Source organism: Hemiscyllium ocellatum, chromosome 16 (assembly GCF_020745735.1).
Source record: "Hemiscyllium ocellatum isolate sHemOce1 chromosome 16, sHemOce1.pat.X.cur, whole genome shotgun sequence".
NCBI classification, from domain to species: Eukaryota; Metazoa; Chordata; class Chondrichthyes; order Orectolobiformes; family Hemiscylliidae; genus Hemiscyllium; species Hemiscyllium ocellatum.
In genome coordinates, this window is record NC_083416.1 from 70,700,378 (window position 1) to 70,988,735 (window position 288,358).

The 288,358-nt window shown below is 41.6% G+C and overlaps 1 protein-coding gene across 5 annotated transcripts; it reads right to left on the minus strand.

Annotated features, from left to right (window-relative positions):
* Nucleotides 1–75,690: 75,690 nt before the first annotated feature.
* On the minus strand, nt 75,691–233,346 carry rad50 (RAD50 homolog, double strand break repair protein). 5 transcript variants are annotated; one of them, XM_060837364.1, is made up of 26 exons: nt 233,259–233,338; nt 212,997–213,181; nt 210,511–210,594; nt 205,075–205,226; nt 202,865–203,050; nt 197,980–198,184; nt 188,347–188,475; nt 183,143–183,308; nt 181,946–182,139; nt 180,368–180,574; nt 175,386–175,568; nt 169,192–169,349; nt 146,437–146,612; nt 145,271–145,508; nt 144,883–145,072; nt 139,013–139,139; nt 126,116–126,309; nt 124,869–124,979; nt 124,329–124,421; nt 124,128–124,241; nt 111,144–111,271; nt 107,953–108,177; nt 93,760–93,845; nt 90,527–90,669; nt 84,605–84,738; nt 75,691–75,947 (listed from the first exon to the last, which is right to left on the minus strand). In XM_060837364.1, exons 2-26 carry the CDS (start codon nt 213,123–213,125, stop codon nt 75,761–75,763), a joined length of 3,939 nt encoding a protein of 1,312 aa, XP_060693347.1. In that variant the 5' UTR covers nt 213,126–213,181; nt 233,259–233,338; the 3' UTR covers nt 75,691–75,760. The 5 variants fall into 5 exon arrangements, with proteins under 5 accessions (XP_060693347.1, XP_060693348.1, XP_060693346.1 ...); XM_060837365.1 differs by lacking the exon at nt 233,259–233,338 and adding an exon at nt 233,039–233,120; XM_060837363.1 differs by lacking the exon at nt 233,259–233,338 and adding an exon at nt 232,765–232,976.
* Between the last annotated feature and the right edge of the window lie 55,012 nt (nt 233,347–288,358).

The window sequence follows — 288,358 nt, forward strand, 5'->3', positions numbered from 1 at the left end:
CTCAGGAAGTACCACTATTTTGTCCAGGGTAATTAGGCATTGGGCATAAATACTGGCCTTGCCAAGAGTGCTACAGAACCATGAACAAAAAAGAAATTGTCCTATCGGACTTGTCCAACCCAGCCAGTAGTGATCCAATGTGGTGAAGAATGCCCCATTGCACTCAGTGCCCCAGCCATCTTCAGTGCCTCTTCTGAATATTATTCATCAGCAGAAAACTGACTTATCAGCTGATGGAGCCCTCAGTGAATGATAATCAGTAGGAGGTTTCCTTTCCATCTATGATCTGCCCTGAGACTTCAAATCAATGTCGAGCACTCCAGACCATTCCCTCCTGATTGCACACTACGATGTGATTACTTCTGACGGTCTGCCATGCCAGTGGGAAGGATATAGCCCAGGATGGTGATAAAAGAGTGTGGGATAATGGCTGCAAGCTATGATTTGGTGAGTATCACTATGTCATTATACCCCCAATGGCACACTGAAGAAAACGATCTGCTGCACTGTGTCCATAGGTGTACGTGCAATTCTACTGATGTTATCATTGTGTACCCGCCTTCTATTTGAGACTTGCTACATATTTTCTGCCACTCACTCACCGCCCCATTGTCACACTGCTCACTGCTTTGATCGCTGACTTTCATTCACTGCTTTTGTTGCCTTCCCATTGGCACCTTGCTCTTGACCTGCCTCACCAACCAACTTGGCCAGTTTGTATGCTGGGAGCAAGGCAAGTGAAGGTTGGAGGATTGGCTGTGGCGTGGCAGACAGGAGAATTAAAAGGTCGAACAAGAGAAGGAATGGGTGAGAGGTAAGAAGGGTGGCTGTGAGCAGCAGTGGTCTGGCAGTGGGGTAATGATTGTCGGGAGTCACAAACCTATTCTTTGGTGCTAGCTGTGCCATCACAGACACTAGCCATGAACTACAACAAGTGCTTGACCTGCAGTTGCCTTCTACCATTATGCCAGGCTGCTGTCTGACGAGTCTGGGAAAGATTGCCAAAATTTGACACAAGCTCCAGGACATTAGTGAGAAGTATGTTACAGGGTTGACTGGTCTGCATTTATTTTGTCGTTTTTCACAGGTAAGTCAATTTTAGATTTACTGTCTAATTTTATTTTCGTCATTTCATGATGGTTTTGTACAAATGAATTGTTTTCTGAACTATTTTACGTTATTAAAATTAATCCAAACAAGATCTTCATTTGTAAAAGGAAAAAAAACCAAAAATGCACACTGTTAACAAATTAAATAAAAAGAGAATTTATTGATTTACATATTCTTTAGTCACATATAATAGCTGTTAAACTTAAATACAGAAAATCTCATGATGAATAGCTGGTTTATGGATGCTCCCAAATGATTTGTGAAGAAAAATAAAGATTTTTAAGCAAATCTACATCACAGTGATGAACATTCAGACTAAAATACGTACATTTCCATTGGCTTCTGACAGAAAACAATGCAAACATATAGAAATGATGACCAGGAATTTAATTGTCTGGGCCTTTCACTGAGCTCTCCACAGCAAATTTCTAACACACCCTACTTCTTCCAAAGTTTCCTGTATTAAAACCAGGGCTATATATATCCTTCATTTAAATTACTATAGTCCAACATAACATATAATTTGTAGTAATGTATCAATTAGGTATGACATTCAGCAATTTTCATCTTTTATATAACACAGTTGAGAAATAAATAAATAAATATTTAAATTGCAGTTTAGTTGTGCTTTTGTCAAGTACCAAGCACCTTAACCCATTGGTCTAACCATTCAGAAACTGTGAAGGATCATTGAGAGCGATTTATATGTTGGGAGAACTTCCTTAGCTTTTGTAGAAAAGATTTCAGCTCAACTTCATTATCTTCATCAACTGTGCAATTAATATTCTGTAATGAAAATAATAATTTAGCAAATTAATGGAAGCATTTCAATGAATTTTCATCTTCTGTATCTAGAGAAAAACAAGTTTGTGTAGCAGGCTAAAGTGAACTTAACTCTAAGTAATGTTATTGGTTTTTAAGGAGTTTTCGATTGAAATTGTATCTTGAAATAGTCAGAAATCACACAACACCAGGTTATTGTTCCAACAGATTTATTTGAATTCACAAACTTTCAGAGTGCTGCTCCTTCATCAGGTGAAGACTTCACTCCAAAGGCAGCTCTCTGAAAGCTTGTGATTTCAAATAAACCTGTTAAACTTAACCTGGTGTTGTGTGCCTTCTGACTTTGTCCACTCCAGTCCAACATTGGCACCTCCACATCACATCTTGAAATAAGTCAAGGCTAGACAATTTTATGTAATTTCTAAATACAGTACACTGCATTCTAATGCACAAACTCTTCAATTAACTTAGAAGCAGGCACAAGATCTGAAACGAAATTATTCTGTGCAAATGCCCAGTGCCATTTACAACGTGCCATCAGTGAGTTGCAAGCGGGTGATTAGATTAATGACATTAAGCATAGAGGATTTTGCTTCTTTTTAGGTTACAGCTGATGGTGGTCAGAGTGTAAGTGGATTTGATTTCTAGCAGTTTAGTGCATTTGATATCTAATCTTTAGAAATCTTTTGAATAATGCTATTTCTACGTAATCAGTCTGGTGCTAACTAAACTCTTCTACCAAATAGCATGCTTTTATCAGCATTCAATTGAATACCACTGAACTCATTGACAACTGCCAAATGTCTGCTCAACTGAAATTAGACCAAAAATACTTCTTGCATTGTACAGTGGACAGTACATAACAAAACTCAGGGAATCAGCCGGTTGTTTGCTTTGGCTTTGTTATTTCACAGTGAGCACATTTTAGACTTCCTGAATCCAAAGTCTAGGTTACAATATGCCGAAGCGAGTGGTTCCAATGCCTCTTTCAAGATTGGAGTAAAAAAAGTATGGAACTGGGAAAGCACAGCAGGTCAGGCAGCATCTGAGGAGCAGGAGAATCGACGTTTTGCACATAAGCCCAAGACTGGAGCTAAGCAAACTGCATTGACAGACTGTCCCTCCACCTTCATGTTGACATGAATTGTAAATGGTTTAAAATGATTTGGCTTCAGATTGTATGCAAGGTGCGGACTATGATTGTGTTGATGTACCTACAGAGTGGAGCATGCTGGATGGAGCCAAGTATATTTTTGTTGGTAGTTTTCCAGTAATTTTTGAGACACAGTACTTTTTTTTTAATGTACTTTTGCTAATTTCATGACAAAAGTATATTTTTTGGACAAAATGGTATTTTTTCAATGGAATTGCACAAACGAAATTTGGGCAAGGAATGTGAGGCTAAACTCTGGAAAACCTTCTCACAACACAATCAGCTTTGCCACAGAATCGGTTATGTGAAACTTTGTTAATATAAATGCTCAATTTAACCCATTTCAAATGGCACCTTATTGCAGCATCTTAAGTTTAAGACTCACCTCACCCAGCTTAAATATTTGCACTCTGAGCCCATGTATGGATTGACAGGTAGGTTTAACCTTCTCCAGGGCTTTAGCAGCTTTGCAGAACACTTCAGATACATTACTAGGTTGGGAATGAAACTAGAGGAACAAGATATTTTGAAATTGCTTTGGTTAATTGATTCAGGAAAAGAAACAAACTGAAATTGAATTGTCAAGGCTGAGTGATGTCCTATAAAAATCGAACGCGCTTATTTTCAACTCACGTCAGTTCTTTCTGTATTATTAATGCCATTTCATTAAGTTAGTTGTTTGCTGGACAAAAGGTTCCAGAATTTTGTGGTTGATTTTCATACTGAATATTGAGAATTTTCATGGCTGTATGGTCCTATCTCCACCCTGGAGTAGGCCACCTTGTCATGCTTATGGAGAAAAGAATGGGCTGGAGTCAGATCCACGGCCTCTAGGGACAGGCCAAAGGCCAAAATGGCTTAGAAACCGAATTACGCCAAGTCTGATCCAATCTGGTTTCAAGGCCTATCTTTTGTGGTTGAAAACATCGGAGGTGGGAAACAAGAAATAAAGCAATGAGGATGGGTTTTATGGCATTCTACCCTTATCCTCTTCATTCCTCTTCACACCCTTACTCCCAATGCCCAACCTCCACCCATAACTCCTTCACCTCCACTTTATGCCCTACACCCATCCACAACACCTTTTCTTAATGCGCTTGTTTCCTCATGTACTCACCTTTGGCAAGTGGGTAATACGCAGTGATTTCTTCGGATATCTATTGAACTTGCAAAAATAAAAAAAAACAAAGTCACGGAAAAGAAACATTCTCCCTTCCAAAACCTTGCCAATTCTGACTGTGGCTGGCATAGGTACATCTTAGATTGTATCATTTCCTATTGGACAGTAAAACAGAAAACATCCTTCCACACTGTTGTTTGCGGCTTCATTCATAAACCTACATCAGAAGGGGTTCTGTTTAATGCTCGCCTCCATGAAAGTGTTGGGAGGCCTTGAACAGGCCATCTTTAAATTGTTAGGTAAATACAAAGACTGCAGATGCTGGAAACCAGAGTCTAGATTAGAGTGGTGCTGGAAAAGCACAGCACGTCAGGCAGCATCCGAGGAGCAGGAAAATCGACACTTTGGGCAAAAGCCCTTCATCTTTAAATTGTTGCCTGGACCTTTAAACAACAGGCAATTGTGGTCACAAATTTCTCCATCCCCCGTCCCAGTGAAAACTGCTGCAAACAGAAAAGGTGTTGAGAGTTGAGGAGCAGGGTCCAGGTTCCCATAATTTTCTGCCCCTAATTCCACTTCAGTTCAGATTGGGACTTTGAAAGTTTGGTCCAAGAATTTCAAGTTTGGCACAGCCCCTATATTTTCATAGCAATGGCCCATGAACATAAACAGGCAACATCAAATTAATTTTTCTCGATGCTTTTCAGATTGTAAATTTCGTTTTCCTATTCCTGTCTCTCATGTCCTTATATTGACATATTAGTTTAGTAGAAAGGCCAGGATAACTTTCTAGATTACTAAGTAACTGGATCAACAGATTTTCTGGAAAATCACTGAACACCACCATTCAGAAACTTTGTACTCTGACTTAAGTCCTCACATACAGACGCGATGTGAGTTTGAATGCTGACAGATATGCATCAACTGTAAAGTAAAAAGTATGTCTACATTGATGCCTCTTTAAGATAGGATTGGACCAGAACTGAAGCAGGTCTGGGAAATAAATGATTGCGGAACCATATAGACCCATCCCCCATTGCACAATTTCACCCTCTGTTATTTCCTAAGGCTGCAGAAAGTGTGGTCACAGAACAGGTCTGATTCTAGTAAGGACAGTGTAAGTAATTTATACTGTCATGGTCTCTTAAAGAGCTTAATCCAGTAAGTCCTGATTTAGAAGTATATCACTAATCCTTCAGAGTTGCTGAGGACAAATTTCTGGACCTCCTTTTCTAACAGTATAGTGGGGTATACCTACACCAATTAGACTTTAGTGGCTCAAGATGGCAGCTCACCATCACGTTTAGATGGCAATACAAGCAGGCCAGAATTCAGCCGCCGTTTGGTGTTGGAATATTTGCATGGCAGCAATAAGGCTGCTGCAATGGATCCTATGGCTTGAGCCATAGCATTCAGTATACTTGCTGAGCAGACATTTTGCACTGTAGAAAACAATTCAAGGGACTATTGTGGAACAGATAATTGATATTCTTTCCTCAGATCTGATACATTTTCAGAAACCATTAACTGGGTGCTGTATATAACCATGTCTAAAATCTTATGACCTGTAGCTTGACAGAGAATGTTAAGAATATTATTACCAGATTCACTGCTTTTAAGGAATGAGAATTCCTGTTGTAACAGAATGGGACAATGCCTTGAGTTGGGGATTTATGTACTGCAGTGGTCAGGATATGTAGTGAAAATAAATTGTTTCAGGTATATGCCAATTAAACTTTAAACAAAATTTAAGAAGGTAGCAGTATAAATGACAAATCAGATGCAGCTAGATATTATAACACTACCTCGAGCCATATGTGAAAATATCTGAGACAAGTATAACTTTGTTTATGGTAATGCTCAGAGTACAGAGCTCAAAATAAGCTAACAAAAGAAATATAAGGAGGATTGTTATATTAGTAATAATAGAAAACAGTTCTTACCATGGAATTGAACTTTACTTCAGGGACCATGGCGTCATCACAAGGCATCTTCAAAAAACAAAATAACAATTGGTAAATTAACATTTCATAACTATGCACGTTATAGTCAGTTTCCTTATGTAGAATACTCATGAGAAAGTAAAATACAATAGAAAATATATCAATGGCAAAAAAAATGTAACCAAAACAACTCAGCTTTCATGAAAACTCTGGTTCCAATTTACAAAATGACTAATTCTTAGTAACTTTCTCAACAGAGTTGCACAAGTAGTTTTATTCAGTTAACATGTATTCAACAAATCTGTACATACCTTATTTATATTTTGTTTATCCAGAATGCTTATGATTTCCTTCAACAATTCAAGTTGAACCTTGCACTCTATGCTGGCTAAGATGAAGAGTAGAATCACTGTCTTCAGTACCTTAGACATGATAACGTTCTGAGCTAATCAGTCAATGCTAGTTATCTGTCTGAAGGTGAACCGTTGACTTTTTATAGCCAGTAGCTTGATGAAGAGGAAATACTGGGGAGGTCACTGAAGCGTCACAAATTCCTTAACCATTGAGATAGCAAATTTGCAAGAATAGGTAAAATCTAAGAGGAAGGAAACCCTTTGTCTTCATCAAAACAGATAGTAAGGTGGGGGTGAGGAAAGGTGGAGGAAGAAGATGTGGCAAAAAGATACCAACCATCAGCATTTCAAACAAATTCCTAGTGATTGCCCTTCCACACAAACACAAAATGAGTATTTCAACCTATTTTTGTCATTTTTAAAATGATTCTGTCAAGATATTGTGAACTGTAGAAATAGGAAGTAGCATTCATATTGAAAATGTAAATGGATATTCAGTCTAAAAGTGCAACTGAATGACTATTATCAGTTTGGGATCAATATGTGCTTCAAAAAGACGATCAGCCTACACTTGCAAATCCTATAGCTGCTGTTGGTATGTGTTCTAGTCAATGGTAATTGTACGTGTTTTTAGCACTCCGCAGAGGTAGCTGAATTAGTGACAAAGAGAATAATAAGCATGAAGAGCTGGGTTTTCAGTTAGCAGAATCGATCTGCCTGGTGCAACACAAATTAAGATCAGCAAAACCTCACTTTGATTCACCCTTGATGATTTGTACTATTGATTTTATTCTGGCCAAATGTTGATGCCAGCCCATAAGATGTGATGACTTCTCAAAGACTGTCCATCATCTACAAGATTCAAGTCAAGAACATGAAGGAATACTCTCCACTTCACCTGGAGGAGCTTTCCACAACGCCCAAGAAGCTTGACATTATTCAACATAGAGAAGTTTGCTAGATCTGTCACAGTTATATTAAGTTTTGCATTAATTTCCCTCCAATACATGCACATTACTGCTACATTGTGTACCACCTGCAAAATGGACTGCAGCAATACATCAAATCTCCTTTCAAGGCAGTGGTCTTTCCCAGTTATTGGGACCTGTTCTGAGGGAGATGGGACCTATACAATGTGGATGGGTTATGCCTGGGCAGGAACCAAGACTGATGCCCCAGGAGGAGTATTTACTGAGTGGATGGGAGGTTTTAAACTAAAGTGGCAAGGGGATGGGAACCTATGCAAGGAGTCAAAGGAAAGGGAATCATGCACAAGAACAAAAGGCAGAAATGGGAATAAGAAAAGTGACAGGCAGAGAAATTAAGGACTAGGACTAAACAGGGCCATACAATGGGAACAGGACAAGTAATGTTAAAAAGTCAAAACTGAAGATTGTGTGCCTTAATGCACTCAGAATTTATAATGAAGTGGAGGAATTAATTGTGCAAATTGATGAAAACAAGTATGACATAATTGGGAATACAGACATATGGCTGCAGGGTGACCAGGGATGGGAACTGAATATCCAATAGTATTCAGTACTTAAGAAGGGCAAGCAAAAAGGAACAAGCAGTGGAGTTGCATTGGTAGGTATGGAGGAAATTAACACAGTAATGAGGTAGGTTATTAGCTTCAACAATGTGGAATCTGTATGAGAAACACAGAGGGACAAAAACATTAGTGGGAATATATAAATCCCCAAACTGTTGGGGTGATGTTAGGAATGGTATTAAACAGGAGTTTGGAGACACTGCAATAAAGGAACATCTGTCATTATTAGTGACTTTAATCTGCATATAAATTGGGCAAATCAAATTAGTAGCACTACCATAGAGGAGGAATTCCTGGAGTGTATAAGGAATATTTTTGTGGAAAAATACAGCGAGGAACTAACTAGAGAATATATAGACTGGCTATTGTATAATGAGAAATAAATAATTGGCAAACTAGTTGTGAGAGGCCCCTTGGGATGAGCAACTATAATGTGATGGAATTGCTTATCAAGATGGAGCGTGATGTAGTTGATTCTGAGAGTAGGACCTTGAATCTAAATAGACAAAATTACAGAAGTATGAGGCTTGAATTGGGTATAATATATTGAGAGACATTGCTTAAAGGGATGTTACCTGAAAGGCAATGCCAAACATTCAAAGAACACATAGATGAATTGCAAGAATTGTTCATTCCTCTTTACTTCAAAATTAAAACAGAAACGGTTACCAAACAATGGCTTACAACGGAAATTAGTGATAGCTCTAGTGATAGTGATAGAGTAACAAGCAGACGAAACACATCCAGAAACCGTAGCCACACTTCCCAACATCAAAGACATTTCAGAAATTACTGCCAGACTACTCAGACCTTCTGGCATCTTGTGGTAGCCCACAAACCCACCAACACACTAAAACAGCAGCCAATAAACCTGAAAGACTCTATACAGGCAACATGCAAAACTAATGTAATTTACAAAATACCTTACAAGAACTGTAACAAACACTACATTGGACAAATGGGCAGATAACTGGTCACCAGGATATATAAACAACAACTAGCCACAAAAAGACATGACCCACTTTCACTAGTATCCTTATACAGACTGGAATAACACATCCATCCTAGGACAAGCTAAACAGAGATATGCACAAGAATTCCTAGAAGAATGACATTCCAACTGGAACTCTATCAATAAACATATTGACTGGGATCCCATTTACCACTCTCTGAGAAAAAAAAACAGAAATTACATCACCACAGGAAATAACATCACCAACCCAAGGAAACGTATATACAAATAGAAAGCGGGCCATACAACCAGTGCTTCATCCAGAGGTTCACTGATGATGTTCTGGATTAGTGGTGTTGGAAGAGCACAGCAGTTCAGGCAGCATCCAAAGTGCAGCGAAGTCGACGTTTCGGGCAAAATGTTTCCTCATTTCCCCTTTCCCCACCTCACCCTAGTTCCAAACTTCCAGCTCAGCACTGTCCCCATGACTTGTCCAGACTTGTCCTACCTGCCTATGTCCTTTTCCACCTATCCACTCCACACTCTCCTCCCTGACCTATCACCTTCATCTCCTCCCCCACTCACCCATTGTACTCTATGCTACTTTCTCCCCACCCCCACCATCCTCTAGCTTAACTCTCCACGCTTCAGGCTCACTCCCTTTATTCCTGATGAAGGACTTTTGCCCGAAATGTCGATTTCTCTGCTCGTTGGATGCTGCCTGAACTGCTGTGCTCTTCCAGCACCACTAATCCAGAATCAGGTTTCCAGCATCTGCAGTCATTATTTTTACCTCACTGATGATGTTACCTAGTATTGCAACAAAACGTCTGAAAACAAACCTTCCAGCTCAGTGAGCAAACCTACATCCAGAACCTCAACCTGAGCTACAAATCTTCTCAAAACTTGCTATTAGTGATAGTATTAATATTGTCAAAATATATGCAGATTAGGTGGATTGGCCATGCTAAATGCCAATAGTCTCCACGAATGTGTAGGTTAGGTGGATTAGCCATGGGAAATGCAGAGTTACAGGGATTGGATAGGGAGGGGATGGGTCTGGGATGGGAGCCTCTTAGGAGGGTAGGTGTGTTCTTGATGGGCTGAATGGCCTGATTCTACACTGTGGGGATTCTATGCTTCTATTAGTTGCAAGGAAGAGGATAAGAATTGTCTAGAAAAAAAAACAACAGGCCTGAGGAGTGTGGATTTGAGCAAAAGAGGTAAATGCAATTGATTAAGATTAAGATGAGAGTGAAATTGCTGGGAACATAAAAAACGACTTTGAAAGTTTCTACAGTATATGAAGAGATAGAGTTGGTGGAAGATAAATGTAGGTCCCTTACAATCAGAAAAAGAAGGAAATTTATAATGGGAATCAAAGGAATGGCTGACCAACCAAATATGTACTTCAGTTCAGTGTTCACAAAGGAGAATGCAAATGACACAACAGAATTGTTGGTGAACACAGGGTTTCATGAGAGAGAGAGGAACTGAAGCAAAGGAATTTTAGTAGGGAAATGGTGTTAGGCAAATTGATGGGATTGAAGGGTGGTAAATCCCCAGGGCCTGATATCCCAGAGTGCTTAAGGAAGTGGCTCTAGAAGTAATGGATGCACTGGTGTCATCTTTCAAGATTCTATAGACTCTGGAACAGTTCATAAAGAGGTTAGCTAATGTAAACCCTCTATTTAAATAATAATCAGAGAGGAAAACAGGAATTACAGATCAATTAGCAGTCAGATGTCCACAGTGGGGGAAATGCTATAGTCAATTATAAAAGATATAATAATTGAGTTGGGAAACAGTGGCAGGGTCAGATAAAGTCCACATGGATTTATGAGAGCAAAATTATGTTTGACAAATCTACTAGGAAGACTTGCAGGAGCAGTGGGGATGTCATAGTCAGGAATTTTAATTTTCCTCATGTAGACTGGGACTGCCAGAGCATTAAGGGCTTCGATGGGGTGGAATTTGTTAAATGTGTTCAGGCAAGTTTCGTGAAGCAGTATATAGAGGGCCCTACTCAGGAAGGGGCAAAATTTGACCTACTTTCGGGAAATAGGGCAGGACTGGTGACGGAGGTGACGGGGTGGGGGGGAGCACTTTGACACCAGTGACTATAATTCTATTAATTTTAAAATAGTTATAGAGCGGGACCAAACTGGTCCACAGGTTCAAGTTCTAAATTGGGGCAAGGCGAATTTTCATGGAGTTAGACAGGAGCTTGCAGAGGTTGGTTGGAGAAGCTTATTTGCAAGTAAAGGGATGTCTGGCAAGTGGGAGGCCTTTAAAGGTGAGTCACAAATTTGTTAGAGTTCAAGGTCTGTATGTTCCTGTTAGGATGAAGGGCAAGGTTGGCAAGATTAGGGAACCCTGGATGACAAGAGATGTTGAGGCTTTGACCAGAAAAAAAGGAGGCATGGCTCAATTACAATCAGCTGGGATCAAGAGAATCTGTGCAGGTATGCAGGGAGTACAGGATTCACTGAAGAAGGAAATCAGGAGGGCGAGAAAGGGGTACTAGATAGCCTTGGCTGAGAAGATTAGGGTGAATCCAAAGAGGTACTTTAAGTATATTAAAGGATAAAGAATAACTAGAGAGAGAATACAGCACCTCAAAGACCAAAATTGACATGTATGTACAGAACTGCAGGAGGTGTGCGAGGTTCTTAATTAATATTTCTCCTCTGTGTTTACCATGGAAAAAGACATGAAGACTTGGGAACGTGGGGAAGTTGGTGATGATATTTTGGGGACAGAACATATCACAGTTGAGGAGGAGTTTAATTTATAAGAATGTATGAAGGTGGATAAACCTCCTGGTCCTGACCAAATATATCCATGAACACTGCAAGAGGCTAGAGAAGAAATTGTGGGGGCCCTGACTGATATTTTTGCATCATCGTTAGCCACGGGTGAAGTCCCGGAAGCCAAGACAGTTACAAATATTGTGCCCTTATTCAAGAGGGGCTGCAAAGAAAAAGCTGAAAACTATAGACCAGTAAGCATAATATCTGTGGTGAGTAATTTACTTGAGATGATTCTGAGGTATAAAATATACATGCATTTGGAAAGTCAGAGTTTGTTTAGGAGTAGTGAGCATGGCTTTGCGTGTGGGAGATCATGCCTCACAAATTTGTTTGAGTTCTTTGAAGAAGTGACCAGGAAGGTTGACAAGGGCAGAGGAGTGGATGTACTCTGTATGGATTTCAATAAGGTCTTTGATAAGGTTCTACGTGGTAGGCTGCTCTAGGAGGTTAGATTACATGGATTCCAGAGTGAACTGGAAAATTAGATACAAAATTGGCTTGATGGTAGGAAGCAGAGGGTAATAGTGGAAGGATGCTTATCGGACTGGAGGTCTGTGACTAGTGGAGTGCCTCAGGGGTCGGTGCTGGCCCATTACTGTTTGTTATCTATACAATGATTTGGATGAGAATATACAAGGCATGATTAGTAAGTTTGCTGATGACACTAAAATGGATGGTATCGTGGCCAGTGCGGAAGGTTATCAGAAAATGTAGCAGGACCTTGATCAGCTGGGGAAGTGGGCCAAGAAATGGCAAATGGAGTTTAATATAGATAAGTGTGAGAGCTTGCAGTTTGGAAAGTCAAATCAAGATAGGAGTTTCATGGTGAATGGTAGGACCTTAAAGAGTGTAGGGGAATAGAGGGATCTTGGAGTTCAGGTTCACAGTTCTGTGAAAGTGGAGTCACAAGTAGACAGGGTAGTGAAGAAGGCTTTTGGCATACTGGCCTTCATCAATCAGGGTACTGAGTATAAAGGTTGTGAAGTTATGTTGCAGTTGTACAGGATATTGATGAGGTTGCACTTAGAGTATTCTGTTCAGCTTTGGTCACCTTGCTACAGGAAGAGTGATATTAAATTGGAAAGAGTGCAGAAGAAATTTACAAGAATGTTTCCAGGACTCAATGGTATGAGTTATAGCGAGAGTTTAGACAAGCTAGGACTTCTTTCTTCAGAGCATAGGAGACTGAGGGGGGAACTTATAGAAGTATATAAGATTGTAAGAGGCATGGATAGGGTGATTGCGCACAGTCATTTTCCTAGGGTTGGGGAATCGAAGACTAGAGGGCATCAGTATAAGGTTAGAGGGGAGAGAACAAAAGGGAACCTGAGGGGCAACCTTTTTACACAGAGGGTGGTACGCATATGGAATAAGCTGCCAGCAGAAGTAGTTGAAGTGGGTACATTAACAACATTTAAAAGGCATTTGGGCAAATACATGGATAGGAAAGGATTAAAAGGATATGGGCCAAGTGCAGGGAAATGGGGTAAGCGTGGATTAACATTTCGGTCAGCATGGACCAGTTTGGGCCAAAGGGCCTGTCTCTGTGCTGTAGTACTCTATGACTCTCCTGGATTTCTTTGAGGATGTTACTTGTTGAGTTTATGAGGCGGAGACAGTGGATGTGATTTATTTGGACCTTCAGAAGCCTTTTGACAAAAGTCCAACATAAGAGATTAGTATGTAAAATTAAAGCACATGTGATTGAGGATAGCATGGTTGAGATAGATAGAAAATTGGTTGTGAGACAGGAAACAAAGTGTAAGAGTAAATGTATCTTTTTCTGAATTGCAGGCAATGACTAGCGGGATACCACAGGGATTAGAGTTTGGATTCCAATCATTCACAATAAATATTAATGATTAGGATGAGGAAACTCAATATAATATCTCCAAATCTGCAGATGATATAAAGCTGGTTACGAGAATGAGCTGTGGGGAGGATGTAGAGATGCTCAATGTGAGATTTGACAAGCTGAGTGAATGGAAAAATGCATGGCAGATGCAGAATCATGTGGATGAATGTGAGGTCATCTATTTTGGGAGCAAAATCGGGAAGGTGGATTATTATCTGAATACCTGTAAATTGAAAGAGGAAAATGTACATTAAGACCTTGGTGTCTTTGTACACCATTACTGAAGATAACATGCAGAGCAGCAGGTAGTCAGGAAGGAATGTTGGCCTTCAGAGTGAGAGGACTATTGCAATTATACATGACTTTGGTGAGATCACACCTGGAGCATTGTATGTAGTTTTGGCCTCCTAATCTGAGGAAGGAAGTTCTGGCAATGGAGGGGTGCAGCAAAGGTTTACCATACTGATTCCTGTGATGGCAGGACTGATGTATGAGGAGAGGTTGCATCAGTGAGGATTATATTCACTGGAGTTCAGAAGAATGTCGGGGGGGAGTCTCACGGAAACCTATAAAATTCTAACAGCACTAGTTAGGTTAGATGCAGGAAGGATGTTCTTGATGATGGTGGAGTCTAGAACTAAGGGTCACAGTATATGTGGGGTAGACCACTTAAGACTTAGATGAGGAAAACTTTCTTCACCCAGAGGCATTTCGAATTCATCACCATTGGAAGCAGTTGAGGCCAAAACATTGCATGGCTTCAAGGAGGAGTTGGATATAGCACTGGGGCTTAAGGGATCAAAGGATATGGGGGAAAGCTATGATTATAATGAATGGTGGACCAGACTCAAAGGGCCAAATGCCTACTTCTCCTATTATTTATGTTTGTATGGCTTAGAAGAACAAGAGCAACTGGCACATTGTAGCAGCATTACTACAACTTCCTCTTTACATGCCACCTGAACTAGGAACTCTCTTGCCTTCACTGTTGTTAGCTCAGAACTCCCTCCCTAACACTGCTGTGGTTCTCTCTACAGCCTGAAACTACATCACTCACAGAAGCATTTCATTCCACTTTCTCAAGGACAGCTAGGGATGAGTAACAAAGCTGGTCTTGCCTGCACTGTTCTCATTTAATATAACAACTCTTCTAGAGGTTCTGTTTGCAGATGAAGAGTTGTTATATCAAACGAGAATTCACACAATAGTTCTTTCTTTTTGTATGATCTGAACTTCTCTGAATTACAATTCATCGGATTCCAGTGTGCTGCTTATTTTCATCTATTACCTTTTAGTTTGAAGGATATTAATATATTGGGCCAAAGCCAACAGAATACAGATATAATGTATGGGTCCACATTATTGTTTCTGCCAAGTCAATGTGGAATGCCATGCCACCAACCAGTATCCCATCTCATAGCATGGCACAGAATTGACTAGTTAGAGGAAACACTGGTCCTCAAGTCTATGAACTGTTAATTAGGATTAAAATGTCTGGAGAATTTCAATGACTGTCACTGTGTTGATGATTTTGAGATGCAAATTCAGCAGGTCATAGGGATATATAGCATGGAAACAGACCCTTCAGTCCAACTCGTCCATGCTGGCCAGATATCCTAAATTAATCTAGTCTCACTTGCCATCATTTGACCCTCATCCCCAAACCCTTCCTATTCATATACCCATCCAAATGTCTTTTAAATGTTGCAATTGTACCAGCCTCCCATTATTTCCTCTGGCAGCCCGTTCCATACACGCACTACCCTCTGTGTGAAAATATTGTCCCTTAGTTCCCTTTTAAATCTTTCCCTTCTCACCTTAAACTCTTATGCCCTCTAGTTTTGGACTCCCCTACCCCAGGGAAAAGACCTTGACTGTTCATCTTGTCCATGCCCCTCATGATTTTATGAATTTCTATAAGTCACCCCTCAGCCTCCAGGGAAAATAGCCCAAGCCTATTCAGCTTTTCCCTCCAACCCACGCAACATCCTTGTAAATCTTTTCTGAACCCTTTCAAGTTTCACAACATCTTTCCTATAGCTGGGAGACCAGAAGTGAATGCAGTATTCCGAAAGTGACTGAAACAATGTCCTGTACAGCCGCAACATAACCTCCCAACCCCTATACTCAATGCACTGACCAATAAAGGCAAGCATACCAAAGACTTCTTCACTATCCTATCTACCTGTGACTTCACTTTCAAGGAACTATGAACTTGTACCCAAAGATCTCTTTGTTCGGCAACATTCCCCAGCTTTGGAAGTATCTCTGGAGAGAGAAACAGAGTTAACATTTCAAGTCCAGTGATTCTTCTTTGAAACTGAAGTAAGGTGGGAAATGATGAGTTTTATGCTGTTGAAAGTTTTGTGGATTTTTTTTAAAGATATTAGCTCCATTTTAGTTGGTAAAGTAACCAAATGTTAATAGTGTTCACTGTTATTAATGTTGCAATCATCAAGTATCTTAAAAGCAGGGAAGAAATACCCTGTATATTGCAAAACAAAAATGCTGCTGGAAAATTTACATTGCTCTACCACTAACCTTGTGAAAATGACAGTTTGCTCTCAACTGCCCCCTGAGTTACATGAAAGTACTTTATTTAGCCAATATATTAATTGCCCATTAAAAGTGTCATAAAAACTTAGGATTGTCACTTAACGGTTGACTTTTCAAGGAGGAGTTATTTGTGCACTGCAAAACAACCTCTCTGGCCCAGTAAACAAACAATTGAAATTATGGATGTGTAACCTCTCTACACATCCATCCACAAGCAGGGTAGTCTGAAAGCTCTCCGCTTCTGCCTTGAAAAGAACAGTCTTCATTCTCCTTTATCTGGTTGAACTGATTCTCACTTTGAACAACATTTTCTGTAGTCCATCTCACTTTCCCACCATGGTTGACAGGGCCTTCAGCCACTTATCCACCACTCCCAGCATCTTCTCATGCAAACACAGAGGTAATCGCACCAGCCTTTTCTCCTCCCTCCCCCCCCCCCCCCCACCCCCCCACCTTCTCACTGTCCAAGGCTCCAAACACACCTTCCTGGTGAAAACAGCATTGTACTTATACATCTTTCAAGCTATTCTACTGGACTTTCAGCTTGTAATGTGGCCTCCTTTACGTTGGCAAGATCAAACGCAGACTGGTTGACAACATTGTCGAACATCTTCACTTTGTTCATAAGAAGGACCCTGATCTTCCAGTTGCTTGCCATTTCAAAAAACCTGTTACCTCCGTTCAAATATTTCTCTCCTGGACATGCTACAGTCTTCCAATGAAGCTCAACACAAATGGAACAACAACATCTTATTTTAGGTTTAGGGACTTTATAGACTCTAGCACTCAACAGTGAGTACCACAACTAAAAGCATGACCTCTGTCCTTCATATATACTGCACCCCCCAATCACCCCCTACTCCCATCCATGTTTTGTTAATGTCTTGTCTGCTCTCAGTGGAGTGGACCTATTTGCTCCTTTTCATACCTATCATTTACACCCATTTTCCATCTCGATCACTCCCTTATTACCATTTGCACTTCCTTGCCTTTTGTTCTGTGGACCCTCACAATCTATTTCACTCACTCCTCTTCCCCTCTGTTAACAGCACAAAAAACATCATTTTCTAGCCTTTTCCTAAAAATGAGGCATATCAGACTCAAAGTGTTAATTCCGTTTATCTTTCCACAGATTCTTGATTAGATTCCCTAACGCGTGGAAATAGACCCTTCAGCCCAGCATGTCCACACCAACCCTCCAAAGATTAACCCATCCTATCCCTCACTAATGCACCTAACACTATGAGCAATTTAGCATGGCCAATCCACCTAACCTGCACATCTTTGGACTGTGGGACGAAACTGGATCACCTGGAGGAAAAATGCGCAGACAGGGGGAGAATATGCGAACTCTACACAGTCACCCAAGGCTGGAATCAAACACGGGTCCCTAGGGCTGTGAGGCAATAGTGCTAACCACTGAGCCACTATGCCACCCCATTCTACCAGACCTATTGAGTTTCTGCAGCCTTTTCAGTATTTTGCCTTTAGCAGATGTTGGGAATCTTTTCTGTAGCCTTTGTTGGATACTTAAAAAAGGAATATAACATTTATCTTATTTTTTCCTTTCATATTCTTTATTCTCTCACTAATGCAGTCTTGCTTCTCCATCTTTACTTCTTTTTCCTGTTATGACTCTAATTTATCTTATTTTCATCTGCACTATTGATCTCGTTTTTGTTCACACTTTAAATCTACCAGCTGAAGTGACATACCAAGGTTCCAGGCACCCCGTTGCCCATAATGCAATGTTATCAGCTCATGAGTCCAGTAAGTTAAAGAAGAAAATACATAGTTTAAACTGAAAGCTCAAGAACAAAGTCTAATCAACATTTATATAAATAATTTGGCTGTGATTTAGGAGGAATAGTTAGTATGTTTGAAGATGACACTCTAAAGTTAATGGTGTAGTTGACAGTGAGGAAGAGTATCTCAGAGTATAACGGGACCTTGATCAGATGAGCCGATGGGCCAAGGAGTGGCAGATGGAATTTAATTTACAAAAATGTGGGGAGTTACAGTTTGTTAAGGCAAACTAGGGCAGGACTTAGATGCATAATGGCAGGGTCCTGGGGAGCATTGCTGAACAAAGAGACCTTGAGGTGCAGGAGCATTGTTCCTTGAAGGTGGAAATAGAGGTAGACAGGATAGTGAAGGCGGCATTTGGTATGCTTTCCTTTATTAGTCAGTTCATTGAGTACAGGAATTGGAATGTTATATTGCAGACTTACTGGACATTGGTTAGGATACTTTTGGAATATTTGTACAGTTCTGGTCTCCCTGCTATATGAAAGATGTTATTAAACTTGAAAGGGTTCAGAAAAGACTTAAAAGGATGTTGCCAGGGTTGGAGGGTTTGAGATATAGGGAGAGGCTGAATATGCTGGGGTTGTTTTCCCTGGAGCATTGGGGGTCCTTATAGAAGTTGAGAAAATCATGAGGGGCATGGATTGGATAAATAGCCAACATCTTTTTCCCAGGGTAGGGGAGCCCAAAACTAAAGAGTATAAGGTGAGAGGGGAAAGATATAAAAGGGACCTAAGGGGCAACTTTGTCATGCAGAGAGTGGTACATGTACGGAATGAGCTGCCAGAGGATGTGGTGGAGATTGGTACAATTACAGAATTAAAAGGCATCTGAATGGGTACATGAATAGGAAAGATTTAGAGGGATATGGACCAAATGCTGGCAAGTAGGACTAGATTAATTTAGATTATCTGGTCAGTATAGACCAAAGAGTCTGTTTCCGTGCTATGACTGTATGTGATCCTGCCAGAAATATGACTTGATATAACCTTGATTATGGCTGCTAGGAAATTCCCTTGACTAGAACAAAAAATCCTGCTCAGAAACATAGTGTCATTGGGCAATGGAGGCAGAAAACCTTAATTGAAGGTGACAGCTTCAGTAGAATTTTGCAGTTACTGACATTGAATCATAGTTGACAATCCTTGTACTGATTTATGTTTTAGACTTTGAAGAATTCCCAGATCTAATGATGCATGAGATAGGCAAAGTACAAGCATACATCCATTTTCAGTGGTTTGTTAATCCTGGATTAGATTAGATTACTTACAGTGTGGAACCAGGCCCTTCTGCCCAACAAGTCCACACCGACCTGCAGAAGCGCAATCCACCCAGACCCATTCCCCTATACCTAACACTACAGGCAATTTAGCATGGCCAATTCACCTAACCCGCACATTTTCTTTGGACAATGGGAGGAAACCGGAGCACCTGGAGGAAACCCAGGCAGATGCAAGGAGAATGTGCAAACTCCACACAGTCAGTCGCCTGAGGGAGGAATTGAACCCGGGTCTCTGGCGCTGTGAGGCAGCAGTGCTAACCACTGTGCCACTGTTTGCTAGCCTGAAGACACAACCCAGAGATTGGCAATTAGTTATGCTGACCAGATGTCTCTGCCCCTCTTATCGTCTGCCATTGATGTGTTTGAAGGATTTTCATGTTGATAACTAACTTGTTTCACATGTTAGAAAGACATCTTGCATGATCAAGTTTGGAATGAGATTCGAACCCTGAACCTGTGGCTCTGAAGCAGGGCTGCTACCAATTGGGCCACCAGACCTAACCACTATTTGATTTGCGGGAGTAAGCAGATGATGAGGGAATGGTCCAGCATTAAAGGAATCTAGGTGAGCAGAACCCACTCAGCATTTAATGGAAACTGGAGTGAAAATGCAGGCAAGAATTGAACATGCTTTTTAGGTTCAAATTGGATGAGGTATTCTGATCTGCATCGATGAGAACAAAAATGCACTTATTCATGGAATTTCCTCTTTTTGACCATGACGCACCAACTACAATATTGCTCAACCTGAATAACTATAGCAGTCAGACCATATATGGATCTTAACGATACATTTGAAGATAAGAAAAAGTTCTGAAGCCATCAACACTCATCTGATTACAAAAGGCATATTTCGTTGAAAATAGCTGAAGATAATAATTATCTTCCATGATCAGCCACTTAACATCCTTCCATTGCTATCTTGCTGCAAAGTTGCTTTTTAACTCAGCATTGAGGTGACTTCAAAATAACACGGACAGTGCTACTAAGGAAGGACTACTTTTTCACAGAATCTTCATATCGTACAGTGTAGTAGGAATCCATTTGGCTTATCAAGCTGGTGCTGACTCTTTAATAAATCAGTCATGCTTTCTCTCACATCTCCCGCGCTGTCCATAACTCTCGGAGTTCTTCATCATCCTCTCCAAATCTCTTTTAAAATTATTTTTGGAAATAGCTTGAAGTAGAGCTATGAGCTTTTCAGAAAGACCATTCCAAATCCTGACAACCTTCTAATGCAAAAGATTTCTGCTCAGGTCTCCTCTAAACATTTTTCTGTTAACTTTAAATCAGTGACCATTAATGTGTCAGCCTAGGGAGCATTGTATCACTTTACTTTGTCATAATATCATTATGAAAACCTCCAATGGATTTTACCATTGCTCATCTGAAACCAACAGCATCTTCTGGAGTCTGCACATTCTCAGTTGCATGGAGAAACTTCAAATTTGTTGTAAGTGATTCCATACTTTCCATTGTGGGTGTGATTGAAGACTGCAATTTATTAGAAATCATTGAATTCATGAGAACTTGCCCATTTACATTGTTGTGCTGGTTTAAAGACTCTTGAAACTCTTAACTCAACTTTGATGAATGTTACCTGGGATTTTACTGGTATATTAAGTTCATGCCTACTATTGAACAGCCTCAGTGGTACTAGAATGCTACCATATTTATACAGTCTTAAATCTTTTCATTATGATAAAATAAGACATGCGGTTTAAATCTTTTCAAAATGTGTTTTTTTATATACTTGGCTTCTGCCTTAATCCTATGTATCTATCCCAACTATTTTCGATGGGTCAAAATCTGGAACTTTCCTTCCAAACAGCATTCTCAGTATCCTTAACCCCAATAATTGTAACAAATGGATTATAAAACCATAAGATGTAGGAACAAAAGTAGGCCATTCAGCCCATCATACTTGCAAGACATTCAATGAGAACATGGCCAATCTGGTAATTCCTCAACTTCACTCTCCTGCTAATTCCCCATGATCTTTGATTCCATCCTGCTTAAAAATATATCTATCTCAGAATCTTATATAGTCACAGAGATGTACAGCATGGAAACAGACCCTTCGGTCCAATCTGTCCATGCCGGCCAGATATCCAACCCAATCTAGTCCCACCTGCCAGTACTTGGCCATTATCCCTCCAAACCCTTCCTATTCATATACCCATACAAATGCCTCTTAAATGTTGCCAGCATCCACCACATTCTCTGGTAGCTTATTCCATACCTGTACCACTCTCTGGTAGAAAAAGTTGGCCCTTAGGTCTCTTTTATATCTTTCCCCTCTCACCATAAACCTATGCCCTCTACTTCAAGACACCCTAACCCCAGGGAAAAGACTTTGCCTATTTTCCCTATCCATGCCACTCAATTTTGTAAACCCCTATAAGGTCACCCCTCAGCTTCCGACATTCTAGGGAAAACAGTCCCAGCCTGTTCAGCTTCTCCCTATAGCTCAAATCGTCCAACCATGGCAACATCATTGTAAATCTTTTCTGAAACCTTTCAAGTTTCACAACATCTTCAAACAGTGGCCTAATCAATGTCTTGTACAGCTGCAACATGACCTCCCAACTCCTGTACTCAATATTCTGATCAATAAAGGAAAGCATACCAAATGCCTTCTTCACTATCCTATCTACCTGCGACTCCACTTTCAAGGAGCAATGAACCTGCACTCCAAGGTCTCTTTGTTCAGCAACACTCCCTAGGACCTTGCCATTAAGTGTATAAGTTCTGCTAAGATTTTATATACTTAATGACCCAACCTCGACAGCCTTCAGCGGTAAAGAATTCCACAGATTCGTTACTGTCTGAAAGAAGAAGTTCCTCCTCATCTGTTTTAAATATGTAACTCCTTCTTCTGAGATTATGCCATTTGGTTTTAGACTCTCTCCCAAGAGGAAACAGCATTTCCACATCTACCCTATCAAACCTCTCAGAATTGCCTACATTTCAATAATGTCTTCCTCTTCATTAATTTTGTTTTGTTACCATTTTCCCCCTTTGAGCTGATTTGCTGCTGTCATTTTATGCTTGTGCTCTCTGTCCCTTCCTGCCCTGTGCTGGGTCTCATTGCCAAAACAGTTGTCCTGCAATGTGTTTTGTATATCCTTTTGTTCGTAAGCATACGCATCCTCCCTCTCAAACCCTCCACATCCCCGTGTCCCTAATTAGTTTAAAGCTGTCTCCACACTCCTAGTTATTTGATTCACCAAGTCTCTGCAGCCAGCACAGCTCACCACTAGGGGAAGCAGAGACCTCACTCCCTCAATTGTTTTATTGGCCCTGTTCTATGCAACAGCAATGTAGCACTGCTCAATACAAATGTCCACCTTTGGAAAGTCATGAGGATTATTTGTTGGAATGTTGAAAGCAGAAGAGCTCAAATGGCCCCCAGTGCTTCTCTTTGATTTCGTGTATGGGATATAAGCATTGCTGAAAAGATTGGCATTGTTACCCATCCCTGGCAGCTAATGAAATGCTCCCATTGACACAGGACCTTAAAAAAACAACCATGTACTTATCTGAAATTGTGTGGCTTCTACTGGAATATACTACTCACTCCACAACCTCACCTCCCACCTCCTCGTTGACTGCATCCTAATCAACTGCAATCTTGGTAACCAACTCAAGTGATGAGGCTCTGGATTTTATCCTTCCATGGATAATCTGGACAACCCTCAACTGCTTGAGGATAATTGAGGGGAGATGTGGTTATTTGCGCTACAAGAGGAACAGATTTGCAGAGTCACAGAATTGTTATGGTGCAGAAGGGGGTTTTTTGGCCTATTGTGTCTGTACTGGTTCTCCAATGGACGTTGTGACATATTGCCATTCTCCTGCCCTTTCCCTGGAACCCTGCACATTATTTCTATTCAAATAATCATCTAATGTCTCCTTGAATACATCATACTTGCTTCTTTTGAAAGCTACTTTAAAACTGTACCCTCTCATTCCTGCTCCTTTAGCATGTGAAGACACTATCTCCCTCTATATTTTGTCCACACCTCTTGTGATTTTGCAATAGAGTATAGAGTCATACAGCACGGAAACAGACCCTTCAGTCCAACTGTCCATTCCATGCAGTTATCAGAATCTGACCTAGTCCCACTTGTTAGCATTTGGCCCATATCCTTCTAAACCCTTCATATTCATATACCCACCCAATTGCCTTTTAAATGTTATAATTGTACCTACCTCCACCAGTTCATCTGGCAGCTCATTCCACACACCAATGACCCTCTGCATGAAAAAGTTGCCCCTCAGACCATTTTAAAATCTTTTCCCTCTCAACTTAAAACTATGCCCTCGAGTTTTGGATTCTCCTACCATAAGAAAAAGACCTTGGCTATTCACCCTATCCATGCCCCTAATGTTTTTATAAACCTCTGTAAGGTCACTCCTCAGCATCTGACACTCCAGGGAAAAAAGCCCCAGTACATTCAACATCTCCCCATATCTCAAATCCTCCAGTCCCGTAACACCCTTGTAACTCTTTTTTGCACCCTTTCAACTTTAACAACATTCTTCCGATAGAAGGGCCACCAGAATTATACACAATTTTTGAAAAGTGGCCTCATCAAAGTCTTACACATCTGCAACACGATGTCCCACCTCTTATAATGTTCTGATCAATGAAGGAAAGCATGCCAAACACCTTCTTTACCACCCTGTCTACATGCGACTCCATTTTCAAAGAAATATGCACCTGCATTCCTAGGCCTCTTTCTTCAGCAATACTCCCAAATTCCCTACCACTAACTGTGCGAGTTATACCCTGCTTTTTAACTTCTGTCAAATCTCCTCCTAGTCTTCTCCTGTCAATTTCTCCAAAACATCACCATTGTGAAGATTTTCATCCCTGGAACCGTTCTTTTAAACTACTGCTGCAATCTATGTAATTAAAATCTTCCCTGAAGTGTAACACCCAGAACTGTAAACAATACTCACACTGAGGTAAAATGAGCATCACATACAAGTTCAGTCCAATCCATTTGCTCTTGTATCCCATGCCTTGATTAATAAAACTTGGGGTACTGTATGCTTTATTATGTACTCTCTTCACATGTCTTGTCACCTTTAATGACATATGCACACCTATGCCCATGTCTCTCTGCTTCTGCAAATCCTTTAGTGAAGTGTCCTTTATTTTGTATTGTCCTTCCATTCTGCATCCTTGCATTTTTCTGCACAGTGAACTGTCATCTGACCTCTACCTGTGTACTCCACTAACTTGCCAATGTCATTTTGAAGGTCAAAACTATCAGCCTAACAGTTTAGAATACATCATTTACAAACTGTCCCCGTCATTAATCTAAATCATGAAAAGCAAAGGCAGCCTTTGCAGACAGTGATCCTAACTCCATTAGATTCAAGATTATCATAGAAAAGGACAAGCCAATTTTAATAAGATCAGAAGTGATTTGGCCAGATTGGACTAGTAACAGATACCTTTAGGTAAACTTGTATCAGAACAGTGAGAGACATTCAAGAAGGAAACACTCTTAAAGGCAATGAATTCCAGATGCTCTAATTCCAGATTTTTCTTTGGATATCCTCTAAAACACCTGCCCCTTTCCTGTATTCTGTGCCCCTCATCATTGACCACTCCCTCCCCTCACCCTCCCCAGCTCTAAGGCAAAAAGTATCTTCTTACCTGCCCTAACTAGGTCCCTCCTAATTTTAGGCACCTCAATTATGTGCGCCACCATCCCAATCTATCCAATCTTTCTTTACACCTAAAACTCTCCAGCCCTGGCAACCTCTTGGCAAATTTCCTCCGCACCATCTCCAGCACAATCATACCCCTTCTGTGATGTGGATTCCAAAGCTGCACACAACAAAACATTTGTTAACATTCTTCTTTTCTTTCATTTATTACTGTGTTTGATCCATTGCTCATTTTGGAAATGATTGCTTTTACCTCCAAAGAGATTAGTTTATACCTTAACTATCTCTTCTCTAAATGCCTATCTGTTTTGTTTTTCCAAGGATCAGGCAAGGTGAGGAACCTGAGACAGGAAGTCAGCCTCACCTCTTGGAGGATCCTATGACGAGACAGTTTTCATCTGAGAGGCAGGTGAGAAATGGACCCCAAATCAAACAATTGGAGACTGAGCTTAATCCATTGGAACTGATTGGATTTAGTTGTTGCTCTGCTACAGAGGAAAGAGCGAGATGTTTGGTGAGTCTCTGGTAAGTGGCTTTTATTCTTAAGTTTTAATGTAGTATATAAATTGACAGTAAGTTCATAAAACATATGAATGGGAACATAAATAAGTGAATTAACACCATTAACTAATTAAAACTCTCAAGGATGGGAGGACAGGTGATGGGCCACAGCTGCAGCATATGGGAGTTCCTGGACCACTGATCCAGAGCAAACACAGCTATAAGAAGTATTTGGAGTTCAAGCAACTGCGGCACAGAGAGTTGGAGGCTATTCAGTCATAGATACAATGACACATGGGAAATGTGGAAAGTTACCTGAATTTGTACCAGGAAGCAGTCACATCTCAAGGTAAGGTCTTTTGTTTGGTTACATGTCAGGGACAGCAAGTATTACTGTGGGTGAGGCAGGTAAGGGGATTCAGATAGTGTGGAACATTAACCTCTGCAATTGTCCAATAGGTTTGAAAGTCCCCTTGACTGTGTTGTCTATTCAATGTCAACTTTTGTGCAAGGCTGGAAAGGAACTTGTAGTAGAAGGGGGAGGATCCAGTGGTCATGGTGCAATGACATTGTAGAACTAGGAAAGAGAGTTTGCAGAGAGGAGGTGGAGATGAACACTAAATTTAAAAAAGGCTGAAGCTTCAAAGGTGATAATATCTTGGATAATTACTTGACCCAAATGCAAATGCCCATATTGCACATGAAACTAGGGGGGTGAACATGTGGCTTAAAGACTGGTATGAAAGAACTGGATTCTGGTTTATAGGTCACTGACACCAGTTTTAGGGAAAGTGAGGGCCATACCACTGGAAATGTGCAGGGACCAGGATTCCTCCGAACTGCATTATGAAAGAATTGGAGGGGTTTTAAACCAAACAGTTGGGGCAAGGGATAAAATGTGGAAAGATGCGGGATATCAAAAAGCACAGTGAAAGCAAGAGAGGAAAATAATAATGTGGGAAATGAAGGTCACAGAATGGTTGGAAGGGATAGAGAAAAAGAAATCTAGGCATTCACCAACAATCAAGACCAAATAACAGATAACAAAAAGAATTCTAAAGGCCTTGTATCTGAATGAATATTCCATTCTTAACAAAGTAAATCAATTGTTAGGGTATGCTGAAGTAAATAAATATGATCTAATTGCCATTCTGGAAATTTGGATTCAGAATGACAAGTATTGGGTTCTGACCACTGAGGAGGTAAATGACATTGAAGAAGAATATGAAGCTAGGTAAAGGTAGAGGGGAATCACTATTAATTAAGAATGACATTTTGCAATATTTAGAAATGACCTTGGTTCATTGGGATGTAGGATTGATTTGGGTGGAGATGAAGAAAATTAGGGTAAAAAGATATTTGCAGGCCTTCTAACCACAATGTGAAGCAAATTTTATAAGAAGCAATATTGGGTGTTTGGGAATGGTAGTAATCATTAGTGATTTTAATTTACATATAATCTGGAAAATTTAGATGGACAGTAATATCTCAACTGGAGTGTTCATAGAATGCTTTTGAGATAGTTTCTTAGAGCAGCATATTCTGGAACTGATCAAGAAGCAGTTTATATTAGGTTTGGCACTATGTACTTAGATGGCATTAATTAATGACCTCAGAATAAAGGCACCCTTAGGTAGCAGTGATTAAATTATACATACAATTTGAAGGGAGAAGATTGGGTCTAAGACTTGTATTTTAGGTCTAAATATGGTCAACTACTTTGGCATAAAAACTGAACTAGCTCAGATGTACTGCACACCAGCCGCGTAGATAGATTAATTGATGGGCAGTAGTGGACTTTTAAGGGAATATTTCAGAATGCACAGAAAAAGCATATGCCTTCTAGAAAGATAAAAATACAAACAGAGATGAAATCCCGTTACACATCTCCCACCAGGATGGTCTCAGGGCTCTCTGCTTCTTCCTGGAGCAAAGGTCTGAACTGTCCCCATTCAACACCAGCCTCCTCTGGCTGGCCAAGTTCATCCTCACTCTGTACAACGTCTTTTTTAATTCCTCTCACTTCCTTCAAATCAAAGGAGTTGCCTTGGGTCCCTGCACGGGCAGCAGTTATGTCTCTTTGTGGGGTATGTGGAACATTCCTTGTTCCAGTCCTATTCTGACTACCACCCACAACTCTTTCTCTGATACATTGATGATTTCATCGATGCTGCTTCCCTCTCTCATTTGGAATTGGAAAAAATTATCAATTTGCTGCCAATTTCCACCTTGCTCTCACCTTCACCTAGTCCATCCCTGACTTCTCCCTTCTCTTCTTCGACATCATTGTTTCCATTTCTGGGGATAGGGCTGGCCAACAATATCCACCATAAACCCACCGACTTCCACAGTTACCTCGACATATATTCTCACATCCTGCTTCCTGTAAAGTCTCTATTCCATCCTCCTACTTCCTCTGACTCCTTTGCATCTGTTCTGGTGATGCCAACTTTGGCAAGGGAGCCTCTGCCATGCCCATTTTCTTCCTTATTCGAGAATTCTCCAACACTGATGTTGACAGGGTCCTCAGCCAAGTCTGACCCATCTCCCACACTTCAGCCCACACTCCCTCTCTTCCATCCTGTAAAAGTGATAGGGTCTCCTTACCACTACCCCACCAGCAGCTACATCCAGAAGATTATTAGCTGCCATTTCTGCCACCTCCAGCAGGATGCCACCACCAGACATATATTCCCCTCCCCTTCCCTCCCTTGTCCACCTTCTGCTGGGACCATGCCCTCTGGGACAGCCTGGTCCGCTCCTCCTGCACTCTCCACACCATCCACCACACCCACACCCCCTCCTCTCCTTACACACAGCCCCCCCAAAGCCCCTTCCCCTGCAATTACAGAATGTGTCGCATCTGCCAGTTTACTTCCTCCCTCCTCAGTATCCAAAGGCCCAAAACAGATTCCAGGTGCTTTAACTGCACTTTACACAATCTAATCAACTGCATTTGCTGCTCACTTTGTGATCTATTCTACACTGAGGAAACAAAGCGTCGACTGGATGATCACTTGGCAGAACACCTATGTTCTGTCCACAAAAAGAAAATACCCTTTGCTTCCAGTTGCCTGCCACTTTAACACATTACCTGTTCCCTGGCCAACATCTCAGTCTCAGGCTTGCTGCAGTGCTCCAGCGAAGCTCAGTGAAAGCTGGTAAAACAACACCTCATTTTACACTTAGGGACCCTGCAGCCCTCTGGACTCAATACCAAGTCCAACAATTTTAGGGCCTGAACTCTGCCATGTCTCAGCCACTACCACATGATTAGCACATGGTATGCTATTAAATATTATCTATTGTTAACCACTAATAGTCCCTATTAATCATCATTCATTCTTAGGCTAATGGTTATCCACTCCTTTGTTTGTCCAACTGTTCTTCTCACTCTCTGGGATCTATCTCCATCTATAGTATACTCCTTAACTTCTTCCCTTTCCCACCTACCCCCATCTTTTGCATAATTTTTTATTTTCCTAGCAACCACCAGTTCTGAAGTAGGGTCACTGGACTTGAAACAAGAGGTGTAGTTAGTACGTTTGCAAATGACATCAAAATTGGAGGTGTAGTGGACAGCGAAGAAGGCTATCTCAGATTACAACAGGATCTTGACCAGAGGGGCCAATGGGCTGAGAAGTGGCAGATGGAGTTTAATTCAGATAAATGTGAGGCGTTGCATTTTGGGATAGCAAATCTTTGCAGGACTTATACACTTAATGGTAAGGTCCGAGGGAGTGTTGCTGAACAAAGAGACCTTGGAGTGCAGGTGAGTGGAGTCGCAGGTAGATAGGATAGTGAAGAAGGCGTTTGGTATGCTTTCCTTTATTGGGCAGAGTATTGAGTACAGGAGTTAGGAGGTCATGTTGTGGCTGTACAGGACATTGGCTAGGCCACTGTTGGAATATTGCGTGCAATTCTGGTCTCCGTCCTATCGGAAAGATGTTGTGAAACTTGAAAGGGTTCAGAAAAGATTTACAAGGATGTTGCCAGGGTTGGAGGATTTGAGCTATAGGGAGAGGCTGAACAGGCTGGGGCTGTTTTCCCTGGACCGTTGGAGGCTGAGGGATGACCTTAAAGAAGTTGACAAAATTATGAGGGGCATGGATAGGGTAAATAGGCAAAGTCTTTGCCCTGGGGTCGGGGACTCCTGAACTAGAGGGCATAGGTCTAGGGTGAAAGGGGAAAGATATAAAAGAGACCTAAGGGGCAACTTTTTCATGCAGAGAGTGGTACGTGTATGGAATGAGCTGCCAGAGGATATGGTGGAGGCTGGTACAATTGCAACATTTAAGAGGCATTTGGATGGGTATATGAATAGGAAGGGTTTGGAGGGATATGGGCCGATCGCTGGCAGGTGAGACTAGACTGGGTTGGGATATCTGGTCGGATGGGTTGGACGAAAGGGTCTATTTCCATGCTGTACATCTCTATGGCTCTATGCTGCCGGACCTGCCAAGCTCTTCCAGCAGTTTTTCTTTCTGTTTCTAATTTCTGCCATCTGTACTTTTTTTTTTGGTTTTTAAACATATTAAACCCTTCTGTTCATGAAGGGTGGGAGGCAGTAAACAGGAAACTATGCTTCAGTTAGATTGACGTTAGAATTGATCATTAAAAAGATTACAGCTGCGAGGTGTGAAGATTTCAAAGTAATTGGGAAGTGTTAGTGTTGTCCTGTCAAAGGGAAATCACGTTTCATCAATTCTTTGGAGTCCTTTGAAAGGCAGAGTGTGTTATGGATAAGGAGGAGCCTATAATATTGAGAGAAGTTCCATATTTGGATTTCCCCAAGGCATTTGTTGCTAAATCAAAGGTTATTGCAGGAAATGAAAACTCATGATACCAGGGATACCATATTAGCGTGGATACCTAGCAGGAAATAATAAGTATGTTGAGATAGGCCTTTGTCTGTTTGGCACAATAGGATATATGAGTCTTGCAGGGGTCTGTACTGGGGTCTCAACCTTTTACAACGATCACCTATGCTTTAGATGAGGAGACTGATGGCAAAGAAGCAGAGCAGCTAAATTCACAGATAACACCATGATAAATAGGAAAGTAAGCTGTGAAGAAGACATTTGGCAGATGGGAAATAACATAAGAAAATGTGAACTTATTCACTTGTGAGTGTCACTGGCTGGCCAGCATCTATTGCCTGCCCCTAACTGCTTGTGAGAAGGTGGTGACGAGCTGCCTTCCTGAACCGCTGCTATAGAATGTGCTATAGAAATGCTTCAAGTTGTATAGGGTCTTGATGAAACTACATATTGAATACCGTGAGCAGTTTTGGTTTCCGTTTGTAAGGAAAGGGTAAATGCTGTTGAGATGGTTCAGCAGAGGTTTATTAGATCATATTAGGTTGTATTCTGTAAAAGGCTTGTGGGTCAGTCCCAAATTATAGGTCATTGTTTTGAATTTAGGAGTTGCCTTTTTAGCAGTAACATGAGTACAGTTGTTTTCTCTCAAAGGGTTCTGCAGCTCTAGAACACTTAGCCTCAGATTAAATATTTATAAGGCAGAGGTTAATAGATTCTTCTGCTCCTTACTTTGAATCTCTGCCAACAAAGAGGAAAAACTCCTTCCCGTACCCTATATCTCTGATAATTTTGTACATGTATCACATATATTTCCAAGTCAGAATGGTGAGTAGCTTGGAGACAAATTTGCAGATGTTATTGTTTCTATGTATCTGTTACCCTTGTTCTTCTAAATGGAAGTGATGGTGACTTTGGAAGGTGCTGGCAAAGAAACTTTGGTGAATTTCTGCTACTGAGCATTGGTGGTGGAGGGAGTGAAATATCACAAAATGAGCAATTTTCTTTGCATCTGCGCACAAAGCTCTATGGAATCTGGAGACTCTGGCTAAATTACATGAATTCTAGTCAGTAGGAACAGAAATTTAAACTGACTCTGAACTGATCTTCTAATGAGGTCCATATCTTTGAAAGATTTTTTACCTCTTTGGCTGTTAACCCCGATATGTTAATTCAGTGTAGACCTTTGTTCCCAATTACCAAGCAGGTCTTAATGGCTTGTTTTCTGCCCTTAATCTGAAAAATGTAGATTTTCAATGAATCTACAGGCTAGATTTTGACCAGTAGTGAAGGACACAACTGCAGATATCAGTGATCAGCTGTAGAGCATCCTGAAAGGGAGTTATTGTGGCACAATGGTAATGTCCCTACCTCTGAGCCAAGGAGTATGGGTTCAAGTCCCACCTGTTTCAAGGGTGTGTCTGAACACATTGATTAGATAATGGTTACTTTTTTCTCTAAAAGGGCAGGATAGCAATCAGAGATCATTTTACACATTGCTACCAACAACATAGGTTGAAAGAGGGCTATGCAACAAGAATTTACAGAGCTAGATAGCAGGAAACAGGACCTTGAGAGTTATAATTTCTGGATTACTCCCAGGGCCATGTGCTGGTGAGTATAGGAATAGGTGGATAGGACAGATGAATGAGGAGCAGAAAAGTTGGTACAGGAGAGAGAGCTTCAGATTCCTGCATCACTGGGTCTGTTTCTGGGGAAAGTGAGACTTGTATAAGACTGTGAGTTGAAGCAAAACAAGACTAACATCCTTGTGGTTGGTGGGACTGTAAAATAATTTGTGGAATAGATTAAGATAGGGAGTGGTAGTGCAATACTACGCAGAAAAAGCAAATTCAGGCACAGTGTGCAGTGAGATTAGGGCAAAATGACACATGGTAAGGTTAAATAATATTTACTTTGATGCAAGAAGTTTTATGAATAATATAAGTAAGTCAGATGAGTTGAAGGTGCTGAGTAATGCATGGGATATGATCTCAATGTTATCCCAGTGACATATTTGTAAATGGGGCATGACTAACAGCTCATTTATGGTTATGTATTCTTTAGGAGAGATAGGAGAGGGTTGTTTAAAAGTGGAGATGGTGTTAATCAAGAACTCGGTTACTGCATTTAATAAAGATATGATCATAGAATCCCTACAGTACAGAGAAAGGTCATTCAGCAGCACATCAAATCTAGGCCAACCTTCCAAAGAGGATTCCATCCAGACCCAGACCCTCACCCTACTCCTGTAACCTCACAATTACCATGGCTAACCCACCTAGTCTGCACATCCTTCAACAAAATGTGGCCAATCCACCGAACCTGTACATCTTTGGACTATGGGAGGAAACTGTATCACCTGGCAGAAACCTACACATTCACAAGGTGAATATGCAAGCTCCACACAGTCATCCAAGGCTGGAATTGAACCTGGGTCTCTAGTGCTGTAATGTAGCAATGCTGTGCACTGAGCCACCACATCATCCCAATTACTTAATAGCTTTCTCGATGAAAGCCATGTGTATATAAGTTGAAAACGAAAAACAGGCAATCACATTATTGGGATTGAACTGTAGACCCTGAAACATAGCTCTCAAGGGAGTCAGTAAATCTCAGAGTAGTAGGAATAAACCAGGGAACTTCAGGCCAGTGTGTCCAAAATCAAGGATATTTGTAATTACACTGAAGATGCTTCAGAGGAAATTCACCAGGATGTGGCCCACCTGGAGCACTTCAGCTATTGAGATTGGCTGGTGTTTACCTTGGAGTTGAGAAAGCTGAGGAGGGACCTGATCGTGGTTTTTAAAACTGAGAGGCACATAGACAGCGTAGATAGGAAGGAACTTTTCCCTTTTACTGGAAGGGTCAGTAACCAGGAAGTTTAGTGAGGATTTAAGAAAAACCTTCTTCACCTGGAGGATGGTGGGTATCTGGAACTCACTGCCTGTAAGGGTGGTCAAGATGGAAACCATCACAGTGTTTAACAAGTATTTACTTGTAATATTTGAAAAGCTATAGCATGCAGAACTTCAGGCCAAGTGTTGGAAATGGAATATCACTATATAATGCTTCATAACAGGCACTGGCGTGAAGCCAAAGGACCTCTTTCTGTGGTAAGTATTCCAAGCATCTATGAATCCTGCTTAAATGTTTTAACGTCTGTTTTTAGTTTTGTTGCGTCTCAATTTAAACCACAGAAAATTTTAGGACTTTTGAAAATATCCTTTGGCATTTCCTTGAATGCTATCAAAGTGGCACATACCCTAATCATGTGTGTTTTTCACTGAATTAAACTGGCTCCTTGAGAGGGATTTGTCTGCTTTCCATCAAGTTATATTTTCAACACTCTCTGACTGAGTGAAGAACAATGCCTTTGAGTCATGTATCATATACTTTAGCATGATTTAACATTGTTGATCATTTTTCTCTTGCACAATAACTTGCTTCTTGACTGTGCAAACACAATCAGTCTCATTACTAATGTTTTTTTCCACTTTTGTTCACCATGCAATGTTATTTGATTTGTTTTGTTATTATCACTTACCTAAGTATAGCAAAAGTCACGTTTTGCATGAAGATCATGCCATAAATTCAAAATGGTATGACAATTATTTGCTCATCAGGGATTGATTAATTCTGCAAATCAGTTTATTTAATACAGTAAAACACACTATAAGCTATGAAGCAGATAATACAGCAAATAGACTGATGTTTAGTGTGTGCAGCTTGTAGAGACCCACTCTGCATGAATCACAATAAGAATGCATATAACATGTATCTTCAAAGTAAGATACATACACAACAATTACGACAGGTGACCAAAAGACTAATCAAAGAGGTAGATTTTAAGAAGTGCCTTCAAGGAGACAAGGGAAGGAAAGAGATTTAGGATGAATTATAGAGCTTAAGGTTGAGGTAACTAAATGCATAGTGACTGTTGGAGGAATGGATAAAGTAAGGGATGTGCAAAAGACTAGAATTAGATGATCACGGATTTTTTTCCTGATGGTTGTGGGACTGGAGAAGAGTTAAAGAAGGTGGAAAAGATTTGCAAACATGGATGGTAAATTTAAAAGTGAGACATTGTTGCACCAGAAGCTAGTTAGCAAGTCTGGCTGGAAACCAAGTTTTGACTACACTCTTGAATTTTCTTTACAACTTTGATCAGAGTTCGTCTTCTCTTTTTAAATATCTACCCAATGGGCCAGAGGTATGTGCACACAGCAGGAAGGGGAGGGCTATTCTACCATCTCCCCTGAACTCTGGTATTAATAACATCTCAACATAATTATGGTAAATTGTTTGCCATCACAACCGTAAGCTAATACATTGCTTTGTCTTTTTAGCCCGGATGGAAAATCAGTGTCTAAATTGCCTATTGACTTTGTACCTTTTTTCTTGTTGCTATGATACCTTAAAATTAAAACTCATGGGATTCGTTCTCCTATGTTGATAGTTGGGAAAGGATGGGACAGGAGTTCTGAAGAAGGGTCACCAGACCTGAAATGTTAACCAGCTTTCTCTCCATGGATACTGCTAGATCCACTGAGTTTCTCCAGAATTTTCAGTTTTTGCTCCACACTTCCAGTTTGCACATTTCTTTGTTTTATTGTAGGTAGGAAATGTCTTTGGTATTATTGATAAACTATTAAAGTAAATGTTTTAATCTTCAAAAGGCATGGCTAGCTTTATTTCTATTGTGGTCTGCATCCTCACTAGATTGCTTCCTTGTGGCCTATAATACATCTAAAACTGCATTGTCTGTTAATCCTATGATATAATTTAATTATTTCTTTGTAGACTGAAAGAATTGGGTACAAATTCACCTTGGCTATAGTTCAAAGTGAGCAGCATCTGAAATGTCAACTCCAGTAACTTCTATGGGTTGTCATAGCAATGTGACTATGTTACTGAGCTCGGAATCCAATGACCTGGACTAATAATTCCGGGGCATAACTCTGAATCTCACCCTGGCTTCGGTAAATTTAAATTCAACAGATTAAATAAATCTGGCATAAAAATGTTAGTAGCAACTAATGGTGTCCATTAGATTACCACCAAAACCCAACAAGCTGATGGATGTCCCTCAGTGATGGAAATTAGCTATCCTAATTTAGTCTGACCCATCTGTGTATCCAGATCCACAGTGATGCAATTAGCTCTTAACTGTGGGTCTTCAGAAATGGTCTAGCAAGTTGGTCAGTGGTTATAGGACAGGCAATGAATGCTGGTTTTGAAAGTAAAGCCTATGAATGAATAATAAAAAAAATGTGTGGTTGACAGGCATCTTGTTTAGATTTCTACCCAAGATGATCTTCTCAAGCCATTAAGTTTCTGATGGTATGAGATAGATAAGCAAATTCATTTTTACACATATCTAATTGCTCTCAATTATATTCTTCACCTTATGTCACATTGAGGCATTGAACCATTCACTTGAAAGAATCAACAAGCAGATCCTTGTCAAAGTGTCATAGAGTCATACAGCACATAAAATAGAATCATTGGCCTGGACAGTCCATGCCAACCAGAATCCCAAATTCAGCTAGCTCCATCTGCTTGCACTTGCCCCATAAACCTCCAAACATTTCTTATTCATGTGTTTATCCAAATGTCTTTTAATCATTGTAACTGTACCACATCTATCACTTCCTCTGGAAGTTCATTTCACACCTGAGCTACTCTCTGTGTAAAAAGATTGACCTTTGTGTCTTTTTATAAATCTTTTTCCTTTCACCTTAAATATATGCCACCTAATCTTAAAATCCCTTTCCTAGGGAAAAGACACCTGCCATTCACCTTATTTATCCCCCTCATGATGTTATAAACCTTTATCGGATTACCCCTCAACCTCCTATGCTCCAGTGAAGAATGTCCTAGCCTATCCAGCCTTTCTTTATAACTCAAACCCTCCATTCCCAGCACAATCCTGATAATTCTTTTCTGAACCTTCTCCAGCTTAATAGTATCCTTCCTATAGCAGATTGACCAGAACTGGACACAGTACTCCAGAAGAGGTCTCACCAACATCCTGCACAATATCAATGTGATGTCCCAACTCCTATGTTCAATGGTCTGAGCAATGAAGGCAGGCGTGTTAAATACCTTCTTAACCGCCTTGTCAACATGCAGTGGAAACTTCAAAGAACTGACAATGGGGGACATCTGGACTGCGGTGAATTGAGGCCGTGTGCGTGCTACATCCAAATATCATCAAAAGCAAGTGAACCTTTGAACTTCCCTTTTGCTCACCCAGTGGCACTGATGCCAACTGAAGAAGTTGGCCATTGCACCGGCTGAGACCAATTAATAAAGCAGACTCTCTGGTTCAAAACATTTCCTTGTAATGAAAGACATGAGGATTCAGGTATCATTCACAAAAGTTCGGGTAGCATCAGGAAGCGTGACAGTGACCAGGACCTGAATTCAACAGTTATATTCCAAAGGAGTGGGAGGGTTGTCTTTGGGAGGGTGGGGAATGACCCAAAGGGAGAGGAACTGGTTGGGAGTGAGGGGATAGATTGGGGCCATTAATGCTGTTGAGCTGGATGAAGTGATCGCGCAAGTCTTAGCTCCACATTGGGTATATAGATCTCGAAATCTTACAGTTTTAATCACCCTCTGTAGCAGACTCTTTGAGATCTGTTGGTTAGATTACAAGTGAATCACACTAACCCAAATAGAGCTTTAGGTCAACGCAGATTAACTAGAACTTTCATCATTGGCTCAATTATGATCAGCTAAGATCAGCACAAAAGAATGATCAACCATTGGGATTTCCTGCTCTGCTTGAGTCAGTCACCTATCTGAGTATATCTAGCCACTTGCAGATAAATTTAATTTCTGATATCAAGACTTTTATGAGTTCCAGATGATTTCATGAGTAGCATTTAGAGTTGATGACTTATTCATCTCAATTCTCCACCAATTCAGAGCAATGATTTCACTTAATGGAGCTGTTAGACCAGAAGACTACCAAACGTAGGCCATTCAGCCAACAGATTTTGCTCTGCCATTCAATGAGAATGTGGCAGATCTGATAATCGTCAACTCCAGTTTCTTGCCATTTCCCCCATAACTGTTGATTCCCGTACTGATTAAAATTCTGTATCTGAACCTTGAATAGAATTACACAGCCTCAACAGCCCTTTGAGGTAAAGAATTCTACAACCACTGAGAGAATAAATTCCTCCTTATCTCTGTTTCAATCTGTCTCATCTCTGAGACCCCTTATTATGGCCCCTCTTCTGCAAAGGATAGTAATCTTTCTGCATCTACTCTGTCAAGTATGCCACGAATCTTGTGCTTTTCATTAAGATCACCTCTCATTCTTCTACTCAATGAGCATAGGCCCAACCAATTCCTGTTCAAAATATTGTGAGACAGCAATTACAACTGCATGCATATAGACATTTACTTTTTATGTAGAAAAATCTTGCAATGCATCTAACAAGAGCATAAAATAGAAACACTTTTGACACAAACCTTTGAAAGGTAATAATAGCACAGATTTGTAAAAGAATGATCAAAGACGTAGGTTTCAAGGAATATCTGAAAGAGACTATACATGCTTTTATTCCCAGAGACAAATGCAGTGTTTTGTTTTGATTTAAGCAAAGTGAATGTTATATTTGCACTCTTTCCTGTATGTGATTGTCTCATACACTGGGCACTGGGGAAAAGGTAGCACTGACCTAGAAAGGGTTGCAGGATGGGACGAGACTATTAATCACTGAGCTGAATAACTTAGTTCTTAAATGGCAGGAGATGTTAAAGAACACATTTGTACATACAATGGAGAGTCTGCTAATCCACTCTGTGCTTGAGAATAGTTAGTTTGTGGTTCCTTGCCCACTGAAGGGCAACTATGGATGACCAAATGCTTAAATGGATGAATAGTTGTGATTCAGAGAAGGTACCAGAGATCCTGGGATAGAGAAGCCTACAGTGAATGACAGGACACGATGATTGAGATACCATAAGGATATGGTGCGTCGGTAATGAGTTGAGTTTGGGGAAATAGTGTGAGAAAGTCCCTGAGGCCTTGGGGAGAGAAACCTTCTATTAACCTCACTACAATTGACACGCAGTTGACTGCTGGTAAAATTCGACTGCTTGTCTCGACCCACAGGCAGTGAATGACCTCAGTAGAATGGGAGTAGCCAATGAAAATGGACATAAATCCACTCAGAACCACTACCTTAAACAACATCTTTGTTCTACATCACCCCCTATCCCAACAACCAAATTTTCTTGCCAATAGAGCACCCTCTCTATCGTGTTTACTAAACTAATCATCTAAGGGCTTCTTGGATGCCTGAAATTAAGCTGCCTCCACCACACTTCAGGTAATGTGTTCCAGACCCTAACTTCTCACTGTTTGGAAAGGTTTTCCTCATGTCATATTTGCATCTTTTACAAGTTACTTTAGATTTGTATCCTCTCCTTCTCGATCCTTTCATGAATGGAACAGTTTCTCCTGCTTGAAACTGAACAGATCCCTCATGTTTTTGAAAACTTCTGGAAAATCCTCTCTTTGCTTTCCTTCCTTAAAAGAAATCTGCTCAGTTTCTCAAAAGTGTTGTCGTAACTCATGCCTAGAACCTTTTCGGTAAACATTCTTATAATTAAACCATTATACAATTATGTTAATAGCTATATTACATTTAGCACAACCTCAACTCACCCAAAATCTTTGTCTTCATAAACGTAGGTGATCTGGATATTTCATACTTTTCCCAGAGCACACTCTCTTGAGACTTGGAAGAATGGTGGGTGTCTTGCTTGAGGATATTGATGCCGTTTCTGATAACTTCTCCATTGGTGGATTATTTTCTTACCTCTCGGATATACTTCATGGAGCATGATGTTCTTTGTAGATGTTGTTGCTGGCCATTACCTTATCTGGAGGCTCCTTTTTTTCCTGAAATTCCTTTCTACAGGACATCTATTCCAATTGTAATACAAGCTTTCTTCCTTGTGGCATCCTGGATTTCTAGATCAGCTAGCCACCTTCCACTGGAAGAGGTTGTCTCTTTTTCTGCATTACCTTGGACGCTAATACTAGACAATTTTCTCTTATTCTTGACATTCATCTGAATCTGGGAATATTAGCCTGACCTGCCCAACACTCTCCACCACAGACATTGACTGTTCTGTTTGACAAGACAGTGGATTGAAAAGTTAAGCTAGTTCTGTAAAGTCTTTGATTTCCTCAAAGTTGACGATATTCATCAGGTCTCTGATGCTGACATAATGATCTCACTTGATTCTTCCTTCTGTTTGGGTTCTGCCATAAGTCACAAAGTCATAGAATCACACAGCACACGGACCCTTCAGTCCACATTGACTATGTTCCCAAACCAAAGTAGTCACATTTGCCTGTGTTTGGCCTTTTTTCCCCTCTAAACCTTTCCTATTTGTGTACTTATCCAAATTTCTTTTAAATGTTGTAACTGTGCCTACATCCACCACTTCCTCTAGAAGTTCATTTCACACATGAACCACTCTCTGTGCAAAAAAGTTGTCCCTTACATCCATTTTAAATCTTTCTCCTCTCAGCTTAAAAATATGGCCCTTAGTCAAACCCTCCATTCCTAGCAACATCCTGATAAATCTTTTTTGAACCCTCTTCTATTTAATAATATCCTTCCTACAGCAGGATAACCAGAACTGCACACAGTACTCCAGAAGAAGACTCACCAATGTCCTGTATAACCTTAGCATGGCAGCCCAACTCCTATACTCAAAGGTCGAAGCAATAAAGGCGAGTAAAATGATTAATGAAAGCAAGCATGCTGAACATCTTCTTGATCACACTCTACATGTGATGCAAATTTCAAACAATTATGTACCTGAACACCTAGGTCTCTCTGTTCTACATTAGCCAGGGCCCTATCATTAATTGTATAAGTTCCACCCTTGTTTGTTTTCACAAAGAGCAATGCCTGACATTTATCCAAATTAAATTTCAGCTGCCACTCCTCAGCCCATTGACCCGATTGATCCAGATCACTTTGTGATCCTTGATAACCTTCTTTACTATCTGCTATACCACCCATTTTGGTGTCATCCACAAAGTCACTAACCGTACCTCCTAAATTCACATCCAAATCATTGATATAAATGATAAACAAAAGTGGACCCAGCACTGATCCCTGTGGAACCACTGCTGGTCACAGACCACAAGTCTGAAAAAAGAACCCTCTCCCCCATCACTCTCTGTCTCCTACTGTCAAGCCAATTTTGTATACAATTGGCGAGCTCTCTCTGCATCCCATGTGATCTAACTTTACTAATTAGTCTACCATGGAGTACTTTGTCAAAGGCTTTACTAAAGTCCATGTCAACAATGTCTACCGCTCTGCCATCAACAGTCTTTTTGGTTACCTCCTCAAAAAACTCAATCAAGTTTCTCTCACACAAAACCATGCTCACTATCCTTATTGGGTCTTTGCCTCTCCAAATGCACATAAGTCCTATCTTTCAGAATCACCTCCAAAATCTTACTCATTGCCGATGTCAGACTCACAAGACTGTAGTTCCCAGGCTTCTCCTTACAGCCTTTCAGTTATTTCACTTGCACCATGTAGCCTTCTTTCTGCAGGTTGTAACCTCTGCTTCTTCAGCTGAACTAATAGAACAGTAACATTTGCTCCTGCTTTGAGCACGAGATCAACAAGATGCCCAGAGACATAGATAGGGTTCTGTCTAGAAACAAAACAACCAAGCACGGTGGATTCACCGGACTTGAAACATTAACTCCATTTTCTCCCCACAGATGCTGCTAGACCTTTGAGTTTTGTCAGCAGTTTAGGTTTTTGATTCAGGGTTCTACTTCTTCTTGCTCATTTGCAATAACTAGTTCTCTGTGGAATGCCATGGATATCTTTTCCAATGGAGATATCTTGTTAAATGGAAGCATATTTTCTAATGGTGGTAGATATTCTATTTCATAGACCTATTGTGCGTGACCACCATGCTGTTCTGAAACTGTGTATTACTTCTGCACGGTCTTACAGAAATTTCATGAAGAGTCCAACACAGTGGAGGACAGCTAAACTTTAAAATGTAGTAATCCCTGCCAGCGCCTGGAGGTACCTGTTATGGACAAGGCTAGGCCACTCAAACCATTCTTGAGCAGCAACACAGATCATAACTTTGCAATTTGTTTCGGTAAGTGTACAGTGAAAATTACCTGGAGTAAGGTAGCTAGGTTGACTACCAGGTTTTAAAACAGACAAGAATTTATTCACAAAATTACACGATGAAACACAAAGAACAGAATAAAAAATCCCTACAGAACTCAGTCTATCCAAACTAGACTTAATTATGCTGTTCTGAATATATACAACAGTCCCAATTAGCAGACCCCTTTAAAACACAGTAAAAAATAATGGAACGGATGTTTACAAGTTGAAGTTAGAAGGAAAGAAAGAGAGAAAGAGAGACTTTCCACACAGCTCACTGTTGAACTCCTAACTAGTTCTGGACTGAACTGCTCAGCTAGAGAGCTGACCACTCCCCTTTCATTATACAGGTCACTTCCAAAACATGACCACTTTGGCCTGAAGTCTCATCTGTTTATATATAAACAAAAAGGTATCTCAATACCCTTTAATCTCTGTAGCAAAATAGTCTAATTGGAACCGGGAAATGTTAATGACCCCTCTGAAAAAAAATTAAGGATACAGTTTCCTTGAGAAAATGAACAGCTTTTAGAAAAAACGGACCAGCTTTGTAACAGCTCCCCCCTTAAAGAAAAGAACCAGCGACACCAAAAGATGGCTTCAAATTTAAAATCCTTCAAAAACAAACTGGTTAGTAGTCTAAACATACATACACTATACTAACCATACTCATACAAACATGTACAACCACATGCGAATTCAGGCCATAGCACACCCACCACCAAACACCTCCGTATCTCATTCGAGTCTTGATAACGCATCATCAATCAGGTTTTCATGACATGCCACATGAACAATTGTCAAATAGAATGGCTACAACAACAAGCTCCAGCTAAACAGTTTGGCATTGTTGTCCTTAAAATTTCCCACAAATGTCAATGAGTTGTGATCAGTGTATAAGATTGTTTCAGATGCATTGCTGGTAATATAAACACTGAAATGTTGTAATGTCAACACCAAGCTTAAAGTTTCTTTCTCCACCGTTGAATATTTCTGTTGATGAATGTTTGACTTCCTGGAAAAATACCCGATGAGTCTTTCTATTCCCTCATCATTCCTCGTGAAGGAGCAACGCACCGACACCCACATCACTGGCATCAATAGCCAACTTGAAAGGCTTCATGTAATCCAGTGTGGTTAATACTGGGGCAGTGGTTAATACAGTTTTTAGGCTATTGAAGCCTTTTGACAGTCCGCTGTCTATTGAACATCTTGCCCTTTTTTTTAAACAATTCAGCCATACTGCTAAAGTTTGACACAAATTTTCGGTAAAATCCACTCAATCCCAGGAACCGTAGTACTGCTTGTACTGCTTTTCTCATCAACAGTGTGGCAAATTCCCCAATTATTTTCGATTTCACATGCAGTGTGGCATTTGTCCATGGCCCAGTAACGTGATTTGGCTTTGGCAAATTCACTTTTAGCTAAGTTTACCACCAAGCCTGCCTTCCGAAGTCGATTGAACGAGTCCAATAAATGCTGTAAATGTTCCTTCCATGAGTGACTGAAAACCACCAGGTCATCAATGTAAACAGCACAATAATGGAACCTGGCAATGACATTATTAGTCAGTCTCTGAAATGTGGTTGGAGCAGTTTTCACACCAGATGGCATGACTTTGAGTTAATATAGTCCGTTCAGTGTGACGGAAGCCAGAATTGCCTCTGCTCTCTCTGACAGAGGTACTTGCCAGTAGCCTCTGAACAAGTCCAACTTAGAAAGGTAAGTTGCTTGTCCCACTTTTTTGACACGTCCTCCAACTGTGGAATTGGATATGCATCAGTCTTTGTAATAGTGTTGACTTTGCGATAGTCCACACATAACCGTTGCGTACCTTCTCGCTTTGGCACCATGACTATGGGTAAGCTCCAGTCACTGTAACTCACTTCGATTATGCCATCTTGGAGTATGAGCTCTACCTCCTTCTGAATCTGTGCCAACTTTAGAGGGTTATGCCCATCAGGATGTTGCTTAATTGGAACAACATCTCCTATCTCTACTTCATGCACAATGAGGTTAGTACATAGAACATAGAACATAGAAAATACAGTGCAGTGCAGGCCCTTCGGCCCTCGATGTTGCGCCGACCGAAGCCCACCTAACCTACATTAGCCCAATAACCTCCATATGCTTATCCAATGCCCGCTTAAATGACCATAAAGAGGGGAGTCCACCACTGCTACTGGCAGGGCGTTCCATGAACTCACAACCCGCTGAGTAAAGAATCTACCCCTAACATCTGTCCTATACCTACCACCACTTAATTTAAAGCTGTGTCCCCTAGTAACAGCTGACTCCATACGTGGAAAAAGGTTCTCACTGTCAACCCTATCTAAACCCCTAATCATCTTGTACACCTCTATCAAATCTCCCCTAAACCTTCTTTTCTCCAATGAGAACAGCCCCAAGTGCCTCAGCCTTTCCTCATACGATCTTCCTACCATGCCAGGCAACATCCTGGTTCACCTCCTCTGCACCTGTTCCAGTGCCTCCACATCCTTCCTATAGTATGGCGACCAAAACTGCACACAATACTCCAGATGAGGCCGCACCAGAGTCTTATACAACTGCAACATGACCTCAGGACTTCGGAACTCAATTCCTCTTCCAATAAAGCCCAGTATACCATATGCCTTCTTCACAGCACTATTTACCTGGGTGGCAACTTTCAGAGATCTGTGTACATGGACACCAAGATCCCTCTGCTCATCCACACTACCAAGGAGCCTACCATTAGCCCAGTAATCCATCTTCTTGTTACTCCTACCGAAGTGAATGACTTCACACTTAGTTAGATTGAACTCCATTTGCCACCTTTCTGCCCAGCTCTGCAACTTATCTATATCCCGCTGTAACCTGCCACATCCTTCTTCGCTGTCCACAACTCCACCGACTTTCGTGTCATCAGCAAACTTGCTCACCCAGCCTTCAAGCCCCTCCTCTAGGTCATTTATAAAAATGACAAACAGCAATGGTCCCAAAATAGATCCTTGTGGAACACCGCTAGTAACTGCACTCCAAGATGAACCTATACCATCAACTACTACCCTCTGTCGCCTTCCAGCCAGCCAATTCCTAATCCAAACCTCTAATGCACCCTCAATGCCATACCTCCGTAGTTTTTGCATTAGTCTGCCATGGGGTACCTTATCGAACGCCTTGCTAAAATCCATATACACCACATCTACTGCTTTACCCTCGTCCACTTCCTTGGTCACCTTCTCAAAGAACTCAATAAGGTTTGTGAGGCACGACCTGCCCTTCACAAAACCATACTGACTATCCTTGATCACATTATTCCTATCCAGATGTTCATAAATCCTATCCCTTACAATTCTCTCTAAGACTTTGCCCACAACAGAAGTGAGACTCACTGGCCTATAGTTACTAGGGCTATCCCTACTCCCCTTCTTGAACAAGGGGACCACATTCGCTATCCTCCAGTCTTCTGGCACTATTCTCGTAGACAACAACGACATAAAAATCAAGGCCAATGGCTCCGCTATCTCCTCCCTAGCTTCCCAGAGGATCCTAGGATAAATGCCATCAGGCCCAGGGGACTTATCTATTTTCATCCTTTCCAGTATTCCCCAGACCTCTTCCCTACATACCTCAAGGCCATCCATTCTAATCACTTGTGATTCAATATTCACATCAGCAACAGTGTCCTGTTCCTGAGTGAATACTGATGAAAAGTATTGATTTAGTGTCTCTCCAATCTCCTCCGCCTCCACGCATAACTTCCCACTACTATCCTTGATGGGACCGATACCTACCCTAGTCATCCTTTTATTCCTGACATACCTATAGAAAGCCTTTGGGTTTTCCCTAATCCTACCAACTAAGGACTTTTCATGTCCCCTTCTTGCTGCTCTTAGCTCTCTCTTTAGATCCTACCTGGCTACCTTATAACTCTCAATCGCCCCAATTGAACCTTCACGCCTCATCTTTACATAGGCCACCTTCTTCCCTTTCACAAGGGATTCCAATTTCTTATTAAACCACGGCTCCCTCACAAGACCCTTTCTTCCCTGCCTGACTGGTACATACTTATCAAGGACACCCATTAGCTGTTCCTTGAACAATCTCCACATATCATTTGTGTTCTTCCTTGAAGCCTATTTTTCCAATCCACGCATCCTAAGTCATGCCTCACCGCATCATAATTTCCCTGCCCCTAGCTATAACTCTTGCCCTGCAGTGCACACTTATTCCTCTCCATCACTAGAGTAAAAGTCACCGAGTTGTGGTCACTGTCCCCGAAGTGCTCACCTACCTCCAAGTCTAACACCTGGCCTGGTTCATTACCTAGAACCAAATCCAGTATGGCCTCACCTCTTGTTGGCCTGTCGACATATTGTGTCAGGAAACCCTCCTGCACACATTGGACAAACACCGACCCATCTAACAAACTCGAGCTATAGCTTTCCCAGTCAATATCTGGGAAGTTAAAGTCCCCCATAACAACCACCCTGCTACTTTCACTCTTCTCCTGAATCATCCTCGCAATACTTTCCTCTACTTCTCTCGGACTATTAGGAGGCCTGTAGAAAACTCCTAACAGGGTGACCTCACCTTTCCTATTTCTAACCTCAGCCCAAACTACCTCACATGGCAAGTCTTCCTCCATCGTCCTTTCCACCGCTGTAATACTATCCTTGACAAGCAATGACACACCTCTCCCTCTTTTACCCCCATCTCTGACCCTACTAAAACATTTAAACCCTGGAACCTGCAACAGCCATTTCTGTCCCTGTTCTACCCACGTCTCTGTAATGGCCACAACATCGAATTCCCAGGTACCAACCCACGCTGCAAGTTCACCTACCTTATTTCTTATACTTCTGGAATTGAAGTATACACACTTCAAGCCACCTTCCTGTTTACAGGCACCCTCTTTCGAGATCGATGCTATGTTCCCAACCTCCCTACACTCAAGGTACTGTACCCTAAAGCTACAGTCCAGGTTCCCATGCCCCTGCAGAGTTAGTTTAAACCCTCCCAAAGAGCACTAGCAAACCTCCCCCCAAGGATACTGGTGCCCCTCAGGTTCAGGTGTAGACCATCCTGTTTATAGAGGTCCAACCTTCCCCAGAAAGAACCCCAGTTGGCCAGAAACTGGAATCCCTCCCTCCTGCACCATCCCTGTAGCCACGCATTTAACTGCTCTCTCTCCCTATTCCTCGATTCTCTATCATGTGGCACGGGTAACAAACCAGAGACAACAACTCTGTTCGTTCTAGCTCTGAGCTTCCAACCTAGCTCCCTGAAAGCCTGCCTAACATCCTCACCCCTCTTCCTACCTATGTTGTTGGTGCCAACGTGGACCACGATCTGGGGCTGCTCCCCCTCCCCCTTAAGGATCCGGAAAACACGATCAGAGACATCACGTACCCTAGCACCTGGGAGGCAACATACCATCGTGAGTCTCTGTCGCCCCCACAAAACCGCCTTTCTGTGCCCCTCACTATTGAGTCCCCAATAACTATCGCTCTACCTTTCTCTACCCTTCCCTTCTGAGCAACGGGGACAGGCTCCGTGCCAGAGGCCTGAACCTCATTGCTTATCCCTGGTAAGTCATCCCCCCACAAGTATCCAAAACGGTATACTTGTTCTTGAGGGGAATGACCGCAGGGGGTGCTTGCACTGGCTGCTTCCTCCCACTCCCCTGTCACCCATCTCTCTATAACTTTCGGAGTAACTACTTCCCTAAAGCTCTGATCTATGACCACCTCTGCCTCCCGAATGATCCGCAGTTCATCCAACTCCAGCTCCAGTTCCCTAACACGGTCTTGGAGGAGCTGGAGATGGGTGCACTTCTAGCAAGTGTAATCAGCAGGGACAACCATGGCATCCCTCACCTCATACATGTTGCAAGAGGAACATTGCACTGCCTGCGCTGCCATCCCTCTAAAAGGTAAGCTTTAAAAACTAGATCTAACGAAACAAGCAAAATGCAGCACTTACCTGCTTACCACAACGGGTCTTATTATTAGGTTAGAGGTACTTCCAAGTTTATTCCTGTATGTCTCCCCATGTGATAGTAATAACTCCTTCAGGTCATTTTGATTTTCTTGTGGAAGGTAACTCAATAATTTATCAGAATTTTTGATAACTTCCTCATTGTCCAATTTGATTTGAGGAATGTCCAATTCAGAATCCTCTGAACTTGATTCTTCCTTCTGGGCTGTAATCAGTAACACCTTCTCCTCTTGCTTTCCTTCCCCATCAAAATACCTTTGAGCATACTCACATGACACACTCTGTGAGATCTCTTCCTGTCTGGAGTCCTTATCAAGTAGTTCAACTCACTCACTTTCTTCATGATTTGATAAGATCCACTAAACCTTGCTTTTAAAGGCTCACCTGTTATTGGAAATAACACCAATACTTTATCCCCAATTTAAAAATTGTGAATTTATGATTTCGTGTCTGCTTCCTGTTTCATTGTATGCTGTGATACTTTAAAATGCTGTCTAGCCAACTCTCCAGCTCTATTTAATCGTTCTCCAAAATTTGACACATAGTGCAAATGGGTGGTGTCTGAATTCTGACTTATTAATTTCTCCTTCATCAATTTTAATGGACCTTTTACGTCATATCCAAAAGTTAATTCAAATGGACTGAATTTGGTTGATTCATTCGGTACATCTCTGATTGCAAAATGTACAAATGGAACTCCCTTATCCCAATCATCTGGATAATCCTGACCATAAGTCCTCAACATGGTCTTTAGTGTTTGATGCCATATCTCTAGTGCTCTCTGCGATTCTGGATGGTACACAGTAGATTTGAATAGCTTTATTCCCAAGTTATCCATACCTCCTTGAATAGTTTGGATGTGAAGTTTGACCTTGATCTGACTGTATCTAGTTAAAAAATTAAGTAATTCTTCGCTAACCCTTTTAGCCGTGATGTTACGCAATGGGATTGTCTCTGGAAATCTAGTCGATACATGCATTATTGTTAATAAATACTAATTCCCACTTTTTGTTTGATATAGGGGACCTATGTAACTAATCAAGTGAAAAAGGTTCCACAAATGCTGGAATAGGTATTATAGGTGCAGGTTATATTACTGCCTGTGGTTTTCCGATTAGCTGACGTGTATGACATGTTGGCAAAATTCAACTAAATCCTTGTGTAGCCCAGACCAGTAAAAATGTCTTTGTATTTATTCTCTGTTTTCCTCACCCCTAAATGATCCCCAAGTGATAGCTATGCGCCACTCGCAGCACCTCCTTTCTATACCCTACTGGCAAAACAATTTGATGAATCTTTGCCCATTTCTCATCTGCTTGAATGTGTGATGGTCTCCATTTTCTCATTAAGACATCATTTGTTAAGTAATAACACACAGGAATGCATTCACTCTCTTTTGTAAATGCCTTTTGATACAAGTGTTTTAAGATCTCATCGTTCTGTTGTAATTTGATAAGCTTAGCAGATCTAAAGATACTTGCATTTTTATCTAGTTGCTCCTGCTCTGTCCCACTTAACTAATCAAAAAAAGTATCGGATAAAGCTATGTCAGCCTCTATTTCTGTTACTTTCGGTCTCTCCTGCTTCATCTTGTCCCTCTTTGACCTTGTGACCACACAATCAGGGAAAAGTCCTAAATAAAGATCCTTCATTTCTTCAGTTGCTTGCATCTCCACAGGCTTTTCAACTAGAGTAGGCAGTATGCCTACAAGTGAGTCAGCTATATCATTTGCAAGGACAAATTGTATTCCTGGAGCAGAGAGTTTGTCCAGTACTCCCCCCACAAATTCTCTACTTTTCTCTGGATTCTCTAACCTCACTTTACATAATTGAGCACTTTTTGTCTCACCATGAATTTCTGTTACCAGTACCTTTTCTGGCAATAGTCCCTCAGGAGTACATACCTCCCCATCCTTCAGCATGAGAGGCTGAGAGGACCCTGTGTCCCTTAATATTGTAACCTCTTTACCTACTGCTCCTGGTCTTTGTGAATAAACTTTACCATTGTATGTATATTCTTTAAGCAGATCTGGCACTTCCTCCTTAACCAACCTCTGATCATCTTGTACACTCTGAGGCAGTTTTCTAACTTCCCTTGTGCTTTTTGTTACTAGTCCAACAAAACTTCCAGGCTTGTCTTGTTTTCCTACATCTGGCTGTCTCCTAGCCCACCAAGACTGTGATATCGTTGGCCCATTTTATTACAATGAAAACATCGGAGATTTTTAACTTCTTTGTCCCCTTCAATGGTTTCTTTTTTTATCCTGTGGTAAGTTGTCCTTATGATCTTTATCAAAATCTACTTTTTCCTTTCCATGTGAGGAATTCTCTTCGCTCCAATTTCTATCCCTCATGGACTGAAATTGATTCTGGAAGCTAAACAGTGTTTTATGGACCAGGACATAATCATCAGCCACTTCAGCTGCTAACCTTGCTGTTTTAACTCTCTACTCTTCCACATGGATTTGCACTACTTCAGGCAGTGAATTTTTGAATTCCTCCAAAATAATTACCCCTGGCATCATAGGTTCCCTCGATTTTTAAAGCTCTTATCCATCTGTCAAAATTACTCTGTTGATCCTTTCAAACTCAATAAAGGCTTGACCTGTGTTCTTCCTTAGATTCCTGAAACATTGTCTATACACTTCTGGTGCAAGCTTATTTGCACTTAAAATGGCTTTTTACACCTCCCCAGGTACCTCCTCTGATAGTGATGTGAATATCTCACTCGCCCTACCTACACATTTCGTTTGGATCAACAAAACCTACATTGCCACTGGCCACTGCATTTGTTTTGCCACCTTTTCAAATAAAACAAAAAAGGCTTCCACATCCTTCTCGTCAAATTTAGGCAATGCTTGAACAAACTTAAACAGTTTCTCACTGGGCTTCTGATTAGCAGGGGCTTGCTCCTCCTCACTGTCTTCCTCACTGAGCCTACCCTCAGCCTTTATTTCCAGCTTTTTAAGCTTCCTTTCCTTTTTAAGTGTCAGTTTTTGAAGTTCAAAAGCTCTCTTTTTTTCTCTCTTCTGCTGCTCTTTTTCTCTCTCTTCTGCTTTTAATCGTAACTCAAACTGTTTCATTTCTGCTACCCTTTCCTTATCTCTTGTCTCTATCTCAAGCTGCTTCATTTGCAATTGAATTCTTGCCATTTCTTTAGATTCTGGTGGTTTCACCAGCAAGTTTAAATGTTGAGCTAATGCTGTAATTATCTCTCCTTTCATCATAGAAGCAGGCAGATCCAATCCCTGTTGGTCTGCTAATTCCTGCAGCTTGGTCTTATTCACCTTTTGCAAATCTTCCAAAGTCACCGCATCCACTTCCAGAAAACATTTGGTGACTGAAAAGAGCCATTACTGTCCCAAGCCTTGTCTACACAATCAAAACCAACACTGGAAATAAAGACACTAGCATCTAACACTCACTGTTTAAAATCCCGCAAAGAGCCCCCAATCTGTTATGGACTAGGCCAGACCACTCAAAACATTCTTCTGCAGGCAGCCCAAACCATAACTTTACAATTTGTTTCGGCAAGAGTACAGTGAAAATTACAGGCAGTAAGTTAGCAAGGTTGACTATCAAGTTTTAAGACAGACAAAAATTTATTCACAAAGTTACACAATGAAACATAAAGAACAGAATAAAGAATCCCTACAGAACTCAGTCTATCCAGACTTAATCATGCTGTTCTAAGTATACACAACAGTCCCAATAAACAAACTCCCTTAAAAAAAGTTTTTAAAAAATGGAACAGATGCTTACAGGTTGAAGTTAAAAGGGCAGAAAGGGAGAGAGCATGTTTCTACACAGCTGAACTCCTACCTAGTTCTGGACTGAACTGAACTGCTCAGCTAGAGAGCTGACCACTCCCCTTTCATTATACAGATCACTTCTAAAATGTGACCACTTTGGCCTGAAGTCTCATCTGTTTACATATAAACAAAAAGGCCTCTCAATACCCTTTAATCTCTGTCCCAAACCAGTCTTATGGGCACCGGGAGTAGCTTATGAACTCTCTGAAAAAAAAACTCAAGGACAAAGTATCCTTGAAAAAAGAAACAGCTTTTAGAAAAAAAGGGACCAGCTTTGTGACACACATTGCTTGATGTTTTTGATTAGTCAGGGGATCAAATATAACAGTGAGAAGGCAGGAGAATAGGATTGAGAAACATATCAGCCATGATTGAATGGTGAAGCAAGCTCAATGGGCCAAATGTTTTAATTCTGTATCTTATGGTCTTATGATCTATTGAGATGATTTCATCAATACTAAGCTAAGGTGCAATTATTCAGCAACGATATTCATGTGAAAATCAAATATGACATAAGCTGGTTGCCCTCAGCCACTACAATCTTGGATGTGCTAACCACAGCTCTCATTGTCGCAGGATTTAGATGAAACCAAAGTCTACATTTCAGATTACAGTCTTGCAATTTCAGTTAGAAAGGATATAAATGACAAAATTAGACAAGAGCTGGTGAAATCTTTCCTTTGCAACTTCCTTGCTCACACTGATTCTTAACTGTTGGTGTTCAGACAAGAAGAACAGTGGATTTGCTGAATCATAGACATCTTATGTCTCAAAAGATCAATAGAATATAATAATGCAGTACACATTGAAGAGGCAACAGTGCAGTGGTAACGTCATTGGGCTAGTAGTCTAGAGACCTAGGTGAATGCTCTGGCAACATGTGCTGAATTGCTATCAGAGCTGCTGGTTGAATTTCATATTTAACTAATTAACAAAATATGGATGACAGCATATCTCACTAATGGTGACCAAGAAACTATCACTAGTTCTTGCAAAAAGGCATCTGGTTTGGTGATATCCTTTAGTGAAGGTAATCTGCCCCCCTTACACTGTCTAACCTAAATGGTGCTGAATGCTACAGCATTTCCCATCAGTACAGCATTTCCTAATTCTTGGCCATTTACATGGAGACCTGATTAGTGGCCAATGAATCAGTTAAAGTGCCGATTAAGGCCATGAATCAGACTGAACTCTCCAAACAACTTGTGTCCCCCACCTCTCAAGTTTTGGAAGTGTGATAGATTGTGGAAATAGCCTCCAGTAAGCAGTCCAAGAGGCCAGAGCTTCAGAATCATTATGAAGCATTGCTTCACAAACCCTGCTGCTGGAGTCATTATCCAGCTTCCATTGCAGACTTACACAGCTCCAAGGAAGACTTTCACATTCATCCTGAAGTTTTTCTACAACAACAGGCTGAAGTATGGAATTCAAGCTTACTGGATACTTCACTATCAATTCTCATAAATATGCTGGGTATGCAAGCTTTATGAAGGCCTCACTACAGACACAGACAATTTCATTTTTAACAAACTGCTTTATATATATTTCTAGTGTTGCAAAAACACAACTTGTCCAATGCAAACTACAACATTATGAGTGAAGTAACACATGTTGATGGAAAACAGCAATAGATTTACAAAAACATATTTCACGTAGAATCTAGTTTTGTTGTGTGTAACTTATGGTCTCGGCTGATGGTAATCCCAGACAGAGTGATAGACCATGACTCTTTTAATTTTTGATATCTGATTATCACGGTGGTCAATCACTGAAGATGTGGTTGCCGATGTACTTTTAATAAAACAACATATCGATACATGAATATTTTTTTAAAACTATGCACATGTGACATTTGAAAAAGTCTTATAAACAGCAAAATGGAAGATTCAACCCATTTTCTCTGCAAAATCCTTCGTGGACACTCAACGCCAACCTTCAAGCATTAGTTTCTGACTCAACCAAAGAAGTTGCAAATGTTTTGCGACTTTCTGCACATTCCCCAGATGTCATTCTTTCTGTATCTCCATGAGACATGCAGGAACAAGCTAACTGACTGACTTTTCCTCACTGAACATCTAAGAAAGCTCTGGACTTTTATCAGCTCTATCTATTTGAACTGCTGAAACAGCTTAAGATGTCTTTCAGCTCATGGCCTGGTGATAACAACAATTAACCTGTCTTTCTGCTGGCATGGATCTGAACAGAAACTGTTTCCAGCCTCTGGCCTCATGATCTAGATTGTAAAAATTCAGCTTCCCCTGTAAACACTTCAGACTCACCAGGAAACATCTCAACAAGTAGCATGTCTCGTAATTTATCTTAACTCCCATGATTTCTTGGAGATGTTTTTACCTATTATAAAGAAAATTGAATTTCTGACCTTTAAAAATAACAAGTTATCTTCACAGAAATGAAAACCAGAAATCCATTTACCTCAACTTTAGAACTCAATTATGAAAATAAATTATAAACGTCTATAACACTTGTTATAGTTGAATTGACACTTAAAGGATTAGCTTGTATAAATATATAAGGAGATGCACCTTTCATAATCAAACAGCATCTCAGAATTCCTGAAGAACTTATGCTTGAAACGTTGATTCGCCTGTTCCTCAGATGCTGCTTGACTGCCTGTACTTTTCCAGCACCACACTATTTGACTCTGATCTCTAACACTTGCATCCTCACTTTCTCACAGCATAGAAAGGAGGCCACTTGCCCATCTTATATGTATCAGCTCTCAGAATTAGGACTTCATCGAGTAACATTCTGTTGCCTTCTTCCTGTAAACCTCAGCATTCTTCCTTTTCAGTGAATAATCCAGTATTCTCTTTAGTGCCTCAACTGAACTTCCTCCACAACAGTCAGACAGCATGTTCCAAATCTGCACCATTTACTACACAAAAATGCTTTCTTTATATTGCCATTGTTTCTGTTATCAATACTTCAAAACCTTCTCTGTTCAATCCTTTCCTCAGTGTGAAACTCATGATCTGGAATTCCTCTGACAAATCTCCTCTAAGTCTTCTCTTTTTTAAGTTCTAACTTCACTAATCTACCTGATTAAGTTTTTCGTTTCAGCAACCATTGTCATGAATCTTTTTTGCAATGTCTCTAATGTCTTGATGTCTTTTCTAAAGATTGCGCCCAGAATTGGGTACTAATAATCCAGCTGAATGAAAATATCAGATGGGCTACAATGTTGAGTGTATTGCAGGATTATAAAGTGTTGCAAGCCACTCCTGGCACCATGCCCCAAGCAGCCATTAGGGTAGCAACTGTGAGACTGTTTGACAGAAGGATTTGCCACAAAGAAGACTGGATTTCCTCAAAGCTGAGAAATGTGAATCCTTATACAGAATCCCTACAGTGTGGAAACAGGCCCTTTGGCCCAACAAGTCCACACCAACCCTCTGAAGAGTAACCTACCCAGACCCATTCCCCTACCCTATTATCCTATATTCACCCCTGACTAATGCACCTAACCTACACATCCCTGAACACTATGGGTAATTTAGCACTTTCAATTCACCTAATCTGCACAGTCTTTGGAGAATTTGCTAGCTCCACACAGATAGTCGCCCGAGGTTAGAAACAAACCCGGGTCCCTGACGCTGTGAGGCAGCAGTGCTAAGCACTGAGCCACCATGCTGCCTTGATTAGCCTTGGGATCTCAGAAGAAAGGGAAACAACAAAACTGTTTAATGTAATAAACAATCAGCAGTTTGAGTTCCAAAGAACTGTCATATCAGACTTGAAACATTAACATTGTTCCTCTTGATCCCCACAGATGCTACCAGGCTTGCTGAGTCTCTCAAGCCCTTTCTGTTTTTATTTCAGATCTTCAGTATCCACAATTCTTTGATTTTATCAAAAGGTAGGAGTTGGTTCTGAGTAAAACTGAGAACATTAGAGATTGTCTGCTTCAAAGTAAAAATAGCTGTCAATGTGTGACAAATGGATTTCCATTTGATGCAGTGCCAAACAACAGACTTGTGGGGAAAGTTATAGATCACTGTATAATAGGCACAGCAGCAAGGTAGATACAAAATTGGCTGAGTGATAAGAAATAGAGTTTGATGGTGAATGGATATTTTTTGAGGTGAAGGAAGGTCTATAGTGAAGTTGCCCAGGATCAGTATTGGGGCCCTTGCTTTTCCTGAAATATGCGAAAGATCTGGATCCTGGTAGCTGGGAAACAATTTTGAAGATTGCAGATGACATGAAACACTGGAAAAATCATTACCAGTCAGGAGAAAATGTGGAACTCCAAAAGCATGTTGACAAGTTGGTGGAGTGGGCAGACAGATGGCAGATGAGAAGGTTCAGTGCAGAGAAGTGTGAGGTGATACAGGGTACAATTCTAAAGGGGGTGCAGGTGAAGAGTGAGCTGGGCGTATATGTGCACAGATATTGAAGGTGGCAGGATAACTGGAGGGAGCACTTAATAAAGCATACAGTGCACTTGGCTTTTTCAGTAGGGGCATAGTGTTCAAGGGGCAAGGAAGTGATGCTGAACTTGTACAAGACACTTGTTAGACGATCTGGAATATTGTGTAAAGTTGCAGACCCCACATTACAGTGTGTGCGTGAATGCATTGGAGTGTAGAGGTCATTTTTAAGAATGATTGCAGGAATGACAAAATTTCAGTTATGAGGACAGACTGAAGAAGTTGGGACTATTCTACTTGGAGATAAGAAGAACGAGAGTATTTGATAGAGGTTGTCAAAACCATGAATGGTCTGCACAGAGTAGAGAGAGAGAAGCTGTATCTGCTCAGAAAAATGGAATGAGAGGGCATGGATTTAAAATGATGTACAAATGAAGGAAGGGCAATGCTGTAGGAAGGACATTATTAAATTGGAGAGGATGCTGAAAAAACTTACAAGCATGTTGCTGAGACTGCAGGGTTCGAGTTATGAGGAGAAGTTGGATAGGTTGGGACATTATTCACTGGTGCGTAGGAGGTTGGGGAGTGACTTTATAGAGGTTTATAAAATCATGAGGAGCATGGATAGGGTCAATAGCCAATGTCTTTTCCATAGGGTGGGAGAGTTCAAACTAGAGGGCATATTAAGTGAGAGGAGAAAAATTAAAAAAGAACCTGATGGGCAACTTTCTCACACAGAAGGTGGTCATATGTGAATTGAACTTCAAGAAGAAGTGCTAGACGTAGGTGCACGAATCGGAAAGGTTTAGATGGATATTGGCCAAATGCAGTCAAGTGGCTCTAGTTTAATTTGGGAAACTTGGTCAGCATGGACAAGTTGGACCGAAGGATCTGTTTCTGTGCAGTATGGGTCTATGACTACAGGCAAAAAAAGCTTATCCTCACAGTGGGTAGTTAGGATGTGAAATACCCACTGCCTGGAGATGTGTTGGAGGAAGGCTTGATTGAGGCATTCAAGGGGGAATTGGATGATTATTTGGATACAAATGGCGTGCAGGGATATGTTGAAAAGATGGGAGATGGGGCTAGGTAGTGGAGCTGGTATGGGCATGATGGGCCGAATCGCCTCCTTCTGTGCCAAGAAAATTCTGTAATTCCATTTGAAATCCCTTACTTCAGAGTACAGCTTTTTAAAAGAAAAAAAATTTGTTTTTGTTCAAATGTTTACTACAAACTACAACACGCTTTAGTTTCACTTTGAACAATGAAAACCTCTGGTTTCACGTGATTAGGTCACAAGAAGAAAGGAAAAGCAACAATCAGCAGCAGATGCTGGAAATTTGAAAACGAAATAGCACGTGATGGAAATACCGAGCTTTGAAAAGGAACTTGTGCCCAGTATGTTTACTGTTCTATTCTCCTTAAAGACACTACCTGACCCTGCAAGTGTCTTCAGGATTTGTTGGTTCTGACTTGGGAGTAAACAACTCTTTTGGCGAGAGTGCCCTTTAGTGTTAGCCCCTGGAAATGATTTGACATAAAAATTCCAAAACTCAAATGTCCTCTCCAACTAGAGTTAGAAAGCACAATGGAAGAATTAAATGCATATGCATTGAAGAATGAGACTACTCTTCTTCAAATCTCAGACAACAGTTACCAGTCCTGATGGAGTCTTGAAACATTAACTCTGCTTTCTCTCCACAGATGCCGCCAGACCTGCTGAGTTTCACTAGCAATTTCTGTTTTTGTTCCAGTTATCAGCTGTCACAAGGCTCCTTCAGATGATCCAACCAGGAATTCATCAGCCATAACCCTGTTAGCCTCAGCATGATAGCTGGAGCCTAGTGTTACTGTTCCCATTGCCGCATTAAGGTCACTAATAAATGTCAGGAAGAGTAGGGATCCCAAACTGACCATTAGAGAATCCCACCATGAACCTTCCTCTTGTTTGAAGAACAACTAATGACTCCAACTCCATTTCTTGTCATTCAGCCAATTGATTCTTGCTGGCATTTTTCCATTATGATCCATAAGCTCTAAGTTTGCTGATAACCCAGTTATGTGGCACTTCAGCAAATGTTATTTGCAAGTCCATTTACACATCATCCACATATTACCTTCACTGACACTCTTCGTTAGCTCACTGAAAATTTCAAGAAGTTAGTATCACATGATTTTCCCCCAATAAATCAACACTGGCTTTTCTTAATTAATCCATGTTTGTCCAAGAGACTGTTAATTTTCTTCTAAATAGTTGCTTTTAAAAGCTTTCCAATCACAGCTGACTAGCCTAAAATTTGTTTGGTTTATTCTTATGCCCTACTTTGAACCAGGGTGTAATATATATAGTTTTCACATCATTTGCCATTGGACCTGTATCCAAAGAGAGAGTGCATCACAGCTACAGAAATGAAGGTTGTTGAGGAAGTTTTGTCTACTGAGTCAGTATGGGTGCAAGTTAGGAACAGCAAGGGAACAGCCACCACAATGGGGGTTTTCTACGGACCACCTAATAGCAGTAGAGAGGTTGAAAATCTCATAGGCGGGGAGACTCTAGAAAAATGCAGAAGTAACAGGGTTGTTGTTATGGGTGATTTCAACTTTCCTAATATCGACTGGAACCTCTTAAGTGCAGATGGTTTGGATGGAGCCGTTTTTGTCAGGTATGTTCAGGAGGGTTTCCTTACTCAGTATGTAGACAGACCCATGAGGGGAGAGGCCATTTTGGATTTGGTGCTATGCAATGAGCCAGGACAGGTATCAGATCTCACGGTGGGAGAGCACTTTGGTGAAAATGATCACAACTGCCTCATGTTTAGCATAACCTTGGAGATTGAAAGGAGTAGTTACCAAGGGAAGATATTTAATTGGGGAAAGGAAATTACGACGCTATGAGACAGGAGTTGGGACAGACCAGGAGCAATTCTTCCACAGAAAGGGCACAGCAGACATGTGGAGACTATTGAAGGAGCAGTTGTGGCTGGTGATGCACACATTTGTTCCTCTGAGACAGGTAAGAAGGGGTAATATTAAGGAACCTTGGATGATGAGAACAGAGGAACTTCTTGTCAAAAAGAAGAAGGCAGCTTATGTAAGGTGGAGGTAGCAAGGATCTGGCACAGCTTTAGGAGGATTACAGGCTTGCTAGAAAGGAGCTCAAAAATGGACTGAGGAGAGCCAGGAGTGGGCATGAAAAAGGCTTGGCAAAAAGGATTAGGGAGAACCCAAAGGCATTTTACTCATACGTGAGGAATAAGAGAATGATCAGGGAGAGATAGGGCTGATCAGGGATAGCGGAGGGAACTTGTGCATCGAATCTGAGCAGATAGGAGAAGCCTTAAATGAGTTTTTTGCTTCAGTTTTCACGAAGGAAAGGGAACTTGTTGTAAGTGAAAATTTAGAGGAGCTGGGATACAGTCTTGACCAGATCAAGATTGATGAAGTTAATGTGCTAGACATTTTGGAAAACATTTAGATTGTTACGTCCCTAGGGCCAGACCAGATTTATCCTAGGCTGCTCCAGCAAGCGAGAAAGGAGATTGCTAAGCTGCTGGCGAGGATATTTGCCTCCTCACTCTCTATGGGAGTCGTATCGGAGGATTGGAAGGAGGTGAATGTTGTTCCTCTTTTCAAGAAGGATAATAGGGAAATTCCTGGCAATTACAGACCAGTCAGTCTTATGTCTGTGGTCAGCAAAGTTTTGGAAAGAGTTCTGAGGGATAGGATATATGACTATTTGGCAAAGCATAGTGTGATTAAAGGCAGTAAGCATGACTTTGTGAGGGGCAGGTCATGCCTCACAAATCTTATTGAGTTCTTTGAGGAGATATCAAGATAGGTCGACGATGGTAGAGCATTGGATGTGTTGTATATGGACTTCAGCAAGGCATTTGATAAGGTTCCCCATGGTAGGCTCATTCATAAAGTCAGGAAGTATGGGATACAGGGAGATTAAGCTATCTGGAGTCGGAATTTGCTGGCTGACAGAAGGCAGAGAGTGGTTGTAGATGGAAAGTATTCTGCCTGGAGGTCAGTGTTGAGTGGGGTCCCGCAGGGCTCTGTTCTTGGGCCTCTGCTCTTTGTCATTTGTTTCAATGACTTGGATGAGGAGGTTGAAGGGTGGGTTAGTAAATTTGCAGATGACACAAATGTTGGAGGTGCGATCGATAGTATAGAGGGCTACTACAGGCTGCAGCACAACATAGACAGGGTGCAGAGCTGGGCTGAGAAACGGCAGATGGAGTTTAACCTGCATAAATGTGAAGTGATGCATTTTGGAAGGTCGAACTTGAATGCTGAATTTAGGATTAAAGACAGGATTCTTGGCACGTGGAGGAACAGAGGAATCTGGGTGTGCAAGTACATAGATCCCTCAAAGTTGCCACCCAAGTGGATAGGGTTGTGAAGAAAGCATATGGTGTTTTGGCTTTCATTAACAGGGGGATAGAGTTTAAGAGCTGCGAGGTTTTGCTGCAGCTCTACAAGTCCCTGGTGAGACCACACTTGGAATATTGTGTCTAGTTCTGGTCGCCCTACTACAGGAAAGATTCAGAGGCTTTGGACAGGGTGCAAAGAAGGTTTACCAGGATGCTGCCTGGACTGGAGGGCTTGACTTATGAAGAAAGGTTGAATAAGCTTGGACTTTTCTCTCTGGAGAGAAGGAGGAAATCTGATCAAGGTGTCCAAAATAATGAGTGGAATAGATAAGAGTCAATAGCCAGAGACTTTTCCCCAAGGCAGGATTGACTGGTATGAGGAGTTATAGTTTGAACTTATTAGGAGGAAGGTACAAAGGAGACGTCAGAGGTAGGTTCTTTACGTGAGAGTTGTGAATGCATGGAATGCGTTGCCAGTTGTGATGGTGGAAGCAGAGTCATTGGGGACATTTAAGCGACTGCTGGACATGCACATGGATAGCAGTGAGTTGAGGAGTGTGTAGGTTAAGTTACTATATTTTACATTAGGATTAAACCTCGGCACAACATCATGGTCCAAAGGGCCTGTTCTGTGCTGTACTTTTCTATGTTCTATGTTCAAAAAGAATCTGAAGTTTATAGCTAGTGCATTCATAATTTTTACCTTTGCTTCCCTCAGTTTGTTAAACAATGCTTGGAATACTTCTATATAGTCTGGTCACTCTTTTACAAAGAGGATATAGAGAAGGTATAAAAATGTAAAGATTTGCTTAAATAATATGAGAACTGAGGCATTAAAACTATCAGGATGGAATCCAAAGGTGGTGCTAGTTTTGCCACAGTTTCAGCATTTGGGATCCGCTGCAGAGCTGGTGGAGTACTGAGGGAATATTTCACTGCTGACTTCTTGGAATCCCTACAGAATCTTAGAATCGCTACAGTATGGAAACAGGCCCTATGGCCCAACAGGTCCACACCAATCCTCCGAAGAGTATCCCACCCAAACCCAATCTCCATTACTCTACATTTACCCATGACTAATGCACCGAACCTACACATCCCTGAACACTATGTACAATTTAGTATGGCAAATTCACCTAATCTGCACATCTTTGGACTGTGGGAGGAAACCCATGCGGACAGGGGAGAATGCAAATTCCACACAGTCGGCCGAGGCTGGAATCGAACCCGGGTTCTTAACGCTGTGAGGCAGCAGTGCTAACTACTGAGCCACCATGCTGCCCCGATTTGCTGTCTTTTAGATGAAAGGTGCCCCTTTGAGATTGTTGCACCATTATGATGAAGAGGAGGGGAGTTATTACATGCATCCTGGCCAATCTTTCACCCTCTATCCACATCATTATACCAGATTAATTAGTCATTCTTTCATTATTATTTATTGGAGTTTGCTGTTGACAAACTGGTTGCTGTATTTCCGATGCTATACATTTCAAAAGTACTTAATTATCTGGAAAGTGCTTTCCAATGTTGGCCATTAAAACTTATCTAAATTATAATCTTACTTTCCCTGATGAAGTGAAGGCTGAAGATGTCTTTTGAATTGTGAGGGGACTTGATAGAGTGGATACTCTGGAATACACTTGCAGGGCAGCTCATCCTGGTAATGACAAATGGCTCCACCACCGACTTATTCCCTGTTTGCACCTGTGTCAAGCAGGGCTGTGTCATCATTCCACTACTGTTCTCAATCTACCTCAGTGCAAGCTTCACCTCACGGTCAAAAACCTCCCTGCTAGAGTGGAGCTAACTTACAGAACCAGCAGGAAATTATTCAACCTCCACTGCCTTCAAGCCAAAACCAAAGTCACCCCAAACAATTAGACATCACACAACACCAGATTATCATCTAACAGGTTTATTTAGAAGTACAAGTTTTCAGTGCTGCTCCTTTGTCAGGTAGCTAGTGGGGCAGGATCACAGGTTACAGAATTCATTGTAAAAGATCAAAGTATCATACAACTGATGCGATGTATCGAACAAATCTAGATTGCATTTAAATCTTAATCACTTAGAATGGGTGCATTAATATGTAAATCCCAGAACTTCTTTTAAGTCATATTCCTGAGATAATGTAAGGTTTTATAAAAATGGTGACATCTCAGCTCAGACAATGCATTACAGGTATAGGTTAGAGTCTGTCTGTATGCCAACCTTGAGTCAGACTGGTTCTATTTCCAAAGTAGAAATTTATAATATGTTACATGGACCGACTGCCGACAGATTGTATTTTGTCCAATGTGTCCGCAAATGCAAATTCACCTCATTGACTAACATGATTGTGTGTGTGTGTGTGTGTGTGTATGTGAGAGGGAGAGTGAGAACGTGTGTGAGAACATGTGTGTGAGTGAGTGAGAGAGAGAGAGAAAGAATGAATATGTGTCTGATTGTGTATATGTGTACAGGTGTGCTTGATAGAGTGTATGTGTGAGTGTGACAGAATATATGCCTGTGAGAGGGTGTGCGCATGAACGTAAGTGTGGGCGTATGTGTGCGTGTGTCGGAGTGAGTGTGTGCATGTGTACAACTCAGACTACGCTGAGAGACTTTGCCATCACACCTCTCTCAAACTCCTCAGTCATCTTGTGCATCAACTCTACAGCAGGCACCATAACCTTGAAATTGAGATAGAGCCCATATTCTCAGCTTTCACTCAAGATACAGCAGTACAGTTACAAGACACTGCCAAGCAGATGAGGTGATGGAACCACCATGTAGGTGCACACCAAGAACAAGGAACTAGAGAAACTTAGCATCACCATCAGCAGTAACCAAGCCTCCCTTGACACCACAGTTGAAAATGGTACCAACACAGAAAAATTGATCATCCACTTGTCAGACCACACGTTGCAACCGGAAGTGATTGAAGTTCTCAGCCATGGGCTCAATTTCTGCACCACCACCAAAATGGATTCTATTGGTCTTGCTGCAGACTTGGAGAAATTTATCAGATGAATAAGACTCTGGGAATTCTTCCAAGATGTCAGCAGCGAGCTCAGTGAGACAACTGATGAACCGGAACAGTTGTCAAAGATCTGTAGTGGAGGACCAAAGGAGGAGTTGACTGGACCCCTCCGGTTGGTCGCTGCCCTGGGCTTGACTTGTATGCTCAAACCGTCAGGAAATGTGGACATGCCAGATTCATCAGCTGCATTCACAAGGTAAAGCAAATCGTCACCTGATCACAATGCAATGCCATCCATGCTCTCAAAAACCAGTTGCAAAATTGTCATCAAATCAACAGACATAGGAGGAGCCAGCATCATTCAGAACAGAATGGGCTACTGCAATGAAGCCTACCGACAACTGAACACCAGGAACACTATAGGTAACTACCAGTGGGTCCGACCAAAGAACATACCCGTGAAATAAACAGATTGAATAAGACTTTTGATCCAGTCCTCCAGAGTACCCTATGTACTCTCATCCCATGTACTTCTCGCATAGGTGACTTCTACTGCCTTCTGAAGATACACAAAGACAACACACAAGGACGTCCCATCATGTCAGGCAATGGGACTCCGTGTGAGAACCTCTCTGGCTATGTTGAGGGCATCTTGAAACCCCTTGTACAGGGGACACCCAGCTTCTGTTGCGATACTACAGATTTTGTACATAAGCTCAGCACCACGAACCAGTTGAATTGGGAATATTCCTTGTCACAGTGGATGTTTCAGCACTCTACACCAGCATTCTCAATGATGTCGGCATTGCGGCAACAGCCTCAGCTGCCAATCTCCAAACACCATCCTCCAACTCATCCACTTCATCCTCAACCCCAAAGTCCTCACCTTTGACAACCAGTTCTTCACCCAGACACATGGAACAGCCATGGGGACCAAGTTTGCACCTCAACATACCAATATTTTCATGCACAAGTTCTTTCATGCATAAAACTTTGTTGCTGCAAAAGACCTCCAACCAACACTATATATCAGATATATTGACATTTTCTTCCTCTGGATGCAGGGCAAGGAATCACTGAAACAACAACTCAGTGATATCAACAAGTTTCATCCCACCATCAGACTTACCATGGACTACATTTCAGAATCAGTTTCATTACTGGACACACGCATCGCCATCAAGGATGGATGTTTCAGTACCTCACTCTACCACAAGCCCAAAGATGACCTCACCATGCTGCACTTCCCAAGCTTTCACCCTAAACATATTAAAACAGCCATCCCCTACGGACAAGCCCTACGCATACCCAGGATCTGTTCAGATGAGGAGGAAGGTGTTGAAGGATGCCCTCATAAGGACATGATACAATGCTCAACTCATCGATCATCAGTTCCAACTTGCAACAGTGAGAAAATGTAATGACCTCCTCAGGAGACAGACACGGGATTTGACCGATAGGGTACCCTTCGCTGTCCAATACTTCCTGGGAGTTGAGAAACTACGCCAAGTTCTTCGCAGCCTGCAACACCTTATCAATGAAGATGAGCAGTTCACCAAGACCTTCCCTATGCCTCCACTTCTTGACTTTAAACAACTGCGAAATGTTAAACAGACCATTGTTGTCTTGAAGGCTGGGCAATTTGCTATGAACATCGACCACAATACCAGATAACCCTGTCAAGGCAGCCACCGCAAAACGTGTCAGAGTGTTGACAAAGATACCACCATTACATGAGGGGAAACCACCCACCATGTATGTGGCAGGTATTCATGTGAATCAGCCTACGTTATCTATTTCTTATGCTGCAGGTAAGGAAGCCCCGAGGCATGGTACATTGGTGAGACTTAGCAAATGCTACAACAAAGAATGAATGGTTACCGCACAATTGCTACACAGTGATGTTCCCTCCCACCCAGGGAACACTTCAGTGGTCAAGGACATTTAGCCTCGGATCTTTGGGTGACCATCCTCCAAGGTGGACTTCAGTATATGCAACAATGTAGAGTCACTGAGTAGAGACTGATAGCCAAGTTCGGTATAAACGAGGATGACTTCAGTCGAGATCTTGGGTTCGCGTCACACTACAGGTGTCCCACTATATACACACACACTCACAGGCATTTACTGGACGCATAATCAATCATACACACTCACTCCCTCCTACACACACACACACACTTACTTCCTCACATGCACAAACACACACACATATAAGTCAATGGGAAGAATTTGCATTTGCAGATACATTCTATTTTGAACAAAATAAACACAGTCTATAGGCAGTCAGTCCATGTGACATTTTATAAATTCCTACTCTGGAAATGGAACCAGTCTGACTCAAGGTTGGCATACAGACAGACTCTAACATCACAGCTTTAATGCATAGTCTCAGCTGACGTGTCACTTTTTTTTTTATAAAACATCAAGTTATCTTGGGAATGCAACCTTAAAGAGGTTCTGGGGTTTACAAATTAATGAATCGAAACCTGCAGCCCATTTGAAGTGATTAAGACTTAAAAGCAATTTAGATTTGATCAATACATCGCATTAGTTGAATGACACTTTGACTTTTTACTATGAATTCTGTGTCCTATAATCCTGCCCCACTAGCTACCCGATAAAGGAGCAGTGCTCTGAAAGTTTGTACTTCCAAATAAACCTTTTGAATTATAACTTCATGTTGTGTGATTTTTAACTTTGTCCACCCCAGTCCAACGCTGCCTCCTCCACATCATGGACCCCAACTATTGCCATTGAACTGCAGTGTGCAGATGATGCTTGACCATGTCCAATTGCAAGGATAGTCTTCCAGACCACTGTCAGCACCTTTACAGAGGCGTATGAGAGCACGGATCTTACCCTGAACAGCTGCAAGATGAAAATCCTCCACCAACCTGGCCCAGCATTGTGGAGCAAATCCCTGATCATCAAGGTTTATAGGGAGGCCTTAGAGAGTGTTGACCACTTCCAATACCTCAGGAGTGTCCTATTGACCAAAGCAGCTATTGATGAGGATCCAGCACAACCTCCAGTGTGCTAGTGCAGCCTCCGGCCACCTAAGGGAAAAGGGTGTTCGAGAACAACAACATCAGACCCAACACTAAGCTTATGGTTTACAGAGTAGTGGTGGTTCCAGCCCTCCCGTATAGTTCTGAAACATGGACATGTCAAGTTGCTAGGGGGAGCATGTACCACCAATGCTGCTTTACGCATGATCTCGCAAATCTGCTGGGAAGAAAGACGCAACAATACCAGCAACCTTGAGGCACTGACCATCCTTGATTGGCTGTGATGGGCTGGGCACATCACCCACATGATTAGCATGAGACTCATCAAGCAAGTCCTTCCAGCCTTGAAACAGCAGGCAATTCCCAGGTAGTCAGAAGAAACACTTCATTGATATCCTCAAGGCCTTGCTGATGGAGTGCGGCATTCCAACAGATAACTGGGAATCACTGGCCTAAGACCATCCAAACTGGAAGAGGAGCATCCAGGAAGACGTAGACACCTCGAGACTTGCAGTCAAGAAAAAGCAAAAGCCAGGCGCAAACAGTAAAAGGAGTGCACTGCCACATCAATACCACCCCCCCCCCCCCACCACCACTCGTTTCCGATGACCACAGTCTGCCCAGAGTGTAACAAAGCCTGCGGAGGCTGCATCAGTCTGTACAGTCACCTACAGACTTACCCTGAGAATGAAGAGAGTCATCCTCGCCTGTGAGGGGCCATTCATAATAGCTGTGGAATATGCTCACAGGGCAGTTCAGAACCAGGGACCATAAATGCAAGATTGATAAATTGAATTAAAAAAATGTGAGAAGAACATCTTTAACCAGAAGGTGGTTACCTAGATTGCGGAATTTATTGCTACATTAAATAATTCAAGCATAGATGTTTTTCAAGAAGAGATAGATAAATACGTGTGAAAGAAAAGATTAGAAGAATACACACGAAAGTGCTAAATATTTAAATTACATCTTAGCTCCATTGTACATACATCTAGTATTTCAGTTCTCTTTAAAACTAAATGTACCCATGCCAGACATAATACTAATGGAAACTTGGAGTGACAAATTAGAGATAGCTATCTCTAGTCGCCTCATAACATATTACACAAAAAATACTTGTAGTTTCAGCAGTCTGACTGCAATAGTTCAGTTTGGTTTCTTGTCGATAAGTGCCCAGACACACCCAGTGCTGAGAACACTATCAGTTGAAATGAGCTTGTAAGGTAGTACTGTCTGTAAAACCAATTGCCTTGAGTTCTCTCCCTGCAGTCCCTCAAATGCCTGGACAGTGGTGGTATTTTGAGGCAGAGCTGGGGTGTCACCTCTGACAGATCCATCTGAAGACAGAATCCATGAGCTTCGAATTGAAATGATATAATTAGCCACTTCACAAACGCTTTACATTTAGTTTGCATCTAATGTTCTAACAAAAGGAAGTGGAGATTCTTGGCAAGATTAAACTGAGCAGTTAAGCATAAAAAAGTACAACAAAAAACTCTTGTGTTCACATTCACTGGTTTCTATGGTAAGTATCCACTAGAATCATAGCCTTTTGAGTTGATGTTGACAGAGAGCTAATAGGTGAATATATCATTTTGTATTCAGCAAAGTGACAATGCACATTTAGCAGCTTATACCGTGGTTATTAGGTAGGTTGGTGAAATTATTAGTGAAGAGTAGATCCAAGGTGGCTAAAGTAATGGACAAAGAATGTCCATTGATGTTGATAATGTGAATATTCAAGAGGTATTTGATAAAGCTACCACAAGTTATCCAAACCTTATGGAATTGAAAATATATTACAAGTTTGGTTTGGAAATTGGCTGAGCAACAGGACATGTGGAGTTAGAGTAATGGGCAGGATTCCTATTAGCAGGATTTAACTAGTGGATGCCCTATAAAGTTTTCAAGACCTTAACAATCCATTATATTCATTAGCAACTTAGATGATGAGATAAAAAGCCACATTTCCAAGTTTGATGATGTCACAGATAGGTGGTATTTTAGGTAATATAAAATTGCATGGAAATGCTGATAATTTAAGTGAATGGGCAAAACTGTGGCATTTTAATGAGTGTAACAGTGAGTTAATTCATCTCAGATGTAAAGGGGATAAATCAGAGCTATAAATAGTTGAAGTTAAAAGAGATTTTGGAGTAAAAATACACGTATGAAAATGAACTTGGGAGCTGGATCAGGCCTTCTGAGCATGCTCAATGATTCAAGATCTGATCTATTTCACTCCACCTTCCTGCACTGTCCCTGTCCCTTATATATTATATATTTGTGTTAAACATGTTAGGGAGGTCATGTTGGAGCTATACAGAACTTTGGTCTGGTCACAGCTGGACTCCTGTGTGCAGTTCTGGTCACCACACAGGGGAAGAACGTGATTGCACTGGAGGGGGTACAGAGGAGATTCACCAGTAATTTGCTTTGATAGAAGAGTTTAGCTATGAAGAGACTGGATAAGCTCAGGTCATTTTCTTTTGAGTAGAGCAAACTGAGGGAGGACCTGATAGAGATGTGAGATTATAAGGGACACAGATAGGGTGTACAGAAACAGCTTAGTTGAAGAATTAATGAAATAGGATATAATTTGAAATTTAAAGGGAGGAGGTTTAGAGGGGATGTGAAGAAAAATATTTTTCACCCAGAGAATGATGGAAGGCTGGGAGGGTAGTTGAGGGGGAAACCTCACAACCTTTAAAATATAGTTGGATGTGCACTAGAAATGCCATAACATTCAAGCCTAGTGAGGGAAAGTGGTTTACTGTAAGTAATAGCATATTTTTGGCAGTACTGACTTGATGGGTCAAAGAACCTCTTCTGTACTGATATTATGATTCTGTGGTGTTTCCATTATGAGTCTAAATATCACTGACTCTCAGATGGTTCCTGGCACAGATATTAAGTATTTGAAATAACTTAAAACATGGCACACAAATGGGTGTGTAAGGCTGACCAGCAAGAAAATATTGTGTTAGTCACCAAAGACTTAACCCATCTCATGAGTATCTTAGTTGCTGATTCATTTCACTCTGTCATTCAAAATAGTGGCTATAACTCAGCTGCACATGGGTGAGATTAGCTGAAAATGTTCTTTAAAATCCTGGACAACGAAGATGAAACGTAGTCAAAGGATGCGAAAGCCCTGCTTGTTTCGATTTGGTGGGTGGGCGAAGGTTGAGGTGGGGAGCTGGGGAAGGGATTAGAGTTACTACCTTTAAAGAGAATGGTTCTCTCCTGTGAAATTGCAGAGCTGCAATAATTTCATGAGCTGATGGCTTCCAGCATGACATGCCAAAATTGCTGAGTATATCTTCTGAAAAAAATGAAAATGCTGTTCAGATTAATAAAGTATTTGGTAGAGCAGTAAACCTACAGGACTTGGGCATTATTGTATTCTGTTGAGGCAAATGGGAATTTCTCACCAATCAAGGGAAAAATATCCGTTGGTTAGAATCATACCTGGCACATAGGAAGATAGCTATGGTATTGGAGTTCAGTCATTTCAGCTCCAGGACATCTCTGTAGGAGATCCTCAGGGTAGTGTCTTAGGCCCAACCATCTTCAGCTGCTTCATCAGTGACCTTCCCTCCAACATAAGGTCAGGAGTGGGGATGTTTGCCAATGATTGCACAATGTTCAGCACTCCTCAAATACTGAAGAAGTCCATATTCAACAGGATCTGACCAATCTCCAGGGCTGACAACTCGTAAGTAACATTTGCATCACACAAATGCCAGGCAATGATCATCTCCAATAAGGGACAATCTAAACACAAATGCTTGACATTCAAAGGTATTATCACCACTGAATTCCCCTACTATCAACATTAGGAGAACTCATTGTCATCATGGGAGGTTATCATTGACCTGAAACAGAACTGGACTCACCATACAAATACAATGGCTACAAGAGCAGGTCAGAGGCTAGGAATACAGCAGAGAATAACTCATCTCCTGACTCCGCAGTGTTTATCCACCATCTATAAGGTACAAATCAGGAGTACGATGGAATATTCCCCACTTGCTTAGATGGCTGCAGCTCCAACAACATGCAAGAATCTTGACACCACCCAAAACAAAGCAGCCTGCTCAATTGGCACCACACATCCACCCCCTTCACTACTATGCAACTATCTACAAGATGCACTGCAGAAATTCACCAAAGATCCTTAGACTTAACACCTTCCAAATGCACACCCATTTTCATTTAGAAGTACAAGGGCAGCAGATAAACAGGAACACCACCATCTACAAGCTCCCCTTCAAGCTATTCACAGTCCTGACTTGGAAATATATCACTGTTCCTTCACTATCACTGAGTCAAAATCCTAGAATTCCTCTGTAAGTGTAATATGGGCTGCATCAGTTCAAGCAAGCAACTCACCACTTCTCAAATGCAACTAGGGATGAACAATAAATGCTGGCTAGGATATGACACCCATGTCCCATGAGTGAATCATAAAAGAGGTCCAAAGAGTTATTAATTGCTGCAGATTGGAGCCTGGCTGATAAGAAGATGATTAAATAGAAATTGCCTGAATAATTTACTCATCCTTTGTCACAAATAAATAAAATTGTTGTTAAAGAATGCCAAAGTTATGGATAAAGAATACAAACCCTGTGAAGAACAGGTCACAACTCAATGTGACATAAGTATTAAATACTGTAAGACACCACTATTCCCAGTTGTTAGTGTTCCTTCAGCCTGGCAATTTAGTGAAATAGTAGGCATGGATCTGAAGATTGGAATGTCTACTACATTTAATTGATATGATGACCAGGGTTATCCACAGGATAACTAATAAGGATAGTCTGTAGTGGACAAAGTCATAGAAATTAAGGTCAGCACAGGCTTGGGGTCACCAACAAAACTGTCAATGGAGGTGAATTTGTAAATATGAATTATGGGACTCGTGTCAGAACTTTAATATTATAGTCATGCACACTGCTGCAGAGAGCTCATCCACCAATGGCTCGTGTGAAAGAAACCATGCAACAACTGATGAAATGCTGTAAGAAATACTGGCGGGATCACAGAATTAATGAAGTGCTACAGTACAGAAGGCTGCAATTCAGTCCATGTCTGTACTGGTTCTCTGAACAAGCATTGTGACATTCTTCTGTCTTTTCATAAGTAGTAGGAGCAGAAGTAGATAATTCAGCACATTAAGGCTGCTCTGCCATTTAACACATCATGGCTGATTTCATCTTCCTCAAGTCACTTTCCTGCCTCATCACACTTCAACCCATTACGAAATAAAAATGTCTATCACCTCCTTAAATTTACTCAATGCCCCAGTATCCACCATACTCTAGGGTGAATTCCGGAGATTCACAACCTTTTAAGAGAAGCAATTTCTCCTCCTCTCCATTTAAAATCTGCCACACTTATCCTAAAACCTACCAATATGCTTGCTCATTGTTTCCATTTAAATAATCACCTGACATTTCTTGAATGGCTTCTTTGAGCTTTACCTCTTCATACTTCCAGGTAGTGTATTCCAGATCCAAACCATTCATTGCTTTAAAAAAAAGGTTTTCCTCCTATCACATTAAAATGATGCCCTCTTATTCTTGTTCCTTTTGCAGGTAGAAACAATTTCTCCTTATCTACTTCACACACCTCCCCCATGATCCTAAAATCTCTATATAATCTCCTTATAGCCTTCTTCTCTCTAAAGAAAACAGTCCTATTTCTCAAATCTTTCCTGATTATTGAAGGTTCTCATCCCTTTATCTATTCTTCCATATTGCTTCAATGCATTCTCATCCATCCTATAATATGGAGCCCAGAATTGTACATGACATTCTCAATGCATTCTAACAACTACCTTATACAATTTCAGCATCACAGTCTTTCTCTATGCCCCTATTAATAAAGCCCAGGATACCATAAGCTTTATTAACTACTTTCCCCACCTGTCCTACCAACCTCAAGATGTGCACATATACAACCAGGTCCCTCTGCTCAAGCACTGCCTTTAGAATTGTATACCTTGTTATATTTGGAGATGCCTGAGCTGGACTGGGATGTACAAAGTTATAAATCACAACACCAGGTTATAGTCCCCAGGTTTATTTGGAAGCACTAGCTTTCAGAGTGCTGCTCCTTCATGAGGAGGAGGAGTTGCAATCCAAAAGCGAGTGCTTCCAAATAAACTTGTCGGACTATAACCTGGTGTTGTGGGATTTTTAACTTATGTTATATTGTCTTTCAATGTTCTTCCAACCAATGTGTATCACCTCACACTTCTCTGCATTGATTCTATCTGCCAGCTCCTTTATGTCCTCTTGAAGTTATACACGATCCTCCTCACATTTACAGCGTTTCCAAGTTTCATAACATCCAAAACTCGGAAATTGTCCTCTGAATACCAAAATCTAGATCATTAATAAATTTCAGGAAAAGCAATGGTCCCAATAGCAACCTCTGGGGAAGTACACAACAAACCTTCCTCCAGCCTGAAAAATATCCATTGCCATTACTGTTTCCAATCACTTGAACAATTTTTTATCCATGTTGTAACTGACCTTTGTATACCATGTACTACAATTTTTCTCAAGTCTGGACTTATGGTTGAAATACAATGGTCAAAGGGCATGGACAACAGTGTATCTTGATGGTTCACAAAGAGACAATTCTGTTTCTTACATTTAAAATAAAACTTGATACTTATTAAACTTTTCAGGAAACATGCTCTTGAAATAGTGTTTGGTATTTATTTGAACAGTATTAGATTCTGTGTACCTCTTGTCTATCTTTTACTGTAATGTCAAACCTAGGTTTGGTTATTAAGAGAAACTAAGTCAGCTGGAAATTTATGACTCAAAAGATATTAACTATTGCAAAAAAAACCCCTCCTGGTTAGACATAGAATCGTTTGTGACATCTCTGCATACCTCAAAGGCATAAAAACAAAATTGGCATGTAATGGGGAATCAATTAATCAGCTCCAGTTTCTTTCTTCATCAAGAAATTCACCAGGCTGTGGGATTAATGGATTTCTGAGCTTAAAATTTATTTGCTCATAGCCTGGATATAGCACTGACTCCCAAGAAGGTGATACATTTTACTTTGAGCCAGATAGGTGGAACTAGTTTAGTTTGGGATCATGGTCAGTATAGATTGGTTGAAGTCTGCTTCTGTGCTGTACACCACTATGCTTCTAAAACAGAATATACAATAACATTCCTTCATGTGCCCTCTACACAGTGGGAAGTGACAGTGCATTTGGGTAAAGGTATGAAACAGCCTTTATATATACATACACTCTCACAGACACCCACATGCACAGACTCACTTGGTCTCTCTCTCTCACACTCACACACACGCACGCACGCACACACACATACACAGTGTGGGATGAATTCGTACTTGCAGAATAACATGTTTACTTTGCTCAAAAAATGCATAAATACACATAAGATTCTGTAAATCCCACTTTAGAAATAGAAATAGTCTGACCTAACATTGGGACACGGACAGACTTTAACTTCACACCTTGCAATGAGCTGAGATGGCACCTATTGTTAAAAGCTATCTTGAGAATCTAACTTTAAAGACGTTCTGGGACTTACATATGACGGAACCGAAACTAACATGATTATCCTAAAAGATGAAAGACTTAAGCTAAATTTGTTTAATATTACATTCCATGACACTGCAATCCTGTTGCTATAAATTCTGTGCCTTATGATTTTGCTCCACAACCACCTGATGAAGCAGCAGCGCTTCAAAAGCTAGTGCCTCCAAATAAACCTGTTGGACCATAACCTGGTTGTTGTGTGATTTTTGACTTGACTCCAGTCCAACTCTGGTCCTTCAAATGAGTAGCCTAAATATAACTTGTGCATTAATCACAAAACACAATACTTGAAGCAGAGGATGGGTTATAATCCCAGCCAGACTGTGGTTCGAACACATGACAAACATTAAACTCAAGATCCAGTGACACAGCTACCAGATTCCAGGAATATTAGAATTAAGTGTGGAATACCCTAAAGAAACCAAAGAAAACTGTAAAGGCCAAAGTTTTTTTGTGCCTGAGGTAACATACTGATATTGGAAGAGTCAATTTTATTCTCATAAGCTCAAAGCTATAACCCGTGATGAACAATCCCAGGGTTGAAAATGAAATAGATGCTGTGAAGTATTTTGATACCAGATCACATGAGTAAGTAAGGCTTGCATTCTTCATCTTGTATTTTAATCTTACCTGAAGAAGGTCATTAATTTAATATGATGTAGTTCCAAATAGTTTGAGATCAACAAAAAGAATTTGTTTCTTGATCACACATTCAAAAAAAATCCTAAAAATATTGTTTATACATTTTAACCACTAGAACATTTAAGCTTTTGTCTTTTGCAATAAAAATTAGTCTAAACTACAAGTTTAGTCTTTTAAGATTCATGCCATTTGGATCCAGAGACTACTCTGATAACCTGCAAGTAGGCTCATAACAAGCTAAAGATTGCCTTGGAAACTTGCTGCTTAAATCATTACATGTGGAAGAATCATAAAATAATGTAACATAAGAGGCCATTTGGCCCATCAGACCTGTCATGGGTATATTTAACCTTTTAGATATCAGTAGGTTTTTCAACCAAGAATTTAGGGCTCCGCTCTCATTAGAGGGAGATGACTGGTGATGGTTTAACCTGGGAGGGGGGCATACAAACCAGCCAAGTGAGCTGAGATCAATTAGTTGTGAGGCAGTGATGCCAACAGCATGGGTTCAAGTCCCCACACAGACTGAAATTTCCACAACAGACCTCATTGTCACTCCCTATCACTCTTACTCCCTCACTTGACTCCACCACTGCCATGCTCACTCCCTCTCCATTTCACTTACCCCATCATCGTCACACTCACTACCTACTTTCACACTCTCAGGGTCACAGCCACTTCCTCAAAGTCTCTCCCTCTTACTCTCACCATCACACAAACTTCCTCACAGTCACACTCACCCTTCACTGTCATTCTTCTTTTCCCAAACTCTCCCATCGCCTGAGACAGTCATTTCTCTCTGAGGAGAGACAGCAGCCCTCTGATGATTTTACCTTTACCAAGAACATATTGCTCAGGCAGTTTTCTGGCTCAATGCTTATGATTTATATGCTTTACTCAGGTACTAATCAAACTTAACGCTGGGGACTGTAACTCATCCTCTTTTGGACTAGGAGATAAAAAGACAAGCATTATGTAAGATGGAGTGAGGAATACAGTAGAGCAGTGAGATATTTGAGGCAGGGTGAGGAATGAAACTTCCCTTTGCTGTAAATGCAAAATGGGGCTCTTCAGCTGTTAGGCGAGACTGACCCAGAATAACAACCTGATTGTGAACTATGCTGTTTACTCCATTTGCCTTTTATTGAAGAAAACGTGTCTTAACATTCAAGTCATCACAAACCACCTACAATCCAAAAAAAGCTAGATTTCTGCCTGGCTCCATTCACCTCCCCATGGGCAGGAATCGCACACATGTTGATCTCCGGTTTCGAAATGTCGGAGGAAAATGGAGTAGTGCGAACAACGACACATGTATTTCTGAACAGATTGAAACACTGATCATTTTGTAGGCAGCACACTGAAATTCCATCAATAAGCACAAAATTAATCTTTTGATCACAAAGAATGCTGTGAGAAATGATGAAAAATATAGCTTCAGTTATAGGTCACCGCAAAATGTTATCGAGACAAAAATATTTTTACATGAACAGTAAAATTCATGCACACATTCATGGACCATGAGTGTTCAGGGAGCTGACACTGCACTTCACGATTTCTGAACACTGGTCGATGTTCTTTTTGACTCTGTAGAAGCTTTCAATATATTGAGAACGACTGAGTAGCTCCACAAAGTCCTCGTCATGAGTGATCACCAGGAGCTGGAAGTTTCGTTGATTTGAGCGACACTTTATTATTCTGCAAAACAGTGGCATTTTATAAATAAATAAAAGACAGATGGGCTCATCAGTTAATACATGTTACCTTCCACTACTACTTCCTTGCAAGGACAGGAAAAGCTCAACTCAGAAGAAGCAGCCTCAAATCTCGGTTGTGTGCACTAAGGTTTGACTGTCTACCTGAGTAGACAATGGACATTAGCATTTCACTGCAGCACCAAGTAACCGCTGCGTTGTCTGAGCTGCCACCTTTCATACAGGAGGTCAATGCTGCTCCTGATTCTATTTTCAGATGGGTACAAAAGATTCCCAGCCACTTTCAGAAAGAGATTCCAGGCTTCTCACTTGATCTTTTCACCAATATCACAAGAACAGGTCAAATGCAAAATTCTGCAGACCTGACATAAAAACAAATTGCTGGCAAAACTCTGTAGGTCTTGCAGCATCAGTGAAGACAGAAGGAGAGTTAATATTTCAGGGTTCTGAAGACCATATTGGATACCAAAAGATTTACAGGTTGCTATTTGATCACACTTTGAATCCAGAGTTTAACTTCCTTGGCTGTCAGGTCCTGCAGTGGGACTTGAATCCAGAGTTTCTGGCTCAGAGGTAGGGAAGTTACTCACTGGGCCATGAAACCTGCTCATAAAACAGTCTATCTGACCATTTGTTGTCAGTAAAATGTTAACTTTCAGGTTCGCTACAAGAATCAACACTGCAATTCATTAGTTGGAAAGAAATTTAGGGCACCCTGAACCCATGGAGGTGCATTCTAAACAGTCACTATTAATTTTTGTTCCGTACTCAGTGAAGATAAATTTTGAGAGTAGAACAGTTTGCATAGCTTTCAGCAAGGGGATGTAAAACAACAACATAATGTAACTGAACTGAAATGTAAACTCAGGACATCTCATTAGCTTCTCATAACTTCAGCTCTATGGTGGCTGAAACTTGCTGCTCAAAATTTGTTTTGCTACTATAGCCATTGTTGCAGAAGCACCACAGTGATTGGCTGGCACCATGGCAACTGATGTGGGTTTCCTTATAACTGGTACACAATTACCAGCTTTATACAGAAGCAAGTTATTTATTGAGTAGTTGATGAGGCAGAAGTAGCATTTAGGAGGATGCCTGAACTGTAGGATACATTACAGTCACAAAACCAAAACGCACATTGATCAAGATTGCAGAGTAGAGCAAACTAAGTAGAATTGAAGGAGGCAAAACCACATAATGTGAAAACTGCAGATGGAATTTAATGCAGACCAGCACAAGGAATTGCACAGGCAAGAAAGACAAGGCATCACAACCCACAGATCATGTTCAACACAGCATCGATCTGGGTAAGTTCGAGGGATTTCAGACTTGAGGCAAAGCACCATTTTCTTTCTTCTTTCATGGTACGTGGACGTTGCTGGTAAGGCCAACATTTGTTATCCGTCACTAATTGCTCTTGAACTTAGTGGTTTGCTAGGCCATTTCAGAAGGCAGTTAAAAGTTAGGGGGGAGGCAATGGCCTCATGATATTCTCACTCGACTGTTAATCCAGAGACCTAGGCAATGATGTGGGGACCTGGGTACAAGTCCTGCACGTGGAATGGTGGAATTTGAATTCAATAAATATTCAGAATTAAGAATCGAATGATGGCCATGAATCCATGGCCGATTGTTGGAAAAACCAATCTGGTTCACAAATACCCTTTGGAGAAGGAATCTGGCCATCCTGAACTGATCTGGCCTGTATGTTACTCCAGACCACACAGCAATATGGTTAATCTTTCACTGCCCTCTGTAATTAGTAAATATTAGCCTAGTCTGTGACACCCCGATCCTGTGAATGAATTCAAAATAAGTTGATATGGACTGGTGAACTAGATTTTGTTTTTAAAATGACAATCAATGATGATTCCCTGGTCACCATGACTGAGATGGGCCTTGTCTTCTAGATTTACTCATTGAAATCACATTTTACAAATGCCATCATAGTATTTAAACCCATGTCCTCAGAGAAATGATGTTGCCCTCTGGATTTCTGCTGAGACTCTGGATGACTAGTTTAACGACATGACTGCTATGCCACCATCTCCCCATTGAAAGCCAATGCAATGTTACTTTTGACAGTTCTAGACAGTTGAAGACAGAAGCATTCTAAACCATATTGTATGATTTGCTGATTAGACTGCACATCCTGAAGTTAGTGCCCACAATAAACAGGGAGGACACAATGGAAACACTTAGGTTCTGGAGATAGTTTAGAAAAAATGTGGCCTCAGTTGTTAAGAAGCCTAATTGAAAGACCAAAGGATATGTGTTTTTCAATCTTAGAGAGGAGGCTTCTCAAGTGATTCATGAAGTTCATAAGAGGTAACATTTGAAGTGGTCGTCTACTCAAGAACATTCTATTTTTTCCACAACTTGATTTCCTGCATTTTGCTCTAGGACCTTCCCATTTGTAATTTCAATGAACAATACAACAATAAACAATTGCTGTCTCTCACAAAGTTCCAGCTCTTCTGTCACCATGACTGAAAATTTGCTGCTTTTGCCATTGGCTCATTCCCAAGAGCATGTGACCATTCGCAAGAAGACACTGACAACCATCCCAAAGACTCTAATGACTCTGTTACAAAAAAAAATTGAAGAACTGCGGTTGCTGGAAATCAGAAACAAAACCAGGAATTGCTGGGAAACCTCAGCATCTGTGGAGAGAAAGCAGAGTTAACATTTAGGGTCCAGTGACCCTTCTTCAGAACTGGTACCCTCAGTATGTACATATCACATACAATATATGCTAACTAGTCTTCAGTGGCACCTTTAATGGAACAAAATGGTCCTAGGCACTTTCAGAACAGCCACACAAGGTGGTATTGAGAGAGATGATCTGCAGCTTTTCCAAAGAGACAGACTTACAGAGGGAATTTAGAAGAGGAGAGAGCGGGATGAAGACGCAATTCAGCGGTCTCAAAGCATTTCAGGGCTAGAAGAGATTACAGATACCACGAGGGGTGAGACAACAGGGGAACTTAAAGATAATAATATGAATTACAAACAAATACAATATATGTACCCCACATGCAAAGTTTTCTCATGTCAAAGGTTATATTTGTAAAATTAATTTTAAATTGTGAAGGAACAAGATGATAAAAGATTCAAACAAAAACACAAATTGCTGGAGAAATGCAGCAGATCTGGTTGCACCTGTCGAAAGAAAGCAGAATTAACAGAGTTCTGTGACCCTTCTTCAGAACAAGCTCAAAATTCAAACATGAGTTCAGAAGAATGAGTGGGAATCTCTCAGAAATCTTCAAAATTCTAACACTAGACAGGGTAGACATAGGAAGGATATTCCTGATGACCGAAGAGTCTAGAACCGGGGTTATAAGATATTGGATAGGCGATTTAAGATTGAGATGAGGAAAAGTTTCTTCACAAAGATTGGTGAGCCTGTGGAATTCTCGAACACAGAAAGCAATTGAGGCCAAAACATGGAATGTTTTCAAGGGGGAATTAGATATAAATCTTAATATAAAGGGATCAAAGAATATAGCGAGAAAGTAGGACTAGGGTAATGAGATGTATGAAGGGCTTCATTCCTGGTGAGGGGCTGTTGCCCAAAACGTTGATTCTCCTGCTCCTCAGATGCTGCCTGACCTGATGTGCTTTTCCAGCACCACTCAAATCTTGACTCTAATCTCCAGTATCTGCAGTAGCCCACCCCTGCCTAGTAAGCTGGATGATCAGCCATGGTCATATCGAAAGGTGGAGCAACTTGAAGGACCAAATAGCCTACTCCTGTCCCTATTTTCTGTTTTTACATTGTGGATGAATGACCATGCCTGTTCTTATGCAACTTGTGACAAATTCTACCATATATGACTATGGCTCAACTTTAAACTGGCTGTTTATGAATTAATTCAGTGAATGAATGGAAGAATTCTCCCACAGTGTACTGAGTAGTGGCCACCATCCCTCTCCTCTGATGACAGACACCTTTTCAGAAGATGATGGTGAGCTGCCTTCTTGAATTGTTGCTGTAGGCTAACGCCCAATACTCTTAAGACTGGGAATTCCAGGATTTTGACACAATGAAAGTGAAGGAACAGCGATATGCTACTAAGTTAGGATGGTGAGTAGCTTGGAGGTGAACTTGTGGTTGGTGGTCTTCCCATGCATCTGCTGCCCTTGTCCTTCTCGAAGGAAGTGGTCACAGGTTTAGAAGGTGCTGTAAAAGGATCTCTGGTGAACTTCTGCACTGCATCTTGTAGATAGCACATGCTGCTGTTACTGAGTGTCTGCGGTGGAGGGAGTGGATGCTTGTGGATGCGATGTCATTCAAGTAGACTGCTTTGTCCTGGATGGTGTCAAGTTTCTTGAGTGCTGTTAAGGCTGCACACATCCAGACAAATGGGAAGTATTCCATTCACTCCTGACTTGTCCACATGGTGGACAGGCTTTGGGGAGTCAGGTGTGTTACTTACCTAGCCTCTGACTTGCTCTTGTAGCCAGTGTATTGATATAGCATGTCCAGTTGAGCTTCTGATCATGGTAACCCAAGGATGTTAATAATGGGGGATTCAGTGATGGCAATACCGTTGAGTATCATGGGGCGGTGATTATTGGAGATGATTGTTGCCTGACATTTGTGTGGTGCAAATGTTACTTGCCATTTGTCAGCACAAATCTGGATATTGTCCAAATCTTGTTGCGTTTGAACATGGACTGCTTCAGTATGAGAAGTCATGAATGGTGCTGAACATTGTGCAATTGTTGGTGAAAATGCCCACTTCTGACCTTATGCTGGACAGAAAGTCATTGATGAAGCAGCTGATGGTTGGGCATAGAATGCTACCCTCAGGAACACCTGCAGAGACACCTAGAGCTGAGATGATTGACCTTCAACAACCACAGTCATCTTTCTATGTGTCAGGTACACCAATGAGTAGAGACTTTATCCTCTGATATCTATGATTCCAGCTTTGCCTCAGTTCCTTGATACCACACTCAATTGAATGCAGCTTTGACATCAAGGGCTGTCACTCTCATCTCACTTCTGGTCAATCCAGTTTTGGTTCAAGACTTTGTACTGGTTGATATAACTGAGTGGCTCACTGGACCATTTCAGACAGCAGTTGAGAATCAACTAAATTGTTGTGGGTCTGGCGTCACATGTAGGCCGGACTAGGTGAGGATAGCAGATTTCGTTCCTTGAAATGAGCCAGATGAGTTTTTCTGACAGTCCACAATGGTTTCATAGCCCTCAGTAGATTCTTAATTCTAGATTTTTAAAAATTGAATTAAAACTTTGGAATTTGAATTCAATAAAAGCCATGATGGGATTCGAACCTGGGTTTCTTGAACATTAGTTGAGTTTCTAGGTTAATAGGTTAGAGGCTGATGGCCTCCCTTTTGAGTGCAGTAATATTTCTTTGTCTCAGTTGTAAATGGCCTACCCCATTTCCCATATCCTGAGACAGTGATTCCTGGTTCTAGACTCCCCAACAAGGGGAAACATCTGCCTCTGCATCTCGTCTTTTGAGACATTTTATAATTTCATACATTTCCATCAGATCCCTTCTCATTCTTCTACATTCAAGTGAATACAGGGATGGTTGAACCAATCTGTCCTTTTATGGGATTCCTGCTACCCCAGACACCAGCCGAGTGAACCTCCACTGCACTCCCTCTCACTGAAGAAGAATAGCCTCTCATTGGCAGAGAGGCCACAAATGCACACCATACTCCATGTGTGGTCTCACCATGGCCCTGTGCAACTGCAGTAAGGTATCCCTGCTCGGACACTTGAAGCCTCTCGATAAAGAGGCCAACAGGCAATCCAACTGTCTGATTGCTCACTGCGGATGTATGTCTTTTATTGTCTGGTATTTCAAAGACACCATTACACAAGCACATTTCCCAATATGACACCATTTAAATAATACTCTGTATTTTTGTTTTTCGCACTGAAGTGTACGACTTTACATTTATTCATATTATACTGTATCTGACGTGTTTGTTCACAAATCACCTTAAAGCCTCTCAGTATCCTTTTCATGACGTCATTGAGCTGTGTGTCATCAACAAAGTAGGAAATATTTAATTTTATTCCGTCACCAAGTAATCTCCCTTGTTCATACATATTGTGAATAGCCTCCCTGAATATTATCTTATCAACTAGATAATCCAAGTTTCTTTTTAAGCATCCTTCACACATGTTGCAATCAAACTGGCACAACTTTGTAAGGGGAAATGTGCTTGAATTCAATCTAATCAGGAGCTGTTTGGTAAAAATCTCATTGTAAATCTTGCACATGTCAATGATGAATAAACTAGATTAATCTTTGAGAGAAATACATCTTACTATTGATATACTGGTTCTGAAGAAAGTAAAACATAGCTTCCAAGAGCGATACCTGGACTTCAGAAGTTAAGTTATGAGGAGACATTATACAAACTAGGCCTGTTTTCTCTAGAATTTAGAAGGTTAAAAGATAATCTGATTGAAATCCTCAAGATATTAACAAGAAAATAAAGAGAAACTATTCTTATCGGCTTGGGATTCTGGAATTAGAGGGCATAGTCTTAGAATTAGGGACAGGCCATTCAGGTGGGTTGTAAGGAAGCATTTCTACACTCAAAGGGTGGTAGAGGTTTGGAACTCTCTTTCACAAACAGGAACTGATGCTAGATCAGTTGTTAATTTTAAATCTGAGATAGACTCATTTTTGTTAAACAAACCTATCAAGGGATAAGGGCCAAAGGCAGTTATATAAAGTTAGGCCACAGATCAGCCATGATCGCAGTGAATGGTGGAACTGGCTTGAGGGGCTGAATGGCCTGCTCCTGTTCTTATGCAAGGGGAATAAGCTGCTTCTGAATATCCCTGAAAGATGTCAGGAGTGTAGACGAAGTGAATGATCCATGTGGTGGTACAAATCTGCCGAAGATCTTCGCATCATCAGAAATAAATAGCTAGTTAGGGGAAGTGATTAAATCTTCTCTTTTTGGAAATGGGCTTTGCCTGGAGCTTGTGTGATGTGAGAACAGAAAACTGCTGGAGAAACTCAGCAGGTCTGGCTGTATCTGTACAGACAGAAACAACTTAAAGCTTCAAGTCTAATGACTCTTCTTCAGAACTCTAATTCTGAAGAAACCATTGGACTCAATGGTTAACTTTGCTTCTCTCTCCACACATCTGATCGATTTCTCCAGTACTCCAGTGTTTTGCTTCCACTTGTCAGATGTGGGTTGGTCTCAATTGGGGTGTTTAGATCCAGCTCTGGGGTACCACAGTTTGGAAAAGATGTGAGAGAAAGAGAGAGTTTAGAAAGTCCTAGGTGATCAACAACTTCAGTTGCACAGAAAGACTGGAGAAGCCGAGACAAGAGTACATTGAGATGAAGATTTTATCAATGTACTCAGATCATGAGGAGTCTGGACAGAGCAGAAAGGCAAAAGCTGTTCACATTGATAAAAGAATCAAGAATGAGGGAGCACAGATTTAAGGTAATGAGCAAAACAAGCAATAAAAACACGAAGAGAGATTTCTTCATATAGCCAATGCACTGCCTGAAATTGTGGTGGAGATAAGCTCAACTGAGGTACTCAAAAGGGAATTTGATTAGAAACATAGAAAACCTCTGCAGGAGTAGGCCATTCGGCCCTTTCAGCCTGCACTGCTGCTCAATATGATTATGGCTGATCAGGCAATCTCAGTGTCCCATTCCTTCTGTCTCCCCACACCCCTTGATCCCTGTAGCTGCAAGGGCCACGACCAGCTTCCTTCTGGACATATCTAATGAACTGGCCCCAACAGCTTCCTGTGGGAGAGAATTCCACAGGTCCACAACTCAGAGTGAAGAAACTCTTCCTCAGCGCAGTTCTGAATGGCTTACCCCTCATTCTGAGACTATGATTATGATAAATGGATAGAGTTGGGGAGGGAGATGCTCACTTGGAGAGTTGGCAGATACAGCAATCCAAATGGCCTTCTGCTGTGCTGGAAGAATGCTGTGATCTTGAATGGGTGAGATGAAGGAGGCCAGCTTAAGAGGCATCAGAATTGCTGTGCTTCGAGGGCACTATGACATAGATGAGGGTTTTCAGCAGCAGACAGCCCGGGGTATGATAGTGAATAATGCTGTGAAACTGGAATTGAGCAGCCTCAGTGCAATAAAACAGGGCAAGCAATCGAAATCTCAGTACAGGGTCACCTTCTGGTTTAACCTGACACAGTGCCCAGGGGAAGCGATAGAATTGCTGGCAAGGGTACTGTCCAACATTCTAAGATAATGACTCTCATCTTATCAACGATTAGTCAGAGGAAGTTGCAGTTCACCCAAAATTGGATGTCTGGTAAGCAACCTGAGAAGGTAGAGATAATGGGGAACTGTAAGAGTGGTTTCAACGACTGGTTCACATGAAATTGGAAAATAAAAAAGATGTAAACATCCAAACTGAAAGTGTCAGTTTAGGCTCAGTGGTCCTGCTTCTGAACCCAAAGATCTTGGGTTCAAGTCTCATGTTAGAACTTTCAGCACACAATCTCAAAAGACACTTCAGTGGAGTCCTGGGCAGTGTGGCTGAGTACTGGGCGATGCAAGTTCAAGATGATACAGAGTGCCTCAGGTCCCTGCAAATTAAACTTTTCCAAGAGGTCACAGAATTTGGAAAACTTACTCGACCAGGGCGTGAGCCAAGGATTCAATGTTCTCTCGGTCTAAGTTTGTGGTTGGTTCATCCAGTGCAAGGATTCCACAATTCAGGCAGAAGGTCTCAGCCAGAGCCAGACGGATAATGAGTGAAGCAAGGACCTGAAATGGCGTATGACAAGAGATCATTAAATAGACCAGCACAGAAATGATGGGCTAAACAGTTTCCTACCAATGCCTTTAACTATCTGATTTGGTGCAAAACTATCAGCAATTTACATTAAACTTGTTCCACTGGATAAACTAATCTTATAATGATTTTAATGAATACGTAACGCCATTAGTAAGCCAGAAAATAGGAACATAAGAACAGGAGCAGACCATTCAGCTCTTCAAGCCTATTCAACTATTTAGTGACATTATGGCTGATCGGTTGGTCTAACTCCATATACCTGCCTTTGGCCTATATCCCTCAATATCTTTGCTAAAGAAAAAGAAAAAAATCTCAGATTTACAATTCAGATTTGAAGATCCAGCTTCCATTGCCATTCGTGGAAGAGTGTTCCAAACACATACCATCCTGGAGAAACCCAGTAGATATGGTAGTATCTACAGACAGAGAAAAAGAGCTAATGTTCTGAACCAGTCTAACTCTTTGGAAGATTCTTCTTTCAAACTTCATCATCTGTAGTATTTTACTTTTGCATTATTAGTTGGGGTTGAAGTAGCATGTGTTTTTGAAAGATTTACTCGACTGTCTAGTCTCTACAATGAGGAGAAAGTGAGTTCTGCAGATGCTGGAGATCAGAGCTGAAAATGTGTTGCTGGAAAAGCGCAGCAGGTCAGGCAGCATCCAAGGAACAGAAAATTCGACATTTTGGGCATAAGCCGGAAATATCGAATTTCCTGTTCCTTGGATGCTGCCTGACCTGCTTGCCTTTTCCAGCAACACATTTTCAGCTCTAGTCTCTACAATGAGATAACTACCATATGGATGTTAGTTGTGGGTTAATGGGTACTCACATGGGAATTCCCTTATTTGTGTCACTGTGTCTCTCTCTACAGCTGATGGAATGCAGTGGTTTAAGGTGCCAACTTAACAACACCTTCTCTAGGGCAAATAGGGATGAGCAATAAATATTGGGCTGCTCACATCCCAAGAAACATTTTTAAAATGACTAAGTCAGAGACTATGGTATCAAATCCTACTCGACACTTTTCTCTCAGCTTGATTGGGTATAAACACTGGCATGAACTTGTTGGCCAGGGTGCTTTACATATCTATTTACTACTTAATCAAAATTAACTTCAGCAAGGCGATTGTGACAAGAAATGAATATTTCACCTTCGTTTATTTCTCATTTTTTTCAGCATTTTGATTCTAATAATTACAATAAGAAACTTAACGCTTCATTAAGCTAGTTTTCTGAACACTTTTAATTCATTACTTTATTAATGGTGTCAATCCAGTTATTAGAGTAATGCCATTATCAGTTTGACACATCATATTCAACCCTAAATCTCTATTATGTAGAACTTGTAGCAATACATGGCTGTCGTAGCTTCAGCCAATTATACCTTCAGCAAAACGCATAAGAATAGAAACTGAAAATCTGAACAGCAATTTTGTTAACTTCAAACTAAAGCTTAATTATTAAATAAGAAATACAGCACAGAAAACATAGCAATAAGTGAGTTCGTCACTTTTATAAACTGCTGTATTCTTGTTTCTCAAAGGAAGTGTTTGAGAAATGCCAGTCTGGGTTCAAAAGAAGCTAAATATTGGCCTGTTAACCCCTGGTTTCTGGGTATTTTAAAAACAATTCTTTCTGGGAAATGAGTGTTTTAGGAGCAGGGTATTTGTTGCCCATCCTTTGAACGCAGTGTTCAGTCATTTGAGAGGACAATTGTGAGTCAACCAAATTACTGTGGACCTGGCGTCACCCATAGACCAGATCAGTTCAAGATGGCAGATACCCTTCTTAAATGGGCAGAAGTGAACCAGACTGCTTTTTATGATTATCAATCACAATTTGAATACTGAGGGACCAACATTCTTGTGGGGCGGTTTGCAAGTGCTGTTGGGAGGAGTTTAAACTAGTTCAGCAGGGGAAGGGGACACAGTGTGTTAGTTCAATAGAGACACAGCATACCTCAGAAAAGGAAGCTTAAAAATGTGTTGCTGGAAAAGCGCAGCAGGTCAGGCAGCATCAAAGGAACAGGAGAATCGACGTTTCGGGCATTAGCCCTTCTTTTCCTGTTCCTTTGATGCTGCCTGACCTGCTGCGCTTTTCCAGCAACACATTTTTAAGCTCTGATCTCCAGCATCTGCAACCTCACTTTTTCCTCAGAAAAGGAACCCAGGCACAGGGAGAACAGAGGCTAGATGGTCTCTATTTTTGTGACAGGCGTATTATAGGTAAAACAGATGAGTTAAGGGTGTGGTTGACTCGAGGGATTGAAATGTCGTTGCCATCACAGTGATGTGGTTGATGGAGGGACAGGAGTGGCAAATCAACATGCCAGGGTGTGGAATCTTCAGGCAAGACAGGAAAGTGTGTAAAAGTGGAGCTGGTGTTATCTGATGAATGAAGGGGTCAGTTACTGTAGTGAGGAGAACATATATCTTGAAAAGGGTAGCAAATGTTAAAAGGGGACAGTCATACTTATAGGAGTGTACTATAGGCCACAAGCAGTGGGCAATAGAGCAGCAGATGTGTTGACAATTCACTGAGGTGTATAATCAAGTAACTGTATTAGGGGATTTCAATTACCAACATTAATTGGGATAATCATAGTGTAAAGAGTTTAGAAGGGGCAAATTACTTGAAATATATTCAGGACAGCTTTTTATATCAACACGTGGAAGATCCTAATAAGGATCTATGGTGCAGGGCTGCGCTTAATTCTGGGGAATAAAGCTGAAAAAGTGTTCGAGGTGGCAGTGGGAACATTTTAATTTTAGTGACCACAACACCATAGATTTTAATTTTGTTCTGGAAAAGGAAAGAATGATCTGCCAAAATGCTTTTTGGATTGGTGGTGGGGTGGGGTTAAAATAATGATATGGAGGTGCTGAGTTTGGAGTGGAATGGACAAAGTCAGAAGTCACATGTTACTTCACGGACGAAGGAACAGCGCTCCAAAAGCTTATATTTCAAATGAGCCTGTTGGTCTATAAGCTGCTGTTGTGTGACTTCTGACTTTGTCCACCCCGCTCCAAAATCAGCACCTCCATATCATTATTAAAACAAGGAAGGGTCTGGCCAAAGGTGACGAGGAACAGCTACTTGTGGGCAAGTCTACAGCAGAACAGTGAAAGGTGTTTGAAAAGAAATTGCGGAGTGGCAAGTATAGACCCAACATATTCCCTTTTGGGTGAAATATAGGAGCAACAAGTCAAGGGAGGCCTGGGTGTTGAGGAATATACAGAACTGGAAGAAAAGAGAGCAAATCATGGAATGCCCCAGTGGAGTACAGAAAGTCCAGGAGGGTCTTCAGAACATAAGACCATGGCTGTTCATTTTGTGAACTCAGCCTCCACTTATCCGCCTGCTCACCATAATCCTTAATTCCTTCACTATTCAAATATCTATCGTTGCCCTTAAAAACGTTCAATGAGGTCACCTGAACTGCTTTCAAGGGGCAGGGAATTCCAAAGATTCACAACTTTGGATAAAGGCATTTCTCCTCAATTCAATCAGAAATCTGCACCCCTTATTTTGAGGTGATGCCCCCTAGTTCTAGTTTCACCTGCCAGTGGAAACAGCCTCCCTGCTTCCATCTTATCTAATCCTTTTATAATTTTATATGTTTCCACAAGATCCCCCCTCATTCTTCTAAATTCCAATCAGTGTGGTCCCAGTCTACTCAATCTCTACTTAAAAGCCAATCTTCTCAACTTCGGAATCAACCTAGTGAACCTCCCTCTGCATCCACTCCAGTGCCACAACTTCTTTTCTTGAATGAGGAGACCAAAACTATTCACATCACTCCAGGTGTGGTCTCACCAGCACCTTACACAGCGGCAGCACACCCTCCCTGTTTTTAAACTCAATCCCTCCAGCAATGAAGGACAATATCCTTTTATCATCTTAATTACCTGCTGCACCTGCAAGCCAACATTTTGTAATTCAATCACGAGGATAGCAATTAGGAGATCAAAAAGGGGACATGAGAAAAAAATCACTGGCAGGCAAGATTAGGAGGAATCCTGAGGTACTCTACAAGGGGAAAGGAATAGCCAGAGAAAGAATAGGGCTGAAACTGTCATTGCTGAAAAATCCATTGGGGCGAATAATTTCCTTCGGTAAAGAAATCTGTCATCCTCACCCTAGTCAGGCCCACATGTCACTCCAGACACAAGTTATGTGGACGGCTTGCAAATGCCCATTGAAATGCCATTCAGATCTATCAATAGCTACAAAATCTCAGAAATGAAACTGAAAGGATCATCTGGCATCAACCCAGACACTAGAACAAACAACGGCAGAAACATCCTTGTCGACCCTGAGAAGTTATCCTTACTAGTATCTGAGGGCTAGTGCCAAAATTGGAACCATGATGGATAAATATACGGTTAATAATGGAATAGTGTAGGTTAGATAGGCTTCAGATCGGTTTCACAGGTCAGTGCTACATTGAGGGCCAAAGGGCCTGTATTGCGCTGTATTGTTCTATGTTCTATATGTGGGGGTACTGGTGTTAGACTGGGATGGATGAAGTTAAAAAAAAAATCGCACAATACTAGGTTATAGTCCACCAGGTTTATTTGTAAATAAACCTGGTGGACTATGTTTAGATTAGATTCCCTACTGTGTGGAAACTGGCCCTTCAGCCCAACAAGTCCACACAGACCTTCCGAAGAATAACCCACCCAGTCGCATTTCCCTCTGGCTCATGTACCCAACACTACGGGCAATTTAGCATGGCCAGTTCACCTGACTTGCACATCTTTGGACTGTGGGAGGAAACTGGAGCACCCGGAGGAAATCCACGCAGACACGGGAGAATGTGCAAACTCTGCACAGTCAGTTCCCCAAGGCTGGAATTGAACGTGTGTTTGTGTGTGGGGGTGGAGGGCTTGCAGCATTTCATGAAGGCAGCTCACCACTTCCTTCTCAAGGGCAACTAGGGAGAGGAAATAAATGTTGGCCAGCCAGTAACACTTATATTCCACAAGTGAGAAAGTAAATTCAAGCTTGTCTTTTTGTCTGATTTAAAAAAAATGCACAGATTGGTGAAAGGAGAGAATCTAGACCATTTCAAAATGATATTTTTTAAAAAATTAGATAAGAAGCTAGCCAATAAGGAAGAAAGACCACTTGAAAGAAACAAATGTTGTTGGAAAGAGATAGCAGTAGTATTAAAAAGAAAGATTGCTGGGAAGAAACTGATGCTCACAACAAAGATATAACTTGGGGTTCGATTCCACCCTCGGGCGACTGTCTGTATGCAGTTGCACGTGCTCCCCTTGTCTGCACAGGTTTCCACTGGGTGCTCCAGTTTCTTCCCACAGTCCAAAGATATGCAGGTTTGGTGGATTGGCCATGCTAAATTGCCCATACTGTACCGAGATGTGCAGGCTACATGGGCTAGCCATGGGAAATACAGGGTACAGAGTGACGGTAAAAAGGTAGGTCTGGGCGGGATGTTATTCTGAGGGTCCATGTGGACTTGATGGGCCGAATGGCCTACTCCCATTCTGTAGGGATGCTATGATTGTATCTTATGAATTTTTAAAAAGTGCAAGACAAAAACTTTGAGGAAACAAAAATCAGAACATCCTCACTGCACTTTTGACAGAAAACTTGTTTAGCTAATCCATCAAGTATTGCCCATTCAACACCTCAGACGGGAAACATGAGATTATTGACCTTTGTTTCACAGAGTGTTCTGAAGTATCTGTAGCACAAAGATGCAGTAAAATAGACAAAAATCAATGACATACCTTTTGTCCAGCGCTGTACCTTCCTCTCATGTCCAGTGCTGTGTCTCCCTTCACCATTACTACACGGTAATTATAATTCCTCCTTTTGTCACTGGCTGACACATTTTCATCAGCATCAGAACGGATTTCAATATATTCAATATCTATTGAAAGAAAGCCCATATCTGGCCTTGGTTACCCAAAGAAAAGTCAAAGATCACATTGTGTCCTTACTATTCAAAGCAGTGTGAGAGACACTGTGGTTAAGGACCACAATTGTAAAACGTGGAGAGAAAAATATGAATTATACTTTGAAAATTGTGTTACATAAAAGTACTGCTCGGTTATAAAATATTTAGTCCCGGTATCTAAAGATGATCAAATTAGTGTACTAAATCTCTGTTAAGTGAAAGCTCTGCATTTATATTGCAGCTAATTATTTATAACTGTGATGGCTCAAGATGGCAGATGACTATGACCATCTTCTCAAGCAAAATGATTAATTTGCAATAAATTCTGTTCTTGCCAGTGCCTACTTCTGGTTTGTTGACGATCAGTTGAGATTAAGAATGGCAGCTGGTACAGCAGGAAACAGATGATGCGTAGTCAGTGAATGTAAGAGGGTCATGATAGAACCTTCTGGTTTTGAAGAGTAGCTCATGTGCTGCCTGAAAAATGAGCAAGACAATTTTGCTAACTCTTAGAAGGAAGGCGCATCATATCTGCTGCCCATGAGGCACTTGACAGAACATCGGCAAGTTGCCCTCCCTACTGAGGACCTCATGACAAGATGTCTTGCTGGCCAATCAAGACATGGGCAGCTTTAAACATGGAGAAAAGGAAGCTGCTGCAGTGAAACACACTTAAAGCATGAAGGAGATATATGTCCCCTCATCATTCGCTTTAGGCTCTGCTTCTGACCCATAAATTGCGAACCAGTCACTCTGAACCTCTTGGAAGTAAGTCAAAATTCCTGGATACGGAAAGGTCTAGGAGCAACATGTCCAACCAAGCATGAAGACCATCTCGGCAAATCATGTAAACAGTGACCATTGAACTTCCCAGTTTTCCCCTTCACTCATCACAACAATTTTGTTTTGTCTGCTTGTGTGCAAGCAGGGAGCAGTTTGATAAGGGGGCTAGAATATCAAGTAGAATAATATGTTGATTAATATATTTACTGTGGAAAAGGATATGGAAGATATAGACTGTTGGGAAATGGATGGTGACATCTTGCAAAATGTCCATATTACAGAGGAGGAAGTGCTGGATGTCTTGAAACGGTTAAAAGTGGATAAATCCCCAGGACCTGATCAGGTGCACCCGAGAACTCTTTGGGAAGCGAGAGAAGTGATTGCTGGGCCTCTTGCTGATATATTTGTATCATCGATAGTCACAGGTGAAGTGTCAGAAGACTGGAGGTTGGCAAACATGGTGCCACTGTTTAAGAAAGGCGGTAAAGATAAGCCAGGGAACTATAGACTGGTGAGCCTGACCTCGGTGGCGGGCAGGTTGTTGGAGGGAATCCTGAGGGACAGGATGGACATGTATTCGGAAAGGCAAGGACTGATTTGGGATAGTCAACATGGCTTTGCGCATGGGAAATCATGTCTCACAAACTTGATTGAATTTTTTGAAGAAGCAACAAACAGGATTGATGAGGGCAGAGCAGTAGATGTGATCTATATGGACTTCAGTAAGGCGTTCGACAAGGTTCCCCATGGAAGACTGATTAGCAAGGTTAGATCACATGGAATACAGGGAGCACTAGCATTTGGATACAGAACTGGCTCAAAGGTAAAAGACAGAGGGTGGTGGTGGAGGGTTGTTTTTCAGACTGGAGGCCTGTGACCAGTGGAGTGCCACAAGGATTGGTGCTGGGCCCTCTATTTTTTGTCATTTACATAAATGATTTGGATGTGAGCATAAGAGGTACAGTTAGTAAGTTTGCAGATGACACCAAAATTGGAGGTGTTATGGACAGTGAAGAGGGTTACCTCAGATTACAACAGGATCTGGACCAGATGAGCCAACGGGCTGAGAAGTGGCAGATGGAGTTTAATTTAGATAAATGAAAGGTGCCACATTTTGGGAAAGCAAATCTTAGCAGGACTTCTACACTTAATGGTAAGGTCCTAGGGAGTGTGACTGAACAAAGAGACCATGGAATGCAGGTTCATAGCTCCTTGAAAGTGGAGTCACAGGGAGATAGATAGTGAAGAAGGCTTTTGGTATGCTTTTCTTTATTGGTCAGAGTATTGAGTACAGGAGTTGGGAGGTCATGTTGCGGCTGTACAGGACATTGGAATATTGCATGCAATTCTGGTCTCCTTCCTATCGAAAAGATGTTGTGAAACTTGAAAGGGTTCAGAAAAAATTTACAAGGATGTTGTCAGGGTTGGTGGATCTGAGCTACAGGGAGAGGCTGAACAGGCTGGGACTGTTTTCCCTGGAGTGTCGGAGGTTGAGGGGTGACCTTATAGAAGTTTATAAAATTATGAGGGGCATGGATAGGATAAATAGACAAAGTCTTTTCCCTGGGATCAGCGAGTCCAGAACTAGAGGGCATAGGTTTAGGGTGAGAGGGGAAAGATATAAAAGAGACTTAAGGGACAACTTTTTCACGCAGAGGGTGGTACGTGTATGGAATGAGCTGCCAGAGGTTGTGGTGGAGGCTGGTACAATAGCAACATTTAAGAGGCATTCGGATGGGTATATGAATAGGAAGGGTTTGGAGGGATATGGGCCGGGTGCTTGCAGGTGGGACCAGATTGGGTTGGGATATCTGGTTGGCATAGACGGGTTGGACCGAAGGGTCTGTTTCCATACTGTACATCCCTATGACTCTATGACATTTTATAGTTGTCTCTTGTAGGTAGAATCTATTCATTTCAAATAAATTCTTGTTAAGGACAGAAAGGTGGTATGGGCTTTCTTTTAAACTAGGTCTAAAGAAAGATAAATTGGGGAATTTTGAGTGCTTTTCTAAAATGTTTGACTTTTGTTTCACTGGCGTCGAGCAGAGTTTTATCTCCGGTGTGAATCTCAGTGAGGCGTAAAAAGTAACTCATCAGTGTCTCTGGCTGGGTTTAAAAGTATGCTGAACTCTTCCTTTCACCTCAAAAGAGCTCAATTTCTTTTAATTTTTTCTCTTGACCATAGATAAAAATCGTCTTCCCTGTCGATTTTTTTTAGATTCAATGTTAGGAAAAGAAACCATGAGCGCCACCTGCAGGGTATCTTATAGGTTGTACCTTGACCTCTGTAAGTGCTTCGCCACAGGTCACGGATAATTTTGTTGATTTCTTCCATCTTCATGCTGTGGAATCGCATTATGGCTCTGAAGGAGAAATGAAAACGAGAGGAAAGCAAAATTATTACCACAGGAACCAACCAAACTTTATTTGTGCCCATCAAACTTGTCCTTCTAGAATCATAGAATGCTCACAGTGTGGAAGCAGGCCATTCAACCCACTGAGTCCACACTGTCCCTCTGAAGAGCATCCCACCTAGACCCATGCCCTACAATCTTGCATTTCCTATGGCTAATCCATCTTTGGACTGCGGGAAGAAACCAGAGCACCTGAGGAAGTCCACACAGAAACAGTGAGAATGTGTAAACTCCAGACACCTGGAGTCAAACCTGGGTCCATGGCAGTACTAGACACCAGTAAGCCACCATATTACCCCTGTTCTGTTACAACTGCTGCAAGATGAAATTGTTATTTCTATATACTAACATTCTAGTGGCCCTGATACATAGCAAATCACTTATTATACTGAAAATGTACTTACAGTGCTGAAACTAACACTTAAACTTCAATGTTGAGTTTCAATCCCACTTCAGATTTACATAACCACCCACAATATATGGATTGAACGTGCTTTTACAGCGCATCAGCCCACTTATGCTGCTCAAGCAACACAACAGGATCTGCATAAAAATGACCCATTAGCACTTGCTTCAGAAACTGAGAATACTATCGAGCTGGATTCTAATAGGTCAGTCTGAAGTATCCTTTCTTCCCAATGAATGTTTGATCAATCGCTATAACCTTCCTTTACAACTTCCATGAGTGAATTGAAAACTACAATCCCCAAATATGAAGGCAGAGAAAGGGCAGGTGGAGAGGCAAGTGACACTGCATGGCCTCAAAACTAATCCTAAGCTCGAAGCTCTTGCATTCAAATGAATGATTTCCTGAAGGGCAATCAGCCTCATTAGTTATAGAAACATGGATAGAGTTATCACTGATATACTGGATGAGCCATGCATCATACATTCAAATTACTGAATAATTAAGACTTTGAACTGTGCCTGACAGGCTTCACTGACAATGTATTCAAACATTTTAAAAGCAAAAGGTAAATTTGATTCATCTCGCATGGACCATGTTTTTAGACTGACAATACATATGAGCAATAGAAATTTGTGTTTCCATAAAGTCTACCATCTAGACGAACAGGAGAAAGTGAGGACTGCGGATGCTGGAGATCAGAGCTGAAAATGTGTTGCTGGAAAAGCGCAGCAGGTCAGGCAGCATCCAAGGAGCAGGAGAATGGACGTTTCAGGCATGAGCCCTTCTTCAGGAAGGACCGTGACCTGAAGAAGGGCTTATGCCCGAAACATCGATTCTCCTGCTCTTTGGATGCTGCCTGACCTGCTGCGTTTTTCCAGCAACATATTTTTAGCATCTAGACCAACAGGCAATGAATGACCTAATGTGATATATTCATGCACAGTGATGGTTTGCCTAAGTTGGCAAATTTTCCGTTTCATAGCTTTCAGTTGGAGCGGCAGTTCCCTGATAGCATGGAATAGTCACTGACATTTACAAGTGAAAGAGGACTGAGTAAATACCATTTAGATTGAACACACTAATTCATGCAAAATTTGACAAATGTATGATGTGGGCAGTCAGAGGTGAGGAAGTGGTTGCAGGTTCAGTGGAAGCGATTGTACTGGGAAATTAGAGGGAAAGTCTTGAGGCCAAGAAATTGGTTCTAAAAAAAGGACAATCGAGATGATCATAGAAGACATCTTTCCGATGCTGCTACACTTGGCAAGGTGCAGACTTCCACCCCGATTTTGTACATTCTTATTCACTTTACATTCCTGACAGTGCTTTTTGAACACTGATACAGGATTGGTTTTGAAATAACTTAAGGAAGATCAGGATGTGCCACTTTCAAGAACAAAAGAATGAAAATCATGCAAAGGCCACCTTTTAGTGGATGCAGCTCGCATGATTAAAAAGGTGTTAACACTTCCTGCATTTACTGTTCAGCTCTTTGGAGGTTGTGAGATGACTCAAAATACTGATCATAATAACCTGACATCGTTGACAGAATATTTATCTGATTTAAACAAAAAGATGCAATCAATGTGTTTTCTTCTTAACCAAACTCAAGTAGTTTTTGAGAGCTGACAGAAATGAGTCATACAACTTTTCCAAACTTAATTATGCACAAAGAATATCTGACATTGCAACTTTTTTTTCAAAAAAAGGTTATTACACTTCATTCCTTGAAGGTACTTTGTTCCTATCGTGCTCTAAATCTTTGAAAACTGGCGGGCCTCGTAAAATCTAACAGCGTATTGTGAAAAATAAAGCAGGAGAATTCAGGCAGTGGCTCTGGAAGTGTAGCTGTAGATTAGTGTTGATGCAGTGACAGTTTTACAATGGAAGTAGTCTCATACAGGAGCTGTGTGTATATGAAGTGACTGAAACATTGCTTTTGTAAAATACCACTTTACTTTTACACCATACTAATAGGATATCTGGCTGACAAGACATGCCTAAGGAGACTGGAGATGCAGTGGTGGGTTTTGGAGACAGATTAAGTACATGGTCTTTAAAGATGAAGGATTGGAGTTGGGGTAATATCCACAGTTTATTGAAGAGCACCTTGGAGAACTGAAAGAAACAGCTCAAGGCACCAGATACTGCAAAAGACTATAGACCTTGATAATATAATTCTTTGAAGTTTGTGTCACAGATAGACAGATTGTTTAAGAATGCATTTAGCACGCTTGCCTTCATTCCTCAGACTTTTGACTAACAGAGTTGGGAAGTCACGTCAAGGGTGTACAGAACATTGGTGAGGCCAACTCTGTCCAATTCTCGTCGCTCTGTTATCGGAAGACTGTTATTAAGCTGGAGAGGGTTCAGAAAAGAATTACCAGGGCATTGCCGGGAATGGAAGGTTTGAGTTATAAAGGAGAAGCTGGGCTTCTTTTTCAACTGAAGTGTAGGAGGTTGAGGGGTAATCTTATAGAGGTTTATAAAATCATAAGAGGCATTGATAAGGTGAATTGAAGGTGTCCTTCCCTAGGATAGGGGTTTCAAGACTAGGGGGCATATTTTTAAGGGGAGAAGAGGACTTGAGGGGGCAACATTTTGTTTTTACAGAGTGTGTGTGTTTGTGTGTGGAATGAACTTCCAAAGGAAGTGGTGCTTGCCAGTACAGCTACAACATTTAAAAGATATTTAGATGAGTACATGAATAAGAAATGTTTGCAGGGATAGGGGCCAAGCACAGGCGGGTGGGACTAGTTTTGTTTGGGAATATGTTCGGCGTGGACTGGTTGGACTGAAGGGTCTATTTCCATGCTGTATGACTCTAACATTCCAGCCATAGTACTTAACAGTACCTTTTGTTGGATACTGTATCAAAAGTCTTCTGAAAATCCAAATATACTATATCATCCAATTCTCCTTTAACAATTTTGTTAGGGAGATTTTCAGAAAATTCCAACAGGCCTTTTAAAAATGAATTTTCATTTCCATGCTGACTGTACTCAACCACATCATTTTTATCCAAATGTCCATTCATCATGCCATTTATAATTGACTTCAGCATTTTTCCCAAAAACTGACTGAAGGTTTGTAGTTTCCTGTTTTTTACCCTTGCTTTTTTATTTAAAAACATATTGGTTTGATATTTGCAAGCTTCCAGTCTGCAGGATTCAATCCCGAATCGATGGAATTTCTGCAGATGATTACCAATGCATCAACTATCTCTACAGCCAACGTTTACTGGGGGACGTATTGACACTCAGCCCACCATTGCTATAACCACTTCCTTCTGGGGAACTTAGCAAATTACAGCCCGATTAATTTCTCCAGTACAATCTTGTTACTAATACTCATTTCCTTTAATTCCTCACTCTCCCTCATCACTTGGATCTCAAATACTGGGAGATTTGTTGAAACTTTTTCAACTTAGACAGACACAAGGTAATCATATTGGTTCTTTACCATTTTTCTATTCCTCATTATAAATTCTCCTAACTACTTTTAATGAACCCACATTCATCTTAATGCATGTTTTTCAGAATTTACCTTTGAAGCTTTTATAGTCCATTTGTATGTCTTTGACAGATTCCTATGTCAACCTACACCCATTTTACCATCCTCCATCAATCCTCATACTTGCTATATCTCCCACCAGGTGCAGCCATTCTGCCAACTCAGTGTCAACTCAACTGCCACTCTTTGCCATTACCTCTCCAATTTGCCCACGACCCAATTCACATGCTGACAATGAATAAAGCTCTCGATCTACTGCTGACATTGAACAGCACTCTCACTGGTACGAAACTGTACATTAAATTCCTTCAAATATTTGTAAGCAAACAGTCCCGATCTAAAAGCATTCAGAACTACGCTCACCTGATAGATGCCATTTTCACAATGGGATGCCTTCGTGTAATCAGCCATGCAGGACAAATCCTACACTTTTAAGAGTATTCCTTGACAGTCTCAATCATCACCAAAGGAACGGAATGGATTGTCAACAGGACAATGAAGCAATAACCTATTCACTGTTGTTCAGTTTTGTTTCTGCCAGGATTACGGACCTCAGTATTAAACCTGCTCCAGGTTATAGATACACAGTTGAACTCCACAGGTGGGGTGACATCTTGGCAATGTGAGATTAAGGATTTCCAGAAAATCTGGACTGAATAGGAATTGGCGGAAAACTGACAGTTGCAACTGTAAGGGACAGCACAAAGTATATTGATCATGGTTGTTGGAGATCAATCATCTCAGCCCGAGGATGCGTGACTGCAGAACTCCTCACAGTAGTGTCTCAATTTCAAACATCATAATTTGTGCGAAGATTTGTAGTTCGGGTGCTTGTTGTTATGGTTGTGTTCGCCGAGCTGGGAATTTGTGTTGCAGACGTTTCGTCCCCTGTCTAGGTGACATCCTCAGTGCTCAGGAGCCTCCTGTGAAGCGCTTCTGTGATGTTTCCTCCGACATTTATTGTGGTTTGAATCTGCTGCTTCTGGTATACACACTTTACAATATCTATTTACTACTTAATCAAAATTAACTTCAGCAAGGCGATTGTGACAAGAAATGAATATTTCACCTTCATTTATTTCTCATTTTTTAAAGCATTTTGATTCTAATAATTACAATAAGAAACTTAACGCTTCATTAAGCTAGTTTTCTGAACACTTTTAAATCATTACTTTGTTAATGGTGTCAATCCAGTTATTAGAGTAATGCCATTGTCAGTTTGACACATCATATTCAACCCTAAATCTCTATTCTGTAGAACTTGTAGCAATTGGCTTCAGCCAATTTGATCTGAACGTACCTTCAGCAAAACGCACAAGAATAGAAACTGAAAATCCAAACAGCAATTTTGTTAACTTCAAACTAAAGCTTAATTATTAAATAAGAAATACAGCACAGAAAACATGGCAATGTTTTCTCCGGCATTTATACCGGAAGTAGCAGATTCAAACCACTGTAAGTGCCGGAGGAAGGATCACCGAAGCGCTTCACAGGAGGCTCCCAAGCACTGAGGATGTCACCTAGACAGGGCACGAAACGTCTGCAACACAAATTCCCAGCTCGGCGAACACAATCAAACTTCATAAGCTCAGAAGTGGGGACGTTCATGGATAATCGCATGATATTCAGCATCATTCACTATTTCTCAGATACTGAAGCAGGTTGTATCCATTTGAAACAAAACCTGGACATACCCAGGGTTTGGAATGATAAGTGGCAAGTAACATTTGCACCACATAAGTGCAAGACAATGACCAGTTCCAGCAAGCCAGAATCTAATCGTATACCCTTGATATTTAGTGACAATACCAGCACTGAATCCTCCACTATCACCATCTTGGATGGCCAGAAAATGAACTAATAACATGGCTGTAAGAGGAGGTCAAAGGCTAGGACGTCTATGATGATTAACTCACCTTATGTAGCCCCAGTGCCTGCCTACCATCGACAAGGCACAAATCAAGAGTGTGTCGGAATACCTTCCACTTGCCTGATTGGTGAAGCTTTAACGACACGTAAAGGAAGAGAACAAAAGTATGGCGTTGAGTTCCAGCCATTATCATCGTGAGTAGCGGAGGAGGCTCAATAGGCTAAGTGGCCTACTCCCGCTCCTATTTTCTATGTTTTTCCCTTTGGGGAAGAAAATCTGCCAACCTTACCCAGTCTGCCTAAAAGTGACTACAGACCCACAACCACGTGACTAATTCTTAACTGTTGGTCAGGTGCACTAGCAAAACTGGTTAGATTAGATTAGATTAATTAATGTGGAAACAGGCCCTTCGGCCCAACAAGTCCACACTGACCCTCTGAACAGCAACCCACCCAGACCTCTACATTTACCCCTTCACCTAACACTACAGGCAATTTTCCTTGGCCAATTCACCTGACCTGCACATTTTTGGACTGTGGGAGGAAACCTGAGCACCTGGAGGAAACACACGCAGACACGGGGAGAACGTGCAAACTCTACTTAGACTGTTGCCTGAGGCGGGAATTGAACCCTGGTTTCTGGAGCTATGAGGCAGTAGTGCTAACCACTGTGTCACCATGCTGTTAGTGCTGGTTACTTCAAGGGCAATTAGGAATGGATAACAAATGCCAGCTTTGACAAAGGGTCAGTTAGACTCGAAACGTCAGCTCTTTTCTCTCCTTACAAATGCTGCCAGACCTGCTGAGATTTTCCAGCATTTTGTCTTTTGGTAACAAACTGCCCCAACTCACAAGAATGAATGGAACATCACAAATAAGATTATCCTACACCAATAGCAAACCAGATCAGGCAATTACCTTTCAAATAAAGTAGCAAATGAAGTGACACACAAGAGATCAAATAAAGAACTCCTGATAAAATACCACACATTACCTGCTTTGATCATCTCATCCTTTGCAATCTCTGATTAATGCATGAATCACTACACAAAGCCATTTAACAGTACAAAATGTAAACAAACAGTATTCAGCACAACCTGCATATCTATTGCAAGCCAAAAACAAAGATGCTTTTCTTGGACAACCGTGTAAAAATAAATTATCTTTGAAATACTAGAGTTATGCTGCAAGTACAGCAACTACCAATGTCTTATTCTCTCTGACAATTTCATTCATACAATTTTAGGTACAGCTGCAATTTCCTTCAGGGATATTGCAGATGAACGTTAAATGCTAACTTTCCAAGATCAGTATTTGAGTCACTGAGCTGTCACTCAGATGGTTTCTGCAGAAACACTGATTTATTACAGAAGGTGGCCTTCACTGTCTCACTTACCTAAATCATTCTCCATATCACTACACACCATTAACATCCAAGTAACCTTCCAAAAACAAAAAACATTTTAATGGATGGCACTGTGGCACAGTGGTTAGTACTGCTGCCTCACAGCGCCAGAGACCGGATTGATTCCCGCCTCAGGCGACTGACTGTGTGGAATTTGCCCATTCTCCCCTTGGTTGCGTGGGTTTCCTCCAGGTGCTCCGGTTTCCTCCCACAATCCAAAGATGTGCAGGTCAGGTGTCAGGTCAACTAAATTGCCCATAGTGTTAGGTGAAGAGGTAAACGTAGGGGAATGAGTCTGGGTGGGTTGTGTTTCGGCGGGTCAGTGTGGACTTGTTGGGCTGAAGGGCCTTTTTCCACACTGTAAATAATCTAATAAAAACGCTTTTAATGCCTCAGTTGAGCCCGTCTTTCAAGGCTGCACACCACTTACCCTAACAACTTGCTGTGTGACAAAGTTTTTTTCTCACTTAACCCCTTCATTTGTTTGCCCTTCACTTGGAAAAGATTGTTTATATTGTGAACAGAATTGCCTTGTTGATTGGTCCCAAATTAAAACAAGATGCAATATGGCATTTCATTAAAGGACAATGACAACAGTGTCAAGGATTTGAAAGGGGAGATGCAGAGAAATGATTTTCTTTACTGGGGCAGCCAGAACAAGGGTCACAACCTTTAAATTCAGTTCAGAGACACAGAGGCACTAAAAGCTTTTGCACATAAAACAGTGAAACTGAAAAGCAGTTGATCTGCGGGTCAATTGGTAATATAATAACTGAGATCAATAAGTTTTTTTGCTATGTAAAGATATTGAGGTACATGGAACTATGATAAGTAAAAGTAAGTTTGTGGGCAGCATGGTGGCTCAGTGGCTAGCACTCCTGCCTGACAGCACCAGGGACGCGGGTTCGATTCCTGCCTCAGGCGACTGTCTACATTGAGTTTATACATACTCCCAGTTCTGCGTGGGTTTCCTCTGGATGCTCTGGTTTCCTCCCACAATCCAAAGATGTGCAGGCCAGGTGAATTGGCCATGCTAAATCGCCCAGAGTGTTAGATGTATTTGTCAGGGGGTAAATAGGTGGGAGAATGGGTCTGGGTGGGTTGCTCTTCGGAGGGTTGGTGTGGACTTTTTGGGCCGAAGGGCCTGTTTCCATACTGCTGGGTAGCTAATCTGAAACTAGTTGAACTGATCAGTGTGCATGTGGTTGACAGCAGACAAACAAACAATGCTTGTTTAATATTTGACCTGAAGACTATGCTTGGAATTCATTCAATTCACAATTACCCACTGGATTTCAATGGGAGACTCTAGCCTTAGATCTAAATGTATTAGTGTATAATTTTATTTAAACTTACTAATTTTTGAATTTGTATCATTCAACATCATTTGCATCAGTTCAGGTTCTTCCATGATCCCAGTTTGGAAACAGTATAGGAGATTTATTCATCATAAATTAATAAAAATGTCTTTACAGATTTTGAATAAAAAAGATCTAATAATATGCATATATGTAATCTTTGGTAACTGTGCTATCGTTTATATAACACAAGAACATAAGAAGCAGGAGTAGGCCCCCAAGTCTACTCTGCCTTTCAAAAAGAAGCTGCTCCAGACTTGAACTCAAGATTATAGAATCATACAGCATGGAAATGGACTCTTTGGTCCAACCAGGCCATGTTAAACCATAATCCCAAACTAAACTAGTCCCACCTGCCTGCTCTTGGCCCATTTCCCCCAAAGTCTTTCCTCTTCATTTACGTATCCAAATGTCTTTCAGAAACTGTAACTGCCCACATACACCACTTCATCAGGAAGTTCATTCCACATGCGAACCACCCTCTGTGTAAGAAATTTGCCTCTCATGTCTTTTTAAAAAATCTGTCTCCTTAAAGATATGCCCCCTAAATCCTGAAATCCTCTTGGGAAAGGAGACCTACCATTAAACCTATTATGAATAGGAAAAGGAAGCTTTTTTTACTTAAATTGATGACTTTGCCTTCTTGTGCCATCAATGGATGCATAATTTCTGATCATTCAGCATTTCACAACTGTTTAAATGCAGATTTTAATACAAGATTAATGATCAGGATGCTTTATCAGTTCTTTAAATTAGAAAAAAATTACATAAACCAGCTATCATTTCCTGTTTTGACAGATCTCACTGATTAATCAAACCTTGACTCAAAATTGCTGTGAATGATCAATTGAGTTTTCAAAAATATACAAAGTCCATTTTAAAATGTGTTTCCTCAGTTAGGAATCTTGAAAAAACACAATTTTCTTTCAAAGGTGGTTTACAATGTTTTAAAAGTACAAAACATTCTCTTCACACTGTCTCTCTCTCTCTCTCTCTCTCTCAACAGTTGATAGTATCACTCTCAATATTCAATGTAATTTGTGGAATTTTGTACAAAAGAGTGCATTTTCATAATTTTCCTATGATTCAACACAATGTTGTCCAATACATTAGTCAGCAACCATATGTGACTAACTGTATTCCTGAACAGTAAATTAAGTTGTGTTTGACAGAATTATTGAGCATGTGACAGCAGTACTCATTCATATGGCATATGCTGGTGCACTCTGACCTTCTGGGTCACCTGCTGCAATAATGCACCTGAACTGGGTGACTAAACAACTGTCACCACAGCCACACCTGCGTTTAGTCAGTGATTTCTAATGGTCAAAGGCTGGATCAATGTATTATGCACCACCTTGTCAAATCCTGAGGTTCCTCTCCCAGAAAATTAGCAGCAAAGATCTCAAACAAGTTGGGGGTTATGATCAGCTTTAGCTCCTGTGACGAAGAAGATGAGTAACATCAACACTTACTTCCTCTCATTATCTACTAACTGCAGAAAATGTGTGGGGACATAGTTTTGGGGGCGGGGAGGGTGGGGTGGAGTTGGAGAGGCAGCATTGCGGAGTCAACAGAGGATTGGGCCAGTGTGTGAGGCTTCTATGGTTGAGCCTAATGTGTGCAGTGCTGATCACTGGATTACACAAAGGCATTAAAAAGATTGTAAAAGGTGTAGAAAAGCTACAGAAATGACACGAGCACTGCAAAGTCACATCTACCAGGAGAAAATGAACAAGCTGGATACTCTGAAAGAATGAGGGAGAATCCTTTATAATAATAAAAGATTCTTACAGAGGGCAGAAAAAGTGAGAGGAGGATCGTCCGGGCAGGGTTGACGTGGGCAGCGAAAGAAAGGTCTCAGGAGGTCAGGATGCAGGTATTCTTGGCTGCCAGTGGACTCCTCACTGCCCAGGTCCAGGCCTCAATCATGCAGATATTACCACAGCCTTTATAGGGCATTTCCATCTTGTCTGCTCACATTGCTGAATACTCCAGTTAATCGCAAGACCCCAGGGTGTCTGATAGACACCAGCAATCTGTTTTAATGGAGCACTTCACCAAACTGCAAATGCTTATGTCAAGAAAGTGGTAAATCCAACATTGTTGTTTTATGAATTGGACTGATTCCAGGCAATACGAGAGAAAGGAGGCTGCCAGATGGATTTGTACTAATTGACTGCCTTTGATGGCCTCAGGACAGTCCAAAATGCTACATGGCCAATGAACATCTTTTCATGATTACTCACTGCTGTTTGCAGGAACACATCAATTTGCACCCAGCAACTCACCCATTAATAAATTCAGAGGGTGCAGAAGAACCATGCACTTTTTGATTATGTTTTCATGGCTGGTGAATCTCATATTTACTGCTAATCTCTAGATTAATCTCTTGTGAAGGTAGTGGTGAACTGCCTTCGTGATCTACTGCAAACCATTTGGTGTAAGTAGACCCACAATGCCATTAGGGAGGGAACTCCAGGGTTTTGACCCAGCGACAATGAAGGACCAACAATATATTTTCGAGACAGGATGGTGCGTGGCTTGTGGTGGTGGTGTTCCTAAATATCTGCTGCCCTTGTCCTTCCAGATGGTAGTGTTTACAAGTTTGGAAGATGCTGTATTCTGAGAATGTGCTGGCCATGTTATGTGTAGAAGGGTACAAGGGAATATCCAGAAGTCATTGTCCACATGGGAACTGATGACAGAAGAAGGGCACGTGATGAGATCCTGTATTCAGTTTCAGGAGCTGGGAAGGTAATGAAGGTACAAGACCTTCAATAATTGGCAGGTTAGTTACAAGTGGCATGGTTGGACAGAAGGGCCTGTTTCCATGCTGTACATCTCAATGACTCTATGGCATGACCTACTGAATACAGGAATAGGCAGGGTAAAACGTGTTTCAACAGAATTGATGTAGGAGGATAAACTTCTGATGCTTGAAGCATTGGAATTTGACTGGGACAGGAAGGACTTGTTCAAGTTAAACAAGTTGCATCTCAGCATCCCTGGGATAATATTGTTGTAGGAGAAAGTGATCACTGCACATACTGGAGACCAAAGTCAAAAATTGTGGTGCTGGATAAACATAGCCAGTCAGGCAGCATCCGAGGAGCAGGAGAGTCGATATTTCGAGAAAAGTAGCTCTTCATCAGGAATGCAGAATTCCTGATGAAATGTTTATGCTTGAAACGCCGACTCTCCTGCTCCTCAGATGCTGCCTGCCTACTGCGCTTTTCCAGCACCACACTTTTTGACTCTAATATTTTTGTAGGGAGATTAACCTGTGACATGAGAGATTAACCAGGGATGCAGTTTAAGTTGGCCTGTCAGGGAAAAGCCACCAGGAATAAAAATGCAGAGAGACTAAAAAAGAGACAAAAAGCTTGCATATTGATTTGGAAACAGAAGGAAATGCATAGTAAACAAACATGAAGTAGTCTAACACAGGCTTAGAGATCATGTACAAGTTTAAAGAAAGATTGACTTGGAGGCGAGTGGCTGGTCAAGGCAGAATTTACTGATGACTACATTGTGGAGCTAAAGTGGGATGATTGAGTTGACGGTCAAAGAAAGAACCTAGTTTATTAGAATAAAGGAACATTAAAGGAGGGGTTATGCTGCTGGATATATACTACAGGCTACCAAACAGTGCAGAAGAGGCACAGGAGAACATTTGCAGGAAAATTGCAGTCTAATTGGATAGCTTTATCTAAAAAGCCAAAATAACGCACTGTCTCCTCTGGTTCTGTGCCATGCTATGATTCTGTGTGGTTGCCTACGCAGATGAATTGATTAGCACCATATGACATATCTAGTCATGTACTTTCCTGTTCTGAATTATGCTGAATTTTAGAAGCATATCTGCATGATCATGATGAGAAAGACCAGGTGACAAATGTGATAGAATTAAAAAAAATTTATAAGAAATCTTTCATTTCTTCCTGCGGGACCTTACAATCACCACAATGGTTTCTTTTTTCCTGCTGTACCATCTCCACTGATCAAAGTAAATCTTCAGTGGCATCAGTGACAAAGCATTTCCGTTCACACACAAATCCACCACGTCACAATCTCCAATGTCAGTAAGGAAAATCTCAATACTCTCTTGCTGTGTGAACCCCGATCGCTTTGCAGCCAAAATGAGAATGGCCAGGTCTTCTGCTGAATGTTATGTTTCTGCTGATGACCACAAAAACTGCACTTAGGAAATAACTCAAAAAGGAAAGATGTGTTCTGACACAGGGTGAATGGACTCAAAACATTAACTGTCTCTCTCTTTCTCTCTCTCCACAGATGCTGCCTAACCTGCTAAATTTCCATTCTTGTTTTTGATTTCTCTGGAAACCTCCTTAATTTTTGCATGATTTTTTTAATGTGAGAATATTGCACAGAACTAACATTTAAATGTAACTTGTTGGAAGGCCAACTCGCTTCACGCCCAACCTAAATTAATTGGATTTGGGAATCATTGAGCAAACATGACATGGGCTGCACGAACAGTTTATTCTCATTTTCCCACTGTCCTCCATGTTAAAACCAGGTCAGACTGGGTGAAAGATTTCTTTCTGAAGTATTGGTCATGTCATATGTAAGAAAGTTGGACAGCAAAATAAAGTTGTTTTTATTTTCCAATCTTGCGCATGATTTCAAATCTCTCACTATCACCTTAACTTCCTCCAGTCCAAATTCTCACTAAGGCAGGAATGTAGAGAACAGGAGCAGTAGTTATTCATTGGTGCCTTGAGCCTGCCCCACCATTCAATAGGATCTCAGGTGCCTCTTCTAACCCAATGCCATTTGCCTGCACTATGCCAATATTTTTTGGTATCGTTAACCTCTGGAAATCTATCAGTCAATCTCTCTCTCAAATATACACAACAACCGAGCCAGCACAAATTTGCCACCCTCGATTTCTCCTTAACTTCGTCCTAAATGGCTTCCTCTTATTCTGAAGCTGTCCCCTGGTTCTAAAACTGCAGCATCCACCCCACCCATGACAGTCCATCTCTCGGGGTGATGATTTTTCAATGTTACACAGACGAAAACTGGTACCGGAGAATCTTGGAAGTTGAAAGTAGCATAAATGACAAAGCTACATAAAGATCACTCGTGACAGCAGCAAAAATGTATCAGCAACAATTTTAAAAGAGGGCCAGTTTAATGAGCCCTCAAATCTGTACCCCGAAAGGTGCAATTCCAGGCCACTGATCGAAATAGCCATCCCTGCGGATGACTCAGTTTATTTCAGGACATGGAAAGGTGCTACATAAATGCAAGTTGTTGTTGAAATAAGAATTGAAACATGAGTGGAATCATATCCTTTTCAGGACTTTCTGCAAGTTCTCTTTCAAAAACTAGGATATCATTAACCTAAGCAAGAACAGCACATCATATAATATCATAAACTATGAGCTGAGGGTAGAAGGTTCATAATTACACTTCCTTCACTGGGCAGAACATGCAAGTCTGGGAGATTCTGGAATACAGGATTTTACTTACTGGTCTAGTGCCTTGTAATAAATATCCAGGTCCTTGTTAGCCAGTTCCGTCGTTCTCATTACGATCATCATTTCTCGGAACTTTTCCTCAGCATCTCTATACTGAGGTTCTCTCAGCTCCTTTCTGAAGTGAAGTATTTCCTCCTCAAAACCTTTCTGCCGCCCTTGAGCCAGGTTGCGATTTTTCTTGAAGTCGTCCAGTCGTTCTTCCAGCTGTTTCCGCTCACTGCCAGTTTAAAAAACACTTGTTGTACAAAACGAATGAAAAAAAAACACTTTTATGAATCTGAGTGTGGGCAGGAACATATCAAGTGCTGAATGGCCATCTACATCAGATTTCAGAAATAAATACATGAATGATTTTAATCAGAAGAAATGGAAAATGGAGCTATTTATTGGTTCATGAGGTTGCAGAGATGTACACAGAGGTAAAGAGATGGAGATAGAGTGATAATATCACGGACTAGCAATCCGGGGGTCCAGGCTAACGCTCTGTCAACACTAATTCAAATCTGACAATGGTGGAACTTGAACTCCATTACGAAAACATTTGAAAAATTGCAAATATAATATAAAAATATATTCCTAAATATATGACAAATACTGAAATATAAATATATATAACCTAAGTAATGGAGACCGTCAAATTATTGTCAACTGCTGTAGAAACCCATCTGGATCACTAATGTCACTTAGGGAAGGAAATCTGCCATCCTTATCTAGTCTGGCCTACATGCGACTCCAGACCCAAAGTAATGTGGCCCAAATTGCCCTCTGGTAAGGTCCTAGTAAGCCACTCATTTCAAGGGCAATTAATGTTGGCAACAAATGCCAGAGATGTCTTCATCCCATCACAATTTAGAAAAAGCTTCTCTCTTATTTTGAATGGTTTCTGCCAGAGTTTGCTCACATGCAGCATGTGTATATTTGTCTGAATCCAACCTAATGGATGGAAACACCAGTCTAAGATTTCAGCATGCAGGTTAGGCTGAAATGTTATTGCAGTTCTGAAGGTGTGCTACCCTGCTGGAGGAGTCTAATTTCCAGTGAGATGTTAACCTTTGACCCTGTGCAATCTCAAATGCAAGTAGAAGGTAAAATATATAGAAAGCCAGGAAGCTCCCATTACATCCAGGTCAATATTTGTGAGCTTGCTGTGCACAATCTTGCTGTTCTGTGAGCTTGGTGGGCGGCGCAGTGGCACAGTGGTTAGCACTGCTGCCTCACAGCGCCAGAGACCCGGGTTCAATTCCCGCCTCAGGTGACTGACTGTGTGGAGTTTGCACATTCTCCCCGTGTCTACGTGGGTTTCCTCCGGGTGCTCCAGTTTCCTCCCACAGTCCAAAAATGGACAGGTTAGGTGAATTGGCCACGCTAAATTGCCCGTAGTGTTAGGTACAGGGATAAATGTTGGGGAATGGGTCTGGGTGGGTGTGGACTTGTTGGGCCGAAGGGCCTGTTTCTGCACCGTAAGTAATTTAACCTAATCTAAAATCATCTGGCAAATTCTGCCAACGCAAAGCAATGACTGCACTCCAAAACTCAAATATTTGTTCTGTTTTTTGGAATGTTACAAGGATGGGAAACTGACGATATGACTGCAAGCTCCTTCTTAACGATTTCTGAGAACTAATTATAATGTCACATACAGCTTCACTTTTTTATTAAAAATTGACAATTCCTCATGGACTCTCTAGAATCCAGGAAAAAATATACAAAACAATATACTGTTCTATTTGTTCTTGTCCCCATTAAGCAAATCCAACTTGCTCATTTTTGGAAACAAAAAAAACCTCAAAATTATCTATAAGAATCCCAACATCATCTTCCATCTTGGAGGCACAATTGCCTCAACTTCTGGAGAAATTTTATATTTCCTGAAGATTTTTTTTATCACTTATGATTGATTGGCTGCTGTGGAAGATTGAACGGGCACAGTCTTCATGATAAAGAGAATCCTGTCAGTGAAAGGCAAGGCTGACAAAATATCTCTTAAGCTTTTTTGCATTTTATCGTTGTTTTAAAACAGAGATTCAAATTTTGTTGCTTTCAGTTGTGTCTGCCAGGGTGAAAAACTGTTGACCAAAAAAAAAGTTAACACTAGGACCCAGATCTTCTCCAACAAACAAGAGTCACACTTTTGGAGACAATCCTGGGACAACCTTTGTGGAGGTAAGCTATTTTCCTAATTGCTCTTCTGTAGGCATTGATGAATTGTCTGTTTGAACCTCTGCAGTTCTTGAGGTGTAGATACATCCTTGAGCTGTTAGGGGAGGGAGTTCCAGGATTTTGACCCAGTGACACTGAAGGAACAGTGATACAGGAAATCCACGGGTTGCAAACAGGTTCTGTTCTTGTGTTCAATTGCGAGTCACAGGACAATATAAAGCAGCCATTAGTAAGCACAAGAAATGTTTGTATGCCAGGTCTTTAAAGTTATAATCGTGTATGAGATCGCATTTGAAAGGATAAGCGGTCAATGATCAACTACTCGAAAATCAGGGAACCCCTGCACATTGCCAAATCAGAATGGTATTGGGGTGGGCGAACTTGCAGGTAATGGTATTCCCATGGATCTGCAACTCTCATTCTTCTAGGTGGTCAAAGTCATGGGCTTTGTTGGTGCTCTTATAGACCAAGTTTCTGCAGTGCATCTTGTAGATGATACACAGTGCTGCCACTGTGTGGTCATGGTGAAGAGTGAGTGTTTAAGGTGGTGGATGGGATACCAATCAAGCCAGTTGCTTTATCCTGGATGGTGTTGTTGGAGCTGCACCCATCCAGCTTTAAAGCTCAATTGTTATTTAAATGCTCTCCAAAAAGAAACACCAGCTCCCATTTACTCAGGGGCAGCCTGCTCACGTAAAGCTCTGACCATAATTTAAAGGATGCTTTGAAGATCCCTGGCATTAAATATTGGCAACAACAATTTAACATTTGCGGAAACACAGGTTGTTCTGTTATAACTCATATTGCGTCAACGCAAATTAATTGTAATGCGATCGACGAATTGGGAAGGTTGTTTCTAAAGAACGAACTTTTAAAACGTATGTTTTAAAACGCGATTCCATTGCCAACACTTTGAACTCTATTTCTAAAGTGCAATTCTTCTATAACGTGAGATTGCACTAAAACGCAAGCATCATGTTACAACATCACTGACTGTACTGTGTATTTTAAGCTTTGTCGTACTTTCTGAGATGCATTACTTTCATCTCTCCCATCTCTTTTAAAAGCTCCTTCCTCTTGCTCTCCACGACATTCAGTTCTTCCATTCTCTTCCGTAACGTCAAGTTATCCTGCAACCAGCGCTCCTCAAGCTGTAAGAGGCAGCAATACAACACAACCATGATTATTTTGTGCAGCCTTCATTCACCAGGTTGACAAATAAAAACATACAAAAACTACAAACGTACACTTGCAAAGTGAAGAGAAACTTACTTGAGGGGGTCACTCTTTTTTAAGAATTCTCTTCCCAGACAAGCAGTGGAGACTGGCTCAATAAATACAATCAAGGCTGAATATCAGGTTTTAACCAACAAGGATGTCAGAGATTAGGGTGGGAGAATACGGAAAGGAAAGTGGGGAGAAAAAGGACACAATCCAATCACCTTAACAAGTGGCAGGAAGACTCAAGGGGCCGAATGGCCTATTCAAACCAGTAACAATTTTTGGTTGAGAGGACAGAAGGTTTGATGACACAGTTGGCTGATGACACAAAGTTGAAAAATAAGATACCCACAGCATATAAAAAGCTTGAAAAAAAAAGAGGTTAAATGGATGGGCAAAAGTGTGGCAATTGCAGCATAATGTGGAAAAAGTTAAGCAGGTAGAGTCAAGTGACTAATAAAGCTAATAGATTTTGATCATTTACTGCAAGGGCAACAGAATCCAGAAGTAGGAAAGTTATACTTCAGTTATATAGGGCACTGGTGAGAGCACATCTGTCAAACCGTGCATTGTATTTGTTACCTGATGTAAGGAAGGAAGAGTTCGTAGAGGACTTACCAGACTGATACCTGGAATGAATGGGTTGTATTATGAGAAAATGTTGGACAGGCTGAGTTTGTGTTCATCTGAGTTTAGAACAGGAGGGACTTGGTTGAAACACGTAAGATCCTGAGGGGCTTGAGGGGTAGACAGGAAGTGGATGTTTTGCCTTATGGGAGAGCCTAGGACAAAAGGTCACTGCTTAAAAATCAGGGGTCATTCATTTAAAACAGACTTGATGCTCATCTCAGCGGGGACCGAGGTTTTGGACCTCTGCTTCTACCATCTTTTCAGGAGAGTACTCGAATATTTATAAGGCAGCGTTTTAGTAACCAAGGGTATTATGGGCCATCAGGGTCAGGTAGGGAAGGGGATTTGAGGTTCCTATCAGATTAACCATGAACTTTTTTCTGGAGAAGGGTCAAGGGGCTAAACGCTCGATCCTTGTGCTCCTGTCACGTGGACCCCTGCGCAACCCCCATCACGTGCACCCCTGCCACGTGCACTCTTGTGCCCCCTCCGTCATAAGCACTCCTGCACCTACCGCCCTCCATTGTCATGTGCACCCCTGCGCCCCCCCATCACGTGCACCCCTGTGCCCCCCGTCATGTGCACACCTGCATCCACCCGTCACGTGCACCCCTGTGTCCCCACATCATGTGCATCCACGCGCACCCCCCCCCCGGTCATAAGCACTCCTGCACCCTCCTCCCCATCGTCACGTGCACCCGTGCATTCATGCCTGTCATGTGCATCTCTACACCCACCAACCCTGTCACGTGAATCCCTGCACCCATCAACTCCATCACGTGTACTCCTTTCCCCTCCACTACCGTCACATACACTCCTGCCCCCACCACCCTCAGTCAGGTGCACCCCTGCTCTTATTTCTTATGATTTTGGCTACTTCAGCATTTGCAGAGAGTGAAGGAGTTCACACACTTTGCTTTGTGTGAAACACTATAGCTTTGCCAGCTAAATACAGCACTTCAGAAAACAGATGCAGCCAAACATCATTAACTTGCATGATGAAGTGAGCACCCAGACTCCCCAGCTGCTCAGCTGGATACCCTCGTGTGGAGCTGGATCAAACGCAGGCAGCGATACACAACTCGGCCTCATGTTTCAATCGGATGAGGTAATGTCACTTAGAATGATTATAGCATTACACAAGGCTGCAGTCACTGCTGGGCTGGGGTCAAAGAATGCCAGCAGACTCACTCATTCAGCTTAGATTTCTGTTTGAAGCTTTACATGACAGCCAGGTCAGAACTGAGTTCTGTTACACATTGGCTGTTACACTGAATCAGACAACCTAACCTGTCTGATTTATGAAGCTTGCATCGATCAGTATCTTACGGAAAGGAGGTACAAGTCAGTAAAGGTTTTGGGCACTTACTCCAAGAAAGTGTTCATAAAATAGACATTGCAAAATTACATCAGCAGCGCACACTGAAATGATGCCGCAGATTCATTGGCTGATTGGGCAGTTGCCAAACGGAATATCAGTCATCTCTTTGTCTGAAGCCTAAATGTGAATCTAGTGAAAAACTAAACAAAACCAGAAATTCCTGGCAATAAGCAGAAGGTTACAGAAACAGCTGCACAGACAACCACAACCAATTCCGATGACAGTCATATGCCTGAAAATGTAGAAATGTAACAGGTTTTGACCAAGGGATTGGTGTAACAAGAACAAAAAGGTCCAGAATAGAGGTGGCAAAGGTGGATGACAGAAGTTGAAGAATAATAGAATCCCTACAGTGCAGAAAGTGGCCATTTGGCCCATCAAGTCTGCACAGACACCTTGAAGAGCCAGAGAAAACCCCCTACAATATCCCCATAGCAGAGGCAGTAATACAGAGACTTGAAAAAACAGCTTTGCCAACCATCCAACGCAAGCTTTGGGTCCACTATGAGGATGACACCTTTGTCATCACTAAACGAAACAAATTAGAGGAAACCTTCAAGACCATCAATTATACCTTTACGGGCATAAAATTCAATAAGGAGGAGGAAAATAACAACAAACTGCCATTCCTAGATGTCGCAGTAGAGTGAACAGCCAATGGGCAACTTCAAACCAGCGTCTGCAGGAAAACAACACATACGGACCAAATATTGAACTACAGAAGCAATCATCCCAATATCGACAAATGAAGCTGCATCAGAACATTATTTCAATGAGCAGCACAGAGGAACTACACAGAGCAGAGGAAAATCACCTGCACAGTGTATTCAAAAAGAATGGGTCTTCAATGAACACAGTCTGCCGATTTCTCAGCAATAAACCCAAGCAAGCAGACAAAATGCGTCCAGAAACCCTAGCCACTCTCCTCTACATCAAAGACATCTCGGAAATGACTGCCAGACTACTCAGACCCCTTGGCATCATGGTAGCCCACAAACCCACCAACACACTAAAACAGCAGCTAATGAACTTGAAAGACCCTATATAGACAACAAGCAAAACTAATGTTATTTACAAAATACCATGCAAGAACTGTAACAAACACAACATTGGACGAACACGCAGAAAACTAGCCACCAGCATACATGAACATCAATTAGCCACAAAACAACATGACCCTGTCTCACTAGTATCCTTACATATAGATAAGGAAGGACACCACTTTGACTGAGACAGCACATCCATCCTAAGAATAGGAAATGACATCACCAACCCAAAGAAACACAAACAAACCCAAACATATAAATTGAACGCAGGAATCATCAGCAGTGCTTTGCCCGGAGGCTCACTGAAGATGTTACCTCGTAGGGTGACAAAATGTCTAGAAATGAACCTTCCAGCTCAGTGAGCAAATCTACATCCAGAACCTCAACCTGAACTACAAATCTTCTCAAAACTTACCACAGCTAGCCATTCCTGAGCACTATGGGCAATTTAGCATGGTTAACCCACCTAACCTGCATATCTTTGGATGTGGGAAGAAACCGGAGCACCTGGATGAAACCCACGCAGACACGGGGAGAAGGTACAAACTCCACACAGATAGTTGCCCGAGGCTGGAATCGAACCTGGGTCCCTGGCATTGTGAGTAGCAATGCTAACCACTGAGCAACCGTTATAATTGTAGAATCCCTATCGTGTGGAGAAAGGTCATTTGGCCCAGTGAGTCTGACTTAGTCCTCCGGGATAAAAAAAATGGAGATGAGGGAAGGATGTTCCTTGATCAGAAGGCGCTGTTGACTGTAAGCAGAAAGGCAAGACAGAAGAAAAATCAAAAATGCAAAGAAAACAAAACAGGCTTTGAGAGTAATGTCTGAATTTGTCAAATTCAAATTGGAATCTGCAGGGCTGCTACAAAAGATATCCCTCAAATGTATCTGGGGCTTCCGTGGAAAGGCTCATGAGGACCAGATGTCAGCCTGAGAGCAAGGCGGAAAATTAAGATGGCAGGCTATGAAATTCTGGCTCCTGTTTGCCGACTGAGTGGAGGTGCCTTGAAAAGTGGTCACAAAAACTGCAGGTGATTTCTCCAGTGCGGTGTGCTAGATTGTGAGCACTTGTCTAGATCAAGATAAGGGTATGGGAGAAAGTAAAGGACGGCAGATGCTGGAGATCAGAGTCAAAGAATGTGGTGATGGAAAAACACAGCTGGTCAGTCAGCATCCAAGGAGCAGGAGAATCGACGTTTTGAGCATAAGCTCTTCATCAGGAACGAGAGCTTATGCTCAAAATGTCAATGCGCCTCCTCCTCGGATGCTGCCTGATCAGCTGTGCTTTTCCATCACCATATTCTTGACTGAGATAGGGGTATCTTAATTGTTGCTTCTCCTGTCAAATGGAATCTTGGCCACTTTTCTCAGAGGAAAGATCCCAATCACATCATTCCCTCATGGATTAGATCGGGAGAAAGTTAGAACTGCAGATGTTGAAGAACGTTTCAGGGAACATCAATGGGACACCTGCACCCACCAACCCCACCACCCCATGGCTGAACTTCAACTCCCCATCCCACTCTGTCAAGGACATGCATGTCCTAGGCTTTCTCCCCATTACCACCAGACGCCTGGAGGAAGAACGTCTCATATTCCATCTTGGAACCTTGCGACCACATGGGAAAAATGTGGATTTTAACAGTTTCCTCATTTCCCCTCCCCCCACATTATCCCAGTTCAAAGCCTCCAACTCAGCACCGTCCTCCTGACTTGTCCATCACCCTCTGCCCCATCACCTTCTCCCTCACCTTCATCTACCTATTTGCTTTCTCAGCTACCTTCCCCCCAACAACCCTACCCCTTCCCATTTATCTCTCAGCCCCCGACCACAAACCTCATTCCTGATGAAGGGTTTATGCCCGAAACATCCATTCTTTTGCTCCTTGGATGCTGCCTGACCTGCTGTGCTTTTCCAGCAACACACTCTTGACCCTTGTGGAGTAGAATTCACAATCCTAAAGCATTCTCTAATTCAGATTCATTAATGGCTATGTTCAAACTGACAAATATGGACAGTAAGTGTGAGAAATGGAGGCATCCCAGCAGTGCAGCCAATTGGTAAAGAAGACACTCAGAGTTTGATTTTAGTTGTCTGTTGGTTAGTGCAGCAGTTGTACCCTGACTTGAAGCAGGAAGTGAAGGTAGTTACTGGATAATCCAGCAAAACAGAAATACATTCTTATTTTTGGTCGCACAAAATTGCTTCTCTCTCAAATAAATACGAAATCTTGATCTGACTTACTTTTCAAATAAACAAATTACTGTCAGCCATAACGTTTTGAATTTCCAATTGAATTATTTTGGAAACTGATAATAAGCTACTTGCAGGAACGTATAGCCCCTTTCTCTCCCCTTCAATCCCAGGCCCACTCAATTTGTTTTAAACACAGAAAAAATCTTTTATCTTGCATCTTGAAGGATTTGCTTTGTTGATAAAACCTCCGAGTTCTGCCATAGTGAGTTAAATAAAAATGTCATAAAGAAACACTTATCAGTGAGATCTATCTAGCCACACAGATAAAGTACAATGAATCTTCAAAAGTCCCATCAATTTGCTTACTGAAAGTGAAGCTTGAAAGGATGAATGTAATTTCCAAATTTTGCAACAGTAAAATGTTTTCTAAACTATAATAGCAGTCTCTTGTAAAGCCTAAGGCCAGCCTAAAATCACATCATTACCTCTTACATTGAGAATTTCAGCAGAAGTTTGAAAATTGATTTTTTAAATCTTTATTCTTTTACAGGATACAAGCATCACACCATTTATTGCCCATCCCTAACTCCCCTAAACTGAGTGCTTATTGGCCACTTCAGGGGCAGTTATGAGTTAACAATGCTGTTGAGGATCTGGCGTCACATCCAGACTAGCATGGGGAAGGATGGCAGATTTCCATCCCTTAAAAAAATACTAGGGAGCTAGATCTAAGAAAAATTACAACAGATGGATATTTGTCATTCTATTTACTGAATTTAAATATTGCCAGCTGTTGGATGTGAACCTGTGACCTGACAGCATTATGTTCTAGTCTCTGTCAGTTAGCTGGATGGCTGGTTTGTGAAGGGGAGTGATACCAATAGCGTGGGTTCAATTCCTGCACCAACTGAGGTCACCATGAAGGTTCCCACCTTCATAACCTCTCCCCTTGACTGAAACATGGTGACCCTCAGGTTAAACCACCACCAGTCAATACTATCTAATGAGACAGCGGCCCAATGGTCCAGTGGGACAATAGCAACTTTACCAGTCCAGTCAGTGTCGACACCTTCCCTTTTTTAATACCTAAAAGATCATAACTTGAAATTCAGCTTTAAAAGATAAGGCAGTAAGCAGTGGTCTTTCATATCAGATACCAACCAAATAATGACAGAAACCAATAGGAGATTGCAGCATCTCCAACATATTCCAGAGTCCAAAAGGGCACTTCTGGATTGGTCATTTGTTGCTATTAATGCTCCATTTACACCTCCGATATCTCTCACACATTCCAGCTCAACTCTCACATTCTACCTTCTGCACTCAAGGTGATCCGAAACTCTCCTACCTGTGTGGCAAGTCAATTTCCCCATTATCCCAGTACTCACTGACCAACATCAGCTCCTGTAAAGTAAAGCAACCTCTTTCTGCCCAGCAACACCCTGAGATAGCTGCACTCATCTCCTTCTGCCCTCTTGATTACCCCTAACCTTAACCATTCCATAATTATGTAACAGCCTAGGACCCAAGCTCAGGAATTCCCTTTCTATATCAATCAGCCTCTCTATTGTGGGCGGCACGGTGGCACAGTGGTTAGCACTGCTGCCTCACAGCGCCTGAGACCCGGGTTCAATTCCCGACTCAGGCGACTAACTGTGTGGAGTTTGCATGTTCTCCCCATGTCTGTGTGGGTTTCCTCCGGGTGCTCCGGTTTCCTCCCACAGTCCAAAGATGTGAAAGATGTGCGGGTCAGGTGAATTGGCTATGCTAAATTGCCCATAGTGTTAGGTAAGGGGTAAATGTAGGGGTATGGGTGGGTTGTGCTTCGGCGGGTCAGTGTGGACTTGTTGGGCTCTGTATGACGTCTCAAAATCTAGCTCTTTAACCAAGTTTTTGGTTAGCTGACTCATTATCTCCTTGTGTGATTGGGTGTTGTTGTACTTTGCTGAAAATGTGTTGCTGGTTAAAGCACAGCAGGTTAGGCAGCATCCAAGGAACAGGAAATTTAACGTTTCGGGCCAGAGCCCTTCATCAGGAATGAGGAGAGGGTGCCAGGCAGGCTAAGATAAAAGGTAGGGAGGAGGGACTTGGGGGAGGGGCGATGGAGATGTGATAGGTGGAAGGAGGTCAAGGTGAGGGTGATAGGCCGGAGTGGGGTGGGGGCGGAGAGGTCAGGAAGAGGATTGCAGGTTAGGAGGGCGGTGCTGAGTTCAAGGGAATCGACTGAGACAAGGTGGGGGGAGGGGAAATGAGGAAACTGGAGAAATTCGAGTTCATTCCTTGTGGCTGGAGGGTTCCCAGGCGGAAGATGAGGCACTCTTCCTCCAACCGTCATGTTGTTATGTTCTGGCGATGGAGGAGTCCAAGGACCTGCATGTCTTCGGTAGAGTGGGAGGGAGAGTTAGTGTTGAGCCACGGGGTGGTTGGGTTGGTTGGTTCGGGCGTCCCAGAGGTGTTCCCTGAAGCATTCTGCAAGTAGGCGGCCTGTCTCCCCAATATAGAGGAGGCCACATCGGGTGCAGTGGATGCAATAGATGATGTGTGTGGAGGTGCAGGTGAATTTGTGGCGGATATGGAAGGATCCCTTGGGGCCTTGGAGAGAAGTAAAGGAGGAGGTGTGGGTGCAAGTTTTGCATTTCCTGCGGTTGCAGGAGAAGGTGCCGGGAGTGGAGACTGGGTTGGTGGGGGGTGTGGACCTGATGAGGGAGTCACGAAGGGAGTGGTCTTTGCGGAACGCTGATAGGGAAGGGGAAGGAAATATATCACGACGGTTGGAGGAAGAGCACCTCATCTTCCGCCTGGGTAACACGACGGTTGGAGGAAAAGCGCTTCATCTTCCACCTGGGTACCAAGACAGAACCCCACTGGTTCTCACCTACCACCCCACCAACCTCTGTATACAGCGTATCATCCGCCGTCATTTCCGCCAACTCCAAACGGACCCCACCACCAGGGATATATTTCCCTCCCCTCCCCTATCAGCGTTCCGCAAAGACCACTCCCTTCGTGACTCCCTTGTCAGGTGCTGGTAAAGCACAGCAGGTCAGGCAGCATCCGAGGAGCAGGAGAATCCACATTTCGGGCATAAGCCTTTCATCAGGAATTAGGGTCATCAGGAATTCAATGGTCTATCCATGTTCACACGTCACCATTTTCTTTCATTTACTGGATGACAACGATACCACCATCCAACCTCCAGAAGTTCAAAGCTTAGAGCATTGGTAAGTTATTTAGTGATGGTACTGCTAGCTCACTATAAAGCAGCTTCTTTGTTCTGTTCTCATTCCTGTTATTACATTACAATAAGAACACACTGCTTTAAAAATGGATTTACATTTCTCAGGTTGTGGCTATCCCATCTCAAATTAAAGTTACTGCAAAATATAAATTTTGCGTTAGCTCTACACAACAGGTTTGCTGTGTGCTGCAACTTGGCAATTTTGTCCAACTATTTCTTTCCTAGTAAGCAGATACTACGTGGATATCAATATCATTGTACCCTGCTCATATGCCACAGCAAGAAACTGGTTATAAATTAGGTAATAAGAACCTCTGCACTCAGTAAGGAATGTGCAACCTAATTAATGCAATCCATCTTAAATAATTACAAATTGGGTATACTCTCAAGTATCTAAGACCATGAATGACGGCCTACCAGGCGGCTTGCAGTTCTGAAACCCAGTGGCAGCCACTGCACTGCCACATGCCCAGTGCTGCAGAGTTTTTATATTTTACAAAGAAATTTATTTCGACAAGAACATGTGAAGCTGAGTTTAGAGGAATATAGATTCAACAAAGCCATTTTCATATTCTTCAAGGAATGCGGCCAAAACTTCCAATTACATTTTATACAGAAATAATTAGTGGGTACATATATATATATATAAAATATATAAATATATATATATATATATATATATATACACAGCTCGGTGACCAGGGACGTGTGTTCGATTCCACCCTTGGGGGACCGTCTGTGTGGAGTTTTCATATTCTCCCTGTGTCTGTCTCCTCCCACAATCCAAAGGTGTGCAGGTTAGGTGGACTAGCCATGCTAAATTGCCCATAGACACCAGGGATATATAGGTGGATTAGCCATAGGTAATGCAGAGTTACAGGGATAGCGTAGGGAAAGTGTGTCTTCAGAGGGTCAGTATAGACCTGATGAGGCGAATGGTCTGTTTCGACACTGTAGGGATTCTGTGATTCTATGATTAAAGAACATGAGTAGGGAATTTGGCCCTGATGGTCTTTGCCACTACTTTTTTTGAAATACTTTTTACTCACTGGTTGTGGTCAACCTTTATTGTCTATCCCTTACTGGGGAATTAAAAGGCAGCTAAGAGTAAAACACATTGCTCAGAGTCTGAAGGCCAGGCAACAAATATAGACCTTCTTCTCTGAAGGATATTAGCAAACTCGATGGTTTTTTTTCCAACAATTGACAATGATCGTTTGGTAATCATTAGATTCTTAACGACAGATTTTTATTGAATCCAACTTCCTCCACTTGCTGTAGCGGGATTTGAACCCTGATCCTTAGTACATTACCCAGGTTTCTAGCACTAGGTCACCTCCTCCCATTCTTTTACATCTAACCTGAGCAATTTATCCTTTTATTCCTTCTTTCCTTCTGTAGCTTCTCTGTAAAAAATCTATTCTATTTATTCAATATTCAACCAGTCTGTGGTGGTGCATTCTATATTCTAACCACTTTCTGAATGAAGACTTTTCTCCTACTATCATGAGATAGTGCAGCGTAGGTTCACGAGGTCAATTCCTGGAATGGAGGGATTACCTTACACTGAAAGACTGAAGCGACTGGGCTTGTACACCCTTGAGTTTAGAAGACTGAGAGGGGATCTGATTGAGACACATAAGATTATGAAAGGATTGGACACTCTGGCTGCAGGAAACATGTTTCCGCTGATAGGTGAATGCCGAATCAGAGGACACAGCTTAAAAATACGGAGTAGACCATTTAGGACAGAGATGAGGAGAAACTTCTTCACCCAGAGAGTGGTGGCTGTGTGGAATGCTCTGCCCCGGAGGCCCAGTCTCTGGATTCATTTAAGAAAGAGTTGGATAAAGCTCTCAAAGATAGTGGAATCAAGGGTTATGGAGATAAGGCAGGAAGTGGATACTGATTAGGAATGATCAGCCATGATCATATTGAATGTCGGTGCAGGCTCAAAGGGCTGAATGGCCTACTCCTGCACCTATTGTCTATTGAGATCATTACCACTACGACATTGGAATTACTTTGTACTTCACATTCTTTTTGGAGCATTGACTTTTAAATTAGATTTTATGTAACAGGATTGGATTTTGTCATAAAAATGGATTTGTGTTTATGAGGCTCTGTTACAGGTCTTTGAAATTTGCAAAGCACTTAGCAAGCATCAGACAGATAATTCAGTACAAGTCTTGATGTAGAACAGGAACAGTTTCATTTATCTTTAAATCGAGATCCAAGATATTCAAGAAAGATTATGTGAAGCTTTGCAGATTGAACGAAGACCTGACAGTGAAAAAAGGGAAGAGAAAGAAGCTTCATGATAAAACGCAATATAGTCCCACTACTCACGTCAAAACATCATTTTAATCAGAATTCTTGTTAGATATCTGACAATGTGATCCACGCTAATTCTTTCCTTAAAACAAATATGTAGGATATTCTAGTTTTTAAACTTTACCATTGGAAATCCCCCTTTTTGATATCAGCAGAGTTATCAGACTGGATTATGGTTTCAAGGTACAATCTTACAATAAGCCTACGCTGATACAATGTAATACTAGTTCGTTTACCCCTAATCTAGTCACAATTCTTGGATATCTTGAATAGCATCAAATGAAGGCAATCTTCTCTATTTCAACTGAAGTAGAGCTTGCAATTGCAGGTCAACTCATCTGTTGGGGGGAAAGGAGATGGTGAAGGGTGAAGACTTGGGTTTCGGGCAGGGCAATGAGCAGTTTGAACCCAACAACATCTGTGTAAAATGTCAAAGACATGTACAGGTAGGATCTCGCTGTTGAAAACAGCTGGTTCACTCCATCTATTCCGAACATTTGGAGGACATGCTTCATTGACCTCATCAAAAACACATCAGCTAAACAAGATCAAAGCCAAACCAATGGAACTTCTGTGGCTGTAACAACTTAAGCGATAAATATATCATTAGCAGAAAAACACAGACATCCTGAAGGGGTGAACGGAGGTACAAAAGCACGTGTCTGTGTTTTTTTTTAAATCCACAATTTCATAGCTTACATCCCGTGTTTACAATGTCCTGCTCTTTTATCACCTGTCTTTATAATCCTTAATAATTCCCTGAACCCACCCCATTGATTTGATCATAATTCTCCTTTATTTCGTCTTAGCCCTGCAACCCTTCCAAACAAATATGTTTGCTCACATTAACTGAATCCGGTTTCCATTGTGCTATCTTCTGCTAACAATCATCTTGCTCCTAACATTATTTCCCAACTCTTCATCATTACCACATCTCGCCTTCAAAAGCTTACTTGAAACCTGTGCCATTGATCATATCGATTGGCCACGTCTCCTACTACCTTTTGCCCAGAATCTTCTCATTTATTCTCAGTTCCAAATGCCATCATTTTGGGATATATTGTTGCTCTAAAGAAACTATAAACTGATGAAAGGTCAGTGATCTAAACCATAAACATTTTAAAAATTCGATCAAGGCTAGACTGACTAGATTCAGGGAGCATGTATCACCTGGGGACATAATCTCAGGATACAGAGTAGTGCATTTCTTTTACTCAGAGGATGGTCATCTTGTGGAATGTGCGAGCAGCTAATAAAATCATGACAGGCATAGATAAGGTGAATAGCCAAAGTCTTTTCCCTTCAGTAGGAGAGTTTGAGACTAGAGGGTATTGTTTTTAATGCGAGAGGGGAAAGTTTTAAAAGGGACCTGAAGGGTGATGTTTTCACACGGGATGGTTTGCTTATGGAATTAACTGCCTGAGGAAGCGATAGGTGCAGGTACAGTGACCACATTTAAAAGACATTTGAACAGATACGTGAATAGGAAATTTTTAGAGGGATATGGGCCAAATACAGGTAACTGAGACTAGTTTAGTTTGAGAAACCTGGTCAGTATGGAAGAGATGGACCGAAGAGCGTGTTTCTGTACTATTTACCTTTTTGACTCTATGACACAGAAGACTGTATCATTGACAGTGTTCAAAAGAGAGATTTTTAGATATTAAAGGCATCAAGGGATTTGGAGGGGGAGCTTTGAGAAAGAGCAGCAGCCATGATCGTATTAAATGGTATTACAGTCTCAGAGGGTCATCTGGCCTACTCCTGCTCCACTTTCTATGTTAACTCTGTTTTTCTCTTTACTGATGCTGCCAGACCGATTGAGTTGCACCAAAACTGCTTCTGTTTTTTGTAAGATCTCCAGCATTCACAATAATTTTGTCTTTGGACAGGAGTTCAAGTTACACAGGTCACATTGTTTCAGAAGCAGTTTGCAAAAGTGAATGGCTTCCCTTACTTTCTGTGTATCAATGTCCTTCCGCGTAGCCTCCATATCTTTATGGATCTTGTCTCGTTGCTTTTCAGCTTCACTGAGCTGAGTAATAGTATCTTGAAGCTCGGACTCTTTTTGCTTGGAAAGTAACAGAAATGCACAGATTTAAAACAAATCAAGAACACTTCAGGCAACAACTGCTCACCTGTAAGCCACTGAGTTTACCTCTTTGTGTTCATCTCTTCTGTCCTTGATGTACTTCTCAATTTCTCTTGCATACACATCAATATTTTTGATTTTTTCTTTTATTTCATTTATCTAGACAAAAGACAGTTACAATTTAAGAGTATGCTGAGAAATGTATAGGCACTGCTTCTTCTATCAAAAGGGATGCTTGTATTTTCTTCAAAAAAAGACACAATCAGCTGATGAAAGGCATAATTAAAATTTGTCAATGTTTGTTCCTTTAGTACCAGTGCATTAAAAAAACCCTAGTGAGGATCTTGCAGCTGTGACGTAAAATTGGTACATTTAAGTGGGAACTTGTCAAACTCAATGGAAAAAGGAGTAGAAGCTTATCATGTTTGAGATTGGAACAGTGAGGGGAGGTGCATGAGATGCCTTGACCTGTCAGGCCAAATGGTCTGTATCTGTGCCAAACCTTCTCCACAAATAGCCACCAAACAGATGTATGCATATTTCATACCATTTCTGGAACTGCAATTCAAAACCTTCTGGTTGGAATTCAAGCATGTTATGCCTGACCTTATCTTGTATCTCCTTGTAGCTCATATTTTTCCTCTCTATCAGATCTTGCTTTTCTTGCTGTAGTTTATCCAGAGCTGCAGCTAGTGGAGGTAGCTGTTCCTTAGATTCCTGCAAGAGAGCAAACTCATATTTAATGAACATCTCCTTAGTTTCATACTTGACTGGATAAAAATCGTACATTGTTTACTTATTCTAATTTTAATTTGGATTCATGCATTTCCCGAGGATCTCCGCTGTAACTAAGTTGATTAAATGGTTTCTCAGTTGAGGTTATGCTCAATACCTCACCCCAATGTGACCTCCCAATAGCCACACAGGTAAGATGCTATGCTATAGGCACCAGTAGTTCTCATGTCCCCGACCGGTTAGATTTTTTTTAAGTTGTGGGATGAGGGCGTCATTGGCTAGGCAATATTTATTGCCCATCGTTAATTGCCCAGAGAGCAGCTTAAAAGTCAACCATATTACTGTGGGTCTGGAGTCGAGCGTAAGGATGGCAGTTTCCTTCCCAGAAAGGCATTACTGAACCAGATGGGGTTTTCCAACGATGGATTCATGGTCATCATTCAACCCTTAAATCCAGATTTATATTGAATTCAAATTTCACTATCTGCCGTGGCAGGATTCAATCCTGGGTCTCCAGAACATTATCCAAGTCTCTGGATTAACAATCTAGAGACAATACCACTAGACCATCACCTCTCCCAAAAATAAATTTCATGCAAGGCGACAGACCATTTCGGGTTGGGGGCCCCTGGCAGAACAGGACAGAGGGTTAACAAAAGCCAAGTGCAACTCCGCCCCCATCTACTTTTCATTGGGAGTTGACAACAAAATCAGGAGGAGTGTCCAGATGATGGGGTGGAATAAAGAAACATGTAAGGAAGTCTCTGAACCTAGTCAGAGCAGATACATTTACTTATGTGATGTTTGAACTGCAGATATCTACAGGGAACCTCTCAGTGTTGCTTCCAAGAGGTCTGGTTCTACAAATGATTTCCACCGTATTTTTAAACGCATGTGTAAAAAATGCTACTGAACCTCAGCTTTAAATTTTCATGGATGGATTCTATGAAAGCCCATCTCAAGTGTTAAGAGCTGAGACAAGTTGGACAATGTGCAACAGCATCTGAGCAAGCAACAAGTGGGTGCATTGTAATGGAGACTGCAGGATAACTATTTGAACGGTGTAGGGCTAAATTGTTTGCTCGTGAAAGATATGAACCAAGTGAAAAACTACGTACTTTTATTTCTCGGTGTAGGGACTGAACCTCTGTGGAAAATTCAGCACTCTGCTCTTCCAGCTGCTGACGTCGCTGCATGTTGCTGGCGATTTGGAGTTTTTCTGCCCGGACCTCATTGACAATACTCTTCAGAAGCTGGATCTGCTCTTGGTGATCTTGAATCATTTTCCGCTTCAGTTCTATTTTATTACACACTACAATGGAAACAGCAACAATACAGTACACACACGTCAAAGGTCATGGCTCCAACAAGAGCTGCAGATTTTCATCAGGCCTTTATATGAATATTCAAATAACAGTTTCGCTTTGAAACTGATTTGTGTTCCATCTGACAGGCTCACCTATCAGGAAGTCCTCAGAGCAGACGCCTGCCCTGCAGAAATATCAATTAAGCAATTCTAGTGTGAAATCAACGACTTCGGGCGGCACGGTGGCTCAGTGGTTAGCACTGCTGCCTCAGAGCGTCAAGAACCCAGGTTCGATTCCTGCCTTGGGAGACTGTCTGTGTCAAGTTTGCACATTGTCCCAGTATCTGAGTATCCTCCAGATGCTCCGGTTTCCTCTCACAATCCAAAGATGTGCAGGTTAGGTGAATTGGCCATGCAAAAATTGCCTATAGTGTTAGATGCATTAGTCAGAGGGAGTGGGTCTAGGTGGGTTACTATTCAGAGGGTCGGTGTGGACTTGTTGGGCCGGATGGCCACACTGAAGGTAATCTAAACCTATACTTACAAAAGTACGGAATAGAGCATCCCAAGGTACAACATGAATATTATTAAACAAAATCCAACTGAGCAGTGAGAGGTGGTTTTAAGACTGGCAAAGAGACAAATCTCAAGGGGTAACTTAACCAAAGAATAGTACCTCAGTGGAGATATTTAAGGAGCAGATTTCAGAAATGAAGTGCTGAGTTAGCTGAAGGAACAGCCACCAATGGCGGAGTAAAGCAAGTGGACTGGAATGGTGTCGAGTAGGCCAGGACTGAAGGGACGCTGAGAATCTGGAAGGTTGCTGAACTGGGGGTGATTACACAGCTAGGAAGGGGTAAGGCCATAGAGTCTGAAGCCGTGGAAAATAATTTTAAAATTGAAGTATTGCCTGATCAGCAGTACAAGCACGCTATACTGATGTGAAAACAAGATGCAGGAAAAGTTCAGCTGGCGTAATGAATTTCTTGGGCATTGCAAATGTAGAAGAGGTAAGATCTGTTGGCTAGTTTAGGGTGTCAGAGGCATTGGGTAAGAGAACGGCATCTAGGAAACATCCCTCTGGCAATTAAACCACAGTGAGCAACTCGCCAAAACCCCATCTATCTTTTACACACTGCAATGCTAGCTTCAATGAGAATGTTAATCTAGTTTGCTTCTAAACATTATGGATTTATCTTAAATTTCACAATCAAATGTTAGTGAAGTTTAAAAGTACCAACTCTCTAAGTCTGGATTGTAACTTTACTATTTAGGGTCTTTATAATGACATACTAACAATCCTCCTCCAAATCTTATTCAAGAAATCTATATTTCCCTTAGTCTGGGAGGGCTTTTATGGAGGCCTCTGATGCCCTCAATGACTACCTGTAAGACCCACATTAAGGTACTTTACATGGCCACCAAATGTCCTTTTCCTGGATTGATGTCAAAGTTAGAAATCTATCCTTCCCAAATTCATTGCCATAAACAGTCACAGAAGGCCGTCGACCACGGAGTGATCCAGGCCTGAGGTAGGTGTTGGCAGGAGGGGTTTCGTGCGGAGACAGGGGTCATCACCAAGGTTTTGGGGGCAGGCAGGGAGAAGTCATTCTCGGTGAGTCGATCTCCTTTTGATGCCAGGTCTCTCGAAGAGGCATGGAGTGCTTTTGAATACCAGCAGCAGTTGGGTGAAAGCCTTACGTGGTCATGAACTGGCCATTTACAAGCCTTAATTGGCAACTGAGCCTCTGGTGGAGGCAGGGAGCGATTGGGATGCTCGCACGCCCCTCTTCCATCTGAGTGAATAGTCCCCATGCGTCCAAGCACGCCATGAGAGGCACCATAAAATCCCACTTTGTTCTAGACGGGGCCTAACTACTGCTTTCATACACAAAGGGTAACGTGATGGCTTTGTTTTATTTTGGATCTTCTACACAATAAGGTTAATGCTCGCTTTCTTTCACAAAAGCTTCTTGACAATGGTTATAAATCTTTAGTCATTACGGTACTGGAACACCTCAGCCCATTTCCTTCTCAACAGACCTTAGCTCTGAACTTTGCTTGGTTCATACATGGTGGAGATTATCCATCAGCACAAGCCATGTAGCACGTTTATCTCTTCTCAATGGCCACTGCCAGATACACAACTGTTTCCTCATTGTGCCGAAATCTAAATCTCATCTACTTTTCTTGTTCAAAGTACTACCACCCACACAAACCTTTGTATCATCTGCAGGCTTGCAGACTGGGCTCTCAACACATTAATATAGATCAGTAATACAGATTGTTTAAAAAAAAAGCAGTTCAAGTCTGTAGTGCACAATCAGTATCTGGCCCCCATACTGATAAGCTGCCAATAAATCCTGCCCACCAGAATGCAATCAATTCTTAATCTAATTCAAACGCAACCTGCAAATCATGCAGGACCTATGCTTCTGGGGCAGAATGTCCTGAATTCAAGCCATAATTGGTGCCAATTCGCATCAAGAATTTAGACAGTTAAGCAGCAGATGAAAAAGCAGGACTGCGAGAGGTTATAATTACTCCCTGTGCCATGTGCTAGCTAGTGCAGGCAAGATGGATGCATGGCTCAACCACTGGTGCAGGAAGGAGAGTTTTAGATTCCTGGATCACTTAGATTATTTCTTGGGACCTGTAGATATGGCAGTGTGCACTTGACCTAGAATGAGACCAACATCCTTGTGGGTAGTTTCACTAAGGCTGTTGGAAGAAATTCAAACTAGTTCAGCAGTGAGACGATACACAAAGCATTAGTACAATAGGGGCACAGCATACCTTATTAAAGGAAATGAGACAGAGAGAGTTCAGCTATGTTTGAGATTCAAGGATGTAAGGTGAGGCTAGAAGGTTTCTTATGCTCAGAGTATTATAGTTAAAACAGATGGGTTAAGGGCATGGATTGAAGTGTAGAAGCGTGATATTGTTGGCATTACAGAGATGTGGTTAAGGGCTTGGCAACTCAACATTCTGGGGAATAGAATCATCAAGTGAGATGGGGAGGGTGTAAAAGAGGAGGTGGTATTGCATTTTTAAGGAAGGAGCCAGATCCAGCAACATGGAGAGTAACTATCTTTGATGGAATGTCAAATGAGGCTTTATGCATAGAAATAAAAAAAGGAGCAGTAACAGTGCTGGGAGTGCATTATGGGCCTCCCAGTCATTTAACGAGTAAGACAGGAGCAATTATATAGACAATTCACTTAGGTATGTAATATATAAGGAAGTTTAAAGTTTCCCAATACTCATTGGGATAGACATAGGTTAAAGGGTTCAGAGGTTGCTGATCCCTTGAAATGCATTCAGGAAAGCATTTTTTGAAAACATGTAGAAGGTCCTATATGGGTCAGTGCAGTGCTGGCCCTAATTTTGGGGAAGGAAGCTGAACAGTCAGTTGAAGTCGCAGTGGGGGTGCATTTTAGTGTAAGTGACCACAAAACAGTACGATTTAAGTTAGTTATGGCAAAAGAAAAAGGTGGTCTGTAAAAAGGGTGTTTTTTTGGATTTGGGCAAGGCAGATTTTATTAAAATAAGGTAGGATGTAGCCAAGGTGGTCTGGGAACAGCTGGTTGTGGTAATGTCTATAGCAGAACAGTGGGAGCCATTCAAAAGGGAATTGGGGAAGACGCAAACCAAACATATTCCCTTTAGGGTGAAATGTAGGAGCTCCTCCATCTACCTATCACACTCCCAGCTACTCTGCCCCAGTCCCAACTCCCGTTCCATTTGTCTCACCACCCCCTCGGCTCACAACCTCAATTCTCCTGCTCCTCGAATGCTGCCTGACCTGCTGTGCTTTTCCAGCACCACACTCTTGACTGAAATGTAGGAGCAGCATGCCCAGAGAACCCTGGATGTCCAAGAATATTCAGGGCTGGACAAAAAGGCAGAGAGAGGCCTTGAGCAGGTACAAAGGGAAGCCCTATGGAGTATAGAAAATGTGGGCGGAACACAAGGAAGCAATTAGGTGAGCAAAGAGTGGGCATGAAAATTATTGACACCACTCTTGTACAAAATCTTTGTATTCTCTTTTGTCACAGGGAAGGTCCCATAGGACTGGAGAGTAACAACGTTGTTCTCTTGGTTTAAGGGCAACTGGGATAATCCAGGAAATTACAGGTCAGTGAACTTTACATGAGTGAGAGGGGAATTTTTGGAGAAGATTCTTACGGAAAGGATCTATTCACATTTGATAAAATATGGACTTATTCGTAAAAAGGCAACATGACTTTGTGTGGGGGCAGTTATATCTCTCAAATTGGAAAGAGGTTTTTGAGGAACTGTCAAAAGTGACGAAGGTGATTGATGAGGGTAGAGCGGTGGGGATCTTGTCGACATGAATTTTACCAAGGCCTTTGTCAAAATCCATCTTCTGTGACAGCCTGCCGTGAGGAGGTCACATGGGATCTGGGGTGAACTGTTACAATGAATGCTGAACTGGCTTTGTCACAGAACACAAAGTAGCTGTACAGTTTGTTTTTCTGACTGGAGATTTGTGACCAGTCGTGTTCCACAGGGATTAAGGCTGGGATCTCTGTTGTTTGTAAAATATATATGTATAAATGATTTGAAAGAAAATGTAGGTGCTATGTTTAGTAGGTTTGCAGCTGACACAAAGATTGGAGGAGCTGCAAATAGTGAGGAGGATTGCCAAAGGATACAGCAGGATATAGACAGGCTGGAAACTTGGGCGAAAAAATGGCAGACAGAATTTAATCTTGACAAATGTGAAGTGATGCATTTTGGAAGGTCTAATGCAGGAGGGAAGTATGCAATAAATTACTGAACCCTTAGACGCATTAATATATACAGGGATCTAGATGTACAGGTCCACAGTTCCCTGAAAGTGGCAATGCAAGTGAATAAAGATGGTCAAAACAGTATAAAGCAGAAACATTCAAAAATCATGTTGCAGCTGTTTAGCAGTTTAGTCAGGCCACATTTGGAACATTGTGTACAATTTTGCTCACAACACTACCAGAAGGACATGGAGGTTTTGAAGGGAGCACAGAAAAGATTTATCAGGATATTGCCTCGTTTGGAAGATATTAGCTATGAGGAGAGATGAAAGTAACTTGGCTTGTTTTCACTTGAACGTCCAAATTTGCAAATTAGTGAGAGTCATGGATAAAATGGATAACTGGAGTCTTTTACCTGAGGTAGAAATGTCAATTACTAGAGGACAGAGATTTAATTTAAAAGTTTAAGGATGATGTGAGGGGCAAGATTTTTATATAGTGGTGGGAAGTGCTGCCAGAGTAGGTGGTAGAAGCAGTCACATTAGCAATGTTTAAGTGAAATCTTGACAGATACATGTACAGGCAGGGATACAGGCCATATAGAAGCAATAGGTTTTTAGTTTAGAAAGGTGTTAGGTGTTGGCACAGGTTTGGTGGGCTGAAGGGCCTGTTCCTGTGCTGTATTGTTCCTTGTTCTTCTTAAGGGTGATAGCATTGTACCAGGAAATTACAGACCAATGAGTGGCAGGAAAACTATTGAAGAAAATTCTGAAGGAGAATATTAATTCCCACATGGAGAGATAGGGTTTGACCAGGAATAATCAGCATGCCTTTGTCATAGGGGGATCATGTCTAACAAATTGACTGAATTTTTTGAAGTGGCATCAGGTGTGTAGGTGAGGGTAGTGCAAGTGATTAATTTATATGGATTTTAGCAAAGTCCTGACATGGGAGACTGATAAAAGGAAGGAAAAGCAAATGGGGATCCAAGGTAAATTGGCAACATTGATCCAAAATTAGGTCTATTGGCAGAAGGTAGCAGAAGTGTGCTAGTAGAAGCTGTATAAATGAATGAGATCAAAGAAAATGTAGAGAGGCTGATACGAAAGTTTGTGGATGACACTAAGATCAGTCAGATATTAATAGTAAGGAAGGAGGTTTCAGGTTCCAAAAAGATTATTTCAGTCTTTGTGGTGGCATTTTCCTTGGAAGATATACAAAGCCACAATCAGAGATATCACATGACTAGAAAGTATTGATACAATGCATCATCCTGGTCATAAATTGACTGCCATCAATTCCAACACAGACCAAACTTTGGTCAACAGAGAAGTTTTTTTCATCTTGCCATCTTTCTATTTAGCTTTCATTTCCAAAACACACAATGACACAAACTTGCATACATAATCCCAATGGCCATGCAATGAATCAAAGTCAAAGTCAAACACGTGACAATGTATGAGTCTTCAGCCTATGAAGTATACTACAATCCAGAAGGTGAAAAACTGAGCCTTTTTTTAATCGTCTAAAGCATTTATTTGAATAAAAACGCACTGTGCAAAACATCTATTTGAAACATTTGGATGTCAAGTCACTAGCAGGAATTTGGTTCAATGTTCAGTTTCATCTCCCTTCATCTAAATGAGAAATATAGTCTGATTCATTATCAACACTGCATCCACAGGATATCCCTAAGCAATTCATAGAGATGAGTCACAAGTTACTTGCTTTGTAATAACAGCTGGCAATCTGACAAAGCAAACAGAAAATGAGAGAAGTGACTACAGTTGATTCTTTTGGTGGTGCTTAGGTTCTGGGAGAATGTTGATCATCTTCTTGAACAATGCCATGGGACACTGGAAATCCCCACCATCATTTAATAACCTACTCCGAAGATATGACCTTGAATGATGCTCAGTGCCAGTGGATAGCGAGCAGAGAATGCCTCAAGCAGGACTTGAGCACAATAATGCTTGGCACAAATGCTGCTAGCTGAAACTTGGCAGATATTTAAAAAAATTAAAATAGACTCAAATCCAACTGCCTTTAACGTGGAAGACTGTTCAAGTTGTCATGCCATGCAAGCAACAGTCTGAATTAAAACACATCCAACAATATATCTTTTGCCACATTTTACCTGTCCATAGAGCTGCTTTTTATAATAAAGAAGACTTTCCCCGGTTGACACTCTCAATAAATTTCCACGTCATGGTTATCTCTACATGTGTAACAGTTGCACAGTAAGGTCTCTTGAAAAAGTTAGCATTAAAGCAATTTTATCTTACTAAATCATATCCAGCATACCAGCTTCTTATCATAATGTGGAGAAAATTACAATGACTAATTACTGTCCAGTTTACGATTATCAAAAATTAAATCAACCTGCATGCCCTTCCAAACCCACAACCACTGTCATCTGGAAGTGCAAGGGCAGCAGATACATGAGCACACCACCAACTGCAAGTTCTACTCCAAGCCCCTTTCCATCCTGACTTGAAAATGTATAGCCGTTCCTTCACTTTCACTAATCAAAATCCTCGAATTCCTTGTTGTGGTTCTGTTCGCCGAGCTGGAAGTTTTTGCTGCAAACGTTTCGTTCCCTGGCTAGGGAACATCATCAGTGCTATTGGAGCCTCCTGTGAAGCGCTGCTTTGATGTTTCTTCCGGTATTTATAGTGGTTTGTTCTTGCCGCTTCCGGGTGTCAGTTTCAGCTGTAGTAGTTTGTATGTGGGGTCCAGGTCGATGCGTCTGTTGATGGATGTTCTTGCCACTTCCGGGTGTCAGTTTCAGCTGTAGTGGTTTGTATATGGGGTCCAGGTCCATGTGTCTGTTAATGGAGTTTATGGATGAATGCCATGCCTCTAGGAATTCCCTGGCTGTTCTCTGTCTGGCTTGTCCTATGATGGTAGTGTTTTCCCAGTCAAATTCATGTTCCTGGTTGTCTGAGTGTATGGCTACTAGGGATAACTGGTCGTGTCATTTTGTGGCTAGCTGATGTTCATGGATACGGATTGTTAGCTGTCTTCCTGTTTGTTCTATATAGTGTTTTGTGCAGTCCTTGCATGGTATTTTGTAAACTACATTAGTTTGGCTCGTGCTGGCTATTGGGTCCTTTGTTCTAGTGAGTTGTTGTCAGAGTGTGGAAGTTGGCTTGTGTGCTGTTATGAGTCCTAAGGGTCGCAGTAGTCTGGCTGTCAGTTCTGAGACGCTCCTGACGTATGGTAGTGTGGCTAGTCCTTTTGGTTGTGGCATGTCCTCGTTCCGTGGTCTATCTCTTAGGCATCTGGTGATAAAGTTGCGTGGGTATCCGTTTTTGGCGAATAGCTTGTATAGGTGTTCCTCTTCCTCTTTTCACAGTTCTGGTGTACTGCAGTGTGTTGTGGCTCTTTTGAATAGTGTCCTGATGCAGCTTCGTTTGTGTGTGTTGGGGTGGTTACTTTCATAGTTTAGGAATTGGTCCGTGTGTGTTGGTTTCCTGTGTACCCTTGTGGTGAATTCTCCGTTGGGTGTTCTCTCTACTAACACGTCTAGGAATGGGAGTTGGCTATCCTTTTCCTCTTCTCTCGTGAATCGTATTCCTGTGAGTGTGGCGTTGATGATTCGGTGTGTTTTTTCTATTTCTGTGTTTTTGATGATTACAAAGGTGTCATCGACGTATCTGATCCAGAGTTTGGATCACAATAAAGCACAACAACTACTCGCAGACACCAATACCTACCAAATGAAGGATTCCGACCCCACACCACAACTCACCAATAGAATAATCAACACACTAAGGAATCTACAAAAAAAGGACAGATAACCAAAGCGGACCAGCAAAGAATGAAACCTGAAAGCAACAACACCCCCAGATTCTACGGACTACCCAAAGTACACAAACCAGACATCCCACTCAGACCCATAGTATCACTACCAGGGACACCAGCATACAAACTGGCCAAAGAACTACAACAAAAACTGAAACACCTAGTCAGCGGATCCAAACACTCCATACAATCAACACAGGAATTCTGGGACGTCATCAGGAATACACACATAGACAAAGAAGAAACCATGGTATCATTCGACGTGACGGCACTGTTCACATCAATTGACAAAACCCTAGCCAGAGAAACAATAGCCAACCTACTGGACATACATAACAGAACACAGGAGGCCGAACCTATCAACAAGGACGGCATACTTAAACTACTAGACCTGTGCCTCACCACACACTTTACATTCAACAATCAGATATACGAACAAATCAACGGAACACCCATGGGATCACCAATCTCGGGACTCATAGCAGAGGCAGTTATGCAAAGGTTAGAACATACAGCCCTACCACAAATCCAACCCAAACTCTGGATCAGATACGTCGATGACACCTTTGTAATCATCAAAAACACAGAAATAGAAAAAACACACCGAATCATCAACGCCACACTCACAGGAATACGATTCACGAGAGAAGAGGAAAAGGATAGCCAACTCCCATTCCTAGACGTGTTAGTAGAGAGAACACCCAACGGAGAATTCACCACAAGGGTACACAGGAAACCAACACACACAGACCAAGTCCTAAACTATGAAAGTAACCACCCCAACACACACAAACGAAGCTGCATCAGGACACTATTCAAAAGAGCCACAACACACTGCAGTACACCAGAACTGCGAAAAGAGGAAGAGGAACACCTATACAAGGTATTCGCCAAAAACGGATACCCACGCAACTTTATCACCAGATGCCTAAGAGATAGACCACGGAACGAGGACATGCCACAACCAAAAGGACTAGCCACACTACCATACGTCAGGAGCGTCTCAGAACTGACAGCCAGACTACTGCGACCCTTAGGACTCATAACAGCACACAAGCCAACTTCCACACTCTGACAACAACTCACTAGAACAAAGGACCCAATAGCCAGCACGAGCCAAACTAATGTAGTTTACAAAATACCATGCAAGGACTGCACAAAACACTATATAGGACAAACAGGAAGACAGCTAACAATCCGCATCCATGAACATCAGCTGGCCACAAAATGACACGACCAGCTATCCCTAGTAGCCATACACTCAGACAACCAGGAACATGAATTTGACTGGGAAAACACTACTATCATAGGACAAGCCAGACAGAGAACAGCCAGGGAATTCCTAGAGGCATGGCATTCATCCTCAAACTCCATTAACAGACACATGGACCTGGACCCCATATACAAACCACTACAGCTGAAACTGACACCCGGAAGCGACAAGAACAAACCACTATAAATACCGGAAGAAACATCAAAGCAGCGCTTCACAGGAGGCTCCAATAGCACTGATGATGTTCCCTAGCCAGGGAACGAAACGTTTGCAGCAAAAACTTCCAGCTCGGCGAACAGAACCACAACAACGGACACCCGAGCTACAAATCTTCAACCAGACTTTAAACCTCGAATTCCTTCCCTAACAGCATTGTGGGTCTACCTCCTGCAAATGCGCTGATGTAATTCAAGAAGGCAGCTCACCACCGCTTTCTCAAGGGCAACTGTGATGGGGCAAAAAAATGCTGGTTCAGTCAACACTGACATTGTGTGAATGATGAAAACAGGAGGAATTGGTGACTGGTAACTGCACACAAACCAAGAGAACTATATCTGATACACTCATTTTACCATCGTAAGCTCTGCCTTTAACTAAGCATCAAATTTACAGGACTCGCTGTCTTATTCCATTTTTTTTAAGCAAATGATGTAAGTATTTAGTTCCCATCCAAATTTCCCTGGAGATGGTGGTAGAGACTTACCTTCTCGAACAGCTGCAATCCATATTATGCAGTGTCATTAGGGAGGTCCAGGGTTTTAACCCAGCAAGAGTGACAATACAGTTCTAAGTGAGGATGGAATGTAACTTGGAGGGGAATTGCACAATATAGTGTTCCAGCGTATCTGATGCCCTTGTTCCTCCAGGAAGCTGAAGTTACAGATTTGAAAGCCCAGCAAGTTTCTGCTGTGCATCTTTTGGATGGTACACACTGCTATCACTGTGCATTGGTGGTGAGGAGAGTAAAAGGCAGTAAATGGGAGGCTAATCAAGCAGCTGCTTTGTCTTGGATGGTGTCAAGCTACTCATCCAGGCAAGTGGAGAGTGTGTTGAATTGAATTTGACACATCTGAAGTGTGCCTGGTAGATAGCACACAAGTACTGGGGTGACAGGAAGCGAGTTATTCGATGCAAGATTCCTAGCATCTGACCTGCTCTTGTAGCCACCATATTTATTTGGCTGATCCAGTTCAATTTCTGGCCAACGATAAAAACTATGTTCCTGCTAATTAGTTTTTATTCTGTTCAGAATTTAAAGGCCTTTGTACTGCAGTGACTTCCAAATGTGGAAGTCAATATATTGCTATGTAATCAGCATGTGGGTCCTCAGAACAACTGTGCAGTTGAGAAGCAAAGTTACCCGTAGGATCTTAATATTAGGGGTTTCAGAGACTTTAAAACCACTGAACGTCAAAGGGCGATGGTTAGCTTTGCTCTTGTTAGAGTTAATCTTTGTCTGACACTTAGGTGGCACAAATGTTACTTGCCACTGCAACCACTGTCTGAAGAGATGGAGCATTGTGAGATTGTGACTGAACATCCCCGCTTCAGAGATTCTGATGGAAGGATGACCCAACTATAAACTGCTGATTCATATTTAACACAAATTAAAAGATTAGGGCGGCACGGTGGCTCAGTGGTTAGCACTGCAGCCTCACAGCACCAGGGTCCCAAGTTCGATTCCAGCCTTGGGTGACTGTCTGTGTGGAGTTTGCACATTCTCCCCGTGTCTGCGTGGGTTTCCTCCCACAGTCCAAAGATGTGTGGGCCAGGTGAATTGGCCACGCTAAATTGCGCCATAGTGTTTGGTGCATTAGTCAGAGCGAAATGGGTTCCTCTTCGGAGGGTCGGTGTGGGTGGTTGGGCAGAACATTCCTTTAGGGAATGTAGGATTTACTCTGCCACACGTGGGAATTGTGGTATTTTGCTTGGCAAAGGCTAAGACCCCCTCAGTTACCAATTAATCAATAAATTAAATTCAGTGAGGTTTCCCATGAAGTTATGGGGCTGGCCTAGGGAGTAATTGTGCTATCTATGATGAAGACCTGTCTCCAACATTGTATGATGATGATAGGCAGGATTTAGATTCCAACCTACCAACCTTGTGATCTGAAACTTCAGCCACACAACTGCTTTTGTTTAGGATTGCAATACTGCAAGCCAACATAATAAGTAAGTGGGCCAAGGTGGTTGGTTACTTACGTAACCTGCCAGATAGACTCATTTCTGGATTAGAACTTTTGCCACTTAGCTGCACATATTTCTGCAAGCTAATGACCTATTTGTGAATTAGGTGAACAGAAAGCTTACCCATGCTATGAACTGGCGAGTGCATAGTCTTGGAGTGGCATGGTGGCTCAGTGATTAGCACTGCTGCCTCACAGCGCCAGGAACCCGTGTTCGATTTAAGCCTTGGCCGACTGTATGTGTGGAGTTTACACATTCTCCAAGTGTCTGTGTGGGTTTCCTCCCATAGTCCAAAGATGTGCAGGTTAGCTGAATTGGCCACACTAAATTGTCCATAGTGTTAGGTACATTAGTCAGGGGTAAATGTAGGTAAATGGATCTGGGTTTGTTACTCTTCGGAGGGTCAGTGTGGACTTGTTGGGCTGAATGGCCTGTTTCCACACTGTAGGAAATCTAATCTAATCTAGCCAGTTAAACTCATCCAGCATTGCTACACATTGGAAGGTGCTGTTGCTTAGGGTGGTCTACAAAAATGCCTTTGAACTTGGGTAAGTGGGCACTTGGTTTCTCTTTGTTCAGAAAATGACAAGGAGGGTGCTGCCTACTTGAGTCGAAGGCAGGTATGTGACCCCCGTGTGAAAATGCAAACATTTGCACATTCACAACTATCTTTGCTCTTTCTTACCTGTCTCCACTTGAAGTTGCATCTCTTGCTTCTCCTGGTTGACCTGCTGCATGGTTCGGTTCACATCTATTCCCTGAAGCTTGGCAGCCTGCTGGGCAATCTTTCGCTCAACGTCTTTCAATTCCATCTGACCAAAAAAAAACCCATGGATGACCATTACAATGGAAACAAATCATGCATCACAAGACCATTCGGTCCATTGAGCCTTTTCCGACATTTTGAAAGAGCAATCCAACTCATTCCACGCCCTTGCATTGTTTTCTGTAGCCCTGCCATTATTTTCCCTTCAGGTTCAAATGCAATTCAATTTTGACCATTACTCCCAAATCGGATTCTTCTGTGCTGTCAAGTAACTTCTTCACACAGAGGGTGGTGAATGTATGGAACAAGCTGCCAGAGGAAGTGGTGGAGGCTGGTACAATTACAACATTTAAAAGGCACCTGGATAATATATGAATAGGAAGGGTAAATGGGACTAGGTCAGATTGGGATGTCTGGTTGGAGTGAACGAGTAGGACTGAAGGGTCTGTTTCTGTGCGGTATGACTCTAAACCCCAACCCCCTATAACCCTCTGAAAAAAAAACTTTTCATATTCTTTTTTTTTTGAAAAACCTTTTGTAACATCAAGGTGCTTTGGCATTGGTCAGTCGTTTGCTGAGTTCAAACTGTTTGTTAACCCCACACCCTGATATGTGACGGCTCTCACTAAATCAGGGGTGAGAGAGACACTGGCAAGGCTTTATTTCCACAAGTGCACACTCTTCTGTGTTTAGTCTAGGTGGTTAGTCAAAGCGCTATGAGATATGAGGCATTAAAAACTCAGATGAGAAAAATGTCTTCACTCAGTGTAGTGAGCCCATGGAACTCTCTGACACAGAAAGCAGCTGAGGCCAAACATTGTTTTCAGGAAGAGTTAAATACAGTTCTTAAGGCTAAAAAAACTCAAAGAGTATGGGGGGGGAAAGGTGGAACAGGGCAGAGTTGGATGATCGGTCGTGATCATTTTGAATGGCTGGTGGAGCAGGCTCAAGGGACTGAATGGCCTATTCCAACTCCTATTGTCTATGTTTCTAAAGTGCCCCCAACTGCGAGTTAGTTCAAGGGTCACTGCCAGTGATCAGAGTGGAAAACCTGGCAAAGAAACAGAAAACCATTATAGGACTTTCAAACCAGCAACCACCAGGACTGTACTAGCTGGCATTACACAACTGAACCATTCAGGAAACTTCTTCAAACTTGCTTTTATGAAATTTAAAAACCATCACCAGTTCAAATTTCACACTGAGCTCCATAACAACTGTTCTTGCATTTGCTAATTCAAATGGATGAAGTAGGAAATGGAATGGGAAATAATTAGAAGCATAGATCAACCTGAAATACTGAGCTTGATTCGGCACGACCATGACAATGGTGGGTCTCTACCCCTCAAACCTCTATGTCCTATTGAGGCTACCGCATGTGCCTGTGCCAGTCCATATCTCCCAACCCCTTCCCATGTTCATGCCCCTAATGCTCGCTTATACTCCTCCATCCACTCAGAACCTCTTCGCTCCTCACATCCCCAGTGCCAGGTTACACCATGTCCTGATGCCTCCCATGCTGCGAAATGCCCCTGTACCCATCACTATGCTCAGTTTTCTTCTCCCCATACCCTGCTATATAAAACCACACCATCTCCATGCCCACTGAAGGTTAATTTGTCCTAAACGATAATAGGTAGTGTAAAAAAAATCGTTAATTACTTTCCACTGTGCTGTAAAATGCCCCATTACTACAATAAAAGTGTTAATTATCCATACCTTTGAAAGTATTAATGGCAGAAATTGCAAGCATGTGAAATCTCTTAACCTTGTATTAATAGACATTGCAGCATCGACAGCAGAGATCAGAGAACCAAAGCTGTCAATCAAGCAATGTTTCTCTTGGAGCTCAGATGTTTCAACAGCCTAATGGATTTCTGGAATGTCAGCCAAGATTCTCAGGGTACACCCTAAAAGGCACTACTGAAAATCAGAGATCCCAGGTACGATATCAGCAACCCACCTGCCATTTTTAAACAATTCTGCAGTCCTCCTGCCTTCATGAAAATTCAGGCTATTAACTCTGTTTCTGTCTCCACAGATATTGCCTGACCTGCATTTTTCCAAAACCTTTTTTTTGGTCTTATCTTAGATTTTCATTATTTGCAACATTTTGTGTACAATGATTTCTGAAATGTTGCGAATTATGCGTAGCTACACATTAATGGCCTTCACTTTGGTCTCCTCAGAAAACCTGGCTTACAGGTCAGAAAATCAGGTGTCAGGATCACTTCAAGAACACAACATTGACACAGTAGCTGGAGATTATACTGGCACAAATTTCAATCTCCCCGCAAATTATCATAACCAGCCACATCTTTCAAAAAGAATCTGCTTAAGTGACGAGCTTATTGAGAGGACTTTGTTATAATATCTTCTGAGCACAATTGTGCAAATTTAATGATGTGTGTCAACGTAGTGCCCTCATGTGGTCATGTTTTGTAAGTTAACTACATCAATTCATCAGATACTGACTGGGCTCAGTTTCAACAAAATGTTAAAAATGCAACAGAAACTGGAAGAATGGACAGCAAAAGGGGAAAAGAATTCAAACTAATCTTGCTTCTTGTCTAAGATTTGACTTTTAAAAGGTGAATGACACAGCACATCCCTCTTAAGAAATCATTAAGAAAACATTTTTTGTTATCTATTCCAGGGCCAAAACATCTCTTCAAATGAAAAGCAACATAACACATATTGCTTTTCACAATGAGGAACCAAGCGGCAGAATTTCCACAGTGCACAATATGGAATTGTTACAAAATCTAGGCCCTGCTTTGAATTTTCACTAGTGCATACACAGGTGCTGATTACTCTCAATAGCACATCTTTGGTTCAGGTGTGTGCGGAGAATCTAATTATAGGAAAAGATCATTCGAGAGTCCAATGGTAATATTCACTTGAGTCTGAACTAGATGAGTGCTCTTCACATAAGCCTTTCTATCCAACCCCTTCACAATGACACGCAGGAAGTCCATAGTCACTACATCAGCAGGCACTGTATTCCACAGTCACTCCTCTTTACTCTTTGAAGACTGGTTAGCTCAGATGGCTGGACAGCTGGTGTGCAAAACAAAGGGACATCAAAGGTGTGGATTCAATTCCCACACAGACTGAGGTCACCATGAAGGATTCTTCTTCTAAACCTTTCTCCTCGCCTGGGGCATGATGACCCTCAGCTTAAACCCCCAGTTACCTCTCTCTAATGAGACAGCAGCCCTCTGTAACCTCTTGCAGGAATTCAGCCAGGGCTACATATCACGTCAGCTGAAGGGACAGGCAAGTGATCTGATCCAAAAATTCTGCCAAAAATGTCCCACTAAGATGTGCTGTGGATAATCCCAGAGTGGGTGTGTGCAATGTTCCACAATACACAATGACGAAACAATACAGGAATCTAACCTGACCATTCACTTATACCAATTATTGTAAAGACAATATAAATATCATAACCATAGGATCATAAGATGTAGGAAATTCAGCCCACTGAGTCTGCTCTGCCATTCAATGAGATCATGGCTCATTTGATAATAAATGGGAGTCGTGACAAAGCAATAATTCAAGAGGAGCTACAATGAGAAATCATGAGTGTGCAGATCAGTGGGTATCACTGACATAGGTGCCTAGATAAGACTGTGGTCTCCAAATGGCTACAAACTCAATACAATTTTCTTTGATTTGCCTCCAATATATAAAAAACACTAAGTCAACACTCATCACAGTAATCACACAAACATTAAAGACGATGACATCAGGTGATGCGGTCAAAGGCTGGGTTAACAAGGTTACTTTCAGGGAATTCAAGGAGGCAAGGTGGAACGCAGGGAAGTTGAGAGAAGGAATTTCAAAAATCAAGACCTACTCAGCTGTAGAGATATTATGGGTCAGAAATTCAGCTCAGTGATGTAATTCCAGAGCACATGCCTTGCAATATATGTATTGCCCGTTTCATTCATTTTCTGATGAAGGAGCAGCGCTCCAAAAGCTAGTGCTTCCAATTAAACCTGTTTGATTTGACCTAGTATTGTGTGATTTTTAAACTTTGTACACCCCAATTCAACACCAGCATCTCTAAATCATGTCTTTCAACAGTAGCTGTTCTTACAGATTCTGCAACTTCTGTGTGCTCAGCACCATGATATCATTCACACTGAATGAATAATGATGCTGATTTAATTGTTAAAATAATTAACTATCACTTGCAGAATACTCGACATCATAACTGGGTGAAACTGCACCAACAAAAAATGAATAGCTGCTTCTTTTGAACTTTCTTTAGATATTGCTTGAAGCATTTGTTCAAAACATGTATGTTATACTGAGAAAGAATGTTGCAATTGTGAGCTGAGTGAGAAGAAAATAAGACTATACAATGTAATAGAAGCAAGCCATCCAGCCCAGAGTCAACTCTGCCATTCAATGAGATTATGGCTGATCCAATAATGTCCAACATCACTTTCTTGCCTTTTCCCATAATCCTCAATTCCTTTACTGATTAATAATCTGTCATAATGGCCCAGCCTCAACTGCTCTCTGCAGTAAAGAATTCAGAACCTTCAGAAGAAATTCCTCTTCATCGGTCTTAAATGGATATAATCTTATTCTGAGATTACAACCTCTGGAATCCGTCACATTGGGAAGGAAACTCTCTGCATCTGCCAGTTCAAGTCTCAGAAGAATCTTGAATGTTTCAACAAGGCTGCCCCACATTCTTCTCAATTTCAGAAATCAAGACCTAGTCAGCTGTGGACATATTATGGGTCAGAAGTTCAGCTGAGTGATATAATTCCAGAGCACATGTCTTACATTATAGGTATTGATCAAACTTACTCAACTTCTCCTCATCAGAAGGTTTCTTCATACATGGTGTTACATCTAGTGAACCTTCAATGCCAGTATATCTTTTCTCAGCTAAAGAGAATAAAATAGATCACAGTATTCTAACTATGATCTGTCAAATCTTGTACAGTTTTAGCAAAACCTTCCTAATGTTCCATTCCCTTTGAAAAAAATGTCAACATTCCATTTGTCTTCCCTACAACCCACTGAGAGATAGAACTGTAAGTGCTGGAGAAAGTCAGTGTCGATAAGGTGTGATGCTGGAAAAAGCACAGCAGGTCAGGGCAGCATCTGAAGAGCAAGAGAGTCGACATTTTGGGCATAACCCTTCAATCCGGATGAAGGATTATGTTCAAAATGTCGACTCTCTTGCTCCTCAGATACTGTCCTGACCTGCTGTGCCTTTTTCTAGCACCACACTTTATCGACTACAACCCAATGAACCTGAAAGCGTGTTTTTTTGAGATTCATGGATAAGGTCTCACAAATCCCTCCTTTCTGTGGCCTTTCTCGATTTAAATAATATTCAGCTCCCCTATTCTTCCTGTCAAAGAACATAACCTCAAAGAGTCACTCATTTCCAGTTATATTGCTGTAATTGTATACCATGTAAGGCACATACATATGACCTGCTCTGCAGATGGAAGTGATGTAGGTTGCATGCTGGACTTGGTCTGTGTGACCTTCCTCCACATTCACAGCTCTGGGGACCTCAATTTTTCAAAAGACAATGCCCAATACCAAAACGACATCGAAGTTCTGACAACAGAGGTTTTCAATATCACGCAAGAGAAGCAACATGCTACCAAGTCGACACATGCAGAAAGCTTCAGGATTGCTAAAGTACTGTAGTCCCAGCAAGACTTTTGAGAAATGCTGTCATCCCACAGACTCCACTTGGAATCCACAGAATGTTTCAATGAGCTTGTGAAAGTCATTTGCAAAGTTACCTGGTATCTCTCCATGAGCGATATATCTTGCAGACATGCTTTTGCAGTGCCTTCCTCAGACAGGAAGGCAGCAAGAAGAGTCTCCTGTTCCTCCACATCCTTCTTCAGGTGCTGAATATCTCGATTGATGATTTGGAGCTTATTGCGTAGTTCTGGCAAATCCTTTTCCTTAAGTTCAATAACAGTTTCCCTGCAGAACAAAAATTCCCAAGGGGTCACTTACTATTTAAGACACAACAAAAACTAGCCTGTCAGACTGATCATTAAATCTGGATAGAAAAACAAAGACTCTAATTGTTAAACTGAGTAAGCAACCAGTAAATTAATAATCATGGAGGTCAGAAATGGAAATGGAGACCAGTGAATCCAGCTCTGGTTTATTTCATACCTGATTGGTTTCAGTCCCATCATCTCATCACGACGTTTCTCTTTCTTCTTCAGCTCAGACTCAGCTGATTTAAGTTTATCCGGGACAAGCCGCAGTTTTGACTGGAGATCATTGATGATGTCCTGTAACTCAGCCTCGGAGGGGAAAACACGCTGACAGACAGGACAGCAAGGTTCAGTTTCCTCTGTTAACTGGCTAATAAATTGACTGTAGACAGCGGTTGCTCCCGAAAGCATAGCTGGGAAAACGGAGAGATTAGGCAAAGGTGGGGGGAAAACAAACAGAGTTTAGCTTTCTCAGGTTGGGCGTGGACTGAAGACCAGCCGAACAAGAGAGAAGTTAATTCCCCTCATCGTGCGACACGTTTGATCAGCAGTGAAAACAATGCACGTTGACGTGGCCAAGGCTCAAAGCTCCTTGCACAGCTTGACACTCGTAATGTTATAAATACAACATTTAAAATCAAATCTTTATTTGCAGCCCTTCAAGAATATCTTTCTTTGAGGGGAGCTGACGGCAAGGTGGACTAGTAATCTAGAGACCCAAGTAATGTTCTGGGCACCTGTATTCAAATCCCAGGCTGTGGAAAATGAATTCAATACAAATCTGGTATTAAGAGTCAGTTCCATTGGTTGAAAATCCCATCTGGTTCACTGATGCCCTTGAAGGAGAGAATCTGCCATCCTCACCTAGTCTGGCCTCTGTGTGGCTCCAGACCCACAGCAATATGGCTGACACTTAACTGCCCTCTGGGCAATTAGGGGCAGACTCTGGATTAGTGGTGCTGGAAAAGCACAGCAGTTCAGGCAGCATCCGAGGAGCAGTAAAATCGACATATTGGGCAAAAGCCCTTCATCAGGAATACCTGAGATTGGGTTTTTTAAATCATCTCACCAGGTGTCCAAGTGGAAAAGGAAGGGATAAAGGATGGTCAGATTACATTGATTACAGTTTCTGACCTTGGTGCTGCTGTGTAAATGCTAAGGATGCATGTTAGGCAAGCAATAAGGGAAATAAAGATTCAATTTGGTGAGAAATCATAGTGCGGCAGTCAGAACAAAATAAACGGTCTGTTAAAAAATGTAGTTTATCAAAAATTCCCCCAATTCCCTTCTGACACAGAAAGCCAATCAACAAGGGTGCACAGAGTCAGATTCTAGCCTCACCTCTTTGCTTTGATGCCTTTTCGATGTCATCCTGAAGTTTATACAGATCACTCTCAAAATCCTGGCCTCCGCACAAGTCGAAAAGTTTTTCCTCGTAGGTAGAGAGTTGCTGTTCTTTTGTTTTCAGTGCGGTACTTGTGTGATTTTTGTTCTGGTCTGCTGATGCCAAATCCTTACTAAAAGTTTCAGAAAGTAAAGTTCACATAAAATCTTACAGGAAATTACAGTCTCAGTGTGGTCAAAACTGTTCACAATATTCTAGATCTGGTCCAACTGGTGCGTTCATAACCTTCTCTATATTAATACTCCAATCCCTTTGAAATAAAGGCCAACAGTCCGTTTATTTCCCTATTATCTGCTGAACTTGAAAGCTAGCTTTTTGTGATTTGTGCACAAGGACACTCCAAATCCCTCTGCGCTTCAGCTTTTTGCAGTTTTTCTCTGTTTAAAAATATTCAGATCATCTACTCTCTCTGTCAAAGTGCAAGACTCATTTTCCCACACTAAGTCCTATTTGCCAAGTTCTCCCCGCTCACCTAACCGTTCTATCACCCTCAGTAGACACGGTCATCCTCACTAGTCGCCTCCCTTCCTCTTCTTGTGTCATCTGCCAACTTGGTGACAGTACATTCACCTCCCTCCTCCAAGTCACTGGCACGCATTGTAAATAATTGTGGCCCAACATGGATTTCTAGGGCATTCCACATTTACAGGTGTCATCCTAAAATGTCTTCCTTAATCCAAACCTCTTTCTTTTATTGGTTAACCAATTATTTATCCACAATAATGCAATAACCCAACACCATAGCTCTTATCTCTTTAAGAAGTGTCATGTGCAGTTCCTCATTAAATGTATTTCGAAATCCAACAATATTACTTTTACTGATTCTCCTCGGTCTTCAAAGAATATTAACAGATTTATCAGATAGGATTTCTCCTTCATGAAGTCATGTTCACAATGCTGGATTATGGTACATTGTTAAAATAGTCTGCTATTACATTCCTTATAACAGACTAATGTTTTCCAGTAACAGATATTAAGCTAACTGGCCTACAGGTGTTACCTCTTTTTGTCTACCTCACTTTTTGATTGAGTGTGTTTTGTTTGCAGTTTTCCAACCTTCTGGGACTTTTTGTAACAATAAGGATTCTTGGAAGATTACGAGTGGATCCACTATCTCTGCAGCTACTTCCTTTAACTTCCTCGGATGCACGGCATCAGGTCCAGGAGACTTATTGGTCTTTGGCTCATTAACTTCCCTAGTATTTTGTCTTTAGTTTTAGGTATTGCATTTACTTTCTCCCTTACTTTTGCTCTTTATTTAGCATTTTTGGACTGCTATTAGTGATTCCTACTATGAAGATCATGTAAAGTCTAAGTCAACTACTCTGCCATTTCTTGACTCCCCATTACTATTTCCTCCCCATTCTCTAAGGGGCCTATGTTCACTTTGGCCTCTCACTCCCATTTTATACAATTAAACAAACTCTTGCTCTCGTTTTTTTATATACTTAATGATTTAACCACAAAGATTTCCCCTCCCACCCTTATTATTATTTAGTCACCTTTGGTTGGTTTTTAGAAGTTTTGGCATCTTCTGCCTTAACATTAATCCTCACTGCATTTTATGTTTTTGTTAGTTTAAATTTGATACTAAATATCAATTGGATTTGATTATAAAATATGGTGATATTTAATTATAAACCTGGTTAACCATGGTTATCTTGCCCCCTTCCTCACAGACACATCTTTGCTGTGAGCCAATAACTATTTCTTAAACAGTTTCTATTTTTCCTTAATCGACTTTCCTGTTAAACCTCTTTCACAATCCAGAGGTGATAAAATGTAGATCAGGAAAAAGCACAGGAGGTCAGGCAGCACCTGAGGATCAAGAGAATCGATGTTTCAGGCTTAACCCTTCAGTAGGGCCCTGACAAAGTATTAATCTGGAAACATTGACTCTCTTGCTCCTCAATGCTGCCTGACCTGCTGTGCTTTTTCCAGAGCCACACTTTCTCAACTCTGACTTCTCTAGCAACTGCAGTCCTCACTACCCCTTTTGCCTGTCCACTACAGTCAACTCTGTCTTCACTCCTTTTGTAAATACCTCCATTGTTTATTTTAGCACAGTTGCTTCTGACCCAGGTTTCTCACTCAAACTGAATGTTAAATTTTACCATATTATGTTTCCTCAGAGATACTTTACTCAGATCATTTATTATACCCGCCTTATTGATCCAAAATAGCCTGATCCCTGATGCATCCACAGCATCGTTTTCCAAAACTATTCCAAATATTAGTAAGTTTCACATGATGGTGGGGAGGGGGAAAGAAATCACATCTGGAGTGAGATGCAACCTAACTGAGCACATAATTTGGGGACTTTGGAGGCAGTGTGGGAACAGAACTGGTTATAGAGTCATAGAGATGTACAGCATGGAAATCGACTCTTTGGTCCAACTCGTCCATGCCAACCAGATATCCCAACTCAATCTAGTCCCCCTGCCAGCACCCGGACCATATCCCTCCAAACCCTTCCTATTCATATACCCATCCAGATGCCTTTTAAAATGTTGTCATTGTACCAGCCTCCACCACTTCCTCTGGCAGCTCATTCCATATACGCACCACTCTTTGCGTGAAAAAGTTGCCCGTACCCTATCCATGCCCTTCATGATTTTATAAATTTCTATAAGGTCACCCCTCAGCCTCCGTGCTCCAGGGAAAACAGCCCCAGCTCATTCAGCCTCTGTCTATAGCTCAAATCCTCCAACTCTGGCAACATCTTTGTAAATCTTTTCTGAACTCTTTCAAGTTTCATAGCATTCTTCCAATAGACACCAGAATTTCATGCAATATTCTAAAAGTGGCCTAACCAATGTCCTGTAAGCCACAACATGACTTCCCAACTCCTGTACTCAATACTCTGACAAATAAAGGTAAATTTTCCTTTCTCCGTTATAAGAGTTTAAAATTTAGTTAATAGATTAATAAGGTAGCTGACTGGGGGATAGTTATCAGTCAATCATCTGAACCCTGAATAGGGCCTCAATAGGTGTAAATAGTCATTGAAGCTTTACTGGTGAGAGTCAGCTCTACCTCAGAGAGGGCCTATTGAAAGCATGTGATCAGAAAGCGTCACATGGTCAAGAAGAGAAGATCACATCTGGAGTGAGACACAGTCTGTCAGAGTATATGGTTCAGGCACTTTGGAGGCAGTATAGGAATTTGGTGCAGAAGGGAAGTGGTTCTTGCTTGGCTTTTTTTGACTCATTGTTTGTCAGGATTTTGTTTTAATGGGATAACCTTAAGTCCAGGATCAGGGACCCAGCACAAAAGAGTGATATCACAGGAAAACCACATTGGTTAGTAAAGCTGCTAATTTGACTGTTATTTTCAGTTTGAGGCTAAATAGGAGAAATATTTACAGATTACAAACTAAAAAAATGGTGGAAATTTTAAGAACTAAACAGTTAAAAGGGATCTGTTGTAACACATGTGGGAGCTGGTGGACTCCATTGAGGTTCATAGTGACCACATCTGTAGCAAGTGTTGATTGCTTGAGAAACTCTGGCTCAGAGTTGATGTGCTGGAGCCTGAGCATTGAACACTATGACACACCAGGGTGGGAGAGAATTATCTGCACACTGTTTCAGAAGGCAGTCACCAACCCTTAGATTTACTGCCTTGAATTCAATCAGTGGTCAGGTAGAGGAGGGTGGCACTACGAATGTGGGACTGAGCGAGGAAGGTAGAGGCATCTGGGAGATTGTGCTGAAGGAACCTCAGCCTTTGAGCTTGTCTGATAGACATTTGCTCCGTGTGGATGACAATGGGGGCTAATGGAAAAATGACTAAATTGACCACAGCATGGTGGTACAGGAAGCTATTTTGAGGGGGTGGGGGGGTGTGGAGGAGTTGGGAATCTATTCTTGTAACTGGAGATAGTATAGTCAGAGGAATAGACATTGTTCCCTATGGCCAGGATCAAGAGTCCCAAAGTCTGTGCTGCCTTCCTGGTACCTGAGTTCAGGCTATCTCACCTGGGCTGAAGACTAACTTGGAGTGAGAGGGTGAAGATCCACTTGTTGTGGTCCATGAAGGTATCAACATACATCTGGAGGAGGGAAGAGGTCTGCTGAGGGAATGAACACAGCTAGGGACTAAATTAAAAGGCAGAATCAAAAAAGTAATCTTAAGATTACTACCTAAACCACAAGCAATTTGGCACAGGGTCAGCTGGATTAAACAGGATATTTTCTAGTCCCTTCAATGTCACTGGCACCAACATGGACTTTGACAACTCCCACTCCAATTCATCTCCAGCTCTGAGGATATTTCCTTAACTCTGGCACCAAGCAGGTAGTACAGGTTTCAGGACTCCTATTTACGGCTTCAGGGAATTACATCAATCCCCCTAATTTTATTGTCTCCTACACTTACACGCTCCTATTTCTATCGCTCCTAAGGTTGACAGCTTTTCATTGAAGCGTAGTTGTCCAGTATTCCAGGTCTGATCCCTGGTATGGAGATATCATATCAGCAAAGAGTAAACAGGTTAGGACTCTACTCACTGGAGTTTAGAAGAATGAGGTGAACTCATTGAAGCATACAAGATTAAGGGCCTTGACAGGATAAATGTTGAGGTTGTTTCCCTTCATGGAAGATTCGAAGACCAGAGAACATGGTCTCAGAATAAAGGGACACTAATTTAAGACTGAGATGACAGGGAATTTCTTGAGGGTGGAGTGTCTTTGAAATTCCTTGTCGCAGACAGCTCTGGGGAAAGTCCTTGTGTATATTTAAAGGCTGCAAGAAATTTTTGATCAGTTGGGGAATCAGTAGTGAAAATGCAGGAAAGACAACATGAAGAATATCTGATCAACCATGTTACTATTGAATGGTGGAGCAGGCTTGAGGGGCTGAATGGCTGAATCTCATTCCTATTTCTTAGGATCATCTTTTGGTAGCCTTGTTAATTACTTGCTTCCTTTGCAACCTAACCTACAGAGTTTAATTTGGAAAAAGTAACATTTGGCAGAAACCTACAGTATCTCATGGTGAAGAAGTATTCCTGTCTATAAGTTAGAGATTTTAGGTTCTTCACTATAAAGGCTTTAACAAAGACAATTGCAATACAAGGAAAAACATAATTTAACATTTGAACATTGCGTAGTTAGAAACAAAGCAAAAGATCTATTGATGCGATTGTGAATATTACTGACTATTGAATGACACGCTGCCTTTTTCAACAGAGAAAAATTCCATGATTCCAAATTAAAGTTTAGAATGGTTGACAATTTTGGAAATTTGCAAGACGCAAAATTAGGAAGGAATCGCTTTACAAAAGCGGAAGCCTCTCTAGGTCTCACCCACCTGGACTCACAGGAGGATAGGTTTATGCTGTTCACATAACCAATCTTCAAGGTAATATTGAGCACTTGGACAGGCAGAGGCAGTGGATGTGATTCATGCAGCTTTTGAGAAACACTGGAAAAAGTGTGCCTGAGAGACTTGTGAGGGACACAGTACAGCATGTAGGGTAGTGCTGCTCTGAGGCATTGGAAGGGCTTTTGGGGGACTGCTCAAGAGTTGGTCAGCATGGGAGACCGATTAGCAAGGTTAGATCTCATGGAATACAGGGACAACTAGCCACTTGGATACAGAACTGGCTCAAAGGTAGAAGACAGAGGGTGGTGATGGAGGGTTGTTTTTCAGACAGGAGGCTGTGGCCAGTGGAGTGCCACAAGGATCGGTGCTGGGTCCTCTATTTTTTGTCATTTACATAAATGATTTGGAGCTGAAAATGTGTTGCTGGAAAAGCGCAGCAGGTCAGACAGCATACAAGGAGCAGGAGAGTCGACTTTCGGGCATGAGCCTTTCTGTTCCTTGGATGCTGCCTGACCTGCTGCGCTTTTCCAGCAACATATTTTCAGCTCTGATCTCCAGCATCTGCAGTCCTCACTTTCTCATAAATGGTTTGGATGTGAGCATAAGAGGTACAGTTAGTAAGTTTGCAGATGACACCAAAATTGGAGGTGTAGTGGACAGCGAAGAGGGTTACCTCAGATTACAACAGGATCTGGACCATATGGGCCAATGGGCTGAGAAGTGGCAGATGGAGTTTAATTCAGATAAATGCGAGTTGTTGCATTTTGGGAAAGCAAATCTTAGCAGGACTTATACACTTAATGGTAAGGTCCTAGGGAGTGTTGCTGAACAACGAGACCTTGGAGTGCAGGTTCATAGCTTCTTGAAAGTGAAGTCGCAGGTAGGTAGGATAGTGAAGGTGGTTTTTGGTATGCTTTCCTTTATTGGTCAGAGTATTGAGTTATAGGAGTTGGGAGGTCATATTGCGGCTGTACAGGACATTAGTTAGGCCATTGTTAGAATTTATTGCGTGCAATTCTGGTCTCCTTCCTATTGGAAAGATGTTGTGAAACTTGAACAAGTTCAGAAAAGATTTACAAGGATGTTGCCAGGGTTGGAGGATCTGAGCTACAGGGAGAGGCTGAACAGGCTGGGGCTGTTTTCCCTGGAGCGTCGGAGGCTGAGGGGTGACATTACAGAGGTTTACAAAATTATGAAGGGCATGGATAGGATAAATAGACAAAATCTTTTCCCTGGGGTCAGGGAGTCCAGAACTAGAGGGCATAGGTTTAGGGTGAGAGGGAAAAGATATAAAAGAGACCTAAGGGACAACTTTTTCACACAGAGGGTGGTACGTGCATGGAATGAGCTGCCAGAGGATGTGGTGGAGGCTGGTACAATTGCAACATTCAAGAGGCATTTGGATGGGTATATGAGGGAAATGGGCCGAGCGCTGGCATGTGGGACTAGATTGGGTTGGGATATCTGGTCAGCATGGATGGGTTGGACCGAAGGGTCAGTTTCCATGCTGTACATCTCTATGATTCTATGATCCACATTCAAAAACTCAGCGCACCCCAAACAAGTAAGCCACTACCATTACAGACATCATTAGTAAGTAAATGGAAGACTGTGTGCCAAGCAAGTGAATCTGAATGTTCCCCAACCAGAAACCATGGATGAACCAAGAGATCCACTCCCTACTGAAGTCTGGGTCTAAAGTGTGCAGGTCAGGCAAACCTGACCTAATCAGAAAATCCAGGTTTGACCTTTGTAAGATCATCACAGGGATACCAAACTAAGCTTAAGACCCAGACCAACCACATGGACACCTGTCATTTGCGGCAAGACTTACATGACATAACAGGTTACAAAGCAAAGCCTAATAGAATCACAGACAACAGTTCATCCCGATCAGAGTTTAATATATTTGTTTGACAGAAGGTTCATGTGAAACGATGTCCTCTTTCCCAACAGTCTTGGATGCTGCAGTACCCACATCACAGATATTAGCTTGGCCTTGAGAGTAAATCCACAAAGTGACTGACCTGTGTACTCAGATCCTGTGTGGCACAACTGGGGGTATTCACAGATATCTTTACTCTCCTTACCATGTTCTGAAGTCCCTACCTGCTTCAAGATGACCACCATCATCCCAGCGCCAAAGAAGAATCATGCAGCATGCCTCAATGCCTGTAGCCCAGTGGCTTTGACCTCCATAATTATGAAATGTTTCAAGATGTTAGTCATGACTCGTATGAACTCCAGCTTCCCAGACTGCCTCCGTTCCTTGCAATTCACCTACCAGCAAAATAGGTCTATGGCAGACACCATCTCCATGGCCTTACACTCAGCCCTGGAACAACTAGATAACAAGGATACCTATATCAGGATCCTACTTTGAGCTGTAGTCAATATTTTCAACACCATAATTCCAAAAACTCAAACTCAGACCTAGATCTTAAAACCCCCCTCTAAGGAGATCCTTGACCTTTTGCTAAAAAAAACACAACCGGTAAGAATAGGGGACAACACCTCCTCCACTATAATCCTCAACATGGGTGCTCTGCATGGCTTTGTACACAACTCCTTACCACACTCCATCAATTATGTGGCCAAATTCCACTCCAACGCCATTTACAAGTTTTCTGACAACACCATTATTGTAGGTTGAATCTCAAACAACAATGAGACAGAATACAGGAAAGAGATGGAGTGCTTAGCAGCATGGTGCAAAGACACCAATCTCTCCAATGTCAGCAAAACAAAGGAGCTGGTCATTGACTTCAGAAAGTGGAGTGGAGGGCATGCCACTGTCTGCATCAATGGTGCTGAGGTCAAAAACACCAAGCTCCTGGGAGTGATGGTCACCAGCAATCTGTCCTGGTCCACCCACGTCGAACTGATGGTCAAGAAAGCACAACCTCGTCTCTACTTCCTCAGGAGACTAAGGAGACCTCATGTCTACAAGAACTCTTACTAATTTTTATACATGCACCACATACAGCATCTTATCTGAATGCACCCCAGTATTGTATGGCAATTGCTCTTGCCAAGACGGCAAGAAACTAGAGAGAGTGGAGAACATGGCCCAGTGCATCGTGCAAACTAGTCTTCCATCCATTGACTTCATCTATACTTCTTGCTGCCTTGGGAAAGCAACTAATATCAATGACCCCTCCCACCCCTGGTTATACTCACTCCCACCCACTTCTGTTGCTAAAAGATAAAACTTTGAATACATGTATGAACAGATTCAAAAGCAGCTTCTTCCCTGCTGTTGATTGACTTTTGCATGGACCTCTTCTATGTTAATGGTGATCTCACACTCTCCCTTCTCTGCAACTGTAACACTGTATTCTGCACTCTTTTATTGCCCTGATGTGCTTTGTATGGCACAATTTGCCTGTATGGCACTCAAAACAACATTCTCCACTGTATCTCAATACATGTGACCATAATAAACCAAACTTAAAACTCAAAGAATAAGTGCCATGAAATGAAGTGTAAAATGGCAGCATAAATGGATGAGGGTCCACCTTTCCCATTTCCCACAACTAGATGCCTGTCTAAACTGACATTATCAATTCATGCCAATAATGATTTTATTTCGCGCACAGGTCCATGTCTACTTGAATTGGGTCAAACGCAATATGTGTTCAATGTGTCTGTGCAGGATCTGAACTTCGATGGAAGAGCATTGGTCTATTCCAATATACGACCTAGCCTATTTTTTGAAACTCTTAAATCAATAACTTAAAATTTTACCAGGAATATTTCAGCATGGAAATGAACATAAACACATTTTGTCTCAATAGGTACAACTGTGTGAAATGACCAATGGATCTGTTTCCATGCTGTATTACTTTATGACTCTATCCTGTTCACTTGACTTCCTTCTTCATGCAGGGAGCACTAAATGCCAGCAGGGGTAGCTACTGGGACATTTGTGTTGCACGTTGATCAATACTGCCATCAGCTGGCCTCTTTGTTCCTGCACACAGGCTGACAAAGCATTTAGTTTGAACTTGAGCCAGTCTCGATACGGGCACAAAAGTCCTGTGAAAAGGATCCTGAAGATTATGCAGAGCAGAGGTGATCTGGAAAGTTTGTGACACAAAAGCAAAGACCTTCCCGAGTAGTCATGCACACACCAATAGCAAACAAAAATCTCAATGTTTTAACAGTGCAATTCCCATTCACAGACACGAAACTGAACTGCAGAAAATTTATTTTCAATGTCTTTACCTAAAGTCCATCTCAGGCATTTGCAAACATTTGCAACATCTTTGGGATTGTGATTGATCAGAAACAGAGATAGATCTGCCATATAAATACTGTGGCTACCAGAGTAGGTCAGGGGTTAGGAATCCTGCAGTTAATAACTCACCTCCAGACTTGTCAAAGCCTGCCCACCTCTACAAAGATCAACTCAGAAGTGGAATGGAACACTCCCTACCTGCACTCAGCCAGGCACCTCCAATGACACTCGAGTAACTCGACACCATCCAAATCAGTGGCCTAGTGGAATCACTGGGCTGTTAATTCAGAGACCCAGGTAATGTTCTGGGAACCTGGTTGAAAATTCTGCCAAGGTTCAATAAATATTTGAAATATCTTCAATAAATATCTAGAACTAGGAGTATAATAATGACCATGAATCCATTGCTGATTATCTGGAAAATCCATCTAGCTCACCCATATCCTTCAGAAAAGGAAACTGCCATCCTTATTGGTCTGGCCGACCCATGACCCCAGACTTCCAGCAATGTGGTTGACTCTTAACTCCCCATTGGGCCTATCCAGGAACACACTCATCCCACAAATGATTCAATTAGAAAAAAGCAATGCAATGTGCTTGGTTACTGTCCCATCCACTACTTTCACCATTTGTATTATGTGCAATGTTATTCTTATTTAAAGAAAGATAGTCATTTTAATCAACCTGTTAAGACATGTTATGGGCACCACTGTGGCACCTGAGACTTGAACTCAATGTTTTTTGGCTCATCCATGAGGTCTATGTCATAAAACTGTTTTCTGAAGAAGGATATACTCACCAGAAAAGGGCTTCATTAAATTAATCCCCAACGTAGTGGGATTATGTTCTGAGAGGTGAATGAAACAGAACCTGTATTTTCTAGAGTCTCGAAGAATTAGAACTGAAAATGGGTTGCTGGTTAAAGCGCAGCAGGTCAGGCAGCATTCAAGGAACAGGAAATTCGACGTTTCGGGCACAAGCCCTTCATCTGATTCCTGATGAAGGGCTTGCGCCCGAAACATCGAATTTCCTTTTCCTTGGATGCTGCCTGACCTGATGCGCTTTAACCAGCAACACATTTTCAGCTCTGATCTCCAGCATCTGCAGACCTCACTTTTTACTCTCGAAGTATTAGAGACAATCTCAAAAATGGTCTATGGGTGGCAGGGTGGAAATATTTAGGAAATTTCCCAGACAGGTGACTCAAACTAGGGGACATAATTTCAGGATAAAAGGAAAGTTATTCAATGAGTAGAAATTTCTATGGTGGTGAATCTTTGAATGGAGAATTCTTAAGGGCGATGGAAGTCCTATCATTTAGCAAGTTTGAGAGAGAAATCACTATGCCTTTGGAGACTGATAACATTGAGCAAAGTAGAGATATTGCGGGAAAGTGGCAGTGACACAGTGATCAGATATAATCCAGAATGGTGGGGCAGACACGCTGGGCTACGTTTGTTCACATGTTCCATCACTGGTGCAGAGTGGCAGTAAAATGCACTCCAGCATTTCACAAAGGCTCCTTCCACAACATAGTCCTAAGCCATTAAGGAGGACAAGAGCTGCAGAGCAGGTGGGAATACCACTATCTGCAAGTTTCCCTCGAACTCTCAGACCATTATGGCTTGGAACTGTACTGCCACTCACTATTTTAGAGTCATAGAGATGTACAGCACAGAATTTGTCCATACTGACCAGATATCCTAACCTAACCTAGACCCATTTGCCAACACTCAGTCCATATCCCTCCAAACCCTTCTTATTCATAGACCCATTCAGATGCCTTTTAAATGTTGTAATTGTACCAGCCTCTACCATTTCCTCTGGCAGCTCATTCTATACACGCACCACCATCTGTATGAAAAAGTTGCCCCTTAGACCCCTTTTATATCTTTACCCTCTCACACTAAACCTATGCCCTCTAGTTCTGGACTCCCCATTTCAAGGAAAATACCTTGTCTATTTATCCTATCCACGCCTCTCTTGATTTTATAAACCTCTATAAGGTCACCCCTCAGCCTCCGAAGCTCCAGAGAAAGCAGCCCCAGCCTGTTCAGCTTCTCCCTTTCGCTCAAATCCTCCAAAACTGGCAACATCCTTGTAAATCTTTTCTGAACCTTCTCAGGTTTCACAACATCCTTCCGCTTTCTGGGTCAAAACCCTAGAAATTCCTTCTTAATTGCACTGATATGATACAGCAAACATAATCTGTAATTTCAAATGTGGCAAGATACCTCAAGTGTGTCACATAGTGAAAAATAAGTTCATCACAATTGCATTTTAATAAACAGTTTAAATTTGGCATTGCCTTTACAAATTTTCTTTGTAGAAAAGCAACCAATCCAACATGAATTTGCTCCTTATTGCTGGTCACAGCCCTATGCACACATCACTTCTTTGCTTCGCTCAGAGTGGGATTGTACGTTTCTCTGGAAGTATCCATTACATCTGAAACACCTCAAAATCATGACAGAAAATAAACCGGAAAGAGTTACAGCAACTGCGGCCGAGTGCAGTAGGTCAATTATCACATTCTAGCAAGATGCTAACCTTGATAATCTCAGAATAAATATACAACACTGGATACACAGTCATCACTGTTTCCAACCCCTCCAGCACATTTATCACGATTCCAAGAAGATACATCAGGGTAAAGCACAGAGCATTATTTATCACTCAATCTTTGCAGCGAGACGGTACTTGAACTCTTCTGCCATTTTGTGGTTGGCACCCCTAACGTGTACAGCCCTGCTTTCCATTTCACACTTGATAAGATGCAAATAGTTCCCAAGTGCTTGTGAGAAAATCTATCAGTTAAGTAGTAGCACAAAGGAATCACTCCAACTAAAAATCCCAAGAGAAACTACAGAGCTCCAGAAACATGTGCATTATTTAGAATTTCAGTGGTCTAATAACTTATTTAGCCAACAACCTTGGGGTTACTGAGCAAACCTTTCCACGAGGTACACAGAAAGTAAGTTTGTAGTTACATATTTCACAAAGTCCTTAATTAAATTTGTTAATGAATCAAAGTTTGCAACAGAACCCACTTAAAAATCACAGAATGATACAGTACAGAAGATGTCCACTCATCCCACTGTGTACATGATGGCTTTTTGAGATATCCAAATAATTCCACTTTCTGCTCATTCCCATAACCCGGCAAATTATTCTTCTTTTAAGTATTTTGCCGCCTGCCCTCATTTCAATCACAGAGTCCCTAGTACAGAGAGGCGATTCAGCCCCCTTGAGTCTGCACTGAGCTTTGAAGGGGATCCCACCCAGAGTCATCCCCAGTCATCAGTAGTCTGTGAATATTGGTTTCCACAGCTTTGAACACTAAGCATATTTTCTGGTCTTTCAAACCTTCTTTGCTCAAAGGAGACTAAGTGCAGCTTCTCTGGTCTCCCCTTCTATCTGAATTCCTTCATCATTGGCACACTTCTAGTCTGCGGTGCAGAGTCACGCCAACGGCATGGGTTCAATTCCCACACCATGAAGGACTCTCCTTCTCAACCTCTGTCCTTGCCTCAGGTTAAACCATCACCAGTCTACTGAAAGAACAGCTGTTTGGTCCATAGGAGAATGGTCACTCGACCTTCTGCATCCTTCCCACTGCCGTGACGCTCTTTCAAAGGTACACTGAACATAATACTCCAATGGAGATCAAACCAATTTTATTTTAAATACAAATTGCCATGATATTTTCTACTCTCTTTCAAGATTAAAGAAGCATTTTTAATTTAAAAATCACCTGCTTCAATGTGGTTTCATTTGGATAAGCACATGATTACAAAAGGTTTGGACAGAAGATAAGTATCTTTCTAGATAACACCTGACCCATGTGACCGCCCTCCACTGGTTTCAATTATCTGAGGGGGCTCAGGTCGGGATTTCACAGGGTAATTTCCCCCACCCCTCAAGTTATTTGACCTTCTCCTGACTGGTCACATGGCTGCCTAGAGGTACTGTGGGAATGTCCAATGCCACAGGTTTTGCAGGGTTTGGGTTGGCGGGGGGTTCCAGATGTAGAAGCTTCCAGTCACGATACTTCCATCATCAAAGCTGGGCCCAGCCTGATGGAACAACAGATCTTTTCCTGCTTTTCCACTTTAAAAGGCTTCAACTCACCACCTACTTGTTTTCTATTGCAGCTTGTAAGTCATTTCAAATTAAAATGGAACAGTCAAGAGGGCTTCCAATGACGAAAGTGATCAAACCTGAAAGTAAAGCCACAGAAACACAGCACAAAACCAACTCAGTGACAATTCTGACAAATGGCTTTTGAGGAGGGCCATGTTGTATCTCAAAATGTTAACTCAGTTTTTCTCACCACAGATGTTGTTAGAACCGCTGAGCTTTTCCGGCAATTTGTTTTATTTTGGTGACAGTAATTTGGGACAGGATGAGCTTCAAAATGGCTTAAAATTATGTCATAATTATCTTGATCTATCAAAAGCATCTAATCTCAGTTTTGAGTTTCCAGTGATCAGTTATTCACATTAAAAAATTCAACTGTGCAACAATTTTGCAGTGATTTAAGTTAGTCAATTTATCTTCCACATGTCAGCACAGAGTGAAGGTCCAGATGTACCAGCTCCGAGTGGCATCGAGGACTGAGGAAAGGGTAGGGATCCAGTCTGACCTTTGAAGTCCTCAAATTACTCTAAACCTCAAAATGGAACTCCTGTGTGACCAGTACATTCAGTCCCAAGTCTTATTTTTCTTTTAAACTAGTTTTCCCTCTGGGATTGTTTACTTTTCTTTTTTGGAAAAACGCAGATCAGGCAGCATCCAAGGAGCAGCAGAATCGACGTTTCGGGCATGAGCCCTTCTTCAGGAAGAAGGGCTCATGCCCAAAATGTCGATTCTCCTGCTCCTTGGATGCTGCCTGACCTGCTGCACTTTTCCAGCAACACATTTTCAGCTCTGATCTTCAGCATCTGCAGTCCTCACTTTCTCCTACTTTTCTTCTTTCTCAATCATCACACAGGAGATTAGTAAGTGTGGTTGGGTGGGATGCTGGAAAAGCATAGCAGGTCAGGTAGCATCAGGCAAGAGCCCTTCATCAGGAATGAGGGTCACTCACCATTAGGGAGTGTGGCATCTTATTCATAGTAACTGAGATTATGCCCCTAACAGGCTAAAAGGATTCTCCTCCTCTCTCTGTCTGCTGGACTAGCAATGCTGCACATTACCTTGGCAACACAATTTTTTTAGATCCACACTGCTCACAAAGCACATGATGGAATGAGATCAGGATTCAATAGCTCATGTGTAATTCTTGTTTAAAAACACACATTTTATACACCTTAAAAGGCATATACCTCTGCTACACCTACTTGTCACTCAAATTTATTTTGATAATGTGAAACATGCAAATTAGGGACACCTAAGATATGTGCTTCAGGTGCCCATTACCTGCAAGTGTCATTCTTGTCAAACTGTCCTTGTCCGTAAACTCAAACAGATGAACTAAATACCTCATAATTATATTTGCCTTGTAGTATTCCCTTCTCATTGCTATGTGTAATTCTAATGAAGTAGGATATAATTACTTTCATGTCCTGTAGCACTTCTGTGATGTTCTGCTGGTTTCCCTAATTCATCAGGGTGGCATAGTGGTTAGCACTGCTGTCTCACAGTGCCAGAGACCCGGGTTCAATTCCCGCCTCAGGCGACTGACTGTGTGGAGTTTGCACATTCTCCCCATGTCTGTGTGGGTTTCCTCCCACAGTCCAAAAATGTGCAGGTTAGGTGAATTGGCCATGCTAACTTGCCCGTAGTGTTAGGTGCAGAGGTAAATGTAGGGGAATGGGTCTGGGTGGGTGCGCTTCGGCGGGTCGGTGTGGACTTGTTGGGCCAAAGGGCCTGTTTCCACACTGTAAGTAATCTAATCTAATCATTAGCTTTCCTGGGCTATTCCTTTTGAGGAACGTACATCCAATTCCTCATCACGCTCGCAGCCTGTACAGGATGCTCAGAGATCACAGTCAAATTTTAAGATGATGATGGGAGAGTTATTATTCTGCAGACTGTCTAGAAATTTATAATCTACTTGTTCACAGATGTTATAACATACCTGGGATTTAAGCCCAGGGCTCTGGCTCAGAAGTAGTGACACTATTCCTACCCACAAGAACTCTGCAGACTCATTTTTAATTAATATGCTCAGACATGTTACAGAACACCTCTGGTGCCAATGGGGATTTGAACCCAGTCTCAAGGTCAGAGGTAGGGAGATTATTACTGCCCCATAAAAACTTGCTGCAGACTCTCAACTAGAACAATCTTCAATTCACTTTGGACAGTGACAACTGAAACTGTTTTCTACTGGAACAGTTTAGAAAAGTTCCCCACAAAGAAAAACGATGGTACTGCCAAATCTAAAGTCTGCTGTTTATCAAGTAGCATCAGCATAAGATAAAATAGAAAAACGTAGCTATGACCATTTCAAAGAACGTAATAATTTAGGAAGCTTAGAGGAATATAGAAAGTACAGTGATAGAGTAATACAACACAGAAACAGACCCTTTGGTCCAACTTGTCCATGCTGACCAGACATCCTAAACTGTTCTTGTCCCATTTGCCAGTTTTTGGCCCGTATCCCTCTAAATTCTTCCTATTCATGTGCCCATCCAGATGCCTTTCAAATGTTGTAATTGTACCAAGCTCCTCCACCTCCTCTGGCAAATTGTTCTATATGCCTTCCTACCAGACCTATTAGCCTATCTTGCCACCTTCACGGATGTGTGAACAAGCACCCTAACATTCTTCTGTTCCTCTAAACTTCCTAGTGTTTCTGCTCTTCATTGAATCCACCCTTGTCTTCTTCCTCCTTCCAAAGTCCTCACATTAAACAGGGTCCATTTGACACCCTAACACCCTCCTCTTCTGTCAACCAGGCAGTCAATCTTTGTCATCCATAAACTTAATTATCATCCTTCCAGATTCTTATTGAATTGATTTATGAAGATCACAAACAATAATGGAACCAGCACTGATCCCTGTGGCATGATGTGGCACATCTGGCTCCATTGACATAAACAGGCTTCACCACCACCCTCCACCCTCTGGGTGGCACAGTGGCACAGTGGTTAGCACTGCTGCCTCACAGCGCCAGAGACTGAGTTCAATTTCCGCCTCAGGCAACTGTCTGAGTGGAGTTTGCACATTCTCCCAGTGTCTGCGTGGGTATCTTCCAGGTGCTCCGGTTTCCTCCCACAGTCCAAATATGTGCAGATTAGGTGAAGAGGCCATGCTAAATTGCCTGTAGTGTTAGGTGAAGGGGTAAATATAGGGGAATGGATCTGGGTGGGTTGCTCTTTAGAGGGTCGGTGTGGACTTGTTGGGCCGAAGGGCCTGTTTTCACACTGTAAGTAATCTAATCTAATTTAACTTCTTTCACTATGCCAATTTTGGATCAATCTTGCCAAATTATCCTGGATCCCATGAGCATTTACATTCTTTATTAGTTTCCCAAGTAGGACCTTGGCAAAGGCCTTGTCAGAATCCAAATAAACTACATAAACTGCTCTACCTTCATCCAAATGCTTAGTCATCTCAAAAAATTCCACTGGCCTTCGGGTAATACAGAAATGAAACTCTTGTGTTTCATTGACCTGTTTCTGACCTGGCAATTTTCCCACATGGGACAAATCATTGCACCAGATGCATGACCTCACTCTTTCAAAGTCATGTTGACTATCCCCAATCAAATCATGCTTCGCTAAATGGAGATTATTTTTCTCCTTCACTACTTTCTCCAGTGGGATACTACTGTTTGACTTATTGGTCTATAGTTCTCTGGCCTATCTCCCCCCACACTTCTTACAAAGTGCCAATCATCTGGCACCTCCCTCGTGGTTAGCCCTCTAAATTCCTCCTTCATCTCCCACAACAGCCTGAGATACAACTCATTCGGACCTGGAGATTTGTCCACTCTTAAATTCCCTAAAACCTCCAATACATCCTTGGTTCTTTCATAAATCCGTTCCAAGAATTTCACAGTCTCTTATCTCAAATGCTGTACTTACATACCCCTTCTCCTGAGTAAAGACAGAGGTGAAGTACTCCTTTAACACTGCGTTCTCCAGCTTCATGAAAAGATTGCCCACCTTAATGGGCTGTATTCTTTTCCTGCTTATTATCGTCCTCTTGGTACACTTGGAGAATATTTTCGGATTCTCCCTAATTCTCCCACCAATGTTTTCTCATGCCTTCCTTTTTGCTCTAATTGGTTTCCTGAGATTCCCCCAGTACTTCCTATTCTCCTTCGTGCCTCTGTTGTTTTGTTCCCTTTGTATCGGTTATATATCTCCCGTTTCGTTTTTATATCGCCCTAGACGTCCATGATTCTCTGGGCTTGTAGCTCCTACATTTCATCCTAAGGCTTGTACTCCCCTTTTTGAAAGCCTTCCACTTTTCCTGCTGTAGACTTACTGTCATGTAGTGTGTTCCCAGTCTATTTTAGCCAAAGCCTGCCTTATTTTAACGAAGTCTGTCTTATCTCAATGCAGAACCCTTTGTTGCAGGCTATCTTCTTATTTTTCCATAAAAAACATAACATACAGTGCTGTGGTCACCCCTCCACTGTCACCGCAAGCACTTGACTGGCTTCATTCCCTAGAATTAGATCCAGCACTGCATAGTTCCTCATAGAGTCATCTACATATTGACATAAAATGCTCTCCTGTACATTTTTCAAGTAATCAGATTGTTGCCCAGAATCCAGAAGCTTGCTCACATCTTTGGAATATAGACGAATAACAGGTGACTTTTAAGAAAAATACAAGATTCTTAGAGGACTTGAGATGGTAGGTACAGAAAGGTTGTTACCTCTTCTGGGAGAGTCTCGAACCACAGATCATATTCTCAAGAAAAGGAGTCACACATTTAGGACAGGGATGAGGAGGAATTTCTTTGCTCAAGAGGTTTGCATATCTGTGAAATTCTTTACCACAGAGAGCTGTCAAGACTGAATCAATAACGTATTCAATACTAAGACAGACAGTTTTTTAATAAAGGAAGGAAATTAAGGTTATGGAGAAAAGACAGGAAAGTGGAATTTCAAGGTTTTCAGATAGCCATGATCTCATTGAATAGCCTACCATGGTCCTATCTCTTATGGTCTTAGACCATGAGACAAAAGGAGCAGAAATTAAGCCATTTGGCCCGTCGAGTCTGCTCCACCATTCAATCGTGGCTGATACATTTTTCAAACCCATTCTCTGGCTTTCTCCCCATAATCTTTGACCTTCTTGACAATCAAGAACGTATCTCTGTCTTAAATATACTCAATGACCTGGCCTCCATAGTTTTTTGTGGAAATGAATTCCATAAATTCACCACTCTCTGGCTGAAGAAGTTTCTCCTTAGCTCTGTTCTAAAGATTCTTCCCCGTATTCTAAGGCTGTGCCCTTGGGTCTTAGCCTCTCCTATCAATGGAAACATCTTCTTAATGTCCACTCTGTCCAGGCCATTCAGTATTCTATAAGTTTCAATTAGAAATTCTTAACTCCATCGAGTGTAGAAAAAGTTCAAATGTTTCTCATATGTCAAGCCTTTCATTACTGGAATCATTCTCATAAACCTCCTCTGGAACCACTCCAGGACTAGTACGTTCTTCCTGAGGTATGGGGCCCAAACTTGCTCACAATGCTTTAAGGTTCCTCATGGTAGACTGGTTTGCAAGGTTAGATCTGATGGAGTACAGGGAGAAGTAGCTATTTGGACACAGAACTGGCTTGAAGGTAGAGGGCAGAGGGTGGTGATGGTGAAGGGTTGGTTTTCAGACTGGAGGTCTATGAACAGTGGTGTGCCCTGGGGATCGGTGCTGGGTCCACTGCTTTTTGTCATTTATATAAATGACTTGGATGTGAATATAGGAGATATAGTTAGTAAGTTTGCAGATGACACTAAAATTGGAGGTGTAGTTGGAGCGAAAAAGGTTACCTCAGAGTAAAATGGGATCTTGATCAGATGGGTCAATGGGCTGAGGAGTGGCAGGTGGCGTTTAATTTAGTTAAATGTGAGGTGTTGCATTTTGAAGAGGCAAATCAGAGCAGGACTTGTACAGTTAATGGTAAGGTCCTGAGGCGTGTTGCTGAACAAAGAGACCTTGGAGTGCAGGTTCATATTCCTCGAAAGGGGAGTCATAGTAGATAGGATAGTGAAGGAGGCATTTGGTATGCTTTCCTTTATTGGTCAGAGTATTGAGTACAGGAACTGTGAGGTCATGTTGCAGCTGTATGGGACATTGGTTAGGCCACTTTTGGAATATTGCATGCAATTCTGGTCTCTGTCCTATCAGAAGGATGTTGTGAAACTTGAACGGGTTCAGAAAAAATTTACAAGGATGTTGCCAGGGTTGGAGGATTTGAGCTAAAGGGAGAGGCTGAATTGGCCTGGGCTGTTTTCCCTGGAGCGGTGGAGGCTGAGGGGTGACCTTATAGAGGTTTATAAAATCATGAAGGGTATAAACAGGATTCCTTGGGGTGGAGGAGTCCAGAACTACACGGCCGTGTGTGTATGGAATGAGCAGAAACACAAGTGGTGGAGGCTGGTACAATTACAACATTTAAAAAGCATCTGGATGGGTATATGAATAGGAAGTGTTTAGAGGGATACGGGTCAAGTGCTGGCAAATGGACTAGATTAGGATAGCATATCTGGTTGGCATGGATGAGTTGGACCGAAGGGTCTGTTTCTGTGCTGTACATCTCCATGACTTTATCATTAAACCTCTGACCCCCACCTCCCAGGAGGTCATGGGTGGGGAACCACTAGCTAAGTGAAAACATAATACTATGAATGCTGGAAATCTAAAGCAAACACCTGAAGTGCTGGAGAAACTGCAGATCTGGCAGCATCTGTGGAAAGAGAAACAGGGTGAATGTTGAGCCCGTGATGGTTCCTCTCCAGAACTGAGAATTCATGAGCCCTCTGGCATGTCTCCCATGAAACTCCCAGACTCCCACTGCCCGACTGTTACCAAACCCAAGTGCCCATCCAAATCCAACCAGCCACCCCCTCTCAGTGTGGACATAGCTCAGAATCGTTCCCAAATTCTATTGTAGTTGATCCACAAAGTCTCACATGTCACCAGGTTAAAAATCGAATGAATTCACATCGCTGCAAACTGGTGGCCCTGATAATATAGAACATGTTACATGGCATTAAGCCTCTACTTCTGCAAAACAATAACTGTCTCACTACACTACAGAAGATTATCTGGACTTCATGAAGAATTGGAAGTATCTTCTCAACAGTTGCATTTCATTTATTTTAATGCAAAGGATTGCAATCCCACTACATTCCTTCAGGTCGCGGTTCCAATGTGGTCTCCATTTCCCCCAGTAACATCAGCAGAACTTTTTTTGTTGGTCAAATACAGGAATTATTAAATATAACAGCTTTGGAAATACATGCAAAATATTGACAATGCATAGCTTTCCATCAACATTCTCCACTGTTCAAGCTTCCAGAGATTGTCTATTTGGGAGGGAGTAGATAATCACAGGATCCTTTGAAATACAAGATCTGAGGCAATGATTCCTCAACTCCTCATTTTGTTCAATGTTTTTCACAAGGGCCAGGGCATTTGGCCATGGATCACTTCGTTTTCACCAGAGGATGAATTATACCACATTATTAAAGAATAAATCTTCAACTACACTTTGAAGTATCCAAGGAATAGGAAATTCGACGTTTCGGGCAATTCCTGATGAAGGGCTTATGCCCGAAACGTCGGATTTCCTATTCCTTGGATGCTGCCTAACCTGCTGTGCTTTAACCAGCAACACATTTTCAACTGTGATCTCCAGCATCTGCAGACCTCATTTTTTACACTTTAAAGTAGTCAAGATTCAAGAATGCATCACCAAAACCACCAGATTTGAGAGTGCCATCAATTGGCATGCTTTTCGAGATCAGTTCAGAACTCTAATTTTTCAATGAAACAATCAGGCCCTAAGCTCATTGGATGGCCTGTGAAGTGAGTTTAAACAATTCACCAACTACTTAAGGGTTGAAATTACAGCAGTTCATTTGAGGGAAGGCAGCCATGATTGACAATGCTGTATAAAACACAATGGCAGCACTCATGACCTTTGACAACAAATGCACTTCAGAAGAGACGAGATGGAATTAATATTCCCAGGTAATCAATCTCTCTCACCTGTTACAAGGTTGATTTTAGACGGCTCTTATGGGACAGTGGTAGGCAACACCTCACCCACAGAGAATGAAAATTACTTATGAAGAAAAATCTGCTGTTATCATTGCAGGAATATTTAATGTTTCCTGATGAATCCCATCATTTGAAGTGTGCGAATCCCATTAATAAATTATTTTAAGTACCTTCTCAAACTAGAGTTTGCGTGAGATTTTTTTAAAAAACGTCCAGTATCTTTTCAAAATGGTCCCAAAGAAACATATTGTGTTGGAAACAAACTTGAGCTTTGGAAGCAGCAATAATTGGACATTAGTATTTGGCTAATGACAAAACTAGAAGGTGTACAATTACAAAATTTTTTTTGTTCTTTTATGGACTGGACTGAACTGAATAGTTTGTTTGGCCATTTCAGGGGGCACTTAAGAGTCTGGAATCACATGTAGGTCAGACGAGGTAAGGATGACAGATTTCCCTCCCTGAAGGGGCATTCACGAATCAGACAGGCTTTTAGAAGAAACAATGATAGCTTCATGGTCACCAACAATCAGACTTGCTTCATATTCCAGACTTTATTGATTGAAGTCAACTTTGAACAGATGCTGTAGTTTGAACCCAGGTCCTCAGAACATTAACCCATGTCTCTTGATCACTAGTCCAGTGACATTACCACTATGCTATCATCTTCCACAATTTAGATTCTAGATTCAACAAAGGTTGAACTGGTGTGGAATTGTCAAGTTGAAGACAATTTCAATGAGAATGAGAGTTGTACCTCAAATATTCAAAGTCACATTCGAAGCAAATAGCCACATATGCCCATGAGATATAACCACCCTTCAAACCAGTGGGAAATACTGTGATATATATAACCAACTTATACAGTTACATGATATCTGCACCCAACTTGACAAATGCAAACTAACTGTAGCGTCAAATGTCAGTACTTACTTCATCTTAAACAGTTTATCTCTGGTCTGATTGATCTCTGTGGCTTTTGTATGAAGCCAATCTTCCAGTTGTCTCTTGTTTGGGAAATGCCCCAACAGCAAGACCAATTCCTCATTGCGCCTTGACTTAATCTTCCTGATCTGTTCTTCTTTGTCAGCCTGACAGAAACAAATGGATTTCCAGTGTGCATAAGCATGAGGAAACATTTAAAAAAATTCACCAGTAGTAACTTGTGCAAACGTAATGCAGAGAGAATAACTAAAAAGCCATAGCTTTGGAGATTCAGTTCATCTGTGAAACAAGGAGAAAAGGTTCAATGGTCCAATCAAATAATGTGGCGTCAAGTTGCTGAAATTAAAAAAAGTCAATAATATTCTTTTTCCCAATTCTTTTTTGATCAATATACTATTTTTCACCAGAATTTATCCCAGACTTTTAAGCTTGGGCATCAATACAGAAAAACTAATTCAGCTCAGTGCTCAACTCAAGTTTGAATGGTTTTTGCCCAAAACATCGATTTTCCTGCTCCTCCGATGTTGCCTGACTTGCTGTGTTTTTCCAGTACCACACTCTCGACTCTAATCTCCAGTATCTGCAGTCCTCACTTTCGCCTGGCCTCCACACCTGCCAATTTAACGCTGATTAAAACAACTAAAGCAAAAAAAAACCAAAGAACTGAGAATGCTGGAAATCTGAAAGTGCTGGAAAAACTTAGCAGGTCTGATAGCATCTGTGGAGGGAAAGCAGAATTAACATTTCAGTCCAATGACGAGTTTTATTAATTCTGCTTTTTCTCTGCAGATACTACCCGATCTGCTGAGCTTTTTTTCCAGCAAGTTCTGATTCAAACAACTTGACTACATTGGCCTCTGGGAGATAGCTTGGAACAAAGAGGGGACTCCAAGGAAAGACTGAGTAAGGATGGACCAAGGCAGGTCTTAGTGAACCGAAGCGAAGAACCCATGAGTTCTTGGCAGACCAAACAAGGAAGCCATTGACCCCGAAAAATAACATTCCAGCTCTTTGTTGAGTTCCATCAATTCAAACTGCTGAAATCTTCAATATCCCAGGAAACCTACTAAAATAACCTGTTTCACTAACAGCCGAATTCCAAGTGAAGATAGAAGTGAGGCCATGAAGGGAGAAGAACTCTGACTCTTTTAACGGACGATTTATGGGATTAGCATCAATTAGAGTCCAGAGAGAGATTTTCAACAGACCCATACTCACAAAAGTAGTGAGTGACTCAACTCAAAAGGTTCTTTATTTTTAAAATATGTTATTGAAGGAAATATGCTTACCTTTAGGTATTGCAACAATAGTATATTTCACTAACTAAGTAGGCTTGATTTAAAAAAACAAAACTGCGAATGATGTAAATCAGAAACAAAATTAGGAATTGCTGGAAAAACTCAGGTCAGGCAGCATCCTTGAAGAGAAATCAGAGTTAATGTTCCTGGTCTGGTGACCCTTTCTTAGAACTGATGGTAGCTAGGAAAATGTTGGTTTATAGGAAGATAAGGTTGGGGGGTAAGGAGTAAGCATGGAGCCCCCTCGAAGAGAAAGAAGAACAGCTGGCACAGACAAAGGAGTGGATAGAAGTGTGATAGCTATAAATGGCTAACAATAGGTAGTGCGTAATGGTAGACTGTGTGATAACAAGGCCTGGTGCGGGTATGGGTGTGGGTGCGGGGGAGCACATTGGAGAGTTCAGGCCCTAAAATTATTGAACTCAACACAGAGTCTGGAGGGCTGGAACATAAGGTATTGTTCTTCCAGTTTGTACTGACCTTTGCTAGAGCACTACAGCAAGCCTGAGACTGAGATGTTGACCGGGGAACACCATGGTGTGTTAAAATAGCAGGCAACTGGAAGCTCAGGGTCTTTGTTGCAGACAGAATGTAACATATACATGTTCTGTGAAGCGGTCACTCAGTCTACTCTTGGTTTCCCCAATGTAGAGGAACACCTATGTTCTGCCCGCAAAAAAAGGCCCTGAGCTTCCAGTTGCCTGCTACTTTAACAAATCACCCAATTCCCTGGCTTGCTGAAAAAACATCTAATTTTCCAATTGGGAACCCTGCAGCCCTACAGACTCAATTCAGAGTTCAATCATTTTAAGCCCTGGACTCCTCCATGTCCTGGCCCCCAACCCCACACACCAGGCCTTGTTATCACAGTCTGCCATTGCACACTACCTATTATTGGCCTCTAACAGTTTCCATTAACAGCTATTCACCTGCCCAGCCAGATTGTTATCTACTCCTTTGTCTGACCGACTGTTCTTACCTCTCTCTCTCTGGGGGCTCTGTCCCTGTGGATTGTTTATTCCTTGTCCCCTCCCCTGTCTTCTGCATATAAACCAACATTATTCCTAGCTACCATCAGTTCTGAGGAAGGGTCACCAGATCTGAAACATTAACTCTGATTTCTCTTCACTGATGCTGCCAGACCTGCTAAGCTTTTCCAGCAACTTCGATTTTTGCTCATACTTGTTGTTACCTAAGTCAATGTTCATTTATCATCTCCAGCCTGCTACACCACATAATCATAACATGGCTCCTCGGAGATGGAATTCCAAACACTTACCTTTTCTTAGCTCACTTTATACCTTTCATTGACACATACCTATCAATCTCAGTTTTAAAATTAACAAATCGATCTAGTACCAAATGTCATTTGCAGAAAAGATTCCAAACATCTATAACTGCTGTATGATGTTTTCCCCTGTTTCACTCCCAAAGGGTCTGGATAGAAATAATCTGTTCAGATGTGTTAATGCACAACACTAGAACTGGCGAGCCTTCAACCTGGGTCTCCTGGCTTAGAAGAAGGGACACAACCACTGCACCACAGGAGTGCTCAAAGTAAAATAAATGCTTAAACAGTGTTGCATAGTTAAGGACTCGAAAACAAGTGGAAACAGTTTCTTTGAATCCTATTTGCTCACCTTAATATCTTGAAAATATTAATTAAATCACTCCTTAAATTTGTAAGGGTAAATGCCCTGATTGATGAGAGCTCAGCAATCCTTTGTATTTAATATAAATTAAGTCATCCAAACAATACAAGAACTACCTGAGTGTCAGAAACCACATTAGTATTCAGATGATGATTAAAGACCATGAAGCTTCTTAGTTGTCTGTCACATGTGTTTCAATTGTTTCACAACACAACAGGTTCCTTTGACACATTATTGTAGACATGGTTTCCCAAACGTAATTAGTCTTATCTGCTTGCGTCTGGCCCATACCCGACTCAACCTTTCCTATCTATGTACTTGTCTAAATGTCATTTAAAAGTTATAACTGTACCTGCCTCTACCACTTCCTTTGGTAACTCATTCTGCACACATGCACCATACCCTGTGTTGAAAATGTTGCCCCTCAGGTTCCTTTAAAACCTTTCCCTTCTCACCATAAACCTATGCCCTCTAGTTTTGGACTTTACCACCATAGCGAAAAAACCCTTGGCTATTCACCCTATCCAAGCCCCTCATGATTTTCATAGAATCCCTACAGTGTGGAAACAGATTATTAGGCCCAAAACTGACTCTCCGAAGAAGGTCCCTCCCAGAGTCACCCCCCTGCCCTATCCCTGTTAACTCTTTATATCCCATTCATGGTCTACCTAACTTATACATCCTTGGACACTTAGGGAAATTTAGCATGGTTGTGCACATTTTGGACTATGGGGAGAAACTGACAGGAAGAACATGCAAACTCCACACAGACAGTAGCCCGAGGTTGGAATTAAACCGAAGTTCCTGGCACTGTAAGGCAGTAGTGATAACCACTGAGCCCACCGTGTTGCGAATAAACCTCTACTTGGTCACCCCCCAGCTTGCTATGGTCCAGCGAAGAAAGCTCATCCAGCCTCTCCTTATAACTCAAGCCCTCCAGAGTTGGAAACTTCCTTCTAAGTCTTCTCTGTACCCTTCCCAGTTTAATAAGCATCCTTCCTATAGCAGGGTGAACAGAATTGTATTCAGTACTCTCAGTGTGATCTTACCAATACCTTGCACATTTGAACATGACAACCAAACTCTTATACTCAGTGAAAGCAATGAAAGCAAACATGCTAAATGCATTCTTCACCACCCTGTCTACTTGTGACACTACTTTAAAGGAAGTATGCACCTGCACTCCCAGGTCTCTGTGTTTGACGACACTCCCTACGGCCCTACCATTATCTGTTTAAGTCCTGTCCTGGTTTGTCTTAACAAAATGCAACCCCTCTGATTTATCTGAAATAAACTCCATCTGCCTTTTCTTGGCCCAATGGCTCAGCTGTTTAAGATCCCATTATATTCTTAGATAACCTCCTTCATTGTCCACTACACCACTAATTTTGGTGTCTTTGCAAACTTACTAACCATGCCTCCCGTATTTTCATCCAAATTGTTTATATAAATGACGAACAACAGTGGATCAAGCACCGATCCTTGCAGCACACTACTTGTCACAGGCCTCCTGTCTAAACAACAACACTCTACGACCACCAGCACTCTGTGTTCTACCGTCAAGCCAATTTTGTGTCCAATTAGCGAGCTCTTGCTAAATTACATATGATCTAATTTGCTAACCAGTCTACCATGTGGAACATTGTTGAAGACCTTGCAAAAGCCCTTGCACACAACATCTACAGCTCTGCCTTCAATCTCTTTTTGTCACCTCTTCAAAACGTTAAAGTTGGAGAGATAGAACCTCCCTCTGTCAAAGCCATGCTGACTATCCCAAATCAGTCCTTGCCTTTCCAAAAGCATGTAAATCCCATGTTTTGAAATCTCCTCCAACAACTTAAACACTACTGACATCAGGCTCACCAGCCTGTAGTTCCTTGGGTTTTCCTTGCAGCCTTTTTAAAATAATGGCGCAACTTTAACCATCCTCCATCATCTCACCCATGGCTATCAATGATCCAACTATCTCTGCTAATGATTTCTTCCCTAGCCTCCCACGATATCTTGGGATACATTTGATCAGATCCTGGGGATTTATCTACCTTTATACATTTTAAGAACAACACCACCTGTTCTGTAATACGGATTATTTTCAAGACATCAATATTTATGTCTGAGTTCCCTAACTTTCATGTCTTTTTCTACAGTAAATACTGATGAGAAGTATTTATTTCTGATCTCATCCATCTTCTAGAGCTCTACAGACACATGATAGACACATTCCTGGATTACAGCTGCAAATGTGTTGCTGGTCAAAGCACAGCAGGTTAGGCAGCATCTCAGGAATAGAGAATTCGACGTTTCGAGCATAAGCCCTTCATCAGGAATAAGAGAGAGAGAGCCAAGCCGGCTGAGATAAAAGGTAGGGAGGAGGGACTAGGGGGAGGGGCGATGGAGGTGGGATAGGTGGAAGGAGGTCAAGGTGAGGGTGATAGGCCGGAGTGGGGTGGGGGCGGAGAGGTCAGGAAGAGGATTGCAGGTTAGGAGGGCGGTGCTGAGTTGAGGGAACCGACTGAGACAAGGTGGGGGGAGGGGAAATGAGGAAGCTGGAGAAATCTGAATTCATACCTTGTGGTTGGAGGGTTCCCAGGCGGAAGATGAGGCGCTCCTCATCTTCCGCCTGGGAACCCTCCAACCACAAGGTATGAATTCAGATTTCTCCAGCTTCCTCATTTCCCCTCCCCCCACCTTGTCTCAGTCGGTTCCCTCAACTCAGCACCGCCCTCCTAACCTGCAATCCTCTTCCTGACCTCTCCGCCCCCACCCCACTCCGGCCTATCACCCTCACCTTGACCTCCTTCCACCTATCCCACCTCCATCGCCCCTCCCCCTAGTCCCTCCTCCCTACCTTTTATCTCAGCCGGCTTGGCTCTCTCTCTCTTATTCCTGATGAAGGGCTTATGCTCGAAACGTCGAATTCTCTATTCCTGAGATGCTGCCTAACCTGCTGTGCTTTGACCAGCAACACATTTGCAGCTGTGATCTCCAGCATCTGCAGACCTCATTTTTTACATTCCTGGATTACTACAATGTTAACTGTAGAACAATTAAATAACCATACAAAGTAGAAAACCTTGTGGTGCAGCAGTAATGTCTCTACGTCTGAGCTAGGAGTCTTGGGTTTAAGCTCCATCTGCTCCAGAGGTGAGTCATTACAACCCAAAACAGGGTAATTAAAAATATCTACACAGCAAAAGTGAAACAGATGGACAAAAGGCACACACCCATTTACCTTGTCTTTTTTCAGCATTTCCATCTGAGTTCTGGCCGTAGTGTGCAAGTTTAACATCTCCATTTCCTGATCGAGTTTCCTTAAGGACTTGTCCAGTGCTCCCTTTTCATTTAGCAGATTCACCAGTTCAGCCTTCAGGCTCTCCACTTTGCTGCCTCTTTCTGCACGGTCGAGATCATGCTCCTGAAGAGCCAATAAATTCAGGAACAAGTGAGAAGTCACAAAGGCACCAGAAACAGTTAGGAGTCTGTTCACTGGAGATGTTAGAAAAAGGACCAGAAAGCAAACTATTATCCGCAAGCCATTCTGAAGGAGGGTCACTGGACCCAAAACATTAATTTTGATTTCTCTACATCGATGATGCCAGATCTGCTGAGCTTTTCCAGCAACTTCTGTTTCTATTTCTATTATTTGCAACTTTGGTGTCACTATTTAATTCTATACTTCCTTTCCCATAAATGACAGTTGCATTCTAGGAATGGGTGTCGAAACAGGTGTAAACCTAGATATTTCGTTCCTCAGCTTTAACTATTTCCCTGCCGTTTCACATTTTTCACTTCATATTCTAACCCTCTCTAAAACATACATTCACTGGTCATTTCCACTGAGCCCTACCATGTTAAAGGTGTTTCAATGGAGATGCTCCACGTCTTGCCTTCTAGCCTCCAGGCAGATACATTTCCATTGAATTTCCATTGGTGGGCGGCATGGTGGCACAGTGGTTAGCACTGCTGCCTCACAGCGCGTGAGACCCGGGTTCAATTCCCGACTCAGGTGTGGAGTTTGCACGTTCTCCCCATGTCTGCGTGGGTTTCCTCCGGGTGCTCCGGTTTCCTCCCACAGTCCAAAGATGTGCGGGTCAGGTGAATTGGCTATGCTAAATTGCCTGTAGTGTTAGGTAAGTGGTAAACGTAGGGGTATGGGTGGGTTGCGCTTCGGCGGGTCGGTGTGGACTTGTTGGGCCGAAGGGCCTGTTTCCACACTGTAAGTAATCTAAAACTTTGTTGATGCCATTTTCAATGTAATGTTTGTGGGACACACAGAAGTACGTACTCAAATCTTACATATATCAGGGTCACTGGCATTAGTCCAACAGGCTGTAGCTGACATAGCTTAGTCAAAATGAAAATTTATTCAGCATCTTTGGCAGACAGAGGTGGGTCAGGGTATTTCTTTCCAACAACATACTTTTATATTGCACTTTCAATAAATCATCCCACTTCACAGGAACGTCATGGAATAAAATTGGCTTAAAGGCAATAATCTAAAGGATCAATTTGTGTCAGTGTATCACTTAGTCAATAACCTGAGTCACACAGCTCCAGGGAAGATTAGTAAATGTCAAGCCTTCACTGAACTCTTATACCTTGCCATTCTGTGAGTGATGAACTCACCAAGGACCCTGCTGCCTCCTCAAACCACAACAAAAAGTCCACACAACAAGTTGCTCAGACAGTACCTTTCTAAGATTTATTAAACCTTTTTTCTAATTGTTTTCCTGAACAAAATAGCACTAGAGATGTCTGATCCAGTCAGCATTCATGGCAGATTGGTACAAAAGATGAAGTCACATGATATCAAGGTGAGCTGGCAAGATGGAGATAGAACTGGCTTAGTCATAGGAAACAGAGGGTAGCAGTGGAAGGATGCTTTTCGGAATGGAGATTGTGACTAGCTGTGTTCCAAAAGGACCAGTGCTGGGACCTCTGCTGTTCGTGGTCTATATGAAGGATTTGGAGGAAAACAGAGCTGGTCTAATTGGTAAGTTTGTGGAAAATACAAAGATTGGTGGAGTTGCAGATCATGAGGAGGATTGTCAGAGGATACAGCAGGAAATAGGTCAGTTGGAGGCATGAGCAGAAAAATGGCAGATGGAGTTTAATCCGGACACATGTGAGGTGATGCATTTTGGAAGGTCAAGCGCACGTGGAAATTATTCAGTGAATGCAGAACCCTTAGGAGTATTGATAAGCAGAGGGATCTGGGTATGCAGGTTCACACAGCACTGAAGGTGGCAGCGCAGTTGGATGAGGCAGTAAGAAAAAAAGGTCTATGGCATGCTTGCCTTTATTGGAAGGGGTATTGAGTATAAGGAAAGGCAAGTTATGCTGCAGCTTTATAGAACTTTATTTAGGCCACACTTGGAATATTGCATACAATTCTGGTCACCACACTACTTAACATCTGTAGTTGGGAAAATGCTGGAGGCTATCATTAAAAAAGAAAGTGAGACATCTGGATGAAAAGGGTTCCATTAGACAGGTGCAGCATGGATTCAGGAATCTTTGAGGATGTGACAAGTGCTGATGGGAGGAGAACAAGAGGATGTTGTATAATTGGATTTCCAGAAGGCGTTTGATAAGGTGCCACATAAAAGACTCCTCCATAAGGTGAGAATGCATAGAGTTGTGGGGAACGCACTAGCATGGAATCGAGGAACTGGATAACCAACAGAAAGCAGAGAGTTGGGATAAATGGGCGTTTCTCTGGTTGGAGATCAGTGGTGAATGGGGTGCAACAGGGGTCGGTGTTGGGCCCGTAACTGTTCATGATAACATACAAATGATCTGGAAGAGGGGACCGAGTGTAACGTATTCAAGTTTGCTGATGACACTAACTTGAATGGAAAGGCAAACTGTGTAGACGATGTGGATAGTTTGCAGAGAGATTTAGATAGGTTAAGTGAGTGGGCAAAGGTCTGGCAGATGGAGGAGAATGTTGGTAAAAGTGTGGTTATTCACTTTGGAAGTAAAAGTAGTAGATCAGAATATTATTTAAAAGGTGAAAGATTGCAACATGACAATGTGCAGATGAACTAAAGAGTGCTCGTACATGAATTGCTGTAACTTGATTTGCAGGTGCAACAGATAATCAGAAAGGCAAACAGAATATTGGCTTTCAAAAGAGGGTGGATTTCAGGGAAGGGGGGGGGGATCTGCTGCAATCGTACGAGGTGTTGGTGAGGCCACACATCGAGTATTGTGTGCAGCTCTGGTCTCCTTACTTGAGGAAAGATATACTGGCTTTGGAGGTGGTGCAGAGGAGGTGCACCAAGCTGATTCCAGACATAAGGGGGTTACCCTATGAGGAGAGGTTGTGCCGCCTGGGACTGTACTCACTAGGAATTGAGAAGAATGAGAGGGTATCATACAGAGACATAAAATTATGGAAGAGATCGATAAATTAGAGGCAGGAAAGTTCTTTCCGCTGGTGGGTGAGACTAGGATGAGGGGACATGGCCTCAAAATTAGTAGGGAGTAGATTTCAGCCAAAGATGAGGAGGAACTGCTTTTCCCAGAGAGTAGTAAATCTATGGAATTCTCTGCCCAAGGAAGCAGTAGATGCAGCTTCATTAAATATACTCAAGACAAAGCTGGATGTGTTTTTGCATAGTAGGGGAATTAAGGATAATGGGAATAATGCAGGTAGGAAAAATTGACACGATGGATAGATCAGCGTGACCTTAAGGAATGGCAAAGCAGGCTCGACGGGCCAAATGGTCTACTTCTGCTTCTATTGCTATGAAATGATGAATGTTTTGGAGAGGGTACAGAAAAGGTTTGCCAGGATGTTGCCTGGTATGGGGGATTTTTAGCTATGGAGAAAGGTTGGGTAGACCAGGTTTGTTTTCACTTTAATGCAGGAGGTTGAGGGGGCAACCAGAAAGAAGTTTATCAGGTTATAAATGGCATGGATAGTGTGAAAAGTGTGATCTTTTCCCCAGGGAGAAGGAATCAATTATTAGGGGAGACCAGTTCCGAAATGGGGGAGTGGCAGGGGGACTTTAAAATAGAGGCATCAGGCAAGTTTTTCACACCTAGGGGAGTGCCTAGAGTGCACTGCCAGAGATGATGGTGGATGCTGACACAATAGCAGCATTCAAGAATCACCTGGACAAACACATGAATAGGGAGGCAACAGAGGGTTACACATCCTGTAGGTGAAGACATTTTTAGTATGGAAGGGCAAAATGTGTCGGTGGAGTCTTGGAGGGCCTGTTCTTGTGCTGTACTGTTCTTTGTTGTAATTCAATTTGAATCTTCTTGCTTTGAATACAGACTTCCACCAGAGATAACTGCATAATGTAAAGCTGGTGATATGTTTGACTGAAGAACAAGTTTGTAAGTCATATAACCACAAGGGAGCGAATGCATCTGGACACTAGCATTACAGATTGTTCAACTTAGAAACTTCTGACGCAGTATTGAGTGGGAGTATTATAGTTCAACACTCAAAACATAAATATATGGATTGCCCATTGATTAATTTTGATCATTATTAGCAAATTACCACACTGCTGTCTGCTGTTTAAGTCCTTGAGCTGGAACCATCAGATAATGAACAGATAACAGTTCAGTCAAATGAATCCTCTCATTCAACAATGCTTCTTGGCAAAAGTGGTTGCACATCTATTCAATATCTTTTGGTTGTTTTCAGGATTTTAACTACCTCTCATTCAAATCACCATGTCACTGTCTGTACTTTCCTTCCTACTAGCAAGTGAATTCACCCGTAGGATCATATTTGTATCCTATACAGAAAATAATGCGTTTATATAGCACCTTCCACCACAATCGGATGTGCAAATTATGCACTTGGGAAGTGCAATCATTATTGCAATCGAGGATACAGCAAAGTTGCAGACTGCATTAATCCATCAAACAACTATAATAACAACGGCCAGATGTTCTGCTTTTATAATATGATTCAGGGCTACATAGTCCACAATATCAGGAGGTAATTCCCCTGCTCATCTTCAATGTGGTACCAGGAAATCTTATTTGTACCTCATATGCCACACAAGACCTCAGCTTAAAGTCTCATTGAAACAAAGGTATTGCTGGCAGTGCAAAACTCCCACAGTCCTGCCTCAAACATTGCTAAATTCAGGAATCTATAGCCCCTACAATGTTTATCTGGATAGTTGGAGTGCATATAGTGGAAGGAACAATGTGAAAGTTGGAGTTCCTTCGCTGCCTTACCGCTTTGTTGAGTTCCTGGTCCAATTCTTGCAATCTAGTGGAAGACCCTTCCAGTTGCTGGAGTTCCAACTTAACATTCTTCAGCTCATCCTGTCTCTTTCGCTGAATGCCCGACTTAAGTTCAATTGTTCGTTCCAGTCCTGTCTTTGTATCTCTAAGCTCATCAATCTGCCGCTGCTTGGTTGCTTCTTTTGCTGCATATTCTCCCTATTAAAACAAGCATGTTTTGAATGTTTGTAGTAATCCATGTTGGGTGTATGAAGGCAGCAACGGACTCAGGATCCAATTGTCGACAAATACCTTGCCACATCTGTAAATCTGAAAATCCTAAAAGGTCCACAGGTTGAACGCTATTTTACAATCTGGCTCAAAATTAGACCATAAGACATTGTACGTTAAAAAATGCACTTCGTACAATGTTAAGGGACTCCTCGCCAATTCATAGCTAGTGTTTTACTTTTCAAATGCAGTCGTTTATAATTTAATGTAATGTAATGCAGGAAACCTGGCAATCAATAGATGCACATGATAATGAAGCAGATAATCTACTTCAGTGATAATGGGTGAAAGAGTAAACATTCTGTAACACATTAAACTTAAATTAAAAAAAAACAAGTTTGATTGTGGTTGTTCTAAAGTGAAATGATTCGAAGAAAATTGTAAGCTTTCAATTTGTACTTTCTTAGCTCAATGTTGTCTACAAATTGTTGGGTGGGGAGGCTCAACTGCCTGACCACAACAAAATACAGTTATACAGTTGGTAAGTTCAGTCAAATTAGGACCCTGTCTTCCAAAAGCACATCCAGAAGCCAACCACAGTCCAGGTTTGCTCAGCAGGACAGTCCACATTTTTACCATGATGTGGAGGAGCCAGTGCTGGACTGGGGTGGACAAAGTTAAAATTCACAACACCAGATTATAGAGGTAAAAACAATGACTGCAGATGCTGGAAGCCAGATTCTGGATTAGTGGTGCTGGTAGAGCACAGATGATCAGGCAGCATCCAAAGTGCAGCGAAATCGACGTTTCGGGCAAAAACCTTTCATCAAGAATAAAGGCAGTGAGCCTGAAGCGTGGAGAGATAAGCTGGAGGAGGCTATCTCTCCACGCTTCAGGCTCACTGCCTTTATTCCTAATGAAGGGCTTTTGCCCAAAACATCGATTTCGCTGCACTTTGGATACTGCCTGAACTGCTGTGCTCTACCAGCACCACTAATCCAGAACACCAGATTATATTCCAACAAGTTTATTTGGAAGCACTAGTTTTTGGAGCGTGGCTCCTTCATGAAGGAGCAAAGGATTTCTGCATTCATCATCAGGGTACACAGAAGGGTGGTTTACAATTCACTAACAAGCTTCATATGGGACAATAAAATCATCAGTAACTGCCATAAAAAATCCATCTAGTTTGTCATGAAGGAGCAGAACTCCAAAAACTAGTGTTTCCAAATAAAACTTTTGGACTATCACCTGGTATTGTGTCACATTTTCCCGAAACAGTCCCATTTAACACCATTGGTGCAAACCAGAGAACTATTAGGTGAGCCATATACTATTGTTTAAAAAGAAAGTTCTCACCATCAGTTGTCTGGCTGATTCTTCCTCACTGTCTAATCTAGCTGCGATTTGACGACAGAAACTATTATACTGGCGATCGCTGAATGGTGCCCTTTCATAACCATCCAGTTCAAGATGCCTTGCTAGAGAGTGGACTAAAGAATCGCGTTTTTTGATGTTCTCCTGCTGCCGATCTGCCTGGAGCTGAAGTCGTCCTAAACACAAGGAAAATGAAGGAGAATCAGACATATTCAAAATATCATTTACTTACAGGAGTAAAGTCATGCAACTCTTTGCAAGTCACTGCATTGATTGAGAACTTACTAACAGGCACATTTTTCAAGCATCTATAATTAAAATGAACAGTAATCAGAACATTAATTCTCGATTTCCTTCCTCTGCCACCTCATATATGGAAGAGATGATGATTTAGTGGTAATGTCACTTGACTAGTAATCCAGAGGCTCCAAGGCTAATGCTCTGGGGACACGGATTCAAATCCCACCACAGACTAGTTTTTAAAATTCCCACCAGCTGCTAAATTTATATTTTTAAATTATTTGTTCACGAGATGGGAGTGCAGGCAGTTTTTGCATGTAAGGGACAATAACATCATCAGTAATTGCCATTAAAGATCCATCTAGTTTGTCAATGTCCTTTGAGAGAGAAATCTACCATCTTTAAGTGGTCTGGTCTACATGGTGAGTCCAGACCCACAATAATGTGGTTGACTCCCAACTTCCCTATGAAGCATAAAGGTAACTTCGGATGCGCAACAAACCTCACTTCCAATATCTGTGTCTCAGGAAAGAACAAGTAAAGAAACAGGCAATATATCAACTAACAATCATTTAAATACGTGCACAAGATTGCAACTAATTACTGGTTTGATTTCGACAATGCACAAACCACTATTGTACTTTTATACAGGAGTTGTCAATTGTCCTATTTTCCAATTGAGACAGTCAGAAATACAACTAGAGTTCCTATTATAACAAAGGATTTCTGCGGTCCACATCAGGGAAGACAAAAGGATGGTTTGCAATTCACTAGCAAGCTTATGTCAATGATACAAAAAGTGAAACAGTAAAATGTGCAAAACTAACTATTGGAGGTAATCAATAATGTGTACGCATATCCAGAATAAGTTTACTGTAGAATTTGTAAAATTGAGACATTATGTGCAAACTACAAAAGTGAAAATGACTTTTCTGGTACCCTGTTCAACCAGCATCTCTGACTTCTGGCGGTTGAGTTTCTGGCATCTCAGGTTTACCCGATCAAGTTCACGCTGACGATCAGTCAGTAGTCTCTCTTTTTCAATCACAGTCCTCTGGTGATTGAGGTACTTGTCCCGAAGCTGCTCATCAGTTCCCTGGAAAAGCTGAAATTCAAGACAAATGTAACAGATCATTATTAAATGTGAGAATTCCTTTACTGGAGAGGAGTTTTACAACTTCAATGTGGAAAACTCTTGTTCCAACTTTAAAGTGCGTGCAATATCCAGAAGGATAGTAAGACAGTGATGTGTATATATTTGGATTCTTTTTTAGAATTTATCGTCACGTGTACTTGAGAGCAAGAATACATTGAAAAGTGTATAATGCCACCAGACATGGTGCCATCTTAGGTGCCTAGGTAACAAAAACAGCTTATGTACAAAGTATAAGAAAAACGTGAGTTAAAAAGTTCAGCATTACTTCACAGAATAGTAGAAAAGTAAAGAAATTGAAGTCGTCTGTGATTTAAACTAGGAAAATAAAGGAATAAGTTTAAAGTTCAACAGATTTGAAGAGTCTTCTGACCAGGTTGGGAGCTGCCGAGTGACCAAAGCGGGGATAGAAGAAGAGCAAAAAGGGGGGGACAAAACAGAAGGAGTGGAGGAGCTCTGCATGCACACAAACCATTTGTACAAAGGACATTGCATAAGATCTTCAGGACAGATCAGAGCTCCTCTGAAGAGTCAGTTAGGGGAGGGAAAAACATGAAGGTGTACAGGGAGCAAGAGCTGACTAACAAATTACAACGTTCAAAGAAACAGCATAGAATGACACACAGTGTTAATTCAAACAGGATCATGCATTTTACAAAATTTCTATAGCCAGTCTTTAACTTCCAAGTTTGCTGCATCCTCATTCAGTGTTCCTAGTGAGAGTGGCCTCTGTAGTGGATATATTCAAAATAAAATTTGTTATCAGTACAGATTATTTATTTCTTTCATAGTAAACATTTCAGTCATCTAATATGGATTTCCCTCAACCGGAACCTGTGCTTTTGACAGTCCAGGCTCATGGATCTTAAACTGCCTGATACAATATAGATTCCTCAAAAGCTACATAAATCCTTCAACAGTACAATATATTTGCAGGTAAGTACTATAGAGAGAAAACACAGTAATTGACAATGATTACAGATAGTTACTGCACAATGTAGGTCACAAAAGGCCATTCAGACCAAAGGCTTCAAACTAACCTCGCTGAATGGACCACATGGAGGCAGTTTCCTTTTGTTTTAAGGGTAACTACAGATGGACACCAAACACCCTGGTTTTGAGAATGATGTTACGGAATCACAGAATTCTACAATACAGAAAGCGGCCATTCAGCCCATCATTTCTCCAGCGATCCTATGAAGTGCATCCCATGCAGCCACCACCCATTTATAGAGATGTGCAGCAAAGAAACAAACCCTTCGGTCCAACTCGTCCAAGCTGACCAGATATCTTCTGCAAACATTTAGCCCATATCTGTCAAAATCCTTCCTAGTTATATACCCATTTATATGCCTTTTAAATGTTGTGACTGTACCAGCCTCCGCCACTTTATCTGGCAGTTTGCTCCATACACACACCACCCTCTGCAATAAAATGTTGCCCCTTGGGTCTTTTAAATTTTTCCCCTCTCACCTTAAACTGATGTCCTCGAGTTCTGGATTCTCACAATCCAGGGAAAAGACCTTGGCTAATCACCCTATCCAGGTCCCTCATGATTTTAGAAATCACCCCCCCCGGCCTCTGATGCTCCAGGGTAAACAGCCCCAGCCTGTTCAGCCTCTCCCTGTAGCTCACATCCTCCAACCCTGGTAACATGCTTGTAAATCTTTTCTGAACCCTTTCAAGTTTCACAACATCCTTCCGTTAGGAGGGAGACCAGAATCACACAAAATATTCCAAAAGTGGCCTAACCAATGTCCTGTATACACGCAACATGACCTCCCAACTCCTGTACTCAATACTCTAATAATAAAAAAGAAATCATACCAAAAGCCTTCTACACTATCCTATCTATCAGCGACTCCACTTTCGAGGAACTATGAACGTGCACTCCAAGGTCTCTTTGTTCAGCAACACTCCCCAGGACCATACTCTGAAGCGCACAAGTCCAATCCCAATTTGCCTTCCCAAAATGCAGCACCTCATATTTATCCAAATTAAACTGCATCTGCCATTCCTCAGCTATTGGCTCATCTGATCAAGATCCTATTGTACTCTGAGTCAACCTTCTTCACTGTCCACTACACCTCCAAATTTGGTGTCATCTGCAAACTTACTAACCATACCTCCTATGCTCATATCTAAATTTAATTCACCTAGCTTGTAATTCCCTTTATACTACAGGGCATCTTACCATGGCAAAGCCACCTAACCTATGTATCTTTGGATATAGCAGGAAAGCAGAGACCCAAAGGAAACCCATGGGAGACGCGACGGAGTGGTTGGGGGTGGTGGGGAACATGCATACACCATACAGTCAACCAAGGCTAGATTCAAACCTGGTTTCCTGGTGCTGATGCAGCAGTGCTGACCATTGAGCCACCGTGTTCTCAAGAGCTAACTTTTAAAAAGCCGACCTCTGCACTTTTTCACCCGTTCACAGCATGACTCCTCACTTTTTCATACCCCAAGGCTATCTAGCTTCTCCTGAAATGCATCTATGCAAGTCACTTCAACTAGCCTTATTGATAATATAGTGACAGTGATAAAGTTCGTCATCAGAAGCTCTTCAAATTTTGCTGGTGTAATTCAATTTCAGTCTCTGCTTAAGCAGCAAAGAACGGTTTTACTGCTGCAGCAAACAGACCTACTCCTGGCTTCTCCTTAATATTCATGCCAGTAATCTTGAGTGTGCAGGTTAAAGTATTCAGATGAGGAGAAGCACCATGATCAATAGGCTGGGACTTCCCTCCCTGGAGCATGGGAAGTTGAGGATGAGCTGATAGAGGTTTATAAAATCATGAGTGGCATAGATAAGGTGAATAGCCAAGGTTTCTTTCCTAGGGTTGGTGAGTTCAAATCCTCGGGGCATGTTTTTAAGGCGAGACTGGAAAAATTTAAAAGGGATCTGAGGGACATTTTCAACAGAGGGTTGCTCAGATGTGGACTGAACCACCATTTGATGCAGGTACAGTTACAACATTCCAAAGACATCTAAATACGTACATGAAAAGGAAATATTTGGCGGCATATGGGCCAAACGCAGGCAAGTGAGACTGATTTAGTTTGGGAAATTGGTCAGCATGGATCAGTTGAACTGAAGGTCTATTCTGTTCTATAACACTGGGAAACATTATCATGTGTTGTAATTTTAACCACTTCGTAATGGTGGACCAGAAGGTGGTGGTGGTGATGGAGGTGGTGGTAGGAGAGGTGAAGCTAACAGACATCTTCAAAAAGTGAAACAAGGTAGTCCTTCTCAATCAAAAAAAGCAATTTAATTGCTTCATGGCATCCATGTAATGTGATCTTATAATCAATTATATCAATCTAACCTTAAGTAATTTAACCCAGCATCAAACCTAGATATGAACTAAGTATTTCAACCACAAATAAAACACTTAGCAAGGCAATTATTTTATAAAGGTCTTATGTTTCTATCCAGATGAATAATACCCTTCTCTTTTTACACCCAACAGTGCCGATTAAGTTAAAAACTATTCGAAATGCAATTATTTCACACCAGATATAGATCTAACTAGAGTTTTCACATCATGTAACAGTGCTATTCCTATTCAAGGAAACAGTTTCAAGGAATAGTACTGTTATATGATGTGAAAAATCTACTTTGATCTATATCTGATGTGAAATTATTGCACCGCAATTAAACTCTCATGCATTCAATCTTGCAAGAAATGCAAATACTGACATGGTCCAATAAGCGCCTAATGTTCCCTTTTAAATATCAGGTGAATGTCGAACAAGTCCCACTGCACATAAATCATTTATTATACACATTGTTAATCTACCTATAGCCTCCTGCACACAAAAATACTGTTCTACTTTGTTTAGTGTGTAACACACAAACAGATCAGTTCAGTTGCCCCCTCACCAGTAAACACAGCAGAAATGCGTGCTATAAATGTTGACACTTATAACAGCGCGGTTTTGTGCATTTTTAGACACAGCAAACATTTTTCAGCCACACTGTTTCCGATTAGCAGAGACAGTTCTGCACTTTTTGTCAGATACCGCTGGTTAAAACGGCCTCACAAGTAAAATGGTGGCTTTTCTTAGCAAATCACAGTGCCCTTGATAAACAAAACAATGCTTCAAGAATCTGTAGAATTTCCGAACAAAAATTTTATTTTCATCTCTTTGGCCAAGATTCTCTCTACAAAATTGGTCAGTACAGAGCCAGATTCATAGATGTTCAATTTATTGGAGGGTGATCTTGGCCCAAGGAGGGCATCCTCCTGAAAAGACAACAACCTCCCCTCCCATTTCTTCCTTACTTGCTTTTCAATCACAGGGTTCAAACACAGTCAAGAGGACAGCAAAGTGCTCCCTGCCCCTCCTTGTTCCGTCATGTCTCCTTGATGAGCTGGCCCACAATCCCAGCAGTATCGGCCAACAGGTTCTGGGTTCAGCTACCCGCATTTTAAATCAATAATCGATAACTAACTGAGCCTTCCAACAATCCGACTTACTCATGTTTCTTACAACAAGGTGGGCAGCATGTTCACAGAAAACATATTTTGGAAATGTTGGGGTTTGGAGCTCTCAGGGCACCACCCACACATCTGCTTCTCATTGCTTGGTCTCTAAAACACCATACCCCATCCCCCCCAGGCTGCCTGATCCCTTCCAGCCCTACAAAAGGCTCTGTATTCTTGGCTCTGACATCCATCCACACTTCTTGCTCAAACTGCTCACAGTCCCAGTGGCAACCACCGCCCAGCTTTGATGCTGTTGGGACTATTCGAGTTTGAGCTGGCAGCCAATCAGATTGGGTGGTAGCTCTTAGGGATGAGACTTGCTCTCACTGATTGGCAGACAAAACCAGCTCTGTCCTCCCCACACCACACCAGGAAGAACAAGCCCAGGAAACTGGTTGAATTCAAACATACTTGGGACGATTTTCTTCCTTACAATGAAAGTCAACAGAATATCGGTGCTTTTTTTTTTAAAAAACAGAACAGGAACAAACCTGCTCCATTTTCTCCTCCAGTTCATGGTTGTCCTCCTCCATTTGTTTTCTCCTGCTTTCAAGGGCTTTGATGTCATTGTCAAGCTTCATCACTTTACCCAGGTTCTGGTCAATTTGAGACAAGTGTTCCTGCAAAAGCCAACAGTCCAGTTCACATCAAAGCAATTAAAACAAGGCCATTATATGTCATATCCAACCAAAGCACTGGTTGTTTAAATCAACCCACTTGGGCATGCAGTAATGTTCACTTTTGAGATCGTACCTAGATCTTCTCAATTAAAATATAGAACAAAAGAATGAACTGATTCAGGATGGTATGGTGGGGGGGAGGGGAGTGTTGGGGGTGTGGGGGGGGGGGAGGAGGGAGCTGTTTGAAGGGTTGGTACAAATCGATGAGCCAAATGGCCTCTATTTATACTGTAGTGAGTCTGTGGTTTGAAACACTTTTCAGGCAGGTGGGTCATGAACCTGGATCTTCTGGTCCAGTGGTAGGGATATTACCTCTATGCCGTGAGAGCCCTTAGCCAATGGAATTACCTACAATAATTGGAAAGGAACCACCAGAGATCCTATAGGTACAGTAGTGCGATGATTACACAGCTAGGCTCGTCATCAACAAGGACATAATTAAAACTGGGTAAAATTGCCCCAAGAATACACTCCGCTAATTGGCAAGGTTGCGCCTGATCTTCCACCCTAATTCTATTTCCAACCTCATCCCCAAGTGCAAGAAATCAGATTTGAATAAATGTACTAATCTTAGTCTAATGTGATCAACAACCGAAAATCCCCAGCCCTCTGCAAGAAGGGAATTCTAAAGATCCATAATTCTATGAGTAAAGAGATTTCTCCTCACTCCTCAATGTTAATAACATGTTAATTATGTTATTAAAAGGACATACACAAGTGATTAAGTACCTTGAATACATGAAAGGTGAGACTTCTCTTCATTGGTTGTGTATTGGTTTGTCTCAAAACAGTATGGAGAGAGACTTCTAGGTCCCTGGGAGTGTTGGTTAGGCAACTGACGGGCATTTATAATGAAGTGTAACATTAGAAGAATTCAGTAATACCCTCAATAAACATCAACCTTCATTAACTTTAAAGCTACAACATGCAAGGAAAGACTTATTTTCCTGGACACCACAATATTTAAATTTGTACTCAACAGGTGTAAGTTAGAAACAGGCTTTTTTGCAAAATAGTTATGCCATTTAGACACATGCTTCTAAATATAAAACCTGATCACTATACACAACCTACCCAAACTGAGATCACAACTAATATATTTCCATCAAATGTATAAAAAAGTTGCAAGATTTTAAACCATGTGGTTACTATTCTTTATCCTGTACCTTCAATTTCAATACCAATTTTAAATTTAAGCAATTAATAGCCATGATGTTCATTGTAATAGCATCCAATTTCTTTTTTCCATCATAGTAGCTCTCAAACACTTGCAACTTTAAAATAAAGATTCTACATTAATATGCAAGGAATTCATTAATCTATAGTTTGAGATTCCCGTCACCCTATATCTCCACTTTTCTCTCTTTTGTACACATCGGGTCTCTCTTTTGTACACATCAGGTCTCTCTTGAAAAGTGTTTTAATCATTTTGCAAATGAAAGGAAGGAAAAACAGGTTGGGTGAGTAATCCTGGAATACTCTTGTACACTCAAGTAGCTGGCTAAAAAATTACTAATATAGACAGACTTTACAGCATTGATGGCCTGACTGTGCAATACATTACCGCATACACAGTTGTGCACAGCATGGTGACACTGGGACTGATTTGGTGCTTCTGCCAAATTAAAGCTCAGTTAAAGAAGCATCAAGTACATCACCATTGGTGTACGAACCATTGTCAAAAGCCTGCTGAAACTCCTCTATGCTCAAGGCAGTGAGGATTTAGAAAGGAAACCAAAATAGTGTGATTGTGTAATGAAGGAGGAGTGAAAATTGAGTATTTTGCCCATCAAGTCTATCCTTTCACTACAGTAACTACTCAGCCTGGCATAAAATATTTTGAACACGTTCAGTTTTTTATATTCCACAAAGTTGGTGGGAAATGTATTCCATGCTTTGTCATTTGCTTGGCTCAGGAATCAATAGCATTGTAGAAGGATTAATTATTCAAAGGAGAAATATTAGTGATAATTAGCTATGAATTATCAAAAATAAATACAATCATTGCATATAGTACCTCTTTTGGCGAACATGTTTTAACCAAAAGAGAGCTAGTTTACATTTCATAGCACCAAAATGAATCAAGCTCATCACATTTTCTTTTAAAACCAAAATTTTAGAAGTGGAATGTGTTTCTTTCCTTACACTTTTTAAAAGGTGTAGCTGGACTTAGTGTACACGGGTGAGGAAAAAATGCATCCAACTGCACGGAGCCTAATGACGCCTCTTAAATGCATTCTCAAAAAGGCATATGTGCAGCTTACAGCCTTTGTAGTGTAAGTAAAACTGTTAACTCAAGGCAAGCTATTAGCACATTGAATACAACAGGGTCAGGTGCTCAGTAGTAGCAGGTGTAGCAACTACAAGATGCGAAAATCCACCAAAGCCTTTGTAACTGCACCTTTCAAACTCACAACCATCACTATCTGGAAGGACAAAGGCAGCAGATATCAAAACAGAAAGTAGTGGAGAAACTCAGCATCTGTGGAGACAGACAGCGAGTCAACGTTTTGAATCAGACATTGTCTCCACTTCAGAACTGTGGGGGTGGACTGGAAAATAGCAAATTTTATGTTGCCAGACAAAGAGGGAACAGCAGCGAGTGGAACAGATTGTGAGCCTAGAGGAGTTACAACAGACTTCTAACAATGGTTAGTTCAGTTGATTAATGCACCAACGGTGATGTACCTGATGCTTCCTTGGCTGAGCGCCAATTTGGCAGAAGCAGCAAATCAAACCCAGTGCCACAACGCTCCAGATGGATACAAGACAAACAGGAGTGCTCATAGTGGTGAAGGAATGATAGAGATGTAAAATGGGGGTAGATCAGGATCTGAAAAATAGGAAACGCTGACAGCAAAGTCAACAAGACCCAAACAAGAAAGAGTGAAGGTGTGGTGTGTGTTTGTATGGGTGGAACAGGGTAGAAAAGTACAGAAGTACAAGAAAAATACGATTTCATCTGGGGCCCTGGGCAATTAAAAGGGAAGAGCTGAGGGCTCTGTCCACCATGGTGGGTGGGGAATGGTGACAGAGACAGAGAAACTAGGAGAATGGAATGGAATGGAATTGAATCCAATCTTGCAGGAAGCAGGATGTGAGGAAGTGGGTCAGTGTAACTGTTTCCATGGTCATAGAAACGACATCAAGTACAAGGGAACACTACCAGCTCACATTCCCATCCAAGACTGTCACTACCCAGACTTGGAAATATGTTGCCTTTCCATAGTGGTACTGGGTCCAAATTCAGAAATTTCCTCCTAATATGCATGCACCCACATCAAATATATTGCGGCAACTGAGGAAGGTAGCTCACTACGAGCATCTCACAGACAACAAACGCTAGCACAGCCTACACTCCGTGAATGCATTAGAAACACCTTGTGTGACGACGGTATGCCTTCAAGCAGTGTATTTCATCCTTTACTTTAAATGAAGAAAAGGTTGAGAGAAAAGTAACAGGCACTCTGCTCATAGCCAACAAACAGCTTGTGAAACCTTGTTTTTTTTAAAAATGATAACAGAAACAGTCTGAATAGGTGAGTCAAGCTCCCACAGAACTAGGATTGTTAACTTTAGCTCTCTACAATTGCTAGGGTCTTGAAACTAGATGTGAAACTCTTACTTCTCTCTCTCTCTGTTACAGCTAAAAGCTGCTAGAATTGCATATCAGACAATCTATTTTATTGAATTTGCCTTTGCCAAGGGTGTGTTTATGGGATGTTACTGTATTGGAACTGTTGATTGGTAGTATATTGTTAAGCAGATCCATACAGTTACAGTTAAGCCAATTATTTTCTTTTCTGTTTTGTCTGTATTTTAAATGTAGTGTAAATATAAAGCATGCTTGGATCAAGTAGAGTAGTTGGAGCAATTGAATTCATCTGGATTACAACACCTTACAATAAGAAAAAGTTGGGTCTAGGCTCTCTGAACATATTTTGAGGGGGTTGGTCTAGTCCACAACACTAAGAAATAAAAAGTACAGTGCTAATCCCATTGTTGCACCCCATTTGCTACACTGCACCATTCAACTTGAATAATAATTTCACTGATTTTTGCAGTTTAAGTTCAAATAAATAACAGGAGCATTTTTCAATGACGCCTGAATGCAATATTGTTCATTTGAGGTGAACTGGAAATTCAGATGCAGCTAATCATTCTTCTAATTGACAAATAGAAAATGAATGATGGGCACCGTTCCTGGTAATATAAATTCAATACATGCGCAAAAAGTATGCACAATGATGTGAATATTGTAGTGCATTCGTTCAAAGAAAGTGAAAAAGTGAAAAGCAATGTTCAAGCATTTATTTGACCATTAAGAGTTCTTTATTTCCTTGGTTACTGAATAAGGGTAAATATAAACATGTGAAGGGCATTACTTGTATGTGTTGTGTATATAAAGAGATATTTTACACTAAAATTAATGCAAATGTTATTGCTGACACACAATACTGACACACCAGCCAATTCCAACCACTGGAAAACAATGTATAAGTGTGGAATGTTTCTTTTTAGCTGGAAAGGCATGATACTACTGGTGACACAGTACTTTCACCAGTGTAACTGGTGTTCAACTCCAAGTGACATCTAAAATGGAGCCTAACTGTCTTTGTGATTAAATCCAAAAAATTCTCCCACTACCACGAGTTCCAGCTAAAGCCTCCATCCAAATTTCAAATCTGAAATTCAAATTTCAGAAAGATAAAGAACCTACAGTAGAAATATGTCTCTATGCTAAACTTAAAGCCAGTGTTAATGCTCCTTACTATGGGGCAGGGTTTGGAACTCATAACAATTGGGATTGATGGTTCAGTATCATAAGTGCTGGCAGGGAAACAGAAAAACCAATTGATAAACTGGTTCCAGTAGCTGCATCAGCACCAACCAGCTCAGTTGGCTGGTTTGTGATGCAGAGTGATGCCAACAGCAGGAGTTTAATTCCCGCAGTGAATGAGGTTACCGTGAAATACTCTCCTTCTCAACCTCTCTCCTCCTTCTTGAAGTATGGTGACCCTCAGGTTAAACCACCATCTCTCTCTAATGAGACTGAAGTGCTACGGTTCCATTGGCCAAAGGCAACTTTACTAAAGTGTTTAGGCTACTGCAGCTGAGCCCTGTTACTAGGAGATGCTGCTAAATTTGAAAGGCATGATTTGGAGATGCTGGTGTTGGACTGGGGTGTACAAAGTTCAAAATTAACAACACCAGGTTATAGTCAAACAGGTTTAAACCTGTATGACTATAATCTAGTGTTGTGTAATTTTTAAGTTTGAAAGGGGTCTCCCATTGTCATGAAGAATTTGGCCACAATTCCAAAAGGCCTGAAAAATGAATTTTAGAGTGCAGCGTTGCACACCAGCAGCTTTAGATTACAACAAAACTCAACGAATGCTAAAATGATGAACATTTTATAGCCTCTCCCCCGATAAACATCAAACTTGTCGTATTTAACTTGCACACTTTCAGCATGAAATAGCCTGACATGTTTGCTTTCTGTGGCCCTTTTGCATTTTACAGTTAAATTTGATTTCAATCTCTTCGAAAGGTGTGAAGTTGTGGTGGGTGCAGTCTAAAGCAAGTTGGATGATCAAAGTTGTGACAATGGCTTACTTACTGTCGAAAGCACTCCGATGCTGTGGCATTTTGAACAGCGCTGACATGGCCTGCTTTTAAAGTGCCTCACTGCTCTCCAAAGTGGGTCATTCATTAATGTTTCAGTTCTCATTTGAATGGGGAAGAAGAAGCACTAAAGAGGTGTCATTTTCTGTGACCTGAGATCAGTTGCAACCTGCCAGCGTGAACCACATGAATGATCTAACTGAATCATCCACCAGGAAGCTTCGTCTTCCCAAATGAAGGAAACTTTCACATGGATACCATGGACAAGTTGCAGCATTCAATCAGCCACAAAGGAAGCTACCTGCTGCACCTTCAATAGACATTGGAACTGCCAGCTGAGGGAGTGATGGTGTCATCACTACTGTGAAAATAGACTAAGATTAGATTACTTACAGTATGGAAACAAGTCCACACCGACCCGCCGAAGCGCACCCACCCAGACCCATTCCCCTACGTTTACCCCTGCACCTAACACTACGGGCAATTTAGTGTGGCCAATTCATCTAACCTGCACATTTTTGGACTGTGGGAGGAAACCGGAGCACCCGGAGGCGGGAATTGAACCTGAGTCTCTGGCGCTGTGAGGCAGCAGTGCTAACCACTGTGCCACCGTGCCGCCCACTATTAATGTTCAACTTTCATCATTTGACCTGAGATCTTCATGGACTAAAAATGGTTTTAAAGAGGATACTGTTACCTAAAATGGCAGCTGAGATCACCTGACAGCCTCAAGCAACCCACATGGAGTATATGAAACCAGTTGCCTCAGACAATTACTACCAGAGGCATCGAAACTCAGAGGTGTCAAACAATTTGCAGTTCTTGTTTTCCCCAAACTTGTATGATAACTGATCATAAAGAGATGAAATGTTGTTTACAACTATCCAGCTTGAAATGAAACAAGCAATCAAATCAAAATCCAGAAAGGAGCAGGATATTAAAGGGAACCTATAAACAAACAGGAACAAAAAGAAACATTGACTGATAACAGGAGAAAGTGAGGACTGCAGATGCTGGAGATCAGAGCTGAAAATGTGTTGCTGGAAAAGCGCAGCAGGTCAGGCAGCATCCAAAGAGCAGGAGAATCGACGTTTCGGGCATGAGCCCTTCTTCAGGAATGCTCATTCCTGAAGAAGGGCTCATGCCCGAAACGTCGATTCTCCTGCTCTTTGGATGCTGCCTGACCTGCTGCGCTTTTCCAGCAACACATTTTCAGCATTGACTGATAACAGCAAAGAAACTGAAAAGCTCTTCTTTCTCACCATCTCTCTCTAACACGGGCACACAATCTCCTTCAAACTCAGAGACTTACTGATGAAAGACAACTCAGAACAATTCACTGAGAAATCCAGAACATGCAGCTTCACCATTACGGAAGAAACAAGGCAGCAGTGCAACATTTACATTTGGGCATTTTCATTATCGCAATTCAAAGGTCTTTAATAAAAAAGGGGGACTGAAATGGTCTTTGCCTTCCTTGATGTATCAGGCCACTTGCCTCTTTCTTTCAGAGTTTGTCACCTGTATCTGTACGTGTTTCTTTTGGCTCTTACAACTTGATTCTCTTTCACAATTAAGTCAGAATTAACTCTACTTCATTGTTGATCTGCCTCACAATGAATTTTAACTGTAGTGTGATAGCCAGATGCTTTGAAAATGGGATATTTGTTGCAACTGACAGATTGTGGGTTAACACAAGAGGGGAGATGTGGTACCCACCTCAATGAATGGGAATAACAGGAACAGATGCTAAGTCAGTGTACATGCTGCTGTAATTCCCATTCCCAGCTTTCTAGAGACCAGCAATGGGAACCCTACGTAGTATTGACTGTGAATTAATGTACCGCGTGACAGTATTCCACACTTCTGCTACCTGTTGGGTTCATTATAATTTTATGGCTTGTCTATACTCTGTATTCTGTAGTATTCTTCATAAGAAACTGTCATGTCAAGGCTGGACTGAAAAACAATGGGTTAGCTTCACTGATAACAATATCAGTTCATCAACTGTCGGAACAGGAAAGAGAAAGCAATCACATTGGAAAAGCAAATATTAGGCACGTGGGCCACAAACAAACAAAACCTCAATATGGATCAATTCAGCAACACAAGCATAGGGCATTTGTTGTAGCTTATGAAACATCTAACCAATGTTCCCTCCAGTTAGTTTTCACAGATCTCGGAGGTCCAAGCGTGGCAGCCATGTCTGGAAGCAGAAACTAACACGCAGGTCCTTCGAATGATGTGCACACAACCTCCAAGCAACTGCCCAGCCTGGAGGGGACTCTGGATTTCACTAAATAAGGCTAGATTTTACTGCTCATCTCTAATAGCCCATGGGCTGAATGAATTCCTAGACAGTTGAAGAGTGTGGTGCTGGAAAAGCACAGCCTGTAAGGCAGCATCTGAGGAGCAGGAGAATCAACACTTTGGGCATAAGCCCTTCATCAGGAATTATGCCCGAAATATTGATTCTCCTGCTTTTCAGATGCTGCCTGACTGGCTGTGCCTTTCCAGCACCACACTCTTCAACTCTGATCTCCAGCATCTGCAATCCTCACTTACTTTCTGATTTATTTAGCAGACTATTACAAATCAGATTTCCTTCCCTAAAACCACATTAAATGAACCAGATGGAGGCAAGAGAAGACACAACTGACGTGATTCAGGAAGGAAAGGAGCCAGAAAAAAAGCTAAACATTAAAAAAAAGGAAAGCAAAAGTGGGAGGTCTGAGTTTACAGTCTAAACTCTGTGTTGAGTCTGGAGGCTGTAAGCTTTCGAACATGGATATGGGGCTGTTCCTGAAGCTTAAGTTGAGCTTCCTTTAAACATTGCAATCTGCTCAGGGCAGAAATATCAGAGCGAGAGCAAGATGGTAAATTAAAATAACAAGGCACTGTAAAATTGGAGTCATTACTGTGGTCTGAAAGCAGGTGTTTCACACTGTGATCACCGGATCTGCATTCGGTCTGCTCAACTTACAAGGTACTGCAGAGTGAGCAGCAAATACAGTAGATTTAACTGAAACAAGTCCACACAAGTCGCTGCTCCATTTGGAAGGACTGTTTGAGACCTTGAGTGGTCAGCAGAGAGGGCATAAATGTCACATCTTCATGGAAATTGCTTCTAGCACATGCAGTATTTTTGTCTCTTTGTTCTGCTTCAGGTACTTGAGCTTTGCTTGGTACTCCCGGACTGACTGAGACTGTTTCAGTCAGACATGCCGTAATGTTTCCATGGCTTTAATGTACCTGAAGCAGGACGGCAACATAGTGGCTACACATTACTATGAACAACCGGGTTGAATCAAAGGTCTGAAGATAACCTCAATATGGTAACATTCAGATTGAAATATTCCTCCTTCTTCTTAAGAAGAAATATTTAAGATTGGAATACAGTTACAAAAGAACCTCTCTGCAAAAAGCTTAGGACAAGAAGATAACCTTCCATTTATATTGAAGTGTTTGTGAAATTGTCCTATAAAGCATTCAATACAAAAAGAAGTCACTCAGAAGACTGCCTTCTGGTGTAAAAACACACCAGGAGAAAAGGCCCAATCGTAGATAACAGAAGTAATTAAGCACAGTATGAGATCCAAATAGGAATCAAGTATACAAAAAGAAAAGGATTAGGGATGACAACTGCATCAGTCAGAAACAGGAGAACTGATTATCAACATCTACTATAGTTGCTTTCACAATATCTAGGGAAGACAAAGCCTGTAATTCAAGATCACAATAAGCTTCAACACTTACCTGCTTTATTTTTACACAATAACATATACAAGGTGAAAAGCCATTACATATAAAGAGTATTACCTCCAAAGGGGCAATCTGATTTTCAATCGCGCGGACATTCTCCTTCGAAGCAGCCAGCTGGGTTTCTTTGTCTTCCAGTTGACCCCGAATCGTGTGGGCTTTCTCTTTGTTCTGTTTCAGGTACTTGAGCTCTGCTTGGTACTCCCGGATTGACTGTGTCTGTTTCAGACGGACTTGCCGTAATGTTTCCAGGGCTTTAATGTATCTGCAGCAGAACGGCAACATTGTGGCTATACATGGATTCAACCTCATTGTTCACAGTAAAGCTCTGAAGACAACTTCAGCACGGTAACACTGGGATCGAAACTGCAACAGCGAACACGCAAACAGAGACAAAGGATGCATTTTCATTACAAGTTAACATTTTTTACATTTATTTCAGATTTCCAGCATCTGCCACATTTTCCGTTAGTGTTCAGAAAGAAACCTATTGAGTGATGTAGCATTGTTAATTTGGACCAGTAACAATGAAATTCACTGCTTTATACGCAGTTTCTGCTGGAAGTTAAACGGTTTTTTTTAGATTAGATTACTTACAGTGTGGAAACAGGCCCTTCGGCCCAACAAGTCCACACCGACCCGCCGAAGCACAACCCACCCATACCCCTTACCTAACACTACGGGCAATTTAGCATAGCCAATTCACCTGACCCGCACATCTTTGGACTGTGGGAGGAAACCGGAGCACCCGGAGGAAACCCACGCAGACACGTGGAGAACGTGCAAACTCCACACAGTCAGTCGCCTGAGGTGGGAATTGAACCCAGGTCCCTGGCGCTGTGAGGCAGCAGTGCTAACCACTGTGCCACCGTGCCGGTTCTTATTCATGTCATTACATCTTAGATACTTTGCACATTCAGGTCCGGTTTCTCATCAGACATTGCACAGTCTTGTTACTGAAACTTTAACAAAAAAAAATCAAGAATAGATCTAAATTAGTATTTCTGACGTGGAGCAAAATTTAGGATAATACCAGTGTGACGGGAAGATATGAATTCTGACAGGTCCTCCTTGATGCTTGTAGATCAACATGCCTCCTTCAAGAAGCTCAATACGGTCTTGAGAAAATAAGAGTCTAGACTTTCACTTATGCACATCATCGCAGGAAAACCACATTCCACCCATTCCAATAAAGACAAGAACAAGAACAAAAAATTACAGCACAGGAACAGGCCCTTCAGCCCTCCAAGCCTGCGCTGATCCAGATCCTCCATCTAAACCTGTCTCTTATTTTCAAAGGAGCTGTACCCCTCTGCTCCCTGCCCATTCATGTATCTGTCTAGATGCATCTTAACTGACGCTATCATGCTCACCTCTACCACCTCCACTGACAATGCATTCTAGGCAACCACCACCCTCTGCGTAAAGACCTTTCTCTTAAACCTATCTCTCTTAAACTTTTCCCTTCTCACTTTGAACTCATGACCCCTAGTAATTGAGTCCCCCATTCTGGGAAAAAGCTTCTTGCTATCCTCCCTGTCTTTACCTCTCATGATTTTGTCGATCTCAATCAGGTTCCCCCTCAACCTCCGCCTTTCTAATGAAAATAATTCTGATCTACTCAACCTCTCTTCATTGCTAGCGCCCTCCATACCAGGCGATGATGTCCTGACGAAACTCCTCTGCACCCTCTTCAAAGCATCCACACTCTTTTGGTAATTTGGCAACCAGAACTGTATACAGTACTCCAAATGTGGCTGTACCAAAGTCCTACACAACTGTAACATCATCTGCCACATTTGTACACAATGCCCCCACCCCCGATGAAGAAAAGCATGCCATATGCCTTCTTGACCACTCTATCGACCTGCACTGCCACATTCAGGGTACAATGGACCAGAACACCCATTTCCACTTACTGTACAGTTTGCTCTTGAACTGGATCTTTCAAAATGCATCTCCTTACACTTGCCTGGATTGAACAGCATCTGCCATTTCTCTGCCCAACTCTCCAACCTATCTATATTCTGCTGCATTTTCTGACAGTCTCTTTAGCTATCTGCTACTCTACCAATCTTAGTGTCATTGGCAAACTTGCTAAATCAGACCATTTGTGTATATCATAAATAACAGTGGTCCTAGCACGATCCCTGTTGAACACCACGGTCACAGTTCTCCATTGAGAAACTCCTTTATACTACTACTCTGTCTCCTGCTGCCCAGTCAGTTCTCTATCCACCTAGCTTGTACACCCTGGACCCCATGCGAAATCACTTTATCCATCACCCAACCATGGGGAACCTTATCAAATGCCTTACTGATATGACATCTACAGCCCTTCGCTCATTAATCAACTTTGTCACTTCCTCAAAGGATTGGTAAGACACAACCTTCCCTGCACAAAACCATGTTGCCTATCACTGATAAGCCCACTTTCTTCCAAATATAAATAGATCCTATCCCTCAGGATCTTCTCCAGCAGCTTCCTTAACACTGACGTCAGGCTCACCGGTCTATAATTACTGGAGTATCCCTGCTCCCTTCTTAAACAAGTGGACAACATTAGGAATTGTCCAATCCTCCGGGACCTCACCAGTGTTCAAGGATGCCTCAAAGATATCGGTTAAGGCCCCACCTATTTACACTTTCATTGCCCTCAGTAACCTGGGATAAATCCCATCCAGTCCTGGGAATTTGTCTACCTTAATGCTTTTTAGAATACCAACACTTCCTCCCTCCTTATGCTGACCTGACCCAGAGTAATCAAACATCTATTCCTAACCTCAGCAACCATCGTGTCCCTCTCCTCGGTGAATTGCCAATGCAAAGTACTCATTAAGAATTTCACCCATTTTTCTAGACTCCAAGCATAACTTCTCTCCTTTCTCCTTGAATGGGTCAACCCTTTGTCTAGTTACCCTCTTGCTCCTTTTATAGATCTTAACTCTGTTTGCCAAACATATTTCATGACCCCTTTTTGCCCTCTTAATCCCTCATTTTCGATTGGAAGGATATCAAGAAAGTAGGACCAAAGCTTCCTGTGTTTTCAGTCACCTGGACATAATGTATGTTTCCTTCTTCCCCTTAGCTCATCTCACAATTTCATTTTTCATCCACGTTTCCCTAATCTTGCCCTTTCTATCCTTCATTTTCACAAAGGCATGTGTGTCCTGCATGCTAATCAAACTCTCTTCAAAAGCTTCCCATATATCATATGGGGATTTACCTTCAAACAGCTGCTCCCAATCCACATTCCCCAGCTCCTACTGAATTTTGCTATAGTTGATCTTCTTCCAATTTAGCACTCTATCTCTTTGTCCATGAGCAGTGTAAAACTTATGGAATTGTGATCACTGTTCCCCAAGTAATCCCCTACTGAAGCTTCAACCACCTGGTCATTCCCAATACCAGGTCCTGTATGGCCCCTTCCCGGGTTGAAGTATTTACATATTGCTCTACAAAACCTGCCTGGCCTGGATGCTCCTTACAAATTCTGCTCCATCTAGACCTCAATCACTAAGTGAATCCCAGTCAATGTTGGGAGAATGAAAATCTCCCATCACCACTACGCTGTTGCTCTTACATCTTTTCATAATCTGTTTATATATTTGTACTTGGTTGAAAATGTGTTGCTGGTTAAAGCACAGCAGGTTAGGCAGCATCCAAGGAACAGGAAATTCAATGTTTCGGGCATAAGCCCTTCATCAGGAATGAGGAGAGTGTGCCAAGCAGGCTAAGATAAAAGGTAGGGAGGAGGGACTTGGGGGAGGGGCGATGGAGATGTGATAGGTGGAAGGAGGTCAAGGTGAGGGTGATAGGCCGGAGTGGGGTGGGGGCGGAGAGGTCAGGAAGAAGATTGCATATTTGTACCTCTACCTCACGCTCGCTGTTGGGAGGCTTGTAGTACAGCCCCAATATAGTTACTGCACCCATCCTATTTCTAAGCTCTGCCCATATTGCCTCACTGCTCAAGCCCTCCATAGTGCCCTCCTTCAGCACAGCTGTGACATCCTCTCTGATCACCCTTCTACCTCTCTCTCTATCCTGCTTAAAGCATCTATATTCTGGGGTATTTAGTTGCTCTTCCCTCAACCAAGTCTCAGTAATAGGAATAAAACCATACTCTCAGGTACTAATCCAAGTCCTAAGTTCACCTGCCTTACCTACTGCACTTCTCGCATTAAAATAAATGAACATCAGACCACCTGTCTCTCTACATTCATCGCCTGCTCCCTGCTTAGTCTTCCCCATTGTCACGCTGACATCATTATCTAGTTCCTTACAGGCTTTAGTTCCTAACTCTTTACTGTCCACTAATCTCCTCATTTGGTTCCCATCCCCATGCCACATTACTTTAAACCATCCGCAACAGTGTTAGCAAAAGCACCCTGTAGGACATTGGTTCCAGTCTGGCCCAGGTATAGACTGTCCAACTTGTAATAGTCCCACCTCCCCAAGAACTGGCCCCAATGTCCCAAAAATCTGAACCCCTCCCTCCTGCATCATGTCACAAGGCACGCATTCATCCTGCCTATTCTTTCATTTCGACTCTGACTAGCATGTGGCACTGGTAGCAATCCTAAGATTACTACTTCTGGGGCCCTACTTTTTTTAAAAAACTTGGCTCCTAACTCCCTAAATTCTGCTTTTAGGACTTCATCCCTTTTTTTTAAACCTATATCATTGGTGTCCATACGCACCACGACAGTTGGCTGTTCACCCTCCCCCTTCAGAATGCACGGAGACATCCCTGACCCGTGCACCTGGGAGGCAACATACCATTTGGGAATCTTGTTGTCGACCACAGAACTGCCTATTTAGTTCCCTTACAATTGAATCCCTTCTGACTATAGCCCTTCCACTCTTTACCCAACATTCTATACCACAGAGCCAGCCACAGTGACATGCAAGTCTTCTCTGGAAATCGGAAGAGAAAATAACTCACCTGGTGGCTGAGAAAATTTCATCAAATTTCTGTTTCAGAGCTTTTCCTTCACTCAAAGGCCAGTTTGACTCTTCTTGATGACAGAAAATGACATTGTTTAACACAGCTTTCGAGACACCCAATGCACTGATCATCTCACGGTCCATCTCTGCACATTTTGAGCTCAAGCTGACCTTCTCCCCATGCCTTTAAAATTAAAAAAGACTCTCAATGATTTTTTCTTACTCTCTCCTCCTTTACAGAACACCATCTTCCTCTTTCCACCCAAACAAAAATCCATATTTCTCAGTTCAAAATGGCTGAGCACCATGACATCTACAGGCAACTGAACTTTAGGGATCCTCACTATTTACTCCGAATTGGATTGTAAAGGACAATCACTGCTTACTGCTTATGGGTTGGAGGGGTTGAGGAGGAGAGGAAAATCAGTTAGCTAGACAGCTAGTTTGCGATGCAGGATTATGCTAACAGCAAGGGTTCAATTCCCTTGGTGGTTGACGACTATTATTATTTTCCTCCTCTTCCCAACTGGATAGTAAGGGATACTACTTACCCTTCTTTAAGTTGCTGTTCTTCCACATTTAACACAGATGTGCTCCAAAACATTTGCAGTTTGAAAGAAACTGGTCCCAAACAGGGACAATCCTAAGTTTCCAAATTAAAGATAGAAATGGCAGTCAAAACTTGAAAGTATTGGCTGTCATCCTCCAACCAACAGAGGGAAGCGAAGAGTTTTTCTCTCTCCTTGATGTGGTCTCTTTCATCTGACGATACCCAAAGGCCTATCTAGACATCGACATGTGATATAATCTATTTCTTTTTACATCCATTTGTACTGTATTGACTGGTAGCCTGTCAAAATTGCAACATTTAAACACAAGATACTCCAATGCTGCTTATATTTAATTCTGCCTAGGAGCAAGGGCAGACTGTTACTGAGGTTTTTAATGGGTCACTCCAATCAGTTCAAGGGTCATTGAATGGCAGTTTAACAGCCAGTTCTAAAAAGTGAATGGGGGAGACTCGGAATAGAAGATCCCATGTTGCTAAAGTGTGGTTATTAGCAATGGAGCTAGAGTAAAGGTGGGCTAATAATTCAACATGGGAGTTCAGCCCTGTAAAGCTCAGTGCGATGCAGTTTCAGAAGAGATTGAATAACCGGGAGGGGAGCAATCTCAGAAGTAGGTCAGATCAGCAGAAACTGGATCTGGCAACAGATTAGAGGTAGATCTGGAAGAGTGTGCCTTTTGGGTGAGGATGTTGTCGACTAAGGATTGAACTAGTGCTATGAAGAAAGAGGATAAAATTCCTCATGAGGGAGACAAAGCTTTTAAAAGCTCTTTTGTGGCAAAAGTGATCATTCTTGTCTGGATATGTTGCTAAGAAATTCAAAGGATGTGTCTTGGTGTAAAGTTAAAAATTACATACCACCAGGTTATAGTCTGACAGGTTTATTTGGAAGCACTAGCTTTCGGAGTGTTACTCCTTCATCAGGTAGTTGTGGCACAACCTCCTGATTAAGGAGCAGTGCTCCGAAAACTAGTGCTTCCAGTTAAACTTGTTGGACTATAACCTGGTGTTGTGTGATTTTTAACTTTGTACACCCCAGTCCAACACAGGCTCCTGCAAATCATTTTTTGGTGTAGCTTTTAATAATATGCGCCCAAGGGGTGTTCAATTACAATTTGTCTGTTAATCGATCTTTACCTCATATTAAAATTGGATGTTGGAGTTTAACTTATATACACACACTCTATGATATATAAACACAAAGATGGAATGTACATACATATTATGTGTGCGGAGTCATACTGGACTAGAAACTTTTAACTTTGCTTCTCTCTCCACAGACACTGCCAGAACTGCTGAATTTCTCTCGATCATTCTGTAACTATTGTATATACTGCAGTGGATTGTTTTACTTTCCTAACCTTGTCTGACAAAGTTAGTTTTACTTGTTCAAAACCATGAGGTTTTTTTTTTAAGCTTTAGTTTCATAGTATGCACCTGAAATTTTAAACGTGGTCTAACTTTAAACAAAACAAAAAAATTACTGCTACTTAACCAGATCGTAATGTAAATTTGGTAGCCTTGTCTGGGATCATTACACTTTGAATCCTCTTAAGTCTTCAGCAATGTACAAAAGATAAATAAATTAGAATGAATGATCGTCTGGTTGAATCAAGTTATTCTTGTTCAGTTGCACTCACTTCATTCGTGTGATCACTCCCTCCAGGGTTTTAAACTCAGTCTTTTTTCCTTTTTGCGTGCAAAGCATTGACCTCTGCACAGCCACAACTCCTCCATTCACATCTCGAAATTGTAGGCGGATTTGTGCTCGCACATCAGTCTCATGGGCAACCTTCATTAAAGAAAATCATTCATTTTATGGTTAGAGCTAATGGAGATACCAATAAAAACACATGCATAAAGTCTTCAAAGTTTGGGAGAAGATTTGTAGCTTGGGTGCTCGTTGTTGTGGTTCTGTTCGCCGAGTTGGGAATTTGTGTTGCAGACGTTTCGTCCCCTGTCTAGGTGACATCCTCAGTGCTTCGGAGCCTCCTGTGATTTTCCTCCAGCATTTATAGCGATTTGTATCTGCCGCTTCTGGTTGTCAGTTCCTGCTGTCTGCTGCAGTGGCCGGTATATTGGCTCCAGGTCGATATGCTTATTGATTGAATCTGTGGATGAGTGCCATGCCTCTCGGAATTCCCTGGCTGTTCTCTGTTTGGCTTGTCCTATAATAGTAGTGTTGTCCCAGCCGAATTCATGTTGCTTGTCATTTGTGTGTGTGGCTACTAAGGATACCTGGTCGTGTCATTTCGTGGCTAGTTGGTGTTCATGGATGCGGATCGTTAGCTGTCTTCCTGTTTGTCCTATGTAGTGTTTGTGGAGTCCTTGCATGGGATTTTGTACACTACATTGGTACACTACATGAGCAAAACCAATGTAGTGTACAAAATCCCATGCAAGGACTGCACAAAACACTACATAGGACAAACAGGAAGACGGCTAACGATCCACATCCATGAACACCAACTAGCCACGAAATGACACGACCGGCTATCCTTAGTAGCCACACACGCAAATGACAAGCAACATGAATTCGACTGGGACAACACTACTGTTATAGGACAAGCCAAACAGAGAACAGCCAGGGAATTCCGAGAGGCATGGCACTCATCCACAGATTCAATCAATAAGCATATCGACCTGGACCTAATATACCGGCCACTGCAGCGGACAGCTGGAACTGACAACCAGAAGCGGTAGAGACAGATCACTATAAATGTCGGAGGAAAATCACAGAAGCGCTTCACAGGAGGCTCTGAAGCACTGAGGATGTCACCTAGACAGGGGACGAAACGTCTGCAACACAAATTCCCAGCTCGGCGAACAGAACCACAACATGCATAAAGTCCGTTAATAATTGTTACATGCATAAAATTGAAAACTGTACGAGGTTCATTACCATTTCACAGACTTGCAAACAAAAGCAGGGATCCCAGACTGAAGGGAAGGAGGGGCGTTTGGTTCTCATGCAAAGATTTTTAAATAAGGCTTGAAATTACATAGTGCCTCACAAACAATTAGATGCCCCAAAGTGCTCTGCAGACAATGTAGCTCCTTTAGAAATATAGTCAATCTTGTTACTGTAAGAATTGCTGCAGCAAATTGCAGACAACAAATCCCCAAAACAGCAATGTCATCATGATGAAATAATGATTTTGTGTTTTTGATAAATATTAGCCAAGTTACTGGAGATAACTTTCCTGACTCCTCTTCAAAGCAATGCTGTCAGTGCTGTTATGTCCACACACGGCCTCAGGTTTAATATTTTACTTGAAAGGCAACACCTTCAATGATGCAGAATTGCAGACAAGTGTCAAACTGGACTGTGCTACACAATGCCTGACATCAGATTTGAACCAAGAACCTTCTGAACCAGACATGAGTGTGCTACCAAATGATTCACAACTGTCACAAAAGATACTGAACTTCAGCTCTACAGTTTAGAAAATTCAGAAGCCAGCAAAAATTAAAAAGGGGCAAACAAAATACGATCCAGGCAACTGGTTACATGATCAACTAACAGCTATTCATGGTTAAATACCAAAAGTAGTTTTAGAACAAATATAAATAGGAGTAAACCATTTGGGCTCTCAGGCTTCCTCTGCCCTTCAACTAGATCACAGCCGATCAACTTCAATACGATTTCTTGTTTTATTCCCATAATCCCTTGATATCTTTAATACCTAGACATCTGTCAACCTCTGTCTTGATGGGACTCAATGACTAAGTCTCTGCAATTTCCTCTGGGGTTGTTGATTCTAAAGCTTGACAATTCTGAGTGAAGAGATTCTTCCACCTCTCAATTCAATTTTTATTCTGAGATTGCACTCCTTAGTTCTATAACTACCTCCATCCGGGAGAAATGTCTTTCATGATGGCTGCCCTCTTAGACTTTGTAATGATTTTGTGATCACCTTAGATTCTTCCTCATTCTTAATTCTACAGAATATAAGCACAATCTCCTTAGTTTCTCCTTGTACGTCAACCCAACCATCCTAGGGATCAGCCTGTGAACCTTCATTACCCCCCATCTTAAAGAGTATCTTTTCCTTTGGGTAAGGACACAATATTTCAGGTTTGGTCTCCATAGGTTGTATATAACTGAAGCAAGACATCTTTGCACTTGTTCTCAAATTCTTGCAATTAAGGCTAACATGCCTTTCTAATTTCTTGCTGCACTTCCACATTAGCATTCAGCAATATAAGAACAAGAATACTCAGACTCCTTTGGACATAAACCCTTCCCAAAAATGAACAATTTTGATTGCTTCATCAAAGAAAAGATAGACTGGCATTGGGAGACAGTTCACTGGATTGTTTGGAGGCATGAAGGGTTTTTTCTTATGGACGAGAGGTTTATTTGTACTCACTGGCATTTAGAAGAATGCGAGAAGACCTTAATGAAACATAAAAGATTTAGAGGGTGTGACAAGGTAGGTATAAAGGGGTTATTTCCCCTTGTGGGAGAGGTTAGGATCAGAGGAAACAATCGCATAATGAGGTATTGCCTATTTTAGAGAGAGATGATTAGCTATTTCTTCTCTCAGATGCTGTCGATTTCTTGCTGCAATTCAACATGGACTGCTTCAGTGTCTGAGATGTTGCGAACGTTGTTGAACTTAGTGAAACCATCGTCAAACATTCCCACTACTCACCTTAGGATGGCGGAAAGATCATTGATGAAGCAGCTGGAATCACAGAATCCCTACAGTGTTGAAACAGGCCCCTTCAGCCCAATAAGTCCACACCGACCCACCAAAGAGTAACCCGTCCAGACCTACCACCCTATCCCATTATCTTATATTTACCCCTGACTCATACACCTAACCTACACATGCCTGAACACAATGGGCAGTTTAGCATGGCCAATTCACCTTACCTGCACATCTTTGGATTGTGGGAGGAAACCCAGAGGAAATCCATGCAGACATGGGGAGAATGTGCAAACTCCACAAAGACAGTCACCAGTGGTGGGAATTGAACCTGGGTCCCTGGCGCTGTGAGGCAGCAGCCCACTGTGCCACCATGCCACCCCAGCTGAAGATGGTTGGGCCTAGGACACTGCCCTGAGGAATTCCAGCAGAGCTGTGCTAGAGCTGAGATGATTGACCTCCAGCAACCAGTACTATTTTGTGCTCAGTATGACTGCAATGAACAGACAGTATTCCTGAATCCCACTGACTCCTTGAAGCAGCATTTGACCTAATATGGCAGTGAAGTCAAGGGCAGTCACTCTTACCTCACTTTCGGAACTCAGCATTTTGTCCACATTTGGACCAAAGCTGTAGAATAGGGTGAGACATTGAGTTGTCCTGAAGAAGCCCAAAGCAAGTTTCAGTGAGCAGGTTACTGCTTTGGAAAAGCCACTTGATATTACTCTCGACAACTATTCCATCATTTTATTGATCAAGATTAGGCCGACACGATTGTAAATGGTAATTTTTACTGGGTCAAAATCCTGGAATGCACTTCCAACAGCACTGTGATGTATCCACACACAAACTACAACAATTCAAGGCAACGGCTCACCACTGCCTCCTAGAGGTGAATCGAGGATGGGCAATAAATGGTAGTCTAGCCAGGAATGCAGAAACCTGATGAAGTTAAATAAAACATTAGCTGGAAGGACAAAGGCTTCGAAGAATGGAGACCCAAGCTGCTTTGGATACCACCATTCTGCTGTGAAGACAAGATAACACTATTGGCAAACAAATCACATCTTTAATGTGCACAAAAGACTTTGACATCAAATGAAGTAAAACGAATACCAAACCTTGAGTAAAATTTCTTCTATCATCAGTTTGATCAATGCAAGTACTCTCAACCTAGTCAAAAAAAGGTCGTGGCCTGGATTACCATTCGAACACAAGAGTGTATAATCTGATGCTACATCAATGCGATATGAATAGACTGACTCACTGTTGACCTTTGAGTACTAAACCAAGATCTTGTCTTTCGAGCAGAGGAGATAATTCCTCCACAATTTTGGCAGAACAACATAAGAATATATTAACTCATCGCCTTTGCTACACGTGGGAGCTTGCCATTTCTGAAATACGCCATGTTCACACATATGACACGAGTAACTACTCCTCAAAACTAATACATTTGCAGCAGGCATTTTAGGAAATCATACAGGTTATTTCCTTCTTTCACACTTCATGCTTTCGCAAATCAATTCCCTAGTGGAGGGAATCTCCTCATCACTGCAGTTACATGCTATAGCAAGATCAGTGTACCTTCAGCTGTCAGAGACTAGCTCAAGCTCAATATGAAAAGTAAAGCCACTGGCAAAATTCTAGCATAGGCTATTCACAATTGAACCAGTCCAATTTTAATTGAAATCGGATTGCTTAAAATACTCCAGTAAAACTTGAATACTACATACTCTGAATACTGTAGCTTTAAATCAATTTATGAAGATAGTACAATGATTGTTATTTTAATGTATATCAGAAAAACAATCATCTAATGATCCCCCACAAAAACAAAGTAGCTCTTCGAATTGCAGGATGATTTTTACAGAGAGATGAGAATTAGGGCATGATTAAAAATAACAATATCTTTTTTGTCTCCGCTGTTATCAGCAAATTGTTGGGCTGCGGTTGACTATAAAAAAGGAAAGCAGTCTTGAATCAAAGCTTTCATCATCAGGATTCCCAAATTGTATTTCTCTATCAAACAGAGCAAGCCTAATATTGGCCTTACTTAAACACCAACTAAATCAAAGCAAGCTGCAAATGTGTTGCTGGTCAAAATCAAAGCAAACATAGCTTATAAACAGGTAATTTCAAAGAATTTCAAAACCACAAGACAGCATTTAAAACAATGCGATAATCCAGGTTATGTGTTTTTTTCAAAATGAATACATTGAAGGGAAGTAATTTGCCACAAGGTTAACTACAGCTGTGAAGTGTAGTTTGTGATTTGAAACGAGTGCGTCTGGAATTAGGTGGAAATATACGATTTCTACTTAAATGTTTGAACTGAAAAAATAATTAAATGAAAAAGGAATACTTCAAATAAACTAATCAATTAAAGATATTATATGCATCTTAATAAATCCACCCTACCTTTGGGTCATGCACAAACGTTTGTCCTTTAGTTCCAGGAGGGAAGTCACCTGTACAAATATACTTCAGGCACTCGATTATTGTCTGCAACATTTGAAAAGGGTAAAACAATATAAAATGAAGGTCTAATTCTAAAAGACTAAATCATTTTAAGACAAAACTTCAAAATATTTTTCTGATAAATTAGCATTCAAGACAAAAAGAGTCAAACAAGTGCTGCTGTTTAGAGGAAAGTCTACAGGTTTGTTTCTTCGTCAGAAACTCTTAAATTATGTTGAAATTAACTGATTACATCACTATCGTAATCCACAATGGTTTGGTTGCACGCTCTGTGGACAAATTGGGTTCCAAGGGTGTTCAATTGTTGGCTTGACACTGATCCAATCCTGCAGCCCCTACTTTAACAATGGTCAAAGTGATTAAGTGACCCCAATGCTCTCCTCTCTCCCCTCAGTTCCTCTGCTTCCACTGAATTGCAATCATTTCTTCTTTCGTTCATTGCCAACACCCAAAACCTACAGCCTTCACTTTCCTCTCAGTAACTTCTGCTACCGTACCCTCTTATCACACTCAACATGGCTCCCATTTTTGCCTTCAATCCAGGTACTCCCAGAACATAGTTCACTTCCTCTTGGTAAAAGCTATAGACATTCGTACTCAGGGACCTGCCTGGTGGAAAAGAAAGGAACCATTTTGTATTAAACAATTGTAGGGACAATAGTTCCATATCAATAGTTACCAACATCTCAACCAATCAGTATCCTATTCTCATGCAATATAAATTCTGGCTGCCTTCGAAATTTGGCATTCTTGCATTGGTCCTGCTGAAAGCAAAATTAAAGTAGTAATATTGCGAGATAGGAGCAGAATTAGGCCATTCTGCCCATCAGAGCTGAAAATGTGTTGCTGGAAAAGCGCAGCAGGTCAGGCAGCATCCAAGGAGCAGGAGAATCGACGTTTCAGGCATAAGCCCTTCTTCGGGTTCAAGCCCGAAACATCGATTCTCCTGCTCCTTGGATGCTGCTGGACCTGCTGCCCTTTTCCAGCAACACATTTTCAGCTCTGATCTCCAGCATCTGCAGGCCTCACTTTCTCCCATTCTGTCCATCAGGTTGGCTCTGCCATTCAATGTGATCATGGCTTATCCATGAATCTACAACTCCCTAATGACTGCTTTGACAGGATGTCCATTTCCTCAGCAACACTGAAATGGTGTACTAACAAGTGATAAAATGTAAGTATTTTGGTAAGTAGTTAAGAACATCACTTACAGGAGACAATGTGCAGGTACATAGATCTTTAAAATGTCACGAGTAGGTGTGGAAAATAATCAAGAGATCAAATGGAACACTGGCCTCTTTATGGAGAGGATTGGAGTACAAGGATCCTGACATCATACCGCAGTTGCAGAAGACCCTGACTGGAGTCCACTTAGAGTACTGAGAGCAGATCTGGGTGTCAGACCTTGGGAAGAATAAAGGGACCATGGTGGTGGTAGAATGTACATTTACAAGAATGTCAAGAATTAAGTAATGAAGAGAACTTAACACAAATCAAATCTATTTTCTCTAGAATTCAGAAGGGGTGACTTGATTGAGATCTGCAAGATATTAACAGGAAAAGACAGGATAGATAAAGATAACCTATTTTCACTGGGTAGGGATTCCAAAACTAGGGGACATAGTTAAAAGTTAGGGGTAGACTCAAGAGCGAAGTTGAAAAGCACTTCTATATACAAAGGGTGGTAGATGTTTGAACACTCTTCCAAAAACTGAAGTGGATGCTGGATCAGTTGTTAATTTTAAATTTGAGATAGGTAATTTTTCTATTAAGCAAGGGTATTAAAGGATACGAGCCAAAAGGCAGGTATATGGAATTGAGCCACAGATCAGCCATGATCTCATTGAATGGCAGTACAAGCTAGAGAGGCTGAATGGCCTACTCCTATTCAACATTCCTTATGCTGGAAATCTCCATGTGGCATTCGACTATTACTTTAAACAAGCTCAATGAACAGCAAACAAATCATATTCTACACGCTCGTTACAAAATGGAACAGCTCAAAACATGAAACTCTGTCCAAAATGCAAAAGAATTCAGTTATTATTTCCACGTTATCCAATTTCAGTAAACTAAGTCATACAGAAGATGAAGAACAGACTGCACTACACTATTTTTCTTTTCTCACATCAACTATTGTTGCGGGTTGAAGGGGGGAATTCCCAACTCACTGATAGCTGGCACCATAACGTGACAATGTAAATTCAGTACAGCAGGGTCATTCTCACCCCTGGAAAAGAAAGGTATGTGACATGGGTTCAGTTACCTACTAATCTAGGCTGGAATTTAGTTTACCCTCCAGGAGATCACTTATTTCATCAGTTTAGGCTGCCCTGTTTCAGCTTGAATAACTCTCACTGGATTAAATTCCTGCATTTGTTATGTGGCCCAAATTCAAATTCCCAAATTCCCGCTGCAGAACTCACCGTTTTGCCAGCGCCATTTGGTCCCACCAGAACAGTTAATGGAGTGTAGAAAGCGATAACCTGCTTGCTCTTGTCATCTATCCCAAAGCTCCTCACACCTTGAATACTCATCTTCTCAATTTTAGACATCCTGGCGGTCTTCAATTTTCTATCACTTCTGATCTCGTAAATAAATGATGCAGCACCTAAGATGAGAGGTAGTTCACTTAACAGAAAAAAAACACAATTTGTTGCCAATTTTCATTCAAATGAGCATCAAGAGACCTCTCTCGACAAGAGTATCAACATGGTCTGTAGTGCAGTTAATTGAGGCATACTACATGTCACAAACCTCCCTCGCATTGGGAACATACAAATTAGGGGCAGTCCATTTGATCGCAAGAGCCTTTTCCAATAGTTGATCTGATGTGGCCTCAGCGCAATTCTCCTGTCAAGTCCCTATACCCTTCCATGCCTTTGCCAAGCAACTCAGCCTTAAAATTATTCAATGGCTATGCCTCCAATGGAAGGTGTACTGGGGAAAGAAATTCCAAGGACCAGCAATCCACAAATGGAAATGTTTTCCTTTCTTTCCCATCTTAAATGGAACACCCTTACTTTTAAATCTTTTGATCTAGCCCATTGTTCTAGCCATGAAATAGATGGACCAAATGGACTGAATACAATCGACTAAACACCATTTTCTCAATTTGGACAAAAGGCTTTAGCAATATTCAGAGACACTGGGCTGAATGCTACTTTATAAAAGGTGTCAAAACATTTCCTTGAGAGCAAATCAGTGCACCCAATTCTTCCTTCCCAAGATAGTATTCAGAAGGAAAACTCCAGCTCCTCCCACAACAATTCACCAGCAAATTGTCAGGATACCAAAAGACAAAGAGAACACAAAAAAAATCATAGAATCCATCCCCAACTTGGAAGAAAGGGCTGAAAAAAGACAGATTCCACGTTCCAGGTTTGCAACCCCTTGAGGATGCAGATTCAGGGAGGGATTGAATTCATATGGTTAAATGATTGAAGGTACTGATTGCAGAAAACATTGTTGTTCCTTCACCGTCACTTGCTCAAAATCTTCAAACTCCCTCCTGAACAGCAATGAGTGACATTAGATGTGAATTTAGGGCGTGGTTAGTAAGTGTGTGTGGTAGAGTGAAAAATAAAGGAAGTTATCTGGGAATGCTGTGAGATCTTAATCAGCTGGGCCAGTGTGCTGAGGAATGGCAGATGGAGTTTAATTTAGATAAATGCAATGTGTTTCATTTTGGTGAAGCAAACTGCGGTAGGACTTACACAGTCAATGGTCGGGCTCTAGAGAGTGTTACAGAAGAAAGAGATCTACGGCTACAGGTTCATAGCTTCTTGAAAATGGAGTCACAGATAGACAGGCCAGTGAAGACAGCTTTCAATACGCGAGCTTTCATTGATCAGAGCACTGAGTATAGACGATGGAATATCTTGTTGCAGCTGTACAAGACGTTGGCGAGGCCACATTCAGAGTACTGCATACAGTTCTAATTTTTTTGATAGCCCTACTATTAAAAAATGATATTATTAAACTAGAAAAAGAGTGCAGAAAAGATTTACAAAGGATGCTACCAGGACTGGGAGGTTTGTGTTAGAAGGAGAAGTTGGCTAGACTGGGACTCCTTTCCCTGGTGTGTAGGAGACCAAAGGGTGGCCTTATAGATGCATTTAAGTTATGAGAAGTATTGATAAGGTAAACAGCAGTCAACTTTTCCCTACGGTAGGGGAGATGGACACCAGTCATTTGCAAGTTTTGAAAAACATAAGATTAATTGGCAAGCACAATGTCCAACCACATTGGTAGATGGTGTTACAAAAGATCAAGCATGGTTCGACTGACTGACTGGAGTAAGTGGAAGCACAGGAGTCTGTCCTACATGATCTATTAGCTGATATCAGCTGGGGAAAACAAAGAGGGAGCTTCTAGACCAGAGGAAACATTTCCCAGGGGTTCCCAGATCTGAAACTAAAACATGTGCACGCAACAGTAAAGATTTAGCTAATTACGTTTTACACAAACCTTATTGGGACATGTACAACTATTATAATTCCCCCTTGTGGCTCATCAGACTGTCTTCTCATTCAATGCTAGGAAGTCCATTTAATCACTATTCATCATCAATGTGAATCTAACAGCATCATTATAACCAATACTTATTTGTATCAGTCACTAGTTTTCGTCCCCCCAAATGTCAAGGGGAAGGTCAGTATATACAGTACACATTTAAATTTACACAGACAGTGGACAGGAGAGTACTGATACTTGACCAGAGGGAAAATTTCCCATCGTCTTCCCATAGCCAGCAACTAGACCAACTAAGACTTTACAACGAAACATCAGCCTTTCTTCTCTATGAGGAAACAACTTTGTGGATGGACTCAAAGAAAGCTCTCATATTGAAAAGGTGCATTTCCTTCCTTTTAGCTCCAGGAACTCTCAGTTGTACTGCAGGTCACACACTACTGCTATACTTGATGTGTGAAAACTTTGGCAAAACATGTCAAAAAAGGCTTAAGTTGATTCACAGCTGTGAAAGTCAGTGTTAAAACATGCAGCAGAGTGTAAAAGGAGGAATTTCTCATCTCACACCTTTGACATTGAATTTACTGGAGAGCATGTGACCCTCAGAAACTGTTGCACCTCAAAACACTGAGGAGGCACTCCAAACCCAAGTGAGGTTAAGCGTTTAAAACTCACTGACATCTCATTCTTTAAAAGTGAAGCTATTTTCATTAATTGGGGAACTTAATTGCAGAAGATCTTTAACACTGTAGATGAAAGGCAAACTCAGAATCTTAACCTGATTACAGGTTTGTTTAAAAGAGCAGAAAGCACATAACTAGAAGGATAGGACGTACTTACAACTACTGACAAGACACAAAAAAAGTGATGCCCCTTTATGCTATATCTTGCCTACAAAGAACAAACAAAAAAAAAACACAGGAATAGGCCCTTTGGCCTTCCGAGCCTGCACCGATCCATATCCTCCATCTAAACCTGTCATCTATTTTCTAAGGATCTGTACCCCTCTGCTCCCTGCCCATTTCTGTATCTGTCTAGAACTATCTTAAATGATGCTATCGTGCCCACTTCTATCACCTCTGCTGGCAATGCATGCCAGGCACCCACCACCTTCTGTGTAAAGAACTTTCCATGCATATCTCCCTAAAACTTTTGCCCTCTCACCTTGAACTCATGAGCCCTAGTAATTGAGTCCCCCATTCTGGGAAAAAAATCTTCTTGCTATCCATTCTGCCTATAGCTGTCATGATTTTGTCGATCTCAATCAGGTCCCCCCTCAACATCCGCCTTTTGAATGAAAATAATCCTAAACTACACAACCTCTCTTCATAGTTAGCACTCTCAATACCAGGCAACTTCCTGGTGAACTTCCTCTGCACCCTCTCCAAAGCATCCAAATCCTTTTGGTAATGTGGCGACCAGAACTGTATGCAGTACAGTATTCCAAATGTGGACGAACCAAAGTCCTTTACAATTGTAACGTGACCTACCAACTCTTATACTCAATATCTTGTCTGATGAAGGAAAATGTGCCAGATGCCTTCTTGAACACACTTTCGACCTGCACTACCATCTTGAGGCTACAATAGATCTGAACACCCAGATCTCTCTGTACACCAATTTTCCCCAGGGCTTTTCCATTTACCGTCAAAAAACGTAGTGTTGTAAAAGCATAGTCAGTCAGCCAGCATCCGAGGAACAGGACAGTCGATGTTTTGAGCATGAGCTCTTCATTAGGAATGAGGAGTTGGCCCAAGGGGGCTCAGAGATAGATGGGGGAAGTGGGGGGGCTTGGAAGTGGGGTGGGAGGTAGCCGAGAATGCATAGGTAGATGAAGGTGGGGGGGATGATGGTGACAGGTTAGAGAGGAGAGTGGAGCGAATAAGTGGGGAGGAAGATGAATAAGTTTAACTGTTCAAGACGGTGGTGCCGAGTTGGAAAAGTTGGATCTGGGATAAGGTGGGTGAAGGAGAAATGAGGAAATTGGTGAAATCAACATTGATCCCTTGTGGTTGGAGGGTCCCAAGACGGAAGATGAGGTGCTCTTCCTCTAGGTGTCGGGTGGCTAGAGTTTTGTGGTGGAGAATGGTCCGAATGTAGTCTGGAGTCCATGCGGGATCAGTTGGTTCCATAGGCAGGCACTGAGGAAGGGGTTTGATCATGTACACGAGGAACTTGATTTGGGTATGGATCAAAGAATTTCAGCTTTCAAATGACACAAAGCTCGAAAGGGTGGACATTGATTAGCTCAGTTTGCTCGGTGGATAATGTTGTGGGGCAAAGTGATAAGGGTGATGCTGGTTCAATCCTGTAGTGACATTGGTAACTCATGGAGGTCCGCTTCCTCTTGTACCTCATGCTTATGGGAGATTGAGGAGCACCATATCATAAAACTATCTCTCTCTGACTGGGAGGAATGCTCATGCTCTTGGTTGTGAGTTGATATGATAAGGATAATAATCTTCAGGGCAGCAGCAACTAGTGAAATGAGAATATATGAAATCTTACATGGGCATAAGTCAAATAACGTACTCTGGAAGAAAAAAAATGTCAAGTGGGAATATAAGCGTCCACTCCCTTCCACTTCTGACTTTCCACTCTGATGCAGAATGCTCTGTACTCAGTGAAAGTCTCAGTTTTATCTCTTTGAGCACCCACCTTAGAGAATTTCAGACACAACATGACATTGAACTCTCCTTCTGTTACCTTTGCCTCTGAACCCATTTCTTTGGGCAAGAGTCCTCTTCCTATCCCATAGACACCTTCAGCTTCCTCCAAACTTCTCCCTCCAATTAGATGCTTCCACCCAGCCCCTTTTACTTGCACTTGACCTGTCCATTGAGAACTGTCAACATGTTATTGGTGGCCTCTCTTTCTCTGCACGGTCCCTCACTTTACCAATTCAAACATATTTCCCTCTGATGTCCTCACTTTCTCCTCCTCAGAGTCAAAACGTGTGGCGCTGGAAAAGCACAGTAGGTCAAGCAGCATTCAAGGAGCAGGAGAGACGACATTTCAGGCATAAGTCCTTCATCAGGACTATCACTCTGAATTGACTGCACTGTGCTCTCTGATCCAACCCTGACTTTATACCCATTGTCAGCTACTAATCGCCCTCATTAGCAACTATTCATTCACCCAGACTGACCTTTCATCACTCCTCTGCCTGTCCATCTATTGTTCTCTCTCATAGGGCTCTATTTCCACCTATTATTTACCCTCCCACCCCTTGTGCGTGAATATCAACCTTTCCCCAGCTATCACGTGTTCTAAAAAAGGAATATTAGATCTGAAACAAAAACTCTGATTTCTCTCCACAGACGCTGACAAACCTGCTGGGTTTTTCCAGCTCCTTGTTTTTGTTTATGAGCATGTGGACTGTAGTGATTCAAGGCAGCGGCTCACCGCCCATCTTCTCAAGGGCAACTCAAGACAGGCAAGAAAATACTGGCCCAGCCAGGCATGTCAGTATCCCATGAGTGAATAAAAAAAAACTAAATAGAAAAACATTTTAAATGGATACACTAACAGAGAAAGACCTGGAACAGCTTAAGCTACATCTTTGATGGTGGAAGGACAGGCTGATAATGTTTTATTTTTAAAAATATCCTTTGAGAACGTTATGTTGAATTTTCAAGACACTGATAGTTTTGCTGGGATTGGAGTCTGAGTCTAGGCTTCTAAACTTTAGAAAGAACATTAAGGCCTTGGGAAGTGTGCAGAGACGATTAATCAGATAGCACCAGCAATGACATCTTCCTGTTAGTTGAAGAGACTAGCAAAGATCAGATTATCTGTTGGAGGATAAGGAGGATTAAAGGAAGATTTCACAGAGGTGCTCAAAATTGAGGAGTTTTCACAGATTACATAGAGAGACACTGTTTCCAGTTACAGGACACTTGGTAACTGAGGGCTTGAAAAATCGAGAGGAACAAAATTCTTTTTTAAAAATCAGTAAGTTGTTGGATTTGTGGATATAAGTTTGCTCACTGAGCTGGAAGGTAGTTTTCAGATGTTTCGTCACCATACCAGGTAACATCATCAGTGAGCGTCCGGTGAAGCACTGGTATTATGGTCCGCTTTCTATTTATGTGTTTAGGTGTCCTTGGGTTGGCGGTGTCATTTCCTGTACTGGTGATGTCATTTTCTGTTTTTTTTTATCAGAGGGTGATAAATGTGGTCCAAGTCAATGTGTTTGTTGATAGAGTTCCAGTTGGAATGCCATGCTTCTAGGAATTCTCATGCTTTGGCTTGTCCTAGGATATTATTTAGATTAGATTAGATTAGATTACTTACAGTGTGGAAACAGGCCCTTCGGCCCAACAAGTCCACACTGACGCGCCGAAGCGCAACCCACCCATATCCCTACATTTACCCCTTACCTAACACTACGGGCAATTTAGCATGGCCAATTCACCTGACCCGCACATCTTTGGACTGTGGGAGGAAACCGGAGCACCCAGAGGAAACCCACACAGACACGGGGAGAACGTGCAAACTCCACAGAGTCATATTATAAACTGTCGTTTGGCTGTTCTCCCCCCACCCCAACCCCTTCCCCGTGCCACCCCCCATCCACCATCTGATGGTTATAACAGGGGCGTACTGAATAGTTTTGGCAAGGAAAAGTGAAATTTTATGTAATGATGTTGGCATATCAATGATGCCAGTTACTGATTAGCCCCACCTCACAACACTGCCCACGATCTGATGAAAGGACTGATGCCTTTGTGACCACAAAGATCCATAACTACATCGGAGTCTCGGCAAAGGCATTCAGAAAGCACCAATCACTACTGAAAAATAGGAGTGAGAATAACAATTGTCACAATGAGAATACAGGTTGAATAGTCTGATAACCTTTACTTTGTATTTATTTTTTTAAATCAAATAAATAACCTTAAATCAACAATTCAACTAGGTCATTCTGACCAAAGTATTTATAATGAGGACAAAAACAGAAATTGCTAGAAAAGCACAGATGCTGCCAGACCTGCTGAGAAGAGAAATCAGAGTTAACGTTTCAGGTCCAGTGACTCTTCTTCTGAACTTCTTCAGTTCTGAGGAAGGGTCACTGGATCCGAAATGCTAACGCTGATTAATGAGGTAAAAGTATAGCTGAGCAGGATTGATTGAAGGAAGAGGTTAGGAGGAGAGTGTGTTTCTGGTCAATTGGCCGCCTTTGTTTAGGTACAGTCAAGGGACATTCCCTCTCATGGAAAAGATTGGAAAACAAATCCAACATTCCCTGGATGATGGAGGAGGTAGAAATTAGCATTAGAAAGATAAAGTGTGCTTATGACAATGCAAGGCAGAACGAACAGGGATACCGAACATTTGGAGTACATGAAAAAGCATACAAGAGAAACAAAGAACCGTAAAAGACTAGCAGCTAATAAAGGGAAATCCCAAAGTCAAGCTGTAAGCATATAAGAAAAAGTAGTTAAAGGAAGGAGTAAGACTGATAGAGAAGGGGATTTACACGTGGTGGCAGTGGGCATGGTTGAGGTGTTAAATGCATACTTTACTCTATCTTTCCAAAGGAAGATAATGCTGCCCAGAGCACAGTGATAGAGGAAAAGAGATAAAATGAATAAGGAAGAAGTCTTGGGTATATTGATGACACCGCATATCTAAAACACCCGATGAGGCGCACTCAAACATTCTGAAGGAAGTTACATTAATAATGTAGGGCCATAATCATTTTATCTTTCCTGGACTGAGGGAGGTGCCAGAAGACTCGACACAGTGGCACAGTGGTTAGGACTGCTGCCTCACAGCGCCTGAGACCCGGGTTCAATTCCCGACTCAGGCGACTGACTGTGTGGAGTTTGCACGTTCTCCCCGTGTCTGCGTGGGTTTCCTCCGGGTGTCCGGTTTCCTCCCATAGTCCAAAGATGTGCGGGTCAGGTGAATTGGCCATGCTAAATTGCCCGTAGTGTTAGGTTAGGGGTAAATGTAGGGGTATGGGTGGGTTGCGCTTCGGTGGGGTCGGTGTGGACTTGTTGGGCCGAAGGGCCTGTTTCCACACTGTAAGTAATCTAATCTAAGTAATCTAATCTAATCTAAAGACTGAAAAATTGCAAATATTATGACCCTGTTCAAGAAAGATTGCAAGGGTAATCCCAACAGTTACAGAGCAGTCAGTCTAACTTTGCTGATAGGAGAAACTTCTACGAACAACTATTCAAGATAGAATTAGTTGTCACATGGATAAAGGTAGATTAATTAGCAAGAGTCAGGTTGGACTTTTACTGGGGGAATTATATTTAACTAATTTGCTGGAGCTTTTTTTGAAGAGGTAACAGCAAAGTTCTACGAGAACCACTGCTGAAGTAGTATCCATGGATTTCACATTGACACATGTTTGACACATTGTCACACAACAGACTTGTGAGGAAAGTTGTAAGTCATAATATAGAAGATCAGTAGCAAAGTGGACACAAACTGGCTGAGGACTAGGAAAGAGAGCGCAATGGTCAAAAGATATTTTTCAGACTGGATGGCATTTTGTAGTGGAGTTCCCCAGAGGTTGGTATTGGGATTCCTGGTTTTCGTTAACTGGATCTTAGTGTAAAAGAGATAATTTTAAAGTCTACTGATGACATTAAATTTGGATGAACATAAACTGAGGAGGACAGAGTGAATCTCTAAAAAGGTCCCCGAAACTGGTAGATTAGATTAGATTACTTACAGTGTGGAAACAGGCCCTTCGGCCCAACAAGTCCACACCGACCAGCCGAAGTGCAACCCACCCATACCCCTACATTTACCCCTTACCTAACGCCACGGGCAATTCACCTGACCCGCACATCTTTGGACTGTGGGAGGAAACCGGAGCACCCGGAGGAAACCCATGCAGACACGGGGAGAACGTGCAAACTCCACACAGTCAGTCGCCTGAGTCGGGAATTGAACCCGGGTCTCAGGCGCTGTGAGACAGCAGTGCTAACCACTGTGCCACCGTGCCTCCCGAGTGGATAGATAGATGGCAGATGATGGTCAAAGCAGAGGAGTTTGAGGTGACACACTTTGTTTGGAAGAACACTGAAAGACAATAAAAAATAGGGAGTTTAATTCTACAAAGGGTGCAGGAAGTGAGAGTTCTGTGTGTATATGTGCACAGATCATTGAAAGTAGCTGGACTGTTTGAGAGATAAGTTAATAAAACAGTGTTCTCAGACTTATTAAGAAGGACATAGAGTACAAGAGCAAAAAAGTGTTGTTGAATTTGTACAAGCAACTTGTTAGTCCTCAATTGGAGTACTGTGTTCAGTTGAGGGTGCCATTTTATAGAAAGGCTGCAAATGCATTGGAGAAATTGTAGAAGCAACTTACATGAACAATTCCAGAGATGAGAATAATCAGCAATGAGAATAGACTGAAGAAATTAGGACTACACTCCTTAGAGAGAGTCATAGAGATGTACAGCATGGAAACAGACCCTTCGGTCCAACCCGTCCCTGCCGACCAGATATCCCAACCCAATCTAGTCCCACCTGCCAGCACCCGGCCCATTTCCCTCCAAATCCTTCCTACTCATATACCCATCCAAATGCCTCTTAAATGTTGCAATTCTACCAGCCTCCACCACATCCACTGGCAGCTCATTCCATACACGTATGAAAAAGTTGCCCCTTAGGTCTCTTTTATATCTTTCCCATCTCACCCTAAACCTATGCCCTCTAGTTCTAGACTCCCCAACCCCAGGGAAAAGACTTTGTCTATTTATCCTATCCATGCTCCTCATAATTTTGAAAGGCTGAAAGGAGATATAATAGACGTCTTCAAAATCATGGGTAGAATGGGAGAAGCAGTCCCTGCATGTGTAAGAACACGGGCGGGAGAGCAAAGACTTGAAGTTATGCGGAAACGAAGCAAGGGTACTGTGAGAATAACACTTTCACAGTGAACAGTGAGGGGATGCAAAGCACTGCCCAGGAAATGTGGTGGAGCCAGGTTCAGCTGAGACATTCAAAAGAGCATTGGATTATTATTTGAATAGAAATTGCTGTAACAATTCTCTGATGTAGCTAGTGCTAACATGGGAAGTATCTAGACTTGGAACAATTTTCTTAAAGTCCATACTAAAAGTGCTGATTTTCTACTGGTAAAGAATCTTTGGTGGAAAGCGCTGAAGAAACCCATCAGAAGCATTTGCCACAGAGGAAAACAAAAAACTGCCTGAAAATGATCAAGCGGGATCTTTTGGTTTCCTCTTCCACGAGAGCTTTTAAAAACTAGGAAACGTCTTGATACAGCAGAGAGGACATTTCCAGAGGTGAAAAAGAGCAGACTGTCAATGTCAGCGTCATCAAAAAATAGTCACTGTGCACAGAAGGAGGAGCTTAGCCCAGAGAGCTGCAAGAATGTGGAGTGCACGACCATAGTAATTGTTTGAGGTGAACAGAGTGGCTACTACTCAATCCTTTAATTTCATGCGGATTTAAGGGGAAGCTTGGTTGTAGCACAGCAATACTGTTTCTATCTTTTGGCCATAAGATCTGGATTCAAGGCCATCTCCAAAGATGTCTGAACAGGTGCATCAACACTGGTCTGACTTGGATGGGACAAATGGTCTGTTTACCTTGAATTTTTTTAGATTAGAGTAGATTACTTTGTGTGGAAACAGGCCCTTCGGCCCAACAAGTCCACATCAACCTGCCGAAGCGCAACCCACCCAAACCCATTAACCCTTCACCTAACACTATTGGCAATTTAGCATGGCCAATTCACCTAACCTGCACATTTTTGGACTATGGGAGGAAACCGGAGCACCCGGAGGAAACCCATGCAGACACGGGGAAAATGTGCAAACTCCACACAGACAGTTGCCCGAGGAAGGAATTGAACCCGGGTCTCTGGCGCTGTGAGGCAGCAGTGCTAACCACTGTGCCACCGTGCTGCCCACTTTTATGCAAACAGTAATAGGGAAGAATAAAACTACCAGCAGAATGCACGGTAAATGAGCATCTGATGAGACAGACTAACGTTTCAGTAAAACATTTCAGAATCCTAAACAGATAATCAAACCAGTATTTTAGTCAATTGGAGGTAAGGTGAGGTGTACATGGTTAAAGAAAACTGCTCGATCAATATCAAATTGATCTGAGTACTGCTCAAAGGAGATCCGATATGTATCCAAGGGAGAGACAGGTAGTGTTGAGGGAATGGGAGGCTTCAGAAAGACTTGTACAGGCTAAGAAAGTGGACAAAGAAGGCACATGGAATAAAATATGGGAAAGTGAGAGGTTTTGCACTTCCATAGAAAAAAAAGACTATTTTGAATTAAGGAAAGGCTTTGGAAATGTGAAGCACAAAAGACTTAGGAGTCCTAATTCATGATTTTCTTAAGGTTAACATGTTGATTCAGCTGGCAGTGAGGTAGGCAAATTCAATGTTAGAATTGGTTTCAAGAGGCTTAGAATACAACAGCAGGGATGTACTACTGAAACTGTACAAGGTGTTCCAACTCCGAACACACTTGGAATATTGGAGTAATCTGGACCCCTATAATTTAGGTTTCTAAGGAAGGATATGCTAGCATCAGGAATGGGTTCAGAGGAGGTTTACAAAAATGATCCCAGGGATGAAAGGCATGTCATATGAGGAGCGATTGACTGGGTCTGTATGCAAAGTCTAGATAGTTTCAATCAGATCCCTGTCATCTAACAGAATACTTAAGAGGCCTGGATAAAGTGGATGTGGAAATGTTTCCACTAGTAGGAGAGAAGCGATGGTGTGATTTCCTAACTGGATAAGTTCACACAATAGGTGAGCACCTGACAAATCTGGTTAATGTTTCATCAAAACATTTCAGAATCCTCAACAGATAATCAAATGAGTATTTTAGAAAAATGGTGGTGGGGTGAGGTGTACCTAGTGAAAGAATGTGATTTGGAGATTCCAATCAATAACAAATTGATCTCACCACTGTTCAATAGCACTGCATAAAGTAAAGCAATGCTTGTATTTCAGATTCTAAAAGGGATTACATTACAAAGATAGTGTTGACAATGAAAGATTATTCCAACTTGCCCAGAAGAGGAAATATCACAGAAATACCCTGATGTAAAGCAACATTTCAGTAATCATATATTCAATCAATGAGACAGACTCCTTCCTAAGAGAGACAATAGGAGCAGTTAGTGTTGATTCATTCAAATACAAAGTAGACACATCTCTTCCAGAAAATAACATTTGTGGATGCAACATATGAGTAACATAGGGCATCCGGCTTTGGAGCTGTGGGTCGCTAAGTTCTGTGCACTTTGGGGTTTCTCAAGTCATTTCTAGTTTTGTTGCAGATTAACGGAAGACTTGTTTGCTATTATCATTCTGTGCGCGTGTTACCAAGGAGATAGATGAACAAGATAGACTTTGGCGTTCTTCACATTTAAAACCTTTGATGCAAAAATAGAAGACATCAATGTTTCTTGTTACATTTCCCTCCCCAGATCCTTTTTCCTTTTTTTCTGACATTTCAAACTTGTCTTCATAGAATCCTTACAGTGTGGAAACAGGCCCTTCAGTCCAATTCTGACGCTCCGAAGAGTAACCCACCCAGGCCCATTCCCCCCACCTTATATTTACCCCTGACTAATAAACCTAACCTTCACATCTCGAACACTATTGGCAATTTAGCATGGCCATTTCACCTAAACGGCACATCTTTGGACTGTGAGAGGAAATCAGAGCAACCGGAGAAAATCCATACAGGGAGAATGTGCAAACTCCACACAGACAGTCACCCGAGGCTGGAATTGAATCCAGTTCCCTGGCGCTGTGAGGCAGCATTGCTAACCACTGAGCCACCATGCTGCCCAGGTCTTTTCTCTGCACCTTATTGACTGACTTACCTATATCATTTTCTGCTTTGGTTGTACCAGTGCTGACTTAGGAATTACCAAACCTCACTATTCCAACTATTTTGAAAAGTCTTCTAAGATTTCCTCCTGTAACACAGACTTCTGAGAATTCCATTATTGCCTTTTAATACAATCAACATTGTGGGTCACTTGCATCAATATACCACTGAAGGTCAATGTACCTGGGTAATCTCCTTGACAAATTTATCCAACTAATCATACTCCTCTGCTCTGACTCAATAGCAGTGTTAAGTCAATTCCTTTCAAGTACTTATCTAATCTCTTTCTGAAAGTTAATGTCCTGTTTCCATCGAGTAATCTTTTAGGCAGCACATTGTAGATCTCAGCAACTGGCTGCACTGAAAATTCTTCATGTTATCACTTTTTCTTTACTCTAAATATTTATGTTTTTGGTACTGGACTCTTCTGATACTTCCAATAGTTTCCTCTTATTGACTGTATACAGTAGCACAAAACATTTTGATTTATGCTGCACAAATTCCATTGAAATTTTAAACCTCAAAGTTTATCTGCAATACAACTTGTCAGGGAGTGTATCCAGTCAAGCTCCAGGCTCAACAATTGGAGACAGATATCATAAACAACAGACGAGGTAACAGAATGGAGAAATAGCTGTGTTAGGTGGAACAGTGCTGGAAAAATGACTGATCAGTGGTACTAACTACACCTGCCATTAATGGAGTTTCTGTTTGCTTGCCACCAATTCAACAAAGACATCTACTCAGGGTTGATTGTTCCTGTTGGGGATCTTCATGTGATTGAAAAGGACGAGACCCAACCAGCAGCAAAACTGGAACAGAAGTAGACCATTCAGCTCCTCAAACCTGTTCCACCATTCAATGAAATCAAGGCTGACCTGTGGCCTAACTTCACAAAGAGAAAGTGAGGACTGCTGATGCTGGAGATCAGAGCTGAAAATGTGTTGCTGGAAAAGCGCAGCAGGTCAGGCAGCATCTAAGGAACATGAGATTCGACATTTCGGGCATAAGCCCTTCTTCATTCCTGAAGAAGGGCTTATGCCCGAAATGTCGAATCTCCTGTTCCTTGGATGCTGCCTGACCTGCTGCGTTTTTCCAGCAACACATTTTCAGCCTAACTTCACAAACCTGATTAAAAATTACACAACACCAGGTTATAGTCCACCAGGTTTATTTGGAAGCACTAGCTTTCGGAGCGCTGCTCCTTCATCAGGTGGTTGTGGAGTATAAGGTCATAAGACGCAGAATTTATAGCAAAAGTTTACAGTGTGATGTAACTGAAGTTATATATTGAAATATACCTGGATTGTTTGTGAAGTCTCTCATCTTTTAGAATGACCATGTTGGTTTCAGTTCTTTCATATGTAAATCGCAGAACATTTTTAAAGTTATATCCTCAATTGAACTTTAACAATTAGTGTCATGTCGGCCCAGATCATGCATTATCACATACCTTTGCTTATCAAAAATTTTGTCTATGTTGGATTTAAGATTAGTGAATGATCTAGCATCCACTGCCATTTATGGAAGAAGGTTCTCAACACCTACCACCCTTTGCTTTGTGTAGAAGTGCTTCCTAACATCCTGTACAGGACTTTGGTTAGACCACATTTGGAGTACTGTGTGCAGTTCTGGTCGCCTCACTTTAGGAAAGACGTGGAAGCTTTGGAGAGGGTGCAGAGGAGATTTACCAGGATGTTGCCTGGAATGGAGAATAGGTCGTACGAGGACAGGTTGAGAGTTCTCGGCCTTTTCTCGTTGGAATGGCGAAGGATGAGGGGTGACTTGATAGAGGTTTATAAGATGATCAGAGGAATAGATAGAGTAGACAGTCAGAAACTTTTTCCCCGGGTACAACAGAGTATTACAAGGGGACATAAATTTAAGGTGAAGGGTGGAAGATATAGGGGAGATGTCAGGGGTGGGTTCTTTACCCAGAGAGTGGTGGGGGCATGGAATGCGCTGCCCGTGGCAGTGGTAGAGTCAGAATCATTGACGACCTTTAAGCAGCAATTGGATAGGTACATGGATGGGTGCTTAATCTAGGATAGATGTTCGGCACAACATCGTGGGCCGAAGGGCCTGTTCTGTGCTGTATTGTTCTATGTTCTATCCCTCCTGAATGGCTGGCCCTAATTCTTCAAGTACAGGAGGATGGGAAAAAATTCTGGCTGTAAGAGCTGCTCCTTTTTTTTTTGAGGTATTTTAGGTATTGGAGGTGATTTCCTCGAATTCCAGGAGCCGCAATTACTGTTTATATGCTGTTGCATTGTTTTGGAACTTTGGAAAAAAAAGGTCAAAACAACAGCAGTTTTAAAGGGAGAAGGGCAGACGAAGGAAGCACATGGTGAGGACAGTGCAGGAGAGAGAGAGAAAAGAGAACCTGCACAGGTACTGCCTTTGCTGTTTGAATTCGTGTATCGCTGGACATCGGAGCGCACCTGGGAAAATTAAGAGTGAAATTCACAACTAATCTTGGAGGAACTGTTGGACGAAGTTCACAGCACAGAATCAGATAAGTTAATTGCTGTTTTAAGTCTGTCCAAGAGAAAGGCTGCAGAAGTGAGTACAGTGGATTCTTTCTTGATTATATGTTTTTGGAGATAAGTCTCTTGATTAAAAACTTAAAACATAAGCCAAAGCTATTAATTTAACCTGGGGCAGCGTTTGTAGAGGAATAAGACGGTGTCATTTTCTGGGTCTGTAGATTGAGAAGGAGCAAAAATGGCCTTTGCAGTGATATGTACTTCTTGTCAGATTGGGAGTTTAAAGAGAGTTTTAAGGGTTATTGTGGATTATATCTGCCATAAATGCTGTTGGATGCGAATCTTATCAGATCAAGTGGATCAGTTGGAGAGACAAATAGAAGCAGTGAGGAATTTGCAACAGCTACAGTATGTGATGGATGGCAGTTATAGAAAGGGGGGGGGGGGGGGGGGGAAGTCTCAGATACAGTCACATAGACTGTAGTCAGAGGTACAGACAGATGTTTCTGTGGGCAGCAGAGAAAAAGCAGAATGGTGTGTTGTTTCTCTGGTGCCAGGATCAAGGATGTCTCAGAGAGAGTGCAGAATGTTCTCACGGGGGAGGGGGGCCAGCAGGAGGTCACTGTCCACATTGGAACCAACGACATTGGAAGGGAAAAGGTTTAGACTCTGAAGGGAGATTACAGAGAGTTAGGTAGAAATTTAAAAAGGAGGTCCTCAAGGGTAGTAATATCTGAATTACTCCCAATGCTATGAGCTAGTGAGGGCAGGAATAGGAGGATAGAGCAGATGAATGCATGGCTGAGGAGCTGGTGTATGGGAGAAGGATTCACGTTTTTGGATCATTGGAATCTCTTTTGGGGTAGAAATGACCTGTACAAGAGGGAAGGATTGCACCTAAATTGGAAGGGGACTAATATACTGGCAGGGAAATTTGCTAGAACTGCTTGGGAGGATTTAAACTAGTAAGGTGGGGGGGGTGGGGGGAGGGTAGGACCCAGGGAGATAGTGAGGAAAGAGATTGATTTGAGACGGGTACAGCTGAGAACAGATGTAAGTCAAACAGTCAATCAGGCAGGGACAAGGTAGGACTAATAAATTAAACTGCATTTATTTCAATGCAAAGGGCCTAACAGGGAAGGCAGAAGAACTCAGGGCATGGTTAGGAACATGGGACTGGGATATCATAGCAATTACAGAAACATGGCTCAGGGATGGGCAGGACTGGCAGCTGAACGTTCCAGGATACAAATGCTACAGGAAGGATAGAAAGGGAGGCAAGAGAGGGAGTGGCATTTTTGATAAGGGGGAGCATTACAGCTGTGCTAAGGGAGGATATTCCCGGAAATACATCCAGGTAAGTTATTTGGGTGGAACTTATTGGGATTATATTATAGTCCCCCCAGTAGTCAGAGGGAAATTGAGAAACAAACTTGGAAGGAGATTTTAGCTATCTGTAAAAATAATATGGTAGGGGATTTGAACTTTCCGAACATTGACTGGGACTGCCATAGTGTTAAAGGTTTAGATAGAGAGGAATTTGTTAAGTGTGTACAAGACAATTTTCTGATTCAGTATGTGAAGGTACCTACTGGACAAGGTGCAAAACTTGACCTACTCTTGGGAAATAAGGCAGGGCAGGTGACTGAGGTGTCAGTGGGAGAGCACTTTGGGGCCAGCGACCATAATTCTATTCGTTTTAAAATAGTGAAGGAAAAGGATAGACCAGGTCAAAAAGTTGAAGTTCTAAATTGGAGAAAGGCCAATTTTGACGGTATTAGGGAAGAACTTTCAAAAGCTAATTGGAGGCAGATATTCACAGGTAAAGCGACAGCTGGAAAATGGGAAGTCTTCAGAAATGAGATAACAAGAATCCAGAGAAAGTATATTCCTGTCAGAGTGAAAGGGAAGGCTGGTAGGTATAGGGAATGCTGGATGACTAAAGAAATTGAAGATTTGGTTCAGAAAAAGAAGGAAGCATATGTCAGGTACAGACAGGATAGATCGAGTGCATCCTTAGAAGAGTATAACGAAAGTAGGAGTGTACTTAAAGTGGGGAATCAGGAGGACAAAACTGGGACATTAGATAGCTTTGGCAAATAGACTTAAGGAGAATCCAAAGGGTTTTTACAAATATATTAAGGACAAAAGGGTAACTAGGGAGAGAATAGGGCCCCTCAAAGATCAGCAAGGCGGCCTTTGTATGGAGCCACAGAAAATAGTGGAGATACTAAATGAATATTTTACATCAGTATTTACTGTGGAAAAGGATATGGAAGATATAGACTGTAGGGAAATAGATGGTGACATCTTGCAAAATGTCCCGATTACAGAGGAGGAAGTGCTGGATGTCTTGAAACAGTTAAAAGTGGATAAATCCCCAGGACCCGATCAGGTGTACCCTAGAACTCTGTGGGAAGCTAGAGAAGTGATTGCTGGGCCTCTTGCTGAGATATTTGTATCATCGATAGTCACAGGTGAAGTGCCGGAAGACTGGAGGGTGGCAAACGTGGTGCCACTGTTTATAAAGGTAGTAAGGACAAGCCAGGGAACTATAGACCAGTGAGTCTGACCTCACTGTTGTTGGAGGGAATCCTGAGGGACAGGATAGACATGTATTTGGAAAGGCAAGGACCGATTCGGGATAGTCAGCATGGCTTTGTGCATGGGAAATCGTGTCTCACAAACTTGATTGAGTTTTTTGATGAAGTAACAAAGAAGATTGATGAGGGCCGAACAGTAGATGTGATCTATACAGACTTCATTAAGGCGTTCGACATGGTTCCCCATGGGAGACTGATTAGCAAGGTTAGATCTCATGGAATACAGGGAGAACTAGACATTTGGATACAGAACTGTCTCAAAGGTCGAAGCAGAGGGTGGTGGTGGAGGGTTGATTTTCAGACTGGAGGCCTGTGACCAGTGGAGTGCCACAAGGATTGGTGCTGGGCCCTCTACTTTTTGCCATTTACATAAATGATTTTGATGTGAGCATAAGAGGTACAGTTAGTAAGTTTGCAAATGACACCAAAATTGGAGGTGTAGTGGACAGCAAAGTGGGTTATCTCAGATTACAACAGGATCTGGACCAGATGGGTTAATGGGCTGAGAAGTGGCAGATGGAATTTAATTCAGATAAATGCGAGGTGCTGCATTTTGGGAAAGCAAATCTTAGCAGGACTTATACACTTAATGGTAAGATCCTAGGGAGTGTTGCTGAACAAAGAGACCTTGGAGTGCAGGTTCATAGCTCCTTGAAAGTGGAGTCGCAGGTAGATAGGATAGTGAAGGCGGCGTTTGGTATGCTTTCCTTTATTGGTCAGAGAATTGAGTACAGGAGTTGGGAGGTCATGTTGTGGCTGTACAGGACATTGGTCAGGCCACTGTTGGAATATTGTGTGCAATTCTGGTCTCCTTCCTATCGAAAAGATGTTGTGAAACTTGAAAGAGTTCAGAAAAGATTTACAAGGATGTTGCCAGGGTTGGAGGATCTGAGCTACAGGGAGAGGCTGTACAGGCTGGGGCTGTTTTCCCTGGAGCGTCAGAGGCTGAGGGGTGACCTTACAGAGGTTTACAAAATTATGAGGGGCATGGATAGGATAAATAGGCAAAGTTTTTTCCCTGGGGTCAGGGAATCCAGAACTAGAGGGCATAGGTTTATGGGTGAGAGGGGAAAGATATAAAAGAGACCTAAGGGGCAACTTTTTCACGCAGAGGTTGATATGTGTATGGAATGAGCTGCCAGAGGATGTGGTGGAGGCTGGTACAATGGCAACATTTAAGAGGCATTTGGATGGGTATATGAATAGGAAGGATTTGGAGGGATATGGGCCAGGTGCTGGCAGGTGGGTGGGGTTGGGTTGGGATATCTGGTCGGCATGGACGGGTTGTACATCTCTATCAGACTATGACATCCCCTTGTTCAAAAATCCCCAACCAGTGGAAATAGTGTATTTATCTACTCCCTGTTTTCCTATTAATGTCTTGAATTATTCAATCAGATCACCCTTTAAAATTCTAAATTCTAGAAAACAGGCTTAACTTATATAATCTCTTCTCATATCTTAACCCTTGAAGTCTAGGCATCATTCTTGTAAACCTACATTGTACTCCCTCCAAAGCCAATAGATACCCTTTTTAAACATCCTGTTTATCAGCCACTACTGCTGCAGACGTTCAACAGTGCAGCACTGAAAGGCACAACAGATCACCAATTAGGGTAAGTATGGGTGGGCAATAATGGCCAGCCTTATCATAAATGGTCACTTCCGGGGAACAAGCTGAACAAAAAACCCACCTCTCGTTACTACATGCTTTCTGAATGCAATCTGTTAAATCACACTTTGCAAAATAAAAGTAACGACAAACCACAAGTGATGAATTGGTCATGATGTACTTTGGCATTTTTAAGGACGTTAAAATCGATGCATCGTGTCAAATCCATTCATTTTCATAAATTCTCTTTCCAAAACATGCAGTTCATGTTTTCCTTCCCGTTCAAAACAAACCCGGCATACACATCGGGAGGCCTTCTTTTAAAAAAAACCAAACTGCGATGCTGTAAATCTGCCCTCAAACTCTCGGCTGAAGTATAAAATTACCCAGAATTTCAGTTGACCTGTTTTCAGGAAGTCAGCGTTACCTGTACAGCAAATGTTTTAGCAGGGCGCTGTGACCCATGTGCGAGATGACGACTTCCACTCAGACGCGGAATGTAAAGTGAAAGTGACACTATTGTTCAACATTGGAAATGGAATCTTTGATATCAGGCAACAAAATAAAACATCAGGGATGGGAGCGAAGAGCAAGCTGCGGGAAAAGGGGCTATAGAGGAAGAGAAAAAGCCAAAGCCCAGAACTTACACCAATCATAGAGGTTAGTCCCAGTCCAGAACCCGCTACACCCACTCCAATGGAACCCTAAGTCCAGCTGATTCCGCTCAAACTGCTACATTCAGCCACACTGCGCAGGCGTGTCACCCGAGAAAGAGGACGGAGCTTCCAGTTCTGGCTCTCCCTGTCAATCAACCTACTTTTACCTCCCAAATACAGCGAGCCCGCTTACCATTTCTCAGGTTAACGTTGCAGAATTTCCTATCTATTCACATTGGCTACCTTTTTGCAGAGTCTTCTTTACAAATATTGATATTGCAAAATCTTGTAATAAAATGCTGCAACATCTGCACTGAGATATTTCAACTCAATTTTTTCAGATGTAACACACCTCCGGAGCAGATGGGTTTAGAACCCAAGCCTAAGAGCATTACCAATGAACCAGAATAGCTCTGATACATGGAGACTTGTATTTTTGGCCGTGCTTCTCTAATTCTGCTCTCTGATGAATCTCCAATTTTAATTGATGTCTCGGGGTGGGGGTGGACATAAAACAACAAAGATATAATCATACTTGCACTGGCCATACTGCAGATCCGTTTTGGGATACACAAAATAAGGCAGACCAGTGTGCAGCATTCGCAAGTTTTACTGGCTTTTCCTAGTGCCTGTGCCTTCTGTAAGAATGATAAAGGATACACAATGAGAAAAAAGTAGAAGAAAACCAAAAGAAAGCCATTTTTAAAACTGCTACACACATGTATAGACAGAGACAAACAAAAAAATATTGGCGTTATGGCATTTGTTGCGATATTCCTTGTGTTTTCCAAGGCTTTCTGTTGTCTGACCTCCTTTCTCAATTCTTTCTGTAGCTTGCAGGAGGCATAGGGTGACTGGTACACTAATTGTGAAGTCTATGAACTAGTGGGTAATGGCAAAAACCCGCAGCAGCTAATGGGCTTCTTTTTGGGTTTAGTTAGTCTGATGCAGGAATAGAACCACAGAACTGGTACCACAAAAGTCAGAAGGTTCATCTCCCTTGATTATAAAACAATTCCAATCTGCTCACTTGCCCAGGAACCATATAGAGAGTTTTTATCAAGATGATGATCTTTAACATCTACAAATGGTTACAATTGCACAAACCATTCAACAATCTGTTGCTGGATAAATCTCAGTCTGCATACATTTCACAGCACCATGACGTCTTATCTCTCCTGCAAGGCAGTCATGTAAACACAACTCACAATAATTTCCAGTAAATTGCTTCTAAAAGTGCAACAAATTATTTCACCATCATTGGTTTCAAAACAGTCTTTTTTCTACTTTAGTCCACAATTATGGATTTAAAAAGTGGGTCTTTAAAGCATTGATGTGTCTCTGTTCGCTTCTGGGCTATAAGTATTAATGGGAAATGGAAGATAGATTTCTAGCTCCATTCTCATTCAGAAATTTGCTGACAGTCCAAACCAATTAAACACTTGCATACATTCTCAGCAAATGTCTCGTGAAGGAATTTACACACAATAAACTTCTTATTTGTTTGGTTAAACTCACAGAAATGCCTTGTTAAATGCTATTAATTGTTCAAGATAATAATAAGACCATGCTGTTTGGCTCATAAATATTCATGTTTTGTTTCCCTGATGCATCCTTTCTACTGTAATGGGACCTCCAGATGGTGACAGTGATGGAGGGCACTGAGCAGGGATCTGAGCAGTTTTGTGGGACTTCTATTAGCACGTGGCAATGGCGAGGAAGGGCAGTTGGAGCAATTGAATGGACCGTGTTATGGACTAGGCCAGACCACTCAAAACATTCTTCAACAGGCTGCCCAGACCATAATTTGTTTCGGTAAGTGTCCAGTGAAAATTACCTGGAGTAAATTAGTGAGGTTGACGACCAGGTTTTAAAACAGATAAAAAATTTATTCACAAAGTTACACAATGAAACACAAAGAACAGAATAAAGAACCCCTACAGAACTCAGTCTATCTATCCAAACTAAACTTAATTATGCTGTTCCAAATATACAAAAGTCTCAATAAGCAAACCCCCTTAAAACACAGTTAAGAAAAGAGGAACAGATGCCTACAGGTTAAAGTTAGAAGGGCAGGAGGAGAGAGAGAGAGTTTTCAAACAGCTCACTGTTGAACTCCCAACTAGTTCTGAACTGACCTTAACTGCCCAGCTACAGAGCTGACCACTCCCCTTTCATTACTTCTAAAACATGACCACTTTGGCCTGGAATCTTATCTGTTTACAGATAAGCAAATGGGCCTCTCAATACCCTTTAATCTCTGTACCAAATCAGTCTAATTGGCACCAGGAGCGTTTACGACCCTTCTGAAAAAAAACCAAGGGCATAATATCCTTGAGAAAAGGAACAGCTTTTAGTAAAAAAAAGACCAGCTTTGTGACATTGCTCCATTAAAAAAATGAACCATCAATACCAAAAGATGGCTTCATTTTAAAAACCCTTCAAAACCCCGGTTAGTACTCTAAACACATGTACACTATACTAACTATAAACATGCAAACATGTATAACCACGTGGAAATTCAGGCTGTGGCACACCCACCACCGAACAACTCTGGAAATCATTTGAGTCTTGATAACACATTGGCAATCACATTTTTGCGATCTGCTATTTGCACAATTGTCAAAGTGAATGGTTGCAGCAACAAGCTCCATTAAGACAGTCTGGCATTTTTGTCCTTAAATTTTTCCACAAATATCAATGGGCTATGATCAATTTATACAATTGTCTCAGAATCATTGCTGGTAATATAAACACTGAAATGATGTAAAGCCAACACCAAGCTTAAAGTCTCTTTCTCGTCCGTTGGATATTTCTGTTTATGATGTTCAACTTTCTGGAAAATTAACTGATGGGTCTTTCTGTTCCCTCATCATCCTTATGCAGGAGCACCGACACCGACACCCATATCACTGGCAATGATAGCCACCTTGAAAGGCTTTGTGGAGTCCGGTGTGGCTAATACTGGGGCAGGGGTTAACACTGTTTTTAAGCTGTCAAATGCCTTTTGACTGTCCACTGTCCACTGAAACTTCTTGTCCTTTTTTAACAATTCGGTAAGCGATGCAGCCACATTGCTAAAGTTTGGCACAAACTTTCAGTAAAATCCACTGAACCCCAGGAACCGTAGTACTGTTTTTTTCATCAATGGTGTGGGAAATTCCCCAATTACTTTCGTTGCCGCATCCCATGAGGTCATTTGTCCATGTCCAATAACATGGCCCAGGAAGGTGACTAGTGCTTTGGCAAATTCACTTTTAGCCAGGTTTACCACCAAGCCTGCCTTCCAAAGTCAATCAAACAAGTCCGATAAATGCTGTAAATGTTCCTTCCATGAGTGACTATGAATCACCAGGTCATCAATATGCACCACATACTTGGGTAATCCAGCAATAAACTTATTAGTTAGTCTCTGAAATGTGGCTGGAGCATTTTTCATACCAAATGGCATCATTTCGAACTGATATAGTCCATCTGGCATCATGAAAGCCTAAACTGTCTTTGCTCTCTCTGACAGAGGTACTTGCCGCAAGCCTCTGGGCAAGTCCAACTTTGAAATGTAAGTTGCTTGTCTCATTTTTTTGACACAGTTCTCCAGCCATGGAATTGGATATGCATCAGCCTTTGTAAAGGCATTGACTTTGCGATAGTTCACACATAACTGTTGAGGACCATCTGGCTTTGGCACCATGACTATGGGTGAGCTCCAGTCTCTGTGACTCACTTCATTCCATCTTGGAGCATGAGCTCTGTCTCCTTCTGAACCTATGCCAACTTTAGAGGGTTATGCTTATCAGGATGTTGCTTAATCAGAACAGCATCTCCTATCTCTACATTGTGCATAATTAGATAAGCACTTCCCAGTTTATTTCTGCATATCTCCCCACGTGATAGTAATAACTCTTTCAGGTCATTTTGATTTTATTGTGGAAAGTAACTCAATAATTTATCCCAATTTTTGACAACTTCCTCATTGTCCAATTTGATTTGAGGAATGTCCAATTCAGAATCCTCTGAACTTGGTTCTTCCTTCTGGGCTGTAATCAATAACACCTTCTCCTCTTGCTTTCCTTCCCTGTCAAAATACCTATGAGCAAATTCTCATGACACACTCTGTGAGATTTCTTCCTGTCTGGAGTCCTTATCAAGTAGTTCACCTCACTCAATTTCCTCTCAATTTGACACAAATCTGGCTTTTAATGGCTCACTGTTACTGGCCGTTACACCAATATCTTTTCCCCAATTGCAAAATTGCAAATTTGCGATTTCTTCTCTGCTTCCTGTTCATTGTGATACTTTTAAATGCTGTCTAGCCAATCTCCAGTTCTATTTAATTGTTCACTAAAATTTGACATATAGTCCAAATAGGTGGTCTCCTTAATCGATTTTAATGGTCCTCTTACTTCATGCCAAAAAATTAATTCAAATGGACTGAATTTTGTTCATTCATTCAGTGCATTTCTGATCGCTAAAAGTACAAATGGAACTCCCTTATCCCAATCATTTTAATAATCCTGACCATAAGCCATCAAGCTAGTCCTTAGTGTTTGATGCCATTTCTCTGGTGCTCCCTGTGATTCCGGATGGTATGCAGTAGATTTGAATTGCTTTATTCCCAAGTTATCCATAACCTCCTTGAATAGTTTGGATGTGAAGTTTGATCCCTGATCTGACTGGATCTCTATTAGTAGTCTGTATCTAGTAAAAACAAATTAAGTAATTCTTCTACAACCCTTTTAGCTGTGATGTGCCTCTGGAAATCTAGTCGAAACATCCATTATTGTTAATAAATACTTACTCCCACTTTTTGTTTGAAATAGGGGACCTACGCAATCAGTCAAGACATTTGTGAAAGGTTCCTCAAATGCTGGAATAAGTATTGAAGGTGCAGATTTTATTACTGCCTGTGATTTTCCAATTAGCTGACATGTATGACACATCTGGAAAAATTCAACCAGATCCTTGTGCAGTCCAGGCCAGTAAAAATGCCTTTGTATTTTTGCCTGTGTTTTCCTCACCTCTAAATAACTTTCAAATGGTATCTTTTACGCCACTCGCAGTATCTCTTTTCTATACCCTACTGGCAAAACAATTTGATGAATTTCTGCCCATTTCTCATCTATTTGACTGGGTGATGGCCTCCATTTCCTCATTAAGACATCATTTGTTAAGTAAAAATGCACAGGAATACATTCACTCTCCTTCTCTGTAAATGCCTTTTGCTATGACTGTCTTAAGATCTCAACTTTCTGCTGTAATTTGAGAAGTTTAGTAGAGCTAAAGATACTGGCATGTTTACCTATTTGCTCCTGTTCTGTGCCACTTCTCTGATCAAAAGAAATTTGGGGTAACACTATGTCAGCTTCCTTATCTGTACCTATTGATCCCTCCTGCTTCACCTTGTGCCTCTGTGATCTTGTGATCACACAGTCAGGGAAAATTCCTGGATAAACACTCTCCATGTCTTCAGTTGACTGCATCTCCACTGGCTTCTCAACTAGAGTAGGCAGCACGCCTACTGGTGAATAAGCTATATCATTTGCAAGGACAAATTGGTATTCATGGAGCTGAGAGTTTGTCTAGTACTCGTACCACAAAATCTCCACTTTTGTCTGGACTCTCTAGCTTCACTTTACATAACTGAGCACTTTTTGTCTCACCCTGAATTCTGTTACCGATACCTTTTCTGGCAATAGCCCCTCAGGAGTACATATGTCCTCAGCTTTCAGCTTTAGAGACTGAGAGGATCCTGTGCCCCTTAATATTGTAACTTGCTTACCTACAACTCCTGGCCTATGTGAATAAAGTTGACATTGCATGTATATTTCTTAAGCAGATCTGGCACTTTCTCCTTAACCAATCTCTGATCATTTTGTAATCTCTGAGGCAGTTGTCTAACTTCCTTTTGTGCCTTTTGTTACCAGTCCAACAAAACTACCAGACTTGTCTGGTTTTCCTACATCTGGCTTTCTCCGATTTCATATGACCCACTTTATTACAAATAAAACACTGAAGCTTTTTTAATTTCTTTGTCCCCCTTAATGGTTTATTTTTCACCCTGTGGTAAGTTATCCTTACGATCGTCATTGAGATCCACCTTTCCTTTTCCATGTGAGGATTTCTCTTTGCCCCAATTTCTATCCCTCATGGATTGAAATTCATTCTGGAAGCCAAACAGTGTTTATGGACAAGCTCATAATTATTAGTCACTTAAGCTGCTAACCTTGTCATTTTAACTCTCTGCTCTTTCACTAGACTTTGCATTACTTCTTCACTAAGGTTGCCTTCAGCCTTTATCTGCAGCCTTTTAAGCTGACTTTCCTTTTTAAGTGTCAGTTTCTGAAGTTCAAAAGCTCTCTCTTTTTCTTTCTCTGCTCTCTCTTTTTCCCTCTCTTCTACATTTAATCAGAACTCAGACTGTCTCATTTCTACTGCCATTTCCTTATTTCTCACCTCTAACTCAAGCTGCTTTATTTGCAATTGAATTCTCGCCATTTCTATAGATTCTGATGATTTCTCCAGCAAGTTTAAGTGCTGAGTTACTGCTGTAATTATCTCTCCTTTCCTCACAGAAGCAGGCAGATCCAATCCCTGTTGGTCTGCTAATTCCTGCACCTTGGTCTTATTCACCTTTTTGCAAAACCTCCAAAGTCACCGCATCCACATCCGGAAAACATTTGGCCACTGAAAGAGCCATAACTATCCCAAGCTTTGTCTACCCAACCAAACCAAAACCAAAATAAAGACATTAACACCTACAATTCACTGTTTAAAATCCTACAAAGGAGCCCCCAATCTGTTATGGACTAGGCCAGGCTGCTCAAAGCATTCTTAAGCAGGCAGCCCAGGTCATAACTTTGCAATTTGTTTCGATAAGTGTACAGTGAAAATTAACTGAAGTGAGGTAGCTAGGTTGACTACCAGGTTTTACAAGATACAAAATTTATTCACAAAATTACACAATGAAACACAATGAACAGAATAAAGAACTCCTACATAACTCAGTCTATCCAAACTAATTATGCTGTTCTGAATATATATAACAGTTTAATTAAGCAAACCCCCTTAAAACACAGTAAAAAAAAGGAACAGATGTCACAGGTTGAGTTAAAAGGGCAGAAGGAGAGAGAGAATTTCCACACAACTCACTGTTGAACTCTCAACTAGTTCTGGAGTGAAATGAACAGCTCAGCTAGAGAGCTGACCACTGCCCTTTCATTATACACGTCACTTCTAAAACATGACCACTTTATCTGTTTACATGTAAATAAAAAAGGCCTCTAAAAATCCTTTAATTTCTGCACCAAAGCAGTTTAATCGGCACAGAGAGTGATTTATCACCCTTCTGAAACAAAAACCAAGGACATAGTAACCTTGAGAAAGGGAACAGCTTTTAGAAAAAATGAACCAGTTATGTGAAAACTGGAAATGAAAGAGTGTTTTTTTGTTGGAAAGAAGGTAAATGGGAAGGCAGGGTACACACATAATGGAATTCCTCAGCCCAATGTCACCTACATGATGCTTCCATGTGCTTTGTGTATTTATATTGATATTTATTAAGAGTACACAACAACAGATTGTAGTCCAAAAGGTTTATTTGGAAGTACTAGTTTTCAGAGTGCTGCTCCTTCATCAGGTAGCTGTTCCTGATGAAGGAACAACACTCAAAAGCTAATACTTCCAAATAAACCTGCTGGACTATAACCTGGTGTTGTGTGCATTTTAACTTTGCCCACCCAAGTTCAACACAGGTACATCCTCATCATCATTATGTCATGAAGGAGGAAGAGAGACCAGAAGCTAGAAGGGACTGATTGAAAGTGCAGAGTGTCATGAACAATGTGCAAATGTAACATTTGGTTGACACAGATTGCTCGTGATGTGCTGCCATGGAACAAAAATAAATTCAAATTCAGCCAATCAGTTTAAATTGTGCCCCAGATAACAAAATCCAATCGAAATTGAATATTTTTTTTTTGGATGACGTCAAACCAATAAAATGATCCAAAGTTTTTCGGTATAAGACCAGACATTTTGAACAATTAGGGGGAAAACTGCCAAAAAGATCAACAAGTATAGACTGCTTGCCAAATAGCTCTCTGAAAGGTACCTGACCGCATGAAAGACCTATGAAGCAGAATACTGAGGAAAAGTCGTCAGAGAAAAATCTGGAGAGGAAGATACAAAGAGAAGATTCGACAGCTGGCTTTTTTTTGTAAATCTTGATCAAGGTTTTTCTGTGAGAATTGCAATAGTTAGTGTTTGTCAGTTTCTGAACCAGAGCTGTCTGCAGATGTTTTATGCCTTGATGTTAATCCTAACTTTGTGCAGTGCCATCACCGAGAACTTCCCTCAGTCAGACCTTCAGTGAATTGAAATGCAGATTGAGCCAGGCCTGAATGCTGAGTGTGAAACAGGAACCTCCTCATTCACTCACCAGAAGGTAAATTACTTGTTAAACTCCACTATGCACCAACCTGAGGTAACTCATCCCTCAGGTTCCTCTGGTATAGAGCTTGTTTATCCTTAATTTCCCTTCCTGTTTATGTTGCCATGATGCCAGTGGAATAAAGAATCTTTGTTCATTATCTTTGGGCTATATGTGTTCAAATCTTATGTTACATGCAGGTTTAATCTGTGTGCGGCAGATTGATATTTTAGTCCACAAGCTGGATATAGGTTTACTCGCTGAGCTGGAAGGTTAATTTCCAGATGTTTCATCACCGTACTAGGTAACATCTTCAGTGGGCCTCAGGTGAAGCACTGTACATGATTCCTGCTTTCTATTTATATGTTTGTGTTTCTTTGGTTTGGTGTTGTTATTTCCTGTGGTGATGTCATTTCCTGTTCTTTTTCTCAGGGGGTGGTAGATGGGGTCTAACTCGATGTTTTTGTTGATCGAGTTCTGGTTGGAATGCTATGCTTTAAGAAATTCTCGTGTGTGTCTCTGTTTGGCTTATCCTAAGCTGGATGTGTTGTCCCCTTATCTGTATGTAAGGATATGAGTGAGAGAGAGTTATGTTGTTTTGAGGCCGGTTAGTGTTCATGTATCCTGGTGGCTAATTTTCTGCCTGTTTGTCCAATGTAGTGTTTGTTATAGTTCTTGCACAGTATTTTGTAAATGACATTAGTTTTGCTTGTTGTCTGTATAGGGTCTTTCAAGTTCATTAGCTGCTGTTTTAGTGTGTTGGTGGATTTGTGGGCTACAATGATGCCAAGGGGTCTGAGTAGTCTGTCAGTCATTTCCACGATGTCTTTGATGTAGGGGAGAGTGGCTAGGGTTTCAGGACATGTTTTGCTTGCTTGTTTGGGTTTGTTGCTGAGAAATCGGTGGACTGTGTTCATTGGGTACCCATTCCTCTGCTCTAATTTTCTCTGCTCTGCATAGTTCCTCTGTGGTGCAATGTGTGTTGGCTCATTGAAATAATGTTCTGATGAAGCTTCCTTTGTGGGTGTTGGGATGATTGCTTCGTAGTTCAATATTTGGTCCATATGCATTGTTTTCCTGTAGACGCTGGTTTGAAGTTGGTCATTGACTGTTTGCTCTACTGTGACATCTACGAATAGCAGTTTGTTCTTGTTTTCCTCCTCTTTAGTGAATTTTATGCCAGTAAGGGTATTATAGATGGTCATGAAGATTTCCTCTGTTTTGTTTCGTTTCATGATGACAAAGGTGTCATCCATGTAGTGGACCCAAAGTTTGGGTTGAATGGTTGAATGTTTGTTCAAGTCTCTGCATTCCTGTCTCTGCTAAGAACCCTGTTACTGGGGATCCCATGGGTGTTCCGTTGGTTGGTCTGTAGGTTTTGTTGTTGAAGGTGATGTGTATCGTTGGGCATAGGTCCAGTAGCTTGATGATACTGTCGTTGCTGGTGAAGTTAGTAGTGTTTGGTGTATGTGTCCTTGGTCTTCTAATAGTATAGTCAGTGTTTCCTCAGCTATTTGTAAAAAGATTACAGAACAACAAGAGAATATGTTAAAAAAAAAAGTTTAGTTAAAAAAGCATGAATTCAGAAGATCTTTTTTGACAAATTCAAGCAAATGCTTTGTGGAAATAACAGTGTGAAAGAATTGTGTTCAATCCTTTGACATTATTACATCAAGAGTTTCTGAAGACACCTGAGCAAATCCTGAGTACAGATCTCTACAGCACTAAAGTATGGACCACTCGCTGATGAATTCATGAACAAAGATGTTTCTCAATACAACCTTTTCCACTTTTTTTCCACAAATGCTACATTGTACAATTCTGGCATGAGCTGAGCAAATCAAGCTGTGAAGTTGCGAAATAAAGCCTGTTCCTGTCTGTACAAAGTGAGACATATTGACAGTCATGACTACAGCAAACATTCTTCCTCTGTTCTGTGGTTGCAGTTGTGGCCTCAGTACTTGGCTGATTTTAGAGAAAAAATCCTGGCTGAAGCAGAGATGGTGGACACATTGTCCTATGTCCCAAGGTGAAGAGATTAGTGCACTTGCAGGAAGTGCCTGCTGAAGGTATACAGAGTAGGTAATACATTGTGATATCGATAAATGTGTAGCTATGATGAGGACGTGCAAGTTTTGGATTGGGGTGGACAACGTTAAAAATCACACAACACCAGGTTATAGTCCAACAGGTTTATTTGGAAGTATTAGCTTTCAGAGAACTACTCCTTCGTCAGGTAGCAGCACTCCGAAAGCTAGTACTTCCAAAAAACCCTTTTGGACGATTAACTGGTGTTGTGTCATTTTTAACTCTGAAGGTACAGAACTCATTGGGTGCCATGCTGCCAATCAGGAGTTCAGTTCCAGCTGATACCACTTCTCAACTTGGCTGCAAAGGACATAGCTATGCAGTCAGGATTATCGACCCTACACAATACCCCTCCCAATCACCACCAACACCACCATGAGCAGTTCTATGGAAAGGAAACGTAACTTCCAAGCTTATGTCTGATCGAGTCCCAATGTATGTTGTTTCACTTTTAAAAGAGCTTTTGCTTTCCAAAGTTATCTTTAAGTAATTGTGTCTCCAGGGAAAGTATGGTTTGTACTTAAGGAATTTATCATGTCTTCAAGAATTCTTGCTACCGGACAGTGGTGTGCATTCCAATTGGATAAAAATGTGGGAGGGAGAATGAGCAGAGGTAACACAAACTAATGCTGGAAGAGGAGGGTGAGAAAAGTTCTGAACAGAAACATATATCCATTTGGGGGAAGTTTTCCTACCTCAACCTCAGCATGGAACCATTTGTCAAGCATCTCTGCTTCCAGAAAAACTTCAAGGAAATCTGTTATAGTCAGAATTGCAACATAAGATTGAGGTAAATGGTTAGCATGGCAATGAAAATAATCACTGTCATGACTGTTTTTATGTTCTGTTCCTTATGGGTGGGAGCAGGTATAATTTGCCACCCCTTGTAATTTGTTGTACAGTACACAAGCAGGAGGCTGGAAGAACACAGCAAGCCAGGCAGCATCAGAAGGTGGAGAAGTCAACATTTCGAGTGTAACCCTTCAGGAAGTTCGGTATTCCACAACAACAAAATGCAGCACCTCGACTTTTCTTACAGAGAGGCAGGTTGAGTAAGCACATGGATTTGCAATGGATTCCTCATGGTGCAACATGCTTGATGTCATGAGGAATTAAGGGCTGCGTGGAGAATGCTGGTAAGTGGAGTTGAAATGCCCATCAGCCATGATTGAATGACGGAGTGGAGTCGATGGGCTGAATGGCCTTAATTCCACTCCTATGTCTTATGGTCTTATGGTCTTATGGATGGTCTTATGGTCTTATGGACTATACATGCTGAGATACAATCAAAGCAGATGTCACTCCCTCAGTGTCTACTTGGTTTGTGATCATAGACTATCATGCAGGTCCAGTGCTCTATCCTGTCTTCTCTTCATTCCAGTTTACTGTGCTATTTGCACCACCAATAAGCAGAGTGTATCTACCAGATGGGAAGAGCCATTTTCTTTTGTTCATAAGGCTTATGACTCCACTGCGGAAAGTACAAGACACTTTGACAGCATGCATGTATAATTTCATACACACATGAAATGAGGCTGGGCACAACACTGAGGTCACTTCAACAATGTTTAGCTGCTTGCCCCACTTCAGAAGAGCCCTGGAGAAATCAACAATTGGTCAAGATTTGTAAAGATTGCTGTATGCTGCACATCTATCATGAACAATTTATAGCATTGGGTCACTTACAACATACTGAAGTTTTAATTGTGAAATGTGTTTTTGTTTTACAAATATCATACACAGCCAAAAAGTGACTGTGGATGTAATTTTGGTGTTCGAGTTGGGGGAGAGAGAGAGACACTGGAATGATACATTTGACGAGGTGTCAAGGAAGCTTCAAAGAGATGGAATTAAAATGGGGGGGAAATGCATTGCAAACTGAACTGTAATGTCCTAGAAATTATTGCAGACTGTTAAACTGATGACAGCTGTCAGGGTAAGAGGCATATTTTGTGTCTCTTCTAATTCATGAATATAAAAGAACAGGGGTTAAAAGCCAATTTAATTCTGGTCTGTGTGCTTGTAGATAAAGATGAATTCAAGTATGCTAGCCTGGGTTTAAGTGCTTGTGCACTGTGAAGGTCAGAGTTAAAGAACCTGCCACTGGACACCATTGTTTGCAGGTAAAGGACTCTCTCACTCAGAGCTAGAAGCCAATTAGCCAGAAAACCAGACAAAATGGAACAGGTGAAAGAAATTCATTCAACCTGTAAGGCAAGAATTTCAAAATCAGCTGTTTTCCTTTCAAATTTTGCTATATAGTCTTCACGAACATCCCAGAGACTGACCTGTACATCATTTTATCTTTTAGCTATTTTTGGGACTCACTTCTCTTGTCCAATCTATGTATATGTAAATTGGTTATTTTTCTTCTTGCATTTTGTAACTTACAAACTCACTCTTATCAACTCAAGAAAGCCTGGTTAAATTGCTCCTCTTAAAGCCTAACTTCATTTTGGTCCAGGAGAGAGGTATCCGAAAGGAAGGAGATCGTCTGTGAAGGAACCTTCTTTTGACCAACTGAGGAGAGAGCTTTTAATTTGATAGAATTGCAGATTGTGCTAAATTGACACTTAGTTATGGATGGGGCAATGAATCTTCCTTCTCACCAGAAAAAAAAATCAATTGTAGACCCTCTGCGAAGAGAAAATGTACTGAACTTTTCAAAATGAAAAATATTCTTTTGTTCTTCTTGCAGTTTGCCCAAATAGATTGAGTACATAGAAGTTGGATTCATTTAAGAACAAACGGAATGTTGCAGAGGGGTTTTTGAGGATCATTCTACATGGAAAAGAGAAGATGGACAAAATTAGCTTGCTCCTCAGCCATTAGTTTGTGATAGAGTCATTGAGTTAAAGATATCCACAGCATGGAAACAGACCCTATGGTCCAACTCATCCAACCCGACTAGATATCCTAACCCAATCTAGTCCCATTTGCCAGCACTTGGCTTATATCCCTCTAAACTCTTTTTATTCATATACCCATCCAGATGCCCTTTAAAGGCTGCAATTATACCAGCCTCCATCAACTCATTCCATACATGCAGCATGCTCTGTGTGGAAAAGTTGCCCTTTAGGTCCCTTTCATATCTTTTCCCTCACATCCTCAATCCATGCCCTCTAACTCTGTACTCCCCCACCCACGGGAAAAGACTTTGTCTATTTATCCTATCCATGCCCCTCATCATTTTATAAACCTCTATGAGCTCACCCCTCAACCTTTGACACTCCAGGGAAAACAGCCCCAGCCTATTCACGCTCTCCCTTTATGTCAAATCCTCCAACCCTGGCAACATCCTTGTAAATCTTTTCTGAATCCTTTCAAATTTCACAGCATCCTTCCAATAGGAGGGAGACAAGCGTTGCACACAATATTCCAAAAGTGGCCTAACCAATGCCTTGTAAAGCTGCAAAGTGACCTCCCACCTCCTAAACTCAATGCTCTACTCAATAATGGAAAGCATACCAAATGCTGCCTTCACATCCTATCTACCTGCGACTCTGCTTTCAAGGAATCTGCACTCCAAGGTTTCTTTGTTCAGCAACACTCCCCAGGACCTTACCATTAAGTGTTTAAGGCCTGCTCTGATTTGCCTTTCCAAAATGCAGCACCTCACATTCAACTAAATTAAACTCCATTTGTCACTCCTCAGCCCATTGGTCCATCTGATCAAGATCCCGTTTTACTCTGTGGTAACGTTCTTCACTCTCCACTACACTTCCAATTTTGGTGTCATCTGCAAACTTATGAACAATATCTCCTGTTTTCACATCCAAATCGTTTATATAAATGATGAAAAGCAGTGGACCCAGCACCGATACTTGTGGCACACCGCTGGTCACATGCATCCAGTGTGAAAAGCAACTTTCACTTAAAATAACATATTTAGAGTCATGAGTCATCAAGATGTAAATGCATGGAAACAGACCCTTCGGTCCAACCCATCCATGCTGACCAGATATCCCAACCCAATCTAGTGCGCCTGGCCCATGTCCTTCCAAAACCTTCCTATTCATATACCCATCCAAATACCTCTTAAATGTTGCAATTGTACCAGCCTCCACCACATCCACTGGCAACTCATCCCATACCTGTACCACCCTCTGTGTGAAATAGTTGCCCTTAGGTCCCTTTTATATCTTTCCCCTCTCACTCTAAACCTATACCCTCTAGTTGTGGACTCCTGACCCCAGGGAAAAGACTTTGCCTATTGATCCTATCCATGCCCCTCATAATTTTGTAAACCTCTATAATGTCACCCCTCAGATAACAAAATAAATACATTTATTCACTTCAGGTTAATTTCAGTCGTATTATTTTGTCTGTATAAACTGTTCAGGTAAAATGATTTGTCATGATGTATCATCTACAAGCATTTCTGTGAATTTGTATACAAACGGTTTGCTGCTTATCTGATTCTTGACTTTGCACAAGAAGAAAATAACAGTTTCCGAGTGAGGACGTATAAAAAGAAAAATCATTCGTCCTACTTCTGAGATCTGGATAGGTTTATAGGAAGAGCTAGAAGTAGTTTTCAGGTTTTCATACATAAATGTTTGGGTGTCAATTTAGAGTGGGCGAATTCTCAGAATATTTGAGGAATGATATGAGTATTTGTCAGTGAGTATCTTTCCATGTCTGGCAACTGTTTCAATACAGTTTCTAGAAAGTTTTAACAACTTTCTGGTTTCTCACACACTCTAATATGTGGATAGCTGTTTTTTTATTTGTTCTTGATGTATTTTATTAGTGATAGCTTTTGGGGTGAAATATTGGAGGTGATTTTATTTTCTCTGGTTTATTTTAATTAGCTTTGCAAGATCCAAGCCTGTAGTTTGCAGATCTATTGCTTCAGCAAGCACACTGTTGAATTTGTGGAAATAATATTATCAATTGTGCACAGCCTAGCCAATCCTAGGACTGGTTGACAACATGCCATAATACTTCAAGGAAGAATACAAAAGAACAAGGGTTAAAAGCCAATTTAATTCTGGTCTGTGTGCCTGTAGATAAAGATGAATTCAAGTATGCTAGCCTGGGTTTAAGTGCTTGTGTATATGAAGCCCAGAGTTAAAGAACCAGCTAATGGACACCATTGTTTGCAGGTCAAGGACTCTCTCAGTCAGTGTTAGAAGCCAATTTGACAGGGAATGGACATCAGCAAGAAACAATTAGAGAGGAAAAATTAAGTACACGGAAAATTGGGAGAAATAAGAGGCACAAGAATAAAGAAAACCACAGCAATATGAGATATCAAGCAAGGGTAAATGTGGTGCAGTCAAAACTGCGTTTGGAGTGCACGCATTCAAATACATGGGGCATGGTGAATAAAGTTGGTAATCTGTGGCACCATTTGCCACATGGAACTACTATTTAGCAGAAACAGCAAATTGCTCAACAGAAGGAGGATTAGGACATGAAAATTGCTGGCTGCCAGGCACTCAGGAAAGGTTGGGGAAAAAAAAAACCGAGGCAGACGACAGGATTAATTAAAAATATTATTGTAGCATAGGGAATGGATGCTGCTGCTGGACAGTTGCAAATAGGATTTAAACCCAAAGAACTATGAGTGCCATAAATCAGAAACAAAATCCGATATTACTGGCAAAACTCAGCAGGCCTGGCAGCATCTGTGAAAAGAAAGCATTTTGGAACATTTCTGAAGTGTTGACTCTGTTGTATCTCCACAGATACTGCCAGGTCCCTGCTGAGTTTTTCCAGTGATTTCTGAAAACAGAATATCTTTGGTTGGAATTAAGGAACAATAGGTCCATCGTTTTTTTTGTGTGTGGAGGAATAGCCAGGACTTTGACCGAATGACAGTGAAAAAACATTGATGATTCAGTTTCTCTGTCCTATCATTTTGTATTTCTTTGGTTTCTTGAAATCTGTGTTTATGCAAAAGGAGGAATTATTTCTGCCAGCAACTAAGCTCCGGCAATTTATTTTTAAAATGTGGGTAGGTGCATGAAAAGAAAAATGAAGGAAATACCTTGGAAGTCTGTGATTAAAAATAAACAAGTACCTCAAATTGCCACTTTTAAGTCCTGACAAATTGTTCACAACCAGAAGTTTTCTTTACAGTTGCTGGTAAATCTGATAACTTTGGGATAATTATAGCCAACTTTGGCTGGATAGAAACCAGTAGTAAAGGTGGAATTCCAGTATCATACCCAGCCTAATATTATCATCCACAGACCGAAAATCACATGGAAAGTAAAACCAGTGCTGTAGCCAATCCCATGAGCTTTTTGTCAGGCCAGTTTGGTTAAAATTGCCCATCCAAGATCTGATGTTTCTCTCTTCTCGGTTGAAATGAAGGTGAAATTTGTGTTCAGGTGATGCAACTGTTTGTAGTTCAATCCTCAAGTACTATTGACATAAAACATGAAATAGTGAATCACTAACAGTCTCACAAGCAACACATATTCTATACTGAAAAACTCATAACGCAACAAAAAACCACCCACATTAACTAAACACTCAAACATTGCATACCTCCAGAAATTTTGCAGATTATAATTTCCTCTCATATTAACCTATCCTACATTTGGACAAATTTCCTCATCAAATTACATTGCTGGAATTAACACTACAAACTATATTCCTGATGCGCTGTTAATTAAAATGTGAAACATACAGAAAGTGACATTGTGAGGGGAGAGAAACAACTTATTACTCAGACTTCTAGAAGCATTAGTTGCTGGTGCATTCAATTGCTAATGGAAATCAGATATGGTGCAGGGTGAGAAAGTTATTTTTTTCTTATCATTGTGCTTTATGGTAACCAGTTGAATTAAAATACAATTCAGCAAAGAAATAAATGAACATTCTCAGGCTGAGCAGAACCTTCAACATCAGACAAATATATTCAACTTCCAAGGAAACATGTTTGAAAACTAGGAATACTTCAGCTTCTATATTTGCTTTCAACATAGCCACTCTCACAGAGGACTAAAAGACAGTCATTAGCTGCCTTTGAATGTGTTCTCTACAGCCCACTCTATTTTTAGAATGGTGGTTAAAACCACACTCTAGATGCATTTTAACTATACATCCAGAGTGCAAAGTATACTTGACAGATGCCAGTTAGTGACACACTGAAAAATGGTCACTTCCATGTTGTGGTTGCACTCACACCAAGATCAGGCTGAAACTGATGTTCCCAGTAATTGTAAACACAGCAAAATTCCCTACACATTTCATGGACATTCCCAGATTTTCACACATGAAGAGGCCTCGATGGTTACTGAGTTGAGATGATTTTGAAGCCCTTTAAGAAATAATGGCGAGGTCTTGATTTAGTGAACACTAACCCCATTCCTGAGGTTTCTGATTTTCAGCAGGGCCATGTCACTGTATAAGGTGGTCTGGTCACAAACCTGCACTGACCTGACCTCTGCAATTATCAAGGAGTCAACCCAGTTTTTTAAAAGGGCTCTATTTTTGAGGAAGGAAAGTATTAAGCTGGGGCAAGTTCAGAAAAGATTTCCCAGGATGTTTGCTGGGATTGAAGGGTTTGAGTTATGAGGAGAAACTGGAAGTGCTGAAACTCTTCACTGGAGCATAGGAAGTTGGGCGGTGACCTTATAGAGGTTTATAAAATCACAAGGGGTTTAGATAAGGTGTACGGTAGGTGTCTTTTCCCTATGGTAGGGGATTTCAAGGCTAGCGGGCAAATTTTTAAGGTGGGAGGAGAAAGGCTTAAAAAAGACATGAGGGACAACGTTTTTACACACAGAGTGGTTTGGGTGTGGAATGAACTTCCAGGGGAAGTGATAGAAGCGGGTAGAGTTACAACGTTTAAAGACATTTGGATAATTACATGATCAAGAAATATTTGGAGGGATATGGGCCAGGCGCAGGCAGGTGGCACTAGTTTAGTTTGAGATTATGGTTGGACTGAAGGGTCTGCTTCCATGCTGTATGACTCTACGACTCATTGTTCACAGTTCCTCAGCAGTTTAATGATTTAAAGTCTGAATGGTGGAAGCTTTTGAAAGTATTTAGGGCGGCACGGTGGCACAGTGGTTAGCACTGATGCCTCACAGCGCCAGAGACCTGGGTTCAATTCCCACCTCAGGCGACTGACTGTGTGGAGTTTGCACATTCTCCCCGTGTCTGCGTGGGTTTCCTCCAGGTGCTCTGGTTTCCTCCCACAGTCCAAAGATGTGCAGGTTAGGTGAATTGGCCATGCTAAATTGCCCGTAGTGTTAGGTGAAGGGGTAAGTGTAGGGGTATGGGTGGGTTGCGCTTCAGCGGGTCGGTGTGGACTTGTTGGGCCGAAGGGCCTGTTTCCACACTGTAGGTAATCTAATCTATTATGATTGGATCCTGAACACAGGTTCATCAAATTATTATGGCTCCAGATGGGATGCTCCTGGATGTGGGCGGAGGATGGAACTGGGCCATCTTTATTCACCCATGCCCTCGGTTGGTTACGCAGGATGAATTTACGAAGGCCTGCGTGGACACCTTTCTGACAGACCAAATGGATTTATTGCAAAAGGAACCAAATTAACCAAATGTTGACAGAATAACAGAGTGGGCTTATTGGTTACTAAATGCATTAATAATAAAAAGCAACTCACATTCCCACATTAGGAATAAGTGAATTCAAAAATAGATAAAAGTTAAAAATATATGGATTGGTTATATTTATAGTACATGAGTCCATTGGACAGTCACGTTCAGGATCCTTGACTTTTACAATTTGACTGAAATCCTTCCAGCTTATTTCCTTTTGATGGTAGTTAGCTGGCAACAATCAGAGCAAGCCAGTTCTTTTACCTGCAATGAATAGCAGGTAAACTGCTATTCAACTGTGACCTTCACAGCGTACGAGTGCAAGAATCCAGGCTAATATACGTAAACTTTCATTCACTCACAAACTTTCTTCCACTTGCAGACCTCCACTTAGTAATGCACAGACCAAGATTTTAATTTTTTTAACACAACTTTTATACTTCTGGAAGAGCAAAACACATATATGCTTGTAGAAGAGGACTTTCAGTTGAGTGGGAGGCAATAGTCAACTCCCCTTAATAACTCTTCATGTTGTGTCATTATCTCTTTGAAGTTTTCTTGACATTCTACAGGTGTACCATTCAATGAGTCCAACACAGGACTTTGCGAAAGAGACATTGAATACATATCTTCAATTTTTTTTTGTCTGTAGCAATCATCTTTTAAAAAAAACAGTTCGAAATTATCAGTTAAAAAAACAAACATAGCATTTGGGAGTTCAGATCCATTGTTATGTCAGAAATGTAACTTCAATAAGTCCTCCTCACACCTCCTCACCATCATCGCAATCACCTCATGCCCCCTATGCTAGGTGTGCTCCCCAACAACCAGCCATGACCCCTTATGAACACATGCCAAGCCTTACACCTAACCCACCCTCACCATGGCTCTTCTACTGATGGAATCAGCATTAGATATGGTGAAGAATGGGCCACAGTGGGTGCTATTATGGGAGCAGAAGCGTGCAGTTTAGCTTTTGAAAGGATGATGTCATTCACTAGTTATGTATATTGTGGAGGTGCTGATGTTGGACTGGGGTGGACAAAGTTAAAAATCACACAATATCTGGTTATAGTCCAACAGGTTTATTTGGAAGTACTAGCTTTCGGAGCGGTGCTCCTTCATCACATAGCTGTGGAGCAGCATCATAAGATACAGAATTTTAAACAAAAGATCACAGTGTTACGCAACTGATACGACATATTGAACAAACTTAGATTGCTATTAAGTCTTTCATCTTTTAGAATGGGTTGTAGGTTTTGGTTCAAAGGTTTCAGATTAGATTACATTCCCTATAGTGTGGAACAAGGCCCTTTGGCCCAACAAGTCCACACCAAACCTAAGAATAGTAACCCACCCATTCCCATCTGATTAATGCACCTAACACTATGGGCAATTTAGCACGCCCAATTTACCTGACCTGCACATCTTTGGACTGTGGGAGGAAACTGGAGCACCCGGAGGAAACCCATGCAGACACGGGGAGAATGTGCAAACTCCACACAGACAGTCACTGAAGCTGGAATCGAACCTGGGACGCTGGTGCTGTGAGGCAACAGTGCTAACCACTGAGCCACCGTGCCGGCCAATTATTAATATTTAAATCCCAGAAGGTCTTTCAAGTCACATTCTCAAGATAACATTCCAAAAGATGAAAGACTTAACAACAATCTAGTTTTGTTCAATATATCGTATCAGTTGCATGACACTGTGGTCTTTTGCTATACATTCTGTGTCTTATGATCCTGCTCCACAGCTACCTGGTGAAGGAACAGAGTTCCGAAAACTAGTATGTCGAAATATAACCGGTGTTATGTGATTTTTAACTATGTATATTGTGTAATATAAGAACTGAACACAACTTGTGATATCTACACATGGCATTGGTTGGGGTTCTTTTGGCATAATGATAGTGTCCCTATGTCTGGGTCAGAAGGTCTGGGTTCACGAACTCCACGGATGTGCCATAACTCATCTGAGCAAGTTGGTTAAAAACATTGACAGGACATTGGTGAGACCATATCTAATGCACTGTGAATGATTTGGGTCTCCTTATTTAACAAATAATATAACACAACTGGAAGCAGTGCAGAGAATTTTCATGCAATTGATTCCTTGTTTGAAGGATTTGTCTTGTGAAGAAAGATTGGACAGGTTGAACCTGTTTCTATTGGGGTTTAGAAAAAATGAATGGAGATCTTATTGAAGAACAGTAGATCATGAAGGACTTGGCAGAGTGATACTGGAAGGATGTTTCCCATTGTGGGAGAGATTGCTAGTAGGGATACAGTCTATAAATAAGGGGTCTCATTTGCATTACAGGTGAGGAGAATATTTTCTGTCAGAGGTTGTTTGTTAATGGACTTCTCTTCCCCGAAGAACAATAGAGGCAAAGGAATTCAATACTTTTAAGGTTAAGTTAGTTAGACTCTTCACTGAAAATTGACTTGCAGGAAATAAAGGGAAATTAGAGTCAAGCCCACAATCAAATCAGCAAGGATCTTCTCAAATGGTAGGGTGGTCGCAAGGGGACAAATGGTTGACTTTTGTTCCTAATTCATATCTCTGTAAACTCATGCACTGGGCTCCTGAAATTATGTCACACACTACGTATATGACAATATGACTAATATTAACCCCCTGTGGAATTTATAACAGGTTATCATATTCATGCCGCATAATGTGAAGTCATCCATTTTGATGGGAGTAATGGTAAAAACGACTATTATGGTAAAAGGTTGCAGCATGCTTTTGTGCGGAGGTACCTGGGTGTCCATGTGCATGAGTCACAGAATGTTGGTCTGCAGGTAATTAGGAAGGCAAATGGAATCTTGCCCTTCATTGCTAAAGGGATTGAGTTTAAAAGCAGGGAGGTTATGTTAAAGCAGTAAAGGATGCTGGTGAAGCCACACCGAGAGTACTGCATGCAGTTTTGGTCTCCTCACATGAGAAAGGACGTACTGGCACTAGAGGCGGTTCAATACTTTGATCCTGGAGTTAAGGGGGTTGGCTTATGAGGAAAAATTGAATAGACAGGGTTTATAATCATTGGAATTTAGAAGAATGAGAGGGAATTTTATAGAAACATATACAATTATGAAGGGAATAGATACGATAGACATAGAGAGGATGTTTCCACAAGCAGATGAAACTTGGACAAGAAGGAATAGACTCAAAATTAGGGGGAGCAGTTCTAGGACCGAAATGAGAAAAAACATCTTCACCCAGAGGGTTGTGAATCTGTGGAATTCCTTGCCCAGTGAAGTTGTTGACGCTAATTCAGAAAATGTTTTTAAAGCTAAGATAGATTTTTTTTGAACAATGAAGGAATTAAGGGTTGTGGTGGGAGGTGGGTAAGTGGAGCTGAGGCTACAAAAAAGATCAGCCATGATGTTAATGAATGGTGGAGCAGGCTCGAAGGGCCTGATGGCCTGTTCCTGCTCCTAGTTCTAATTTTCTTATGTTTATATCATTCCCAATGTTTTGGGAGAGGTGTTTTGATTGAAGAGGAACCTAGAGAAAGGGTAGGATGGCATAAAGACTTTATAATAGAGATATATAGAGCACTATTCTCAAGTTTTAATTTGGAGACCATTGCTTTAATTCAAAAGCTATACACAAGGAGTTTTAAATCCATCTGTTTTCAATGTTGCATAATGCATTAACACCTCTGTTTAAATTTGTTTGTTTGAGTCTCCATTGGAGATAATGTTGTGGCTGTAGAGAACAAAGAAGAACAAAGAACAAAGAAAATTTACAGCCCAGGATCAGGCCCTTCGGCCCTCCAAGCCTGAGCCGATCCAAATTTACTGTCTAAACCTGTCGCCCAATTCCTAAGCATCTTTATCCCTCTGCTCCCCACCTACTCATGCATCTGTCCAGATGCATCTTAAATGAATCTACCATGCCTGCCTCCACCATCTCTGCTGGCAATGCTTTCCAGACACCCACCAACCTCTGTGTAAAGTACTTGCCGTGTGTATCCCCCTTAAACTTTTCACCTCTCTCCTTGAAAGCGTGACCTCTCATTATTGAATCCTTCACCCTGGGAAAAAGCTTATCTCTATCTACCCTGTCCATATCCTTCACGATGTTGTAAACCTCAATCAGGTACCCCCTCAATCTCCTTTTTTTCTAATGAAAACAAACCTAACCTACTCAACCTCTCTTCATAGCTAGCACCTTCCATACCAGTTAACATCCTCGTAAGTCTTCTCTGAACCCTCTGCAAAGTGTCCACATCATTTTGGTAATGTGGTGACCAGAACTGTACACAGTATTCTAAGTGCTGCTGAACCAATGTCTTGGACAATCTTAACATGACCTGCCAGCTCTTATACTCAATACCCCGTCCGATGAAGGCAAGCATACCATATGCCTTCTTGACCACTCTATCCACCTGTGCAGCAACTTTCAGGATACAATGGACCTGCACTCCCAGATTTCTCTGCTCATCAACTTTTCTTCTGTTCATTGTATAATTTGCTCTAGTATTAGACTTCCCTGCAGCACATTGGTTAAGCCACTTTTGGAATATTATGTGCAGTTCTGGTCTCCCTCCTATTGGAAAGATGTTGGGAAACTTGAAGGGTTCAGAAAAGATTTGCAAGGATGCTACCAGAGGGTTTGAGCTATAGGGAGAGGTTGAATAGGCTGGGGCTGTTTTCCCTGGAGGGTCAGAGGGTGAGGAGCGACCTTACAGGGATTTATGAAATCATGAATGGCATGGATAGGTCAAATAGACAAAGTCTCTTCCCTGGGTTGGGGGAATCCAGAAATAGAGGGCATAGTTTAGGGTGAGAGGGGAATGATTTAAAAGAGGCCTAAGGGACAACTTTTTCACTCAAAGTGTGGTGCAGAGTAAGTGGTAGAGGCTGGTACACTAACAACATTTAAAAGGCATCTGGATGGGTATATGAGTATGAAGATTTCAGAGGAATATGGGCCAATCATTGACAAATGGGAATAGATTAATTTAGGGTATCTGGTCGTCATGGACAAATTGGACCGTAAGGGTCTTTTTCCATGTTGTACATTTCTATGACTCTAAGACAGAAATCATATTTACATATCATTATTAATGGACTCAGGGCATGACAGGGCAGCCACTGAATTATTCTTTGAACTTAGAAACTACACACTAAACACTATAGTTGCATTTCTGAAAAATGCAATTTTAACTGAAACAACCTCAAGACAATCAGGTTCCCCATTCCCACAATGTAAAAGCTGTAGTGAGTTTCTGAAAGCATTCTATTTCAGAATAAACAACATTGAAACATTATCCCTCATAAGTTGAATTCTTATAATCAAAAATGAACTAACGTTTAGAAAAATGCAACTTTTGAGCTTCCATTCAGGACATGTCAAATATTCCTGGAAGATGAATTCAAACAGCTCTTGAAGATTAAGAGTTTGGTTGTAGTTTGATGTATCGAACATGTCTGGAACCATCTGGGTCAGTAGACTAGGTACCATGCTGGCATTGAGGCCATCTTCTTGTGAGAAATCATAAATGGGACTATACCTTAGGAGTTCATAAGACTCCAGACAGGAGTAGGGCTCCCCTGATGTCTTGAAAGACCTCTCTGTATTGGCTCCCAGAACAGCAGTATAAGCCTACTAATTACTGAAGCTGTCACTTGTGGAGATGTGAATAGAGAGACACCTTGACAATTGTAGTGATGCTATTAAGTCATTTCCAACATTGCCAACCATGTCCTGGGTGTTCAACTGTTGATATTAATATAGTCTGACTTCTTCCCATTGTTGATGCAATTGATTCTAGACAGGGCTCCTGCCTCATGTAGTTAGGAGGATCCCGATCTTCCTATCCAGTCCCTGCACCAAAGCCTCTCAAATAACATCTAAGAACTTTGGTGCACTCTCATTGCTTGCTACAGCTAAATCTATGCTTTCAAGTCTCTCCCATGTGTTTGCAACCAGAGTCCACTTCCCTGGTAATAGGCAATAAATGTTGTAAGTTCCAGAAAGGTGTGCAACCAATGAACATTATGAGCTTCGAGCTGGTAGCTCGACATTATCATTAAAATGAAAAAGCAACATGGATATTGTATGTTGACTGATGCAATACACTTACAATATCATTGCACGTTCAGCTCCTTGCACATCCAATTCTGGCTGCAATTGGATTTCTAGACAATTTTCTTTTCAGACCTTTTGTAAGGAATTCTTAACAGTCTTGGTAAGGACTATTGAATAGGGTGTTCAAGAACTGATACAGCATAGAAGGATCTGAAGCAGTACAAGTTAAATTTCACATTTTATGTACTACAACTGTTATAGAATCTTAATTGCATTTTTAAGATCACAAAGCATTTCTCAGGCATGTTCTTGATGGCTTAAAATCATTTAGGTGAATAAATGACCAATTTAGAAGGTATTCCACCATGAAAATCAAGGATTAATTGTTCTGTGTTAAAGAACATTCTGGAGAAGTATCTTCCTTTACAAGTTTTAAAGAAATTTGGATTTAATGATATTTGCTTACTGAATATCAGTACCCTTTCTAAACCATTCTGAGACATTTGTAAACCCTTTGAAAATACCCAACTTTGCCACATCAGAACAGGAACATTGAGGTTACATTTCTTGATGATCCAGTGAACAAGTCTGACCTCAATGCATTTCCCACGATTCCCTCCCAGCTTTAGTCACATTCACCTTTTCATCTTACTTACCATGACTGGAAAATGATGAAACCCAGATAAGAATTATACATGATGCTTTTGCAGCACAAACTGCACCAAACAGTTATCAAAAACCACCTACATTTGGTCAGTTTTAACCTTGATAAGCATAAAACTTTATTTCAGAAACAGAGACTTGAAGGGGTATGAGGAGACTGCACTGAGATAGATAATTAGCCATGATCATATTGAAAGACAGAGTGGACTTGATAGATTGAATGGCCTATTCCTGTACCTATTTTCTATGCTTCTATGAAAAGAGAAGACTTTTTTTCTTTTTTCTTTCATTCACTCCTGGGATGTCAGCTTTGTGGGTTGGGTCAGAATTTACTGTCCTCAGCTACCCTTGAGAAAGAGGTGGCGTGATGCCTCTTTGAACTGCTGCAGTCTATCTGCTATAGGTAGACCCACAATGCCATGAAGGGAGGAAACTCCAGGATTATGACAGAGGTGTTCAAATTATAAACAGTTTTGTCAAAGTGAAGCAAACAACACTGGGCAGGATCTTCTTACCTTAGGCCCTGCTGGAACAACAGAGTCTTTTGGTGGTCGACAATCCTACTTGTGGATTTGTGCTCTTGCTTTTCCCCAAAAAAATTAATTATCATTCTGCCTCCAGGCTCCAAGTAAATAGGGAAGACATGCAGGATGACCATTCAGTCAAAGAAGCAATATTTTTTTAAAGGAACTGTAGAATGGATTATATGTTCACCTGAACATAGATATTTGAGGCTTTAGAAACCAAAGTACAGAGAGATCTGGCCAAGGGTATCAGCGACTGAAATGTGATACCAACCTGGATGCAATGCACCAAAGGATCCTGGGACTTAGGAGGTCAAGATTGGAAATGGTTTAACATTTTCAGGTGCCTCAGTATGACTTGTCCAGCCTTCTCTATTACAGGATGCTTTAAGTCTCACAGTTTATACCTGCAGATACAATAAGTCCTCATTTGAACAGACCAAGCTTCACACTGACTCCTAGTCTTTTGACTTTCAACACCCATGCTTCTTGGTGATCCATCACAAGTGGTGTCTTTCCCTCTTCTTTGCAGAACCTATTACAAAACAGCTCTCTTTCTTTCCTTGCACAAGAAGGCAGTGTACAATTTGCTCAGTGAAAATGACCTGGAGATGGTGCCCCTTCAGTGACAATACCCAGACAGTCACTGGCAATACATATCCTGTTAGATACGAGAAGAGAAGGGTCCGGGTCTGTGACTTTTAGTGAGAGCTTCATTTCAGTTCACCATGTTCCATAACATTTACAACTCACTGATTACTAGCTCCCCAAATTTATACAGCCAATTCTCACCCAATTAACACATCCATGACTTGTTCCCTCATTGCATTGTGTATCAGAACATCCTTCAGACCTTATTAAGTGATAAAAGTTTCCTCCTTCTTTCTAAATAAATCTACATATGATAAAAAATATAATGACAATATATTATATTCCTTTATCTCTCTTTGCACATTCAAGTTCCAGCACTCTTTCTTGACTTTGCCCAACAGTTTGCTCCTTTTTGCATTAAATACTCAGATAACTGACTGCTGCTATCCAACTATTGCAATTTGGAGATTACTCCATTTTCCAGCATCTGTTCTAAAACAGCAATATCAATTCTCAATCATTTTTCATTCACACATTTCATTGAATGCACATTATCCCTTAGTGACTTAGATCAATGCAGCACTCATTGGGTATTGCTACTGAATTGAAAATGTGTTGCTGGTTAAAGCACAGCAGGTCAGACAGCATCCAAGGAACAGGAAATTCGACGTTTCGGGCCAGAGCCCTTCATCAGGGCTACTATTGCTACTGAATCCCTTTATAGAATTTCTTCCAATATTTTTGCTAAGAGCAACTGCCTCATCAACGGTGAACAGTTTGTGCTTCTACTACTGTTTTAGCTTCCAAAGCTAAAGGGCAACAATTAACCCCCTGTCTGACAAGAAAAAGTATGAACACTCCTGCACTTGAGAACCCATCACAGATATCAGAGTAAGAAGTATTACAAAAAAAATCATATTCTTGGCATCACCCAATATTAAAAACTTCAAAACACAATGCTCCGTTTAATTTTTTAAAATGTTTTCTTCAATCAAATAGTATCTTTCACCTTGAAAGTTTTCATAATTGTACTCTACTCTAAAATACCAAAACTGGCTACTGGAATGTTTTTGCGGAGTCAGCCAATTCAGCCTTCGTATTAGACAATCCAATTCCTGTTTCAGTTTTGGAAGCCATTGCATCTTTTTGTGAAGCCTTGCTATGCCTAATACAGGACATAGAACATAGAACATTACAGCGCAGCACAGACCCTTCAGCCCTCGATGTTGTGCCAATCTGCAGCACCAATCTGAAGCCTATCTAACCTACACTATTCCATTTTCATCCATATGTTTATCCAATGTCCACTTAAATGCCCTAAAAGTTGGTGAGTCTATTATTGTTGTAGGCAGGGTGTTCCACACCCCTACTAGTCTCTGAGTAAAGAATCTACCTCTGACATCTGATATCTATCACCCCTCAATTTAAAGCTATGTCCACTCATGCTAGCCATCACCATCCGAGGAAAAAGGCTTTCAATGTCCAAGCTATCTAACCCTCTGATTGTCTTATATGTCTCAATTAAGTCACCTCTCAACCTTCTTTACTCGAACAAAAACAGCCTCAAGTCCCTCAGCCTTTCCTCATAAGACCTTCCCTTTATACCAGGCAGCATCCTAGTATATCTCCTCTGAGTCCTTTCCAAAGCTTTCACATCCTTCCTATAATGCAATGACCAGACCTGTATGCAATATTCCAAGCGCGGCGTACCAGAGTTTTGAACAGCTGCAACATGACGTCATGGCTCCGAAACTCAATCCCTCTACCAGTAAAAGCTAACACACTGATTGCCTTCTTAACAACGCTATCAACCTGAGTGGTAACTTTCAGGGATCAATTTACATGGATGCTGAGATCTCTCTGCTCACCTACACTACCAAGAATCTTACCATCAGCCCAGTATTCTGCATCCCTGTTGCTCCTTCCAAAGTGAATCACCTCAAACTTTTCTGCATTAAACTCTATTTGCCACATCTCAGCACAGCACTGCAACTTATCCATGTCTCTCTGTAATCTGCAACATTCTTCTGCACGATCCACAATTCCACCAACCATAGTGTCATCCGCTAATTTACTGACCGGTCCTTCTGTGCCCTCATCCAGGTAATTTATATAAATGACAAACAGCAGTGACCCTGAAACAGATCCTTGTGGTATACCAGTAGTAACTGAACTCCAGGGTGGACATTTCCTATCAACCAACACCCTCTGTCTTCTTTCAGCTAATCAATTTTTGATCCAAGCCACTAAATCACCCTCAATCCCATGCCTCTGTATTTTGTGCAATTGCCTACCATGGGGAGCCTTATCAAACACCTTACTGAAATCCATATACATCACATCAACTGCTTGACCCTCATCCACCTGTTTGTCACTTTCTCAAAGAACTCAACAAGGTTTATGAGGCATAACCTATCCTTCACAAAACCATGTTGACTATCCCTAATCAACTTATTCCTTTCTAGTTAATTATAAATCCTATCTTTTATAACCTTTTCCAACACTTTCCCCACAGCCAAAGTGAGGCTCACTGGTCTATAATCACCAGGATTGTCTCTACTCCCCTTCTTGAACAAAATATTATTGGGGCTAACATTTTTCAAATACGTTTGCTGATAAAATGTGGCATTTGATCATTCTGCTTGAAAGCCCTGGAAGTCTGACTTGCAATGTACAATCAACCCAAAACAGAAATTGCTGAAGAAATTCGGTGGGTTTGGCAGCATCTGTGGAGAGAAAGCAGAGATAATGTTTCATGTCAAATAACCCTTCTTCAGTGCTGAAGGCTCGAAAAGTGATGTTTTCTTGCAAAATGTCCAGATTACAGAGGAGGAAGTGCTGGATGTCTTGAAAAGGTAAATGGTGGATAAAACCCCAGGACCTGATCGGGTGTACCCGAGAACTCTGTGGGAAGCTAGAGAAGTGATTGCTGGGCCTCTTGCTGAGATGCTTGTATCATCGATAGTCACAGGTGAGGTGCCGGAAGACTGGAGGTTGGAAAACGTGGTGCCACTGTTTAAGAAGGGCAGTAAGGACAAGCCAGGGAACTATAGACCAGTGAGCCTGACCTCGGTGGTGGGCAAGTTGTTGGAGGGAATCCTGAGGGACAGGATGTACATGTATTTGGAAAGGCAAGGATTAATTCAGGATAGTCAACATGGCTTTGTGCGTGAGAAATCATGTCTCACAAACTTGATTGAGTTTTTTGAAGAAGTAACAAAGAGGATTGATGAGGGCCGAACAGTAGATGTGATCTATATGGACTTCAGTAAGGCGTTCGACAAGGTTCCCCATGGGAGACTGATTAGCAGGGTTAGATCTCATGGAATACAGGGAGAACTAGCCATTTGGGTACAGAACTAGCTCAAAGGTAGAAGACAGAGGGTGGTGGAGGAGGGTTGTTTTTCACACTGGAGGCCAGTGACCAGTGGAGTGCCACAAGGCTCAGTGCCGGGCCCTCTACTTTTTGTCATTTGCATAAATGATTTGGATGTGAGCATAAGAGGTACAGTTAGTAAGTTTGTAGATGACACCAAAATTGGAGATGTAGTGGACAACAAAGAGGATTAACTCAGATTACAACAGGATCTGGACAAGATGGGCCAATGGGCTGAGAAGTGGGAGATGGAGTTTAATTCAGATAAATGCAAGGTGCTGCATTTTGAGAAAGTAAATCTTAGCAGGATTTATACACTTAATGGTAAGGTCCTCGGGATTGTTGCTGAACAAAGAGACCTTGGAGTGCAGGTTCATAGCTCCTTGAAAGTGGAGTCGCAGGTAGATAGGATAATGAAGAAGGTATGTGGTATGCTTTCCTTTATTGGTCAGAGTAATGAGTACAGGAGTTGGGAGGTCATGTTGCGGCTATACAGGACATTGGTCAGGCCACTGTTGGAATATTGTGTGCAATTCTGGTCTCCTTCCTATCGGAAAGATGTTGTGAAACTTGAAAGGGTTCAGAAAAGATTTACAAGGATGTTGCCAGAGTTGGAGGATCTGAGCTACAGGGAGAGGCTGTACAGGCTGGGGCTGTTTTCCATGGAGCATCGGAGTCTGAGGGTGACCTTATAGAGGTTTACAAAATGATGAGGGGCTTGTGTAGGATAAATAGACAAAGTCTTTTCCCTGGGGTCGGGGAGTCCAGAACTAGAGGGCATAAGTTTAGGGTGAGAGGGGAAAGATATAAAAGAGACCTAAGGGGCAACTTTTTCACGCAGAGGGTGGTACATGTATTGAATGAGCTGCAGAGGATGTGGTGGAGGCTGGTACAATGGCAACATTTAAGAGGCATTTGGATGGGTCTATGAATAGGAAGGGTTTGGAGGGATATGGGCTGGGCGCTGGCAGGTGGGACTAGACTGGGTTGGGATATCTGGTCGGCATGGATGGGTTAGACCGAAGGGTCTGTTTCCATGCTGTATATCTTTATGGCTCTATGACTCTATGCTTCCAGACCTGTTGAGATTCTCCAGCAAATTCTGTTTTTGATTTTTTCAGATCTCCAGCATTCCCAGGTTTTGTTTTATTTCAATATTGAATTCTTAAAGTCCTGTGATTAGAATGTTTTCAAATTCACTACTCACAAAAAAATACACTTGCATGATAAAAATGGTATATTTGCCTCTTATTGTGTTAGCAAAATATGGCAGGATCTTTTTTTTAATTGAAGACAGCCAATTTTAATAAGACACACATTAGTGAGAAGTACAAAACTCTAGAGGCATAGTTTAAACCATAAATGCATGATTTTAACTTCAATGTCCCACTTCATTTGGTGTTTCCTTTGGATAATGAGAAAACACTTCCCTCTTGAGCTGTTCTCCCTGAAGAAATGTAGCTTTGATGTCCAATTGGTCCATATTCCCCAGCAAGTATGGTTAGCAAAGGTAAGACAATTTTCAAAATTGCTTTTCCTCTGATCACTGAATCTATTTTTTGTCTTTGTGCCTTGAGGTTTGTTTCCTCCAAAACCTTGTCTCACTAGCCTTACAGTTCCATCTGGAGATTCCTTTTCACTGTATATCCACCTGTGTGAATGGTGCGGTTGGCCCCTGTCTGACATCTCTGTGTAAAACCCAACTCTCTCCAGCTTTGTAGTTTGTGTTGTCTGGGATATATCTCTTGACCGCGTTAAACTACATCTTTGATCTTTTAGTGTTCTGTTTAACTTTGCACTCAGTATTTCAATTGTTTGCAATCTCTTTAGAGGCACATTCACTTCCAGAGCCTTTGTTTGCCTTTTCATTTGCATTTTCTTGCCTTTCAACTTTGTATGTAATGTTTCTAATCTGTGGGTCTAACCTTCTGCTTCTTATCCTGTATGTTCATGTTGCTTTTATATTCTCTGGTGGCCGTTTCTTTTCAACACATATTGGTTACATTTCTCCACTGATACGCCTCTTCTGGCAAATATTTGACTTTAGTTCCTACTTTTGGAGTTGTTCTCTGTCCATTAGAACTGTTCTGTCCATCATCAGACAAATGATCAATTACAGCAGTTTGATCCTCAGAACTGTGCAACATTCGAGTTTGAGAGGTTCCTGGCTCCTCGTTATTTTCTATAACTCCTTCAGAACCTGCAAATTTGTAATTGATAGGAAGCAGTTTGAAAATTGTATCTGAACAGACTGATTTCCATGTTGTACAATTCTGTCTTTATCAATAATCTTCCCTGGGCCTCTCCATTCTTTAACCCTCTCTCTTTGAATAAACAGTATCTTCCAGATTGAAACTGGTTTCCAACGGCCTAATCTTATATCTAAGGTTTGCCAAAGTCCTTTAGAGACTTTGACTTTCTGCCTCAGTACAGTGCATCCAGATGCTCTGAAAAAGTAGAGCTAATTGTAGCCCCTTTTCAAACCTAGGGTTGAACACTTATTACTAATGAAACTTGTGGAATCCTACCAACTAACTGATATCGACTATATTCTCCAACCATCTGCAACTAATTCTTAGCACATAAAGCCCTTGTTAGATAGATGATAATTTATGATTTGGTTGCTCTGATAACATTTTATGAATAATGCTGTCTATTACTGCTTGGTTCCTTTCATACACCCCATTGTTAGCACGGTTTTCTGCTGCCATATTATGTTCATGTTCACTCATCTCTAAATTCATCATTAACAAAGACTACCTATTGCCAAGAGAAATTTTACTGGTGGTCTGAGCCTGATCCCTATCCACTTTTGTTTTGCCTAATCTGCAACTATTTTCTTGTCTTTATTGTGTATTATTGTTGACTGATCAAATTTTCATTTCACATTTTGTAGATTTGATAAGTTTTTTCTTCCTCCTGTATCTTTATTTCTTACAAATCTCACATCTATCACTGACCTCTTTTATGATATTAATGTTCTCCCCATCATTTATTCCTGCATCATTAACAGTAAATTTTAAATGCTGGAAAAACAAATGGGTAAATTGCCCATGTAATTTTAACCCAACTGACATTTTGTTTCTTAAACTTCTACTACTTTATGTCAATAACATTTCTTTATTTAGCGAAGAGGTTATGTGGCACCAAAGGAGCATAATTGTATACTGATTGTGTAAATTGCATATTTATTTAGTTTTCAGGCACAATAGCTTTTTCCACATTCAGCTTAATCTGTGATTTCCTTATTGATGACCCACTTAATAATGATAATTCTTCACTGGACACTACATTTATGCTAATAAAATTATTAATTCCAGGTATTTTACAAAGAATGATGACTCTGGTCAAAAATTTTAATTATCCCTTAAGTCAAGGATTGGTGGAACTCTCATATTCCTTAACTTTCTCAAAAGTAATAAATAATTCTCATTACCCAGAGAGTTTAGTTAACATTTTAGCTACACCATTACGCATAGTGTTGACGTGCTTAATCATTACCACCATCAGCACATTCATCAATTTACTGAAATCTCCTGTGACCAATACAATGGGTTCTCTTTAATCTCTAATATCCATTTTCTTTCTCTAAATCTTCCATGTCATGTTTAGTTTTGAATACTGTATTGTACCATTTTTGACACCACAACGGTACTTTGAATCACAGCTGAAGTATTGACTACACTCTAAATATTTCTGGGAATTATTTGCTTATGGGTAAATCCCAAACTTTCTTTGCTTCTCATAATTATCAATTGTATGTCTGTTGTCATTTCTTCTTGTTACGATTCCCCTTTCTTCTGTTGCCTGAAACCTGCATCTAGATGTTGTTTCACTTACACTGAGATGTTCCAGCCATATTTGTTGACAGACTTCCATGCAAAGCACTTCTCTCAGAGAGCACTTCACTGCTTGTAAGGGGGTCACCATCTTTTTTATTTCTACAAGGAATGTGGGTGTCACTGGCTAGGCCAGCAATTATCGCCCATCCTAATTGCCTCAGAGAGCAAATTAGAGTCAACCGCATTGCTATGGGCCTGGAGTCACATGTAGGCCAGATCAGGTAAGAATGGCAGATTCCTTCCCTAAAGGGCATTAATGAACCAGATGGATTCGGCAATGCATTTGTGGCTATCATTAAATTTTCTATTTCAGGTTTTCTTGAATTCAAATTCCACCATCTGCAGTGGCAAGATTTGAGCCTGGGTTCCTAGGACATTACCTGGATCTCTAGATTAACAGCCCAGCAAGGCCATTACTTCCCCATGGTTAGAGGGCCGTCTGCCCGTACAGTACTGCATTCACCTGATTCTATACCTCCCCGCTGCCGGTCTGTGGCAGGGAAGGAATTTATGCTGCTTTACCTTCTGATGAGGCCAAATACAGAAGCATCACTACTGCCATCAACAGCACTACCTTCATCACCTTTAAAAAATGGAGAAGAGGGATAGACATTTGAAATAGGCAAGGTCTACGATAATTAGATTAGATTACTTATAGTGTGGAAACAGGCCCTTCGGCCCAACAAGTCCACACCGACCCGCCAAACGCAACCCACCCAGACCCATTCCCCTATATTTAACCCTTCACCTAACACTACAGGCAATTTAGCATGGCCAATTCACCTAACCTGCACATCTTTGGACTGTGGGAGGAAACCGGAGCACCCAGAGGAAACCTACGCAGACACGGGGAGAACGTGCAAACTCCACACAGTCAGTCGCCTGAGGCGGGAATTGAACCTGGGTCTCTGGCACTGTGAGGCAGCAGTGCTAACCACTGTGCCACCCTTGTAGTAAACATGGCATGTAAAATCTTAACTTCAAGCATCTGACTGTTATATCTGTGACCTTCCATGGTCTACAATGGTTTTAAACAGGAGTCCAAGTATTGACCTAAAGTAGCAGTCATGATGCTCTAACGATGCATTGAACTAAGCCAATCTGTGTGGAATAATTTAAACTGTCTGCACTTGAATCACCATTTAATTGATTAAATTAAAATCAAGTAATCATGTCAGTGTCAAGAGATGTGCACCTTCTATTTTACTTCATAATTGTCTGGTAGTTTCAGACATTGGAACATTAAAGGCTGACCTGCATAGGAAAATCAAAAGCAACAGAACAGAAGGAATGTGGATTGGTCTGTCTCTCACTCCGTCTAGTTTCCTTCAAGAATTCACTGAGAAATGACTCTCTCTCGCTCTCGTCCTCTCTTGCTTTTGCTTCCCTCAAGCATTCTCCAGGAATTGAAAGATAGCTAGTTCACTACTGCTGAAAATATCAGTTACCAATTAAACAACTGCAGTCTGAGGGTAAAACACAATGATTATAAGGGACTGCAAGACCTGTATTCTTTCTTTCTGTACTAAAAATTCTCTTTTTTCAACTTATGACCTGTGATTTATGTACTAAATGTTGTTTTAATTGCTTCTGTCACATTAGTAGGGAATCGTTTACTCAAGAAAACTTCATAATTGGCTTTTTCATTTTGAGGAGAAAGTGTCGTCATGGCAATGTCACTAGACAATTGGTCCAGTTCCACCCCAGGCTAATGGTGGGGTGATATAATGGCTCAATGGTTAGCAGTGCTGCCTTACAGTATCAAGGACCTGGGTTTGATTCCAGCTTTGGGTGACTGTCTGTGTGGAGTTTGTATGTTCTCCTCGTATCTTTATAGGTTTCCTCTGGGTTCTCCAGTTTCCTCCCTCAGTCCAAAGATATACGGGCTACGTGGGTTAGCCATGGGAAATGCAGGTTACCAGGATGAGGCAGGGGGATGGATCTGGGTGGGATGATCTTCATAGGCTCAGTGGACTTGATGGGCTGAAATCCCGCTTCCCCACTGTAGGGATTCTATTCTATGATTCTAATGCTGTCGGGATAAAATCAAGATACTGAAAATGCTGGCAAGCTATAATAAAAACTCAATAGGGGGCGAAACTCAATAGGTCTGATAGCATCTGTGGAGAGAGAAACACAGTTAATGTTTCAAGTCTGATACGTTGCTTCTTCACCACTTGACCTGTAACAAAGTCTAAAGAAAGAATTTAAGTTGGACAGACCACCCATCATGAACCTAAGAACCAGAAATAACAATGGAAAACAAAGCACTCTTAATCCTGTAAAATTCTCTTTAACAACATTTGGGAGCTTGTAGTAAAATTGGGATAACCGTCCCTCAGAACACAGCAACCAGACAATGTCATGCCCACAAAGAAAGTCTGAAACACTGTTCTCTCCATTGAAATGCTGTCTGGCATGCCCTGTCACACCAGCAAGACAGACACACCAGAAATAGTAACCAATTGGTACATAGTTGGGAATGAGGCTTCAATGCTGATCTCCGACTTCGTGAAATACATTTATAGAGTTATAGAGCCATACAGCACAAAAACAGATCCTTCGGTCCAAACAGTGCACGCCGAACACAATCCCACATTAAACTAATCACACTTGCCTGCTCCTGACCCATATCCCTCCAAACCTTTCCTATTCATGTTTCTATTCAAATGTCTTTTAAACTTTATAATTGTATCAGCATCAACCACTTCCTCAGAAAGTTCATTCTACATGCAAACCACTCTCTGTGTAACAAAATTTACCTCTCATGTCCTTTTTAAATCTCATGTTAAAAATGAGCCCCCTGGTCTTGAAATCCCCCATCCTAGGCAAAATACAACTATCATTAACTCTATCTATAGCCCTCATTATTTTATAAACTTTTACCAGGTCACTTCTCAACCTCCTACACTCCAATAAAAAAAGTCCAAGCCTATCCAGCCTTTCTTTACAATTCAAACTTCCTATACACAGCAGCATCCTGGTAAATCTCTTCTGAACCCTCTCCAGCTTGATAATATCCTTCCTATAACTGGGTGACCAGAACTGGACACAGTATTCCAGGAAAGAGGTGTCACCAATATAGAGTAGCTTTTATTTGTCATTTCTACCATATTCAACTGATATAGTTAAAGACAAGACAGTGTTCCTCTGGGACCGAGAACACTACATGGACAGCACCAACTACACCATCATGTAAAGGGTGGCATAAGGTGTGTAAGAAGTGCAACACACGCAAATTACAGTGTAATAGAAGAACGCTAATTAATAGACATTGTTCTAGCAGCAATTCAAAGTCGTGCAAAGAATTTCAGATGGAAAAGTGTCCGATCATACTGTGTTACGGAGCCCAATGGCTTGGGGAAAGAAACTGTTTCGCAGTCTGGCCATGCTCCGTTATCTTCTGTCAGATGGCGGGAGGGAGAAGAGTTTGAGTGAGGTGTGTGTGGGATCTTCCACAATGCTCTTAGCCTTTTGGAAGCAGCGTGTGAAGTAAATGTCTGTAATGGAGGGAAGAGAGACCCAATGATCTTCTCAGCTGTTCTCACTATCTGTTGTAGGTCTTACGGTCCAAGATAGTGCAATTCCTGAACCAGATGGGGATGCAGCAGCTGGGTTTTCTTGTCTAGGGAGCTGGTGTTGAGGAACCAGGTGAGATTCTTTGCCAGGTGGAAGCTGAGAAATTTGGTGCTGTTCACAATGTCCACAGGGGAGCCCTCGAAGTTTAGTGGAGCGTGGTGGTTCCATGCCCTCCTGAAGTCAAGAACCACCTCTTTCATCTTGTCCACATTCAGAGACAGGTTATTGGCTCTGCACCAACCCATTGGCCACTGTACCTCCTTGCTGTATGCTGACATGTTGTTCCTGCTAATGAGACTCACTACAGTCATATCATCAGTGAATTTGGTGATGTGATTCCACCAGTGCATCACTGCACAGTCATGTGTCAGCAGGGTGAACAGCAGTGGAGTGAGCACATAGCCCTGGGGGAGCACCCGTGCTCAGTGTGAAGGTGTAAGAGATGCTGTTCCCAATTCAGACTGACTGAGGTCTCCCAGTCAAGAAGTCCAGGATCCAGTTACAAAGGGAGGTAGTTAGGCCCAGCAGACTCAGCTTTCCAACCAGGTGCTGAGGAATGATAGTGTTAAATGAAGAAATGAGGTCTATGAACAGAAATCTGATATAGGTGATCTCCTTCCCCAGCTGGGTGAGGGCCAGATGGAGGGTGGTGGAAATGGCATCATCTGTTGAGCGGTTGGGATGATGCATGAACTGCAGGGTGTCCAGTGAGGAGTGGGCGGCAGCAGGGTCTTAAAATGCCTCAACATGATCTGCTCGAAACGCTTCATGATGATGGGTGTTAGCCCAATGGAGTGGTAGTCATTGAGACAGGATGCTGAAGACTTCTTCGGCATGGGGGACGATGGTAGCAGCCTTGAAGCACATCGAGACTATAGAGCACCTCAGGGTGATGTTGAAGATATCCATGAAAACATCCGCCTGTACATCAGAGCAACCTCTGAGCACTCTGATAGAGATGTTATCTGGTCCAGCAGCCTTTTCTGGGTTGACTCTGCATAAGGTTTTCCTCACACCAGCCATGGTAAGATACATAGCCTGGTCATTGGGGAGGGGGGACTGTACTTCCTCACTGCCTTGTCATTTTGTGCCTCAAACCATGGGAACACCATTACTTGCAAGTTCCCCTCTCACAATCCTGACTAAGAAATGGATCACCCTTCCTTCACTGTTGTGATCTAAAAATCCCAGAATTCTGTCCCTAAGTGTATTATGGGTCCACTTTCAGCATGTGGATGATAGCAGTTCAAGAAGGCAGCTCACCACCACCCCGTCCAGAGTAACTTGGAACAGATTCTAAATACTGGTCAGCCAGCGATGCCCACAGCCCACAAGTAAATGCAAGTAATTGGCAAGTGTGACCATATTTATGCAGAAAATAGTTGCAAGAGTAGGCCATTCAACCCTGCTATGTCATTCATTATGATCTTTGTTGACCATCCAACACAATAATCCATCTTTTCTCCATATCCTTTAGTGCCAAATGTAATATCCAACCCCTTCTTGAAGTCATTTTGACCTTGACTGCTTTCCATGGTAACAAATTCCACAGGCTCACCACTCTCTGGGTGAAGAAATTTCTCCTCATCTCAGTCCCCAAGTATCCATAGACTGGGACCCCTTGTTCTGGACCAATGCACAATCCTTGTGGAAACACAGTCATGCTTTCAGATGGAGGTACACACCATCATGTTGTGTACACTATCATCATACTAAACTGGATAGAGTTTGAATGTATCTAGGAACTCAATTCTGGGCATTCATGAGCCACTGTGGGCTTGTGGGAGCAGAACAATTCAGCATAATCTGTAACCTCATGGCCCAGCATATCCCTCACTTTACCATTACCATCAACCTTGGAGTCCTAAATCATCTACTCCACATGCAGAGACTGTGTTCTTTGATTCTAGACTCTCCAGCAAGAGAAAACATCCACCCTTTCCTCCAGTCAGTCCAGCCCTGTTAAAATTTAATGTGTTTTTAATAGAGCCCCTCATGGGGAAATTTAGGAGTCAGGATTAAAAGTCTCAAATTGTCTTCTGACAACCTTAGTCACTCCTTTGTTACTTGTCAAACACATGCTAGGGTATTCCCTGCTCACTTTCAATCCCACCCCAGGGGGAAGTCAGAAGAGGCAGGAATGACTTTAAGATCTTAATCCGTCAGCAATTTCTGTGACGTCATCTCTCACTCTCATCAAAAGTCACCTCTGTGAGGCTGGGAAATTCCTTCTCAATATTTCTACATGTCAGTTTGGGGGGCGGGGTGGTGTGTTGGTGAGTGGGAGAGCGGTCAAGAGTGGGATATAGCAAGTTTGAGATTGTTACCAAAAAAAAGTTTAAATTAGGTTAGACAAATGTTCTTATATGGTAGGCTCTTTCAGAACATTGAGAGAAGCAGAATTTGCAATTGCTTTTAAACAGCAGGTTGATAACTAATGGAATTTTTGTCAAACGGTATGGAAAAGAGTCAGGGCTAAAGGATACAGAGAGAAACAGCATAGATAAATTGAATGGAACAACCTCCTTGAAACTTTTAAATTTGCAAACATGGCTATATTTTGTAAAAGCAGAATTGTTACATTGATAGATGCGAAGTGATTTGTTTTTGATATTGCTTGTTTTTGTAGTGGTTAATGTGGGTGCCTCCTCTACAAGCAAAAGAGGTCAAAAGGTTATGATAAGCCAAACCAGTGAAGGGAGTTCAGGTGCACTCCATCCAGAAAACAATCACATCCAGCTCGTGCCTCAAGTAGCTGCTCCGAATCAAACTGGTGTTCCTCAGCTTCACATACCCAGTCCTGTGGACAACTATGTGTGAAGTATGTTAGGGAGTGCCTGGCATCTCAAGACCTGGTGGCTTTGAGTAAGTGGAACTTGGCAGTTTTACAGTAACCTTTTAAGGAGACAGAATGCTCTGATCTTAAATACCCAACTATAGGTCAAATAGTAAGACCTTTATTGGCTGACCATACAGGGTAGAGCAGTGGCCGTTGGGAACCATCCCTCCTATCCTTTCTGCTGAGCCTCCTGCAAATTTCTCCTCTTAATCCACAACCTTAGAATACATTCAGCCCACTCCCCATTCCCCCACCCTTGGTCTAGAGTTGTCCATGATTCTGGATTCTTGGGAGTGCGGTCCCAGCAACAACCACTGCTTTTTCCTGGGGGCTCTTGCGCCAAAGATCCATAGCCTCTTTCTGGTTGGGACCTCCACCTCCAGGGTCTTGATTGCAACCAAAGGCCCACCAGTGAGATAAGAGTGATAGCTCTTGACATCAAGACTGCATTTGACCGAGTGTGGCATCAATGCGCCCTAGCAAAACTTGGAATCAATGAGCATCAGGGCAAGCTCTCTGATGGCTGGATTCATATCTGGCTCACTGGAAGATGGTTGCGGTTGTTGAAGGTCACTCATCTCAGCTCCAGTACATCTCTGCAGGAATTCCTCGGTGTAGTGTCCTGGACCAAGTCATCTTCAGTTGCTTCCTCAATGACCTTCACTTCATCATAATGTCAGAAGTGGGGATGTTTGCTGATGATTGCACAATGTTCAGTATCATTCATGACCTCTGAGATACTGAGACAATCCATGCTCAAATTCAACAAGACCTGGATATGTCCAGGCTTAGGCTGATATCTGACAAGTAACATTTGTGTTACACAAATGCCAGGCAATGACCATTTTCAATCAGTGACCATCTAATCACCATCTGTTAACATTCAACAGTGTTACAATCACTGAATCTTCCACTATCAATATCCCTTGCATTAACGTTGACCAGAAACTCAATTGGAGTTACCACATAAGCACATGGCCACAAGATCAAGTCAGAATCTTGGAATACTGCAGCGACTAACTCATCTCCTACCTCCCCAAAATGCTGCCCATCATCTACAGGACACAAGTCAGTGTGGTGGAATGCTCCCCACTTTCCTGGATAGGTGCAGCTCCAAAAACACTCAAAAGGCTTGACACCATCCAGGACATAGCAACCTGCTTGCTTGGCATCACATCCACAAACATCCACTCCCTCCACCACTGACCCTCAGTTGCAGCAGTATATACTAGTGACGAGATGCACTGCAGAAATTCACCAAAGATCCTGAGATAGCAACCTCCAAACCCACAACCACTTCCATCTAGAAGGCAGCAGATACATGGGAACACAACCACATACAAGTTTCACTCTGAGTCACTCACCATCCTGACTTGGAAATATATCACCGTTCTTTCATTGTCACTGGGTAAAAATCCTGACAATCTATCCCTAAAGTAATTGTGTGTCAACTCATAGTACATGGACTCCAACAGTTCAAGAAAGCAGTTCACCACCTTCTCAAAGGCAATTGCATAGCCAGCGATGCCCATATCTCACAAGTGAATAAAAAAAAAGTGACCTTACCATAGTCTGATTGGCCTCTAGTTCAATGGGCCTTGCCTAGACCTCTCACTGGCTCTCCAGTCTTTAGGCAAGAGCCATGAAGCAAGATTCTACCGATCTGCATAAAGTTGACTTTGATTTGAAGAGTTTTAGAGTTTGTTAGTAGAGTGCAAAGTCTCTGTTTATTTCAGAACTGTCATACCAAAGTACTTTGAAGTTTGGGCGAAGGTGGTCAGCAGTAAATTGGATGTTCTCCCAGCTGTGTGCAATGAGGTTGCAGTCAACAGCAAACTAAAATGCATTCCCAGTTTTTCTGGAATCTAAGTGTAAACCTTCCCTTTGCTTAGAGAGAAGTGATTCCTGATATACAGCGTTTCCATCACTTCTGGAGATAGCAATGAGCAGTCATTTATGATATGTTTGCAGTTCAAACTGCTGCAGTCAGGATGCAGAGGATGCTGCCTCTGCTGCATTGACCTAAAGCCCAGTATAAATTGTGACCATAACCCCAGTGTCTGGGAGCAAGTGGTATGCTCAGAGACCTTTCAGAAGCATACAACTCCTTCCAAGCATCCAGCACCACATCCTTTGGACTTAATCAACTTTTCACAATTTCTCCAATGACCCAGTGAAACTGCTAGCTCTACCACATCAAGTGGATAGTCAAAACAAACTCACCTGGAAGTTGGATGATGATGCCTTTATACAGTGCCAGTTGTGGAGCTTTGAAATCCTACGTTCCACTGTACATGTATCAGGCAGGGTGCTGGCTGGAGATGGTGAGGTTTGAAATAGTAGTTCAATGTTGAGACAGCATTCAGCACTAAGCAACATATATTCCCTCAACTGACTCCTATAGTGCTGAAGCCATCGGTATTATCATGGATGATTTGTGGCCATGCATACACCACCAGAGGGACTTAATGGACCGACTGCGTCTGCATTGGTGCTTTCAAAATATAACACACATACTCCTGCTCCTACTCTTTTGCCCCATAACATTGCAATATTTTCCACCATCAAGAATTTATTCAATTCCCTTTTGAAAGATATGATGAAATTTGTGCTCATCACGCAATCAGGCAGTACATTCTGGACCCTAGCAACTTGTCTGTTATAAAAACACAGATTTTCTTCATGTTGTCCCAGCTTTGTTTGTCAACCACCTTAAATCTGTGTCCTCTGATCATTGACATTTCAGCCAACGGAAACAGTTTCTCTTTACTGTGTCACTGTGCTTTGCACGGTGGCTCAGTGGTTAGCACTGCTGCCTCACAGCACCAGGCACCTGAGTTCAATTCCAGCCTCGGGCGACTGTCTGTATGGAGTTTATACATTCTCCCCATGTCTACGGGGGGGTGCGTTTCCTCCCACAATCCAAAGATGTGCAGGTTAGGTGAATTGGCCATGCTAAATTGTCCATAATGTTCAGGGTGTGTATGTTAGCTGCATTAGTCAGGGGTATACATAAGGGAGGGGAATGGGTTTGGGTGGGTTACTGTTTGTGGGCGGCACGGTGGCACAGTGGTTAGCACTGCTGCCTCACAGCGCCGGAGACCCGGGTTCAATTCCCGACTGACTGTGTGGAGTTTGCACATTCTCCCCGTGTCTGCGTGGGTTTCCTCTGGGTGCTCCGGTTTCCTCCCACAGTCCAAAGATGTGCAGGTCAGGTGAATTGGCCAGGATAAATTGCCCGTAGTGTTAGGTAAAGGGGTAAATGTAGGGGTATGGGTGGGTTGCGCTTCGGCGTGTCGGTGTGGACTCGTTGGGCCGAAGGGCCTGTTTCCATACTGTAAGTAATCTAATCTAATCTAAAAGTAGTCTAATCTTTATTCACACAGTCTAAATATACATGAACTTAAATGCATCCATTGAATTAGTGATTTTTGAGAAGATTTGTAGTTCAGGTTGATGATAAGGCGACATGGTGGCTCAGTGGTTAGCACTGCTGCCTCACTGCACCAGGAGCCAGGTTTGATTCCAGCCTCGGGCGACTGTCTATGTGGAGTTTGCATGTTCTCCCTGTGTCTGAATGGATTTCCTCCAGGTGCTCTGGTTTCCTCCTACAGTCCAAAGCTGTGCAGGTTAGGTGAATTGGCCATACAAAATTGCCCATAGTGCTACGTGCATTAATCAGAGAGAAATGGGTCTGGGTAGGTTACTCTTCAGAGGGTCGATGTGGATTTGTTGGGCCGAAGGGCCTGTTTCCACACTGTAGGGAATCTAATATAAAAAAAAATGTAATTTAGCTCGCTGAGTTGGAAGGTTTGTTTTCAGATGTTTCAGCACCATGACTAGGTAATATCATCAGTGAGAGTCTCCAGTGAAGCGCTGGTATATATCCCACCTCTCTATTTGCAGGTCTTGGTTTCTTAAGGTGTGTGACGCATTTCCGGTTCCTTTTCTCATGAGAAGACAGATGAGATTTAGGTCGATGTGTTTATTGATAGAGTTCTGATTAGAATACTATGCCTCTAAAAACTCTTGCGCATGTCTTTGTTTTGCCTGTCCTAGGATGTGTGTGTTGTCCCAGTCAAAATGATGTCCTTCTTTGTCTGTATATATGGGAACTAGTGGTAGAGGGTTGTGACTTTTGGAGGCAAGTTGGTGTTTGTGTATCTTGGTGGCAAGTTTCCTACTTGTTTGTCTGATGAAGTATTTTTTACAGTTCTTGCATGGTATCTTGCAAATGATAGTTTTGCTGGTAGTTTCTAATGGATCCATCAGGTTCCAGTAGTCACTGTTTGAGTGTATTGGTAGGTTTGTGGGCTACCATGATATCAAGGGGTCTGTGTAGTCTGGAAGTCATTTCTGGTATGTCTTTGATGTAAGGTAATGTGGCTATAGTTTTTGGTTGTGTTATGCCTGCTTATTTGGCCTTGTTTCCGAGGAATCAGCAGATTGTGTTTATTGGGTACCCGTTTTTCTTGAAAGCATGGTATAAACATATTTTTTCTGCTGTTTGTAGCTCTTGGGTGCTGCAGTGTGATTGAAATAATGTCTTGATGCAGCTCCATTTGTGGGTGTTGGGATGATTCCTTCTGTTTGTCTGTTGGCCTGTTTTTGGTGTTTTGCTGTCCAAGCTGGTTTTTGAAGCTCTCCGTTAACTGTATGTTCAACTGTCACATCGAGGAATGGGAGTCTGTTGTCGTTCTCCTTCTGTTTTGTGAATTTTATGCCTGCCAGGATATTGTTGATGGGAACTTTCCACCAGGATACATGAACACCAACTGACCACCAAAAGACACAACCCACTGTCACTAGTATCCATACATACAGACAACGAAGGGCACCACTTTGACTGGGCCAACACACATATCCTGGGACACGTGAAGCAAAGACACACGCAAGAATTCTTAAAGGCATGGCATTCTAACCAGAACTCCATCAATAAACACATCCACTTAGATCCCTTTTCCCTCATTTGAAAAGAAGAACTGGAAATGACATCACCCACCTTAAGAAACCAAGATCTATAAATAGAGAGGTGGGACATACCACCAGCATTTTACTGGAGACTCTCACTGATGATGTTACCTAGTCATGGTCACAAAATGTCTGAAAACAAATCTTCCAGCTCAGCGAGCTAGCTGACATACTTAACATCTATTGAATCTCTTCTATGCCAGCTCGGCTCTAAGGAGAACAAATCCAGTCTAATGTTTTCTCAACTAAAACATTATAATTTCTTCATTATTTTGTTCCTCCTCTTTCCTGAATACCTCATGCCCAAATAAACAGTGGCCAGTAAAAAGCATGAATAAAGGTAAGTGCAGCTTAAAGACCCAAGGGTGTCCATGATTGTCTTTTTGACATCTTGGATCATTAGCAGGAGAGAACATTTGTAGTTCTCCTTTGAGTTCTTGATGTTCAGATGCTTCTTTTTAATCAGTATTGTCATTCTTAGTAGTTGAAGGGAGTTTCTCGAAATGGAGAAAGGTGACCAGTGATGTTCCACAGGGGTCAATATTGGGGCCACTGTTGTTTGTGATATACATAAATGAACTAGAAGAGGGCACTGTTGGTATGATCAGCAAGTTTGCAGAAGACACAAAGATTGGTGGAGTAGCAGAAAGCATAAGGGACTGTCGGAGAATATAGGAGGATACAGGTAGACTGGAGAGTTGGGTTTAAAAGTGGCAGATGACTTTCAATCCAGACAAACGTGAGGTGATGCATTTAGGCAAGTCTAATTCTAGAGCGAATTATATAATGAATGGAAAAGCCTTGGGAAAAGTTGATGGGCAGAGAGGTCTGGGAGTGCAGGTCCATTGTACCCTGAAGGTTGCTGCACAGGTAGATAGAGTAGTCAAGAAGGCATATAGTATGCTTGCCTTCATTGGACGGGGTATTGAGTATAAGAGCTAGCAAGTCATGTTAAAATTGTACAAGACATTGTTCAGCTGCATTTAGAATACTGTATACAGTTCTGATCGTCACATTACCAAAAGGATGTGGACGCTTTGGAGAGGGTACAGGGGAAGTTTTGTGAGGAAGTTGCCTGGTATGGAAGGTGCTAGCTATGAAGAGAGGTTGAGTAGGTTAGGTTTATTTTCAGTAGAAAAAGGGAGATTGAGGGGGGACCTGATTGAGGTTTACAAAATCATGAAGGGTATAGACAGGGTGAATAGAGACAAGCTTTTTCCCAGGGTGAAGGATTCAATAATGAGAGGTCATGCTTTCAAGGTGAGAGGTGGAAAGTTTAAGGGGGATACACGCGGCAAGTACTTCACACAGAAGGTGGTGGGCGTTTGGAACGCGTTACCAGCAGAGGTGGTAGAGGCAGGCATGGTAGATTCATTTAAGATGCATCTGGATAGATGCATGAGTAGGTGGGGAGCAAAGGGATACAAATGCTTAGGAATTGATTGACAGATTTCGACATTTGGATCGGCTCAGGCTTGGAGGGCCGAAAGGCCTGTTCCTGGGCTGTAAATTTTCTTTGTTCTTTAAAAGACAGAGTTTTCTCCAGCTCATTCAGTTTGACAGTAAAAGAGTCCATCTTTGTTCTTCTGCCACTAGCACCTGTTTGAAATACACACAAAAAAAAGAGAAAGGACTGAGAACGCTAGAAATCTGAAACAAAAACAGGAATTGCTGGAGAAACTCAGCAGGTCTGGCAGCCTTGGTGGAGAGAGAAACAGAGTTAACATTTCAGGTCCAGAGACGCTTCTTCAGATCTTTCTTTTTAGTTGAAAGAATTTTTTCAACCAACGTGATAGGTTGGATATAGCTGTGTTACAACACAGTGACTGGGGAAGGGTCCAACAAGTTGGTCGTGAGATAGAGCCATCAGTGTGAAAGATAAGATTTCGATTTTGGATGATATTACCATGGGATAGCATGCAGGTGAGAAACAGAAGGGGACCAAGAATAGATCCCTGGGGCAATAGTGTATGACAAGACCTTACATTTATATAGTGCCTTGAATTGAATAAAATAGATTTTACAGATATGCATTTGAAAACCTTATTTTCTTTTCAGCATCAGCAAATAATTGTCCAAATTAGGCATGTACTTTATTGACTAAGAATAACAACTAAAGTGTTAGATTTGAAAATATACTGAGTAATTACCAATGCAAAGATTTCAGAATACAGAAAAGAGAGCTACAGAAACTAAGAGACTTGGATTTTCACTTGTGCAGTGAATTAATTGACTAGTTTAATCTAACAAATCTCTCTCAAGTCCCTTCAGGACTCTTCAGAATCTTTCCAATATGTTTTAATGCGAACAACCCCTTATTTTTCTACACTATCAATAAGTATAGCCCAATCTGCTCAACATTTTCTCCTAAGACAGAGGACAGTGTGAGAAGCAACTGAGAAGGATTCTGGGAGATGTCAGCTCGCTCAGCATGACCGAGAAAGGGAATACAGAGGACCTGGTGTTAAAGAGACATGGTTTTTAAGTATCCTTTCTGTAAGTTTTAAGTTAGTTAAGGATGAAGATCAGACTGGTCTTTGGGTATAAGTGCTACATTGTAGCAAGGCTAAATATAACAGTATTTGGCAGGAACTGGAGAAATTTGATTGGGGGCAGCTGTTTAAGAGTAAATCCACATCTGACATCTGGGAGTCTTTTAAAAGCTAATTGATCAGATTTCAGGACCAATATATTCCTGTGAGGGTGCAAGATAAATTTGGCAAGATTCAGGAACCCTGGATGACAGAAGGTATTGAAAGTTTAGTCACAAAGAAAAAGGAGGCATATGTAAGGTTTAGGAAATTGAAATCAGGTAAGGCCCTTGAAGAATATAAAGAAAGCAGGAAAGCATTTTACCAAGTAGGCAGGAGGACTCAAAGAGGCCATGAAATATTCTTGGCAAGTGGGGGAAAAAAGAATCCCAAGGCATTTTATATAAATATTCAGAGAAAAGGGTCCCTCAAGAAAGGGAAGATCCATTCAAGGGCAAAGGAAGAATTTATGTATGGAGGCAGAGGGTGAGGTTTTTAATGAGTACTTTGCATCAGTATTCATGGGATGATGGAAGTGGATAATGGTATATTATTATAAGAAGAATGAAGTGTTGGGTGTCTTGATAAACATTAATAAGGATAAGCCCCCAGGGCCTGATAATATTCTATTCTGGAATACTGAGGGAGGTAACAGAGGAAATTGCTGCACAATCTTTATATCCCCTTTAGCACAGGTGAGGTCTAATGGAGAATAATCAGTGTTGTTCCTTTGTTTAAGAAGACCAATAGGGATAATCCTGGAAATTATACTCCAATGAGCCTTACATTAGTGGTAGGGAAATGATTGGAGAAGATTCTTAGGGACAGGATTTATTCACATTTGGAAAATAATGGACTTATTAGAAATAGTATGGAATTGTATGGGGGAGAAATTGTCTCAAAAAGTTGTTTAAGACTTTTGAGGAAGTAATGAAGATGATTGATAAGGCAATGAGTGGTTTCTATATGGACTTTACAAAGTAGTTTCACAACGTAGGCTGGCAGCCTAGTCCAGAATATTAAGTCACATGGATCCATAGTGAGAAATAGTGTGGATAACGTGAATATAACCATTTGAAAAATGTAGGGGGTGATGGATTCTCAGGGGAATGTAGCACAAACAGCTAAGTTTCTGATATTGAGACTGGCTATAATACAATGAGGGCTATGTCAGGTTCCAAAAGATCGATAGTGTTAAGGGACTCTCTAGTCCGAGGCACAGACAGACGTTTCTGTGTCCAGCAGTGAAAAATCAGAATGGTGTGTTGCCTCCCCGGTGCCAGAATCAAGAATGTCTCAGTGAGGGTACAGAATGGGAAGAGGGACGAGCAGGAGGTCATTGTATATATTGGAACCAATGACATAGGAATGGAAAAGGATGACATTCTGAAGGGACAGTACAGAGAGTTAGGCAGGAATTTAAAAAGGAGGTCCTTGAGAGTAGTAGTATCTGAATTACTCCCAGTGCTGTGAGCTAGTGAGGGTAGGAATGAAGGAAAGAGCATGGCCGGTGTATGGGAGAAGAATTAAAATTTTTGGATCATTGGAATAACTTCTAGGGTAGAAGTGACCTGTATAAGAAGGACGGATTGCACTTGAATTGGAATGAACTAACGTACTCACAGGGACATTTGCTGGAGCTGCTCAGGAGGATATAAACCAGTAAGGTGGGTGGTGGGACCCATGAGGTAGTGAGGAAAGAAATCAATCCGAGACTGGTACAGTTGAGAAAAGAAGCGAGTCAAACAGGCAGGGACAAAGCAGAGAACAAGGTAGATAAAAACAAATTACTGTGGATGCTGGAATCTGAAACCAATGGAGAAAATGCTGGAAAATCTCAGCAGGTCTGGCAGCATCTGTAAGGAGAGAAAAGAGCTGACGTTTTAAATCTAACTGACCCTTTGTCAAAGCTTTGACAAAGGGTCAGTTAGACTCGAAATGTCAACTCTTTTCTCTCCTTACAGATGCTGCCAGAGAACAAGGTAGGTTTGATCAATTAAGCATTTATTTCAATGCAAGAGGCCTAACAGGGAAAACAGATGAACTCAGGGCATGGTTAAGAACATGGGACTGGGATATCATAGCAATTACAGAAACATGGCTCAAGAATGGACAGGAGTGGCAGCTTAATGTTCCAGGATACAAATGTTAAAGGAAGGACAGAAAGGGAGGCAGAAGAGGAGGGAGAATGGCGTTTTTGCTAAGGGGTAGCATTACAACTGTACTGATGGAGGATATTTTTGAAAATACATCCAGGTAAGTTATTTGGGTGGAACTGAGAAATAAGAAAGAGATGATCACCTTATTGGGATTGTATTGTAGACCATCTAATAGTCAGTGGGAAATTGAGAAACAAATTTGTAAAGAGTTTTCAAATATCTGTAAGAACAATAGGGTGGTTATTGCAGGGGATGTTAACTTTCTAAACATAGACTGGGACTGCCATAGAGTTAAGGATTGAGATGGAGAGGGATTTGTTAAGAGTTTACAAGAAAATTTTCTGACTCAGTATGTGAATGGACCTATTACTAGTGAAAGTGTAAAACTTGTCCCACTCTTGGGAAATAAGGCATGGCAGGTGACTGAGATGTCACTGGGGGATTATTGTAGGGCCAGCGACCATAATTCTATAAGCTTTAAAATAGTGATGGAAAAGGATAGATCAGATCTAAAAGTTGAAATTTTAAATTGGAGGAAGACTAATTTTGACAGTATTAAGCATGAATTTTTAAAAATTGATTGGGGCAGATGTTCGCAGGTAAAAGGATGGCTGGAAAATGGGAAGCCTTCAGAAATGAGATGACAAGAGTCAGTTATTCCAGTCAGGGTGAAAGGAAAGACTGGTACGTATAAGGAATGCTGGAGGATGAGTGAAACTGAGGGTTTTGTTCAGAAAAAGAAGGAAGCATATGTCACATATAGACAAGATAGATTGAGTGAAACCTTAGAAGAATATAAAGGCAGTCGGAGCATACAAAAGAAGGAAACCAGGAGGGCAAAAAGGAGACATGAGAATAGAGTAAAGGATAATCTGAAGGGTTTTTACTCATACATTAAGGACAAAAGGGTCACTATGGAGAGAATAGAGGCCCCCAAAGATCAGCATGGCGGCATTTGTGTGAAGTCGCAGGAGATTTGAGGGGGTATTAAACGAGTATTTTGCATCAGTGTTTATTGTGGAAAAGAACATGGAATATATTAAATGTAGGGAAATAGATGGTGACATCTTGAAAAATGTCCACGTTACAGAGGAGCAAGTGTTAGATGTCTTGAAACGCATAAAAGTGGATAAATCCCCAGGACCTGATCAGATGTACCCTAGATCTCTATGGGAAGCTAGGAAATAATTGCTGAGCCTCTTGCTGAGACATTTATATCATTGATCGTCACAGGTGAGGCGCTGGAAGACTGGAGGTTGGCTAACGTGGTGCACTATTTAAGAAAAGTGGTAAGGACAAGCCAGGAAACTATAGAGCAGTGAGCCTGACGTTGGTGGTGGGCAAGTTGTTGGAGGGAATCCTGAAGGACAGGATTGTACATGTATTTGGAAAGGCAAGGAATGATTAGGGATAGGCAACATGCCATTGTGCATAGGAAATCATTCTCACAAACTTGATTGACTTTTTTTGAAGAAGTAACACATAGGACTGATGAGGGCAGAGCAGTAGATATAATTTATATGAACTTTCAGTAAGGTGTTTGACAAAGTTTTCCATGAGAGACTGGTTAACAAGGTCAGATCTCAGGGAGAACTCAGGAATACAGGGAGAACTATTCATTTGAATACAGAACTGGCTCAAGGGTAAAAGACAGAGGGTGAGTGGAGGGTTGCTTTTCATATTGAGGCCTGTGACCAATGGAGTGCCACAAGGATTGGTGCTGGGTCCTCTACTTTTCATTATTTACATAAACCATTTGGATATGAGCATGAAAGGTACAGTTAGTAAGTTTGTGGATGATACCAAAATTGGAGGTGTAGTGGATAGCGAAGAAGGTTACCTAAGATTACAACAGATGGGCCAATGGGCTGAGGAATGGCAGATGGAGTTTAACTCAGATAAATGGGAGATGCTGCATTGTGGAAAGGCAAATCAGGGCAGGACTTATACACTGAATGATAAGTTCCTCGGGAGTGTTGCTGGACAAAGAGATCTTGGAGTACAGGTTCTTAGCTCCTTGGAAATAGAGTTGCAGATGGATATGATAGTGAAGAAGACATTTGGTATGCTTTCCTTTAGTGGTCAGAGTATTGAGTACAGAAGTTGGGAGGTCATGATGTGGCTGTACAAGACATTGGTTAGGCCACTGTTGGAATATTGTATGCAATTCTGGTTTCCTTCCTATTGGAAAGATGTTGTGAAACTTGAAAGGGTTCAGAAAAGATTTACAAGGATGTTGCCAGGGTTGGAGGATTTGAGCTGTAGGGAGAGATTGAATAGGCTGGGCTGTTTTTCCTGGAGCATTGGAGGCTGGGGGGTGACCTTATAGAGGTTTACAAAATCATGAGAGGCATGGATAGGATAAATAGACAAGGGGTTGGGGAGTCTAGATCTAGAGGGCATAGGTTTAGGGTGAGAGGGGAAAGATATAAAAGAGACCGCAGAGACAACATTTTCACGTGGAGGGTGGTACGTGTATGGAATGAGCTGCCAGAGGAAGTGGTGGAGTCTAGTACAGTTGTAACAGTTAAGAGGCATCTGGATGGGTATATAAATAGGAAGGGTTGGGAGGGTTATGGGCTGGGTGCTGGCAGGTGGGACTAGAATGGGTTGGGATATCTGGTCAGCATGGCCCAGTTGGACTGAAGGGTCTGTTTCTGTGCTGTACATTCCAATGACTCTAAGGCCAGATTTTCTGAGGTGTAGCAATTGATTGAAAAACATCTGGAATTTCTGAGAGGAGATTCCAATCAGGGGTCCCTCAGAAATGTGTAGCCGTACTTCCATTATGATAGTTTCTTCACTGCAGAGAACTATCAGGAAGGAAAACTGTGCCCCTATTCAAAACAGTTAGCTGCTGTATTTTGAATTGGAAATGTCCTGACAGTAATATTGGCAGCTGCTGTCAGATCGTAAGTACATGTGGTCAGCGTGATGTTAGGGTGCTGGGAAGATCAAGTAAGCAGAATAGGATGCCAAGTAGGCAGAATGCCAGATAGGCAAGATGCCAGCTGGGGAAAGAGTAGCATACCAGGGATAGGATTCCAGTTGGATATGGGATAGGGTACCATGGGAAGGATGTCAGATGAAGAGGGGAGGGGAGGGGTCTGAGAAGTGGTGTGCCACACGGGAAGGATGCCAAGTGGAAAGGGGATAGATTGCCAAATAGTTAGGATGACTGGGTATAAGGTGACAAAGTAAGTGATGCAGCACTGAGAATGGGTTGGGCTGTGTGTCAGGTCTTGGAGGTTTAGGTGATAAGTTGGGGTGATGGGATTACTCAGGTCAGGTCAAGTCAGATCTAAAGAGCTAAGGCAGGTTCAGCATAGACCTTGAGTAGGCATTGTGTCAGGGTCAGAACCTTATTGGAGACTATGACAAAGCAGTTTCAGGGGCTGTGCATGTGTCGGCACCTATAGCCCAGAGGTACATACATCAGGGCACACCAGACTAGTACTTTATTGTGCAGGTTGCAACCTTTGGCTTGAAGCAAAAGATAAAGCACAACATAGGAAGTGGGAAAGCAAAGATAGAGTACAATTAAATTGCAGATAGGTAAAGATAGGAAGATGAACTACATTTTAACTGTTCGTTTCAGACCTCAGGACTTTCTAAGAGTTTCTTGAGCCAGTAATGTGGCTCTATCATGTAGTCACTTTGTAATAAAGTTAACACACGGAACATCAGAATGCTCAACATGCAAACTCCATGCACGTAGTAACCCAAGGCTGGAATCAAACCTGAATGCCTAGCACTGTGAGGCAGCAGTGCTAACCACTAAGCCACTGTGCCACCTACATTCTAAGCATTCACAGCCTTTAGCATCAACATTCACTAGCATCAGTATCTACCATTAAAAATATGCACTGCAACAACTTAAGGCTCCTTCAATAGCATCTGCTAGGAACTATGTTTGCTAGACCTGTCGGAATTCTGAAGGGTATGCACCTAGGACAATTGGAAGTCAGTGATACGACTTACAGAAATATAGATGTAATTTGGCACCCATTCCTTGCAATGTTACATTGCCAACATAATGCAACTATGGCTGTTCTGCATGGAAATCATAAACACATGGAAAACATAAAGATTACCTGATGGAAATAAATGGGGCAACACTTTACCAAGAAATTCATGAAAGTTCCCTTGAAAGCACCTTTCAAACCTATTACCACTATGATCTTATAGGTCAAAGGCAGCAGATACATGAGATTATCACCATCTGCAAGTTCCTCTTTGAGCTGGTTCATTCCAGACTTGGAAATCTATTGCTGTTCCTTCACTGACACAGGGTTAAAATCCTGGAATTCCTTCCCCAACAGCTCTGTGGGTGTACCCTCACCAAACGAACTGTAGCAGTTCAAGATACAGCTCACCACTCCTTCTCTCGGGCATTTAGGGATGGGCAATGATTGCTGACACAGTCACGATTCTGAAACCCACTGAATGGACAACGCAAGCAAAACTACCAGTTCCATTTATGGAATTCAGCATTGTGATAGAGTCGTCGAGTCATTCAGCATGGAAATAGACCCTTCAGTCCAACTTATCCATGCTGACCAAGTTTCCCAAACTAAACTAAACCCACTTGCCTGCATTTGGTCCATATCACTCTTAACCTGTCCTATTCATGTACCTGTCCAAATGTCATTTAAATGTTGTAGCTGTTTCTGCATCTACCACTTCCTCTGTGTGAAAAAATTCAGGGCCTTTTAAATCTTTCTCCTCTCAACTTAAAAAATTCTCCTTAGTTTTGAATTCCCTTACCTGAGGGAAAAAAAAACCTTTGCTATTTACCTTATCCATGCCCCTCATGAGTTTATAAACCTCCATGTATGTGATCATTCACAAAATTACCAAGATATTAGTCACAGCAGAAAATGTTAAGAGTCCGTGAAAATTGCAAAGAATATACCTTGACAGAGT

What these genes read in the sequence shown, in the direction of transcription:
- rad50 (XM_060837363.1), bottom strand. Translation starts at nt 232,840, where the DNA reads ATGGATTTGACACGATGCATCGATTTTAACGTCCTTAAAAATGCCAAA. An exon ending in AAAGGCATCAAAGCAAAGAG is followed by an intron (nt 145,509 to 146,436) that starts GTGAGGCTAGAA and finishes CCGTTTTCCCAG; the next exon opens with CTATGCTTTCGGGAGCAACC. An exon ending in GGTACAGCGCTGGACAAAAG is followed by an intron (nt 84,739 to 90,526) that starts GTATGTCATTGA and finishes ACGCCATTTCAG; the next exon opens with GTCCTTGCTTCACTCATTAT.